This window comes from Musa acuminata, chromosome BXJ3-6 (assembly GCF_036884655.1).
Source record: "Musa acuminata AAA Group cultivar baxijiao chromosome BXJ3-6, Cavendish_Baxijiao_AAA, whole genome shotgun sequence".
Lineage (NCBI taxonomy): Eukaryota > Viridiplantae > Streptophyta > Magnoliopsida > Zingiberales > Musaceae > Musa > Musa acuminata.
The window spans coordinates 34,125,753-34,382,500 of record NC_088354.1 but is presented as its reverse complement, the minus strand read 5'-3'; the positions used below and the strand labels follow the sequence as shown (position 1 = coordinate 34,382,500).

Here is a 256,748-nt window from a genome sequence, read left to right as displayed (position 1 = left end):
TCTAAGAAGATTTTTTCCTTTAGCATCAAGGATATCAAAATTTCAAACCTTATGTTTGTGGATGATGTGAGAGGTAGCAAAAAATCTTATCAAAACCTACAAAAATCCTTTGATCATTATTCTAAAACCACCAATCTCAATATCAATAAAGTCAATTTTTTTATTTATTTCTCTAGGTATCATGACCTTTCTATTAAGCACAAAATCTCTAACTTTCAGGTCATGAATCTTAGGTACCTATACATCTCACAGTTAAATACTTAAAATATTCCAATTGATTTTGGTTGATAAAAATTTAAATGGAATTCAGGGTGGAGCCATTCAAGGCTATTAATCAAGACTCATAATTTGTCTCTAGTAGTGCTACTAGAAACACACCTCAACAAAGATATGAGTTATAGTTTTATAAGAAGATTTGGAGGTTCATAAGGAGTTTTTCTTATGAAACCATTAGTAGATTTGGTGGAATACTTATTGCTTGATAAAGGATTGCTTATGGGTTGCAAAAATATTTAAGAACTAACAAGCATTATGCTCAATAATTGATGAATATGGTAAAAACCTTTGGTTTTTTACTGCTATTTATGCTAGTAATCATGCTTATATTCGTTGTTCCTCCTGAAATTAGTTATCTATTGTTAGTCTTGATTTTATCTATTGATTGTTTATGACGACTTAACTCTATTGTATCAACTTTCTTAACCTTAAAGGTTAAGATGAAACTTATAGCCCTACAAAAATAGTTACATTTTATATGATGGTCTAGGGCTAAAACTCAATGAATGAATGATGTTGATAAGAATATTAATTTTTTCATAGAATGATATGTCACAAGATTAAAAAAAAATTATTTAACACATCATTCTTGAATCTCAATATTTCATCTATGATGTTAAAAGATATATTAGGTGAATTTGTTGGTTGGTATCACATATTATGGAATTACTCGGTGTATGATTAACCCTTTTTACTTTCCTAATTCTACTTGGTCTTGGTAACATGGTCTATTGTGATTTCATTAAGGACTTCAGCAGCTTGGAAATCAGAATTGCTCTCTCTTTTGTGGGGTCGATGGAATTGCTATTGAGTTCTTTCATCATTTTTATGAAGTTCTCAACCCCTATTTCATAGTTGCATTTAAATTTTTTTATAATTCTATCATTATTCCTCCTAATGACATGATTTTATCTTTAAAGTCAATAATCTTAAAAGGAGATATGATATTAAACTCATAACCCCTTGTAATATTATCTATAAAAATCTTACTAAGGTACTATCTCTTAGACCGATTCATTTTCTAGGTTCTATAATTGATCATAATCAATCTGCTTATGTTAGGGGTCATAACATTCACAATAATATAATTGTTGTTAATGAGCTTGTTTACTCCATGTTTATATCTCGAAGCAAAATTTCTTTCATCATTATTAAAATTGACACTGAGAATGCTTATGATTGAATATCTAGAGATGTCATTATTAATATTATGAAAGCTATAAACTTCTACGATATCTTTATCCATTGGGTTAGAGCTTATATTGACTCTCCACTTATTTTTACTACATCAACCATTATGCATATCATTTCTTCACAACTTATAAGGGGATAAAACAAGGTGTTTGTTATCTCCTTATCTTTTTATTATTGTTCAATAGTTGTTTTCTACTGTATTGGATGAGACTATTAGATCTAAGAAGATTCTTCTTTTAGCATCGAGGATATCAAAATTTTAAACTTTATGTTTGTGGATGATGTGATTATTACCGTTAGAGGTAGTGAAAGATCTTGTCAAAACCTCCAAAAGTCCTTTGATCATTGATCTAAAACCACCGATCTCAATATCAATAGAGTCAAATCTCTTATTTATTCCTCTAGGCATTATGACATTTCTATTAAGTACAAAATCTATAACTTCTTTAATATTGAAGGAGATAGTTGGCCAAAAAATTTCAATTAATCTTAGTCGATGATGAAGTTTTAAATATGATTCAGGGGTGACAAAAGAACCTTATAAATCACGCAAGAAAAATATGCTTATTTATGCTATTATTAATCATATTTATTTATACTATTTAATGACATCTTACATTTCGGATAAAATCATCCATAAGATTAACAAGACTTCTAGAGAGTTTTTTTATGGCGGTCATAATACGTATAACAATCTCATTAATGGGGACTCGGTTATCATGCCTAAAGATGAAGGTGGGCTAAGCATTAAGGATCTCCATATTGTTAAAAGTATGATTATACCTAGAGATTATTACCTCTTCTCAACGTGGAGAGTCAAAGAGGCATTTATCATCCTCTAAGTCTTAAAGAAATATTCTAAGCTCCTTCAAAGCTTTGCCAACTAATTATCAATACATTGTGAGTAATGATAATAAAATTGATTTATCAAAGGATCCTTGGTTGGGTGATATTCCTCTTCCCTATATTAGTGAATTGCAATATTACTTAAAATATTATATTCTAACTTAGCTGAGAAAATAGCTAATATCCATATGTCCCTCATCCCTAATGATGATATCGTGCTAGTCTCATCATCAAAAGAGGATCATGATGGCTCAGAAGACTTATATGTTTCACAATGACGGACACCCTTCTTGTTAACGCTAAGATCGATTGGAATGTGATTTAGAGGTTACTGAGGTTCCAAAGATTAATTTTCTAAAAAAATTGACGTGGAGCATACTGTTTACATTTGAATGATTTTCTAAATTCTCTAGCACTCCCATGCTTGTTTGCCTCGTCTGTTTGGGGTTTATTGATTCGATTGTGCATAGCATAGTTTCATGGTTTTTCTTCAGTGAAAGAATGTAGATTATTGGAAGAGGGCAACGGGCTTAAAAATGAACAAAGTGACTATATGCATGCTATTATTGTCAGTACTATTTGTAATTGATAGGGCATAATTTGATAGTGCCCCAGCAGCAATCCACATCAACGCCAACGAAAGGCTTCAAAGTCAATATGGCATACCACGTCAATACAATGTCGTATCCCAAAAGTTGGGACGACATCGCTCGGGTACGATGTCGTCCCGTAAAAAGTGAAATGATGTCGCTCGGGTGTAACGTCGTTCTGCAAAGATAAAGACAGTGATGTTGCTCGGGTACGATAACACCTCGCAAAGAGTGGAACGACATCGCTCGAGTACAACTCCGCCCCGCGAAGGCAGGGACGGCGTCGCTCGAGTGCGACGCAGCACGAGACAACCACTGTCAGCATGAAAGGTATGGGTTCGTCGCTTAAGAGGTCAACGACCATTAAGAGGCTAGGGGCAGCCAACCCCCGTGGGTAGGCATAAAACCTATCAGTTGACCAAACTGGGGGAGGTTTTTTTCTGCTCAAGCATTCTACTCTCACTCGTTTAACCAAAAGTTAACTCAAACTTTGGAAGGGTCGAGTTGGGAAACCCCCCTCCTGATCTCGACCTGTGTGCATGAGCCCAACGACGGAGAAGCACGCTACCCGTCAAGAGAGAATGTCGCCCTCGGGTGACGAGGCTCGCACCCGACCCAACACTCGAGCGTCAATGCGAGAGACCCTATGCATCAAGGACTCCAAGACAAAAGGTTGCACCGAACACGGGACGATCGACGCCAGCTTTTGAGACCCGAGCATTAGACCAGGCAATCTTGCACAGCTAGAGTCTACTCTAGCCGTGCTGACTCCACGATGTAAAAAGATACTAACAGTAACCAATACAGTGATTGTCATTTTCATAATCGCAATATCTAAGTTACAACAGTTTGGTGTAAGATGTGTGCTCTCGTCAGCAAGTAGATGAATGATATACACAGTACATGTTGTAGGAAGTGATGTACTTATTGAAACGGATGCACCCTTTATGAGTTGTAATGTTTGTGCAGGTTTAGGCTTCATTCTCAAATATCGACAAGGGAATTTGATGGTTGTGGGTTGTCTTACTACACCTACTAGTAGCTCAATCCCACTTGCAAAGAGCGAAGCCATTTTGGGAGGATTACATTTTATGACCAAAAAAATATAGATTCACTTTGACTGCAATCAAGTGGTGAAAGCTCTAAATAATTTTGAGGCTATGCATTGGTTTTTTAGAAATACTATCTGATTATTTGTTTAACAAATAATATAGTCAACTATCATGATCTCATGTTCATTTTATATCCACCTGATTAAGCTTTAATATAGTATATTATTTATTTATATATAAAAAGAACACCTACCCCATAATGCACATAATATTATATTAGCAAATTGATATCATCTGAAGTTTCATTTAATATAGTCTGTTATTTATTTATTAAAGAAAAAACACTGACGCATAATATATTAGCAAATTGAGTGGGTCTTCAAAGCACATAATGACAACAGATTAGGTTTGCACAAGTGGCATAAAACAACAGGAATGGGTCCGTAATCACTCCTCTGCAGCGATGCACTCCATCAGATGTCAACGATCACAGCAGAAGAACAACGGCAGCCATGCACGTGAAAAGAGGGAGGGAAACGAAGGTGGACGACAGTTCGACGCGGGAAACGAGGGAAACGAAGTGGCTTCAGCTACGTGGCGATCACTGCGGCGGCACTGCTCGTCTTCTCGGCGTGCCACTTCCGGATCTCCTCTATCAAATCACTCAGGCCCTTGTAAGACGACCCGCCCTCGGTCACCGCCGCCCTCGCCATCTTCCCGTGCTCCCTCGCCCTCCTGCGCATCGCCTCCGCCTCCTCCCCGCCGCCCATCACCCTCGCCACTGCCTTCGCGAGCTCGACCGCCCCCACGAGTGGGCGCTCCGACTCTGCCGTGCTCCCGGGCCGCTCCGCCGCCCTCACGCCCATCCGCAGCACCCCCACCACCAGCTTCTCGTTGATGAACTGCTCCGTCGACAGCGGCCAGGTGACCATGGGCAGGCCGGCGGTCACCCCTTCGAGCACCGAGTTCCACCCGCAGTGCGTCACGAACCCGCCCACCGCCGCGTGGGCCAAGATGGCCACCTGCGGGGCCCAACCCCGGACCACCAGCCCCCGGCCCGCCACCCGCCGCTCGAACCCGTCCGGCATCCACTCGTCGACGTCGTCCCTCACCACCCACAGGAACGGGTGACCAGCTGCCTCCAGCCCCAGCGCCATCTCCCGGAGCTGCTCGCCCCTGAAGTGGCTCCAGCTTCCGAAGCACACGTACAACACCGACTTCGGTTCCTTTGCGTCGAGCCACGAGAGGCACCGCGCGCGATTTGCGGCGGCGACAGGGTCGTCACCACCGCGCGCACCAAGGCCCTTGGCGTCGGCGTTTGCCAGCGCCACTGGGCCCACGAACCAGCTCCTGATGCTACCGACTTTGTGGTAGTGTTCGGCATAGGCCTCTTCCATCTCGGCGAAGCTGTTGACGACGACGCCCAAGCTGCCTTTCTCCGCCTCTGCGAGCTCTTCAAGGATGCCTGTAATGATGGTTTCCCCTCGAATGAAGTCGGGGAGCTCGGAGGGGACTAGGTGCACGGGGTGAGGGAGGTCCGGCACGAGGAAGGGCTCGTTGTCGCCAGAGGTGGCCAGGTGGGGTCTCTTGCGGATGACGGAGGCCATGACGCAGACAGGGAAGAGGCCCAGCGCCTGAAAGGCGATGCGCGGGACGCCAAGATCGCGAGCGATGTAGGTGGTCCAGGGGAAGTGAGTGTCGGCGACGACAGCGTCAGGGCGGTGGAGGCGGAGGAGGCGCTCGTGTTCGGGGCGTGCGAAGGGGGTAGCGACGTCGATCTTGTAGGAATCGGAGGGAGGCAGGGCGCTGATGTTCTCGACGCCCGGGGGAAGGTCGCACTCGGAGGAAGGGAAGGGGTAGACGAGAGTGCGGAGGGGGAGGCCGGAGGCGGCGGCGTCGTCGACGGTGGCGCGGATGAGGGCGGCGTTGGCGGGGGTGACGAGGACGGTGGAGTCAACGCCCCGGGCGGCGAAGAGGCGGGCTATGTCGACCAAAGGGATCATGTGGCCGGTGGCGAAGAAGGGGATGAAGAAGACGCGGACCGCCCTGGCATCGTTCTCAGAGGCTACGGAATCCATCACATGCCTCCCAGATCACGAAACCCCTCATTTAATGGTATTGATGGTGCTAAACCTGCAAAGCACGTCCATTTCTTTAATCGCACGGGGATCGCGTGATGGACGACCACCAACTTCTTCGATCTCGTCTTTGATTAGCTCCATTGAAGCCAACAAAGTCGGAAAACAATCGAGAAGTGAACATCTCCGTAAGAATTCAATATACAAGGATGATCCTTGAGGAAAATTGAAGAACATCACCCAGCATCTACGTTGGAATTAAGATTGGAGTCGAGAACAGAGTGGTCAGAAGTGGCCTCAATACGCGGACAGAGGATATCGGAACAGCCTACCAAATAGCAGTCTCTCTATAAAATCTCTCGCGTCCTACTGCTAAATCACTCTTCATCTCCAATGTCTCACCTTATACACCGAGAAGCTTTCCTACTGCTACGTAGGGAAGCTTCATGATTCATGAACCATGACTCGTGAATTGCCTGTTGGTGACACTCTCGGCACCCTCGAATGATTCAGAGGCTCTAAGCACGCCGGTTCCGGCGCCGTCGCCTCTTAAGGCAGCTCCCACGTCGCCGATCGCGGCGCCCCCCACGAAGGAGAAGCCGGGCGGGAAATTAAGCAGAGCCTTGGCGCCCCGCATCCGGAATGCCGCCCGGTCGTAGGCCACCGCAGCCGCCTCCGCCGTGTCGAACGTGCCGAGCCAGAGGCGGGCGCCGTTCCGGGACGAGTCGCGGATCTCCGCCGCGAACTTGCCCCACGGCCGCCGCCGCACCCCCCGGTACTTCCTGAAGTGCCCCGTCGGCCGGGCACAGTTGCAGATGAAGCCCGCGTCGCCTGCCGCAGCCGGAAAAGACAACGACGGTTGCTCCACGGCGGAGGAGGAGGCCATAGCGGACGCCTCGGAGAGGACCTCAAAGAGGACCATGTCCTGGGAGTCGTTTTCATTGAGGGGCAGCTGCGTCTGGCAGCAGTCCTCCTCCTTGGCGACCACGGCATGCCGCACGTCGGGTGCCATGCTCTGGCCGACCTCTTCTGTGGTGGTATTTGAATCCTACAAAGGCTTGAAGAGGGGCGGGTTAATCTATCGAGGAGGTCGCGGAAGACGAAGGTGCGAGGAAGGAGCCGGAGGTAGCCTGTCCGCCTGATGTCTCGGTTCAACGGCAAAAAGGACGAGGAGAGGCGTGTTTGGATTGACCGTCCGAGTCAAGAATGAAAAGACTAGCCCGATGACATGAACCGGGTCGGTCGGTGAACTGAGGATCTCACAGACTCGGGTCCGAGATCGCAGGTTGGGTTCGATCATTGAGTTGCTATTCGAAGTTTGAAGATTCCAAAGGTCAAAGGTGGGTCCCACGGAGGTCCATGTTTTCCAAGCAGGGCCCATTTGACTCGTCCAAAATGAACTCCAACAAAGACCCACGTGGTCCTTGACAAGAATCCAGAGACGAGCCGCTCGGCGACGCCTACTGATCCACGAAAGCTACCCTGAGTTTTACACGTGGACAGAAAAAAAGTAGATTCCACGTTATCGATGAGATGATGCCGATGTGGTGGTATCCATGGAACTCATTTCCATCATTCATGCATGCGTTTTTCGTATGTGAATGAATGCGTTCATGCATTACGCACTCGCATGTCATTTGCATGGGAATAGGCATTATATGTCGTGTTTTGGGTCTGCGGGGCCTGAAAGGAGTTGACATGTGTTTCATCCCTCCTCGGGGGAAAAAGGTGGTTTGTGATTTGGATGATCGCAATGCAACTCGTTTTTGTTTATGGAAATAATGTTTATGGAAATAAGCGAAAGTGTTGTGCTCTATGGAGCAGTGGACTACACCAAACTGGGCTTCTTCATCCCAAACCAACGAATGTGACATAATCTACATAGCTTAAGTCTTGATTTAGTTTAAAGACGACTTCTTCCGTGACAGCAAAGCTGATGGAGTCTTGTAGTTCATGAGATGATCAGTGATGATAATAATACATCATGGTAGTTCTCCTTTATTTCCTTCCACTTCTTTAATAAATGACATTTCATTATTAAAATTATATGATATTATATTAAAAATGTTCAAATGCTATAGTATTTTAGTATTTAAAATTTTAAAGTATCCCATGACATTATCTATAATTATAAGATCGTAAACATGATTTAGTAAGAAACTAACATAACTTATATTTCTATAAAGTGAAACTTTATTTATTTATTTTTAAAGGTTATTTTATATTTATTTATCTTATAATATTTTTTGTTTATTATATATTTGGACTATACAAAATTTTTATAAGATTATAAATATTTTTATTTTTTTATTTTTTTATTTTACTTAAAATAAAAAATTATTTTTAAATAAATATTACAAATTAAACTGATAAATTTCTCATAAAATAATAAATTCATTTTTGAAATATATTTTTTACATATTATTTACCAAAGGCATTTCAATATTACATATTCACTCAAACTCATTTCTCTAACTATAAATTAAAAAAATATTAATATATTCTAAAACGATCAATATATACAACTTACTCAATTTTGTCATCTTGAGTTTAATAGTTTAGTACTTAATCTTGAATTTTGATTATGAAATCAATTGTAATTTGTTTGATCTAATCCATATGTTGAGAAAAATATGCAGAATTAACTATGATAGCAGTAAAATATAAAGTAGATGTTGTGCCGGAGTCAAGATCGAGATCACGTTGAGAGTTCGAGAGTTCGTCGAAAGTCCGGACGTTCGTCAAAAGTGCTGTTGGAACCAACCAAGAAGTCCAAGAGCTTGCCAAAAAAGCTCGTCGGAACTTGCCAAAAAGATCATCGTAAAGTCCAGGAGCTTACCAGGAGTCTGCTAGAGCATTGTTGAGAGTTCATCGGATGTTCGTCGGAAGTACGCCGAAAGAGTAATTGATGCACCGGAATAAAAAGTGCAGTAAACATATCTTAATTATCAGAGCGTAAATTAAATTAGGATTGGGAGATAATCTCACTAACTTAATTAGAGGCCAACTGGGCCCTTCATGATACCGGGGAGGGTAAAAATGCAGAATGGATGTCGATAGAAAACCGATATAACAGTTGTTCAGATAGAAAATGTCACAAAAGGCAAGGAACGCACTTTTGAAGAAACTTCGACAAAACGATATATAGCTCACCACCAAGTTTAAAAATCAAAAGGGATACAGAAGATCACCACCCTAATGATAATAAACAAGGATACAGAACTGAAAGTGAAAGACTCACCACTCAAGGACTCATCCAAGAGATACAGAGTTCAAAAGAGCACTCCAAGAGAGCTTCTGCCAATATCGTCAGTTTTCTAAAAGTCCTTTCTAAGTCCTAAACACCAAAATAAATACTAGTGCATGAAACAACCCTTCATGCATAGGGAATTTCGAAATTAAGTATTTACAATTTCTAACCAACTATTTTAATGCCCTCATTGGTAATGAAGAAATGTTCACAGCTGCCAACCAACTCCTTTAATGCATTCCTTTGTCTTGAAGAAAAGCACCTTAAAACAGCTTTAACTTTGTGCAGAGAATATACTGATGAGCTGTCATTTTTTTTGTGTGCTGAGATAAAGATTATGAGGCATCATTATTGACTGAAAAAGATACTAGATCATAATCAAGGCTCATATAATCATATTGTAGTAAATTAGACACTCCCGTGTTAATCTCCCCCGGTTGAATGAGACTTGTCCTCAAGTCTTCGTTTGATTCATCAACATGATTATAAAAAGGACTCAAATCAGCCACATTAAATGTTGGGGATACTCCATAATCTTCAGGTAGCTCTATCTCATAAGCATTTCTGCCAATTCTCTTAAGCACCTTGAATGGACCATCAGCCTTTGGTTTCAATTTTCCAAATTTGCCCGGTGGAAACCTCTCCTTCCTTAGATGAATCCAGACCAAATCACCTGTATTAAACTCCACATGTTTTCTGTGTTTGTTGGCAGCATGCATGTACCTCTCATTTTGCTTCTCAATGGTTGCTTTCACACCCTCATGCAGCTTCTTTATCTGCTTAGCTCTTTCATCAGCAACTCCACTAAATTGCTTTGTTATAGAGTGAGGGATTAAGTCCAAAGGACCAGCAGGATTAGCACCATAAACTACCTCAAAAGGACTCTTACCAATACTATGATGCATAGAACGATTGTAAGCAAACTCAATTTATGGAAGAATGACATCTCATTGCTTAATATTCTTGCCAACATAGCTTCTAAGCAAATTTCCCAAGCTTCGGTTTGTTACCTCAGTTTGCCCATCGGTTTGTGGATGATGCGAGCTGCTGAAATTCAAAGAAGTACCCAGCTTCCTCCAAAGAGTTCTCCAAAAACGACTAATAAATTTTGAATCTCGATCAGACACCATAGTTCTTGGAATACCATGCAATTTAACAATCTCCTTAAAATATAAATCAGCAATATGAGATGCATCATTTGATTTATTGCATGGAACAAAGTGAGACATTTTTGAAAATCTGTCAACAACAACCATGATAGAATCCTTGTTCCTTTGAGTTCTTGGCAGTCCCAAAATGAAATCAAGACTCACATCCTCCCATGGAGCATTTGGCACTGGCAAGGGAGTGTACAAACCAGAATTTTGACTTCTTGTTTTTGCCAAATGACACATTCGACATTGCTTCACATGTCTATCCACATCTCTGAACATTTTAGGCCAGTAGAAATTTGATTGAACAAGAGCTAGAGTATTATCCCTACCGAAATGTCCTCCCAAAACACCACCATGAGCTTCAGCTAGAATTACTTGTCTCAAAGAACAAGATGGAACACACAACGCATTAGCTCGAAAAAGAAAACCATTAAAGATAAAAAATTATTGAAAGGAACCTGATTTACAATTCTGCCATATCGAGCCAAAATCCACATCATTCTCATATAGATCTTTGAATGTTTCAAATCCAACCACTTTGACTTCCATTGTTGATAATAAAGAATGCTTTCTGCTCAATGCATCAGCAACTACATTTTGAACACCAGATTTGTGCTTGATTGTAAAGTTGTAAGATTGTAAGAACTCCACCCAAGCTGCATGCCTCTTGTTTAGCTTGTGCTGATGATTAATGAACTTTAATGCCTCGTGATCAGAATATAGAACAAATGGCTTGGCGAGAAGATATTGACTCCAATGAGACAAAGCTCGATAAATCGCATAAAACTCCTTATCATAAGTAGAGTATATCTTTCTTGTATCATTCAGCTTTTCACTAAAAAATGCAATGGGCCTTCCGTCTTGACTCAAAACAGCACCAATTCCCACATTAGATGCATCACATTCAACTTCAAACACATTATCAAAATTTGGTAGAACTAAGATAGGAGCCTCAGTAACCTTTCTTTTCAAAAGCTCAAAAGCATCGTTAGCCTCACTAGTCCATTTGAATTTGTCACATTTCAGACATTCGGTGATTGGAGCGACAATAGAGCTTAAACTCTTAATGAATCTTCTATAAAAAGATGTTAAGCCATGGAAACTCCTCACATCATGTAATGAAGCAGGTGTTGGCCAATTGAGAATAGCTTCAACCTTACTTTGATCCATCATGATTCCATCTTTTGAAACAACATACCCCAAAAAACACCACACTAGAAGTAAAGAAATCACATTTGTTTAGATTAGCATAAAGTTTTTGCTGCCTCAAAATAAGAAAGATTTCTTTCAGATGACTCATATGCTCCTCTTCACTCTTGCTGTACACCAATATATCGTCAAAATAAACAACAACAAATATTCCAATGCATGGCTTAAGTATGTGATTCATAAATCTCATGAATGTGCTAGGAGCATTAGATAGTCCAAATGACATAACCAACCATTCATATAAGCCTTCTCTAGTTTTAAACGCTGTTTTCCATTCATCTCCGGGCCTCATTCTTATTTGGTGATAGCCACTCCTCAAATCAATTTTAGAGAAAATATAAGCACCACACAATTGATCAAGTAAATCATCTAACCTTGGAATAGGAAAGCGATAGTCCACTGTGATTTTGTTGATGGTGCGACTGTCCACGCACATTCTCCAAGAACCATCTTTCTTAGGCACCAACAAAGCTGGAACTGCACAAGGACTCATGCTCTCCCGAATTAACCCAATTTTCACTAATTCATCAACTTGCCTTTGAAGTTCTTCATGTTCTTTAGGACTCATTCTGTACGCAGCCTTATTAGGTAGAACAGCCCCCGGAATAAGATCAATGTGATGTTGAATGTCTCTCAAAGGTGGAAGGCCATGTGGAATCTCTTCCGGTATAACATCTTGAAATTCTTCTAGGATTGGTTGCATGATTTTCGGTATCTCCTTATGTTGTTCGTTCTCCTCTACTACCATTAGGGCCAAAATATGACCGCCCTTGTCCAATTCATATCTGCATTCTCTATAAGAAATAAAAGCACTAACTTCCTTCTTTGGCGCACTGATTTCGGAAGGTTGTAATGGAGCTAAGATAATCTTCTTTTCATTCACTTTAAAAGAATAAGTATGTTTATAACCATCATACAATACTCTTCTATCATAATGCCAAGGTCTTCCCAATAGTAAATGACAAGCATCCATAGGGGCAACATCACACCACACTTTATCTTTATAATACTTGCCAATAGAAAATGAAACTAAACATCTTTTAGTTACCTTGATGTCATTTCCTTTTTGCAACCAACATAATTGGTATGGATGTGTATGAGGGATCGTATTCAACTTCAGCTTCTGCACCATCTCCAAAGAAACCACGTTCTCAAAACTGCCACTGTCGATGATCACCAAGCACACCTTGCCAAGAGAAGTGCATTTAGTGTGAAACACATTTTTTCTCACCCAACTTTCATCGTCGGCCACATATGACACTTGTAAACTACGTTGCAATACAATAGACAAACCATGATCAGCATAAGTAATCTCTTCCTCATCATCATCGTATTTTGGTTCGTTGTCAGCTTCATCTTCGCCTCCATCACTATGATCTTCAACCAAAGTTACAATCCTCCTATTTGGACAATCCGAAGCAATATGCCCAAAACCATGACATTTGAAGCATTTTCGACCACTTGGGGTAGAAGAATTAGGTGTTTTTTTGTTGCCAAAAGACTCTTCACCCTTTTCTTGCACCTTCGATATCACCTTGCTTTGGACAGTAGGCTTGGAACTTCCTCCTTTTGTGTAGCCTTCTTTTGAGCCATACCGAAAACTCTTTTCAAACTTCTGTTGCTTTTCAACTTTTAATGCCAGCTTGCTCACATCATTTAAAGACCAATATGGCTGTAGCTGAACAACTTTAGCAATCTCATACTTCAGACCTCCTAAGTATCTTGCAATTGTTTGCTCTTCCGGTTCCACAAGCTCTCCTTTTAACATCAAATTATCAAATTCTGCAGTGTACTCCTCCACACTAAGATCTTTTTGCTTGAAATCATGTATTTTGAGAAAGATCTCTTGTCTATAATTATCAAGTAAATATTTTCTCTTTAGCTCCCTTTTCATTTTCTCCCATGTAACGATCTTACTCTTCCCCTCACGTTCTCTTTGTTTCTTCAGATTTTCCCACCAAAAAGATGCATTCCGCCTGAGTTTGAGTGCCACAAGTTTGACCTTCTTTTGTTCCGGTGGTTCATGAAAATCAAAAATTCTTTCTACTGTATTAAGCCAATCGATAAAGTCATCAACATTTATTTTGCCTTCAAATTCAGGAATATCAAATCTGGGGTTATATTTATTCTGCCACTCGTCTTGGACTTCATTTCTGCTCCGACATATTCTCGACTCCCTTGGAAGAAGTGTATCATCATCATAAGTAAACTCTCGAGCTTCATTTTCATATTTGTTATGTCTACTCTGAAGTTCATCGATTATCTCATTTTTTTCTTGTAGGCTATGCAGCAATTTTCGTAGCTGCAGCCTCAACGACTCAGCGTCATCTTCGTGATCGCTACCTTCACCAACTACATCTTTTCCATTCCGCCTTGCCATGATCTCTAGCCTTTAGCTCTGATACCAAACTGATACCGGGGAGGGTAAAAATGTAGAATGGATGTCGATAGAAAACCGATATAACAGTTGTTCAGATAGAAAATGTCACAAAAGGCAAGGAACGCACTTTTGAAGAAACTTCGATAAAACGATATATAGCTCACCACCAAGTTTAAAAATCAAAAGGGATACAGAAGATCACCACCCTAATGATAATAAACAAGGATACAGAACTGAAAGCGAAAGACTCACCACTCAAGGACGCATCCAAGAGATACAGAGTTCAAAAGAGCACTCCAAGAGAGCTTCTGCCAATATCCTCAGTTTTCTAAAAGTCCTTTCTAAGTCCTAAACACCAAAATAAATACTAGTGCATGAAACAACCCTTCATGCATAGGGAATTTCGAAATTAAGTGTTTACAGCTTCTAACCAACTATTTTAATGCCCTCATTGGTAATGAAGAAATGTTCACAGCTGCCAACCAACTCCTTTAATGCATTCCTTTGTCTTGAAGAAAAGCACCTTGAAACAGCTTTAACTTTGTGCAGAGAATATGCTGATGAGCTGTCATTTTTTTTGTGTGCTGAGATAAAGATTATGAGGCATCATTATTGACTGAAAAAGATACTAGATCATAATCAAGGCTCATATAATCAGATTGTAGTAAATTAGACACTCCCGTGTCACTTCACATGATCGATTTGGGCCAGATCGAATAGCCTAATCAGCCCTTGAAAACATGGCCGACGGTAGCACCACCCAAAAGACCCAATCTCCCAGGTGGTCTGAGCGATGGTACCACCGGTAGTTATTACTGTCAGGCGGTGGTACCGCCAGAGCTCTTGGTCTCTGAGCTCTGTCAAGCGGTGGTACCACCCAGTGTCATGTGTCGGGGGATGGTACCGGCACGATCCTGGAAATCCAGGATTATACACTTTTTGACTCCATTTTTGAAGCTATCGAGGCCTATAAAAACTTCGCCCTTTTTTGCTTGAAAGGGCATGAAAGCATTGAGATATTCTTGAATTTTTGGGGTGTAAAAGTGTTGTAAGAAAATGCTAGAGTTCTCCTCCTCACTTTCTAAGTTTTGAGATCATTCAAGAAAGGTGTGAGACTTGTAAGGGTTCTCTCCTAAACCCGTGAAAAGGAGAAAGCGCTATAAAATGTGGTTGGTCTTCACTTATTGAAGGAAGGTCTTTAGTAGATGTTAGAGACCTCGTCGAAGGAGGAATCCGAAAGTGGATGTAGGTCACGTTGACCGAACCACTCTAAATTATGGTTTACTTTTCATAAGTGGATTTATTTTAACTGTAAATCATTTCAGAGCAAATTGTTTCTCATCCTCATCTTGCTTACGCTCTCATACGTTTTAACTTGCTATCTTCCGATTTAGTTTTCATCGAACGTATGAAATAATTTATACGAAAATCTAAGAATTTTTCGCTGCACTAATTCACCACACCTCTTGGTGCCTCTCTTGATCCTAACACTTATTATCTTTATTTTTGAATATCACAACTTAGATTTGTATCCCATGAAGCATTTAATTTTTATTCATAATTTTTCTTTTTAACATAAAATACTAGTTTATTATTATTTGATTTGAATTATTAGGAAAAGCATATGATTTTAATTATTATTTATTCATTTTGTAAAATTGTTAAGTTATCTTATCAAAATTTATATGAAAATATATGTCCAATATTATATTTAAAAATAATTAAAAAAATCTGATTATTATTAATTTTAAATGATATGATTGCATCGGTATTGAAATGAAATGCAAAACTAGATATCTTGAAAACCTTAGTTTGATAAAAAAAAAAAATAATTGATATGTTATTTTCATAATATGGAAGTTGGCAAAAAAATAATTAATATGTTATAAATTGATATTTATTTAGAAATTAGTTTTTTTTATCCCGGTACAAGGAGATATATGTTATATATAATATGGGAGTTGAATATGATTTTGAATCTTATCATGAAGATATAATATGACTGTAACCATTGATACTGCTATGACTTTTGTTTAAACATATACACCTTAGCTATATTTATGATTATGAACTCTTGACTATAGTTTTTATTTATTTATGAACTACAATGTTTATGCTGACATTAGTTATATTTATTTAAATTAATTTTACATTTGAAAAATATTATTAGCAAGCTATTTGAAATGCATATGAAACTGATATTTTATAAAATTTATAAACTTGAAGAAAGTATTTGATATTTATGCATGTTCGAAAGCACGTGTTAAATGCATAAAAGATTTCATATATTTTTAAATATAATATTTATTAAAAATATTATATTACCTCAGAATAAATATAATATTTCATATATTTATTTAAAATATTATTTCATATATTTTGGGTTCATTTAATTTTCACACTCTCAGTAGCCTTTTATGGCAATTACCTCAAATCCTCGCTATGCTTAGGTCATAGTGTGTATATCCTGACAGAGAGAAGATAAAAGTCTAAATACAATGCAAAACAATGGAACGCGTGACATGTCATGCATGCACGGTAAAAAGTCCTGTTGTTAGTCCAAATGCTAAAGCAGAATAAAAGAGCTGCACTTCTTTTAGATTGTCATGATGAACAAACACATCATTTACACCTCAGAATAACCTTAATCTGTGCTCTATCATCTGTAAGAACTTTGTTACTTTACTTCATCGTCCATCTTGAGAAAGCTTAAATCATGTCACGAAGAACTCCTCGTCTAATCAGTAGCATATTCTACAGGTCTTCTAAAGCTGCATGACGACTAGTAGCCACCCAGTTTTGAAGATAGAAAGTATTGCTCATCAATGCTTTTACTTTGAGGAGGCAAACCAGAAGAAAAAGCAATCACAGAGATCAAAAGGTGCCCACCCCATCATTCTCTCCCTCCTCCTTTCCAGTTTTCGCTGCAAGAATATGCAAACGAATCACATTTTCATGGAACTTTTAGCTGCCTCCACGACTGCGTTTTCGTTCTTGATTGATGATTCGGTGGAGAACAGGATAAGTTGTGTCAATTTCTAATTCGTATCAACCCACTCAATGATGATGCACGAATGGTTGGTGCATCAACACCTAAGAAGTCTCTTGTTTCTCCTTCTGGTCCTTCGTCCTTCTGCGCCGCATGATGTCTCGTGGAGTACATCATCCTGAGTGGATCAGCAGCGTTCTCCATGGCGTTTCCTGGATGAGTAGCTGAGTATGAACGGTTCGTGTTGAGGTTTCGGATGTTACTGTCAGGGCTCTTCGCCTCTGATGTTGGACGGGATGCTGTTACACCAATCTGTGCGGCTCTCTGCAATAACGCAGTTACAGACGTGTCCGGCGCCGGCGGCACTAGGTGGTGGTGATGCTGGGTGCTGTAGTGATATGGAGCACTTAGGAGAAGGGAGTATGGGTCTTCAGTTTCCTTCATGCCGCTCATCGGAAGTGTGATGCTGCTAATTAGCTCATCTGAGCCCCAAGGAACCAGCTTGTTTTGATAGATCCAGCTTAACTGGGATGCGAAGGGATCATCGGCTTTAGTTAAGGTCTCTAGAGGAGGTGCTTGGCCCATCAAGAGAGAGAGCCCAGATCGTGCCTCATCAACCATTTCACCCTCAACCACCGGAGGCTTCAGAAAGGAAGGGAAGTTCTGCACCACGTTTGATCTCATCAATCCGTCAGCAAAGTTCAAGTTGCCGTTGTGGATGGAAGTCACGCTGCTGCTCATGTGTGAGGCTGCAACTCGTGCCGTCTCTTCCGCTAAGGCGTCGCAGAAGGCCCTGTGGGTTATGAAGCTGTCCCTCCTGTTCATCAAAGAACATACAACGATATGAAAGCTGCAGCAGCAGCAAAGCCAGGCAACGATCGTGAGGTGTGGGCTTGAATTTGCTGAGTACATGCACCATTTATGTTGATTAGTGTCACAAGCTTGCTTCAAAATTAGTGAGTGTTAGGTTATAGCATACATACATCCATAAATAGTAGCAAGAACAAGAAGGAGATATGAAAGGATCGATCGTATCCTTGGATGCTGCGATAGCTCATATTTTTTAGGGAATGATTGCTGGAAGAGTACCTGGAGAAGATGGTTCCACAATCGCAGCGGTATTCCCGGGTGCCACAGGTCTTGGAATGGGCTTTCCAATCCGACTGCACCGCGTAGCACCTGGAGCACTTGTCGCACTTCCACTTCTTCTCGCCATGCTTGCGACAGAAGTGCTTCTTGATGCCGGTGAGGTCGCCGAGCGCCCTCGATGGGTGGTGGTGCACGCAGGTCTTCTCCGGGCACACGTACACCCTCTTCCTAGGCTCCTTGCTCGTCCTCTGCCTCAGCTTCCACGGGAGGTTATGGCCGCGGCGGTGGAGCTGCAGGTTTTGATCCCTCTGGAAACCTTTGCCGCATATCTCGCACACGAACCGGTTGGTGGCCATGAGAGTCTTCGGAGACAAAGCGATCACTTCCGCTTCAGGATCTGCTGCGTGCAATTCACTTCATAATTAGCATTATCAGAACAAAAACAAAGTAGAGAAGAAGACATATCCTATCATTAATTGCCTGGCGTTCCGGGTAGGCTTCTCTTCTTCTTGTTCACAGGAGGAGGATTGGAACTCGGATTCTGGATTGAGGAGGCTGAGACTGCTTCTCCTGCCATCACTCTCTTCTTCCTTCTCACTCGATCCAAAGATTAGAGAACTTCTTTGCTTCGCCTGAGGGGTGCTTATGAAACGGAGAGAATCATTTTCTTATAGGAATGGTGGTGAAAGGTGGACGGAGAGTGACGGGTGAACCCGAGGAAAGAGAAAGGAAGGAGGGGCAAAAGCTGTGGCTTGGTGCCTTTCCTGTTAGGAGTCACCATCCCATACTAAGTTAATCTTCTTTTGCTGCAACCCAGGTGATCAACACATGTCAAGATGCAAGCACTCATCCTGTCAACTTGAGCGCAAGCTGGGCATTGCCTTGTGCCTACTCCCATTCAAAAAGCCTACCCAAGGTATTAGGTAGATCAGGTCCAATTAATTATCATGTACTGAGTTCTTATCTCATTCTTTTGACTTGCATGATGACTGTGTTATCTCCTCCGGTTACCAAAGAAATGAATGGTATATATCTAAGAAAATGACTGTGATCAATTAGGTGTCTTTCCTACTCGTTTGAAAGTTCCAGTGGGTCAACATTTCAGGTGCCTCCAACGAGAAGATTACGGTGGTCAGAGGTACACGACGCCTAATGAGACAAAGAGACGAACGCTATATCAGCTAACAAAAACCTGTGTGTTCTTCACTCGATCCGTGATTGGTATGCTTCACCCTCGCTGTGGTCACAGTTTTCTCTCCTCCGGACTCGGTATTATCTTATTCACACATGGAAGCCTTCCTGACCTGGAAGCACACATCTAATATTGCTCGCCTTGTCGTAGCTGTCTCGTAGTTCGAGGAGCCATTGATCTGTAAATGCAAGACCGAAGAAACTCTTCCACCATTTCATCCAAACACCGGATCATAAGACAGTCATCACGCAGCTATTCATCCTCCTCAAAAGAAACAGGGGGTTGTTCCCCCCATGACTTGGGCTTGAGCAGGTCGTCGGCCTGTGAGCTGACTTCTCCGAGAGAGGCTCAATGATACCGTAATGATGCGTGGTGTGCACGTCAGGCTTTGCAAAAGGAGCTGCTTTTATTGTAATGGGAGCTTCTTGGAGCTTAGCTTGTGGACTGCAGTGGCTCCCAGAATATTCTCACCTCGTCCAAAGCCTCAAGCACTACCTCCCAACATCTTTCCGACAATAGGTTCCTTTCCCAAGCCCGAATCAACTGCCCTTTTAGGTCAGGGTTCACTGCCTCCTCATATCTTTGTCTTAGGAGCTGTAGAGAGAGAGAGAGAGAGAGAGAGACTTCGTCACCAAGAGTATGTATGTTTCTTTTGGATTGATTTGGAGTTGTATCAGTAGGTGCTGAGGAACCAAAGAGTAAAAGATCAGCATCCTAATGCAGTATTATACTCCTAAATGGTACTGCCTTGATCCTGCACTCAACAACACCTTGGAACAGAAGAGTAGTGCAAGCAACAGGGGTTTGCATCCACAAACACAGTCTTATTCATATTATTGTCATTCGAATCACATTCATAAAAATCATAAAGAAACAATCTTTTTATGATACGCATAATTCCATTCTTATTATTCTTTATTTTGTGTTAAGGATTGCCTTTTATTCTCATCTATTATTCGCAATAAATTCCAACCTAACAGCAGTAATAACAAAGCGATGGCTCAGTAGTTCTGTATAATGCGTAGATGGGCACAATCATGCATGGATCTCGGTATTATTATAATGCAGCATAAATATATGCGCCTCCACCACATGCATCTGTTCATATAATAACACCTGGCAATCTTTTGCTGCTGCTGTCGATGTGCTCTCCAAGGAGACCGATGCCATGGCCCACTCATCATGCACGAGTTCGGTCTCGTTAACATGGCAAACCTAACGAGGGCAAATATAAATAACCTTATATAATAATAGCAATCACTATAATCCTAACATGCTGCTCATCTCCTCGAGCTGAGTTTTGATCGAGATATAAATAGGAATAATTTATATATATAAATAAATATTAGAAGACCATAATACGTAGTGAAATTAAATGAAATCATAATCAAATATAATACCAAGATATACGTGGAAAACCCCTTCAATGTGAAGGGTAAAAACCATGAGGTAAACTAGAGATAATCCACTATGAGAATAATGAATATATACAATCTCTTGCCCTAAACCCTAGCAACAATCACAAAAGAATAACTGGGATACAATGATCACTGTCTACAATACTTAAAACCTCCCAAAGTAATCACAGCAAGAGTCTATTGTAGATTTGATCTAACTTGAGATGAGAACACTGCGTTGTCCTTATCTTCTTCCATTTATTTCTCTTCCTTTTCTGTCTTGTTTTCCTCATTTTCTTTGGAATCCCATAACTGTTTCCTTCTCCCACGTTGCTGCCTTATTTATGCATTTTTCTGCCTTTGAAACGCAGCCACCACACCCCCTAATGTTAATTAAGATTAGGTTAAGAGGGGGTGAGCTGTGGGCTGCCCAAGCCCACTATGGACTGAATTTGTGAGCTGCCAGCCCAACAAGTTTAACGAGTTGTTTGATCAAAGATTAATTGAATCCATGAAACCTTAACATCCATTTCCAAGATAATTTAGGAATTATTATTATTCTGAGTTATTCTTGATACTTTCAAAAATACATTAATCTCCAATAAATATTCGAGAGTAAACATCAATTTTGCCGATAGGAAATAATGAAAAATGGATGCAAATTAAACCGTGTCGTGTTGGCCAGGAATTAGCCCACGAAAGGCCTAACAAGCCTGTAGAGTTCCAGTTCTACGAGTCATCAGCGCCAGCCAACGAGAATGCACGTCAAGAACACGGAGTTTGACGACTTTGACAAGCTCATAGATCGATGCTCTCTCGATGACGCCTTGTGCGCACCAAGTCTCAAAGATATCGGTCTCATTCGCAAACCGAGTCGATTGCGATGGATATCTCGTCGCCCTAAGACAGAGTTGACGGGAATGCGGCCGCCGCCAGTGAGGCCATGCGGGAATTGGTCTTCTACGTTTACACCGTAGGATAACACCTCCTCCCGGGTTGACTCAGAAGTCGTCGCTAGGCCTGTCGCCGGCGCCGAAGTCTACCGTCAACGGCTTTTTGGTGCCAAAGCCACAGTGTTTCGTCACGTGTTTTCCGTTTGACGTGGGCTCCCCTTTTGCCTCCGACTCACCTATCATCTTTCGACGATGGAACACATCGAGTGAGAAAACCACGTGGTTTCAAGGATGAGATGGAGCCCTTGGAATGTGACACACCGATGCGTTGATGCGCATGCAGTGACGTTCGTCCCGCATGGAACACGGACGGCCACCACGTGGCGCTGGTCTAAACAGAAGACGGTGGCCGGTGACTGTTGCTTTTATATGCAAGCAATGACGTACAACCCGGAGGATGGCACATGCACGCGCACGTGCTGAAGCCCAACCTGATTGACGCACCTACTTCCGGCACGACAACGGTGAGCCGCAGGTGAACGATCGATCGATCGCCAGCTGCCACGTGTGCAGTGAAAAAACAGAAAAACACCATTTTTAATTTGCATGTGCAAAGACAAATTTCTTGTTTTTGTTTTACCGTTTTCATGATTTTGCAAAGGATAAGTTTTGCGACGATTGATGCAAAATCAAACGGTTGACAGCAAATCAATCACCCTTTCGAACCATATCTCCTAATTTATATGCTAAGCAGAAAAAGAAAAAGGATCAGAGCCAGAGAGCGCCGGCATCCTTCAGGATGGGCACGAGCTCGCCGGTGATGTGGACGGCGACGAGGCGATCGATCCCACCCAGCAGCCTGCCCCCCACGAACACCACCGGGAGCATATCTGGCCGCCGGAGATCTCCGCCGGCAACCTCGAACTCCGCCGCCTCCTCGCCCAGCTCGCACAGAGCGGGGTTGACTCCCAGCCCCTGCAGCAGCCGCCTCGCCACGTGGCACATGCAGCAACCCCTCCGCCCCACGACCACCACCGGGTTCTCCGCCACCATCCGCCGCATCCCCCTACCCTCCACGCCGCTGGAAGAAGAGGCCGAGGAGGAGGAGGAGGAGGAGGAGGAGGACGACGACGTAGTAGTGGGAGACGTGTATGGGCCGTCCACTGCCGGCGGAGTGCGAAGTTTCACGGCCGCGCACGATCCTGTGGATCCGTACGGAACGGCGTCCGGCGTTATTTGGTTGTTTCCTCCCTTTCTCTCGTTTGGTCTGGTCGTCATTTTCGATATACAAGGAGAAACTGAGAGAGAGAGAGAGAGAGTACAGGGAGAGGACTGGGGACGGAAGGTTATATAGGAAAGATGGGCGCCCGGTTGACGTCATGAGAAGCGTCTTCTCACGTCACTGATAGCCGTAAGAAGCTTTCTTCGTATTCTTCTTCGCCGTCTCTGGCCCTTGTTCATCGACTCTTGCTTTTCTTTCGTGTGGTGTGAGTCGAAGTACGCCGAGACACGCATCTTCCGAACCTGTGGCTGACGTCGTGGCCGCGTCAGCCACGGCATCCGACGGGCCCTGCCGGGCTCTAGTGACGTCAGGCCTTAGGTGAACCGGCGCGGGATCTCCTATCTCTGCTGTCCGACAGCAAACACGCCTTCTGATGACGTGGCTTTGATGGCTTCTGTGCTCGGCCGAGAGACGTTTCCTCTTCCTCGATCCCATCAGTGGGTTCAACAAAGAACGTAATACGTGACGCCACCAAACAGTCCACCGGTGGATCAAACTCCATCCACTGGTCATTCGGTGGAAGGATCGCAAGGAAGAATTAAAAGACATCGTGGACGAAGCCGGTCGAATGCACAAGGATCTGCGATGACCCACGTCGGCGTAAGTGGGCTCATGCAGCAGCGTCGAGCTCACGCTCTCGTCACGGCGGCGGGGATGAGAACGAGGACCCGTTTGCGTGCCGTCGTCCACGGACCACCCGTCCTACGGTGGAGATGTGTCATCCGACGGCTGGAAAGGCGTGCCGGCGAGGGCCAGCTCACGTTAGCGTCAAGGTTATCACGCGCTCGTCTACCGTATATGGCGGGCCGGTCGGTGTTGGGTTGTGGTTTGCTGACATCGCCGGTCATCATGGAATTGTCCCCAAACCCTCAGTTCAATATATAATTAGCTCGCATGATGGGATCGTCATAAATTTTGTTCGCGAAAGAGAGAAATTTGGGAGATATAAATAAAAGATGTACATGCATCGACATTGAACGGTGGATAAGCAAAGGATTCAGCGCCAATCGAGTGCATTTTATCGGGAAAGAAAATAAAAATTGACTGATGACTTATTATTATTGTTTTTACGTGAAAAATAATATTTAAATAATAAAAAAAATTCATAACCCAAACTCAATTGAATTAAATTTATCCCATTATATAATTTGGGTTATACTGAGTGTAATCCTAATATAACTATGGTAAATGAAGGGTAATGACATTTCCTCGACTTTCCTTTCTTATTATCGATTCCTTTTTAATTTTTCACTATTACTTCGAGTTCAAGCCTTGCACGTCGAAGAAATAACTCAAGGAAGTATTATCGATAAATCAACCCAAAATTTTACATAAAAATTAAGATATGATTCTAAGTTGATTAATATCATTTTTTATTTTTTTTAAATACAATAATTAATTACTAAAAATTATAAAATTTTAATCAGTGTTGTGATTAAAAGAATTTAGTTTAATTTTAAATATAAATTGATTAATTTTCATTAAACCAATCCAAATTCAATTAAAGGGGTTGAGACATATATAAAGTAGGAGAAGAAGAATCAACATGGAAGAGAGAGAGAGGATAAAAAGATAGAGGGACAAGAGGAGGATGAGATAAGCAGAGAAGGTAGAGAAAAAAAAAAACACTATGAAAAAGGAGGATAAGACAAAGAAGGAGGTGAAGAATAATGATAAAGAGGAAACGAACGAGTCAAAGTAGAAGAAAGGAGAGTCAAAGAATAATGATAAAAAGAAAAGGAATGAATCAAAGTAGAAAGGGGAGTCAAAGAATAATAATAAAAACGAAAGGAATGAATCAAAGTAGAAGAAAGGAGAAGCCAAGACAAAGAAGAAGAAGAGACCAAAGAGAATGAAAATTGAGTTAGAGGCTTAAAATTTTTGATCCAAATCGGATCGGACTTGCTTAATGTGAAAGAAAATGACCATACATAATTTTATTTATTGGTTTTAATATAATTTGACATAAAAGGTCATGATAGGATCAAAGGAACTATTCCATAAAAGATTTATAGTATGATTTTTTTTCCGATAAAATGTCAAACAAATATATATTGGAGCAGGAGAACGTCCCATCGTTTTATCTATTACCAATTGAAAAGAGAAAATCAAGTAGAAATTGACAATTTCATCGGAAAAAATATTTAGCATGTATTATATTTTAATTTTCCAACAATCCAAACCGTTTTGTTAGAACATGTAATTATAACATAAGTTTATCTCTAGGCGTTAGGATTATATGTTATCGTATATAATTAAGTTAATTATAAATTATATCATGTAGTTAGATCTCCTTAGTATACTGATTCTTAGACTAAAAAATTATATTAAAATTTTATATTTAATCTTATTTATCCTAACATCATCAATTTTACCGACGAAATATATAGATCGAGTCGAAATTACCTTTTTGTTTATCATTTTTGTATCATTTGTGTCACCGACAAGGTCGATCGTTACGTCATTCTCGTCGATTACCATTACAATAATCACCTATAATGTTATCATTCATCACTATCGTTAAAAATATTTTTTTACTAATCATTTTCATGTCATTCATGCACATATTGTCATGTGATATATCTTTCGTACGTAAAACCAACGATATTATGATAAATGAAGTTAAATATTTTTATTTTTATAATTTAAGATTTAGAATATTAAATAGATTTAACTACCGAATGTAATATGTGATTAATCATATAAAAATTAGTTAATTAGTTGGTTTGTGTCTAGGAGTCTACTTATTGAAAGAGGGGGCGAGAGAGATAGGAATAACGGCTGAAGTATCCACCGTTAGGTTGCCGGTTACAAGTCATAAAGGTTTGTAACTATCTTCTCCCCTCTCTTCTCTCTTCTCTCGTCTTCCTTTCTATGTTTTGTGCCTTGTGATTACGTATAGGTTAGAAATCTAACAAGTTATTGATTTCTTATTTAAAATGATATAACTACTTATTTATCAGATAATTAAGAACTCAAGAATTTTATTTTAGATTTCAAAATAAATTATTTTTAAATTATTCTGAAAATAAAAAAAAGTTATCCTCCCACAAGTATTATTATTTATTTTGGAAGGGAAATGTTATTTTCTTTTACAGTAATCCAATTAAATTATTTTTATTGATCGTAGAAAAGTTCCTTGCCATTTAAGGAAGACAAAATAAAGACGTAGAACTTTCATCACCTTCATAAACCCCGTGCGCCCGCGACCGCGCCTTCCCCTGGAAATCCGGACGGCAAGATGCCGGCGTCTTCTGGCTCTCGACCGCAGAGCTCCACCGCCGCCAGGATCTCCGCTACCGCAGCCACCCTCTCATCCGACAATCAACACGTCATTGCTGTAAGATCCCCTCTCCTTCCCCCCAAATTCAGAAACCCTAAAAACCCTGATGCCCAATCTCCGCCCTTGAAAGGGTAATTTCTGAAGCGCATTCCTTGTTTTCTTCTCCTCCTCCTCCTCCTCCTCATGTTGTAGGAGATCCGCAAAGCCCTATCCATGATGAGGAGCATCGCGGTGGACCTCGAGAAGCAGGAGCAGTCCGACAAGGTTAAGATTTGTTATTTCTTGGCTAAAAAGAGAAGGCCCTAGGTTTTATTTGAGCGCCGATGCAGGTTAAGGAATTGGAAGCTGCCGTCTTGGAGCTTTTGGATACGTACGATGACTGTACCCATTTCTCAGAGGCGATCCAAACCATTGGTAGCAACTACCAGCCATCTGAGCAGGCAATTTCTTTTACTCCTTTTCTTTTCATGCTTCCGTACTATCTGAATGAGTTAGAAAATCTTATGTTCTGATCACGCTATTGTGATTTTTGGTTTAACGATATGCAGCTGACTGATTTCAACAAGTTATTAGAGGATGAGATTGCTAAAAGCAAAGCAGTGTCTCCTTCTGTCCCACAAAACAATCCATTTTATCGGCAATTCAAGGAAGCCATCTGGGTACGTTTCTTGATTCATGGTTCAGATTTTTGTTAACTATATTCAAAATTTTCTGGGTGTACTGGTGCTTATCGCTGTTCAAACCTATCTCTCCATGCTTAGATTTTGTTGGACTTACAGGTTGCTCGAAGTTTTCTCTACTTTGATTGGTAATTTAGGATGTTCAGCGGCACGCAGAGAGATGTGACTTTGGCTTTCTTTGATGATCAAGACTGACGGAACAAAAATCCTAAAATTGGCACAGAATTATTTAGGCCGTATTGAGAATAGTGATAATAAAATAATATATTCTTTTATTATGCACATTAATTGGAAATGGACATTGTGGCTTGTGTTAATTAAGGAGCAAAAGAAGAGGAAACTTTTGCATGAGATAATTGTGATGACATTTGACTTTATGAAACGGTGGAAGCTATTCATAATACAAGACTATTTGTCCAAACGAACATTTTCTAACTGAGAAATGGTGCTGAAAAAGGTTAGAAGGTGAGGCAAAGGTTTATAATCTGAGTTTGGATGGTGAAAGATGGGGATGGAATTTTAGATGGCCTGATGTCTGGACTGTATGCTATGGTGAAGGTGTTGGATGTTGTAGAGTTTGTAATGATGAAAAGCATCACACTTTGTACTAGCATATGATTAGCTCGGTGCATACCTTCTCTATGCTCCATGTTGGCATCATGCCTCCATTATTGTGTCAGTTGCTCCAAATAAAGGAGAAAACCAAACCAAAACAAACAAAATGTGAACAAAGAAAGGGGTATACGATGCTATTTTAATTTGTTTACCTTTAATGGTAGAAATGTAATGGTGCTTATAAAAAAATAAACACGATGAACGGTTATAGCATATTGAGGGATGGTGGTCTTATCATACATTTGAGGAGCTAGTGATTTAAGAGGAGTGCTCTGCGTTTTCATATTCTTTATTTGAAATCCTGTTTTGTGATGTTAGAAGATTAATGTGGAAGGGAAGAAGATTCAGAGAGAAGATTGTTGCCCTAAAGGGTTATGATAGGAGGCTCTGGTCCTATCTTTTTATTTGGATTCATAATTTCATCATCTTATAATCATTTAATCAATGACCTAAACATGAGGAAAATTATTTATTTATTATAGATTGAATGATTGTTATGTTTCTATATTAATGTCTTATTATGGAATGACACATTTTATGAATTTGATCTTTAATATATGGAAATAAGGATATCATGATGGATGAAATCATTGTTTCTTATGTTGTCTATCAATTGAAACCAACAAAAAGATAGTCATCATTTCATTTTACGTGGCTTCACCTAAGCCAGTTCTTTTCCTCTCAATTTGGCTACCAAATAGGTAGCCTATAACCACCCCTTCTTTTTCAAATGAGCCCTCAAGTGGGCAGCCCACAGTCATTCATTCTCTCCTCTAATGGGCTCTCAAACGGGCAAAACCACATCACATATTCTTTCCTTAAGAATGGACAGCCTTTAATTTTTTCTCATATGGGAAATTCTTAGCACCCTCGTCTCCGAATACGGCTTGCCCACAAACCCAGCTATCCAACTCACTTGGGTAGCCCACAAGCTCGACCTTCCCATCTCTACGTGATCGGCCCATAGGTTGGCCCTACTTCACTCGGCCCCATAGAACAATCCCCAAACCGAGCGGTTAACCCTTCATCATTAATTATTATATCATTTAAGGACTTTGATTATCAACAGGAAGACAGCGTTGTTAGACAATTCACTAGTAGATGATTTGCTTTAGGGATTAGGAGATCGTTAGACGTGACAACTAGACGACCTCCTTATTGGGAGTGATAAATCTTTATCGTGGCATGTGAGAGACATCAATCCTCATCAAAGTGTAATATGAATCCTCTCTATTTGTTTTTTTGGGTGCTATACATCTTGAGAATTTGGGTATTTGGTTGAGCCATTAATGATTGTTTGGTGTGTTTATGTGAATGCTATGCAATATGTTGTGTATGTAGATGTTGTATATTTTTGCCTATTTTGTTTCCTTCGAATTGCTAAATTATTTACTATGTATTGCCAACTTAAATAATTTCCTTTGAATCAATGTTTGCGTTATCGGTTCGAACCAATGTATCGGTCGATCGGTAGTATGATGCATATTGCTCCGTACTGACATATTGTGTGTCGGTATGGCGGGGCGCATCGACGACATGGAAAAAAAGCTGAAAACAACTTTAATTTTTTTTTTGAAAAATAAAAAAAGTTAGATTAGAGTTTGTAAGTTGGAAATAAATATAATTTAGTATAATTTTAGCAAAAATAATGTAAATTAGGAAAGAATAGTGACATCTTTTTCGGGCCTTGAGGAGTAGCTTTGTGGTACGTCTCGGATCGTCCTTCCATTAATATTGAATTATTTATGTATTGTCGCTCTATGCACCACTCTTAAACCGTGTAGATGGGACCATCGACTCCTCGACATCGTCATCATCATCGTCTATCAAGGCATCGCTAAACGGATGATTTTGGAAGCTAATGATGATGTTGTGACTTGGGCACAATTTCAAGTTGCATTTTATGGGCAATATTTTCCATCTCATGTGCGTCTTCACAAGCAGCAAGAATTCATCAATATTCAATTGGGTAGCAAGTCTGTGTTAGAATATAGAAATTATTTTGAGTAGCTGTTTTATCTTTTAATGCCCATGATAGCCAATGAAGAACGGAAGGCTAAGCACTTTGAAAGGGGTCTACGGCCACTTATTCGAGAATGAGTGGCCATCTTTGAGTTATTGACTTATGCAGAAGTGGTAAACAAAGCTCTCATTGTTGAGATGGTACTTGACGAGCATAATAAAAGAAAGGATTTGAGGCACAACTTCTCGTCTACGCCATTGCAAGGACGAAGTTTTAACGTTGATGGTATGAGACTTTCAAAGGCTCAATATCATTCACCGCAACCTTATCAACAACAAGAAAACATGAGTGCTTCCAGACATGTGGCAGTGAGGTGGCATAACTGTGGAAAAATGGACCATGTTTCCTTGAGTTTCCCAACAATACGAATGTGTTTTCATTGTCAACAACCTCGTCACATACTAAAGGTTTGTTCGTTGAGGTCTCCACATCAACAACAATGTGGGGGATGACTAGGAAAACAAGCTCGGGATTTTACTCTGACTTATCAGAATGCTCAGGCCTCAGAATGGGTACTTAAGTTATAATTGTCCTTTGCTATGTGCCACTTGATATATTGATGGATTTGAGTTTCACACATTCTTTTATTTCACCATAGTTTACATTTGAGTTGAACAAAGATCATGTGCCCATAGATTATCTCTTATCAGTAGAAACATTAATTAGATAGTTCATCCTAACAAACCAATGATGTATTTCATAATTTGAGGAGTATTTTGATGTATTTCCTAGTGACTTGCTAAGATTACTCTTTAATAGGCAGATATAATTTTTTATAGAGCTACAATTGCGTATAAAACCTATCGACAAGCTAATATATACAACAACATAACACCTATCTACAGCCAAGCACTCGCTGGAGCTTGCTTAGGAGTGGTGAGCAAACCTGGCACAATGAGCCAAACCCAAGTTGGTCCTGAGCTAGATTCGTGCTCGTGCTTGGACAATTAGCTTAGCTCGAGTCATACCCTAGCTAGACCCATAACTGAACCAAGCAAAGCTCAACCCAGTTTGCATTAAGCCCAACTGTAGATCAATTGATCAATCGGAGCTAAGCCAAAGCCAAGCTCGAATCGCATCTTTATTTGGCTCAACCACCTATGGAATAGTGAAATATGTCCTTCGCCCCACCCCGCCTTCTTGCACTTAAAGACTCTTACCTTAATCTCCTTTGACTATCGTTTCTCTTTTATATTTCGTCGATGCCTATTTGCAACCTAACTAATTTCCTCGATCAACGTGCCACTCTCTATTTCTTTCACATGATGTTGCTCTCCACTCTTTCCCTTACCATTCCTATGTTGCCCTTTTGTTTCGTTGTTTGGTACTTTCTCTTCCGTCGCCAACTCCCATTTCCATATCTGTCAATCTCCTCGTCTCTTTGTTGTTGGTTCTCCATTGTCGAGTCTCCACCACCCTCTCTATCTCCTTTGTTGCCACTCTCTACCTCCTTCGTTGTCTCCCTCTCCATCATCTTGTTTCTTTGTTGCTTCATCATCAATTCTTCGTTGTCTTGGCTATTGACTCTTCACCATTGCAGACACTCCATAATACCTCTACCTATTTCTTGTTTCTGTAGTTAGTCCTTTTCTTGCATTTTTATAAGTTGACCATTTAAGATTATTAAGTGCATTAAGGGAGAAACTTATGTAGCTAATTCATAAATTGGAGAGCATAGACTTATATTAGTGGTAAAGTTTCTCATTTACCCAAAAGAAAACAATTATACAAGAAAAGACATCATGAATCCGAAAAAAAACATAAAGATAGATGTGCCATTTTGCCTTGATAAATGTGTGCTTTTACAAATGATTAAACTTATGTGATTTGAGGTTTTAGTGGTAATATTTTGCATATGTAATGATATGAAACTCACGAATTATTTAGTTTTTATTCTAAATATTATCTTTATCCTTAATTATATATTTTTCTTTTTTATTTGTGAGCGCTTAGATTCGCTCGAGTGAGCGCTTGGGTTAGGCCTGGTGCCTTTTAGTGATGAGTGCCTTTGACAATACTACTTAAGAGAGATTGAACAATGAATATGATATAAAGAGCGTTTATTTTAATTTGTACGTGAGGGTCGTGAAGTGTCTTCATCTTCATTCGGGAGTAGTTCCTTAGCAAGCCTCTCATTTTGGCCATTGTTTATTCTCTCTTTGGTATCATTGGTCATAACCTGACCTGATAAGATAATGTCTCATTAACTTTAACTTGATAAATCTGGACCAGTGATTCAAAATACTTAAGCCCAAATTAATGATAATCCACTCATCAAGTCCTTATAAATCAATAAAATTCTTTTCTTACTTTCGATGTAGGACTAAGCTGGGGCATGTTCCTCAATTTCTTTTTTATGCTTGTTTATGTTGGCTTTCTTCTTTCACCACATCTTAAGAGATTTTTTTGGGTCTTGTTTTAATACATAAAACTTTTGTGAGAATATGAAGCATGGATTGTTCAAATTGGCTGTGTCCATAATACCTGATTCTTGTATCCGATACTTTTTGGATATGTGCTCATTTCCTAATTGTCATTGTTGTTTTAGATATTATTCAATCGTAGTGTTACAGGTTTGTCATATTTGCTGCATCATGCAATTTGTACTGCCTTCTGTAGACCTGGTTTTATTCGAACTTATTGATTCATATGGTCTTTTGTTTCATCTTTGTTTTTCATATATCATTGATTTGAAGACTGTATATACTTTGGTTAAGCGGTTCATATCTTTTATCAGTTGTTTCTTTACTATAACTCATTTGATTTTTTTATTAACATACTTGTAAATGGTGAAATAATTAACATATCTTATGCAGCTAATTAATGTATACTCCTCTTTTCCTGCATCTTCTTTGTACTGCACTTCAGGCACTATGGTGCTCTTGCCAGGTAGTCTTACCTATAATAATCATCTGAGGGTAGACATAACCAAGAAACAACTAGATTTTGCTGCTGTTGTAGTCTAAATTTTTTTGTGTGTATTCTGTTGGTAACTTTTAGTATTTCTAGTGCCAGCTAAGATAGCTTCATTATTTTCTACAGAATGTTCATCATGCAGGTCAACCAATGCCTGGTGAGGAGCAGGAAGACATTATTATGACCAGTACCCAGAACAACCTACTAAATATCACATGCCCATTAACAGGAAAGCCTCTTACAGAATTGCAAGATCCAGTTCGCTGGTAAGTTATTTCACTATTTCTACAACTTGCAGTTTTGAAATTTTTATAGTGGAAAATTTGTGCGTCGTATAACTACAATTGTAATAGTTATTAATTGGTAAATGAAAATAAAAAAGTTAACCGTACAATTAAGTGGAAAATTTCGCTGGTGCTTTTGTGATGCATGAGCAACAGGAGTCAGATGTATTGTGTAGGAGGGATGATCAAAAGCTCAAAAGATAAGATATGTGGAACATTGTTCATTCCAAGGACTGTTGTAGCATGTACCGGACCCATTCCAGTTGCTGGTTGTGTACTGGTGCACTAACATGATACATCAGCATGTACCACCCTTTTGAAGATGAAGAAGGAGAAGAGAAGGCTCAATGGAGGAAGAGGAAGGAGGAAGATGAAGGAAGAAGAGGCAGCAGAGGAGGAAAAATTAGGAAGAGGAAGAAGGGGAGATGGTGGAGGAAGAGGTAGAAGAAGAAAGAAGAGGAAGCCGTGGAGGTGGAGAAGGAAGAAGAGGAGGGAGTGTACCAGGGAAAAAGACAGCGAATTGTAGTGGCGATGGCAGCGGCATTGTTAGAAGAGGGTTTCCACAAGAAAGGGCTCTTATTTGCGAGTCCTTACCGCTGTTTTAATTTTTTTTCTTTTAAAACTGAGTTGGGCCGGGCCGCTCGAAATGGAGCAGTCCACATACCAGTCTACTCATGGACTGGTACATATCACCCGTTTCATACCATTTTGGGTGGTTCGGCAGTCCTGGGTCATGTAGCACGATTAGGTACTTGCTGAAGAAGGGTCACCTGTCCGTTGATTTAGAGGAGGAAATAGAGTAAAACATAAGCGGACAACAAAATATAGCATTACAAATAAGAACAAGCTGCAGTCGTAGTATATGTAGTTGACATTAAATTTGATCAAGAATTGACTCTCAATTTGCAGATAGACAAGCCTCACATCATGTGTTTAAATATGAAATCAATGTCATTTTGTGTCTGGCCTAAAACTTCAAGTTCAAGGAGTTTTTCACACTAATCTGACATGGCAAGTTGAGTCTGAGGACTCTTTTGATACCTACCGTTAGTATATCTATATCTCATGCATGTTTCATACATGTGAATTTCTTGGTGACGTGGTTTGAAAAACTGATACTGCATGTCGTTTCCTGGGCTTTCCTCTCCCAGCACGTGATACATGGTTTGCCATGTGGAAATTCAAAAATTGTGTGTGCTTCCCGATAATGAATTTCATATATGTAGTAGGATATTCTTTTGTATGCATGAGTTAGATAGATAGGAGACAGGACCCTTACAAGACTTGATTAACAGCAAGACACTGTCCTTTCTCTCTCGCTGATCATTGTTTCAGTGGATGCAACTGTCACTGTATATTTGATCTTAGTAATGGACACAAGCCCACAACCTAAATAGCACTTGAAAAATATTTATGTTGTGTTATTCTAAGAATTATTATGTAAAGTGAGTAGGTTCAATGGAATGAGAAAAATTCAGGATGCTTTCTTCCCGTCATTTTGTGAAGCTAGCATCAAGTGTAAGGTTTGTAAAAACTGGTGTGAGACCGGTTTCTACAGAGTGATTTGTAGGGGTATCAAATGTGTGCTTGTAACTATCATCCTATCCTTTGTATGTCTAATTAGCCTCTGCTGTAATTTTATTGTTGATAAGGTCGTGTATGTTTCTATATGTATTTTTGTTACTGGATATCTTCTGCTAAATATGATTAAAATCCAAACAATATTAAACAAGGGCTAAGCCTTGACAAAACCTAAATCTATCCTGTTCCACAAATCATAGTTGAAATCCTGACTCTCCAGTCCAACAACACAGCCTAACCGGATACACCTAGGACATGAATAAAGCCTTGGCATGTTTCTGTTACTGCTTAAACAACAATTTATGACTGATCTTCTCTCGGCACCAGAAACATCAGCCTAAGAATCTTGATCAAGGTTTAACCTTTAGGCTGATACATTAACTTGATTAATTACTAATCATGGTATTGCAATTAAGACAATTATACCTTCTGAATGCTGCCTTCAGGCATCGTATGTGAGGATCATTTAAAAATTCAAATACTGCAACTTTTACAAAATTTCGACAACCTTGTTAATCCTTTCATGCTTCATTCGAGACAATTTTCCAATTTCAGTCCATATATATTAAATCTGAATGACTCTATGAATATTTATTACCAAAACTAAATTCCTGCAAATTCTTGGTTCATACTAAACTTCAGAAACCTTAGTTTTCTTCAAATCTTCTTCCTTTTTGCCCCATGTCAATTTGGTAATCCAACTAAATGTGAAGTCTATTTTTGGAGCAATTGAGTTTCATGAATATTTTCACTTCTGGGGATGAGTGTCCATATGATAAAGCCCTCGTCCATCACCCAGAAATATGTTAGCAGTATGAACAACAGTGTATTACTTTTGTGCTTCCTATATTTCTGTTAAGTTTTTTAGTACAGGTGATAGATATAGTTCTTTCAAATTGAAAGAATATGTTCCTTGACTTGATTTCCATTGCTTCACCTAGAGGTTGACTGAACTTGATCATTGCTTTAGAACTATTAAAGACAGCAAAATTTAAAGATTTGGGTGCACTTTAATCTTCTCTTTTTAATTTGTTTGTGTGACTTGTTATTCATGGTGCAGCATGGACTGTAAACACATTTACGAGAAGGATCCCATAATGCACTACATAAGAACAAAGAAGCCGCATCCTCAATGCCCAGTTGCAGGTAAGTTACCTCATCTGTCATTCTATTTTACATGTTCACCAAGTTGCTCACTAAATTTTGTTTTCTCAGGCTGCCCCAGAATTCTCCAGTTAGGACGGGTTGTATGTGACGCGTTGCTTCCTATCGAAATCGATGAAATGCGCTCAGTTAAAGGTGTAGCTGATGCTACCGCTGTAGAGGATTTCACTGAAGTCGATGACGACTGAAGAAGCCACTGAAAGCGCATGGCTATGAAATAGTGCAACATGGTTTCATGCAGCTCCAAGCTCTACACACCGTACGTTCTCTCTGCCTCTCTGTGTAGAAGACCTGTTTGCGAGAACTTGTGCATGACTAACACCAAAACAACAAGAAGTCGTGTAGAGGACTGAGCTGCTTATCGACCCATCTGATCTTTCTCAGTTCTGGTGGGCCAATCAGTGGAACTTCCTGGCCATACAAGAAGGCACCTTCTTGTATGGTAAAGATGGCAACTGAACAAGAGCCAGATAGATCTTCAAATCGCTCGGCTACAAACAGTATGTTAATCGGTGGTCTTTTAACTGCAGAAAACGATTTAAAATTGATTTCAAACAGCTTCAAATTGGTTGGATTCAATGAAGCTCGGCTTCAGCAAACTCTATATTTTGATTAAGTTGATATATGGGTATTTCTCTATATCTTGAAGCATGTGGAAGAGCAATTCAATCATTGGACTCCATTGATTTTAGTGAAATGAATATATTCATAGCACATTGGAATAGACTCGACCATAGTTTGAAATGGAATCGAATTGGTCAATACGAGTTGACCTTTAGTGAAATGAATATATTCATTCATTCATAGCACATTGGAATAGACTCGATCATAGTTTGAAATGGAATCGACTTGGTCAATAACTAAAAATGAATTGGGTCAACGGTTCGAATCGAATCGAACCGGAATCGGGTTCTCGTGGTTTGGTTTCGGTTCTTATAAGTTGGAACTGGTGTCATGGCTTCACTGAAAGGGGGTCAAGTTTAAGCCGTTGCTGTGTATGACAAAGCATGTCATTCAATCCGTAAGAATATTCCTGCGTTCCCGTTTCGTCAGAGCATATGTTTGCAGGAGGAAGGAGTCTCCGACAACCCAAAGTCCGAATCATCAAACCATCATCACCAAGCAAAAGATAGGAAGCAATCGTTAGTTCTCAAACATAATCGCGAGTTAGAAATCTGATGCAGGAGAAAGCCTACATCATGACGAAGGCAAAGATGAAGTAACTTTGGTCGTCAAACTCATCATCATTTAATCTACGGCTCACCCATTGCCGTTTTGCTCTTCTTTCGACATGGTTTTACAGCCATTTCAGGGAAAAGCTGAACAACTTTATTGGTAGAAGAAGAAGCTATCTGTTATTTGATCCATACGGTCATCGTTTTCTACGTCGAGGGTTAAATGCGATCACGTAAATTGCAGTGTAGGAGTCCATATATGTTAATTATATACAGGTAATCATTGGGAGATCGATGATACTCTTCAACTGTTCAAGAAAGAAAGGAGGCACCTCCTGTATGCATGGCAAAATTAGGCAGCAGATGAGGGGAGCTGACTCGGTTTTGCCCGCCTTGGTTATACCCGATGAGCGACGGAGCGTAGTAGTCGCCGACGGCACTTCCTTCCCCGAGGACGACGACGGCGGCGGCGGTGGCGGCGCCATCGTCATCGTCGTCATCCACAGCAGCCTTGACATTTCTCCCATACGAGTCCTTCGCTCCCGAGCCGCACTGCCTGGGCTGCGTCTGGTAGAAGACCTTCGACACCACCAGCTCCCCGTCCTTCTCCTCCTCGTCGGAGCCCAGGTGATACTGGTGCATTATCCAGCTGGTCTTCTCGGGCTTCCGCTGCTTGCCGTAGTTGGTGTACAGGACGAGGATCTTCTTGTACCCCTTGAGCTTCCCACCCACCGACACCGGCCTCGTCTTCCCGGTCTTGTGCCACCGCGTCTCGCCTCCGCGTGCGTCGGTGTGCACCTTTCTCCTCTTCCTCGTCCCCGTCGTGTATGCCTTGGAAGGGCGATGGAAGAAGTGCCGAACCAGACCATCCTGTCTCACTCCTGTGCATCGCAAGAAGAAACACACCATTAAAATCACATACGAAACGCAATAAATCCCACCAATTATCTCAAAGGTGAGGAGGAGTTGAAGCCAAGGCAAGGTCTACATAGCTTTCCCAATGGGCCTCACTCTATACAACCTAATTTATTGCTTGTTATTATTGTTAGGTCACAACAAGTAATTAAATAGTGACAAAAGTTCTTCCAATCTTCACGTCATCAGAAAACCAGGTTGGTTTTGCATTAAATCCGATCCGAACATTTTATGCCACTATATATCGGAACTTGTGATTCCAAAAATCATCTCAAATGAGTAAGAGGCAAAGAGAGAGAGAGAGAGAGAGAGAGAGATAGAGAGAGATGAATCGGAACATGTTCATTGGCTCACTCATAAATAAAGAGATGGTGTCAATCGATCGATCATTACTGGGGAGCTTCTCAGGATGCGTGTAGCAAATCCCATCGTCGCCTTCGATGGTGGGGATGAACTCGTCGATGAGAGGGTGAAGCTTGTGAGGGTCCGACCCCGTTTTGCCTTCCAAGTGTTCCAGCAGCTCTTGGTCGGTGGGATCAAACTTCACGCCTGCGGGCAGCCCGGGCAAGTCTTGTATGGAGGAAGACGCCTGGATTCAATCCACATCCGGACGTGTATTAGTCTCCCTCTCAAAAGAGGTTTCATACGGAAAGCGTGAACAGGTTTGGCTTTTGCCTGCCGCAGGCAGCCAAGAAGAAGATGCTACGTCGCAACCTTATCAGCTTCGAGATGAAATGATTTTGTTGTGTGTAGAAACTGCACAAGAAGAGAGAGAGAGAGACCTGCTGCTGCTCATACTGAATGCGATGACCGCAGGAGGGGCACGTCTTGATCATGATGTCGTGTGATTTCTTGGTGATTAGAACCATCGGAGAGCCCGGATTGATGCCGGCCAGCAGCTACCGCACCATGTCATGTGTCATCTTCTTCCTCTTCGTCTTCTCCTCCTTGTCTCTTGTTCGGAGCAGGCAAAAGACTGGGAAGGGAATGACGACCGAAGAAGGCAAACAAGAGGACAGAAAAGGCGAGAAAGGAAAAGAAGAAAGAAGCTTGTCCCTCTTAAAGCTACGGAGCTCTCCTCCTCCCTCCCACAGTTTTCCCCTTGATATCCGGGAAGGAATAGAATTCTCCTCAACTTTGGTTCATCATCTTCCTCCAGGGACAAGTGCAGCAAAACTCCGATGGTCCCTCCCGCTTCCTCAAGACAACAAACCGCGCACAAAGGGAAAAGGAAAAAGACAAAAACAAGGCCATATGTAGAGAAGAGTAGAGAAGAGAGGAGGGAGACCTCCGCAAGTAACACCAGGTTGCTTGACCCTCAAGCTTGCCCTTGCTATATACATCACCGATATAACTCAACCTTGTGACCAAACATACATACCTAATGTTATTACTCGAGCGATTCTATGGAAATCTCTCCATAATCCTTTTGGCAAAGGAGCAACCGGGTTGAGTGGGGATCCAGCAACCTGATTCGTATGAGACGTCTCACCTCCTTGAATGAGATGGTTAGATAGAGAGGAGTAGTAGACGGTGGCCTCCTTTTAGCTCCGAGGTCGCCCTAGAGTGTCTTCCAAGACATACCTATCATTTCTCCATTTCCGACCCTCTCTCTCTCTCTCTCTGCTATGTCATGTGTGTCTCAGTGTGACCTCCATATATGTGTTTTCTCATTGTTTATGTGACGCATGGAATCGGAAAGAATGTGGCATGGTGAATCCCAGAGATGCAGGGGAGGGTTGTAAAAGACACGTGAACGATGGGTAGGTCATGCTGTCTTCGACATGTACGCGACTTGGCTTGCAGAGAAAGGCGTCCGCTTGTGTTTGGTTTGGTAGTCCTCCAAAAATAGGAGACGTAGAAGATGCCGACTCCCCTTGCGAGGGATGACGACCTTCTTGAAGAAAGAGGCACGTAAAATGGATTCTTTTTTCCTTAAGTAATATAGTGCTGTAATTAAATCTGTTTAGGTATTAAGAGGTTCTTTGAGAAATAGATTAAATATAAGAAATGCAATGCTATGTTTGCAAAATGTATTGAGACTACTCCTTTCAATGTTATTATAATCCTAAAAATTAAGGTGATAAGACAAATTTTATTTAAAAAAATAAAAATTAAGTCCTACTAATTATTTATAATAATTTAAAGAAAGATTAGTCTATGACATGGTATCTAGATAGAGCTTCAAATCACATATGTGGCATCAAAAAAATATTTTTGAAAATAGATACAAGTTATTTCAGAAATATTATATTTGGTGATTTATCTCAAAGACCAGTAGGAGGTAAAGGTAATTTTTTTTTTTGGACTCATTAATGACAAAGAATTATGCATTTCAAATGTTTATAATATTTTTTACATGAAAAATAATATTATGAGTTTGGGGCAATTACTTAAAAAAGATTATGATATTGATATGAAAGATGTAACTCTTTCAATTTGTGATAAGAATAAAACATTAGTCTCACATGTGAAAATAATGAAGAATAAAATATTTCATCTATATTTATGCATTTTTAATCAATCAAATTATTTTAAAATTAATATTGAGAAAATTTCAACATTATGACATCTTAGATATGCTCATTTAAATTTTAAGGCTTTAAAATTTCTAGAAAAAATTAATATGGTGACACGAATATAAAAAATTGATCATTCATCAAAGTTATGTGAAGTATATATCTTGGACAAGTAAAAAAGAAAGCCTTTCAAATTAAGAAGAACAAAAAGAGTATGACATTGATTTGATATGGTGCACTTAGATGTTTGTGGCCCTATCAGTCCAAAGGAAGTAGATATTATTTTATCTTCACTGATGTGGTTATAAGATTAAATATTTAAGAATATATAGGAGTGGTGAATACATATCAAATAAAAAGTTCTTTTAGAAATAATATAATTTTAAGTTCAGTAGTTACAAACTCTACAATTCTATCATAAACAAAGTTATAATGTCAAGATATGTTGAGTTTAATGAACAACAGATTTGAAACTAGAAAAGTGATTTGCAGCAAATGAAAGCTATAGCTTCAGAAGAAGATGATATAATACAAGCAAATACCGAAGAGTCTTTGCTTGAATCATCACCTAGATCGGCCAGGTCACAAAATAAAAAAGTTCGCTTATAAGAAGGACAAGAATGATTTATAAGCTATCTAATGTGAACTGAATAGTTGATACTAACAATGATGAGCTTTTTTTTATTTTATCTTTTTGTAAGATATGATCTATTAATCTTTGAAGAAGCTTATAAAGAAGAAAAATGATGACAAACTACGAATGAAGAGATTCGTACTATTAATAAAAATGATACATAGGAGCTTACTATACTTCTAGAAGACCACCAAGTGATCGATATTAAGTGACCTTCAAAATAAAAAGAAATACACAATGAGAGATGAAAAAATACAAAGCACGATTTGTTGCAAAAGGATACAAATAACAATATAAAATCGACTATAAAGAAGTATTCACACTAGTTACTCAAGTTTAAGACATTTATTTTCTTAACAGCTCAAATAAAATATTTTTTATAAATTAATATCAAACCAATATTTCTTAATGAAGTTCTTGAAGAAGAGGTATATATTTGACAACCCCATGATTTTTTTATTTATGAATAAGAAGACAAGGTATATAAGTAAAAAAGAACTCTTTATAGGCTTAAACAAGCCCTATAAGTATGAAATTCTCATATAGATACTCATTTTATTCAAAATAGCTTTTTTAAATATCCACGTGAGCATGCTCTCTATATGAAATTTAACTTTGATAGAGATATCTTATTTATATGCATGTATGTAGATTTAATTTTTACAAGTAATAATATCTCCATGATTAAATATTTTAAATACTCTATGAAAAAGGAGTTTGAGATAACTAACTTGAGCCTAATGACTTATTTTCTTGGTATTGAAGTTATACAAGACAATATAGGATTTTTTATCTTATAAGAAAATTATATAAAGGATATTCTAAAGAAGTTTTGTCTGAAAGATTATCATACTATAAATACACTAGCTAAAAATTCAATCGACCATAAAAGATCGAAGCATATCGACATAAGATTTTATTTTATAAAAGATCATATTAAAAACAAAATAGTAGACCAACTTATGTCAAGACAAGTAAATAAATGACCGATATACTCACAAAGCCTCTTAAATTTAAAATATTTCAATAACTTCGAAAGAAACATGAGATGCTAGATGAAACAAATTTAAGGGGGAAGAATGTTGAAATTAAATTTGTTAAGGTATCATAAAGAGGTTCTTTTTATCAAAAGGAGAAATAGATTAAATACCAAGAAAAGGATAAACCGATTATTGATTCTTGAAAGGGTTTCGTAGAAAAGAGTGATTTATTTTAAATGTAATTAATATAATGTATATATGGGGACTATATAAAGCCGATATGTTGGATCATGAAATATTTAATCCTATTCTACTTTTTACATCCATCGCTTCTCCTTTTTCTTTTTCTTTTTCTTTTTTTCAACATATAAAGGAGGACAGTTGTATGCTTGACGTCCTCAAACAACACCTAATACAGAATTAAAGATTGTTCGTAGTCTCGATGGGAGGCGATACCTGTTTGATCTCGCATTGGTCGTCCGTTCATGTGGTGATTGGCCGAGCAAACGAATCCCATTTTGGGAGTTCTTGACTCCGCTAATCTAATCTAATCGCATCGAGGGGAGCTTTGGCAAATATACTGTTTTGTCTCGTCCCCTTTATGGATCCTTTGAACAGGACTCGTTGCCATCTACAAAAATGTGGGCCGACCTAACTAAGGCCCATTCGTAGAATGGTCAGCCACGACACATTTACCCATCTCACCATACGAATGAAATTTATTCATCCAATTAGGTTATTCTTTTAGAATTCTAATTTAATTTTCAGATAGAATCTTAATTCCTCTGCTGAATAAATTTAATCCCATTCATCTATCATAAATTAAATTAGATGATGCATCATTTGCTCTTTTGTCAGCTTTGGAGTCTAATACAGTGCAAACTCATCGATAACCAAACCTAAAATTAACACATTGAAAGTGGGAGAATACTTGAATGAACTTAATCCATAATGTCTATAGTGTGTTTGAATCCATAACACATATATGCATAATAGAGTGGCTAAGTGGCTAAGTGTTAGTAGCCCAAATTCTCTAGATGGCAGTTCATGTTAGATTATATGACCCTATCTAATTAGCTAAAATATATTAATTCTCATCATGATTATAATCCAATCGAAAGAAAATAAGGATTCTGGATTAGCAACCTTCACCGTGGGCATTTTTTCAAAGAAAGTCTAATTATAATAGAATTTTTCTTAATTACTTATCACCATATTCTCGTGTTACACCGTTACGCAAGAGATCCGAACAAGATCGATATATGTGATATGATATTATAGATCTTATCATCTCTCATCTCCTTACTTAAACAGATATTACAGATCTTATCTCATCTCCATTTTATTCGACAAAGATTTTTTGAATAACATAGAAAGATATGCATCATAAATTTAAATATCTATTATTATTTAATTTTAAAATTTGATATTAATTTTTTTTTCTATAATAGTATATGTTTACTACCCAGCCATAGGGATTTTGGATCGGCAACCTTCTTGCAATTGCCAAAACCATGAGCATTTTTTCAAAGAAAATCTAGTTATAATAGAATTTCTCATAATTACTTATTTTAGACCATATACTCTTTACACAATAGATTGGAACAAGATCTATGTGATATGATATTATAGATCTTATCTTCTCTCATCTCCTTATTTAAACAGAGATTACATATCTTCTCCCATCTCTATTTTATTCGACAAAGATTTTCCGAACAACATAGAAAGATATACATCATAAATATAAATATATATTATTATTTAATTTTAAAATTTGATATTAAAATTTTTTATATAATAGTATATGTTTACCACCTGGGCATAGGGATTCTGGATCAGCAACCTTCTTGCAATTGCCAAAACCATGGGCATTTTTGCCTCCGCAGCCACGTCTAGGAAAAGTCCCCACGACCATAGGCATCTTCATGGCAGCAAGGAGACCTGGTTGCGGTCCTCTGCAGGCTTGAGCTGTTTGTTCTCAGAACCCACCTCGAACAGCATCTTGATGACCGTCCTCATCGACGGGCGACTGATGGGCAAGATGCTGGCGCAGAGGAGGCCAATGTCAAGGACCTTGCACATCTCGTCCTTGTAGCACACGTCGAGCTTGGGGTCGAGGACATGGTCCACTCCCCTCTGCTCCACCGTGCTCTGCACCCATCTCGCCAAGTCCTTTTCTCCCAGCTCGGGATCCACCGGACGTCTCCCCGTGACGAGCTCCAGAATGACCACGCCATAGCTGTATATATCACTCTTCTCATTCACGCGGAGTGTGTATGCGTACTCTGCATCGCATGAAGACCATGATTGAGGAAATGGACTTGTGATCTGTGGCGTGGATGGAAATAGAACCTAACCTGGTGCGATGTATCCACACGAACCAGCGACGATGGACATGGACATTGGATCCTTGCCGACGATGGCCTTTGCAACGCCAAAATCTGCCACTTTGGCCCCGAATTCATCGTCCAACAAGATGTTGTTCGACTTAATATCTCTGTGAACGATCGGAGGAACGCAGTCATGGTGTAGATACGACAGACCCTCGGCAGCGTCCACCGCGATCTTGTACCTCGTCGGCCAGTCCAACAGCCGGCCCTTGCTGCCGTGCAGCAGGTCGCCTAAGCTCCCATGGGGCATGTACTCGTAAACCAGCAGCTTACAGTCCTTGTACGTGCAACAACACCACAACTTGACGATGTTCTTGTGCCTGATCTTCCCCAAAGTGGCAACCTCGGCCTCGAATCCGTCGTCCACGCTTTGGAAGACATCGGTCTTCCCGGGCGTTTCCCGGAGCTTCTTCACTGCCACGACCTCTCCATTGCTGAGCACTGCCTTGTAGACCTTCCCGGAAGCACCGCTACCGATCACGTTGTCCTCGTCCAGGCAGCCCGCGATCTCGTACTCGCTGAAACCCAGTTTGTGGAAAGAAGTGAGCATCCAGTTGGGCTTTTCCGAAGCACGATTCACCTCCTTGGAACTCTGGTTCTTCCAGTAGAACCAGGCCGCTGCAGCAACAAGGGCCGAAGCGGAGAGGATGTAGATTGATCGAAGCAGCCAAGGGAATCCATAGCGAATAGAGTTGCCACCTCTTCTTTGACCGGCACAAGGCGCATTCACGTCGACGCACAGTCCCGGATTGCCCAAGAAGCTGTTTTCATAGATCCGCGTTGCGAACTGGGGAGGCAGAGTACCGGAAAGCTGATTGTTTGAGAGGTTGAAGTCGTTAAGCTTCAAGTTCTGCAACTCAAGGGGGATCGTCCCGGTAAGCTGGTTTCCGGAGAGGTCGAGATAGGTGAGCACCGGGAGGTCGCCCAGTTCAGGGGGTATCGAGCCAGTGAACTCGTTGTTGGCAAGGTTCAACCGGATGAGCTTTTTCCACCATCGAACTCCGCTAACGAGCTCGCCCGAGAGGGAATTGTTATGGAGATCAAGCAGCCCGAGCGATGCAAAGTTCACGAGCCCTTCAGGGAGCGGCCCTGTCAACCGGTTATTGGCAGCAGAGAACTCATACAGATTTGACAGAGCTCCCATTTCTTCTGGGATTCGACCTTCGAATTGATTGTTAGATATCACGAGTTTAGAGAGATTGGTGGCGCCGGAGATTGCCGGGGATATACCACCGGTGAAGGAGTTCCCAGCAAGCTCGAGAAGCCATACATGTGGCAAGCCCCAGAAAGCAGGGGGAACCTCGCCGGAGAGATGGTTGTTCAGCAGTCGGACTCGCGTAAGCGTTGAACACTGGCCTAGGCTCTCCGGCAGAGAACCGGAGAACATGTTGTCAAGCAAAAGAAGCTGATCCAGCATGTCACCACCACAAATCCCAGCCGGAATCTCTCCCGAGAGGAGATTATCCGAAAGATCGACGAACTTAAGTGGAGAATTCTTGCCAAAGTCGGCTGGGAGAGGCCCGTCAAGCTGGTTCGAGAACAGCCGGAGCTCCGCCAGGTTGTCGCAGCGGGTGATGGTGGAAGGGATTGCTCCGGTGAGGTTATTCTCGTAAAGGTGGAAACTTTCGAGGCTGGGAGCAAGAAATACGTCTTCAGGTATCTGCCCGGATAGCTGGTTCATGGAGGCATCAAAGAGCCGGAGCTCGGTGAGGTTCGACAGGCCGCTGGGAACGGGACCGGTGAGATGGTTGGAATAGAGCTCAATCTGGACGACAGAGGAGAGGACGGCGAGGGAATTGGGGATGTCCCCGGAGAGCGAGTTGTAAGACAGGTCGAGGTCGGTGAGATTGGAAAGGCGGCCGAGAGACGGCGGAATGCTACCGATGAGGTTGCAGCTAGCGAGCCAGAGGACGCGAAGCGAGGTGAGGTTGGCCAACGAAGGAGGAAGTGGAGTGGGAGTGAAGAGGTTGTAAGAGAGGTTGAGTTCGTGAAGAGAGGAGAGGTTGGAGAGGAAAGCAGGCACGGGACCGGAGAGAAGATTGCCAACCAAAGAGAGGCTACGGAGAGAGGCGAACTGCCCGAAGGAAGAAGGGATCGGACCAGAGAAGTTGTTGTCGGAGAGGTCGAGATATGAGAGGCGCGGGAGGAGAGAGGGAAGGAAGGCGGGGAGAGGCCCGGTGAAGAAGTTCTGCGAGAGGTCGAGGCGGGTGAGGGAGTAGCAGCCGAGGAAGGAGGAGGAGGAGAGGGAGGAGTTGAGGGAGTTGAGCGAGAGGGAGAGAGAGGATAGGTCGAGGAGGCGGCAGAGCGGGGAAGGGAATGGTCCGACAAGGCCGAGGTCCGACAGGTCGAGGGCGGTGACCGCGGGGAAGAGGGGAGGCGAGGCACAGGTGACGCCGGTCCAGTTACAGGGGGTGGCGTCCGATGGGCTCCAGTCGGAGAGGGAGCTGTCGAGGTCGTCGAGGGAGCTCTTGGCGTCGAGGAGGTGAAGGCCATCTTGGGTGAGGGAGAGGGAACGACAGGGAAGGAAACAGAAGAGGAGGAAGAGAGAGAGGAACGCCGCCATGGCGGTGGTGTTCTCGGTGCCAAGCTTAAATGATTTGTAATGACCCATCAATTATGTTAGATCAGTAAAAACGCACCATGCTTTATGTAACGGGGGATCTACTTCGGACGGTGGAGGAAGAGAATGATAAAAACAAAATATTGAGATGTAGGTAAAAAAATATTTTTAATATAAAAACTAAAATAATATTAAATAAAAGATAAATTTAAAAATATTTATCTATTTCTTTCAAATGGACAATTTTTTTCTTGATGAATCATAGTCTTATTTATAAAATCTAATTATAATTATCTTACCCTATCATGTTACTCATGTTTAAGTTAGGTATAAGAACTATCCCCACGATATTATTTTATATCTCAAATTGACGTGCATGATTATGAATCAAGAGGAAGTGTTGAGAATTGATTCATGGATAATTATCTTATGTAGTTAACATGTTTTATATAGTTTTTACTCATGTTCTACCTAAGTGTTTTGTGATATAAGAAGTTGTTATCATCGGATAGTTTATAAGCCTAATGGTAACTATCTCGTTTTATCATGTCACCCATAATTAAGTTAGGTATAGAAACTACCCATATAATAATTTCTTAAATCATGAGTCACTTAGATAGAACTAATTAGAAAATGACTAGAGCTACCTAAGACATGATAGCTGATTTTCAAAAATCTCCTTTAATTTATAGTTACATATACCGATTTTAGATATGAAATAAACATGTTTTTGAAATGAAAATGATTTGATGGGAATATTTGGAATTTGTTTATATGTGTTATAATACATCATTTTTTCCATGATAATGAATCTCTATATTCTTTATTTTTTCATAAAAGATTAGATTCTTCGTCATTATAATTGTGATTTTGTTATCATAAAATATTTTAATTTTTTTATATTTTTGATGGAGATATCTAAGAAATCATTTAATCCATATTGTTTAACAAGTTGTTGATGTTACAACTACATATTTTACTTGTGATGTTGATAATACAATTGTTGCTCGCTTCTTTAAACTCTGATATATAGCTCACGATCCAAGATTTAAAATATTACCTTAAGTACAGTTTTTATCATTTAAACCTCTTGTTGATATTTCAAAATTCATAACATTTGCTTGATAAAATGAGGATAAAGAGTTGAGATATACAATTATCATTAAGAGTCATAATACCTAGTTTAGATTGAACTTAGACTCTAATACCATAAATATTAATGATGAAGGAATAATAAAATAATAAAAATATAATACAACGATATAATTAAAAGAAAATACTTTTAATAATAAAATAAAATAAATATTAAACAAATGATAAAACTATTTTTTTTCAAATATATGTATCTTTACTAATTTTATTTATAAAATATAATGATAACTATCTCATTCTATCATATTATTTATTATTAAATTAGGTATAAAATTATCTTCTTAGTAATAACTTCTTGAATTACGCGTTACTTAGATGAAACTACTCATAAAATGATTAAAACTATCTTATAATATAACATATTTTTCTACGTATCAATTCTCAACCGACAAGAGGAGCAGTTAACGCAGCCGAGGTGCCACCTTCCATGGTTCCATCATTGGGAGGTCCTTTCGACGCGAGAGTGCGATGGTCGGTGGCGGCTCTTCGTTCACGCCACCAATGATGGCACTCCTCCCGCTGCACCTTTCGCGTGGAAGGGTGACGGAGACGGAGCACAACGCGTTTGCGTTCGCCGCTGTCACCGGCATCACCTTCTCTTCAGGTGCTGCTACGGTAAGCCAACAGCCGTCCCCGTTCCGAATCATGCCGCGCAACTCTGACCGAACTGTACCTCGCACATTCCTCCTCGCTAAATTATCATCACATTTTTCTTTCGATATTTTTAGCACTATGTTTCTACCGGAATGATTCTAAAATACGGGAAATCTCTAATTGATCTAATGAAATACTTTTGCTGTTGGTGTAAACAATTTTGAGAGCCGTGGCCTCGGGGCCGACGTGGCTCGGTTCGGGTCCGGACGTCGGAGATCTCTCCGGGACGTGCCTCGAGCCCGCGGGGTCGGTCCGGTGCGATGGTCCGATCGGGACAGGGTCGTCGTCTCCTCCGGACAGGGGCTCGTCGTCCGCGCGGCCGACGGGGACCCTCGGCTTCGCACCTGCACAAAGGTCAGGTCGGGAGGCTCGACCCGACCCCTCCGACGATCAAGTTAGCGAAAGATGTGGAGGGGGTTTCAGAAGGAGAAGTGTTTGTATGTGTGACCCCCCCTCTTCTCTGATGAACGAGAGGGTACTTATAGGGAAGCTTACTACTGTTTGATGTGCCCGCCTGCAAGAGACAGGTTGATAGCGTCTGACATGGGCGCTGGCGTGGTGTGAAGAACCGTGCCTGAGTAGGCATTAATGCACCTCGATCGGTGTTTCGGTTCGGTTGATCGAGTGCAGTTGCGTCGATCGAGGCGTGAGACGTCGACTGACGTCAATCGAGTCTTGTCGTAATTACTATCCTCATCATTTGCCAAGCAAATGATGAGCAGCACGATCATACTGAGAAAAGAAGCTCCAAGATTTCTTGACCTCATGATGTTGTCCTTTCGAAAATGACATGTTTGGAGATGTGATCAACGACACAATCATAATGGTTTGATGATGCGTAGAACAGACATGTAGAACAAAACCAAAACATAATGGTTCGGAATAGTCTTATGAGATTTCAAGTTATCTTATCGTGCCTCTCACATATATCGTTTTCAAGTCATGCATACATATTGTCAAATTAGATTGACATGACTTGTCACCAACATGATTCGTGGAGCTTCTCCACTTGCTCGCTCATCATATCGATCGAACATGATATCACTAATTCAAGTTTGATGTCAATTCGTTTCAAATTCTAAGTAAAAAAAAAAAGTCTTTAGTGAAATATGATTTATTATTATAAATAATTTATGTATTCACGTGAAATGTGTGTAAGAGGATTTACGTCATGATGAGCATAATATAAATATATTATAATTGATTTTACGTAATAAAGAATTCGGTTTATCTGATTTTTTTTTGAAAAAAAAGAGAGAAAGAAAGAAAAAAAAGATAGAATGATAAAGATGTATTGGTAGATACGCGTCCACGTGGATGGAAGCCCAACGCTTGTCCGCTTGCGGATGAATGGGACCAATGACTTATTGGATGCTCCTTTGTTCTCGTCTTGACGTTGAACGCATGGAATCACTTGAGCCGAAATCTTCCAAGCATCGAATCTCTATCGCCTTCCATGCATCAATTTTGGTGTCGAGTATCGATCAAAGATAGAAAGATGCTGCCGCATTACCCTAAGAATATAATAATGCACCGGCCACGCATGAGGTGTACCTCATATTAAAGTTACAAGAGGTATCAATCTTGTACATACACTTAATCTAGTTAGATAGTAGAGCGTTAATAAAGCCAAAAATATTCAAAATGCTCATCGAAGTTAATTAGATTTAAACTTTTTTGGATTGTAATTAGAAAAGATAAATTAAGATTTATTGTTATAAATAAATCATATATCTCAAGAATTTAATGAGAGAGATATGGGGAAAGACACTTTGATTACTCTTCAAATATTGTTATGTGGATCTTCCACTTAGGTTTTGATTAACTCGCGAGATATATTATTTGTATTTTCACATGGTAAAATTTTGATTTTTCTTTGTATATGTGGGTAGAAAGTATTAAATTATGTAAATTTTACTTCAATTTTAATATATATAATTTATCATTGATTTTTTTTCCGGAGTCTTTTCTTCCTCCCAAAAGTGGAAGAAAAGATTTTGAAACTAAAAAAAAGAAACAAAAAATATATTAAAAATTGGTAAACATTAATGTGGTTGGACACTCGCTACCTACAGAAAAAAATTAATTTTTTTCATCATTTATAAACACTATATCTTAACTTAAATAGAAATTCTTAACAAAGGTATATTATACCTTTCTCAATGTATCATTTCTATTTCTCTCATCATCAAAAAATTTTCTCACATCTTACTCCGTCATCAAAATATCGAGATGCATGACATATTTATAAATTAAATAAATATTAAATCATACAAGATATTTTTCCTACTTAAATTCATAATACGATCTAGTTTTAATCGTACTATGACTATTAAATACTTGTCCTCTCATCCACCAACAATAATAATAATAATAATAATAAATACGGGTGAGATAAATATTAAATACGAGCATTCTTCGTCCTCAGATAATGATACAACTTAAACTTATTGGGTGGTTGGCAACTCTCTTCCAAATGTCTTTTGCTTTTGGAAACAAATGTACGACCGAGGAAGAGGACAAAGTTCTTGTGACCATTAGGTTCTCTCATGGCTGTTACCTAATTTAATTTTGCTATTTGTCCTGGACTTAAAAGTGATAATCCATCATGTAATTTGCTGCATCAAGTCTCTGTCAATCAAATCAAACCAAAAGTCACCTAAATTTTATAGTATTTATATCTAGACAATGCTAATGAATTAATATCTGAATTTTTCAATAGTTGTTTCAAGGCCAATATTAAGGCTAATATATATATATATATATAATTATACTAATATCAATTTTTATTGTTAACTCGATATAGCAAAGACTTTTGTGGTTTTACCAAAAGTCTCGTACCAAAGATATAGCAAAGAATTGCTATTAAATTCGGGAAACCCTCGTACAGCAAAATGGTTTTACCAAAACATGTTTGATTTGATCGAGGGAGAAATTCTTCGTCTCGATCTCACCATAAATAAATATTATAAAACTTTTGTGGAGATGTGTCCAACAACATCAGTTCAAATTATTATTGGTTTATATATCGATATTGTTGGTGAACAAATGTGTCGTGGCTGATGAGTAAGCACGGTTTGGTCCACAGGTTGATGTCGGGAGTCTTTTGCCGATTGAACTGGATGCCAAGATAGGTCGGGCTCTCGCGACGGGGTGTTGATCAACCTTTCTTGATCCGAGTGCCATCTGTGTTGAGCAACGTCTCTCCATCTCCAGGCCGGTTAGCAGCTTGCCTTCATACACTGGATGACAATTCCTAGGTTGAGACGCTCGCAGCTCAGGGTGGTCGCTTTCTTGCAAAAATGATCTTCGTCGGATGATTCCCAACTTTGGTATCTCCGATGAGCAAGTCAATAATTATTTTTTCTTTTCTTTTTTCTATCTCCCTAGCCGGATGCCGGTCGAGGGCTTTTATATTACTGTACAATGGTCGGTCGTACGCGGGTTTGACATGACGACCGATCCTCGAGGGATGAGACGGTATTGTTGTGCGGCCATCGTCCCGGGATGCGCGGAATGGCGCCAAACGATTTCGTCCCGAGCTTCCAGGATGAGACATACCAAACCATGTCTTGGTACGAGTTCTGACTTGGCGCGTGAGGGTACTTCCCCTGCTGACTTGGCTGTAGCACAACGTGACATCGATTGTGACGTGTCTCGGAACTAAAATATATGTTATCAGGTATAAAAAATTTCTAAATTCATTATTAGCTTATATAGACTTTGACATTAAAATATGCATAATATACGAGTCTTCTTTTAAAGTATTTATAACTATCGTTAATTATGAAAGATTAAGTGTGTGTGTATGTTTTTTTTTGTTGCCCAAAAGATAAGTAGCAAAGGGAATTTTAGCAAATAAATATTAAAGCCTTTTACTTTATATGTTATAGTGACGTGATATGGCACGTTATCCTTTTTAACGGATTAACTTGTCGAGTCCATGTTGATTGTGGTTAATTACTGTATTAACTTCCAATATCAACAATTTATAACTACGAGCTTAAAAATATTATTTGGATTAAAAATAAGTCATCCTATCTTACTCTATACAAACTTAAAGAAAAAAAATCTTGTAAACATCATTATAAAGTTTGAAATTCATTATTAGGTTATAGAGTTGAAATTCAAATATACATATATAAATAAACACAAGTCCTCTCGTTATCATATTTATCTTATAACTATTATTGATTACGAAAGATTAGTTTTTTTTTGCCAAAAGGTAAATTATGCTCTCGTCTCTTTTTTCTTTCTTGTTTCTTCGTACTGTGCTTTCTCTCGTTCAAAATTAAGTTTTTATCTATATTCAAAATAAAAATAAAAAAAGTAAAAAAAACTTAAAAATCGAGATGAGTTAAAAGATAATATAATAGACAGAATGCATTTCACAGTACAAATAAAATTCAATCCCTTTTCATTTCTTCATTTCATATTTTTTGACATTTATTCTATTTCTTCACTCTTACTTACGTACGTACCTTCCGGGGTCCATCTATATCTATGTTATGTGCACAGTACAAAGTTCATTTCATATTTCCATGCCCTATGATGGCTACACCACAACACACATCATGTGAAACGTCACACCACAGTATTGAATAGGATTAGGATGGTTGTCCGATGTGCCTCGCCACATTGTTTTACCCGTACGTTCGCAAAGCAATCTTCTTCGATCCTATGATTTAAATTCAATTTATTTTAATTATTTAGCAATGTATCCACCGAATAAACCAATGAGAAATGTACTATTTATTAAGAGAACGATCAAAAGATTGGCGAATTTATAATATATTAGAGTCAATTTAATATATTTTTAGTGAAAAGTCATATAAATAATAAATCGTAGAAGAACATGCATAATATTTTGCAAAACTAATTATTTCCAAATAGGAATATATAGATTTTATGTACCAAAATAATTAAAAATATATTAATGGGAGAAGGGGATAAACCGTAAGCTGATCATTTGTCCCTTTAAATGTCGATTAAATAGGATTAAATAGTCTCAAACTATCGATGAAAGTAGTCTTGATAATTTTCTTTTAATGAAGAAATCTGAAATCACCGATTAGAACCGAAACCACAATTACTGGTTCCGATTTCAAAAGTCAAACGATTCGATCTAAAGTCGACGAACCATCAGACCCATTGGGAAGGGTAAGAAGGTGGACGACAAATAGCTCTCTATATTTATTCCATCACTGGGCTCCCACCGGAAGATGAGGCGGGCCCCAGCCCGTACCCGGTCCCACCCGTCTCACACTCCAACGGGTACGCGAAGCCGCACACACGACAGACACACCACCCACAAAAAAAACACGCCCGTGAAAAGAAACGGTTTCGAGGGCAGGAACAAGAAAGGAGCGCCACAAAGGAGGAGTGCACGAAGAACAAAAGTCGAACCCAAATCGACCTTACCGTCGCCCCCCGGTCTTCGATCGCACTCCTTCCCACAAACCCAAAAGGAACGAGGGGGAATCCAAAAGCCAAAGAACACCCTTTATCCAGCCCAATACACCCCCCTCATGGAAACGCCCTGTTGTTGCTGTTGTTGTTGTTGCACCACGAGATCGCTGCATGACATGGATCGTTTGTTCGATCTGTTCAACGATACTCCCAAATCAAACCCCATCTTATTCTTATTTCTCCCAATTCCCCCAATCTCTTTCCCATTTTCGTTCTCCTCCCCTCCCCTCCCCTCCCCTCCCCTCAATACTCACTGGTGTTATTTTTCTCTTCTTATTCCTTCTCTCATCCGTCCCTCTTTCTTTCCCCTCTTTGTTGGATCGTTTCTTGCTACTCCTCCTATTTGGTATTCTTCGTATTATTCTCTCTGCGATCTCACCCTACATCGCTTCGTGATTTCCTTTTTCCGATTGCTTTTTCTTTTTTTTCATCGGTTTTGCCACGCCGTGTTCGCCCTTTTCGCGTGCTATAAATTAATGCGAGGCAGGACGAATTAGTTCTATTTTTTGTTGTTGTTGTTGTTCGCCTCGCCGGGGGGGAAATCTTGTTACCGATCTAGGGTTAGGGGATGGAGGCCGGGGGGGGAGATCAGGAGAAGCCGACGCCGGAAAGCGGAGACAAGCCCCCCAAGCGCAAGATGAAGACCCCCTACCAATTGGAGATTCTTGAGAAGGCCTATGCTGGTTTGTTGATCTCGATTTGTTACTATTAGGGTTCCCATCGTTTGATCGGTCCCGATTGGTGTTGATTTGGGGTTCGTTTGTTGCGATTCTTGTTTTTGATCAGTGGACACGCATCCGTCGGAGACGCTGCGGGCTGAGATGTCGGTGAAGACCGGTCTCTCGGATCGGCAGCTACAGATGTGGTTCTGCCATCGGAGGCTCAAGGACCGGAAGTTGCCGCCGACGAGAAGGCAGCGGAGGGACGAGGAATCCTTGCCGTTGACGCCACCGCCACCGGTGCTGCCTCCTCAGAATGATATGCCGTCCTCGGAGTCGGGAGGCGTCGGGTTGAGCTCCAGCCCCTATGGTAGCAGCGTGGAGTCCAGGAGGGCAGTTTCAAGGGCAGCGGCGGTCGTCTCAAGGACTGCTGCAGATATGTCAGCCGTCGGGAGGCAGTATTACGATCCTGTGTTGCCGCCTCCGCCAACCCACCTCAACCGCCTGACCATGGCGGAGCTCAGGATACTAGCATCGGTGGAAGCACAGCTTGGCGAGCCGCTGCGGCAGGATGGGCCTGGCCTTGGTGTCGAGTTTGATCCGCTGCCGCCTGGTGCTTTCGGAGCCCCAATAGGTATCATTACAGTGTGATACCAAATATTCATCTTCTGCTATGGCCATGCTATCTTGTTGGTGCATAGTACATCCTAACTTGGTATTGCAACCGGCATGCTAGTTTTACATATGTTGCTTTGCTGTCTAGAGTTGCTCCAATTTCAAGTAGTTCCTTGTTGGGTTTCCTTTTTGTTAGTTGAGTTATTGATCTTTCAGTAGATTAGGTTTTGTTGGTGCAATTGTCAATTGCAATTGGCTGACATTTAGAATTTAGCATATAAGAAATATGATGACAGTTTCTGTTTATTAATACTAGTAGTTGTAGTGCATGCTAATGTAGCTTGTGGAAGTCTTTCTAGCTTGGAAGATAGTAATTTGTGCACATCACAGTCTTAGTGGGAAAAAAAAGAAAAGATATGTGATTGGCATTAGTTGATGACTGAATCTTTGTTTTACTTTGGATATTAGAGATTGTAAAACTAGAACGATGCTTTTGCTGTTGGTGGTCATATCACAATATGAGCATGACCTTGTTGTTTGGTCATTATACAATAGCCTATAACCTTGTATTTCTAATCCTATAGATGCTTCTACATTTAAAACATAAGGTCATCTACATCACAATGCAGATATTGTCTGTTTTATGGGAATTGCATGTATTGCATTATTGTCAAATGCTGTTGAGCAAGATGATGTGTTTTAAAGATTAAGGTAATTAAGGGGGTTGTAAGAATGTTTTATGTGCAAGCAAGAGATTCATTTGTCAATATTAACATTTGATAACACAAAAACTGGTAGGTTGGAATTTCTATGTCGGAGTAAGAGTACAAGCTTGACTAACTGAAGCTGAAGTGTATCTGTGTATGAGAGGAAATTTAGTTAGCATATGCATATGTAAAAAAGCTCTGGGTAGTTATAGAACAGGTTAACATGGATATAAGTTTAGGAAAGTGACATTGAGGTGAGCTATTGTGCCAGAGAATGTGCAATTGTAGACAAATGATGGATAAAAAGACTTATCATATGGAATTTGATTATGCTGAGCTTTTCTGGGTAGATCTTTTTTTTTTTTTTTGTCTTGAACAAACTTGGGTTATTCAAATTCTTTCTGTTATGGTTTTCACCCTATTTTGTGGAGTAAGCTCTGATATTTTATCCAGACCTTAGCCCTTTCTCGGGTGTAGTATATCAGACATAAGTAGTATGTCACTCGTCTCTGTCATCATGCCATCATGTTGTTTTGCTGGTTCATTCTTGCCTCACCAATCTGATAGTATGCATTTAAAGTAGTGGGATTTGGTGGTTTGCATGTTCCTGGTCTCTATTTGAGACTTGTATGTTTTATTTATCGTGGCTTTGATGCTGGTTTTCATTTTGCTGTTGATTGATAGAATTAACTTTTCTCTTGATATGAGATTGTGAAGATCAAATGGTGCCTTAGTTGTTTATTGAAGATCATTCTGTCTAATGAAACAATGGTCATTACCTAGTAGATTTCTTGGTTCAGGTTTTTATTTGTATTAAAAGCTAGCTTCATTATTTTTCTTACAGGTTTCAGTTATAGAAAATATTATGTGCATGAGTTTTCCAAGTAATGAATTTACATTCCAATAGCTTAATCAGTTATTAAAATCATTGGAATTATCTTTCCAGATTTAATCTTCTCTTCTCTCTTTGCTACTTTTTCTTTACTAGGTGGTCCTTGTACTGGGAGCTATGTGTGGCTGCAGTTACTTTGCCCACATATCAAAATTTTCCTCCATTCTCCTACTTATTTATTTTTTAATATTTTAACAGAAATATCGGCACAACAGAAGCAGCCTGTCTGGCCCTATGATGGCACTGTGTGTGGGAGACATGACATAAAGACAACAAAGGTCTATTGTCTCTTAGAGTTTCCTGATGAAAGCTCTGCTGGAAATTGACTGCTATAGTTGGATTATGAGTTTGATTTGTGCTTTATGTCATATGATTTTATTTGTATATTTCTTTTGACTGTTTCTACCTTGCAGGCATCAAGTTTTCCCTCTGGCATTGAACATTTCTCACCAAGTTCATCTAAAGGGAAGAGGAAACCAGCAAATGGGGGTTCTCATACCGTCCATCTGCATATGGGTCCTAGACCTCTTCCTGAATATCGGTTTCTCCCTGAGCAGCCAAGTGTCCGCTCAGAGGCATATGACATGGCATCTCAATCTCACTATTATGACTCTTCAATAGATGTGCCTAATAACAGGGTGACATCTGTACCATCAGGTGGAAAGAATTTGCATGTAAATGATCAGGAGGCACCAAGTTATACCTTCCAAGGTCAAATGTCTGGTGCCAGCCTCAGGTCCCAACAAAGCAGGAAACAAAAAATTCCTTCTGACCTGATGGAATATGGCAGTGCTGCACGTAGTGACTCCATTCCGTCTCCTGCAAGTGATACTCAGTTTCATACCAATCAGGTTGTAGGATTAGAAAACCCACATATATCATCTGATAGGACTTCCCGTGATGAAAATATTTCTTGGTTGGGGAGGAAACGTAAGGTACTTACAATCGTGTAATATAGTGCAGTTGTGTATCTAATTTTCTTGGGATAAGTGTTGTCATGAACTATTTTTACTATATGTAGAGTGATGAAGCAAGGACTGCTAAGGAGGAGGAAGCCCATCAGAAACGGATTCGGAAAGAGCTTGAGAAACAAGATAACCTGAGGCGAAAGGTACCTTTTGTTCAGAGTTTGTCGTTGCGCGTTCAATATCCAGTACTGAAACAAATTGTCAATCTTCAGAGAGAAGAACAAATACAGAGGGAAATTGAGAGACATGATCGTGAAAGAAGAAAGGAAGAAGAGCGGATGATGCGTGAAAAACAGCGAGAGGAAGAGAGGTTTCAACGTGAACAAAGGCGTGAAAATGAGCGTAGGGAGAAGTTCCTGCTGAAGGAATCTCGTAGGGTAGGTTCCGGAAGTATTGTTCTACACCTGGTTCTTCAAATACTTTGTTAACATTTTCTTGAATGAGTTCAGGCTGAGAAGCTGAGGCAGAAAGAAGAACTGAGACGAGACAAGGAGGCTGCAAGACTGAAAGCTGCTACTGAGAGGGCTACTGCCCGTAGAATCGCAAAGGAATATATGGAGCTTATTGAGGATGAGCGCTTGGAGTTAATGGAGTTGGCTGCAGCAAATAAAGGATTTTCCTCAATATTTGCTCTCGAAAATGAAACTTTGCAACAACTCGATTCATTCAGAAGTACAGTTCTCTTCACTTTATTCAGCTTAGTTCTAGAAATCTGCATGATATGATTCCTTCTGACTTTGTTGGCAACTGTTTTATATGGCTGATTATACAACATTTCAACGATTCAATGCTCTGATGTATTCATAGATGTCGGTCATATTAGTTTCACTGTTTACTATAATGGAGTGTAAGCTAAGTTTTGTCTGTTTCCACTGCAGGTATGCTGACTGCATTTCCGCCAATTTCTGTAGGACTAAAAAAGCCTTTTGCAATTCAGCCTTGGGCTGATTCTGATGAGAAGATAGCAAACCTTCTTATGGTGCATTTTTTAATCTTTTCATGTTTAGAATTGATTAAATTTCCATAATCATGCTATTTTGTCATATATTTCATGTGCATGTCTCACTTTCGTCTTAGATTTCTTAACTAACAAATAGCAAGTACCTTTTATCAGTCAAAAGTCCAACTTTCTAAAAAAAATGATGGTGTGTTTTACTTATCAAAATAGTTTTTATTTTTCTGAAGCTATGTGCTCGCAAATTCCCATTATATATATTCAGTCGCTGCTATGATAATATCATTGGAATTTCCCTAACACATCAATAATATGCAAATTGGTTGGAATTTCAGGTTTGGAAGTTTCTAATTACCTTTGCTGACGTGCTTGGCCTTTGGCCATTCACTCTTGATGAGTTTGTGCAGTCTCTCCATGATTACGTGAGTGCTCTCTGAATCTTGCTTTACTTTTTTGAATGTGAGCATCTCATGCTTTATGAATACCGGAATTATTTGGTGGGTGTTATCCAGATTCCAGACCACAATTAATATGCTGTAATCAGAGACCAATTTGAACTTATTTCTCATTTGCTTTTGTCTCCAAACTTTAGGCCTTGGATAAATTATTCTGGCTGGTTAGGGCCATTCTCTTTCCCTAAAACCAACTTTTTAGTGATTGAAGTTTCTTTACAGAATCTGACCTCAGTTACCTTATGAGGACTCTTCATGCCTGCCTTATTTGAATCTTGCACGTGCTCTACATATTACTTGAAGGAAGTTAGTCTTTACGAACCAGAATATTTGGAGTATAAAGCCTATTGTTGATACTTGATATGGCAATAACTCATATTTTTTTGCCTCTTGGAGTGGTGAATAATGTGGTAATTTCATTGGTCTGCCTCACTAGGACCAGAAACATGAGGAGCTATGTAAAATGATTTGGTCAATAAATTTGCATTTACCATGTGGGCTGTAAATCATGGAAGTCCAATAATGAATTTAAAAATCATTCATATGGGTACAACTATGCTGCAGATTTCTGCATTACTGGTCACAAGGGACCATTAGAAGCAGCTTTACCTTTTCTGTTGTGTTGATGATCTAATAAAAAGCTTTCACAGGATTCAAGACTTCTGGGAGAAGTGCATGTTGCTCTACTTAAATCCATTATTAAGGACATTGAGGATGTTGCAAGGACTCCTGCTAGCACACTCGGGGCTAGCCAAAGTAGCACTGTTAATCCAGGAGGTGGCCATCCGCAGATTATCGAGGGGGTTTGTACTCCCTTTCCTAAGCTTCATACTTTCTTGATTAGTGCTTTCTGGTTAATGTTGAGGGGGTTGATACTCCCTTTCGTCAACTTCATACTTTCTTGATTGCTGCTTTCTGGTTAATGTTATTCATCTCATATTCCCATTATTATGCTTTTGTTTTCTAGGCATATGCATGGGGCTTTAACATTCGTGGTTGGCAACGGCATTTGAATTATTTGACATGGCCTGAGATACTGCGACAATTTGCATTGGCTGCTGGATTTGGGCCACAATTGAAGAAGAGAAATGTGGACCGTGTATATTCTCGGGATGAGAATGAGGTACCTAGTTTTCTGCAAAAACTTTTTAAAAAAGAAAAGCTACACCCATATAAACTTTCCTCTTTCTGCAGACCTTTTACGAAGATAGTCTGACTGTTGCCATGACATTTCCTTTTGTAACATTTGTTTTTTTGACCTTTTACGTGAGTCATCAGTTATGTTTAACTAGCGTTATGATGTTCATATAAAAGAAACTTTTGGTCACCTTTTATACCCTAGTTGGACATTAAGATATCCATTATGGTATCTATAATCTGTAATCATTTGGTGTACATGCACATTTATGAATAGCCCAAATCCTATATGCCAAGATTATTATTTGGAAATTATAGAATAGGAAGTTACACATATATGACTTATAGGCCTAGTTGATGCTGATCTCGTTTTGATTGGGGAGGCTTGACTGTTGATGATGAAAATAAGGAATTGCACATATACATGACATTAATGAGATTCGGCATGGTGAAGAACTTAATAATTGTTTACTTAAGTCCAGACAGTTGAAGCATGTTCAGTAGTAAATTGAAGAGTTTCTTAAGATGTTCCCTATTAAATTCATAATTCTTTTTTGTGTTTTTAATAAATCAAATGGTCATGATAGGCTTATCAGCTAGGAGCTCAAGTACTTTTTCCTTTTTGAATGGTTTTTACTGCTTTAGAGGGCCTATGAGTAGGAATGAAGTTTGAATGTAAACTTGACTTTCTTCTTTTATTTCCTTCTGTCCTTTTACCTGCCTGTGGCAGCCAGTCATCCTGATGCCATTCTTGATGACAAATCCTGCTTGAGGTGGCTTGCATTGTGGCTAGTGCAGCAAGCTGTATGTCGTGATGCAATTGGTTGCATCCATCTTGAGCTGCTCTTGGGGCACAGTAGCTATAACTGAAATAGTCTCACTTCACAGCCGGCAGTCATTAGGTTAATATTTCTAATAAAGAGGTTAGGTTATTTATTTGTTTCTTTGAAGAAAAAAGCTAATGGAAAAGCTGCCAAATCTTTTATCTTCTTCTTTAAATCACTAGATGCCAATGATCTCAGTATATGTGGAACTTTTTTGTGTCATGATGCAACCTAATAGGTTCGCCAACCTAAAATGGATATCTAATCATGTGGCATAAAATGTTTAAACTTGTGTCGTTAGTTGTTGGCCTCTCAACCTTTATGATGGTGTATAAGGATAGTGATGTGGGGTAGAAGTTCAAATACCAAATCTGATGATAAGTTCGTAACAAATAGAGGAAGTTTTTTTTTATATAATTCGAGAATGGCGGAAGAAAAAACGAGAGGAAGTAAAAGATAATAATATGAAAATATAATAGAAAATAAGGATAACTATCAGACTTGCTTTGTCTTAAAGATTGAATTTCAGGGTTGAACATCTCACTTTTGCACGTCTTACATGTGAAGGTGGTTGTTTTTATTGTCGAACTAGCTGCAAACTATAACAGGTGAGGGTATTGTGCCTCTGCTTGGAGCATTTTTAGATATGTGGATAGTTCTCTTGTGCTGATTTTGGTTCTGATTGTATAATGTATAACCAATTGGGAGTACTATTAGAACATTTAGCTATTTGGTGAACCTTGTGCCTCTTGAAACCTTCACAGTTTCTGCAGCATTTATTTCTATGAAATGTTGAATCTTGCTAGTTCAAGTATTAAGCTCATGTTTTGGTTTTCGTTAGAGTATTTACTTATCAAAAAGCTAATATATGGTGTTACTAAGTAAAATTCTTAAGCAATTTCTACCCAGGGTAACAATGGCAAGGACATTATTTCCAATTTACGGAATGGTTTGGCGGCTGAAAATGCTTTCGCTTTGATGAAAGAAAGGGGCTATACTCATCGTCGTGGATCTAGGCATCGTTTGACTCCTGGAACAGTCAAATTTGCTGCTTTTCATGTTCTTTCTCTCGAGGGAAGCAATGGCCTTACTATACTAGAAGTTGCAGACAAGATTCAGGTAAATGTCTTTTGTAAGATTGTTTGCTTGTTCTTGATTTGGTTAACCTGTATTTTTTGCCACATTATCAGAATTCTGGACTACGGGACCTAACCACAAGCAAGACACCAGAGGCATCTATTGCTGCAGCATTATCGCGAGACACAAAACTTTTTGAGAGAACTGCTCCTTCAACATATTGTGTAAGATCACCTTACAGGAAGGATCCTGCTGATGCAGATGCTGTATTATCTGCTGCTCGGGAAAAGATACAAGTATTTCTAAGTGCACTTTCAGACTCTGAGGAAGCTGAAAAGGATACAGAAGATGTAGATGAAGCTGAAAGAGATGAAGATTCGGAAGGTGATGCTGCTGATGATCCTGAAGTTGATGATGCTTGCATTGATGCAAAGCTGGATAAGAATGATCCTTTTGCAAGTGAGTTAAAAGATTCTATGACATTGACTTTGTCATGTCAGGAAGAAGGGGGAGAGAACGGAGTAACTGCATGTACTAGCTTTGGTATTGTGGAAAAAGGTCCTAAAATGCCTTCGGAGAAATCAAAAACAGTAAGCACTTCAGGTGTTTCCCATCTTCCAGATGGAAACTCAAATTACATTGAAGCAAGTAACCTTGGTATGGAGGACACAGAAATTGATGAAAGCAACTTTGGTGAACCATGGGTTCAGGGATTGTCAGAAGGCGATTATTCTGAACTGAGTGTTGAAGAACGCTTGCATGCCCTTGTTGCTTTGGTAGGAGTGGCTGTTGAAGGAAACTCTATACGAATAGTTCTTGAGGTATTAATGAGATAATAATGTCTTTTCCCTTTTGTTTCCTTCTGTTTTGTCATTAGGTAATTGACTCAAGGACTTACAGGAACGTTTGGAAGCTGCAAGTGCTCTCAAAAAACAAATGTGGGCAGAGGCACAACTTGATAAAAGGCGTTTTAAAGAAGAGTGTCCTGGCAGGTTACAAGGTACTGCCTTCAGTATAAATAAAGCTGAGGCAGCTGTAAGTAATGGTGCAAGAGTGGGAAGTCAAATGGCACTAGACAATGTTGATAAGGGTAATGATGGTAATCTAGAAGCCATCAGCAATGAGCTGTTTTTTGAACCGAATCGGGTTAATTTTGGTAACACGTCTATAGGACATGAACTTACAACTGCGGATGTTCATCCAGTTCACCAGCATGTATATGCTACTGAAAAGTCACGTTCCCAATTAAAAGCATTTATTGGTCACAAGGCAGAGCAACTTTATGTTTACCGATCATTACCCCTAGGTCAAGACCGCAGGCGAAATCGGTATTGGCAATTTTCAACATCTTCTTCACCAAATGATCCTGGCTCTGGGAGAATCTTTTTTGAATCCAAAGATGGCCATTGGCGGCTTATCGATTCAGAGGAGGTAGCTTTATCTCCAACCTTTCCTTAAATATGTTTGAAATATCCTGTTATACTTTAAATCTTTTTGGTGGTTTATACATTTATGTAGTTATTGATGTATGATCACATTAAGCTGGAGCAGTTGATACAACTATATACATATTCTGCTACATTGCCCACAATCATAAATGGGAAACAAAACTGCAAGCCAGTAAGTGTCAGTGGCAATATGTAATTTCAGTGATGGGAACTTTGGGGCTGTGCTTATGCACTGCAGCCTTGTAGTCCATATGAGATTCAGTTTATTGATAATGCCCACAATTTTTAAAGAATAGATGATATTGATAGTTTTTGGAGTTTAATACAATACTCACATGATACTGTCAAACTAGTTTCTTATTTACCAAACTTCTCTGTAAATGTAACCATTTTATAGACATTTCTAACACTTGGTGCATACTAGCATCTAGGTCCTAGACAATCTCTTTTAGGATTAGTTTCAGCCAGTTCATATTTTGGGACTTGGCACTTGTTTTTAATGAAGGAAACAGTGAGACTTTTATTGCTAATTAGCCTGCAAATATCCAAATATTTTTCTTTATTATTATTAAGTAATAAAGCATCAACCTTATTATTTTGTCTTTTGGAACTTATAAATAACCGAAGTCAGTCAAATGTGAACGATGAAGAATATTTCCTAGTTCTGGTCAACAAGATATTATTTAGACTAGTTGGTGTATATAATACTGTCATGTGAAGGTATCATGTAAGGTGGTACATACAATTTTATTTGTCAGACAAATGCCTTTGTTATTTGTGTTTGTGTCATTGCTTTTCTCATTCTCTATTCATTATAATTTACATGAAATAAATGGTTAGATCCATATTTCAATTCACTGGTTTAGTTTTGGTGGGATTCTCGGCTTAAGTGGTTTATCCATGCATGTTCCTTTGAGATTCTAGCAATTTTATGTTTTGGGTTTCAATTTATAATTGATTCTTCAAGTAAAACATTTTAAAATTATCATGGCATATGCATATTATCCATGAATCCTTTATTTGCATTATGCACTTGGACACTGTAGCTTTTGGCTTATGCCTTGTGGCCACTTGGAATCTGTAGTATTTGCTCTTCCATCATCCATTTCTTCCTCCAATCTCATCATCTTCATGGACATCCCACTCATAGTTCGCATTACCGGTCTGAACCGTGTACCGATCGGCTATCAGTATGGTATGTATCAATATACCAACACATGATACAGTGGGACATACCGATAAACCGATATGTACTGTCTATACCGGTCCCCTGTCAGACCGGTATATATCGCTCATACCGAGTGGTACTCCTCGATACGGCAAACCACTATTACATGTGTCATTAATTTTGCCAACCATCAGCTTTTGGGCAGTGATTGATAAGTTTGATATCTGCCTGGATGGCATCAGCTTGGATGGCTGGTGTGTAGGCCATAAAAAATTGCAATGTTGTTCGCTTGATTAACTTTTCTGTGTTGCCATTGCTTTTGCTAAGCCTTGGTTTAAAACCTCCTTGGCTATTACGTTCCTTGTTTCCTTTGTTCCAGTTGTTACGCTTGTCTGTGCTTTTTTCCACTCTTCACAATGGTACCATTACTTTTACATCATGTACTTGGAACTATAATATTATTTACATTTTAATAAATAATGTCAAGTTAGCACAATCTTAATCCACATGCTGTTGGATCTGCTGCTACTATTTCAGTACTGTTGTTCTCTTGTCCCTTATATTTTGTAATAGATATGAGAATAGTAAAGTTTTGATCAGTTATGTTTGGGTGACAAGTTCAGGAAAGAACTTCTAAACAGATGTAAATTCTATATTTGAATACTTAGATCTTAATTCTTAAGTATATCAATTGATGTAATAGCTATATTACATAATGGAGCTCGATTTAACACTTAGTAGTTCTATGGATTGCTGAACTTATTGCCTGGAAATTTCTGCCACTTATAGTGTATCACTTACTACTTAAGAAAACTTCCCACTCTCTTGAGTAGTGTGAAAATGTCCATGGCAACAAAAATGAAAATCTCGTTCCGTTTTAGAAAATAATGTAAATGTGAAGGACCAGTTAAATTTACTATCAGATAAACTTAGGTTAACATGTTAGATGAGTTTCATAAGTGCCGTATTGTCTTCATGATGTTGAGGTTTTTGTGGTCTTTAATGCGAACAGGCATTTGATGCTCTTTTAGCTGCTCTGGATACACGTGGGATTAGAGAATCACATTTGCATTCAATGTTGCAAAGAATAGAGTCAACCTTCAAAGAGGCAATCAGAAGGAATAAGAAATTTGTCAGCTCTGATTTAGTTGGAGATCCGGTTATAACAGGGCTGACTAAAACGTCATCAAGTCCAGATTGCAGCATGGAACTTGACAGTCCTAGCAGTTCCCTCTGTGGTCTCGCTTCTGATGCTTTGGAGAATTCATCATCTTTCAGAATTGAACTTGGGCAGAGCAAAGCTGAGATAAGTGCTGCTGTTAGGAGATACCAAGGTTTATTCAGATGGATGTGGAAAGAATGCTATAATCCTTACCAATTGTGTGCAATGAAATATGGGAAGAAAAGATGCTCTGAGCTGCTTCATACTTGTGATTCCTGCTTCCAGTCCTTTTCTGCTGAAGAAAGGCATTGCCCTTCTTGCCACAAGACATTTAAGGCATTCCATAACTCTGATGCAATTTTTTCAGAGCATATGCCTTTGTGTGAACAAAAAAGAAAATCAGACCCTGAATGGAAACTCCAAGTCTCTGACTCCTCTCTTTCCATAGGGATCAGACTGTTGAAAGCACAGTTATCCATGATTGAGGTGGGAAACCCTTCTTGATTTCTAAATCTCTATCACCTTTGTTTTATTTTACATTGTTAAATTTGCATCTCTGTTTAATTTTGTATTTTTAAATTTTCTAAAATTTACAGGTTTCAATTCCAGCAGAAGCTCTTCAGGCATTTTGGACCGAGGGATATAGGAAATCTTGGGGTGTGAAATTGCAGTCTTCATCATCTGCTGAGGAACTGTTTCAGGTTTTAAATTGTTTGATGAATTAACAGCAGAAACTTGTTTTTCTACCCCACTGTAGAACAACTAATGGATTTTGTATATTAAATGCCGAAAGTAACAAACAGATGAAGCAATGACTTCTTTAGTGCTATCAGTTCAAGTTCTGTCTTTCGAGATGTCCTTTGCTAATTTTCAAATGTTAGGTTTTAAACAACCCATTCTTTATTTTCCTGAAGTAAATGCAACAGTAATGATACCTGTTCTGTAATGATATGGGCAACTGTTTGGTCGTTGGAGCGTTTCTATAACATTGCAATTGAAAAAAAACATTATAAGCTATTTGTTTTACATTGATTGGGAGCAATTGCTTACTGTTGCGATAATTGTATAGCACTCTCAAGGTCACTGATAAGTCGAACAATGTGCAATGAAATATGTTTATCTTTCTTTTGAAATTTGCAAAAAATTGTATCCATTGTTTTGTTCTATGAAGCAAGAACACATAAAAATGTTTTACATGTTCATGCCGTGTTATTGGAAGCCTCTTGTGTTGGATGTTTCAGAACTATTGTGTATGCTGTATCATCTACAATAATATTAACTTGGTAATGGCATATATGTAGAACACTTGTGTCATCTGCATAAAGCTTCTCAGTGTTCCAAATACTTGTGACCAATGTATTTTGGCCTTTTGACTCACTATGAAAAATGTGATAATCTTCTTTATAGATATTTTTGTATTTGACATTTTTTTGTCAGTTATTATTGTGCTTGTTAAATTTATATATGATATATTGTCTAAATTGTACAGAGTAGATGGAGGCATAAAATTCTAGATTTAGAATATACTTATTGATAGTTGCATCAAAGCCATCTCGTTTTATAATTTATAAGATCTTTGCCATGTTGACAGGCCTTGAAATTCTTCAGTCATTCATTCTCCAGTCTTAGAGCTTTGTCTCTTTTGTTATTTGTTTACTACTTTGCTCCTAGGGCATGTATATTGTGGCTGGGACTCTAATCTAACAAATCTTTAATTTTAACAAATTAATGTCAAAAGATCAAGCAGAATGGCATGGTAATGTAATCACTCTGAGTTTCCACACTATTTGGAACTTGGATGACTTCAAAGTATGGTGATTATACTCTAATCTGATAGTTTTGAGTAATCTGATTCATTAGATTAATAATTCTTTATCAATAAGGCAAAGTTTGTCCTTGTTATCATTGCATTGCTTGCACAGTTGGAAACTTATTTATAAACAATGTTTTATGAAAAACAGTTATTAGTATCATATTCAGTGTGCATGGGATGAATAATGAATGTTCCCTGATCATGTTCTAGACTAGGAAATTGTTAATGAACCTACAAAAGTTCATGGATTCATGTGACTCCCAAGTGAATTACATCTAAGCACAGGTAAGACTCAACATGGAAGAATGTGTAGTAATCTGGCTTTCTAACTGCGTCTAATAGTTATAATTAACAGAGCTTTCAATATCTACATAAAAGGGCATACGGTTCCCACCAATGCAAGATTTGGGGAGGGTCACTCAGGCTTATACACCAAATATAGAGAAGCTGTTTACATGACTTAAACCCTAGTTCCCAGATTGCAAAGGAGCACATCAATGTTTTTAACATTTTACCAGTGATGGTCTAAATTAGATGACATTTTTTGAGCTTAAAGTTTTGTTTTGTTTTGTTTTTGATCTACCTAAGCACATGAGTTGTTATTTGTCTTGCATTTACGGTTGTTTCTTGAATTACTTGGTGTTGCTGGTTTTGAAATGCAGTTTCCTGTGGTGTCAAATTCTCTTTGTATTATGATATTTTAATTGATGCAAGTATTGACATTTTTCAGTGCTTATATATATTTCTGGTCTGTCGGTAATATTTTCTTAAGTAGGAACTCTAGAACTTATCATATTTAGTGTTCCCTGCTTGCAGATTCTAACTTTGTTGGAGGGTGCAATAAAACGAGGTGTTCTTTCTACAACCTTTGAAACAACAGCTGAATTGTTGAGTTCTGCTAATCCAGGAGTTGCTGCAGACAATAACACTGCTCATTCGGGATCAGTTCCTGTTTTGCCATGGGTGCCTAGTACCTCGGCAGCTGTGGCATTAAGGCTGTTGGATCTTGATTCTTCAATTTCTTATATGCTGCACCCGAAGCTGGAGTCTCATAAAGGAAAGGAAGGAGATTATATTGTAAGTTATCCTTTTTCCTTTTTTGTTACTTCTGGGATTGCAATCTTGATATTCTGTGGAGTGGAATGAGGAAATAGTTAATGTTTGTAGAGCATTGACTTTATAAGATTATTAGTTTTTCATCTACTAATGATAGAGATTAACTTATAGAATTCATTGTTTGTTACTTTTAGTTTGTAAAATGGATCTTTGCTCCTACCAACCCTTGGTAGTGTCTACACAAAAATAGAAGTTTGAGCTATGTTGATCTTTCACTTTTCACCTTAAATGAAGTGATACCATCCCATGGTGGCATCTAAGAAAATTGAAGTTTGAACATATGCTGACATTTCATTTTGCAACTTTATCCAAGTCTATTCAGCCCTTCTCTGCCAAAGACATCCTAAACTCAGCAATATCTAGATAAGGTCAGATGTATTTCTATTAAGCCATTACAGGTTTTTTGTAAGAGGTCTTCCATTAATGAAGAACATTCAGAAATCAGGAGAAATATGAGTTTTGCAAGAATTGATTCACAACTTTCAACAGACTACAGATCAGGTAGCTTATAAACTCTATGCTATATTCCTCGATTACCTGCAAGAAATCTTTAGTGGAAATTCTCAGTTGCTAAGTGTGGTTTGTGGCAACATGCAAGAGTGTTAATAAATATCTACATGTATAAGCTTGAAATTGTATGTCAACATCTATAGTCCTTTTTTTGTCTATAAATGATGAAATTTTGATTTGATTTTCAATCCTATTATTGTCACAAAGGAAATAACACCACAATATCAATACATAACCTTAAAAGTAAAGGGAAATGCCACTAAGTTCCTATTGTGTACTCTCTGATTAAAATTACTTTTATTTGCTTCATTTTAACTTTTCGTAGTCTTGTGGCTATAATATTGATAATCTTAAGCATTATGTGGGCTGAATGCTCAATATGGGCTGGTCTATAGATTCCTTATCTAGAAAAGCCATTTTCTTCTTTGGTGAAGTCCACTTTTAATGCATTTTTCTTTCCATCATTTGACATACATTTAATTGACATTATAGCTGCCATTGTGGGTAATTTTTGGTCTTGCTTGCTTATACTTATCCTTCAGATGATACTTAAGTGTTTAAAAATTTAATGCTTTTTATCTAATCTAGAATGACAATTTCTTATGTTCAAAAATTTTGTTGCAACCAAGAGGCAATGGATGTCTTACTACCCTATAGCCATGCTCTATATCTATTGACTCCACATGGTACCATGTGAATATGGGAGATGCACAATCTCTTCTACCCATCAAAAAAATGGTTGAATTGATGGAGAGAAAAATGGGTCATTCTTTATTTTTCTATCGTTTATGCTTCGTTGAGATTTTGTATCTTTTGCATTTCTTGGTTGCTTTTCATTGTCTGGAGTATCTTTTTCTGCAGACGCTTCCATCATGTTATGTTGTTGTCCACGATAAGCAAGAGGTAGAGTCAATGGGAACACCTGACCAAGTTGACCATCAAAATGAAGGGAGGTGGCTGCATTTGGGAAGAGGAGGCAGGGGCCGAAGTAGTCGTGGTCGGAGAGGGCGCGGTCGTGGACGAGGAGGGAGAAGGTTGATTGGGAGTGGAAACTCCTCCAGAACTGAGCTTCGGACTGAAAATAATTGTAGTTTTGAGAAGGCCACAAGAAAATACACCAGAAGGGGTCGAACACGTGGCCAAGGTCATAGTCGTGGTCGTCGAACTGTTAGGCCTAGACAAAGATCTGAGAACAGGGTAGCTACAATTGACAAGCGTTCTCTTTTGGGCAGTTTTGTCACTGCAAGCAGCAGCTCTAAGCAGTGCAGAATTGAGGCATCCCCTGAGAGCTCAGATGGTGAACAGTGGGGAATCGGTGAAACAGAAAAGACATACGTTGAAGACGATGACAGCCGTCCATGTATGGAATCTGGTGAAAATGGTCAAGCTTCAGGAGAGGATTATGATGATCAGGCAGTAGTATCCTCTGATAGAGATGAATGTGATGCAGACAAGCCTCAAGGACTAGTTGATGATGAAACTGAAGATGACTTAGGAGACATGGAGGGGGATGAAGAGGGTGAAGCGGATGATGATTATCACGATGGGAACGACTTGAATACTTATATGGATGACGAGGATGTAGAGATTGGGGATAATGCAGATGATGTTGGGGATGCAGAGGGAAATGGAGATGAAGATGATGATGTAGCATGGTCAGCTTCTTCGGAGTACAGTGATTAGGAGGGGGAGCACAGACCATCAGAGGCATGGAGCAGTCCAGTTAATAACTATGAATATGAAGATTCTCTCTCACAAAAGGTGGCTGTTTAACCAGAGGACTAGGAAAGTTACCTCTCTGCCATCTGTAGGGTGATTTTCACCTTGTGAGAAACATATAATCTGTGGGAGACTGCTTTGTCAGAAACATATAAAGGTGACCGTGTGCCCCAGAAAAAAGCCATGGGAGACTGCTTTGTGAGAAACATATAATCTTATTAAGTCAGGTTCCTAAGTCCAATCTGTGGGGTGATTTTCACCTTCTGAAAGTTCTTCGTATAGTAGTAAGATATTTCATGTTTTTTTTTTTTTTCTTTTTTCTGTAGAATTTTGCTCTCGCATCTACTGGCAGCAACCTTTGGTTAGAACCCAGCCGTGTTACTTCGATAGGGGGTTCAACAGGGGGACAATGGTGAACTTGTATTTGTGTTAGCAAATTGAGTTTAACTGAGGTCCTATAAATGTAGTATCGAATGAATTCTAATTCTGTAAGATTTATGATATGCATTACGTCAAGGCCATCGTTTCGTGCTACACTGGACACAAACCTGAGCCCAAAGAAGGGATTGAATGACATGAGCGGACTTGATGGTCTTTGCGCTGTGGCTCCATTTAGTGTGTATCAAAATAGGAGATGTTTGGGGTAGTCGATGACTAATTATTCCTCTCGTGAACGTTGAAGAAATGATACCGTTCCTGTAAACACTAATCAAACAAAGCATCGACCTCCAAACATCAACTAGTACTAATGCATCCTGAAACAACTATGCACTCCTGAAGTCTTGCCATTACTAGGTAATCTGATATATGAAGCACGGGGCAGCTGAACGAGTTCCATGGCCAGATTTGGCGTGGGCAGAGAGGATATAAAGCAAGCATCACCGTGAGAAGAAGCTTGAGGACCCCACAGACGAGAAGACGAGCGCGAGGGCGGCCACCGGCAAGCCTGCAAGCATCCATGCCGTGCCACCTTCTCTCTCTCTCTCACTCTCTCTTGTTTTCCTCTTCCTACCTCTCTTATCCATCTTTCTTTCTATGCGATCGCTTTCTAATTTGCGCTCGATTCGTATGTGTGACCCGATCCGACTCAGAATTGGATCCGAACCTCTTCTGGCATGTCGCAGACTAATCGAATCGGATTATAAATAATGTTACACTCCTTTTGTCATTTTTTTATATATAGAAAATATATTTAAGCTTGGCTTGGGCATGTAGGTTCCACAAGCTGCATGCGCCAATAATAATAGTGTCTTGCTCACTATAGTAAGAAATGATGTGTTGTCTTCCAATGGCCAGTCCTCTGGGACATATGCCTTCTTCTTCTTCAAACTACGAACAAACTACTCTCCGCCAGTCACGCTACTTCTTCAGGTAGGTATTCTCCAGACGAGAAGATACCTGCAAACATAAGTCAAAGGGCACGTATCTGCTCTCTCTCTTTTATTTTGCCTCAGCTCAGATGTAGGTCAAGTTAGATTTGTTACGCCCTTTAGCCGCCATTAGCTTTACACTACTATCCTCCAACACATCTGTATCCATGTGTTTAATTAAAGGGCCACATTAAGAGTTTTAAGTTAAGTTTTCGATTGCATGGTTGATCACTATAATCATTCAAGTTGGTAAGAAAGGGCAGATAATACCATATATAAAACACCCGCCTCGGTTTCACTGTTAGGGGTGTTCTTCCTTTCAGGATAATTGAGTGATTCATATGTCCTCTTTCTCCTCCTTCTTCATTATTCCTAAGATGTGGACTTTCTAGTTATGGCCAATGAGGTTCATGGAAGAGCACATGCAGCGTGCCTTAAGGCCATGATGTGCGGCCCACTTCCCCCCACAATCCTCGCATCATCACCCGGCCTTGACGATTGCCACTTCCCTACGTTAATTACACCCATAACACCATACAGTATCATCATCAGCATCATCTATATAAGTGTTGGTGTCCCTCCCACCAGCATCATCGTCTCCACTCCAAATGGCTACCTTGGTGAAGCAACTGCCCCTTCTCTTCCTCCTCCTCCTCGCCTTCTCTGCGTCCCAATCAATCCATGCAAGAGAGAGCCAGTTCTTCAGTAAGACCTCAAGAGAAGAACCCAAGGAAGCCGCTGCACCCTCAAAGGGAGAGGCTCCTGCGGCCACCAAGAAGGAAGACCCCCCTGCGCTCCCTCCCCAGAGCCATAATGGCCATGGCCTTTACGGGCGTGGCCCCTACCGGTTCTCGCCCACCACCACGAGCAGCTACGGCACCTACAACTACAACGGCGGCGCCCGTGGGAATCGCGATTCTACCTTCCAATCCGGCGTCCCGGCTGGCACTGAGCTGGGCGGCGAAGAGAAATTCGAGAACGGGGAGGAGTATCATGCGGTGTACAACTACGGCACGCGATGGAAGCCTGACAACAACCGCCCCTCGTCGTTCTCGAACGAGTACGAGACGACGCTGACGACGACGCCGCCGGCGGAGTGGAAGGGCGAGACCGATCCCACCAAGCAGTACGGCATGAGCGACACCCGGTTCTTGGAGAACGGCAAGTACTTCTACGACGTTAATGCCGAAGGGAAACAGTACGCACAGCGTTCCTACCAGTGGAGGGGAAACCCTGAAGGATATGAGCCGTACACCGGCGCAAGAACTGGCGGCTATGGCGACAGAAGATATGGTTCTTGGAGGGGCGGCTACGGACACAGCAATGCCGGGGAACAGTACCAGGGCAGCCAAGAGGACTACGTTCCTTGATAGACCCGCCGCCATTGTAGTAGCTAATGACTCTCCAAAGCCTTTGGTTTCAGCAAGTGTGTTGATGGTTCGAGTCATTCTCAATGTTTCTTTCTTGATGCTTCTCATCATGCATTTGGGTAGTGCGCGATCGAAATGTAATGTTTCAGATATCGAGAAGTATTAGTGGTTCGTCGGTTAATAGAGACGCGAGACTAACGTGCCATTTGCTTCGATCAAATCTTGCGAACCGGAGACACCCGACTCGAACCGTGGTCCAGTCCGACCCTTCACGGTCGGCTCGATCTGGTGAAGACGATCCACTTGGTCATCGGTGGCAGAACGACGAGGCCGCCGAACTCCTTCCTCCCACGGCCTCGGCGCGCCAGACCCCTCTCCCATCGCCCAGAGGAGGGCGTCTTGTGTGACACCTTCCGCTTCCTCGCCTTCTCCGCTGCCGAGATTCCCGCCAGCGATTACCTCTCCCTCGACGAGATCCTCGGCCCCCTTGGGACCCCCGTCGCCGCCACGTTCCCCGCGGCCGGGAGCCGCATGATCCGGCCCCAAAAGGTTAAACTATCTATCTATCAGAAGATCGATCGGGTTGTGCTTTGTGTTGATTCCAATTTATTCTTAATGTTTTGTAATCTATCTTAATCATGATTACTGATTTCTTCTTATAGATGTGGGGAGCTGACCGTGAGATGGTGTCCCGTTTATTGTGGTTTTAGGTCTTGTGCATCTACGGTCTTTCAATCCGAACCAATCTATCGAGTAGGTCGATTGAGACATCTATTTTTCTACGTGTACTCATCGACTTTCTTTCACATTTATGGTTATTTTTCTTGTCATCATCTGATATGGATTTTTTATTACTTTACTGACCACTATGCATGCAAAATCTGCCCCTGCAAATGGTGATATCATTCGAACATGTTGCGATTGCTGCAGAAATAATTGATTTTTCTGACTTCACCACTCCAACTCCGGAGAAACAACCTCACTTTTAAGATTTGGAACAGGTCCAGAGTGATAAAAGGGTATAGTGAATTTCTTTTGCAAAATCAAGTTATGTTAGGGGGTTCAGTATCCTTCATTTCCATGTGTTCTTGCTTGATCCTATTGCGTTGTATAATGCTTGCTAGTCTTTTGTCCTTATCTTATACATGGAATTCGAAACTCAGAAACCATATCTGCTCAGATATAGTTTTAGCTTGGTCAGGTGCATTGTATTTAATGAATATTTATTTTATTTGAATTCATTAAAAATGAACTAGGCACCAGACAATGACATCAGGAGGAACTCTTGCAACTATTGTAAGGTAAGCTTTCTGTGCTTCAGCTTATCAACATAATTATTCTCTGCTGCAAAATTTGATACATTTATGTAATTTTTGTGCTGCATTTTGAGAAGCTTGCACTTGCAGCTCTAGGTCTGTGTTTTTGCAACACATTTTACCTGGTTCACTTAGGTAGTTCATTGTTAATCGCTCATCTATGCTTTGGACAATTAGGGCAAACCCTAGTGCCACCACATATTTTTCACTGAGGTCTTCCAAATGACCACACTTTTTATTAATGTTTGAGACACTAATATTCATGTGGAAATTTGCTTTGCACAATCAATAATACTAAGTACAAAGCTTGACATAGTTTCACATCAATCTAAGGCAGGTGACGTCTTCTTTGTTCCTTTCGGTTGCTTTTGCACTGTAGTCAACAATGTCAATAGCGGTCTCAGGTTTATTTGAGATCAAATATGGTGAGACTAAAACATGTAAAATGGAGTGCCATGAGTTCCATTAAGAACTTCATTCAGTGCTGTATGGTTCCACATTTATTGGGGAATGTGTGACCTTAGCGCACATCACCTGATGGTCAAGTTAGTCCGGTGCCTCCGGGCTACTCCAACACCCTTATCAGCAGGTTTCCAAATGGGACACATTTCCAAGTACTTACAACCTGAATGGCCGTTTGACGATGATTCTTGATATTTGGCTGTACATATAAATGGGAAATCTACAATGTCACAGGTAACTAACATCTGCTACCCTAAAGTCCAAATGAATGACAATGTTTCTGATAGACAAAATAATATGCATACTGAGGCTTAACTTGGTTTTTGTGGCTCTGAGCACCTAAAGCATTGCGCGCTTTATTTTATATTGCTTTAGGACATGGAACGATGCATCGAGGGTTTTCCTGATCTGTGGTGTGTCATGTCATGATGGTCAGATAACTGTACTTTTAAGAAATTTCTGATGTGGCTTAGTTGGAACTTCCACCTTGGAGGGTGGTTGCCTAATTTCTGATAGAGTATATGCAATAACAAAGTATACATCTTTAATTGCATTAGAGCATTTTGACATTTGTTTAGAGTTTTCCATGCATGGTTATAATTATGTTGCTATATCATAATTAATGCAGGATGTGCTGCTGAGTCGCTAAATTCTAACAATTTTGGTGTTTGTGAACATTTCAAATGCCTTCTCATTGTATGGTTGGATATAATTTAAACAGAGCACTTATTTTCTATCATCATATTATTCTGTTCTGTGATATGTCGGTTCTCTGTGTTGGCCCATGAGCCTTGTTTCTCTTCATTACTGTCCATTTTTTCTGAAGTATTAAACTGCTGCCTATGTAACTTACATTTTCTAATCACGAACTCGAAGCTAAACTTTCTAAAATTTTAGATGCTACAGGTTAAGTCTGCTTCTGCCATGGCTTTTCTGCATCAACGCATGTGAAAGCCATCTCACGGTTGGACCCACGAAGGAGCATTTTAGGGACAATAATTAGACCAGATACACTGCCTTTACGTCGGAGAGGCAAAAATGGTGGACATCTATCTCACTTTAGTAACCTGCTTTTGGGGCAGGTGAACCAGCAGTTTGAGAGTGGGATGATGAACCGCTGCCCAGGAAGAGACTCTATATTATAGATTGTCATTTAAGATGTTAAAAGTCGAGACATATATTAGGTAAAGGTGAGCATTAAGAGTGCCAGTGGAATGAAGCATGGGAAAGTGTCTCGGAACAGAGATTTTTCATTCTCCAAATCCTCTCTTAGCACTGTGGTCATATTCATTAATTGGCTGCAGCTTCCTGTCTCATGTAATTTCTTTCTCATATTTTGCAGATATCGGAACGGTTGATTATATTTTAGCAGCTGGTACGAAACATTGCGGGTTGAAGTTGATTAGATCGACGAAGTCAACAAATATGTTATTCAAGTTTAATTATTGTAGGTGAACTTTTACGCCGTGGTCGAGGTGTTAACATGGCTCGATCCAGTCCCGGATGTATAAGATTGTCCACGTGGATACTTGGGTGGTGAGGGTGAGCATCGGGTTGGGTTCGAGCCTCGTCTCCCCAGTACGGTTTTATCTCTTGGCGAGTGGTTTGCTTCTCCGTCGTTAGACTCCTACACATAGGTCGAGGTCGAGGGAGGGATTTCCTGACTAGACTTCTCCGAAACTTAAGTTAGCTTTTGGTAGAATGAGAGAGAGTCGAGTGTTCAAAGTCCCTTCTTATTGGTAAGAGAGTTAGCTTTTATACCTGTGATAGGGTGGTCAGTCGTACGCAGTCCTTTAATGATCATCGACTCCTCGGGAGAATGACTTGTACCTTGCAACTGATCGACCCGTACGGGTCGGCACTGTACGGCGCCATCCTGAGTTTTACGGAATGACCTCGGGGTGTCCGATGCTGTATGGGTTGATGTCGTTCGACACCGTCTTGTATTTTGTGGAGCGACTTTGGGGTGTCCGGTGCCAACTTGTACGACGCTGAATAACGTGAAGGTCGTTTGGTTGCCTTGTTCTTCATTCCTCATCAGCCCGAAAGTCCCTTGTCTGCTACTACGTGGATAATGCCAAAATGTGTCATATTGAAACAGGAAAATGTTGGTGTGAGGATATGTCCATACTGTTCTTTTGATAAGTTTTCTCATGTTATTATTTCTGTGCATAATACAAATTTTGGTGATAACATTAAGGAGGGCGAGCAATTTTCATTATTTCTGTGCATAACACAAATTTTTGGTGAAATTTTCCATCTATTTTGAAGGAGTACAAAGGTGTCCATGTGGTTGGTTCTATTGGTTAGTGGAGAAAATAAATCCAAAAAATTGGAAGGAAATTAGCTTGTAATAAAATGATTTGCAAAATTTGATTTTGTTTAAATCCTATAGCTGTTTGGATGAACTGTCCTGAAAATGATCATTTCTAATAAAAGAAAATATCATATAGTGTACTGAAAATTATTATTATTATTATTATTATTATTGTTTGTAAAAGTGAGTTATAATTCACTCCAAAATTATTTCGGGCCAATTAGAATAAACCGGACATCCTAACAGACCACACGAATTGTACTGATTCATGAAACAGCAGACATTACAGGAGATCCATCGACAACCCCAACCCTAGCCGACGTCACAGAACCGAGGAGCTTGCGTCACCATTTCTCCCCGACGCTCTGATCCAATTATTCCTCTCGCGTTGTCGACTCGGAATCTTGATTTGTCTGCTCTTCGATGGCGATCTGCGCTCCCTCCTCCTCGGATTCGTCGTCGGGATCCAGGGCATGGGTGGTCCACGCGGCGTTGCTCGGGGCGGCGATCGCGGCGGCGGCTGGCGCTCATTTCTACCTCCGCCGCTGGTCCAGCGGGTTCCGGAGCCGGGTGGTCGGCATCATCCCCGCCCGGTTCGACTCCTCCCGCTTCCAGGGCAAACCCCTCGCTCAAATCCTCGGCAAGCCCATGATCCAGGTCTCAGTTCCCTCATTGATCTGTTTTCACTTTCAGATCTTGCTTATTGTGATCCAGGTAATGCATTCATGTTGGAGAGATTTCTCTTCCGAGATGGGATTTGGAGAAGTTACTGGGCTAGAAAGATGATCTTGAGATGTACAAGACCAGTGGGTTTGTTATAGTAAAAACTTATCGGTAGGAAAGGCATCCCTCAGCCTGGCTGAAAGGGTTGGGTGTTCGAACTCGGTAGGCGCCATGTTTTCTGCGTGTGACGAGCTTCATCCATGCTTTCTGCATGTAGGAATGTGGCTGCTTGTGGGGAATAGGAACAAAGATGGATGAGAACACTGAATATTTGAGAATTAGGCTGGTGAGGCAGGATGTATGTGAGTCAATGGGTTTAATCTTGGTTTGTTCCACGATGTCCATCTATAAGCTTACTTGTTCCATTCGGCTAACTCCTAGAGCTTCTGGCGGACTTCTGTTCATGGCAATATGGGGGGTCATAACTGTATATCTTTAAGAATTAGAATTGTTATAAGAATTGTACTATTATCTTCATCTTTTTTATAAAAAAATTAAAAAATCACTCTTTATTCTTGGATAGAATTCTATGTTAAGTATCTGCTGCATGCAATTGATTGCTTATGTTGTGATGTTTTTACAATATCTTTATAGAGAACATGGGAGAGAGCAAAGTTAGCTTCAACCTTGGAGAATGTTGGTAAGCGTCCATAAACAAGTACGTCTCATGAAATATATCTTTCCTTTCAAAGAAAACATCAATGGTTCTCTTTACTGTATATGGTAATATTCTCTTATGGAGATGAATTTTAGGTATGTGTTATGTGCTAAATTTATTACTACATTCAAAATTCAAAATGACTCGTTAATGCTAAAATAAGTCTTCACATGTCTAGACCTTGGATTACATATGAGTTCTTATGACAGAAAAGGGCTCTTTCAGTCATTTTATTGGCTCTCGTCTCATTATTGTCACAAAATAGTGGTAATTGTGTCAGCTTCCATGGAATTTTAATTATTTCAAGATAGATTTCTATCATACATTCATCCAAGTCTTTTTATGAATTTAACAGCCAATAGTATCGCTTTCTTTCTCTATTTTGGTCTATGGCAGTCTACTTGGTGAAGAATCCAGTATTTGAGAAATGGAAAGTTTTTGGATACTTATATCAAGATTGATACTTGCTGTTGACTCAAAAGTAGATTGTCAGTTAAGCAAAAATGTGTGGTTTAATCTTGTACACTAATATAAGAAAGATGAAAGAACTAAATCTTCTTCTGCAAAGAAGATGATTCTGGGAAGACAATTACTTTCTCTAGAGCTATGCTGCAAAGTGTCAGTTACAATCTCTCTAAAGACTTTAAATTTTACATATGTGACATTCCATACACTAACCCTCATGTTTGTCATTCTTTTTGAGTTACAAAACAAGGACAAAGAATTCTCACATAGTATTATCAGAGGTTTGTTCACTGAAAATCATATTCTATCAATGTCCTAATTATATGAGATCACATAAATTTTGACATAGCAATTTCCTAGAATTCGTGCTTAAAGTATGATGATGCAACTATTAATTATTTGAAAGTTTGTCTTCTCTCTTCTTCCTGAAGTCCATATTCTCTTTGATTTGGTTTTCCTTGTATCTGTAGTTGTTGCAACAGATGATGAAAAGATTGCAGAATGTTGTAGAGGATTTGGAGCAGATGTCGTAATGACATCAGTTGGATGCAGAAATGGTAATTGTGTCCTTTTTGTTTATGTTCCATGGAATCCTAAGTTTAGTTGCTTATTATGTTACTGTTTGTTCGATTTGTAGGGACTGAGCGTTGCAATGAAGCCCTTGAAAAACTTGGAAAGAATTATGACATTGTTGTCAATATCCAGGGGGATGAGCCTCTTATTGAGCCTGAGATAATAGATGGTATTGTTAAAGCATTGCAGGTGGTCACCACATCTATGTTCTGCTGACTCGTTTTCTTTTCCTTATTTTTGCAAAAGTAGTGCTACATTTTCAAAATACCATGCATCACTAAAAAACAGGGTGATGGATTTACTTTATATGTAGCCACAGAGGCCAAAATGATTAAATATTTGATCCTTGCAAATTGCAGATCCTAGATAATAAGGGTTATAAGAACATAGGAGGATCCTCTTTGTTTGATGTGGCAATTATTAGGAAAAAATCTCAAACATGAGATAAAATGAAAGAACTCATGATATTATGGTTGTGCAACATTTTGTAATTAAAAAAATATATAAAAAATCTAGCATTATCCAGTATCTTCAATAGATTCGGGAGATATCAGCGACTGCGCTGGATTAGAAGGGTTTGTTTCACTTATTATTTGATGATGTAAGTGTAACCATGAATAACTTAGCTGCCTCCATCTTTTTTCTAGTGTGCTTTGCATTTGCTTAGAGCTAGTCATATATCTTCTTTCATCAATAACTAAATGTTTGCTTTTGATTAACTTTCCTTTTGCCTTCCATCCCCTGGTTAACTTGTTGAATAATCACATCTTTCTTATTTTGTCCTCGTCGATGATGAGTTATGGCAACAGAGTAAATTGCTTTGTTTTAACAGTAGTGACATATGGTACACATGATCTTGTATTTAAAATATATGTGCGGTTGCAAACACAATGGTGCCATATTACACTGTAGAAGTTAGAAATTTGCAAGCTGCAACAAATTCAGACATTTTGCCTTGAATATGCAAAACTTTTCTTTCTTTCTAAAAGTTCACTTCACTGGTATATCCTTATTCTCACAAATGGACCTTTGGTTCAGATCTATCAATACCAATTTTCAGAATTTTGTACAACGGTTAGATTCATTTGCCTGCATCATTATGACTGTTCTATGTTGTATACTTCTATTATACAATTTACTAATTATGATTTCACAGGATAATTTTCCTATTATTAATTTTATTGGAGCATGTTGTATGTCATAGGGAGCTCCTGATGCTGTTTTCAGTACTGCTGTCACGTCCTTGAAGCCTGAAGATGGACTTGATCCCAACAGGGTAAAGTGTGTGGTTGATAATCATGGTTATGCGATCTACTTCTCAAGGGGATTGATCCCATTCAACAAGTTAGTGTTATCTTTCTTTCATATAACAACACATCTTGGATTGTTTCATAGCTCCTTTCTTATTAATATCATATGCTTGTGTAATCCAGGTCAGGGAAAGTTAATCCACAATTTCCTTATCTACTTCATTTAGGCATTCAGGTCTATATCTTACTCGAAGATGCTTATTTGTTGTCTAGTATTTTACATTAGGTAGTTTTCTAATGGTAGTTCCTCCTTCTAAGTTTGATCCGCTATTATTCTGGTTGATATCTTGATGTTACTTCTTTTATTCTCATTGTTGAAGCTTTTTGTCTGGTCAGAGCTTTGATGCAAAGTTCTTGAAGATCTACCCACAACTACCACCTACTCCTCTGCAACTGGAAGAAGACCTGGAGCAACTTAAAGTGCTGGAAAATGGGTACAAGATGAAGGTAATTGAGATACCAATCTCTTATTAGAGGGCTTATTACCGGGTGAAGGTTTTTTATGTCTTTTCCGAGAACTGAGTTTCGTCTTCTCAAACCATTTGACCTGATGATAATGAATGCTTGCTACCATTTCATGAATAAATTTGGTGTAATGGGTGCAATGGAAGTATACTTTTTCAAATTTCAAAATTTTCTGACATACTCACATTTTCCAAGCAGGACAAAAAAGCACTAATTTGACCTTCTTAAAACTGACATGTCAACAATTTCTGGTCTATAGTTGTTGCGAGAATAGCTTGCCTAGTTTTTATATGATGCTAGAATGACTCTCCACAGAAGATGATACGTCATTTTGGTTGTTATATTTCCTCAAAACACATGCAACATTTTAGAACTAGTTGGTTTGGACTTGTTCACAAGCATAAACATACGTGACAATGCTTCTTCTCTATGCTGCAAATTTGTTTTCACATTTGCCCTTCTTCTTTCCACTTAGTTTGAGAAAGTAAGTCACTCATCCCATAATTTCCTATTTCTGTATTGCAGGTAATCAAGGTGAATCATGACGCCCATGGTGTAGACACTCCTGAGGATGTTGCAAAAATAGAAGCATTGATGCGAGAAAGAAATATTGCATAGTGGAATGGCTGAAACGGTATGAGAGATCTGATGCATTCCTATGCAATTAAGCGTCCGAATGAGCATTTCATAGGGTGGATCAACATCTTTACCAAATGATTCTTATGTTACTCTACTTCTTAGTGACTATTTCGTTGTTGCTCATTCAATTTGTAGCTTTTATCTTGACAAGATAAGTTTTATATCATATCGGTTGTATCGCATGACCAACTGAATCAAAATAAGGGAGATTGCTCGGTGAGCTATGTTGTATGTATGAGATTATAATGAGAAAACTTCTGTATTTGCATCTTCTTTCGTACCTTTGCTTCCATGCTAGACTAACCTAGCCAGATTTGGTCTACAGAAAACATGTGCCACATCAACATCTCTAACCCAGAAATGAACTTTGCAGTTTCGGAATTGTTCATTTAAGCCTTTTTATTTTGTGTCATACAAGTTTAGATGCAACTTGTTTCGAATTTTTGTATATGATGAGTTTACCTAAAAATGATTCCTGTAAGTAAAGAAACCATTGACTGCTCTTGATGTTGATAGATAGTAGTGATGCTTGTTAGGAATACTGTCAGACGGTCGCATGTTTCTAGGAAGAGTGGTGTTCGACAATGCAGGAAAGTTATCTTTTTATCTTTTAATAATCTGTCAAAGTAGTCCTCCTTTGCATCAAAATAAAAATAATATATCTTCTATAAAGTCCATCTGCACAAAAGGCCTCAACTCGAGATATAATATCAAACATTTCCAGCTTCATAAAGTTCATATGTTTGTTGTCCTCGTGCGCCATCACTGTCGTGCTTAGTAACATAGAATTTAACCCCGTTCGATCTTCTGGATCCAACACCAGCTTCCTGGCATCATCCATTGCTTTATTCTGAGACATCCACTAGCTTGCAGGATATGTGCCTTTCTTATGCGGAGGTGTTAGAGCCTAATGCAACGGTTTGTGACTGCTTTATAGACTAATGAACTGTGAGTTGTCTTTCGGTGCAGCTTATTTTTAATCTCGAGGGAGAAGGAAAGTTGTATTTTAAGGCAATTTGATTCGCTTCACTCCTTTGGTGCTTCTTTTTGAATGATTCAGCCGTAAGTTGTATTGTTGTGTAGCCGTAAGATGAATGATTCATCATCGTAAAAGAGAGGCATTTAATTAGATTCTATGGTGTTTGTTCTTCCTTCAGAATGCATCATCATCGACTCCAACAAATCTCGAGATCGTTATAAATAACTGGCAAAGGAATGTTAAAAGTCGATGCATGGACGTCAAGACAACTATGAAGAAGAAATACGCCAAAGAGAAGGAGAAAGAAGGGAAGAACACGCAGACGAAGGCGTCGTCGGCAATGGCCGTAGTGGGGCTAATAATGGTGCTGGGGATCTGGTCCTCCCGGGACTTCTCTCTTCCTGTCACCGACTATCAAAACCCTCCCCCTCCACTTGAGCTTCCAAGCTAAGCTGTGGCATTCGATCGCACTTGCTTTGATGTTCTCATCCCAACGCTCGCCGCCGCGATGATAGGGCCGCGCTTCATCCGTGCGCAGGAAACCAACACACAGGAGTAGGAAGAGCGCAGCTTTGCACCAAGCCGCCATGCGACGTTTGCACCGAGTTGTCTTGGTACATCCATGCCTCCCTCTCTCCTTATATAAGTAAGCATGTCGGCAGTCTCTCCATCGGTCTATGGCGGCATGGGCTCCAGAAAAATCCAGCCAACAAAACACTTGATGCATCAGATGCACGAACCCGACGCTCCCGCCGCAATCGCCACCATGTCGTGAGTCTCCATTATTCTCTCTATATGCATAAACAATCAGTAGCTCGTTGAGATGCTAAGCGCGCAATGGAGATCAAGGTCCATGTCGAGGTGCGCATCTCCTGTTTGACAGAATGCGTGTGATACATAATGATAATATAGTTAGCTATAGCTAAATGCTATAGGTTGTTGGATCATGATCATTAAGAGCCACCTTATACGAGATTAAGGTAGTACAGACTGGAGAAGGCCACTTTTATTATTTTTATGATGCAATTTGCTCTTATGGCAAACAGCAAATGCGATCACCTACTGACCCTTTCTCCACGCCTGGTTTCTATTTGACCTCGCTAACACTCCAAAGGCCGTCTTGCAGCCGTATCAGAACAAAACTAAGGTATAGTGCAAAGCTTTAGAATTCCCAATTCCCATTTGTTGGCGATTAGTGTTGAGTCGAAGAGAATTGTGTTGCAATTATTACTTAGAATTTGGTAATTGTAAGCATATAAAGTTGATTTGATTGTTTGACATGCCGATTAGTGTCACAAAGCTAATCGGTTCTGAGATCATTCATCGCAAGATGATTAATATCAGGGGAGGATTCGATCAATAATGACCTACAAGAAACTAATTAGGAGCGCACCCGATGAGTTTCTATCGGTGCTCAATGAGCTTATTAGCTATAGTGTTCAATGAGCTGACCTGTAATCACTTAAATTTAGTTGGCAATGACGATAGAAATGTTGAAACATTGAACTAATACTCTGACGTGAAGAGTTGTCTGGATCATTGAGCTTGATGGAGTAGGCATTGACACGCATGGCTGACTAGCCATCCCATTTGGTGTCGGATTGGTGTCGACGTGGCATTCAACGTTTCATTTACGCGTTTCACAAGCCAAAGTACTTGTGCCACTTTGATAGATAACTGTCAGCACCATGGTTTACTATGGCTGACGTATGACAGTCGGTCAATGCCCTTTTATTGGACTTGGATTCGAAGACGACGCCTCCGAGCTTCCTCACACGGTTGGATAAGAAGCGTACATAGCAATGCCGCAGAGCCCTTCCGGTGCACCAGCAGCACCTCTCTGGATCCTCATGTACCCACTCTCGCCCCACGACGCACCCCATGAGTTCTTCACGAGCCAGTACTGAGTTCCATCGGCCGTCGTACCGTAGCCGACGACGGTCACTCCATGATCCAGGTTGGTGCCGCACTTGCCCGTGAACACGCCACTCGAGTAGAACTGGAACTCCGGTCCGCCGGCGTCGATGGCGACTGAGACGGGCTGGCGTGCTACTGCCTTCAGCAGCGATGGCTCACCGATCCCCGGCACGCTCTCATACCCGCTTATGGTGGCTTCTTTGGAGGATGACTTGACGGCGTCGCAGGTGCCGTCGGATGCTGTGTAAGGGTAGTTTGCGTCGGTCGTCAACCCGCCGTTGCTGATGATGAACTCGAAGGCATCCTCGACTGCGCCCCCATTGCATCCTCGGTCCTCGCCGTAGACGCTGCAGTCTATGAGTTCTTGTACCGACAAAGGGATCAGCTTTCCGGTTTTGAGCTTGATGATGCCTTCTGCTGCGGCTACAGCCGAGAAGGCCCAACAGCATCCTGCGTTTTTAATACCAATGCTCGACTCAGGAAATGCAACAGCATCTTAATTACACTCCTTTCTGTTGCTAGTAGTATACCGCATTCTCCTTGATTCTTGACAGGCGTCACTGCTCCCCTACTCCTCCAGTCCACGGTGGGAGGCACGATCGTCTCGTTCTCGTATCTGAAGGTTGGAGCCGCCTTCGTAGGCGTCGGCCTGAATCCACCGTGCGAAGCCTTGAACTCATCGTTCGTTAGGTCAGCATACCGGTTGATGCGGAGCTTGTACTTGCGGTGGGCGTCGTTGACGGTGTTTACGTACTCGACGTTGCGTTTGAAGATCTGGAACCGGCGGTCCTTCTCGGCTGCGTCCCTGTACACGCGCCCGTGCTGCGCCATCCACCGCTCGTGCCTGAGGGACATGGCCATGTCTGCAGCGGTGCGGCGGCAAGCGACACCGGACGCCCTGAAACCTAACACAATGAAGGCAAACAAGAAACACAGGCGATTTGCCGATGTCATGATGTTATACTGGTTCGGAGAAGGAAGGAAGGAAGAGAGTGAAGTGATTCGGTAGGCGATGACACTGCGGAGATGGCGATTATATAGAGCGAGGAGGGCATGATCGACGGAAGGAATGCAAAGAACGAGAAGGACGAGCTTCTCAGAGCCGCAGAGTTTGAAATCTTGTATGAAATGGGATGGGGATGGGGGTAATGTTGTCTCCTCCTCCTCCGTCGTCATGCGGAGAACATAGTTTCCAACTCGTACGCTCGACCTTGTCCGGAAGCTGTAGTAGCTTCAAGAGGTTGGGAGATCCTACGTGAGTTCGAATCTCTGGTGGCCTATCACAGAACGTACGTTGGTGTGAATATATAGATAGATTGATAGAGAGAGAGAGAGAGAGAGAGAGAGAGAGAGAGAGAGAGAGAGAGCTGCCGATGTCGGATATTGCATGGGCTCCAATGGACGTGATGGATGGAGCCGGCCGTCATAGCCGTCTCTTCGGCGCGCGGGTGTTGTCGACGAACAAGATAGGGGATGGTCCACCCCATCACATCAGACGTGGTCCTTTGCGTGATCATCCCAACTTGTGGCACGAATCACCACGGGGCTGGCTATCCCACGCTTGCCTTGTGCATGTTCCCGCAGCGGTCCGTCGTGCCTTGCAACTCACGCGGCCGCAATCCCTCGCGCACTCCACCGCGAGCGTCCGCTATCAACCGGATATCGATTTGGGATTTGGATGGCAAGTAACAGTAGCCGACGCGACTGTTCTCTCTACGTGTACTTCAAATCCTCATGATTTATGTGGATTACTAACAATCGAGCACCCAACAATTTTGAGTGTTGTCGTTTCAACTTTCGCAACAAACATAGACGAAGGGGAATCGAGGTATTCTCCTTTTAAGTTATTATTTATTTTTATCATGTTCCAAGAAATTATTTATCTATTTGAGTAAATCCAATAATCGATCTAAGAATAGAGGATGACTCTAACATTAATAAGGTATTAATTCATCATCTATGTCTCAATCGGATATGCGATTAAGCATACTTATCACATATATATTAGGGAGACATACATTACTAATTAACGAAAGAAGTCTAGTGTGATCGATCAATGGCTTAACATATGCTTACTTTTATTTCTAAGAAATATATCAAGAATCTATAGTGCCTTTTTAAAATATAAAAAAATTATTTATTTTGTTTCAAAATGAAATATTAAAGTATTTTTTATTCATTTATTAGCTACAAATTGAAATAAAAATTCTCTAGCTTTTGTTGAAAATTTTAGTAAAAGAGAAAGATATAGAGTATTTTATCAGAAAAAAATTCACTATTGATTTTTATTAGACGAAGCCTTCATATTCGTTTTTTCACTTGGTGGCACCTTTTTTTTCACTTGGATAAAATAAATACCTTCTAACTTTTTGTTTAAATGACTTTCGAACTTAGTCATAATATATAAATCGATTCTTTTAGGATGAATCAATCTAGTCTAGTTCCTACTTAACCAAGTTATACTCGAAACTGAACTAAGTTACACTAAATCATATAATATAATCGAAAAAAAATCTTAATTTTGATAATTAATTATTATAAAATTTTGGAAAAATAAAATTGATATTAATCATAAAATTCTTAAAAAAATAGGAAGTTTAAGTTGGTTTAGTAGAAATTGACTAAGTTATACTCAAATTGAACAATGATACACTCCATTACAATACTGATTTCGCTCGTCACTCGTTATTGGATGCTTCTTGCCACATTTTAGAAGAGGAAGACTCTATTGTCGGATGCCACCTATCTCTTATCCCATTATATTATAGAAGAAACTCCATTACCATAAGTTGTTTGTCACTCACCACATTGTAAAAGAGGAAGACTCCATCGTCCGATTCCACTCCAACAATAAGCGAGATTAGGAAGACTTTGCTCGCTTGTATGGAAGGAGTTAAAAGAGTTTATTAGAATTAAGTGATAAGTAATAGAATTATAGGGATAAGGGAGCTATAGAGATATATCTTAGGAATAGATATCATTTATGTCTATTTATTGAGATATATCTTAGGAATAAAAAAAATAAAATAAAATTATAAAGAGTAAAAAAAAGTTAAAGTATATGTATCTTTTGGAAGATCTAAAATAAGTTGATTAAATAGAGTTACGTTGATATGGGACTCGATTTAAATTATATTTCACATCTATAAATAGATGACATCTATGTGTGTAAATCTATCAAGTATTCAAGCTTATAGAATAGTTCAAGATCTCTCTAAATTTTTTTACAAAAAAATTAATATAATTTTTTTTTCATCTTAGTTTTTTCTTCTATCTGGTTTGATCTCTGGGCTGGTAATACCTTTTTACTATTATTTAAAAAGAAACTACATTTGCATGAGATCTCTTACTTTCTTTATAAATGATAAATAATGAAAATAAAATTAAAATAATATGATAAGTTGTCTGAATTTTTATAACCAAACTAGTAATTGACATTAAAAAAAAACAAAGTATTTTAGATAAGATTCGTACCACACCATCATTTCTTATCTCATCCCACCTCCCCACTTCGCGTTGCCTCCACATCATCCGTTTAAGCATCCGACTAATCCGCCACATTGCAATTGATAACAAAGCTTATCTGCGCACCTACCAAAGCGTTCCGAATTCACATGTGTCTCCAATTAAGTTAGATGTGGCCAGCATAGGTCTCATAATTGTCCGTACGTGCGTCAACCCTCCTGTATGAAACCAACCTAATCATCTATTTTTCCTGGTATCACAAATCCTTTTTGCTCCTTCGGCCTCTGTTGTTCTTTGGACGGCAAGAAAACAAAGTCATCTTATCTTCTATCATGCATTGAATAATGTGGATAACGTTGTTAATGTCAGAGGTTGGGAAGCGTTCGACGGAATTGAAATGGTTATCCTCTTCTCACCAGGTAGAGTGAATCACTCACAATTATTCATTTGTGGCTTTCATCGTTATGCATAACAAAAATCTATGTATCTTCTTTTTTGTCTTGATAATGTGTCGTAGGATTTTGCTCATTTTACGTATGAGGATTCCATGCACTTTCAGTTAAAATGGATTGATCTTTCATGCTCAAAGTTGGATCCTCAAGTATTGATAGTCTTGTAGGTTTTTTTTTTTTTCTATCTGTAAAGAATAAATGACTTATGATGATTTATCAAAGTTTTTACCAACCAGATTGGTTATTTATAACACATATATAGTTACAATAATTTTTCTCAATTCTTGTGGACGTTTTAACATAATTTTCCTCTCTTTTTTTTTTCCTTAACATATCATATTTTTACATCTCATCTCCTTAGTAATAAATATTGTAGCCCTTTTAAGTTTGTAAGAAATTCAACAAAAAGACAGAGATTATCAAAAGGACAAAATGATCATTGAGTAATTGTGTCCTCACAGTCTTTTTCTTTTTTCTGCATTTGTTCACTCTTTCGAGAGACCGTTTTAGTTTTCCTTTTTTTTTGTGTGTTTCTTCGCTTAAGTGAGTGATCTCGAATTTGAATGTATTCATGAAACGATGATAATAGTTTGTTCATCCATTCGCTTATCGATTAATTTTCTTCTCTTTTACGAGTGCTATGATAGTGTGTGAGGTTTAAATAAGTGAAGTATTTTTTTAACGACTTAGGCAAATTACAAAGTATGAATATTATGATGTTAAATTATCTATTTTTTAAAACTATTTTGTATCTATCTTTTAGCTCAAATTAAATGATGATAATCATTATTTAAATGACCATTTTGATATTTCAAGAAAAATTTGATAAGAGATACATTTATGTAATATTTAAATGAGCTGTGTTTGTTGTTTTGAATGCTGATTGGAGTGGAAACCCTGAGAAGGCAATCTTTGTAGATAGGGGAGGGGAAAGTGGTGGCTTATTTAATAGAATCACAAGGTAGAATACAAATGGTAACTCTCCGCTCTAATAGAGTCACAAGGTAAGATAGGAGGCACATCCCCACCACCAACTGACCACAATGGCAAAAACATCCACGTTCATGGATTCATGGAGTGATGCTGAGGGTCGGGCCCTCCGGGACTCAGCCTCTCCGAGCCCTCCACCACCTCTGCCATCTCCCCGTGCACCGACCCCGTTGCCAACGCCACCTGTTTTCTCGTCTTCGAGCTAACAAGGCCATCACCATACGACGACGCCTCCAAAGGGAGAACTCGGGCCTCCGCAGTGTTAGTGACGAAGAAGAGCAGCAGCAGAAGCAGCAGCAGCAAAGCAGCAACTCCAAGGCGCCATCTCAACATCTGTGTCGTCTTTCATGTTCGTGGGGGTCGCTGGGAGCCTTCGGAAACATTTATAACCGTCTTCCACTGCTGGTGGAAGCACTAAGACTCATTTAAATTAAATTAGAGATAGAGAAAAGTTTGATAATTCTAAAAGAAAATCTTTGGTTTGACTTCAATTCCAATGGAATCATTTCTCTCAAACAATCTTTTCTTTTCATGTTTCTCTTACTAGCATAATTCTTGAGTAGATGAAAAATCCTCACAGTGTCCAAGTTTATTTTCTTCCATGGCGGGCTTCTTCTCAGAGCCTACAAGAAATGCATTCGGAGGCCCAAAGTCCACCAAAAGCCTTGACACAGCCCGACGTGGGAAATTCCAAGAGCGACACGGACCGTGATAAGCTGGTGGAATCAAATCACCCCGGACAATTTTTAGGGGTGATGTCACCTCTGACAAGTCTGATATATATATATATATATATATATATATATATATATATATATATATATATATATATATATATATATATATATATATATATATATGCGGGCCCCGCCTTATCAGTCCCGAAAATCCTTAGGGGGGCGATTTCACCAAACTCTTTTTTTTATTTTAGCATTTTTACCAATTCAGAAATAAATCTCGTAGCGGTATTTCACCACTTAAAACAAACGGCGTCACGGACAATGAATGATGAACCTTATGCTATCATTCCCACTCGAGCCCATATAGCATCTATCAAAAGTAGATATGATATAGCCTAAGAACTGTAGAGAAACTTTTTATACATCAGTCTTGCGAACTCGGAAACTTCAGATCAAATTCGAGTCAATGCATCCCATCAATCAATTTTTTTTTATTCTATTGGAAACTCTACCGTGATTTTATTGATCACTAAAGATCTCTAAGGGATTAAAAAGAACCCGTAGGACAACACCTAAACTATAATCTAGAATGTTATTTAAACAAGCAAGATCCCATAGACAGGCGTTACTGGAATTTTGAGATGGATGGCTGATTCATTCGGAGATATCCCCAGTAGATATCCCCAACGGATGCAGATTCATTCGGAGATGTCCCTAGTAGAAGACTTGTTTTGCATGCCCAACGTATGCTAGCTAATCGAGAGGTGGATATCCCGGAGGCGCCACTACCGGAATCCTTTGCGGAGAGACGCACGAGAAGCCGCGCTTGAGATATCCGAAGCTCTCCTTCTTCGAGGGCTCCCGCCATGGGAAGCTTGGCGCGACGATGCCAGAACGGTGGACCGTGCCAAGGCGCCGGCCGAGATGGAGCCGAAGGAGGAGGGGATGGGAGGCGAAGACAGATTGAGGAAGAGGTGGGTGATATCCTCAAGGGGCACCCTCTTCCTACAACTCCTCCGCTTACAGATCGGCTTCTTGAGGGAGAGGCCCAAAGCGCTGCATGGAAGAACATCAGCAGCGGCGCTCGACGTTGAGGGAGGGACATTCTCCTTGTCTTGGAGAGAGTCGCAGGTCATTGCCAAGGGGCACAGAGATGGATGAGATAACGGATGAGTGGGGAGAGGGACGAGGAGGAGGAGGAGGTGGGGGTGGGGGGGGTGGGGGGGTGTACTTATGAAGGGGGTTCGGGAGAGAAGAGGGAAACGAAGGGGAGCTTGCATTTTGTTTTCTTGCCGGGAAGGAAGCCAAAGAATTCACAGGTCCGATTCATTGAAACTGGAATGCATTAGAGTGGAATTTCGAATTCCGATGTGTCCCGCTTAAGCAACTGCGGTTACGAAAGATGTTTCAATAAGGTGTTCCAGATTCAACTGCCTTCCCTCGTAGGTCCAGCTACCCGCTCCCGCCACCAGGCGCTAAAAAATTTTGCTTCGTGACGTCGAATTAAAAGTGATAAAAAGTTTCCCACCACACTCCATCGCGCTCCTTTTAGAATTTTAATTGACCACTTCCTGTTTTTTTTTTTTTTTTGTGAAATGGACCGTTGTAAGTGACCCTCTATGACTTTATGCCACCTTAGACTTTCCCGGGAAAAAGCTCGACATTTCGACTTTTTCAGAATGGTACTCTTATTTTCAAATTTCCCGCAAAAAAATCCTACCTTCTTTAAATATTCAAAATGACTATCTATTAAAAAATTATTTTCCCACTCAAATCCAAATGGAGCTATAATGTTTTAGTTCAATATTAACAAAAATGTAACTGATCTTTTATTATTATTATTATTTATATACAATGAATCAATACAAATATTAAAATATTTTAAAATTTAAATTTAAATTTAAAACTATGTGAGAAAACATCATTTTTATTTTTAAAAATATGTCAAAACTTTCATTATTTCCATCAAAACCACTAAGACTCTAATAGAAATTATTTTATCAAATCTTAAAACTTATATTAAGGTTAATAATTAAGATTTATGGGGATGTAAACTAACTAAGACTCATCTAAGATATTGTTATTGAATATAATTATAATGATTTTGTTTATTAATAAAAAAAAATTATAATTAGACAATGCTTTGCCTTATTTATTTTTATTCTTTCATAATAATTGGTTATAAATATATAGATCTAAATTTAAAGATATGTGAGAAAAGGCCAGAATTTTTATCCTCATTTCTTTTGAAATATATCAAAATCTTAATTTTCATCTAAAACAACTAATTAAAGTTGACGGAGATTTACATTAATCAAAACTTGATCACAGTATTTTTTTAAATATGGTTACAATATTTTAGTGCAGTGACAAAAAGTATACAGGTTCAACGTCATAAATAGGTAGTATCTCACACTCTAATGTTATTATTTTTATAATAAATAAAATCACAATATATGCTTGAATTTAGAACTACGTGGAAAGAATGAGGATTTATCAATTATTATGAAATATATTATAATAATATTAATTTTCATTGTAAAGCATTAAAAAATTCAAAAACAAATTATTGTATAAATCTCAAAAATATATGATAAGATTAATAATTAAGATTGACGAGGATTTAAGGTAATTGAATTTTGATTGTAGTATTCTTCAATTTTCTTTTCACCAACCAAAACATGATAATCAATCCAATCAACTAAGACATTGCAACTCCATTTAAATATACTAAATATACTGCAATCGGTTTGGTTCATTCTTGATCATTTCAACTGACTAGGTTTGGACGTGAAAAAAAATAGTTTTTTTTCTTTTCAAAAGGGCATTTTTGGTATTTTAAAAATATAGGAGTTCTATACGAAAACAGTGGCACCATGCCAAAGGAACCCAAAATATGATATTTTTTCTCAGGAAATTGAGCTATTTTGAAGAGACCATTTACAACCGTTTTTTAGAATTTACAAGGCATTCAGTAAATATTCCTATTGTAAATTTATTTACCTTCATAATCTTTGTCTCATGTCTTCGATGACGGAGCATATATCTTATTGTGATAACCTTAATACCTCACCCTGAATATACACCAAAGCTGAGCATCATTCTGGTGGGTAAACTAAACCTAGCCTTAGAGCACATAATTTACATGGGCCTTGATCATCTAAAATATTAAGGTTGAGATTTGAACAGATATGTCAAATTATTTATTATTTTTAATTCATCTAAAATATTAAATTAGATAAAAACTTGTTCATTTATGCATTCGTGGCTGATGAGTCAACACGGCTTGGTCCACGAGTCGATGTCGAGAGCCTCCTGCCGACTGAGCTGGTTGTCGAAGCCGACTAAATCCTCGAGTCAGGGGGTAGGTTGGTCGATGGCTTGCCATGAGGGCGCCGGTCCACGACTCCCGAGGTTGGGCTACCTTCCTACAAAAATGACCTTCGTCGGGTGATCCCCGACTTTGGCCCCTCCGACGAGCAAGTCAGTTGTCTCCCTTTTTTTTCTCTCCCCTTTTTGGAGACCAGGATAAAGGTCTTTATACTAACGTGAGAGGGTCGATTATATGTGGATTGGTGTGATGGACACAGCACGACATTAGTACGGATTTTGGCTTGGTGTGCGGGGCGTTGCCGTCCCGGGATTGCCAAGACCAGGCGTGTCGAACAGTGTCTTGAGGGTACGAGTTCTGACGTGACGTGTGGCATCAGTTGTAACGTGTTCACGTGGCAAAACATGCCTTATCACCCCTATACTTAATTTTAAAGTGAATGGTGATATTTGAACACAACCCTTCTAATTTATTAGTACGTTAAATTATTGATCGTCCTCAATCCATCTAAAATTTAAACCCAATAAATGAGACAGAAGGTATAAACATATATTCATAATAAGATACATCTGTTGCAAAGTTGCCCCTTTTTTTCTCTCTAATCCTATTAAGACTCTGTTCAGAATTCGTTAAAGTGCTTAAAGATCCTCACCAACTATTTAATGAATACACTCAGTGTCCTGTAATCCTACTACTAAATTTAGTGCATATACACAACCACGAAGACTGCAAAAAAAGAACAAAAAAAAAGGACCAAACACATTTTTCATAGAGAGCATGATAATAAACCATGCATCAATCAGAGGTACACTAATCAGTTGTGCAGAGAAAAATAAGAAGTTTACCGACATAATGATAATCAATCAACTGCTAATATAAGAATGGGGGAGTTGCAGTTAACTAAAATCTCTAAAGAGAAATGACGTGAGAAATAAGTGAATAAACAATAAATGTGCAGTCGAATCGAAAGGTTTCTAACAAACGGGATCCAAAATTTTTTGTTTAATGCAATCATCAAATGCCAAAAGGAAAACAGAAATTTTTAATTTTTCAGGTGCTAATATGTGTATATGAAGCAATTGATTATCGACTCGTAAGAAACCATGCAAGAACCTTTTGTAGTAGTATCTATACTTGTATCATGAGGTTACCTTGTTTGGGCTTCAGTTTTCTCTACATTTCCATGATTTCCTATGCAATTCAAAGTCCACGTTTTCTAGCTCAGTATCTTCCAAATTTTTAACACATTGAACCTAAGAATATAATTTTGGATAATATGGTCAATCAAATCGTAAATTAGACTTAATATCTTCTGCATTCTTACACAAATACAACGAAAAGAAATCTAAAAATTAAGAATTCAAATATCTAAGTATTTATACTATTTCAACATCTACAACAATAATAAGACCATGAGTCACAACTATTTAAGATCAACTATATAAATCTTAAGTATTTACATGATGTAATGGCAACACGTTTATCATCATTAAAAACAAAAAAAGTTTCAGTATTATCAACTAACCTTCCTTTTAGTGAAGTACATATTTTAACGAATTGGCATCCTTTGGATCTGTCACTGGCTACTGAAAGAAGACAGTAGAGCATTAAAAAGCCTGAAACACATTATTTGGGTTCTCAGAAACATACAAAAAATAATCAGTAACGAACGAATACATGACACGACAAATCATACTTCGTAAAACTAGCGGACTTTCAAAAGAATGCCAATTTATTTCAGTCACATTAATCACAGTGCAACCTAAGAAGATTAAAACCCACATAAGATAATATGGTGAAACTAGAGATAGATACTTAAGCCTAAGTTAATAGTAATACATCCATCAAGTTCTTATAATTTAATTTATTAATTCCCAACTTTCATTATAGGACTAAACCGAGGGGAATACAATATTGGCATCCAAAAGGACTGTTTTGAATTTTTCAGGTTAGGGAGCTAGCTAATTGATATATGGATCTCAGTTCCTGCATTTTGCAGTCTTCCTTCAGATTGATTTCTAGCTATCCGACAAAATTTAATGGGTTACTTATGATAACTTTTTCTCTGTGAACAAATGTTTTCTCTGTATGGGCGTTTACTGCATACTACAATCAACATAAAGAAAACAGGGTATCTGAGAACCAAATTAGATCTAAGGCTTTCCTGAAGTATATCAACCAAGAAAACTGATAATTTAACAATGTCAGAAAATGTAACTAACACTTAGCTACTCGGATCAATTTAACAATGGCAAAGGGATTCTGAGAAAGGAACAGAAACATATCAAATCATAGAGCACATTAAACGTGTCTGGGGCGTCACGAACCAAATGCCACCGGGAAAAACAAAGAACAAAATTCCTCAAGTTCATACAAATCCAGTTCGGCCCATAACGTCCTACGATCCTCTGCCATATCATTCTCGATCCGTGTCAAATAGAATACGAAACGCGGCATTACTGGTATCTTCTACTTTGAAGATGCGGAAAATAGGGTTTCGATCACGATCCATCCGATCTCCATCAAAGATCGCCAAAAAAACACAGAGACTTCTCCAGAGATCTGATGACGGAGAAGAAAGAGAGAAAGAGGGAATGGCGAACCTGAGACCGTAGCCTTCTCTTCGCTGTTCGTTCCACTTCACTGGAAGCCATGGAGACGGCCGAAAGAAAAGATAACTTTCTCAATTAGCTGCCCTCCCGTCCTATTTATAGGCTAAGGAGAGAGGCCGGGAAAGTCCCGTGTTTCGGTTACGGGCGTCGAGCTAACCGGAGAATACAAATATGCCACATAATTCTACGAGAGAAGAATTGTCCTTCGTTCTGGACTGTCTGATCTGTTTCGGGACGCTGAGCCGAGAGATCGTGTTGGGCCCACGAAGTTTCAATCAGGCCCACCTATGATTCTTTGCCTATTACGCTGCTGTAACACAGTGGATTGAATGAAAGGGTACCGTTTCCTCATAAGACCAACTTGTGGAACTTACCATTTTTACATGTACCAAATCACCTTATAATGGTCTATTATTGTATGTGTTTTGTTATATGAACCTTTGAAAACATAATAATTAGATATACCATTATATATATATATATATATATATATATATATATATATATATATATATATATATATATATATATATATATATATATATAAAATCGAAAAGGACGAAAAGGGTCCAAGACTGACGATATTGTTTTGTTAATTGTTTGTTTTTCTTAGAAGCTAAGACCGGCGTGTCACTGTCGCTCCACGGATGCATATGCCTTTAAAGAGTTGCACCATTTGCGGATGTCTCACTTCCACTGATGCGAAAGATTAGAATTGGTCAGAGTTATCGAAAGAAAGCAATCATAGTTCCCCTTTTAAAGAGAGAAATTTGATGGATTAGTTAGTCAACTAAACTTCTCTTTTTTGTAGTACTTTTGTTATGGTAGAATTAGCAAAGTCTAGTCCACATTTAGCGTTTAAGATCGAACTGCTGCAAGGAGACAGGCGTACACCGGAGGAGAGGGACGAGTTGGGCGCTCCCGCACCCGCCACAGCCACCAGGAAGCGCCGCCATGTCTACTAACGTTCCATCCGACGGGTGGCTTGTCTACGACGAAAGCAACAACAGCTACGACCTGAACACGAGGATCCTGAAGACGGCCGTCATCTGCTTAGCTGCCGCCCTAGTCGTCATGGTCTTCCTCCACCTCTACGTCCGCCACTTCCTCCTACGTCGGCGCCGGTCCGGTGGCCTCACCACCAGCCACTCCCTCCGCTTCTACGTGAATAACCCCGCTAACGACGAGCCCAGCAACGAGGGGCTCGATCCCACTGCCATCTCCGCCCTCCCGACGCATCCTTATCGAATGGCGGGCGAGCCTGGCGGCTGCCAAGACGAAGGGCGACGGGAGGAGTGCGCCATTTGCCTGAGCGCAGTGGAGGAAGGGGAGACGGTGAGAGCGCTGCCCAGCTGCAAGCACCTGTTCCATGTCGGCTGCGTCGACATGTGGCTGGGCTCCCACTCCACATGCCCAGTGTGTCGGACGGCCGTGGATCATCCACCGAACACCACAGTCGATGTCGACGAGGCATCCACCGTGCCACCTGCAAGAGATACGCAGGACCCGTCGGAGGCAGCTCCGGCGTCTCAGGAAAGCACGCCGTCGGGACGGAAGGACTTGGTCTCGGCATCCTCGCGACCGAGTTCGTCGTTTAGGATGATGTTGAGCTGGGAAAGGTCAACAGCGAGGAGGGCTCAAGGGGAAGGGTTGGAAGACATGGAGAGACAGTGAAAACCTCATATGTTACTTGTTTCACATACACAATGCATTTACTCCATACTTGTTGGATTACATTTCTCTCTTTCTTTACTGGAGTTGCTGACTCATGACCATATTGCAACCACCCTCGAACAGCAGATTGTTGTTGTGGTGAGGCACATATCGACGACTGCAGAGTTCCTCGTTAGTCAATAGGACTCATAGATGGGGCCTCCCACGGAAATGTGTGGGGCCCGTTGTGGGAGGGAGAGAAAGATAGATATATAGACTTAGAGAGAGAGAGAGAGAGAGAGAGAGAGAGAGAGAGAGAGAGAGAGAGCCACTTCGTTACCTTTTCTATAGTTAACTCACATGGCTTAGTTGTAAGGTGGACTTTGCCATGCTGGTTTCGGACTCCTTGTGATTGCGTATATTTCCAATTGCTTTAACAACAGTGAGGTTGAGAGTTAATACATCGAGCCAGCTGTATGTACGCTGATATTGATCGGATGACAGCCAACCCACGGCTCTCGATTCTTTTGTGTTGTCATAGTTTAGGTATAATTAATACCATGTGTATTGTCTATGTCGCCGACACATTATTGCTCATGCCATCAACTAGAGTAGGTTGGATCAGATCGAAACCCAACCAACTCCAGTTTCGACCCAACCTAACTGGTTGATTAGATTAACGATGAGACGGATCACATCAAGGAAATCGAGTCAGGTTATTCGTGTTCAACATATCTTATGTAAAGATGCAACTGTAAGTACAATTTATGGGATGTATGCTATATTTCCTACATTTTATCGAATCAATTTGAATGTCGCCTTGTCGGATCACGTTGTATTAGATCCGAAATTGAGTAATCATAATCTAACACAAGTTGATGTGGAGTTGAGATTCCGTTGCCATGAAACACGCCAACTCCCCTACGTAGCCAATTGCGTTTAGAGAGAGATAAGGTGGAATCAGGCAGCACGCTTCTTGATGCATGCCACCTTGTCCTACCAGAATCTAAGACTCTATATACAAGTCGGGAATTAGGTAACGAATCAAGCTGAGAGATGAAGCATTATTCTATATCCGACGCACTGAAGCCATCCTCTAGATTTGACAGGGCTAATAATGGGCCGATTGTGAGCAACAAGTATCTGACCACCTGTTTTAGGCCCGTTTGAATTGATCGTAGATAAAACATTTGGTGTTATCTTCTATTTTGAATATTAAATCAAACTTTTTTGATTAGATATTATTTTGATTCAGGATTTTTAGTTGAGATTGGAGTTTCTATGGATTCAAAGTCTTGAATTTATTTTTCTATTAGTAAAATGATCATTAATATTTTAGAATCAAGAAGAGATGAGATAGAGTCAAAAGAAGATCAGAAATCAGAGATATAAAAGATTGTAAGTTATCATATGAGTTTTTAATTTTAAAATATACTCCTGTATGATTTATTTCTGAGCTTAGATTATAACTAAATCTTTTTTAAAATGTCATATATTAAGTTTAAGTTTGATTCATTATAAGAGTGAAATGGCAGTGACAAGAAAATATCACATATATTCGTTCTAAGAAGTGTCAGCTTGTAAGAGGTCGACATCTGGTGCCACCACCACAAGATGGTGCAGTTCGGCGAACAGCTGGATCCTGTGGTGGCTGCTATTTACATGTGCAGTATGCAAAAAAGGCCGAATCTTTTCTGATAACCTATTCGCAAGCTGTCATCGATGCTGTCCTTTTCCTTTGGGGCCCCCACCCACGCGCCCAGCCATTACCAATTTTGTGTTCACCGGACCCCACATCGATCCAAAGTAAGTTAATTCCCCTTGTACGAGAAGATGGTCGACCGTAAGACAATATAATAGAACGCTAATGAAGTAGGTGATACGAGTGATCGATAACAATCTCTAATGCTTGTTAGAGGGTGCTCCATGCTCATTCCAGAGAGAACGCAGAGCGAGATGAACAACATCATGCATCGAAGTGTCTGTCCATAAGAATGGAACGGGACCCCAAACAGTGCTTCCGACACCGCCATGTTCATCCCGCTCAGAACCAGTATCCTTCCTTTGCTTTTTGCCCTTTCACTTTTTCACGTGTGACGTGGGAAGACATTTAGATGTAGCAAGGTGTACATGTCCCCCCCCCCCCTTTGGTCTCTTGTGCTGCTGCTCCCACACACACACCATTTCTCGTGGCCATCCTTGCAGCCACCTTTCTCACATTTAATCTCTTTTTGTTCGTAAGGCGGAAGAACAAGAAGACTTGGTTCTCTTGATCGATCACTGGGTAGGTTTGTTTCTTCAACTTGTGTATCTAAGCTTCTCCGTGATACCAGGTTGAACGATACTGGCAATGCTAGTTCATCACACATGCCTCTCTGACCACATATTGTACCATCAGAATGGTTTACGAGTATATTGTATTCTCCAAATCTTAGAATATCCAGAGGGATGCACTGCCTTTCTCTCTTTTGCAGTTCTGAGTTTTTGTTCTCTCTTTCTGGTATGGTCGTACTGCCAATTATTCCGGGCTACTATAAAACTAGCGGCAATGTGCACACCACAACCACTCTCCCACGACAGCGCAAAACACTGTTAATCCCGAGAACAGCCGTAGATGGCCAACAAGATAGCCCGAAGTTGCCAAGAAACCCACCGAGATGAGTGGGAGAATAGAGCGGAAATGGAAGAAGAAGAAGAAGAAGAATGAAGAAACAGACGGAGATCCAAGGCGTGGTGCATGTGAGAGACGCATTTCTTGGGCAAGAAAAGCACATTTGAGGAGGGCATCATGCAGCAGCAAGGCAAACTGTGCACATGGGAAGGCATGATGCGATTCTACGACTACCACATGCACCTGCGCTCCTCTTCATTTCCACCTCTTGAACAGCTCATCCCCCACTCCAATAACTTACATTTGCGCACTCATTTATCTACTCCCAACATCAACAGAAGAAGAACATCAATGGCGGGATTCCTGCGCCTATCAGAACGTGGCATTGTAGATCCAAAGCATTGTAGATACGGAACAAAGACATGATTGTTGGGTGAATTCGGCATCAGATGTTTACGCTGGTTTCGATACAGTTCCCCAGATGGATGCCATCTTTAATCATTGGTTGCAGTTTACCCAACCAACAACTATGATAAATCACTCTCTTCCCTTTTACTGCCATGTCCAAGTAGCTTATGGATCATTCAAGATGCACTCTATCAGACATCTACCAAAAAGAGAAGACGTCGGAACGAACAAATGTTGTTGTACTTTTTCGCTATTTCATCACAATACAATCTCGTTACCGATGAACTTGATGAAGGGTGGAGAGTGAACTCGTCCCATTAGGCATTTGCGTATCATCAAGGATTACTTTTTGTCCGTCACCTTTCTCTCTCGGATCCCAATGAGCTTGTAAACTATCGGACGCCATCACCAAAACTGTAAAGATGTCTATAGGAGGATTTGGTTTCTGACGGCCAAAAGGTACGGTCACATCGGCACGTGGTCGCTGAATGCTGCGACTTCCCTGCAATACCGTTGATCTCTCCAACTCCCCTCCATTTCCGCCTCGCCTCTACTCATCTTTCTGTCTTCCCCTCCCTCTCTCCCTCTCTCCCTCTCTATCTCTCTCTCTCTCTCTCTCTATAACAGCTGGTGCTAGCTGTCCTCCTCCTTCTTTCCCTTGTCATGTGACTCTCTCCTCTAAATCCTCTCCTCCTTCCCCCAGCAAAGCTAACTTAACCTGCCACCAACACCTCCAACTCCGTATCGCAAACCCCAGAGAGAGAGAGAGAGAGAGAGAGAGAGAGAGAGAGAGAGAGAGACTCTAATTGTCTCAAGGATAAGTTCAATCATCAACTGGAAATGCAAGATGCTGTTGTTACATCTATGTAGCCAACAACATTGCGTAGCGTTCGTTCTCAGCTCTCTCTGTAACGAGAGAGAGAGAGAGATATAAACACAGAGAGAAGAGAGAAGAGCAATGGCACAGCTACCTCCGAAGATCCCTAGCAACATGTCTCCAAACTGGCCCAACCTTGGCCACCATGCGGTCCCTCCATCCTTCCTTCCGATCGCGCCGCCGCTCGCCCCGGGCTCTCAACCCTCCTGGGTCGACGAGTTCCTCGACTTCTCCTCCGCCAAGCGCGGCAACCACCGCCGCTCCGTCAGCGACTCCATCGCCTTCCTCGAGCACCCCCTCGAGGGCGAGGGCTCCGACTTCGACCGCTTCGACGACGACCAGCTCATGTCCATGTTCTCGGACGACGTGCCCCCGTCGTCCCTCTCGGGCGCCGTCCCGGCCTCCTCGTCGTCCACGCCCTCGGACCACAACAGCTTCAACGAGGACAAGCCGACCGACCAGAAGGCCAAGAACGAGTCGGAGGAGGCGCAGAGCGCGTGCAAGGAGGAGCCGCAGGCGGTGGCTCAGCCGGCCACCGGGACGGAGACAATCGTGGATCCCAAGAGGGTGAAGAGGTAAACATTACGTACACCAACGCATGCAGCTCGTTGTGGCCATTCCATTTCTGACGCATTGCTGCTGCATTATTTGCATCACATTAGGATCTTAGCGAACCGGCAATCGGCGCAGAGGTCGCGGGTGAGGAAGCTTCAGTACATTTCGGAGCTCGAACGCAGCGTGACGACGCTGCAGGTAACCTTCGTTCTCAGAATCCTCTGTTCAAAACAAGAATGTGAGGAAGCTGGAGCAATTCTAGGTTTTTCTCTTCTAACCATTTTGTTCGTATACTCGATCCGGCGGTGCCAAAACGAAGACCGAAGTATCGGCATTGTCTCCTCGAGTCGCCTTCCTCGATCACCAGCGATCGCTGCTGACGTTGGGCAATAGCCACCTGAAGCAACGCATTGCGGCATTGGCGCAGGACAAGATATTTAAGGACGGTAAGCTCTTGCTTATCCTTGGACATTAATATGATGAGAATTAAGCCTATTTACGCACAGCTGCTTCTGTGCTTATTGTTCTACATAGAAGAACATATGGTGAACGTTACAATGACGGTGGATCTACCATTCAAATTGTTTATAGCGTAAACTTCAAGATCAGACTGCATACATGTTTCCGCTTGGTAATTATATTTAATGTAACCCTAACCCTAGGTGATTATATTAACTGTAACACAAGGAAAGCTACTAAAAAGCCTTAACCATTGTAAAGCTGTTGTTGGTTTGCATTCATAATGTTCTCAAGTGGATGAGGTTTTACGTGATGCTGTAGCACACCAGGAGGCACTAAAGAAGGAGATCGAGAGACTCAGACAAGTCTATCACCAGCAAAACCTAAAGAAAATGGCACCGCCCACATCGGAACCAGCCGTGAGCACAGAAAAAGAGCTGCTTAGCTGATGCAGCGCAGGCCATCATGCATGGCAGCAGGAGAATGCTCGTCCATTCACTGCAGTGATCCTGGTAGTGTTCATCGATTTGGAGCCCCAGAAGAAAAAGCCTCTGTGATTTTGCTGGTTCTGCAGGATCTTTTTCTTTCTTTCTTTTGGTGCATTTCATTCGATTCAAAGAACAAAAACAGGATGAAAGTTAAAACAATGAAAGCCTTTGGATGTTGAAGCTGCAAGTGTGGAGGCCTGTGAAGCATTTGATGTATAATTGAACATTGTTGATAAGCTAATTCCATGTTGTGAATGTAAGCTGTTGTTTACGCTTTCGATTGCTGTATCTGCTGATGATATCCAGATAATGAAGTGACAAACCGAGCCAAACAAATAAGTGTATGAACTTTGTTTCTTTCTCTTATTTGTTCACCTCCATCAATAATTATTGATGAAAACTTTGTTGGGCCGCTGCTTGCCTCCATCATCTTCAAAAGCTCATTATTTTTTCCTCTGTAAATTCTGAGAAGGAGAGTAAAACATCATGAGATGGACAGATATATATATACATCACTAGTTCTATAATCTAGCTATATCAAATATTTATAATCAAGAAAAACATACACAAAGTTGATATTCACAGATTAAGAAGAACAAAATAAATTCAAATTTTGTGCACACCAAACGAACCTCCTCCTCATAGGCTTCATGTGGAATGCACTAAGAGATTCCAATCTATCTATCCATGACATGCCCTTTCCATTTGGACTTTGTTATTGCATGGAACTGTGGCCTCACCTTGCTGCATGTGCATTTTGGGGAACAGAACATGGATCTTCTTAGCTGGCTGCACTTGCCAGGGAAGAAGGAAGGATTCCTCTCACCATTAGACACTTCCCATTGTTTTAATGCACGTAATCTGGATGCAGAAAGCAACCCTTCTTTTAGATACAAATGCAGCAAAGTTGGAGGCTTGTTTTACTGAGAAGATGTATAAAGTAAGCACAAGAAAAAAGAGAATTATGACACCTTTTCATTTGTAAGTGGCAAAATCTTCATACCAAAAAATAATAATAATTGAGAGAATCAACACTAAAATAAAGACTCCGAAATAAAAAAAATTAATTTAATTTCTTACTGAATAAAAATAAATTAAAAGCTCGTCAGAGTTATCATCTATATTTTCACATGTAAAATCAGAAGAATTTTCATGGCTGATACGGGCCGGCCCATTAATAGCCACTGTTATATGAAAATGACCGGCCGGTCCATCAACAGTTAAAACATTATAGTCCGCTACTGCTGATTACAATTCGATTAATGCTGATAGAAAAGGAATCATCTCTAAAATTAATGGAAATGCACTCCTTCCCATAATAATAATAATAACATCACCCATTTCCATCGTTATGAGATTGGTGCGGTGAGATAAGATCTGCCGCTCGTGTCTGCGGATTCATATTTATTACTTTCTAATATTTTATTCTTTTGTTAAAATACCAAACCCGTTGACTATTTGAATAACAATGGGTGTGATTCGTTCTAAATTAGTCAAACAAATATTTTGACTTTGTATAAAAATATGTATCTTCAAAGTCTGTGATCTTCGTAACTATTTGATTAAATTTAAGTTTAGCAGCATCTACGCATCTTTGCACAACCTAAAAATTTGCATATAATACATTGTTGCATTCGATCTTACTTATTATTCATTGTAATTCTAATTTATATCAATGCTTATAATACATTAATATGATACAAAAACAATTAGATGTACTAAATTTATGGTTTGCAGTGGCTACTGCAGAGGATATATATATATATATATATATATTCCAACTTTACAACGTCAAATCTTTTGTTTTGAAACTTTATAAGGATATATAAAACTAATATTAATATTTATTTCCACAGGTGTTTTTCTCTGCGGAGGTGTAAGTGAGATACTTATAGCGATGAGCATTTATTCCCACAAGGAAGTGTATTGCTCTACGGAGGTATCCCCACTGTAGTACAAAGTAGGGTGATCTCTTGCTTCGCCATAACCCACCATCCCAACCTGCTCATCGATGTACTCGTCCAAATACCAATCAACCATGTCACTGCATGGAGCTTCGATGGCCGCCGACTCAGTCGCCGCCCAGAAGCCATGGCTCCCGAGACCTGAGAGAACGTCGTCCAGTCTGCAGTCTTTGAACTCCTCCTGGTGACGGACTGACTCCAGCAGCATGTCCTCACCGCTGCTACCCATTACCGGGCCGGCGGCCGAGATCTCGGCTGCTAACCCGAGCTTATTGTCGTCATCGCCGTCTTCTCCACGTTGCTCATCCAACAGCTCCATGAGAAGGGCGCCATCGAGCTCTGTCAGCACATCCAAGCCCTCATCATCCCACAACTTATCATCGGCAGCTGCTTCCATACTGGCAGAAGGATCACCAAGGATAGATGAGGAAATGATGATGACTCCACGACCAGCCCTCCGGTGCCATATATAATGGTGAGCAGGTAGGGTTTCCAACGCAAGCATCATGGGTAACTTCCCACTGACATGGCTAAAGCGACGTGCACCTAACTCGGTAGCCATCTTCCATGTGGAGAGATGATGGATGAAGAGCCTAATTCATCAACCCGACCGGCTTTTCCAGCACAGCTCAGTATCGAGTGGGTCTGGAAACGCATGTGACAGGGGCGGCAAGCATCACGAGGCACATGAATAAATTAGCCGGTGGGACACCGCAAATAGACAATGGAATGGAAGGCATGCAGGCAGTGGCACTGGCTTCATAATTATTTGACCGAGTCAAAGATTCAGAAATCATATAAGAAAAACCCAAAGAGCTGTCAAGAGAGTGATGCAAGCTTTAGCGAGTGATGTGGGTGATGTTTGATGAATCAGTCGGATTCCTATCACCAAGTAAACAGCGGTGAGTAACACCACCATGGTGATCAAGATAAACACCGGTTTACATGGGAGCTTTTCCATGGAGTGAGTCAATTTGCTTGAGGTGTGTCTGCACACAGAAGCACGTGATGATGTTGGGAGGGTGGGTAGAAGCTGAGGACGCTTCCCAATGGCATGTCCTTGGCGGCAACGAGGGATCGATGAGACGTGAACCCACCAACCCATTCCTCGCCCATCATGGAGTCTTCATCACAAGCAGCTCAGCTACCTGTCGTACTTGCGGAGTTTTAAGTGGCTGCAGTCGTTTCATCAATGGAGATGTACGAGTCCCACTATAGAGTTGCACTATGTTTCTGTCGCTGTAGACCCGGGCTTGGATCCTCATGGGAAGAACCATGATATCCTACCTTTAATGAGCAATTTCAACTGCAGATCTGGAAGAGAAGTTCCATTTAGCATGAACTACAAGACAAAGTCAGATCATGTCTTCTTCCTGTAAGGAAAACCAATCAGTATTGCCGACAGAGTGGTTGGTTCTTTTAGTAGCTTTCGTCCTATGAAATAGGACCTCACTTTAAGATTGTAGATCCAAATGAGCTGTAGACACAGTTTGAGTAGTAATCTTCGGGAGAGAATCCAACATCTAAAAACCAAGCAGTGTGAGAGGAGCACCAAAGGATAACATGGAATATTTGTATGTCAAACGACGGAGAAAGTTGTCTTCCGAGGCAAAAGAGTAAACTACTGCACTTCAATGTTCTTAATTTGCTTGACTGGTCCTTTTCGCTCAATACTTGGCATCAATAAGTTCTTTAAGTGGTCCTCCTGCTGCGAAAATTTACTTGTAGTTATCATTGAGCAGCTAAAGTGTCTCTTTTCATCAAATAAGATCCATATAATGGTTGATAAAAAGTCACACAATTCGAGCCATTATTAGGCATGATGGGTTGGAGTCTAATTGTCCATCTCGAGTAGAAAGCAAGGAGTCAACCAAATAATTTCTTTTGAATTTGTCTATGACATAGGTTTAGACAGCACCACAGACAAATCGAAGGTCAAGGATCTATAGGGTGGTTGGTACGATTAAAAGGATGCATTTGCCGAGTAATGTCAAAGAGAAAACCTCAAAAGAAAGAAAGTGAGATTTCTTCGGATGCATTATTATCCGACACTGAATCTTCTAAATTTATTAGATATCAAAGAGTTTTTTTTCGAGCACATCCTTAGTATAGGTTTACAGGATCGTTTAACGTGTTAGATTAGATTCAAACCACATTAACGTGTTAGATAATCAAAATCTATCTATCTTAACAATTCTATATGTTATTTTGATTAAGGGGAGATATAGTGATGCAGTATATCTGCGGTTGGACAAAGATCATTGCCACTTCAAGCTAGTATGATTCATTATATATATTAGAGACTAAACTATAAGAGCACGAAAGAATGGATATGCATGACAAAAGTACATATTCTTATCGAATTGGGTCTATGAAGGTTGTTTGTACCAAATCTTCCGAATTGATCTATAAAGCATAACACCTTGGAAAATATTGAGTTACTTCATCAAAAGAAAACATTTTTCTCTCATCTTTTAATTTACCGTGTTATTTTATCGAGAAAAATCTGTTGGGAAGAAACCTGTTAATGCGGAATAATTCTTTCCCTATTTGTGTATCAAAATAGGTTCCTCATCAAAATACCAACTTGATATCCAAATGAAAATATCAATCAGCACAGCATAAACAATAGAGCAATAAATCAATCACACAGTGAGACCAAATCTTTTTAACGTGGAAAACCCAATGTGGGAAAAACCACGGGACCGTAGTCCACCTCAAACTTCCACTATCAATAATGATGATAACAGGTTTACAGTAGGTCTTCTCTAGAATAACTAGAGGATCAGAATAACATCAAGAACATAGATCTTGGCTCAAGAATAGCATATCTTCATCACATAGATGGATCTTCTCCAAAGAGATTTTCTAGGTCTCACAAAGTGGATACCACAGGAAAATACCTTAGAGAGGGTAAACTGTAGATCAACACCGTTAGGATTGTAGAGTTTACTGCAAGGATTCTCCACATAAAATTTGGGCCGAAACTGACAACGTTTGGCCACCGATCGTCAAGCAGAAAACTCAGAAACCTTACTTTCTCTCTCTATTTCTCTCTGCACGCCGTCGCTGTTCACTGTGCACGTACGCTGCACGCTGCACCCTGCTCTCCATTTTTTCTGCATGCCCTAATTTGCCTTACTTCACCTTAATTAGTGATTTGGGCTCAATAGGCCCAATTTGTCCAAGCCCACATATGGGCTGGACCCAACAATTCTCCCCCTCCAGCTCATATGGTGGGCTGTACCAAGCCCGCTCTTCGCCTACATGCTTCAAGCTTCTCCTTAGGCAAAGACTTTGTCAACATATCTGAACCATTCTCACTGGTATGTACTTTTTCCAACTGTAATTCTTTCATCTCAAGCACATCACGAATCCAGTGATATCTCACATCAATATGCTTGGATCTAGAATGGTATGTTGAATTCTTGGAGAGGTGAATGGCGCTCTGACTGTCACAGTAAACAGTATATACTTCCTGTTTCAAGCCCAATTCCTGTAGAAACTTTTTCATCCATAAAGTTTCCTTACAGGCTTCAGTAACTGCTATGTATTCTGCTTCTGTGGTTGATAGAGCAACACACTTCTGTAACTTAGACTGCCAAGAGACTGCTCCTCCTGCAAATGTCATCAAGAATCCCGAAGTGGACTTCCTGGAATCAGTATTACCTGCCATGTCTGCATCTGTGTACCCTTCTAACACAGGTTCATCACTGCCAAAACATAAACACAACCTGGAAGTACCTCTTAGATATCTTAATATCCATTTCACTGCTGCCCAATGTTCCTTTCCAGGATTTGAGAGAAATCGGCTAACAACTCCAACTGCATGAGCTATATCTGGCCTAGTACAAACCATAGCATACATCAAACTGCCTACTGCAGATGAGTAAGGCACTCTGGATATTTCTTCTTTTTCTTTCTCACTTGTAGGACATTGTTTTGAACTCAGCTTGAAATGACCTGCAAGTGGAGAACAAACTGCTTTGGCTTTACTCATGTTGAATCTTTCAAGAACCTTTTCAATGTAAGTCTCCTGAGATAGCCAAATCTTCCTTTTCTTCCTATCACGAAGAATCTTCATGCCAAGTATTTGTCTCACCGATCCCAAGTCTTTCATCGCAAAAGACTTACTTAGCTCTCTTTTCAGCTTTTCAATTTTTTCAACATCATGGCCAACAATCAACATATCATCAACATATAGCAGTAAAATAATAAAATCATCATCTAAAAATTTCTTCATAAACACACAATGATCAGATGTGGTTCTATCATACCCTTGGCTCATCATAAAGGAATCAAACTTCTTGTACCACTGTCTAGGTGCCTGTTTGAGTCCATATAAGCTTTTCCTAAGCTTACATACCAGATTTTCTTTTCCCTTAACTTTGAAACCTTCTGGTTGCTCCATGTAAATTTCTTCTTCTAAGTCACCATGAAGAAATGCTGTTTTTACATCAAGTTGCTCAACTTCTAAATTCAAGCGGGCAGCCAAACCAAGAACAACTCGGATAGAGGACATTTTCACAACCGGAGAAAATATTTCTTCAAAGTCAATACCTTTCTTCTGACTGAATCCTTTCACAACTAGTCGTGCCTTGTATCTCTGTTGTGAGCTATTGCTTTCAGTCTTCAATTTGTAAACCCACTTATTCTTGAGAGCTTTCTTCTCTTTAGGCAACTTTACCAAGTCATAGGTGTGGTTCTCAAGCAAGGATCTCATCTCTTCTTGCATGGCATTAACCCACTCATTCTTATTCTCATGTAGAATAGCTTCTTGGTAAGTTTCTGGCTCTCCCCCGTCAGTAAGCATAACATACTCATGTGGAGGATATCTGGTAGAGGGTTGTCGCTCTCTAGTGGATCTTCTTAATGGAATCTCAACTGGTGGTGGAGGTGCCTGTTCAGTTGGTTCAGCATCATCAACTGTAGGTGTATCATCACTGGTATTCTCACCACTATCTTCTTGTTCATCTCCCCCATGATCATCATGAACTACAGGTGAAGGAACTGGACCCAAACTCCAAGGAATATAAACAGAGGTTTCTGGCTTCTCAACATTATCACCATCATCAAACAATTGGTCTTCAAGAAATACAACATCTCTGCTTCTAATAATCTTCTTGTTCACTGGATCCCATAATCTGTACCCAAACTCTTCATGACCATATCCCAAGAAGATACATGCTTTTGCCTTATTATCAAGCTTGGACCTCTCATCTTTGGGAATATGAACAAATGCTTTACACCCAAAGACTCTCAAATGATTATAAGATATATCCTTTCCTCTCCATACTCTCTCTGGAACATCACCTAGCAGAGGAACTGATGGAGAAAGATTTATCAGATCAACTGTAGTTCTCATAGCCTCCCCCCAAAATGACTTTGGTAACTTGGCATGGGAAAGCATACACCTAATCCTTTCTTCAATGGTTCTGTTCATCCTTTCTGCCACACCGTTCTGCTGAGGAGTTTTAGGAACTGTTTTCTCAAGCCTGATACCATGGAACCTGCAATAATTCTCAAAAGGACCCCTGTACTCGCCACCATTATCTGATCGAACACACTTTAGCTTTCTGCCAGTTTCCCTTTCAACACTAACATGAAACTCCTTGAAAGCATCGAGTACCTGGTCTTTAGATTTCAAAGCAAAAGCCCAAACTTTTCTAGAATGGTCATCAATAAAAGTAACAAAATAAAGAGCACCTCCAAGAGTTCTAGTTTGCATAGTACAAACATCAGTATGAACTAAATCAATAACATCAGATCTTCTAGATGATGGATATGTCTAAAATGCAACTCTATGTGTTTTTCCAGCTAAGCAATGATCACAAGATTTAAGAGATGTACCTTGCAACTCTGGTAAGAACTGCTTTCTAGCAAGAGTTTGAAGTCCCTTCTCGCTGATATGTCCAAGCCTCTTATGCCAAAGATCTATACTTTCACCTTTTCGAATTGCATTAATCTCTCCTTTGTGTAGCTTAGCTTCCATGACATAAAAAGAGTTAATCTTCTTTCCTTTTGCCACAATTAGAGAACCTTTAGTGAGTTTCCATTTACTTTCACCAAAATAATGTGCAAAGCCCTCATCATCAAGTCTACCTGTAGATATCAAGTTAAGACGAATATCTGGAACATGCCTTACATCTTTGAGTATCAATTTGCTCCCAATACTGGTCTCCAAGCAAATATCTCCAATACCCACAATCTTAGATGTACCATTGTTTCCCATTCTGACATTACCAAAATCACCAGCAGTGTAAGATCTAAAGAAATCACCATGAGAAGTAACATGAAATGAAGCACCAGAGTCAATTACCCAATTACTGTCCTGAGCTACAAGGCTAACACAACCTTCATCACAGACAATAGTGATATTACCTTCAGCAGCAACTGTATTGGTCTCTTTCTCATTTTTCTTCATTTCATTCTGTTCTCGCTTCCAAAACCTACACTCTTTCTTCATGTGACCTGGTCTGTTACAGTGAAAACATTTGATATCTCTTCTAGACTTGGATCTTCCTCTATAACCATATGGATTTCTGCTATGACTTCTTCCACGTCTTTCTTGTTTTTCAGTAACAAATGCACCAGAAGAAGATTCACCCTGTTCTTTCCTTCTTGCATCTTCATTTAGCAAACTATCTTTAACCATATCTATGGTTAGAGTCCCCTCTAGCGTGGAGTTACAAATAGTCACCACATACGTTTCCCAACTTTCTGGTAAAGAGCTGAGAAGTAATAATCCCTGCATCTCATCATCTATATTCATTTTCATAGCAACCAACTTGTTTGCAAGACTCTGAAATAGGCTTATGTGCTCAATAATGTTACCACCATCTTTATACTTCAAATTTACAAGCCTTCTGAGGAGAGAAATTCTATTTCCCACTGTCTTTTTCGCAAAAAGATTTTCTAACCTTTGCCAAACAACATCAGCTCTGGTTTCATCTGAAATATGCTCATGCAAGTTTATATCCATCCATCTTCTAATATAGGCAATAGCTTTTCTATGTTGAACTTCCCATTCTTCATCGTCCATAATAGAAGGTTTATCTTTAACCTTGATAGGCTTATACAAATCTTTGCAATAGAGCAAATCTTCCATCAGACGCCTCCAAGTGGAATAATTTGATAAGTTCAATTTAATCATACCATCTGACTGCTCCATTTCAATCACACAAGAAAACTAGCACCAAACAACCTGATGCTCTGATACCACTTGTTGAACTTCCCATTCTTCGTGATAGGAAGAAAAGGAAGATTTGGCTATCTCAGGAGACTTACATTGAAAAGGTTCTTGAAAGATTCAACATGAGTAAAGCCAAAGCAGTTTGTTCTCCACTTGCAGGTCATTTCAAGCTGAGTTCAAAACAATGTCCTACAAGTGAGAAAGAAAAAGAAGAAATATCCAGAGTGCCTTACTCATCTGCAGTAGGCAGTTTGATGTATGCTATGGTTTGTACTAGGCCAGATATAGCTCATGCAGTTGGAGTTGTTAGCCGATTTCTCTCAAATCCTGGAAAGGAACATTGGGCAGCAGTGAAATGGATATTAAGATATCTAAGAGGTACTTCCAGGTTGTGTTTATGTTTTGGCAGTGATGAACCTGTGTTAGAAGGGTACACAGATGCAGACATGGCAGGTGATACTGATTCCAGGAAGTCCACTTCGGGATTCTTGATGACATTTGCAGGAGGAGCAGTCTCTTGGCAGTCTAAGTTACAGAAGTGTGTTGCTCTATCAACCACAGAAGCAGAATACATAGTAGTTACTGAAGCCTGTAAGGAAATTTTATGGATGAAAAAGTTTCTACAGGAATTGGGCTTGAAACAGGAAGTATATACTGTTTACTGTGACAGTCAGAGCGCCATTCACCTCTCCAAGAATTCAACATACCATTCTAGATCCAAGCATATTGATGTGAGATATCACTGGATTCGTGATGTGCTTGAGATGAAAGAATTACAGTTGGAAAAAGTACATACCAGTGAGAATGGTTCAGATATGTTGACAAAGTCTTTGCCTAAGGAGAAGCTTGAAACATGTAGGCGAAGAGCAGGCTTGGTACAGCCCACCATATGAGCTGGAGGGGGAGAATTGTTGGTTCCAGCCCATATGTGGGCTTGGACAAATTGGGCCTATTGAGCCCAAATCACTAATCAAGGTGAAGTAAGGCAAATTAGGGCATGCAGAGAAAATGCAGAGCAGGGTGCAGCGTGCAGCGTACGTGCACAGTGAACAGCGACGACGTGCAGAGAGAAAAGAGGAGAGAGAAATAGAGAGAGAAAGTAAGGTTTCTGAGTTTTCTGCTTGACGATCGGTGGCCAAACGTTGTCAGTTTCGGCCCAAATTTTATGTGGAGAATCCTTGCAGCAAACTCTACAATCCTAACGGTGTTGATCTGCGGTTTACCCTCTCTAAGGTACTTTCCTACGATATCCACTTTGTGAGATCTAGAAAATCTCTTTGGAGAAGATCCATCTATGTGATGAAGATATGCTATTCTTGAGCCAAGATCTATGTTCTTGATGTCATTCTGATCCTCTAGTTATTCTAGAGAAGACCTACTGTAAACCTGTTATCATCATTATTGATAGTGGAAGTTTGAGGTGGACTACGGTCCCGTGGTTTTTCCCACATTGGGTTTTCCACGTTAAAAAGATTTGGTCTCACTGTGTGATTGATTTATTGCTCTATTGTTTATGCTGTGCTGATTGATATTTTCATTTGGATATCAAGTTGGTATTTTGATGAGGAACCTATTTTGATACACAAAGAGGGAAAGAATTATTCCGCGTTTCTTCCCAACAAAATCTTCTATTTTGTTGAGAGAAATTCTTCCTCCTAATCTGTATAAATAGGAGAGAGACATGTTAATGTATTTAAGCTTTTTTACTCATTTAATAAAACTTCTTAAATAATTTTTTTTAATAATTATTCTTATCTTCTATTATTTTCATCATGGTATTAGAGTAGTGAAAAAAGCGAAGCTTCGCTTTTGCCTTCGGCCAGCGACCAACGTCACTGAGAAAAGCAAAGCTTCGCCCTTGCCTTCGGCCAGCGACCAACGCCGCTGTAGCCAAAATTCCTAAGAGGTTCCATGGCCAATCCTCATCTTCCTCACCGCGATAGTCTTCGTTGATCTCCCAACAGTCGACGGACTTAAGGAGAACGAAGGACGGACATAAGGGGAACGAAAGGAACGCCTGTGCTCTCACAACAAACAATCTAGCTATGCTTGATCTTTTCTTATATTTTTTTTATTAATATTTATTTTCTATTACGAGGAGGTCCCTTGATAAAAGGGAATTTTGATGTTTCCAACGTCAAGCCAATAGCATATACCATCTCAATTGTATGTCAGTAGATTCGGTGCTTTCGTTCTGATACCTTCAGAATCTTGCACAGACTTTGTTACGTCAAGGAAAGCTTCTATTCTGGAGTTGTGCAAGCACAATCGAGATAGAATATGAAACGATCGGTGCACATTTCTTGCTTTACGCTTGGTGCTAATTATTGAAGGCACTCGACTTTATAGCAAACACTTGGTGGGGTGGCAGATTTGACCGGCAAGGTATTTGCTTTTGGTGCACTATTCCATGGTTGCAGAGATGCCCAGAGACACGGATTCCTCCCCAAGGACTCTTCGTCCCATGAGGTTGACAGGTTAGATGATATGCCAGGAAAGAATTTGCCATGGAGAAAGTGAGATATTCCTGCAGTTCATATCATCTTTTTTTGCTTATAAATCCGATCCACACCAGACTGAATCGATAGTGTACTCAACACAGTGTTTTACCACTGTGTGCTGATAACTCCATGACAAAGATGTTGATGATAAAAGAATAATAAAGTGAACCACCAATAAGATGCTTACTTGGTTCGATTCTTCCATGTCTATCGTAAGCCACAGAGGCAGAGAGAATTCTTAGGATGCTTGGGATTGGGCTTTGTTTAGGACCTCCAAAGCCCAAATTAAGAAGCTGGCCCACAGGCCGGGCTCGATTGGGCCTTTCAAATTGGCAAAGAAGACTGTTCCCCACTTAAGTCGTCGTAATTCCATGCATGACGATTTGATTTCATGTTGGTAAAAATAACATGTAACCTTCGGGTTTTCATTATAAATGTGTCCAAAAGAAAGACTCAATTCATTCATAATATAATATTTAGGTCCATTTATTCCATGCAATAGTAAATTTCGGGCCGTGCAAAGCTATGGTTTGATCGGATGAACAACCAATCAGTTCGGTTTAGCCGGGTCGGATCGGGTTACTTATGTCATAAAAGTACTAGGTAGGTAATACATGTGATGTCAACACATGTCTTTTCTCGACAAGTTGATTTTGACGGTTAAATCATGCCTCGTAAGCCAACTCTAACCCAACCCGAGTTAAGATTTCCCAAATACAGGTCCAGAAATCTAACTCAATCATCGTGTTGTCGTGTCGGGTTTGGCAGCTTTGTGCCGCCCCACTAAAGACACAACCGAGTGCTTCCACGGAGAATATAATTGTTAGATTTGACCAGCAAGAACACGTTTACCTAACTTTCATCAGGACACAATCCAGCTTAAATCTAGGCATGGATTGTGTGGTTCGGACGAAATGGTGTGCTCAAACCATCCGGGAAAGAGCAGACAAGAAGAGAAGGAGTTGGTGTACAGAGAAAGGGGACTGGGCAAGAGAATTGTGAACCCGAAGGCCTTGAACCTTCCATCTTTTTCTCGTGTCTTGAGATGGGTCTCGAGGGAGACAGCAGCACGATGGGGTGTGAATCCTTCCGAGACTTCTCTATCCCTTTGCTGTGGATACCTCCACCTCCCACTTCCCTGCAGTCTTGACAAGACCACACCAGGGCAAACCAAGCATACGAAAGGAATGGAATATGTGGCTACGAGAGAGAGAGAGAGAGAGATGGTGGCATCGGAGTAAGATTTATTGAGATAATAAATATTTATATAGATTAAAAGAGAAATTTTTTTTTAATCATGTGTTCAAATCATGAATATATTTCTTGATGATTAATCTTTAAATTATATATTAATTGAGGATTAAAATATTTAATGAATATAAAATTATTATTTTATATTTGTCTCTATTATGATTTTTTATCATGTCACTATCAGATTGAGCTTCCATTAAGGATGTCAGTTTTGGATCGATATAACTGAAATATCTTACAAGCGAGTAACTTTATTAGGGAGTCAATTAGTTGATCAAAAGTATGAATGTGAAAAACATGTAATTAATGTCTCATAACTTAATCTCTAACAAAGTAAAAGTCGATGATAATATCTTTCATCCGAGAGTAGAACATTGAATTAGAAATAGATAGATGACATCTATATTATCACAGTATATTATAGGAGTGAATTAGAAGATAATGCTAAGTTCATGTATCAAAGTGGCGACCCAACCAAGTTTTATAACTGTAGTGGTAATGGCTCAATATTCAGCTTTAATATTGGATATTGTGATTGTATTCTATTTTTTGGAACTCTGACGAAGATAATATAGGCTGATGTAGATATTATATCATCAATGTTGTCTATCAATAAGCAACGATGAAGACATGAAGATGAAATGATGAGTGTTTACGAAGTTCATGATTGAGAGTCCCTTTAAGATATTATATGATATATTTTAGTGTAGACCAATGCATAGTGGAGGGTCGATGCATGAATTATAATAATTTGTTGATTATAAATGAAATATTTAAACATATAAAAGATAAGTACTATAAATTAGTAGGTACTTATCGGTACTATGTGGGATCCTTATTAGAGCTATTATCATATATTTTGAGTAACTCAGTGGTGGAGAGTGGGGTAAAAACTTCTTTGATATTATGCATATTAGTCAATGATAATAAGTTTTGAATGTGCTTCTCTTAAAATAGGAAAAGTACAAAAGATATATGCGTTTCTTTAGCTCCTAGAAAATAACTTAAGGTTCGTAGGTCTTTGATGGAGAATCGATTTACCAATTACCTAAGGAATTGCTTGATCTCCATGAAATTATTACTTATAATGATAATGTCATTCACATATACCAGTAGATATATAATACTTCTCTTTTGTTATTGTAGGAATAAAAAGGTATCGGTTTTGAGTTGACAAAGTCGACTAACATAAAAAAAGAGTCGAGTTCGGCATACTAGGCTCTTGGAGCTTGGCAAAGTATATAAATAGTTTTTCATAGTTTACAAACATGATTTGAATATTGAGAGCGGATGAAGCTAAGAGATTGCTATATAAAAACATCTTTAGTTAATGTCCCTATAAAAAACTATTATTAATATCTAGTTGATGTACATGCCAACCTTGAATGATAGCCAAACTCAGAATGAGTTAAATTATTATTGGTTTAGAAATTAGACTAAAGATCTTTGTAAAATCAACACATAATTGTTGGTAAAACGCTTTAGCTACTAAACATGTTTTGTATCTGACAATAGATATATCTAGGTTTCGTTAGTGTGAAGATATTTGGACTTGGGTGGTACTTGTGGGTTCAATAGGGCCAAGTGGAAAGCTTACGGTAGTGTAGAGATTAAAGATTTAATAAAGATATCATTTTTGAACCATATTATCATGTGATGTCTAAGTTTATTGATGTTATTTAGTTATGTTAAAGGTATAAGAATTAGTGAAGAATTAGTAATATATACCTAATCAAGCTAACTAATGACATATACCTAATCAAGTTGATGCATTTTGGTGTCACTTGACCAAGAAAAGGACAAAAATATCATTTATAGTATCGAGTGTAATGTTTTATTATGCATTATAGAGTGACTTGGTGGATACGTAGATGAAGAAATTATAGAAGAGGTGATGTATTGTTGAATTGAAGAATTATTGGTTGGTACGATGAGAGATGCATTTGAGGGGGGTTTGAGGTGTATTTATATGAACCAAGTGATGTATAATTATTATAGTGGCTCGTATTTTGAATGAGTAATATTTTGAAAAGGAAAGATAGACTCAACAAAAATAATATGATGTGATACAAATACTATTTGAGTTTAAGGATCATAGTACTAAAAAATATTATGTTCAAGGGAATACTCAATAAAGATACAAGGCTTGAATCCTAGTGTTAGCTTGTAACAAGCATATGACCATAGCCAAGGATAATATAAATAATCACATATTTTAAGTTTTTGAAGGTTTAAGGTTTTGTGAAATAGTTTTTCAAATGATGACTAGTGTTGTAAAATTGGGGTAACAATGCAGTTAATGATGTAGATCGCAGTATAAAAGATTATTTGAGTTTGAGGATCATAGCATTGAAAAACACTAAAAAATATTATGTTCAAGGGAGTACTTGATGAAGATGTAAGGCTTGGATCTTAGTGTTAACTTGTGAACAAGTAAAACCAAGGATAACATAAAATATCAAATACTTTGAGTTTTTGAAAGTTTAAGGTTTGTGAAATAATTTTGTAAAAGAGTGAAATTAGTTTCAAATATATAACGATACTTTCGTTCGATAGAGCCAACTAGTTAAGGTACGTGCAATAGTGATTTGAGATGTTGTACATCATATGATGAGAGTAAACTATTTTAATCGTATATTAATTTTTTTTATCACCTTTCTAAAACAAGTAAAGACTATAGTGACTTCGGATTTATATTTAAGAGGATAGAACCATGTATATCTAGTTATGATTGATAGGATAGACTAATGTATATTTAGTGAAGTAATCTAAAAAATATAATAAAATCTAAAATTATCAAAGACGTTCCAAAAGAATTTTATGTGATTTGGAGCAAGAATTTTAAGTTATAATTCTATTTGATTTGAAAGTTAAAAGGGAATAATGAGAAATTAGCTATTGTTGAATAAAAGATAATAGATAATCAAAGCGATGATGCCACACATCTATTAGAACAACAACTAAAACAAGAGTAATTGGTTGAGTGATTTGTGAAGTTGATGGTCACATGTAGATATTATCTTTTTTTTTTTTGGCTTCGGACTAAGGATACCCCCATGCTTAAATCCTCTACAAGAAAAGAGTCAAGAAAGAACTAAATAGAGTATTATTTTGTTTGCAGAATTAAGAGATAGAAATAAGGTTTTTTTTATTATATAAGATATACAAAAAATATCATCAAGTGTAAAAGTATTTGTGTGTGAATTAAGTATCGTGGAACAAGTACGAGTGATAGAGGTTTCATTATAATCACTAATAATGATATCTTCCACAAAAAATATTTCATCATTGTGCGAAGATTAATGCATAAAAATTCGTGAAATTGAAAACTGCACAAATAAGAAAGATGTGTTACCTAGGGAGGAGAAGGGGAGAAGAGAATAAGAGGTGACAACCAAAAAGGGGTCTAACTTATGGTCCTTTGGTTCCCTCATATTTATAGAGATCCTTTGTCAACTTAACCCTAATGGATCCTGCCATTTTGGGTAATGGATCTCCATCCAACTACCCAAACCTCTTAGATTAGTGGATTTACACTAAATAATCTCTCACAGGCTCTTATTAGATCTCATCTATATGATCCAGTAATTCATGGGCTTATTAGATATCCAACAATATAGGGGCTCCAACGGATATCTCATATCCGAACATCTACTTGTCACAATACCCTACCATATATGTGTGACTCTCTAGGTCCAATATCGAGCTGGCCATGAGTCATACCTATCAAAACTTTTTTTTGGCTTAGTGAATTATTATTTTCATAACAATTCACTCGACCCATCGAACAAACGTATTAGGCCACTACGCTGCAGTCCCTAGATAATACAGGGAAATCCAATCCATTAGACCTGTTTGTCCTTAGTTACCGTGTACCTATAGTCTCTCATCAATATAATATCTTAGAGACCGTATACCAGGCATAGTGTTGTCAAGGTTGTACGGTTTTTACTCGAGTCTCACTCTAATCAAATTCTCTCAAAGAACTCTTTCTCTCTTAATCCGAATGACCCTAGCCAGGGATTTGCCTAAGTAAGAACACGTGAGATATTTCTCTCATGACACCGAGAATGGATGATCCTCTATCGACACTCAATTGCCCTCGTAAGATTAGCTGTCACTCCCGATGACCAACCGTGCTAGATTTGAAACTTTCAGACCTATAAGTCTGGCATCAAAGAGTGGAGTACTCATACAAGACATCCTTGGTGTCTTAAGTCTAAGGATCAGATACATAACTGGGACGACGGAATCGCTATCTGACAATGAGGTATTATCAACCATCAAACATTCCGTAAGCGGATCAATTAGTGAACTCATTCTCCAATGAGCACTTGCACTACATCCTTAGTGTCCCCACACGAGCAACGGGACATTGAGTAACTTATGACCGGGATTATTTAGGGTCTATGTTTAAAGACGAATTAGTCTCATTATCGTGATCTCATCACAATCTGATTCTTAATGCATAAATCCATGGATATCACAATATATGCAATAAACAATATAAAGTGAGAAAAATACCTAATAAATAATAAGAAAAAGAGTATGTATTATGTCATACGTGTCATCACTCACATGATTGATTTGCATGACACCTATGACTAGTAGAAAGCATCAGAGTTAACCATCTAATTGCTTGGATGAGCAATCGAAATAATCATGATGTTTGCTTGAGATCAGTACAATGTAGTAGTAGGCTCAGGTCGAGATCGATAAACTTTTATTATGTCCAATTTTATCACAAAGCTAACGGATGACTTTTTACTAATTGTTGTTGTTAGGATGCCACAACTATTGATAATTATAGTGATTATTATTGAAGTTATTTCCTAAGTTATTTGAGTTAAAGAACTATTAATAGTTATACTGATTATTGTTGAAGTTATTTCCTAAGTTATTTGAGTTAAAGTTGCCATGTCATTTACTAATTGTTATTGTTAGGTTGTCAATGATAGTTATAGTGATTATTATTGAAGTTATTTCCTAAGTTATTTGAGTTAAAATTATCATTATAATTGAAGAGTTGATAATGTAATGAAGGATGATGACTTAGGATGATTGATGACTTTTGTGTGTTACCCATGTGCCTAGAAGACATCTTGCTCAATCAGTTCATGTTGCTTTGATTATTCTTTCTTTAGATTTTAATTGAATTAATCTGTGATAGTTGGTCTTGTCTTCCTCTCTTCTTGTTTCATATATGTTTCATGATCAATCAACTTATCATATAGTTCTTTGAATGACATTGGTGGGTCACGTGCCTAAATTGTTATCACCAATTTTTTATATTCGTCTCCTAGGTTATTAAGGGTATGAACAATGACTTATTTTAGGGGATGATCTATTAAAATTAAGTCATCTATAATAACTTTTAGATTTTGCATATAATCAGCAACAATATTTTCCTTATATTATTTTTCTCATAGTAAATAAAAGACTCGAGTGCGAGAGCGATTGACGAAGGTGGTTTGTGACTTAGACCATGCATCTACTATAGTACTGTATGAAGATATTAATGATGCCATGGAGCCAATAATCAAAGCTTGAACGACTTACAAAATACGATGGTTCTCATAGCATTTGAATATATTTGGATAAACAATTGAGGGAGGTTGATTATATTTGAAGAGAAGGTTGGTGAAGCTTGCCACGGTGCATAATTACTGCCGTTGGAAAACTTGAAAGAAAGAAGAGTGGCTACATAAATGAATACGAGCATAGTAGATTGAGAAGAACTATTATTTTTGGATGAAATAATAATTGAAATGTGAGAGGAAGAAGACATATTTGATGATGAGTGATGTGATTTAGAATGGATCATATATGATGAATGAGGTGGAATAAATCTAAAGTAGCTTAGATCTAGAAGAGATCAAATAGATCAGATCTGATAAAGTAGTGGTCTTTGTTGTCTATCTTCTAATCTGATCAGGTTTTATGAGGTGGAACAGATCTAGATGAGGAGGCACCAGTTGATGTGGAAAGACCAACAACCTAGGCTTCGATAATGTGCAATGAAGAAGGAACCCGTCTACCATTCTCGATTTGAGAGGACGACAATGGGATATGATGTTAACGAGGAAGATCGAAGATGCAATGAAGGAAAATGACGAGGCAGTGGCAAGAAGTCCTATTGTCGTGTGAGATGCAATAATATTCGACATATCTATTATGGAGGAGAGTCATGATGATCAGACCGAGGTCGACCTCTGGTGAGATATTGCTATGATCGCTAAGCAAAACAAAGACCACATAGTAGTAGAACTTGGCATATCCAGCTTATGAGGAAGACCGTCAACGTGTGAAGGAGATCGTCAGGGCAGAACAACGAAGAACAGATATGAGCAGAGACCATCGACGTGAAGAGCTGGTTGTAACCAGCTCTGAGTGCTGGTCGTGGACACTAGCAATGAAGGGAGGAAACGAAGGAAGGCACTCTTAAAGTGAAACAAACAATATGATCGCATACTACTAGGAAACAAAAAATACTTTATGCGTTGCAGTTGGGTGTTTCAGTGAGACTTTCTCTGCTAAGTAGTGGATGTCGAAACATCTAAACAAATACATGTTTCACGGACCTAGTTACGATTCTATACGTAGTAAGACACCTCTGCAACAACTTGTTAGCATGCGTTAGCTAGATTTCAACCTTATGTAGTCCCAAAACATCCATCTAAAAAGGTAAAGAGTTAGTCGAAGAGGCAAATGACATACAAAATATTATCGTCTTCCGAAAGGTGCAATAATTGATTGCAACAAGAACTTAATTCGGCAGCTGCAGTTTCAAATGGCAGAAAGTCCCCGGATGTCACAAGCCTTGCTACTTACAATCATACAACGGAGAATGATGACAACGAACAAAAGATGAACTGTCACAACGACAAAGGTGAGTGACGAGGGTGATTTCGCCATGATCACCGGTCGTCTGCCGCCGCACGTTTATCGACAAGAGAAATGTCCTGTTCCTCGATCAAGCGAAACATGCACCCACTATAGATGTGACCTTAAACCTGACGATGTACCAGAGTTAATGGTATCCCTTCAATTATTGCAGGAGTTAACCAAAATAAGGTTTCCCATGGAATAGAAGGTGGATGGGAATAGCTCGGCAAATTATTGTAGATATGGTAGGACCTCCATAAGTCATAGGTCAACTCCCCCCCCTTCCCCCCCCCCAGCTTACTTCCAAAATGACTAGAAGGTGGAAAGAGAACCTCAATTAGATGCACCCTGTTATTTACTTGTGCGACTGCTGGGTGCAGTCCTCTCCCACAGCTAGCAAAGAGAACACAGCTTCTCGGCGCCTGGAGAGTCGAATCTCACTCCTCTGCCTAATCCTTGAAGAAGTGGAGAGTACAGTCTCCATTGGCTCCAGAGAGAGGGAACAGTCACGTTGGACTCTTCCAACGTTTCTCTTACAACACGACGGCCGTCCACCATGGACGGGTTCGCTCCATAATGCAGTGGTGAATAGGACTCGTAGCATATGGTTCCAATGTGGCATTTTGACAAGCAGGTGGTACTCTACTTCAACTTGGCAACACGGACCACTTGATGTCATGGTCGTCGTGGTACGGCAGGAGTCGAGCCGACTCGGAGTTGGGAAATCTTGAAACTTTCCTGGGGCTCAAACAGTAATCTCACCGACACAAGCTAATCTTGAGCCTGAAGATTTTGAGTGGAGGTCAACTATGCAGTCATATCCACAGATTAGACATTGAAAACGATAAAATTCATAGACATGGAGAGCATGGATTAGATATAAAAAGAAGTAGATGAACCAAAACCATCCGTTTTAGGTACGGCAAAGCTTGGACGAGTCCCTTAGGTACCTTTGTTAACATGAACCGATGCTGTAGAAAGATGCATGGCGTAGGAAGCCATCAACCAAAAGGAAGGGGATTTTACGATGCTTCGAGATGATATATATGATTTGTACCTAAAGGGGAACACTGGAACATTGATATGACTTGTATGCACAAAGATGACTTGTCCTCCAGATGCATTCTTTGACCATCACACCTTTCGGGTGTACATGCAACTTGGAACAAGATAAAATCTCTCTCTCATCGTATGGGTGGTACTAAGTTGTGTTTTTTCTGACTACATAGTGCATTTAAAGTTCTTATGGATTGCATGACAAATATCCACTCTACTGTTGTGTTTTTATCAATATTTCACTTTCTGAAAAGAAATCACTTCATTCAATGACTAATCAACAATACATATCTATCATGCTCCAAAAGATCCCTAGGTAAGTTAGTACCAGCAAGCATATGATCGTTCCTCTTACATATCATGTTCCAAAAGATCCTTAGGTCAATCAGACCACTTCCACTTGTTCCAACAAAAATCGCAAGCTTATGAGTGTTCTTGCCACCGTAATCTATGTGACTCCTGTTTTCGCTTAATTCTATCTTAGTTATCGCTCACTAGGAAAAGACAGACGATTAAGGATGCAAGAGGATGACAATATGGAACATCTATTTCAGAAAGAAAAAGAGAGGGAATGAATTTTACTGCGAAGCTAAGAGAAGTATTCATACCCGAACATCCACAGGGAAACAAACGGTCCATCTCTGGAGACGGTCATGGCGGTCCCAAAAGTTGATGCCGACGACAATGATCCATGGTAAACCATACTCAGAAATATCATGTGGTAGGCACATGGATACCATTTTCTTCGACATAAATAATCTGTGTGATAGAATCTCCTTCCACAGCAGGAGTTTAAACATGAAGGTGGTCGGCCGTCATCCCAAGCCGCAAAAGTCTTTGCCATGAGTAGTGTGCTGTTTAGGTGTTGGGTAGTCATCACAATAATTGTTTCCGTGATGTTATTCCTTGCAACAAATCCGGCACTTGTCGCATGCAGGTGTTTGCATCACTTAATACCATAATCTAGTGCGATCAACACTCAATCCTCTTGCGTAGATGACCAAGCTTTCCATGTCATTCATGATCTAGTCCAATCAACAGTCTTCAACATATGATTTCCTTTATCCAGTTTGGGGGATGGGAAATCCACTAGATCAATCCCACTCATCAAGCTGGTGAGAGGTGACAAAATGTTTGGGTGCTGATTCACTCCACAGAAACATCAGAAATCTTGGAAAGTGATCTATGTCAACTCCCACCTGCCACCATGGGACGAGAGGTAGGCATGATCTCCTTGTGAGCAGCACATGAATGGTTTGCGGTTTGTGGGAGAGCCACGCAGGATGAGGGAGATTGGTTGCTTGCATGATCAACCACTCGATACCAGCATGGCGAACGGTCCTCGCTACAACACCTCTGCAAAGCTAAAATGCTAAAGAGACTGTCAAAGATTGCTGATGAATAGTGTTGTACTCCTGCGAAATATAAAAAGAAAGGACTGTTAGTTGATGGTAGTGATATTCCACTTTAGTTCTTATAAGCATCGCGTAACTGTGATGTTAACAGTAGATGACCTAAACAATGAAACTAATGGTCCAGCATCTCACTGATATGTAAAAGAAAGGAACTCACGAGCTGCAACATTCATTAGAGACAATATTAGATAGGTATGATAAGGATGAACCAGTCCTTTGGGTCGACATAATCATGAAATATCACACCAATATCTGCAGGTGCGGATATAAAAATCCATGTCACAGTACCAAGGAATATTGAGGCATGATATAGTTGCACCTCCAATTTTCCAAGAGGACCACCAAACATCAGGACTCCAGGGGAAAGCCATACTTTGTTGGTCCACCTTGACCGATGTCCTGCCTGCCTTTGCCTATCCACCAAGTTCCACTGCTAAGACAACAACCAAATAATTAATGATGGTGCATCTTTTTCATATAGAATATAAGAACATGCTACGGCACCAAAACGTGGCTGATGAAAGACAACAGAGATTAAGAGAATGTTTCATGATCAATCATCCCCAGCTAATACATTGCACAAGATGAAGTTGACAGTGGATAATGCGGAATAACAGCGGATTACTAGTCACTGACGTAACAACAGCCTTCTTACCTCAGTTGAGATGAGGTAACTGGGGTGCCATGTAGAACTCACAAGCTACACTGTGTCAGATGTCATGGTACATCTCAAAAAGCAACCACAAAGAGCTAAAGGAGAGTCTTGCCACCATATTCGTCTCACACCAAAAATGAAGGAGAAAACAATTACACCAATCTACAAATCTCGATCAGGTTATGCAGTATCCTTTTGAATGATAACAGAAGCACTAATGAAGCAGTGGGCTAATCCTTAGGCCATAGAACCTTTCAATTATGTGGACCAATTCACTTTGAGGGACCATGAGATGGGACATGAGAGGTGAGCTAACCAAGGAATGGAAGATATCCCTAATTATTGTACAGAGCATCGGGGACTCGAGCTATTTAGTGATGGAGGTTAAAAATAAAAGAACCAACCAACCAATATGTGGATCAGGTTCCAGACCTATGGCATTTAAGATGTTCTTTCCCCTAGCTTCTTTGTCCAGTGAGGGGAAGACAGAAGGGAACATAAACTGTTAATATGGTAAAAGCTCTAAGGTGCTGTATCCTGTGTGCTCAGTCAGTACAGAGAACTCAAATGTCGCATTTGAATGCTGTAAACCCTCGGCTCTTCCTGATAACCATGACAACCTTAGCAACAGACCCTGTGACAAAGAGGTGATGTCCCATTCTTCCTCTGCATCAATCATTGAGTCATGATACCCACCACGAAGTTTGACATCTGAGTTATTCTACATCATGCAGACATTCATCATGGATGGATAGATAGATCTTCACAAAGATCAGACCACATGGTTTTCATTGAGCAACAGTTCATCCAAAAGGGCTGGGATTGAAGTTCTGTGATAACCATCTGCCGACATAGTACATGGCTTCACAAAGTTAAGTGGCACTTGTAACCCTTTTGAGTTGCCACATAATCTGACTTGATCTTCGAATTACTGTTTTATGATGCATGAACTGAATTGCTACTTCTCACAATGTCACAAATTCCAAGGCCAACACTAGAAATATAATAGAACTTTGCTAGATTACTGCCATCAGAATGCAATGTCATAGTGCCAAGAAGAACAATATGGTTCAGGGAAAACTTATGAAGCTCACTGTGAAGAGAGAAAATGAATCACCAGATGTGGTGCCATGAACATCTTCTGGCAAGTTTCAGGAAACTCAAAAATGGTGAGTGAGTTACAAGAAAATGAAGTCTTTCTGTTGTGACCATCCATCACGATAAGCTGAATACCTCCACTGAGAGTTGGTGCAATCTAAACTAAACATGCATCATTGTAAAATGTGGTGCCACGTCCATCTTCTGACATGTTTCAGAAACTCTAAAATGATGTAATTCCTCAAAATTAACTCCAAAGCGACTTAACATCACAAGGCCTCAATATGGTATGACGTTTCATGAAGAGTCGCTTCAAATCAACAATTTACATGGACATTCTAAAATTACATCCACCACAAACATGTAAGTAGAGTTTCCACCACCACATAACTTGTATCTTTCACATAAAGCCTCCATCCATTGTTTCAAGAAAATTAATGTTCTGATGTCAATTCAAAACACAATCTGTGGTTTTTCTTGCCCCTAATGATTAAATTCAAGTAAATTCCTGATGCCTTTTCCCTCTCATGACCTTTATCTTTATTCATCCCCTTGCTTTGCATTTACCAACCAGCCCATAATATAGAGGGCAACAGACAGACAGCAAGTTTCACTTTGTTATATATACAACCACTCCCATCACCACTGAAATATCAATCAGACTACAAAAGCATCATAGTGCAGCCATGCTATTCTCTAGCACAAACTACTTTCAGCACTTCTGCAGCGATGGCTTCCAATCGGGAAACGGGGCATACAGTCCACACAGTGATCTTTTGCCATCACTTGGGGCAACAATAAACAATACAATTAAGCTCAGGAAACACATTGTTTCGCCATATGATCCTCGTTACAGGTATACCAACTCAACAGCCTCTTTGTTTCTAACATTTACATTTTGTAGAATCAGGCAGTTTATTTTCTTCCATTTTCACCAATCACTTTCAGATTGTGGGAGATGTTTCTGATACTCCTGGTTCTCTACTCAGCCTGGATCTGCCCATTTGAGTTTGCATTTCTAAGATACCTGCCAAGCACAATCTTTCTTGTGGACAACATAGTCAATAGTTTTTTTGCAATTGACATTGTACTTACCTTCTTTGTTGCTTTCATCGACCACAAATCCTATCTCCTTGTTGATGATCCAAAAAGAATAGCGATCAGGTTAGCATTTTAACTATTACTTGTCTTCTATTTCTTTGAAAGTACTAATATTTACTTCACTATAGTGTCTAAATTCTATGTGAATCATGTATGACGTGAAGCTTAGATGCTGTTTGAGCTTCATACAATCTGACTTCACAGGTACCTGTCCACATGGTTCATGTTTGATGTATGTTCGACATTTCCCTTTCAAACAATCAGCTTCTTCTTCAATAGACATGGTAATAGCCTTGGCTTTAAACTTCTAAGTATGCTTAGGCTGTGGCGGCTGCATCGTGTCAGTTCCCTGTTTGCTAGGTCTGTTTCTCCTCCCATTCTGCAGTATATATATCACCAATAAAAGAACAAATATTATTTTGATAATTTTTCTTTCCTCAGACTTGAGAAGGATATTCGGTTGAATTATTTCTGGACACGGTGCACAAAGCTTTTCTCTGTAAGCTTCTTATTCAGTGTGTTGCCTCAAACAACTCCACAAGTTCTCAGTACAATAACTTTTTGTACTACAGGTGACTCTTTTCACGGTTCACTGTTCTGGATGCTTTAACTATATGATTGCCGATAGATACCCTGACCCAGGAAGAACCTGGATCGGTGCAGTGATACCAAACTTCAGGGAAGATAGCCTGTGGAGCAGATATGTAACATCGATATACTGGTCAATTACAACACTAACAACTACGGGTTATGGTGATTTGCATGCTGAAAACACAAGAGAAATGCTATTTGATATTTTCTACATGTTCTTCAATCTGGGTTTGACAGCTTACCTCATTGGAAATATGACGAACCTTGTTGTCCATGGGACTAGTCGCACAAAAAGCTTTGTATGTCCTATCTCCTCCAAGTTTGTTATAGCTGTCTTATTTTGAGTCAGCTACCCTATACCTGCTTATTTACTAGAATAAGCATAAATATCATAGCATGCATCACCAGTACTTGCAAGATACTGTAAAAAGTCCAAAACCCAGAACATAAAGTGTGTCGTTTTTAATCATCTGGTTGCACAAGTCATTCTAGAGAACTAGTCTAATAAAAAAGATTTTCTGTTTCTTAAATCTATTTCATTGATAGGATCAATTGAAATGCATGATCACTTTGGCAAAGGGTTAAGAGAACTATTGAAATAGCTTGAAGAATATATACCAGAACTATTCAACAGAGGATTTGGATTTCATATTCTGTTAGTAAGTGTTCATTATGATCTTCAGAGGGACACCATTCACGCTGCTTCTGAATTTGCATCAAGAAATAAGCTACCAAAACACATAGGGGAACAGATGCTATCTCACATATGCTTAAGATTCAAGACAGAGGAACTCAAACAGCAAGAGACTCTTGATGGTCTCCCAAAGGCCATTCGCTCAAGCATCGCTGAATGTCTATTCTTTCCCATTGTTCGAAGAGTATATCTTTTCCAGGAGGTCTCCTACAATCTCATTTTTCAACTGGTGAGGCTTACAATCCCAAGTGATCAATTACAACCTAGGCAGGTTGAATTTATGCATTGTGCTGATAAGACCATTGTGAAACTAATAGGTGACAGAAATGCAAGCGGAGTATTTTCCACCAAAAGAAGATGTGATACTTCAGAATGAAGCCCCAACAGAACTATATATAGTAGTATCGGGAACAGTGGTTAGTACAATTTCGTCTCTTTTGCATTCTTTGCTTAAGCCTGTCGTGAAGATATTTGAATCAATTCCTCCCATAAATAGGACTAATTTTTGCTTGACATCTTGTCTGTAGGAGATGAGAACACATGTGGATGGGGTTGACAAGGTAAGACTCATAGAACGAGTACCGATAGCACATTAGGATGTCCAATGTTGACAATATCAAGTGTGACCACATACCAATTTCAGGTTCATGAGAGGGTAACTGCAGGGGAAGTATTTGGGGAGATAGGAGTTCTCTGTCACATACCACAGCCATTCACCATAAGAACCATTGAACTTGCACAAATTCTCAGGCTGAGCAGGTCTGTATTTTTCAGCACTATTCGAGAAAGCAAACAGGATGCAACTATTGTCATGAGAAATCTTTTCCAGGTATATTCAAGAATCACCCAGAACAGTTTAACTAAATATAGAACATGATTTAGCATTTTTGGCATTTGTAGGAGTTGATGTTTCTCTATTTTAAATCTTATAGAAGTTAAGGCTACATGCAAGGTTATATCCCGGAGTACAGCAAAATGACCCAGGAGCACTCCTCAAAGAATGGTTTGACATAGGACCAACGAACATGAACGGGAACCATGCTCAAGATGGAGTTAATAATCAAGTTCAGAACCTACATGCACTAGAACAGATGGATGGAGGAAACTTGCTATCTGAGGCAGAAAATAACAAGGATATCAGCATTGTTGATGAACTTCCAATTGGTCAGGCCAATCCAAAAGTAGACCATGCTGATCAACAAACTGGGTTCCCTACATGGGGAGGACACAACAAAACCAACAACATTCCACTCAAACAAGCAGAAGCAGTTGACAAAGCTGATAGTATCAGGTGGAGACAAAAAGACAAACATGAGAAATATGACAATGAGGGTGCATTTGAGCTTTTATCAAGTATTGGACACAGGAAAAGCTTCCTTGGAGAACATGAACTAGAATCTGTTGACATGATAGCATCTGAAAATGGAATTAACTTTAAGAGCCATGGCAGCAGGGAAAGGAATTCCTGGTATCATTATCCAAATATTAATCAAATGTTGATAACTTCTTATTTACAAAGTGGCAGCCATGTTTCAGAGAACAATATCATGAAACTATCTAGCAAAAGAGTGACCATTCAAATGTACTCTCAAAAGGAAAATCCAGCAAGACAGCCAACTGCAAAGATGATAAAATTACCTGGCACCATGGAGGAGCTCCTAAGAATTGGCGGTGAGTATTCTGACCTAATTTTTAACAACAGCAAAAAAAAAAGAAGAAAAATATGCAAGTGCTACTGGACAATTATAGGCTAGTATTAATTTTCTAACTTAAATAATCTATGAAGACAAAGAAGAATAAAAATACGCTTCAAAGTGTAAGTCAGAAATAGTTCATGTGTTACATTTTTCATTGCTGTAATCAGGGTCTTGCAAAAAGTTGCAGGTGAGAAGTTTGTGGGACATCATCCTACAAAAGTGATCAACCAAGAGAAAGCAGAAATTGATGATATTAGTGTAGTTCGTGATGGGGATCATTTATATTTCCTAGAGATTTAGGAGTAATAGCAAGACTGTCAGAAAGGTTATGACCCATTTAAGATTCAACGCAAAGGCATTGTTCCCACACATTTAAAGATGTAAAGTTGAGCAATGTTTATGATAAATGCCAGACTATGTCACAATTTCCAACTAAATTATCTTTGCTTGTAATAACTAAATGAATAGTTGCTATTAGACTATATGATCTATGCATTCTTGAAGATTATTCCTTGTGGGCAACACGATAAACCAATAAAAATCATATGCTAGAACATTTTGTTAAATTAAAAAATAATCCAAATCGGATAAGTTACTTCCAGTCACTTCAGAAAAGAAGACAATTTACTTATAACCCACACATTTAAGAGTGGACATTCCATATAAAGAGCCTAGCACATAGAAAGACTTTATGAAGATTAAAAAAAAAAAATCAAATGACTATGACTTTTGCATGATAGGATGACTGTTGCTCATTATGTCTTATAAGGCTAAATCAGGATACTTCAAACCTTAAACTTACCAGAAAAGAAGTTTGATTACATGAGTACTTCTGTACTGTCAAAAAAATTAACCAGCCTACACATATCAATTGCAAATATATATTTTTCCCATGGGATATATGTCCTTGCTTTTTTATCAGATATTATATTTTTGTTACAACTGCTGTGAATAGAATGCTGTAGTGATTATACATATATCAGGATGCATGCATGCATGCAAATGTTTTCATAAACATATAATATATAGATATAGCTGACTACAAATACAACATAGTTGGCAGACATAGATACAAATGATTGTTTTATGTGAAGTAATAGGACTTATAAGAGATAATTAAGTCTATAAAGAGATCAATATCATTTTGAACATGAGCATGCAGGTAGGTATGATCATTCAGAAGTAGATAAATGTGCATGTAGTCATATACAGGCACAAATTCATTTTATATATTTTCATATACAGATGTACAGTAACTGCAGAGAAGACAATTATATGTGGCAAAGGCAGTCCACCATTACCAATTTTAAAGCAGAATTCTGGGTTTTGACATCACTTGATCGGGAGATATCCTTGTAGATAAAATGCCAAATAGGATGAGGCATTAACATGCTAATTAGAAAATATACTATACCTGAAAATCTTAAGCTATTAGGCTATGTATTAATTCCATATATTCGTCAGCTAATATATGTATATATCAGATTATTATTGTTACATATCTTCAACATTTTTGCGTTGTAATATAATGTTATTCACTCTAGGAACAAGAATGATGTTCTTGCCATCCCTAGATATTTCCTTGAGATTTTTTACCTAAATGAACCGAAATAATAGCAAAGTATCCTAAGAAACTAGGATAATGATAGTAAAACCCTACTAAAGCAGATAATGAAACTGCTTTGTTAAGAATTAGATGTCATCACCATTTTCTACATGACTTTGTCAAACACTTCTTCTGTCTCAGCGGCCCCCCTTTTCAGTACTCCAGCTTAAATCGACTTGTAGTGTGCACCTACAGATGAATTATGAATATAATTTGCCCGACGCTCAGTTAATTATTTTCTTACTCTTTGATGTTTGTCGTTTTCGCTAAATGATATCTTGAATAAGCAAAGAGACAAAGAAAAATGAAAATCAAGCGTCCAAGACGTGGAGAAACTCCGGATCGATTACAGGAGAAAACGACTCAATGATCAGCTAACAAATTCTCATTTATAGATAGTTGGTAAGAAAAAAGTATTCCAAGCAATTAATATGCATCACATATCTCTTACTCAATTCGAGTTCCTCGACTTACCATTATTTGATTGCCTTTATCCTACAGCAAAATGTTAAGCAATCAAACATGAAACGGAGAAAGCACAACGACGTTTAGTTCACAATAGCCAAACCTAACTCTATATTCCTAGGGTTCAACAAGAACATATCGATGGGTAACGAGAGATGGCAGGTTTCAGAACGACTAACTTGTAGCGATTCAGATTCTTCCCACCAAGATCATCGAGAAGGCGTAACAGCTACAGCGATTCAGCAACAAGAACGAATTATGAGGAGCTAAAGATTTCCCCATCATTCAAGCACGAACACGACGAGCAAGGGGAAGAAAAAGAAAAAGTATTCACCAAGCAGCTTCGAGTCCTGGACGTGTCGCGATCGCCACAGCTTCCGTTTCTTCTTCCGGGAGGGTCGAGGTGGGGCGAACTCGACATGGGCTCGAGGGATCGAGGTGGGCCTATAGTGGGTGGGCGTTGGACTTCTTTTATCGTGTGGTCTATTAACAAGTTCGAGTCTTGATGATCTCGTGCAGGGATCTGTGTAATTTCGCCACACCAAGGTTGCAGCACCGATGAAATGGCACGACTTGAGTCGGGATCTTCTCACTAGTATTTGAAGATCATGGTTGAAGGCTATCGAGGTTGGAATTCGAAGCTTCTAATTGAAAGCTCAGTTGTACAGGATCTCACTTGACTTATTCACCTTAATGATGTGATTTTTTGGTGTTGCTAATTGATCATAGGTTTCTCCATGCGGACACCACACTACAGAATGTTGTAATGCTGATATGCGAATACAGGAGCCCAACGCTGGCAACCAATAGGAGGCGATGTCACGAAACTTTGCTACGTGGGTCCTCCCCACACATGAGAGAAACTGTGTTTCCTGTTTCAGCCTGAGAGGTAATCTCCGCCCACCTAATTTCCGGTCTCATATTTAACTTTGGCCCCCTCCACCTAAAGCTACAACCGTACGTTTCTACAACGGTTCGTTCAGCTGTCATTTGATCCCCCTCTCGTACGACCATTCACGACGCGCCACGCGTGCTAGTTTTAACGGCTACTCCACTCAAAAGAGGGTCCCACTCTCGCGCCGTCGTTCGAAAGTTTTCGCCCCTTCCCCCTTCCCCCTTCCCAACGGCTCTGTCTCGTCCTCTCCCATCCTTTCTCTATCTATATATGCCTCCCAAGCTCTCTCACATTCACAACAACCCAAGCGCTCTCTCTCTCTCTCTCTCTCTCTCTCTCTCTCTCTCTCTCTCTGGCACTGGTGTATCAGAGAGAAATGGAAGCATTGATGATGAAGGTACCTCTGCTTCTTCTGCTACTAGTATCGATCGCAGTCGTTCATGCGCAGGAAGCTCCAGCGCCAGCGCCGACCATGGAGAGCGGATCGACCGCGGCGGTACCTGGTCTCTGTGTGCTGGTTCTCACCACCATGGCTTCTCTGCTCGCGGCCTTGACTCTCTGAGGGCCATCCTCTCATGGCTCGTTCCACATGGATTACACCGATTCTGTGTGCCCGTTATGTTCTTGTGCGGCTATACTACTACATGTCTGTTGTGCTGCTTTGTGTAGGAATTATTTGATCCCGTTTCAATTAATATGCTTCAAGTTTGCAAAACTATTTTGTTTCTGAAAAATACAGTGTATGGGTGATGAAAAATCCGAATATGCAGTTAATTGATACTGATAAATTTACATAATTCCAAGTACAAAGTCCTCATGTTGGAGAATGGGCTGATGTTGAAAGCCCAATAGGTTACACTGGACTTAGTCCAAGCAACAATTTTAATTTAAAAACGCAATTTAAATAAAAAAATTCCTGCTTTCTTTTTATATATATACTATCCATATTGACCACATTTTGCTAATGCGATGTATTTTCTAATATGTCTTGAGGATCAAGACATATTAGAAAATAAGATTCATATCCTTAAAATAAGATTCATTCACATATTGGGTCAATGATGAATCCTAAATACACACAAAGACATGTTTTCAGTGTTTCACAAGTAACTATATTTCGTACTTGAGTTCATCTTGTAGGTGAATCTGACTTGATAAGTTCCTGTAGCTTACAAGTGCTGCGTATTGTGAAGCCCAGGATGAGTAGCTCTTCACATCCTACTTATGTTCTTGATAGATGATACTGTCAATGGTCCCTCCATCAAAGGAATGCTGGATTGCACTCCGGTGTCTATCTTCACAGACTCTTCATCCGACCACATGAACTGCGTCGGCCAATATTGTTCGCCACAAGATCCACATCCTGCACGGTCCCTATCCAAAGGGTTTAACTCGCCACTTGGTTCTCCTCATGAATACGTGTGCTGTCTACCTCTCTTCAGCATCGCCATTTGCAAGTCAACACAGCCACATTTCCTGTGCTTGAGAATGTACAGCTGCACTACAACCTTTACATTATTAGTGATGCGCATTTCCTTTGCTTTAGAAAGTACAGCTCACTACAGCCTTTACGTCATTAGTGATTGCAGGAATCTTGCGAAGTAAATTGAAATCTAGTGCGCATTCATCATCTTCATCAAAATGATAGGAGACATAAGTCGATCTATAAACGCTAAATTGATCTACTGGAATAAATTTGGACTTAATGATGCTCCTTATGTTAATAGAATGGTTATTCTATTGTATTGTATTGTGTTATGAAAATTGTCACATCTTCCATATTTACATTAAAAGCCAAACAAATAAATATTATTTCTATTAATATAATATAAATTATAAATATCTATTATTATTTATTTATTTATCAAAATACAAGTCAAAAGTAGTTATAGACTTTATTTAGAAATAACTTTAAAAAACCCAATTAACTCCCTCTAATAATAGAGAAACGTCTACTCTTCACTAAAATTTAATCAAAAGTAAAACAAATATATCAAATATTCCATTAATGTGTGTAAATACATGTTCAAAAGTTAATTATTTTATTAACATATATCAAATACCAAGATAAACACTCTCCAAATAATAGATAAATATGTTTATCCTATTAGATGAGTTTGTATTCTCTCAACAACATATGAATACAAATTCATATTGTACTCTCAATAATAAATAGAGTAGTATCCCTTACTTACCAAAATGGGGATACATTTTTCTCAATAGTGAATGAAGGAATCATCTAATTATTATATTTGATAACCCGTTAATTCATAAAGAAAATCACCCTACTTTCTCCCGGTAAAAAAATAAAATCATCTCATAATCATGTCTATATTAAAATAAAATAATATATTGAAACATCTCAATTTATTTTTTAATATCAGTAATATCAAATAATATCAATTACTCATTTGACTTTAACATCAGTTTAATTGGTCTAATTGAACTCGATTTAATTAGAACGTGATTGAACTAATCTCTAATTCTCATTTAATTAGTCTAGAGCTAACTAAGATTGATATAATTTAGATTATATTAGGTTTAATTTAGGTTAAATAATCTTGAATAAGTCAAATTGGTTTGGAATAGAATCAATCTAAATTAGTGAGCCCAAATTAAACAAAGTAAGGATAATGAGTTAGACTATATATAACTAGATTCAGTTAGGTCAACCTATGTATTGGTCATGTACAAATAACTATGCATGTACTATATTAGGCTAGGTCAACCTATAACTCTAGTTATGTGCACTATACACTACTTGCCATGTTGGGTTGGACTGAGTTAGCTTACTGGTTGGAGCCTAGGGCGTAACTTGCTTACTAGGCCTAATATATTATCTCTCGGTCGGAATGGTGCTAATAATGAATCTTTATCAAGGGTGTATCTTTATTCTTCTAAACATGCTATTTTCTTTCAAAATTTAGATTAGTTGTTATTTCAAAATGACATAGGATGGATATTTGATATATCTTCAAAGTATAGAAATATGAATTATATCATGGATACTAGCTAAAGCCAACAATAATGTCAATCTATATACCACATGTCTAATCTTCTTTAAAATCTCAACCAAATGAACCTAGGGGTTAACTTCCTCCTTTAACCAAACCTCATGATTTCTTTGGTTGGTGATACCTTAAAAAAATAATGATCACCAACTTTAAACTTTATTTGATTTGCATAACTTTTTTTGGATAATTTTGGACCGTTAATAATCTCTAATGTATAGTTCAAGCATTATCAGTATCTATTTGAATTAACTAAGGCCTCAAAGTTTATGTTCTCCCACCTCATCTTAATACATAGGTACCTACACTTTCTCCTATAAATAGCTTGAAATGTAAACATATGTATACTAGAGTTTTAGTTATTATTGTAAGCAAACTTAATTAGGTATAAATGTATATCATAACTTTTACTAAAGCCTAAGGCACGAGCTCTTAACAAGTATTCAAGAGTTTATATTACTCTCTTAAATTGACCATAGGATAAAATATTATTTTATAGATTTTTTTAAAAGTTAAAGGTGAACATTTGATCTAGTATTTTCTAAAATAGTATTATCTCTATTAGAGATAATACTAACTGATACCCTATGGTATTGAATAATCTTTTTAATGTATAAATTTGTTAATTTATTCAAGAGATACCTATTGTTAATAGGAAGGAAGTGAATAAATTTAATGAGTTTGTTTATTACTATATAAATTTTATCATATCATTTTATAGTCTTAGGTAGTCCTACCACAAAATCCATAATAATACGTTCCAACTTAAATTGAAATCTTTTATAATCTTTTCACTAATACTTAATGTTTCGCCTTTGCTTGCAAACCAAATATTTAGAGATAAATTTTGTTATGCCTCCACACTACTAGTAGCTTTGATGTAAATCCTAATATATCTTAGTAGTTCTAGGATAGATATTAAATCTTGATTTATAGGCCTCCTCCTATAGAGATCCATAAAGATAACTAGTATATTAGTGAGTTTGAAAGGTATTACTAAGAATTTATAATAATCATATCTTATTCTAATAATAGTTTTCTATTTATCTTTTTTTTTTAATTAATGATAAGTAACCCCCAAATTAATCTTCGAATATACCTGAGTATCTTAAAATTGATCAAATAGATTATCTATTGAAGGAAGAAGATATTTATTATTTATTATCACTTGGTTGAGCTGCTTATAATCAATGCATAATCGTATGGATCCATTCTTTATTTTCACAAATAGGATAGATGTACCATAAGATGATATACTGAGTTGAATAAAACCCTTGTATAAAAACTCATAAATATGCTTTTTTTACTTTTTCAATTCAATTAGTACCTAAGGAGATTTAAAAATAAATAAAGTACTAGATAGAATATCAATATAAATTTAATCTTCATGTTAAGTGATAATCTAAGTAGATATTCAAGAAAAATATCTAATAAATCTTATACAATAAGGATATCCTTTAATATTGATTTCTTAGATTTTTATCTAAAAATAAATGTTAAGTATCCTTGACATTCATTCAATAATAGTTGAATGGCACTCAAGACTGAAATAAGATGAATGAGGTTTTCGTAAATTCTAGTAGACAGAAAGAGCGGTTAATATAGAAAGTAACAATCTTTTGAAAATAAAAAAATATGCTATTCATTTTATATCTAGTTTCTAAATTTTATTAATAAGAATATTAAAATAATATTAGGACCCAATCAACTTGAAATATTGAATATTTTCTAAATTTTATTAATAAGAAAGAAAATAAAAATATGCTTAAATAAAGGGATTTGATTACAAAAATATTATTAGAAGTGAGAATAGAAGTTTCATTTTAGGTTATGTTGGACTTTTAATAGCCATATCAAACTACTAAATTGTATCGAAACAAATAGTATTGACCATAAGGGTCTAAATAAATAATATTACTCTCATTTACACCAAATAAACATATGATTGGAAGTTAAAGATTTACTTCTATACCCACATTGGTGCTATGCTAGCATGAAAATATAATTATACATTATTTTTGCGACCAAACCTACTTATTAGAATGAGTTATGTTTGTAAATTAGCGAAAACATTGAACTTTAAATAAGGAAGACTCTAACATCTTATTAATCGTACTTTATCCAGAAATGAGGATGATGATAATATCTTATTTTAATCCAAATCGAATGTGGAAGGCGACATGAGCATATTCATAAATGCTTAATTAGTATACTATTACTAATATGTGATTACACATTTGCAATCGGAGATCTCAGCTATTACATATTACTCCTTTTTAACCTATAGCACACTCAATACGTGCACAACACGTGGATAGGATGGGTAACGAGTAATAAGCCGATTGCATTCCTTGGTCAAAGCAATCCCGACCAACTCGGAGCATGTAGTTTTTCCTTATGGGTGTCGCGGAGATTCCCGGTCAAACAAGAAGGAAGACCACCTCTCCTTTTGACCCCAAGCCATTCACGCCGAGCTCGGGATGTTGACTTCTGAGGTCCATGGAAGATCCAAGGACCGCATTAATAAAGGCTCGAGAAGACGAGGAGTGTAAGCAAGGTAGGAATCCCTCCATCCCATTACTACACTCCGTGATCAGTGCAATTCCATGGAGAATGACAGCATAAGGAACTTGTTGTGTGTGCGCGGTTGTTTGCGACGACTACTTATCCCTACGTAAAAGAAGGTCAAACTATGACTCACTCTGAGAGTCACGGAGGACAGTGACGGGCACTTCATGGCAGAAAGCTGTATTGACTTCGGATGCTTCGAAGGTTGCGGCATTTCTTTGTGCATTGATGGTGTGGACTGTGAATGCAATTAATCTGAATCGATTACGTAACCATAAACAAGAAAACATTCCTTTCTTTACGGATCGGCATCTCTACACACGTGAATATTTGGTGAGTTGACTGCCAGCGGATGACTCCATGTTATCCGATATGCTTTTGACTACCGCACTGCATCTTCGAGAAGAGACATTTGATTCATTCAACACCTAATCTTTCCTACTGCGTTAGCATTTTATTTACTCCTATTCTAAGATGTCGTTACCATAGTTTTCAACATGCCGAATCTTTCTTCACCATCAAACCTTGAATGACTATGGATTTCAGTGTATTTTCGTCTATATTCTAAGTCCACTTGAATCCTTAAAATCATTCAATTTGAATTTATTTATGAGTATACTTAAAATATTAGTCTGATGATATACGAGGATTTGAGAGCGTTGATGGTGCAATAAATAAGACATTTCTTCCAAATATTTCTACTTTTCGTTTCGACCATTCATTTTGGTCAAAACAAAGATTAAGATTAGGATGAGCAAGTTTTTAGAATGACTTTAATGCAGTATAATCTACAAGATATAATCTTCTTTTGTCACTGGTATGTATGGTTTGCCTATATAAGGCCTAGGAAACCACTCCTCACTCATGCAAATCCTTCCCCAGCGTTCCAACACAAACACCTTCCTCTGTCCTTACTCTGTTCTTCTACAGCCATGGTGGTCTTAGCCGACGAAGCACTTGATCAGATACCTCTCATTAGGTCTCCGAAACACGGGTCTAACGTCTCCGACATCCCCGTCGTCGACCTATCGATGCCTGGATCCGCGGAAGCTCTCGTCGGGGCCTGCGAAGAGTTGGGTTTCTTTAAGGTCGTCAACCATGGGGTCCCCGTAGAGCTCGCGCAGAGGTTGGAGGCGGAGGCCATCAAGTTCTTCGCCTTGCCTCAGCTAGACAAGGAGAAGTCCGGTCCTCCCAATCCTTTCGGTTATGGGAATAAGACAATTGGTCCTAATGGTGATGTCGGGTGGGTCGAGTACCTCCTCTTTGCCATCACCTCGGCGCCCTTGTCTTATACATCAATGTCCTTCCTCGAGGAACCCTCGGCGTGTTCCTTTCGGTAAGAACAGCAAGAGTAATAAGCACTGCTAAGTTGCCAACCACTGCTTTCTTCTTAGTTTGTTGCTTTGTTTTGTGGACGACGCTGCAGCTCTGCTTTGAAGGAGTACTTACTAGCTATGAGGAAGTTGGCCTCTGACCTGCTAAGGCTGATGGCCGAAGGGCTAAAGATCGAACCAAGAGATGCTTTTAGCAGGTTGGTGATGGGTGAACAGAGTGATGGAATATTTAGGCTGAATCACTACCCAAAATGCCCTATTCTGGAGAAGCTCAACTGCAGCTTGACTGGTTTCGGGGAGCACACAGACCCGCAGATCATCTCCGTCTTAAGATCGAACAGTAGCACCGGCCTGCAGATATCGCTGAAGGATGGGAGCTGGGTGGCAGTCCCACCAGACCAAGAATCCTTCTTCATCAACGTCGGCGACGCTCTCCAGGCAAGAATCTAACCCATCCATCTTATCGATCATTCTATGTTCTTCTTCCCTGTAGCCCTCGGCTATAAGACTGTGTATGTGATGGCTGGTACGCAGGTTCTGACGAATGGGAGGTTCAGGAGCGTGAGGCACAGGGTGTTGGCCAACGGTTTGAAGTCGAGGGTGTCGATGATCTACTTCTTTGGGCCATCTCCCGCAGAGAGGATTGCACCATTGCCACAGCTGATGGGGGAAGGGGAGCAGAGCAAGTACAGGGAGTTCACATGGGGCGAGTACAAGAAGGCTTCCTATAAATCAAGGCTGAGCGACGACAGGCTCGGCCAGTTCGAGAAGTAGGAGGAGGCCATTGATGCTTCGCTGGTGCTGCCGTGCCGTGCTGTGCTAGCTTTCCTGCGCTCAGCTTTTGGGTCGGTCAAAAGGCAGGCGCGGGTACATGGCTTTGCTCTTTTCTCGCCAAATTTAGCAACAAATATGTTCTCCTTGTTTCTTTCTTTTCCTCCTCTTCCTCCCTTCTCCTCCTCCTTAGGAAAAGCCTTTTTCTCATGTACAAATCCAACCCTTTTACTACTAAATCCTCAGAGAGGTCCTTCTCAAACCTAAGTGTCCACATCCTTCTTTTAATAATTCTAACACATTGTATTATTTACTCTCTCTCTCTCTCTCTCTCTCTCTCTCGAGAGAGAGAGAGAGAGAGAGAGAGAGAGAGATACATCTCTCTGTTTATCAGGCCAGTCAAATTAGTGTCATAAAAGCTGGTTGTCTTGCCATGAAGCAGCCTATCTATAGTCGTACAGGAAGAAGGCATGGTTTCTCCTCCGGGGGACGAGTTGCAGAAGCAGGCTGGCTGGGAGCAACTGGCCATGCTTACACCAGACAGATCAATAAATATGGTGGTGGTTAGGGTTCAAAGATGGATAACAAGACATTTATGTGTGTGTCGAAGTTTTGGATCTTCATGAAGAACTCAGATGAGGACCTCCTTTAGACCATTGGCTACTACCTCAAGTTGTGGTGGTCTATTTGTTTGTCAATGGAGTCAACACAGTGTACACCCCTGGCACATGCAAGTACTGATTGAAACCCTCTTAACTTGCCATATTGATGGTTAGGCTACAAAGCTCCATCCATCCTCTTCCAATACCACCTTGCTTTATGACACTCGAAAGAGTATTGGACTCATGGCGAAGAAGGAAGAAGAAGCTACTGTGCATGCATGACTCTGATCATATTGCGTCGAACATTTGTCTCCACCTGCCATAATCCTGGAGATGATGAAGGTTCTGTGGACAAAATGCACATCCCACGAATGATATGAATAATAACGGACATGACCCGGGAAGAAAGAGAGAAGTATTATGATGTGATTAGACTTGTAGATTACTTGCAAATGATCTAATAACTTGATCATTATTCGAGCAATATCTTTTTTATAACTAGATGAACATTTCAACCCGTTAGGGTTCGTTCATTTCAATGCACTTGTAGCTTCGAAAACATCATGAAATTCCTCGGTAGAAGATACATAAAAGAGCCTAATATTTGTTCCTATTGCGAAATGACTGGTCGTCCATCGTTTTCATGGTCGATTATTTTCGATATAATAGTCAGACAGCAAGTTGACATTCCAAAACATAATTGAGTTGGGAGATGCAATGATTGCAGAGTGCTTCATCGAATTGGATAAGATCAAAATCATATGGGAAATATATATATAAATGAACTAATTATTTGCTCAGATCTACATGGCAATTTTGTTTTCTTTCTCTCCATGGCCAATTAGTCCTGCCAATTTGCAGACAAGTGGCTATTTCTGCAACAACAATTACAGAAGACCAACTGTGACTATGGCTTCATTAATACAATTTGTTACATTTATAGTAGTCCAGACTTTGGCAAGGCATCGGTGCATGCAGCACTTGCTTCCACATGCACGGTTGGAGTTGCATGCAGTGTTCCTCGTATTTTTACCATGAGCATGCACAGGGAGGGACATGGAACCACTACCTAAAACTTCATCACATCTCCTGCATTCTCACTATATAGTGTGGCACGTACCATGGTCTGCATGCGTTGTTGCAGTGTCCGACGTACCACAACTCATGCGTGCAACACGTTGGAACATGGCAAATGGCATGGTGGTGGTTTTCAGGGACGAAAACTTAGTCCCCGTCCCACGCAAGTATATGATAGGGAATAAAGAGACGTGAACGGTGGCTGACTCACTCAGGGATTCACTTTCACCACAACAGTAATTAGGGCAAAAGAGCTCACGTACCTCCCCTGCCGTGCGGCCCAGCAGCGAGAAAGTGATCTTTCACCCTAGTCAACCACGATTTCGGGAAAGGTCGCATGTCCGACCGTAGGAAGCATACAGACGCCAGCCCAAACAAACAAGGAAACGAACCAACCATCCATCGATAGAAATGAGCCCTTGAAGGACCACAGATTAAGGTAGGAGCCATCAGTCTCTTGCCAGATCGTCCAGGTATAAAAATTGACCCTCAAAACCTAAAAGGGGGATGAGAAAAAATTAATAATATTCTCATTCCCGCTACTGACTTTACCAACGGAGAGGTCGAGTCAAGAACTCTCTCGATGCTGACCTCTTATGAAAGAACCTCAGTGAAGCCAAGGCACACCTTGGTTCAACTCTAGAATCCTGAGGAAGCTCCAACCACCTCGAGCGAACAAGTAGCACCTTAGGATCGTGCTAGTCGATTCGCCCCACCCCATCAATATCTGAGAGTGCTAGGATGCCTTCTAGGACGAGCTTGCGTCTTTAGGACGAACGAGACTATACCGACTCTCAAGTCAATAGTATTTAGATTATAATAATATGAGTGATAGTATGAGTGATTGTACTCCTCAATCAGTCTTTAGACTTTGACACCAAGGATGTTCTGTATAAGTACTCTATTATTTGATATCAAACTTATGAGTTTAGAAATTTCAGATTTAGGATAGCTGGTCATCGGGAGTGACAATCAATCTTACGAGAACTATTGAGTATCGATAAAGGATCATCCACTCTCGGTATCATAAGAGAAATATCTCATGTATTCTTGCTCAGACAAATCCCTAATTATGATCATTCGGATTGAGAGAGAAAGAGTTTTTCGGAATAATCCAATTAGAGCGAGACTCGAACAGAAACCATATGAGTTTGATAGTACAATACCCAGTATATGATCTCTGGGATATTAGATGGATAAGAGACTATAGGTACATAGTAACTAAGGATAAATATGTCCAAAGAATTGGATTTCCCCTGTATTATTTGGGGGCTGCAGCGTAGTAGCCTAGTACGTTCATTGTAAATGGCTCAAAAGGAGTTCTGATAGGTATGACTCACGGCTAGCTTGATATTAAGCTTAAAGGGTCACACACATATGGTAGGCGTTGCAACGAGTAAAGGTTCGGATATAAGATATCCATCGGAGCCCATGTTTTATTGGATATCTAATAAGCCCATAAATTATTGGATCCTATGGACGAGATACAATAATAGCTAATAAGAGATTATTAGATAGAGATCCACTAATCTAAGAGACTAAGGTAGTTAGATGAAGATCAAATACCCAATAAGATAAGATCCATTAGGGTTAAGTAGACAAGGGACCTCTATAAATAGGAGGGAACCAAAAACTCATAAACCTAGAGACTTCTTAGTTACCACATCCTATTCTCCTCTCTCATTCTCCTCCTCAAATAGTAAATGTGGAGATTCGGATAGTGATTTGAGGAGTATCATCGCAGCCTTGCTATATAGATCACCGTTAGAGAGGAGGGCGCTTGACCTCCTTCATCCTCTCCTACAGATTTGCAGGCATTCAGGGATATAAGATCTCCCTACATAAAACACAACTATCTCACATGTGGATTTAGGTTTCATGAGTTTTTGTGCACCAATCTTTGTACAACAATGAACACCTTTTTGAAAAATTTGAGATTTTTATTTTCTATTCTTCCACTGTGTATATGATGTCACTCCTAGATTTTCTTATAATTTTTATCATTATGAGATGATAGGTTCTATCTCAAATCACCTTAGTGACTTGATAAATACTAAATACTAGTTATATGTGCCCTACAAACTAATCACGTGAGTGATTACACGTGCGATACACTGTATAATATCTTTTGATTATTATTATTAGAGTATTTTCTATACATATATAATATGTTATATATATATATATATATATATATATATATATATATATATATATATATATATATATATATATATATATATATATATATATATATATAATGTGTTATGGTCGGTAGCGAAACACTCATACTCAAGTGTTCATTGAGAATGTCTGTGATATAGTGCTCTTGCAATATGTTACTTATTTTCTAGTGCCAAAATGATGGAGTGATTATCGATGACTCTTGAGTCAATCCGACTCGATCTTGAGTCATGTGTGCACAAGTCTAAAAAGGATTAAGAAAGCGCTTCATGTGTTTGCTAATGGGCTAACCTGTAATAAGACCAATGTAAGTGGGGTGCCCCACTCCGTCTCGACACTTAGGACCAAAGTGAAAAGTAGAGCTATTGGTAACAGTAACTTAGTGAGCCTATGTAGCAGAAGGGAATATCATATAATATTTTCTTTTAGGTAAATTGTTACCATTGGGTAATCGCTATATCATCCGAGCCCCATCATGTCATCTGAGTTGACAGTGACATAGTGAGCTGCAATTGGGGGTGAGTTCTCGCCTTATCAGTATGAATATGAATATGAATATGTTAGATTTTCCTATTCTAACTAACGTGAGGAAAGTTATTATTATGTATTATAACCTTGTAATTCTCTTTCGCATTGAGGTGGAAGTGGATGCTACAAACTACATGTAGCATCCACGTTAGTTATTTTTTTATATGGCCAAATTCGATCATTAGTTAGATTGTCAAAATTATTTCGATCTAATTTATTTTTTTATATTATTAAGTATTGTTAATACACATAGACCATCTACCGGTGAGTCAACCCGGTTGATTTTCTATCAAATGTTATAGATAGGACGAAGAAAGTTGAGAGGCGGTTCGCTAGGAGTGAAGTTTAGTTCGGGAGTTAGGTGATCCCCTCTGTTGAGTAGTCTTCTAGCTATGCCTCCGGGCTACGTCGATGACCCTGCATAACAATCTTACGCTAGGAGTGTCCCGACTCGACTCCCCTGATGCTTTAAGTCAGAAAAATAGAGAAGGAGAAAGACAACAATATTAGTAGTGTAATTAAGTAAGTAAAGAGTCTCTTTTGCCTGCTCACCCCAGCTTGGCCAGGAGCATGACTTTTATACTTGGGCATTGGGTGGAGTAGACAGGCCTCCATTGAGACCCCTATTACCTTATATAGCCAAAACATTTAATGCGAGTGGCTTGTCGACATGTACTCCCGGGAGCAACATTTGGGAACTATTAGCATGACACCTTCGGTCAGGCTTTCTTGCTTCTTTGGGTTAGGCAAGGCGTAGTCCCCTCATCGTTCGTTTGGAAGAGAAGGTTAATAAAGCCGAGTCATGACATCGATCATTAATGCGGAGCCAAGTTTATTTTCTTAGCTGCGAGATCATTGAGGAGCGGATCCTGTGAGCTCACTTCAGGAAGTCAAGGTTGGCGATATGACCTTCTGTTGGCGTTCGTAGGAAGTAGATGATTCCAGACTTTCGTTTAGATGTTGCCTATGTGGCACGGGAAGCTGGAGGGTGTCAAGATTTATCCTTATCAAGTACGATGAACTTGAAATATAAAAAAAATTTCTTAAAGGGGCATATATCTTGTATCCCGAATATTACTTCATGCCAAATTTTATGTCAAGAGCGTGTCCAATAAAACATGTTGGACGACCAAATTAGCATACGAGCATAAAAAGTCCACAATTGTTTTGTGATTTATGAATGAAAACATATTAAAGTAAACTATTTTCTACACATCTTTCTTATTTTGTAATTAGCGTATATGTTCTTTAGATATTCTGTTGATGTGGCATGTCTAACAAAGTATTCATCGGACATGTAGTATGTCCAATAAACATTAATTGGATTGCGTGTATGAAATCATGATTAACCCAAAATAATGACCATATGGCTCGTTATGTTAACGGTAGAGAAGCCAAATTAAATAACTTGGCGCCGACAGGTGACAATTATTGGAGACAAAGTAGCTTGTCATGCCGAAGTACCTCCTTTTCATGACGTTTGGTGTTGAGCTAAGAGAGGCTACTGAACCCAAACGCATGTGTCAACCTCGGAATGCAATTGAAAGCTCTTGAGATCATTATGGACGGAAGACACAGCAAGCTCCCCCACGACGCAAACCTTTTTGACTTCTCGAGAACAAAGAGAGCAGGAAGCTTTCTTGTGCTGCCCTCAACCTTCCAAGGGAAGAACCAATGAGCTCAATCCGACACCCATGCTCACGTTTCTGTCTCCGAAAGCGACCGCCACGGCGCAGCAAACTTCCCGAGGGAAGAATGTAACTCGGTGTCACGCCCATGTCGACCGTTCTGCCTGTGATGGCGACAGCCACGGTGCGGCAGGAAACGACGACCGAGACATCACATACACACACACTGCCATATCTTCTTCGCCAGCTTGCTTCGTGGCTGCGGAGAGTCAAAGACAGCGAAGTCAGTGGGCGCGCGCGAGTTGGGATCGATAACCGATTGCCATCTGTTCCTCCCAAAACTTTTGCAGTTGTTTGAAATCGTACCGAGTGCGAGGACGAGGCTTGTGATTGGAACCCCTCAGGGTTTTGACTGGTCTTGAGGTTTGACTTCGTCGTCGTCGTCCCCATCGTTGTCCCCATCGTTGCTCGGGACTGAATGTTTGACACAAGTATCGCACTCCCAACGGCGGAAAAAGTTTAGATTCTCTGGATTCTTTTCCTTTTTTAGTTTGATTTTCCAAAAAGAATTTTTAGTATAATGAGGCACAGTAGATTGCTTCCGAATCATACATAATAAAAGGCTTAGAATTGATTTCTCGCCAAGAAAAAAACATAAGAAAAGAACATTGACCTCATTGTCCGTAGACAGATTAATGCAGGCTGACGGACATGTAGATCGTGATTCAATTGGTGCAATGGAACTATTAAAGCACCGTGCAATTTTGATATGGTTGGAAATGGATCCGCAGAAGACTCGTCTCTTAACGTTGGAACTTGAGAATCCACAGTTCAATCAGAAATAAAAGATGCTCTCTCACTCAGGAAGCACCAAAAACACTTTAATTACCAACAAGTTATAGCTCCCAGGCATCGAACGTGGAAGGAGCATCGAATACTGCAAATATAAACACATGCAAGGCCAACTAAGGTGCGACAGTAGCAAGGATAACCACGGCAAAGTTCAAGAACAGTTCAGCCCATGCTGGCGATAAGAGCAGACGCTCAAAAGAACCACAGCAGTGATTACAGAGATCAGGATTTTTCATGGGCAATTTTTCAGTGGGTCAGCTGTTTTCCCAGATCTTGCATCAGACCAAGCTTTGGCTAATGTTCGTTTCATCTCATCATCACCTTCCTCGTACATGTTCTGCAAAGAGACCAAAGTAGCAAAATTAAAATGCAAACCTACACAACTAAACTTGACCAAAGAGGTGACGGTCGTTAAGAGTGAATGAAGAACTCACCTTCATCAAATCCATGATTCCTGCCATTGGGTCTTTATCTTTGTCCAGGTTCGACTTTAGCTGCAAATCATCAAGTAAATTTAGCCCAGCCGAGTTTGTAATAGGTATATCAGAAGGTTTAGAGGCCGGCCTTGAAAATGACTTTTGTTTGACTAGGAAAATATCATTGTTAGGGAACAAAAAAAATTAAAAGGAAAAGAAGATCAGTGCTCGAATTCCTATGTCAAGTCCCAAGGTCACTTTAGAAAGAAAATTCTGATGCTATTAAGATTGCATTGTCAGCAACATCCACACACACAAAAGAAAAGATAATGGTGAGGTGCAGGATTAATGTGAAAAACAAAGTAAAATAGCGTTCTGAACAGGAGCTACATTGTTTTCTTAGAATTTAACCAGAAATGTTGTCATGAATTTCACTTTCTTTTTTATAAGCATGTGATGTTCCAAGGAGAAAACATAAACAGTTCAATAAGCACAGTAACCAATACAGACCAACACCATAAACTTGTGGAGGTGGCTATGCACCTAAGTGAATTTCCCACACACACCCAAGGGAAAACACAAATTGCCCATATGCAAGCACATAAACCTACATGCATAAAGAAGTCAATCATCTTATTTGTGTGAGTTAGGCACCTAGCTAGATGCTTTATAGAGACCTATGGCACACATATAAAACTGGTTAAACCGAACAAGGCTGCCATGGAAATATATGTCCTCGAGAACAAACATTCAGTCTGCATGATGCAAGCTGACCTCCTATTTCGTTCAGAAATTTTGGTTGCAAAGTGAGAAGACCAACAGTGTAAAAAGAGAAGCGAGAGGAGATCTAATGGCATAATTTTTGCAAACAGAGGTGACTAGTGCAATAGTCAAATCATAGTAATATCACAATTAAGCTCAACAAACATACAAGAAGTGATGGAAAAGGAATTAATTCCCATCAGAACCAACCATATTCCAGAAAATAGGCCATAAATCTCAGATCCAATCAAATTAGGTGCTAGAGCTCCTAAATCTTAAAACAGACTTAAACAACTCTATATCTGTTCCTAAATCTTAACAACGGACTTAAAAATACATTTTTCTGACTAAAAGAAACATCCACAAAGAGTAATGATTCAACACACCTTGAAAAAGGTTATTAGACTGTAAGTTACAAAATAAGAAAATGCATGATGACTATTTCATGCATGCTAGATGACTCATGGCAAATAAATGTAGTAATGCATGTAATGGGAAGTTCAAATGACAATATATTATAAATGAATGCTTATTTTCCCCAGTAAAATAAAACAAAATGAATTAAGTTTACCATGCGAATATCTAATAAATTATCAGAATTAAGTACCTTGTCTTCCTTAAGGTGCAGGTCTAACCAGTTTCCCTTGGAAGCTTTAACAAGTGTAACTATGACTTTATTGGGCTTGACCACTAGCTTACACTTCTCAGGCAATATCTCCTTGTTCAATTTTGGAATGGCAAATCGATAATTCTTGCCATGGATGTCATGGAATTTGATGTCAACAGACATTGGCTTAAAAACTGTATCCACCTTCTCTTGCTCTGCATCTTCAATAGATATATAAATCTGAAGCAAAAGTATAAATCTTCGCACTTTTAGAGTAGTCAAACAAAGAATTAGACTCGAAAATAGGAATATGAAGTGAAATGAAAGATGGGAAAATAAATCAGTGGTCAATGTAATCCAGTTTGCATGTTAACATGTAGAAAGTTCTGTCGTCGAAATTCGGGACACTAATAACAAGATTAAACAATATAAGGGAAGCATAATGTCCGAGCCTCCTACCAACATGAGGTATGAGGTTTATATAATCATACCCTTACAAGCAGAGAGGTGTTTACACAACACCAATAGCAGCTGCTAGTAAATTAAATAATCCAAAATCATAATAAGAAGAAAAACAAGGTCTCAATGTGTTGACCAAGTCCCTATACCTTTTTTACATTAGCTCTAGAACTCATCAGACCAAACACTGGAGTAAACCATCTACTATTACACAAATAATTATCACCCACAACACATGGAATCAAACAAAAAACTTTTTTTGCAGGAGATATTACAGGCGGCTACTTCCTATGAAAGCTAATTAGCTGTTATCAGTATCACAATAATCTTGACCTTGAAGTTTACAGATGCCAAAAGTTTCCATTAATGCAGGCACAACCATTCAGGTTTACAGTTTCTTTTTCTTTACTTCTTACAACCTTCAACAATCCTTTTGTATTCAAATCTGTACTTGATGTACTAAGAAATCAATCTACATAAGAGGCTGACATCCGACTTGCATGCTAACATGTAGAAAGTTCTGTCACTGAAATTCGGAACACCAATAACAGGATAAAAAAAATAAACGGGAAGCATAATGTCCGAGCCTCCTACCAACATGAGGTATGAGGTTTATACAATCATACCCTTACAAGCAGAGAGGTGTTTCCACAACACCAATAGCAGCAGCTAGTAAATTAAATAATCTAAAATCATAATAAGAAGAAAAACAAGGTCTCAATGTGTTGACCAAGTCCCTATACCTTTTAGACATTAGCTCTAGAACTCATCAGACCAAACACTAAAGTATACCATCTTCTAATACAAAAAAAATCATCACCCACAACACATGGAATCAAACAAAAAACGTTTTTGCAGGAGATGTTACAGGCGGTTATTTTCTATGAAAGCTAATTAGCTGTTATCTGCATCACGATAATCTTGACCTTGAAGTTTACAGATGTCAAAAGTTTCCATTAATGCAGGCACAACCATTCAGGTTTACAGTTTTTTTTTTTTCTTCAATTCTTATAACCTTCAACAATCCTTTTCTATTCAAATCTGTACTGGATGTATTAAGAAATCTATCTACATAAGAGGCTGACATCAGGTGCAAACTGCCCTCATGAAAGCTCTCGTAGGGCTGGGGCCTTCACAATTTTAGTTCTGCTACATGGCTTGCCTGAAATTCATGAGGTAAGGATAGGGAATAATGAGAATGCACAATCACATTTTTCATGGTTCATCTTATCAGACTCCTGGACAAAGTTGCTCGTATTTTTAAGCATCCAATGTCAATCATCCTACAAACTTAGATTTTAGAAGAAGAGTTTCATACTTTCATCTTCCTATGTCTGTGATTATGAAAGCTCTTTATAACCAATAAATCTTTTATGTCAATTATCAAAGACAATCTAATTTAGGCAACAACAGTGAGCAAGGCCCATGCTAAGCACGTCATGAACCACATGTACTGCATTTTGCATGATGTCATATGCTTTTGAAGTGGATGTCACACCATGTCAGTCGTCCTACCAAGGTAGAAAGCTTTCACATGGACATAGGGTACAGATAATCACCCAGAATTCATGGTTGAAAATCCATCCAATTTCAATATTACTTCAAACTTTCAACTCACCCCATTCTCCATAATACATCATCTTACGATGGTATGAAATGGATCTATTTGATTCACAATTTCTGAATACACCGAACACACCATGACAAACATCAAACAGTCTGTACGGTAATTCGATGAGTAAAAATATCAAATACAATGTACGCATTCTGAATCCTCAATCTACGTGCAGGAAAGCACACGCAAAACAGAAATCAAATTATCAGTGTGATCAGTAATAGCAAAATTAAACCAAATTAGAATATGTGAGGAAGGAAGAAATAAACCGAATCAAAAAAATAAAGGTCGAGTTTGCTGAATTGAAACAACAAAAGACGGACCTACCTTAATTTTATCGTTGTCTTGATCCCAACTAAACGATCCAAGAGTGACATAGCTTCTGTTCACAGCATCAACATTAACGGGTACCTTTTCCGCAGCGACTGCAGCCTGCCGTGCCGCTGCAGTCACAGCAGTCACCGTCGACAACTGCCAACAACCAATCGACCAAGACAACTGAGTCATAGACCTACAGAACCCTATTCGAGTATGCAACATCGGAATGGTGTGCTAAGAAACCACACCAAAAGTGGAATAATCGGAAAGGAACGGACGACGGATGGAACGGGGAAGAGCAAGTGAGGATACCTTGGCGTCCAGGTCACGGATCTCGGAGGAAAGGAGGGATAGGACACGGGGCCTCTTGGCGATGCTCTCGAGGTGCCTCAGCTCATCCAAGTCCAGCCTCAGCTGCTGCTCCTCCGCCATCGCCCTCCGCTTCTCTTTCTTGGACAGCTTCTACTCCGACACGCTTTCGTCACAATCGCTTGCTCGCTTCGGCTTCTCCGCGCAGGTATGCAATCGGAGATTTGGGGGCCGGTGAGATGGTGAGCTAATAACGTGGGCCAGCGAGGACGGCTTCCTCCTAATTTCCAGAGTTTTCGGTCACCAGAAAGGGCGGGAAGATTCTGGAGAAGAGAGTGGAACGATATGTACACGTGTGATCGGACCAATCAATCCTGTAGATATTTCTTATTTCAATAGCAAAATCATATATATATATATATATATATATATATATATATATATATATATATATATATATATATATATGAACCAACACACACACACACACATATATATATATATATATATATATATATATATATATATATATATATATATATATATATATATATATATATAGTTTTCAGATGTAACAACACCTTCACAGTATGTTACTAAGCTCAGTAACATTAGCAGCAAGATAGAACAGGAGAACCACCAAACCAAAGAAAACAAAACAGGACTCCAAAGGAGCAACTAACTAACAAGGAGCTCCAGTTATTCCCCCCCGGATACTGGTTCTGCTCACCTCTGCTGCATTCTCTTCTTCCACAGGTCTCCAAACATCCAAATTCCTGCGGATTTCCTCCTCCCTCCGACCACCCCATCCTCCTCCGATTCGCCTCCCACCAGCGGCAAATGCCATCCGTCAAATCCGCCGTGATGACCGTCCATCGACCGACACCGTTCCGCGACTCTCTTCCCTCCCATCTCCGTGGCAGCTCTGTCTCCAGCAGCCACCAGCGCGGTTGCTGCCTCTGCTGCCTTGCGCCACTGCCCAGTTTGCACCCTTAGCCTCTTCATCTCCACTTCGAGCGTCGCTTTTGCTCCCTCGGCTGCAGCCAATTGCTCCATCAGTTGTGCTGCTCTTGCCCTGCTCTCCTTCAGTTCCTCCTCCATTGAGCTTATCTTTGCCTTCAGCTCCTCTTCCTTGGCTCGTGCACCCGCGGCAAGGTTCTCGGCTTCTTCCTCTGCTCTTCTCTTAAAACTCATGTTCTCTTCCAGCAGAAACTCCACTTCCTTCTCTTTCTCCAGTATCATATACTTGAGCTTGACCTCTTCTGGGCTCTCAGGAAGATCTACTAATTCATTTCTCTCCACCACTCCTCCCCCAATGTTGTTATCATCATCCTTCTTCATGATTATCTCCATATTCTGTTCGTCCTTCTCCTTCTCTGCCTCCTCCTCGTGTTTAACCTGACCAAGTGGTTCCATTGGCACTGCTAGTGTGGAAACATCAGAAGCGGTAGGAGAGCTGACATCCTCCACTTCAGACTTGGGAGCTGGTTGTGGCTTAGGCTCTGATGCCGGTTCCGACTCCTGAGGAAGAGGTTTCTGTTTGTCTAATTCAGAGTTCCGGTTCACAGAAAAAACCTGTTTCTTTGCCTTCTCGAGAGCTTGTTCGGCATCAACCTTGGCAACTTCAGCAGAGCCCAACTGGTCTCTGAGCTTCTTGAGCTCTTCCTGAGCTTTGCTCAACTTGGTCTCCAAATCTGCCACCCTGGTGCTTCGCTTCTTCTGTTGGAGAAATTATTGTCAGAAAGAAGAAAATGCCGCAGAATTGGGAGTGACAATTATAGAAGATACCTCATGGAGGGGACTTCGAGGGGACCGTCCATCCTCGAGCTTCGGGCTGCGGTCGACAACCATCCGGTGAAGGCTGTTGGCTTCAGAGATAACACTAGTCTTAAGGTGAAGAGGGGCTCGCGGGGACTGCTGCTGATGCAAATCTGACCCTCTGGTGAAACAAAAGCCCCAAGACATTTGAGGGATCAGTAGTTCAAACCAAAAAAACCTACTGAGACAAAGATTACCTTGACCACGACATCGGTCTGAAGCTCAAAGATGAAAGGACTCCCACTTCTTCCTTTCAACAATGTCGACTCGACTCCCAGCTGCCAAGAACGACAAGATTTGGTTTTGGAGCAACAACAACAAGAATTGGCAAGGTGAGTATTGGTTATGCAATTGCCAAAGAGATTTAGACAGCTTCCGGAGCTGGTGATCATCAGCCATGAAAGCTACCCACCAAAATGACAATGTAGCAGGAACTGTTTGTACTCTGTAATAGATCTAACTTGATCACATCCCATATTCCATTTCTAACTAATGAAATGGGTTGGGAACAACTGAATGGCTTCTCCATTGATCACATATGAGACTGGGAGACAGCTTTGAGCATCTCAAAAGAAGAATGATGAACCATCAACGCATGCCTCGTGGCCTATTGCTTTGGGTCTTCTCAGAGAAGGTTGCCTACTGCAAGAAATTTTTGGAATGACAGGGGAATATGCTCACCCAGATGAGAGAAGATTAATGATGAAGACATTGGAGATGTGAAGGAATAAATGCAAATAAAACTAGACAACTTTATCTACTTCGTCTAGATGCTAGACAAAGTTCTAAAGGTCATCCTTTCTAGGCATCTACGACGGTACTGTGTTCAAAATGCAGAACTGTGTCACTCTTCATCTCAGAAAAATTGAAAAGAAGTTCATATTTTTATGCTGAAATTATAGAAAGACACTACAAAAACATGTTCTATTCAGAGAAAAGATCGATGAAAACAAAGGGAAAAAGAAACCAACAAGTCAACTCACCTATCGAATGAGCTTCTCAGCACTGATTCCTCAAACCCTTGAGCCAGTTCACCTCCTATGATGTTATCTGTCCAGGCTGGGGTTTTGTGGGGGAGAGGAGAGGAGAAACAAGGCATTAAAAGGAGAGATTCAGAGAGGGAGCAGCAGTGGCAATGAGCTGGGGTTCCCCAAGCAAATGGATCCACTGCTGTGTACTTTCTGGGAACACCGAGCAGCGGACGAGATGAGGACGATCGATGGTCGTGATTGCGGTGAATACCGCCTTCGCTGTTCCACGTCAAACAGCGTAATGGTGGCTCGCGGACTGAGCCGTGCCTTGCGGTCGAGGCTGTCTCAAAAGTGTCCTTGAAGAGAGAGGGAGAGAGAGAGAGAAAGCGATCGATCTGCAGAGGATCTCCTCGTGCCGCTGTTCCTTCTCCTTTATTGGAAAGTTGGGAGTCCGACGCTCTCTCTCTCTCACGCGCGCATCGGCTTTTGCAAGGTGAGAGTACGTGTTGACCCAAACCCTCCGGCAATCGTCTCGATTCGGCCAGCCGGCCGGCTCGAGTAGACCGCTCCCTTCCTACGCCCCAACTAAAAGCATGAGAGCAGGGGAGATCTCCGTGAGCAATAATAAATCACAGCAGACCGTAAAGGACGTACGTACAAACAGAGTACAAGGGAAGGAAGCATCTTACGTCGAGAAAAGAGGTCTCCAAGAAGCTCTGCTCGCGAGAGGTTGCGCTCTCCTCTCCGTGATAGACATAAACCTTAATCTGTACTCATTGCTGTGTGATTAGAGAGACTTGAGAGGTGCGACGATTGTGGCTTCCTCTACTTTTCCACTTACTGCCAAGTTTAGATCACCTGCTTAAACGAAGGGAGTCAGTGCTGGCCGGAGGGCCAAATCGAGTAGTGTCCCCACGGGGACTTCTTGTTCATGACGAGGACACTGCACTCCCTCTGCCATGGTTGCAGCTCATCATGCAGCTGGAGACGGTGAACGTGGAGGCATGTGCTTGTAGGGCTTCCATTCTCGACTGATATCCGACTAAACCTGTGTTAATTGTGGGCTACGGAACCCATGCCGTGTGAATTCCGTCAAAGGATGTGACGAATAACCCTATGCTCTTCGATCAAACGAGTGAGGATGAACAGTGAAGCATACGAAGCTGGAGGGTTGGATTCCAGGCCACCGCTGCATGTGGTAGCAGCGTACGATGGTCCTTAGAACTACCCCACCCGACATTAGCAGCAGCTCACCAACTATAATGATGCGAACCAAAAAAAGGTGGAGGATTGAAGCTTGGGAAGACCAACATTTTGTCCTCCTTGGCGTTTGCGTTGACAAAACAACGCATAACTGGCGAGATAACGGCAACACAATACTGACTTGGATCATACCTATAAAATTTACGAGGATGACTGCCCAAATCTTGATGGATACGATTAGATGAAAAAGCCGGCGGAGCTGTGGGGTTAACAATGACCCGATTGGTTTGGGGATCAGAAGAAGGAGCATCTTCGAGACCCCATCCAAACACATTGTGTCGTGGGAAATAGCCTTGAGCCGTGGCCTCGGGTCGACACGGCTCGGTTCAGGTCCGGACGACGGGGGATCTCCTTGGGGCGTTCCTCGAGCCCGTCGAGATGGTCGGGTGCGGTGTCCGATCGGAACGGGGTCGTCTTTTCCTCCGGGCAGGAACTCCTCGCCTGCACGTCCGGCGGGGATCTTCGACTTCGCACCTGCACAAAGGTCGGGTCGGGGTGCTCAACCCGACCCCTCCGACGATCAAGTCAGATGATGTGAAGGGGGTTTCAGTTGAAGAAGTATTTCTGTGTGTTTGTCTCTTTTTCCCCGTTCAGAATGCGAGGGTATTTATAAGGAAGCTTACTGTTTTCTGATGTGCCCGCTTGCAGAGGACAGGCTGGTAGCGTCTGACACTGGTGTTGGCGTGGCGTAAAGAACCGAGCCTGAGCAGGCGTTAATGCGCCTCGGCCGGCGTTCTGGTCCGTTTGATCAAGTGTTGTCGTGTCGATCGAGACGTGAGGCGTCATCTGACGCTAGCCGAGTCTTATCATAATTACTATCCTCATCACATGGCAATTGACAATATGAAACATGATGTATTTTCTGATACTTAAAAATTGAAATATTTATGAGCCAAATAAAAAGTATTGCTTTAAAACATAAAAATAGAAAAGTAAAAAAAAAATCTGCCATTAAAGATCTTACAAAGTTTTTTAGACAATTTACAAAATAAAATCCCACATATTCATTTTTATCCGAGGATTTTTTTTTGTAAATATCAATTATACCATTATAAAATTTGTGAATCGGTTCATGTCAAATTCGTAAATCCCCTCCCTCCGTCTCCTTCTCCTTTTCTCTCGTTACACTTCATCACTCACCTCATCTTCATAATTTATATAGAAAAATCTATGTTATACTTGGGATTAAACTGAAATATCAGATTCTAGTATAATTCTAAAAGTTTGAGAAGGTTTAATCGAAGTTGACCATATTATACTTGAAAATAAATTAAAATACACATTCACATATTATATCCAAAAAATCTAAAATTTAATAATTAATTATCTTAAAATTCTTTAAAAATAGAAAGTATTATTAATGATATTAGCATGATATCCTAGTAAATTAGTGAAAGTTTGAGATAGTCTTATTGAAGTTGACTTTATTACACTCAAAAATAAATAAAAATAGACTTGTTTATAGACCCTATAAAAAAATTTAAATTTTAACAATTAATTATCATAATTTTTTATTTTTAAAAATAGGTATTAATAATGATGTTAGAATCATCTTTTAGTAGAAATGTGAAACTTTGAGATGATTTGATCCAAATTGATCTCTTAGAATGATATCATATTATATGAGTAAAAGTTTGAGATGGTTTAGTTGAAATTGACTAGGGTGTTGAATCTCGGATTTTGATGATGAAATCAATTAATAAGTTTATGAACTAATTAGTATTTAAGAAAAAAGATGTAGGACAAACTTCAATTATGGAAAGACATATCGATTGAAACAGGTGAATCAAACGTTGGGTCGGAGTGGATCATGTCAGAGATCAGGCATCAGGCTGGAAGGATCGGGCATTACGCCAAGATCGAATGTTGCAGAAAGTTAACATATCGATGGATCAAACAATATGCCGAAGGAAAAGATGATGACCGAAAGTTCAAACAAAGTACCATATGAATTAATGATACGTTGGACAACGTAGACTTCATGATTTGTAATTGTTATGTCTTGATCGAAGTAGTTTAGAGTTTAATTGAGTTAGTTTTTGGTATAACTATGTTAATTTAATCAAAAGCCGTTGGGCTTAATTCAAGGTTGAATTGGGTATATTGAAAGACCAATTAAATAACCTGAGATTGGGCTAGGTGGTGGTATTGCTAGTACCTCGAAAACCTGGGGATTTGAATTTTTAACTCCATTTCTAAAGTCATTTGGGGCCTATAAATACTTTTATCATGCTTGCTTACGAGAGTATGAAAAACTTATAATTTTAAAGTATTATAAAATCTTAAAAAATATTGAGTCTCTTCTTCTTTGAGTCAATAAGTTATTATGAGATGAGAGGTCTTTTGTAAAAGAGAGGTGCAAGGTTCTCTCCTAAACTTATAAAAAGAAGAAATAGTTGTAACAATGGTAGTTAATCTTCGTCAATCGAAAGAAGATCAATAGTAAAAGTTGATGATCTCAAATGAAGAGGAATCTAGAGTAGACATAGGCAAAACGATCTAACTTACTAAGCAATCTTTACTCGTATTTTTTGTTAATCACATTTCCGATACAAGTTTCATCGATCGAAACTTTCAAACTGAGAATTTTTGAAAATACTAATTCACCCTCCCACTGCCTTTACGATCTTAACATAGTGTATGCTCGAAAATAAACTCAAATATACCCATTTATAAACCTAATAAAAAAAATCTAAGTTTCAATAATTAATTATCCTTAAATCTTTTAAAAATAATAAAATATTACTAATGATGTTAGAATGACATCCTAGTAGAGTGATGACCGATTGAGATGTTTTGATTTAAGTTGACATGTTATACTAAAATTTAAACTAGAATATATAACTCATTTAATTGAGGATTCTGCAATCTAAGTGTCTTTCGATGAAATTTATTTAAGACACCTTAAACGTGGATGTTCAATTATAATACTCATTCATTTAAAAAAAAAATTGAAGGATCTAATATATATATATATATATATATATATATATATATAATTAATTAAAAATTTTAGAAGTGTTTTTGGAGAACAAAAAAGGGCTTCATTGCCCAACTACATTCTTATTACTTTGGATATTAATTATGTCAATGCTCCTGCCTACCAGGATGCCATTAGGATGCGGCAAGAGATTGCAACATGTGACAACATAAATTACAGATAATGACTAGAGAAGTTACATGTTATTGCCATAATAAACCTTTCTGGTTTTTACTGTTAATACAAACATATATATATACACATCCTGCAGTATGTCAGCAGTGTTTTTACTGTTAATAGTTAGTAATGGATGAATAACCTCCCTGTGAACATGTTATTACGGCTGTCTGCAATGATTTTTATGCACCGCTAGCATAAACATGCGTCCATTCTTTTGCTGCATTGACCAACATCACAAACGGAATTATGGTGAGAAGCTTGATAGAGACATAACCTTAATTTTGTTATTTGTATCGAGAACAATTAAAAGTACCGGCTTGAATAATTAATTAGTCAAGGCACATAATTTACAACCTGAACATAATTTTACCTGTTTCTAGAGCTTCGGCTTCATTTGCCTTCCAATGCTTAGCAATATTTTCTGAAAGAGGATCATCTGGGTTTGGAGCACTAAGAAGTGCTTGAATACTGAGGAAAAAATAATCACGAAAGATTAGATAAACAAAGTTTGAGAATTATTATCATTTTCCAAGATAAGGAGGGGAAGGATCTTAACACAAGTCTTATCAAGTAGATTTGCAACAACAGTATTTTCAAGTGGAAAAAGGACGGATGTATGTGGTTATCATAGCTTTTTCTTTCAATTTATTCGGAAACAAAAGCCTAGGTTGAAAAGTCGGGAGAAGGTAAAGGAATTAGGACATCCATCGGTTTACAATATTCACCAATGGTTGTTCGATTGCCATAAGCAAACACAGTAAACCAAAAAGAAGTTCAACAAGGAAAATAAATTCTATCGCATCATGGTATCTGTTATTTGAGAACGATAATATTCTGGTGGCAGCATAGTTATAATGATGAATTAAACAGTCACATCACCTGAGTAGTACTGTTCGAATTTGGAGGGCCGGAGTCCACTTGTCCTTCAGAATGTCAAGGCATATTCTTCCAAGCTGCAAATCAAATCCTTAGAATTGCATTTTCTACAAAAGAAAAAAAAAAGATAAAAGAGAATATAGTAGGACTTCTTACCTTGTCAATGTTAGGATGATAAATTTTGGTGAGGAAACGGACCTGTTCCAGATTCGTTAAAGAAAAATGGGCATAGATGATAAAACAAGCATAACAAGATAAACAAAGGCTGCTAAAAGAAAGTAATGCTAGGTAGTAGAATTTCTGTTGTCATGCCAAGTGACAAGGAGAAATATAGCCCTATATCCAAAGAGGAATAAATTGGAATACAAAACCGAACATATTAAATTGGAATAAACAAGGCTGTCTTGTGTAGTGATGGATGACAGGAATAAAAAGAAAAAACCTAGGTTGCATTAAATTTTAAAAGGCAAGCCGATAAGAAAAAATCTTAAATAATGGCAACAAGTAATTACACACAAGCTACCAACTTATCTTTTTCCATTATTTTCCCATATAACAATACAACCTCCACCTACGAAGAAGCAAAACATGACTAATGGTCCTGTACAAGTAAATAATCATATCCTATTTCTATTTTGATTAAATTTAAATGAACAAGTTCCATAAGTGCAATGTGACCAAGGAACAATATCTATAAATATCCACAACAATCACACACAATTAGCAGGATATTAACATGTGGTTATCTTACCTTTGGGGCAATCATTGGATATTCTTCAGGCAAAAACAACTCAAGCTTGAAAACCCCTCCTGATTAAAGGATATCAAAAACAAAATCATGCTTCCAATTAGCATCATATAGATGATAAAAAATGCTAACATAAAATTGAAGCTTTTACATATATATCCTTTTGAAGATTGGAAATAGTACTTCAACATATATATATATATATATATATATATATATATATACACAAGGTATGTAATACCGTATCGTACTAGTGTTTCGAGGTTGGCTCGATACGATATGGTACCATGTATCGAACGGTACACTAGGACGTACCGAGCAGTACACCTAATTTTAAATATTTCTTTCTTTTTTACTGTAGCACTATAGCACGTTAGCGGTTCTCGTACCGGTATATCGTTGGACCGGTACGTACCGCCCGTATCGGACAATACCATTCAAAATTACATACCATGTATATATATATATATTCAAATATCTAAATCCTTCATTTATGTTACTCTAGTTAATATTCAACTTAGGTTTAGTATTACTAATCATGCAAATATCTACATAATATTCTAGTTTCACACAATGGAGGAATGATTCTAATCACATGTCTACGAGGAGGAAGCAGCAAAGTAACCGAAAACTAGTTTCGAAGAATCAATAAATTGAAATAAACCTTTTATTACATATAACTCTCAGAGCACAATAATGAACATAGAACTGAGAGAATGAACCTTCTCACTTCCAAGTAAAAGTCTGGTGGAAAGCACACCAATTATCTACATTAGTAAACGGAATGATTGCTTAAGCCAGAGTTCAACGTTGTGACAAGGAAAATAAAGCTGCATCTAGCATTTGCTCGATTCATTGTGAATGTTCTGGTCCTGAAAACTATCGATTATGCAATCAAAGCACCTTTTCTGGATGTTGCACCATATAAAGCAGCATCATTTGCAATATGTATATTTATCAATGTAGCCACAAATAAGCATCAAATAGTTACAACTCATACTCTGCCTCCCGAAGGAACGTTATCTCATAAACAAAAGGTGACGATCACCTCACATTTTCTGAGGAAATCATGTGATGGATCATCAAACAACGGAATTGATAATACTAAGAGGTAAAAGACCCATGGCAAAGAAATCACCTTCATATGGAGACTGATTTGGCCCGAGGATCTTCACACTGAAGCTGCGCATGTTGTCCTCGGACGGCAATGCACTTATGCCAGGTTCTGTAGCAAATAAAGAGATGTATCAAACCCTATAATTCCAGCGTCGCGATGTTCAAACCCCCTAAACATCTAAACAATTAGAAACTGCACGAAACATTCCGAAAAGCAACGAAGAAAGAAGTACCTGGTTCGCTAAGGAGCCGCTGGGTTTCCTGCCAATAGAACCAACAAGCCAAGATGAATCAAACCACATGATTCCCAAAACAAAGAGATCAAAGCCCTAACAAACGACAAACGATCTTTCCAGATCGGAGAGAAGATGAAGAAAGACGATCGGGAACGCATCGATCGAGGGCTTACCTTGATGATCCGTCCGGGAAGATTTCTGTTCGCCATCGAGACAGCGATATGCCTCGGCTTCAATCGTACTCGCTTGAAGCACTCCTCTCTCGGATCGATGGAGGAAGTGAGGAGGCGAAACGTGACCGAATGCTTGGCTGGGAAAAAGCAACGAGGGAAGGCCGCCGCGGCCTCCTTGCGGCGAAGAGCGGTGGTATTTATAGATCTCTCCCCTTGCCGGTAACTTAATTACTCTATTTTTGTGGACTATGCAGTTGGTGATCTTTGACGTGAATAATAAATCTTTTTGATGGTAGCATCATTATTGTTAGAATGGAAATTGATCCTGTTTTACAATATAGTCTATTTTAGTTAAATACCTTTAAATTAGTTCCTTCTTATTATTTATTTTAAGGATATTTATGTTAAGTAATATTATGATAAATTCAAGTCGTTTGATTTGGAACGTGACTTTGATTCAATCGCGATCATTTTATGAGAATATCATAGGTTAATCAGGGGTAAAAACATTGAATCCTCGTATCGAGATCGTAAAATTACGTTGAGGGTATGTCTAACAAAATTCCCTTAATATTTATGATATGAGTAGAGTTTGGAAGATAAATATCAAATCTAAAGAGAATTTAACTAAAATCTAAAATAGGGATGGAGTTTGTTTGGTGACAATATACCTAAAGGTTTTTATAGTAGGATAGATGATTATGAGAATTTAATGAGTGTATGTGAGAATTTATAGATTTGAGGTATTGACGTGAGTTTATTCTATCATTATTATGTGTCTAATTATGTGTTGAATCCAAACACATCTTAGAGTCATCACGATTACTCTGTTAATACAAGTATCCCTTTTTAATATGATATTAAATTATCAATCATGTATTATTAAGATGTCAATAGTCTGTCATGTATCATTTCCCCTTATCACTTCTTATGCTTTGGCACATGAAGTGGTGGGATACAATGTGATCTTCCGATATATCAACCCAAGAGACGATATATCAACCCAAGAGAGTTTGCAACTAATGGAATTTTGTTTGAGTTACTTAAGTAGCGATATAAAGTGATTTGATTGAGCTACCGTTAAAGGTAGTATTTTGAATCATTTCGATCGTATTATTGTCGAATGTAGCACTTTGGATCGTTTCAATTGTGCTATTATCAAATATAACACCTTGGCTCGATTTGATAAAGGAGTCATTGAATGCAGCACTTTATGTTGTTTCGATCATGCTATTATTGAATGTAGCACTTCAAGTCGTTTTCAGTTATATTTTTGCTAAAAGTAGTGCTTCGTATCATTTCAATCATGTTATCATCAAAGATAATACTTCAGGTCGATTTGGTTGTATTGTCATCGAAAGTAGTGCGTCGTTTCAATTGTACTGTTGACGAAGATAGCACTTTAGGTCATTTCGATCGTATTATTATCAAAGATAGCACTTTGTGTCATTTTGACTGTATTGTTGTCACATATAATGATTTGAATCATTTTAATTATATTATTATCAAAAGTAGCACTTTAAGTTATTTTAGTCGTGTTATCGTCAAAAATAACATCTCTTAAGGGAGTTGGCTTATTGGGCATGATCCTCCTACTATGCATGCCTCATGGCCTTTATTGTTTGTAGAGAGCGATTTCATGATAATTTTGCTAAGGGGTCTGACCGTCTTGTGTGAACTACCTTTGATGCCTCAACGTTCGATAAACATATCATATGTAAAGTTGTGCCAAAGAGGCTTGGCTCCTAACATATCATAACCATGAGTTAGATTTCACATATGTAACTCAATTGGGGAACTCAATATAGTGATGCATCAGATGATTAGAGATCCAGAATGATTATAATTTCTATGATGAATAATCTTTGATTAATAGGAGGTTATCACCTCTTTAATCATGATGGATTATTGGATAACCGAAGGGTTTGATAATTGGTAGCCAAAGGGTCACTCGAGCCCTATAAATAGGATTCTCCCTTCCCTTTCTCTCTCCATACTTTTAAGCACATTCAAAGCATTCTATTTAGAGTTAAGTGTCTTATTTAGATTTTAGAACTTTGTGGTTGGGCTCCAAACTTGGCCCAAACCAGTCCAAACTCGAGCCCAATTGGTCCTTAACTGGGTTATAGGATTAACCCTTAATCCTAACCCAAATTATATGCAAACTACGAAATTAAGACATGGCCCTAAGCAAATTTTTAACCGACAACGTCCAGTTTCCTCCCGGCGAGCTTTCCGGTGAACTTCTGATGGACTTCCGATACACCCTCGGATTTCTTCTAGCGGACTCCCAGCAGGCTCCCGATCTTATGGCGAGTTCAATGAGTCTTTAAAAAGTATACAAACCTTCTCGGTGATCTCCACGAACCTCCGATGATCTTTCCGATGGACTTCCGAAAACTTCGGCAAGTCCCGATTCTTTCTCGATTGGTTCCAACAGTACTTCCGACGATTCTTCGGATTTTCGACGGACTCTCGAACACCCATCAAGACTCCGGTAAACTTGCTTTATGTCTTCAAGCTATCATAGTTAATCCTGTACACTTAACTCAATAATATATATTATATCAATTAACCCATCAATTGATTTCATCGTCAAAATACAAAATTAACAACTCAAGCCCTATAAATCGGATTCTCCCTTCTCTTTCTCTCCATACTTTTAAGCACATTCAAAGCATTCGATTTAGAGTTAAGTGTCTTATTTAGATTTTAGAACTTTCTCAAAAGACTAAGGTCTAAGATGTCTTCTAGCTCCACTTCTTCCTTCTTCACTTTAAGATGTAACTCAGGTGAGTCATCAATGCCATTACCTCTATATCGATAGAGCAAACTTCTTCCTTTGAAGGGGTCGATGTTGCTATCATAAGATTGGTTGTTCCTCCAAGATCGAGACTTGGAAGAAATTAGGAACACTTTTTACATTCCAACTAAGTTCAATCTTATTATTGCTCGATAAGTGATCGACCTACACATCGAATCAACATCTGTACACATAAACTGATGTATTAGAGGATGAGCTCTAATTCCTCCTCCAGTGGCCTTTGTTGGGGAATGTTAAAGGATTGGTATTTCCTTGACAATGCTCTTATTGTATTTGTGTTTTAACATTTGCTTCATCAGTTCATTATACTTTTTAAGTCCAAAATGATTGAAAAGTCAAAGTGGTATCGAGCCTCAATAAGGACTAAAAAGAAAAGTTCTTTTATGTCATTGCAAGAAAAGGTTGACGCCTAAGCTTACGTTGGGCAGGCTGCCCAGAAGTTTGTCAATGCAACCTCCAAAAAGGCACAAGTTCGACAAGGAGCAATTGCTCATGCTCTCTCCAAGTCCACTATCATCCAACAAATAAGCAAGTAGTGACTTGTTGAAGCGGGGCTAAGTCTTGAAGCAGGGGGTTGGTATTAGGGCTTAGCAGATAAGTGAGCAGTGTGATTCGTTGAAGTAGGACTAAATTTTTAAGAAAATCAAGAAAAATTAGAAGACAGAAATATATGTTTTATGTGGACCTAATACACTTCATGTACAACCTTACACTAGAAAAGAGGAGTCTCTATTCGGAGCCCTACTCCAAATGGGTTAAGAATCCATAGCAGAATGAGTGAAGGAGATGACGTCTGTCCTACGCCAACAGCAGCTCATAATTGCTCGTACTCTAAACATCTCAACGCGCTTTCCATATCCCTTGTTGTGAAAGCAAGGCAACGGATCCTCCACAACTGCCCTTGCAGTCACATTTTGATTGATAAGACTAATCGAAACAAGGGTCAAGAAAAGATCAAGGAATTAGTGCAACTTTCGAGGAAAGGCCACACTAGTACGCATGCCAGAATCCAAAAGAGATGCACAAGCCACAGGATTTTCAATTTCCAAGTTGGGATAAATTTCTCAAATTAAGTTCAATTAAAAGATAACAGGAAAAGGAACAGGAACCAATAACAGATAATTTAAAAACCAGAACCATTGATACTGAAATGACAAGGACATCATTTGAATAGTCATCCACCAGGTTCCATCTTCTTCACTGCAAAAAAAATTTTCCAACATCCGAAAGTTAGATTTCATGTCATGCCATTAATTACGATAATATAAAAAAACATGTTGCGGAAATTATTTAGTACAATGGTGTCTGGCAGACACCACTGGGTTGTATTTATGGGGAACATGGACCTTAGAATCCACTGCTAGTGGATCCTGTATGATGCCCAATGTCCAAAGTACAAGGATACACTTGGATCCGATTCAAGTTGATCGTTCTTAGCATGGACATAGATGAGGTCTATTCCATCTCATGCTGAAGGTTCCTGCTTTTGCAACAACTCAAGAGTGAATTGGATCAGTATCTTAATTGAGTTCAAATATATAAACCAACCTCTGCATCTTCAACTGCACCAGGCTTCCCATTACTCTCCTTGATAGCATCATCTGTTGAGAATTGGGGTCAAAACATTATCGAGCATTTTAGACTCGAATGGATGAAACCCATCAAAGATCAAACAAATGCTGATGCAAAACTTGAAATAATCATTTTGGTATTTAATATACAAAAAATTCAAGATCAAAGATGAGCTTTTACTGCAATAATGAAAAGCTTTTACATGAAGATGAAAAAAAGTTGCATCAAGAGTTTAGATTATTTGTGCTGCCTAGGAATGCCTCGTAGACATAACATGCCATGAAACTCACCAATATAACAAACAATCATTGTGGTTCAGGAGTCAATACGCTTAACGTAAAAGATGTAAAAGGTTTCTTTTCATACCTTTTCTTTAAATTTTTACAGGCATAGCATAGATCCTAAAGGAAGAAGCAGCATTAAAATGGAAATGCTACGCCTTCGTTATATATGTAGTTCTGGTTGATGATATTACATATTTGCAGTATTTGCTATTCCACCTCCAGAGAACATCAAGCAAATGAACTGATCATCCAAGACCTTGTTATTAACTTACAGGGTAGTGGATAGCATGAAACATCCAGAAAAAGGAAGATCAGATCACAGTTACACAGAGAAAGAGCATATCTCATCAAAAGAGGGACAGTTAACATATATTTTCTTAGGAGAAAACATGGGAGAAAAATCCAGCCTTCCCTTATCAGCCACATATTCATTATTTTGAGATGAACAAGAAAGGAAAGCTCTGAAATAGTTAATTCAACTGTAAATTCATTATTTCTTTCTTCTTGATGGTTCATATGAGTTAACCAAGTTGGAGTCTTCTAGAATGTCATAATCATGATAAATTAATTAAAAATCTTGAGTTTGCTGGTCAAATGGCATTAACTATCCTGCTGATTATTTCGTCCTAGTCCTCCCTCCCTCTGATCTGCTTTCCATGGCCTTTGCTCTCTACATGTTGCCCTATGTCATGTTATGACTACAACGACTATGACCCTAAACGATGCAGAAAATCAAATAAACTATGTTGAGACTTAAAGGCCCGCTTCCATGAACCATAGATCAACTCCTCTTAAGTAGAATAGAAGGTCCCTTTCGTGCATCAGTATATAGTTTGAATAAATCCTTAAAAGAACACACACCAGAAGACTTGAAAGTTCAATGCAAGCACCGGACATTGTTTTAGAATGTAAATCTCTTAAAAAGAAAGAGTAGGGTCCGAATTTCAAAAGTCAAACAAATAACAACAGTACTCCATATATAATGATTTGCACACCAGGATATAATGATTTGAAACCAATGCTTTTAGAATGATATGTTAATATCATTTGATGCTTAAGGACAGAAATAGAAAGTTATGATGACTTGAACCTATATCAAGTTTTTACATGCCTAGTAGAAATTTTTACCTAGAATGCAAATAGTTGAGCAACTAGCAACAGCCAAACATACCAACATGTTCTTGAGCCACAAAGTTAAGAGATGCTGAATCCAAGAAGCATATTTTGGCCATAAAGGACAAATGCAAAACAGTATACCAATACCTTTTATAGTTTATGTTGAAAGATACGAAAGACGTCAAAATAAAACTCTGGAAATAGCGGTGATACTACTAGTATAGTAAAAATCTATACATATACATGTAGCTTTGCTTCCAAATATGGCACAACAATAATCTAAAGAAAGATAATCAGGAAAGCATTCTCTCTCAGATATCAGAAAATTTTCCTTTGCATTAGGTTTATTATTACCTCCATCATCTGGGATGTCAGAAGTCCATAGGGTAAGGTTATCCCTCAACAGTTGCATGATCAAAGTACTGTCCTTATATGATTCTTCACTCAGTGTGTCAAGCTCAGAAATAGCTTCATCAAAAGATTGTTTTGCAAGGTGGCAAGCCCTGAGTATAGACAAGTTCTTTAGAAAGGAGGAGAAAATCTCAGAAAATAGGCATACATCTGATTCACTGTATAGTAGAATGTATGCCATACCGTTCAGGTGAATTCATGATCTCATAATAAAATACAGAGAAATTCAATGCTAATCCCAATCGAATTGGATGAGTAGGAGGCAGATCAGCCTCAGCTGTACTCGTAGCTGCCTGCAAACACATAGAGCTAATACTTCAGTAAAAAGAAGCAAGCATATTAGAGCAACATCAAATTCACTGGAGATAGCAATGTTAATCCAAGAAGTCCATGAAACATGAAAACATTTTCTCCTGAAAATCAAGAAGCAAAGACTACACATCAAACAAGACTGCAAAAAGCATGATCCACAAACATCCTAAGTGCAATTCAAGAATCACAAAGCCACTTTATAGATGGGGTGGTCGTATTTACAAATGTACTGTGCAAACTATAACATAAAACAGAAAAACCTCCAGCAGCTAAAAATTGCCAATATGAGCTTGAGTCAAAACCAAGTGACTGTTTTAACTACAGATCAATTATCAAATTTGAAGCTCACAAAATGTGCACTGTGCTACTTAGCTACATAAAAGGGACAGGTACCTAGTTCCTACAATTTCTGGTCTGCCTCGGCCAGCTCGCCACAGAAATGAACATGAATTACATTTAAGACTAAGTTGCAAATCCAAAAGCAAAATTGAGCATCTCCAAATGACTTGTATACAATAAAATATGCAAGCTTCAGTTCCTTGAGTACAAGAAATATAAAAAATAGTCATGCGCTTCTGAAAATACATGAAATATTACTGTATCCATCAACTACTGAAAGAGATTATCACCAAGTAATCAGCTACTAATCCCTCGGGTAACATGAAAATCCTCAGACATCAATAGATAACAGGAAGAAGTGATTACAATGAAACCATTGAAACTAGTGGCATTCTGGAACACTCAGTCTCCACAAGAAAACAAAATAAATGTGAACTTTAATGAAAGAAATGGGACAAAAGAATAGGTTCATGATTAAACTAGTGTGGCATTGCTGCTCATGATTAAACTATTTTTTAACAGTAATGCTGATAGCAATCTAACTAGTAAAGAAAGCTTCTATAACTGTAAACACGAACGTACAAGAAAATTTTTCTAGATATCATAAATTATTCCAGTAACATATTCTAATAAAACATTTAAAAAAAAACAAGTAATAGCAACAAATTTCAATGAAAATAGAGATTTAAACGGCTCTGCAGAAAGCCCATTGAAGGTAAAGCCAAAATACATAAGATTCAAATGTGGGAAAGAGAAGAAACCAGATTTTCAACCTGATAAGCTTTAAGAGAATGCTCTGCAGCTTCTTTTTTCTCATCGCCAAACTTGAACTCAGCCAGGTAACGATAGTAATCGGCCTTCCTGTAATCAAACATAACACACCTTCACACCCCAAAAACAGAAACATCCATGGCACAGCATCAGATGATTTCAGATATGACCCACATCTTGTAGTAGAAGACAGAGGATTCCCCGGCCGATGAAGAGCGGATGAGATGCTCGTCGATCAGGGCAATAATATCGGTGCAGATGTTCGAGAGCTCCGACTCCACCTTCTGGCAGTACTCCTTGATGCTCTTGACATGGTGATCGTTCCCCTTCGCCTCCTCCTTCTGCTCGATCGAAGACAGGATCCTCCACGAAGCCCTCCTAGCGCCGACCACGTTCTTGTAGCCCACCGAGAGCAGGTTCCGCTCCTCCACGGTGAGTTCCACGTCAAGCTTCGCGACCTTCTTCATCGCATCCACCATCTCTGCAGCGAACGACACGGATCGGATCGAGAGGCGGGCGGCAAAAGCCCTGATCTAGGGAAGAGATGGAAACCCTAGGCTTCGAGATCGGAGGGGAAGCAAACACCAACCGTCGTAGCGCTCGGCTTGCTCCGCGAGCTTGGCGATGTACACGAAGTTCTCGCGCTCCTTCTGCGACGCCATTGCCGATCCACTCCGAGCGCGTCGCCTCGATCTCTCCCTCCTGGTTCGGTTTCGAGGAAGAAACAAGAGAATAGTTGGAAGGGATGGTTAAAAAATAGGGAGGGATGGGTACGGTCGTGGAGCTATTTATGGCCACTGGGGATTGACCGTGGGACGGGATTGGAATAGGAAGTGCGCGCGAACGCATAGGCTTCGGATGGGTGGGTGGATGGACGGAGGGAGGGAGCGTGTAGAACCCACACGGATTCGCTGAATCAAATCCCGTGGTGTCGATACGTCTATATACATTCCTATTCATCTTATTCGATGAGCGAAGATGATTACAGATGCGCATCACACATCTGCAAATCGTATGTATTATAATACTTTTTATGTATTAACTATTTGTCAATGATATTTTCATCAGGCGTGATTCATTTCTTCAACGAACACAGTTTTATTCACTTCGTTAATGTACATAACTAAACAATTAAAACATATTTTATCACATAAATTATCAATTTTCTCCTAATGGCTATTAAATTTCTAAAATTACAAATTAAAAAGGATCGAAATGGTATTTTCATTGTCATTTGCTTCTTCAATCGACTTGCATGACTCGAAGAGAATGCCGCTTCTTCGACTAACTTGCGCATGCAAAATATAATTGTCCCTACGATACAACCTCACTGAGAACTCCATAAATGGTATCATCCTGACCAAAAGTGCAAATAGAACTGTAAATACTGGAAACATAAACTTTGCCATCATCTTATTGTAGGAGGCTTATTGCTTGCTAATTATGACAAGTATCAAAGCTGAAATTGTTCCAGTCAATTACGCTAATCTTCAAAAGACTGAAGAAAACAGCAAGACAAAAATCGATCACATTATATGATTGTTTTCTGCAATTCCTTATTGATATGGTACCCGAATGCATAATTTAACCGGTGTTCTGCAGTCCAGCGGCAATGCCCTTCATGGTCAAAATGAGGGTGTCCTCCAATCCAGGGGCGTACTCGCTGCTCGGATTGAGCTTCACTAGTTCTGCAGCTGGCTTGCTGGATTCCACTATCTCCTTGGAGAGATGAGGTCTGACATTAACATGGTAGGAAGGGTCCCTGATCCTCTTCAAAGTGTAAGCTTGGCAGGCATTCAGAGTTGTAATGTAAGCATCACGCAGGCGTAGTCTCTGCTTCAGATATGGATCCCCTTCTAAGAGATCTTTGTGACCAGCAACCTACAAAAAGAGAACCATTGTTGCCAATTGATAACTGGAACAAGTGCTCAAAAAATTGAGCGAATAACATTTCATGTTTTGGATTTGCACTTTTTGTAGTATTAACCCAAATTGGAGTTACAAAAATTGTCGTGAAGAATCTACCTGAAGAAGAAGATGCTTTGTCTCTTCATAGTTGGCTCTGAGTTGCTCCCCAAATTTCCACAAATCTTGGGAAACCAACAGTTTGTCATATAAAGCAGCTATGCCAGGATCTCCCTTAGCAAAGACCATCTCAACCAGATCAATTGTGACCCTAAAAAAGGGCCACTCATTGTACATCTCTTGAAGAGTATGAAGATTCTTGATATCTTTCTGTATAACATGCTTAAATGCTGCACCAAAACCAAGCCACACTGGTAGGTGAAACCGTGTTTGTGTCCACGCAAAAATCCAGGGAATTGCACGTAATGATTCGATGCCCCCACTGGGCTTTCGTTTTGATGGCCTGCTACCAATGTTCATCCTACCATACTCCAGCTCGGGTGTAGCCTGTAAAACATTATGACATTACATATATGAATAGGGGAAGGAACTAAAAACAAGATATGTATTTGTGGATGTTTTGCACATATGATTCGATGCATGTTCAATGAGTCAAGACACATGAAAAATGCAAAAGTTATTTGCTCACCAAAACATGTACAGGGATGTTAATCTAAAATCTTTTGAACGGCACACAGCTATTTTTTGAATTTCCATAATGTTCATCAAATCTAAGTATGTTATACACCAAAAGAACCACTTATGATCGTTCGTGTTTGTCGAAGATTTTGATGTTATCATGCTCAGCAGCTTAGTTCTCTCTATGGGGCTCCCATAGCTAAATTTAAATTGATAGATTTCTCATAGTTATCCAAGTATCAAAACCACTAACACAATGGTCACCTTCAATGATGTACAACACATGCTAACAACAGGCTCAATGAACTATTTTAAGGTATGCTATCATTAAAGTGATCGATTACTTACCAGGCGGAAATATTCGACAAAACGTGGTTCCTGGAAGACAATGGATCGATATTCCTTGGTAGCCACAACAGCCATTTCATCCATCAATGCACGCCATTCTGGCTTTGGGGAAATAGGGGGGTGCATTCCATGTTCAAGAGTAGCAGCTGTGAAACGTTGGAGTGTCCGGAAGCACAAATGCTCTTCGCCAAAAGATTGCTCAATGACTTCTCCTTGAACTGTAACTCGAAGAGATCCATGGATCGTGTCTGGTGGCTGAGATAGTATAGCAAGATGAGTAGGACCACCACCTCTTCCGACAGTTCCCCCTCGCCCATGAAACATCGTCAATTTCACTCCATAATCCTTCGCAACCTTTATGAGCTCCTCTTGAGCTTTATATAACTGCCAAGCTGCAGAAAATCGGCCAGCATCCTTCCCTGAATCCGAATATCCAATCATGACTTCCTGCTTCCCATTAATCCTGTTCCTGTACCATTCTATCGAGAAAAGTCGGGATAAAGCTGCAGGGGCAGCCTCCAGATCTGCAAGTTTTTCAAACAAAGGGACTACTCTCAATGGCTCTTTCACATGGCACTCACGCTGCAACAACTCAACAGCCAAAACATCTGAAGGAGCAGTAGCCATTGATATGATGTAAGCCCCAAAGTTGTCAGAAGGAAGTTCTGCTATGACATGGAAAGTATCCAAAACATCAGCAACTTCATCTGTCTTGGGTAGGTCAGGACCAAACAAAGGGCGTTTTCCATTAAGTTCAGACAACAGCCATTCCTGGCGTTGCTTCTCAGGCCAGTCACGGTAGGATCCAATTCCCAGATGTTTGGTAATAGCATCAACGACATCAGTATGCCTGTCAGATTCTTGCCTAATATCAAGTCTGACAAGCGACAGGCCAAAGGTTGACACTTGGCGCAAAAAGTCAAGAAGGCTTCCATCAGCAATCGGTCTATCACCAGAGTCACAGAGTGATCGGTAGCAGAGTTCAAGAGGCTCCAAAAACTGCAGGAAGACCAATGCAAAATTTAAAACAGAACAGCAAATTGAAAGGAATCAAACACCAAACTGAACACATTGGCAAGTACTTTGGCTATTAATTTCTCGGCTGTACAAATGTGTGACACAACAGTTCTTCAAAAAGTATGTGATACGAAAGAACACTCATTAAGCATAGCGTAAATGCAGTAATACATAACTCCTTTCAGCCATTCAGACTATTTGTTATCCACCACGTATGTGGAACACCACCTACCCAGATAGATGCAGCTCTAGATACATTTTGGAAGCTAGAATTACTGGTACAACTCTATTTTAGCTACCATTAAATACAAATACAACATGGTACCTGTTCAATATTCGTGAAAGTTGCTTCTTCAGGGATGTCAGAATATCCATTTGAAAGTAAATGGCGTGAGCGCTCACGTGTGTTGTATAATTTATCTCTCACATCACTGAGAATAACACGATATGGCTCATTTGGAGGTACTTGCTTCCAGAACTCTGTCACAAAAAAAAAGAGTAATGCATACATTAACGTCCATAATGATGTTACATTCATCAAGACACTTGTTCTAATATAGTACATAACAGATAAGATCAATGTACAGGATCAAGGAAAGAAATGTCAATGGACTTTACAACCACTAAGAACAGCAAAGCAATGCAACAGTTTGTCATTTTACCACCAAATGTGCAGCATAATTACACATACTACTACAAACGAAAACCAGCCTTTCAGTAAGATACAATAACAACAGCAGACAATTTGTCTGACACACAGGCATAGGAGAACAAAGAGAACAAGATCTCTGGCAGATGGCGAAGGAATCCAGGAGAAGTCTTTGGCAGGGAGATCAAGGACACCACACTCGAAACAAAATTCCCAGGCTAAATAGTCTTAAGCAGATACATGAATTTTAATGCCTTTCAAGTGTTTGAATTGTCCTAACAAAAATGAGAATATCGAGATGCACTGAAGTATACAAACTAAATGTCAAGCAAAATAAGCTAAGAACATGGCTGCAAGGAAATACAAACTATGCTTGTAAAAATCATATGACTAACATAAAACAAAGTGAATATATCTTTCTAGTACCTATATAGTGTTTTGCATCTTTTTTGGAGGAACGGTCTAGTACATCTGCTCGTATCCGGAGTTCAGCATTGCAGCGCCACATAGACAGCTATAAGAAAAATACCAACCAACAATATATGTCATAAATATCTTGCACTCGGAAAAGATCAAAGGAAGTTTCAGATATCCCACAACAAGAAAGTTTTAGTACCTCGAACATCAGATCCTCGATCTGTGAGTAGTACAAGTTTGCAGCCATCATTCTAGCCAACAAACATACATCTCTAGTTACTTCTGGAGTAACTCTAGGATTGCCTATATGCATAAAAAAAAATTTGTAAGGACAACAAATACGTAGCATACAGCATAAATTCATCGATTATTTTCTAGATGTGTGCAAAAAATATGTTAATTTGACTACTGATTCTGAATTATCTCACACTCAAGAGAAGTATCCCTTTCTCCTGACATAATTATGTACAAAACTTAGTCTTAGACAAGTAATCATAAGCCAAATGTAGGACTCGTCTAGAAATCAGGGAGATGAATCATACCGTCACGATCCCCACCCATCCAAGAAGAAAACTGAATAAGAGGGGCATTATAAGGCACACGTTCATTTATCCCAATGTTCTTCAGTGCTGTATCAACACGACGTAAGAATTTAGGGACACCCTTCCATATAGTTTCATGGAAATAGCTCATCCCAGCCCGCATTTCATCTTGAGGAGTTGGAGGAGTTCTTCGGATTTCATCAGTTCTGAAGGCAGCTTGAATCTACATAAAATATCAAACCAATCAATAAGAAGAAGTGTGAATACATAAGAGGACTTAAAGGGGCTTGATACTAGAATGTAGCTTCAGGCTCAAGGAAAATTTACAAGGACCTACTGATTAAGTGCATGTTAAAAATAATTACCTCTCTCTGAAGCGACTCATCAAGCTCCTGCTTGTCGTCAGGAGTAATATCTTTGGCATACAACTGAGTCAAACAATTCCTTATCCTGAACCAAACATCCAGCACATGTAAGAAACCAGGTATCGTATGTTTAGAATATGCTGACTCCTTATCATACAACTTCCCTTCATTGGTACACAAGTAGGATACAGTGAATGGTACAAGGAGGCATTTCTAACACTTCCAAAGATACATCGGTCATATCTCTGCATCTTAGATGCATTGTGAAGATTAAAACATGAGTATGGTATACTTGCAGATAAATTTGTTGAGTAAAAACTTCTTGGATACTAGAAATTTACACATGCTGGACGATTAAAACAAATGTTGTCCAGTTATAACTGCAATAGAATGTTTAAAAAAGAAACAAACTATGCCAGAAAATTTCGCGCCGTTGATGAAGCTAAGATATCATCATGAGATGTACAAGAATAGGTTGATATAAGAAAATAGTACAAAAAAGAAAATGTTAAGACATCATTTTCAGATGTTTCAACCAACAATGGGCTAGGTCAAGCGATGCTGCCATGCCGGCTAATTGAACATGAGTTCAAAAGTGTATCTTCAAAAAGCATTTTGGCAAATAGGTTACTGTCAATAATTTAACAAACCTTCCATGCTTCTGAAGCAAGGATCTTCTGACTGACTGAGTTGGATGTGCAGTGAAAACAAGATCAATTGTCTGGTTCTTCAGAGCATCAAAAACTTCTTCTTTGGACTTCTTCAGCTGTGTAACAAGACGCTTAAGTGTTTCTTCTATGTCCGATTCAGTAATTGCAGAATTTTCATCAGCAAAATCTCCTTTTTTTAGCTTGATCCGTCTTCGATAGGCAATCTGCACCTCCTCAGCCAAGTTGGCCAAGTTAAGCATGTGTGAGAATGACTTGGAGACCACGATTGTGTCACCTGGATCCAAACTAGTCAGAACATTCCCCAGTTCCTCTAGCTTCTCAGGTTCATGATTGCCTTCATATTCAGCAGATAGCTCATATAATTCTTGAACCTAACATTGTAAACACAGCCCACAATAAATCAACTAGCTCTATCAGGATTCAAGAAAGACAATATCAAATGATCAGATCAAAGAGTGAAATTGAAAGAAAACAAATGTCTAGAAAAAAGTATAAAAAATCACGTAAAACGCTTCATTTTCGTGCTAATAATTACTTAAAGAGTCACGATGATGTCATCGGAATTGGCATTAGCATTTTCCCGACACCAGTCAGACAAATCTTAGATCAGTCTATACAAGATAGTATAAGTCGTTAAATTCAAATACAAAATCATTCAATACCTAGAATGACATCTCCACAACCATTTAGCGGAGACTGAAACAATGAACGAGATCCAATTCTTTACCAAGTATTAGTCATCACCCACTTCAACCGACCAATAGATCAGATCTTTGAAAATCCAATTTATTTATAATTTTTCAACCTCACGCAATAGAAAGTGCCATGAAAATCATAATCATAAAAAAGATAAGGTACGAGAACAGAGTTCGAATACCGTTTCTCTGATCTCCTCGCCGTGGAGATCCTGAAGGATGTCGAGGAACCGATCCAAGAGGAGGGCATCATACTCGATCAGCTTGTCGTCCTCGGATACCTTCCCGGGGGCAAGAAGCCTCATGTGGGCATCAATGGATGCCATCTTTTCCAAGCGAGACATTTCCACTACCGATCTACCAAAACCCCTTCTCCCTCTGAGTCAAAATATATATGAATAGATTTATAGATGATCTCTAAACCAACAAGGCGAGGAGTACGAGAAAGCCGCCTCCAAGCCCCAGATCACTTCTCTAGATGAGGAGCGAGAAGCCCGTGAAGGAAGAGAGAGAGGGAACGGGAAAAGGAAGCTGACGGCAGTATACTGGGGCGTTGGGGGTGGGGGGTGGGGTTGTATTTATAGAGAGCAACCACTTATTTCCTTTTTTTTTCTCCTTTGGCATCTTTCCACGGGCAAACCCTACGCGCGTCCTTTACGAGGTGATCGGGACCCAGATGCCACTTCCAAGCTCGGTGCGGTAGGGAAAGAGTCTCGATACTTGGCCCCGTTCAAGGTTCACCGGGTTGGCACGATTATGTCGGAATCATAGAGACGCCCGGCAAGCAACACGACACTAACAACTACTTTGGGTGGAAACACGATTCCTGTTGTGTGGTGGGGCCGGCGGATTCCATACACGGAGCATGGAGGCAGGTGGCATGAACTGATGGGGTGAGGGGGAGGGGGAATATGCCATGGAAGATGCCGTTTCCCCAACGTGGGCATCCCTTTCGGCCACGGCGTCATTTGGTACGCACTGACGTACGTTTCCCGGCTTATGGGAATGGAAGACGTCGTGGGCCCCAGAAGCGACAGATACACGTTGACAGGCCCCATGTGCCGATTACTTATTTTGGGCAAGTGAAACGAGTATAAAAAGAGTACGGCACCAAGTCGGGCCCACTATGGTTGACCATTGGATGTGACTGTGTGGCCCGCATACATGTCTAAGCAAGACGGAAAAAAAGCCCAGTTTATTTTCTTTCAGAGATTAAAAATATATTTATTTATTTTTATGGGTTAAAAAATATATTTAGTGTATGAGATTTATAATATGTATTATTTATTGTTGGGAAGTGAAGGTTTCGAAGCCAAAAAAAATTCTCAAAAACCAATAACCAAATAATAAATTAAAATTTTACTTATTGATAAAGAATATATTTTTATATGTCATTCGAAGTTTAGGTCTACTGTAATCGTACGTAATGCTTTGACCATTTGAATGGTTTTTTATAGATTTTTTATTATCACTGTGATAATTTAGTTCGTACAAGACTACAAAGTTTCTTGATGTATGCTAACCACCATGAATGGAGTGGTCGTGTATGCTGATGGTGGATAGCATGCGCTCCTATCATTCATATCGGACTATGATAAGCTCTCATAACGTTTAATTATTTATTGCTAAGCTATCATTAACGCATGATGACGACATTCTATTCATGTTTGATTTTTTTTTTTCTTTTGGGTAAGATTAGAATATGTTATGAAAAAATATCGTTGGTATCCTAATCAGTCCGATATGATTTGGACTCGTATATGTAGAATTATTCGAGGTGCCTCTGAAATGAAAACGTCGAGCTCTCAAGGTGTCACCTACATTAAGACTGAGATAAAAAAAGGTTTCTTGACTCGATCACTTCGATGTCCAAGTTAGTAATGTGATATACATGAGTATAGATATGAGTTATTAAAAAAATGATTTTTCTTTTCCCTTATATTGAAGATGAACTTTAATACATAGTCGGATAAAATATTTTATAAAATATTTTACAATGAGGCAGCCTTTAATTGCCTCTAACAATCTTCCCTTAATCTTTTATCCATGAGGGCAATAGCTTGTAATCACTTATCTTGAGCCCTTGTACATGTGGCAAATAAGCGGAAGGTGGCCTATGTCTTCTCATTCTATTTTGAACACCACATGAAAACCATGTATCGGGTGAAGACTAGCTAACGATGCTCTCTTTATCATTTGCCTCTCTCCAAGGCAGGGGCTCTTATAAGAGAAATCTGAAGTGCGACGTTTAATTTATCCGATACATTAAGCTCATGTCTTTTTTATTGATTCTCCGACTCTATGCATTAGACAAACACTAATATGATCGAGGGGCACCTCGAGTGCACCTTGAATCGATGACTTTTGTCCCTCGGTAAGGGGTCACTCCTTGCTAATAGGCCCTCCTCAATAGTATATCAACCTTTGCTAAGATGAACTCGGCCCTCCTTCAGGATGGTCAACAATGATGGAGTCAATTTCCTAACCTTCGTGGCTCGATGATATAAAAAATGGAGGGTTGGGTGCATAATCTCTATGTTTCGAATAGAAAATGGGGTCAAATTTCTCAACCTCTATGTCTCGGGTTAAGGTAGGGGAGGGGGGTCGAGTCTCCTGACCTCCTAGCTCAGTATGGACTGCAAGCGAGGGGTGCAATTACTGTTAGCAATGGTTCATTACCAACTAGCCCCTCCCATCATTGAGAGACCAACCTCAAGTAGAGGGGAGGTCATTTCTTCCTAATCAGGTTGGGTTTAATCATGTTTCCCAACCATCATACCTCAAGCGAAGGGGTGGGTTAGATTTTCTAATCTCCATAATTTAGTGAGGACTACAAGCGAGGGGTGCAAGCATTACTGGCGGCTATCCATTACCGACCTACCCCACTTTTTCTGCTTGCCATCGAGGTAGGCTGTGAGAGGAGCCGAGGCGAGTTGTAGGTATTGCGAAAGTAGGCACTTCCCCTGTTCATCCTTGAGGGACCCATGTGGGATGTTGTGAAGCTCCTTATCATTGACCTGCTCCTCTTCTTCTATGTCGTCAAGGTGGGCTATGAGAGGAGTCGAAATAAGCTGCATGTAGTGTTAAGGTGGGCTCCTCTGCTCGTCCCCGAGGGACCCACATTAGGCAACAGATCTATAATGAGGATCATGCAAAGCTCCTCATAGCCAACCTACCCTTCCATCACCAAGGAACCCACGTCGGGCAAAGGGGGGTTGTTCGAAGCTCCCTTAACGAGTGCTAATCTTGGTGGCAATTGAGCCGAGGGCCATAATTGAGTTGATGGCATTGCCTATTAGGCTAACGTAGACAAAAGCGGAGCGATGATCTATATCATGCATATTAGTTTTTGTACTTGTGAGTGAGATTTAGGAACACCTCGACGGGGGACGATCATGTGGCTCGAGGTCATCCCTAGGGATGAGAGACTCGGGTCGTTGAATAGACATGATACAAGTCATGTCTGCATCGAGGTGAATGCACTCATGTGCGGACAGGGTGGTTGCTATCTCCCTTAGGTGAAAGTATTATGGGTCGGGGGCAATGCCTCTTCACTCGAGCATTCATTAAGATGGTTGATAGGCGATCATTCCTATGACATCTAACCCTTCCTCTAGAGCTAAAAATATTATAAAAAAATTATTAACATCCTAGTCAGCCTAATATAGTCTAGACGCATGTGCAAAAGATTGTTCGAGATGAAAACACTAAACTCCTAAGATGTCACAAAAACCGAGGTCGAGAGGTTTCCCGACCTGATCTATCTGACTCTCAAGTTAGTAACTCGAGATGAATATTTTCTTTTACTCCATCGAACAAAAATTGTCAAACTTATTCTTCTCTTTGGATCATGAATCCAATGCAGATGATAAGATTAAGTTTGATCATAAATTTGATTTGATAAAATTGATTCTATTTGACTTGTTTTTCGAGTGTTATATAAGAAAAAAAATTTGATCGTCAATTTAATTTAGTCAAATTTGGTTTAAACATAAGAGGCCATTGAGTATTCTGACCTTAAACGAGGAACTTAGGTAAGGAAAAAACTTTTCTAAAAGTTAAAAAATATTTATTTATTATGGTCTCTTCTCGCCGTTTTGTTCATGGTCAAAGATGTCTGTATTTAATATCTTGCTTTATGTAGAAGGTTATGTCAAGGGTTTACCCTCCAACAATCAAGTTAATATGCGTTTGTAAAGCTTACATATGTTCGTCTATTCAGTTTTAAGAAAAATATATCTAAAAAGATTGATCTATATTACTTCATTCTTATACATATTAATTTAATAAGAAAATATATCACATTCATTGATATGGCATATATGATAGATGCTTTAATTTTTAACATTTTAGTTCTTTCAACAAATTATTTTAATATTTTTCTGTCATGCTTAATATCATACGTGTTAAAAAAAATATCGTTGACGTCCTTATCAACCCAATATGGCTCTAATCTGTATGCATAGAGTCGTCTAAGGTAGACAGCGTCTTCTCTCGAGATATTACTTATACGAAGATTGAAGTAGGGAGAGGTTTCTTGAGTCGATCCCTTTGACGCTTAAGTTAGTCCAGGGGTCAACTTTTGTGAGTCTATGTTCTCGATTGCAATGCCCCCTACCTGAGGGTGTATATTTAAACATAACATTGGAGTAATGAAATATTTCTACGAAGATTTCACAGGGGAGACGATTTGTAATAATCCCGATCTACCCCTTAGATTCCCATGAATATTCTCGTATGTATCTTATAATCATCCTAAATTATCCTTTAAATTCCTATCCGCATGGGCAAGCGGATAACAGATTGTCGTATTTTTTTGTACTCACGGATCTTATGTGACGCTTGTGTAGCAAGCGATGAATGATTGATTATGTATTCCCTATCAATTCGTGAAGTACTATAGATATTGATAATTTAATATTAGAAAAAAATTAATTGGCTTGACTAATTGGTTGGACATAGCAATCCTAAAAATATCATGGCGACGATATGGATGAAAATGTGGTCAAACTTTGACTGCATCCCGTACCATCAATTTCCAGCCCAAAAAAAAAGAAAAAAAGACAAAGAAAAGGAACCATAACATTATAAAAAATTCTCACTGGATATCACTTCAAAACGTGTTTCCAACTATCAGATTCTTTGCAGTCACGATAGGATATCAGAAAGCAGTGCAGTTCTTATCAAATAAGTCAACTCAGCTTTAGCTTCGGTGTGTCGGCAAAGTTACGTATCCACCACCACAGGAAGAATAAGTGCGTCTTAAAATGAAAGCTAGCCAGCAGCCTCTTGTGACCTTTAAACTGCAAGCAAGCAAGCAAGCAAGCAGGCAGGCAAGTTTGACGAAGCACCCTCAGATACGTATAGAAAATTCTTGGAACATGACACCGAGCAAGACAACCACCAATTGCACTTGTCGTACGTGAAGATAAGTCGAGAGAGAATTGCGTGCTCGTGTCAAAAACCATTGTGTGGTTATTCAATCTTCTTTCGTTTTCATTTTCCTGACATCGACAGAACACAGTCAGACATTATTAGGCTTACCTTCTGATAATACATTTGATGTCAGTAGTGACAGCGATTTATGCATCTGCTTGTGAGTGTTTATTTGCTGCTAAGGATACAGAAGCCGGTCCAATCATTCATGACTCGTGCCACTCTGCGTTGCATGCATGTCATCTGTAGGACTTGTTTATTAGAGTCACAAGGACAGCCTGTAGTAGGTCAGAAATCTATAATACTTGTCATTCATCTGCATCTGGACCTCTTGTTTCTTGGAATCTAGAAAGTGACTCCATCAAACAAACTTACTTTACTAAGTGTTTGCTTCTTTTTCTTGGAATCTTATATTCCAATTTATATGCACCCTTCGAATGCATTTCCACTCCCTCCGGTGGACTGCCCACCTTCCTACGATGTGACCATTTCAGGGAAAGGTGGGAGACGTACTTTTCTTTCTAATCACTTTCCCGAAGTGTCCGGCAGGACACGTGGTCTCAATTATTGGACATCACCTCCCATCACGTGCCTTGTGTTATACGTAGAGATGACTTTTCGCAGTCCTTTATTCATATTCGACAACTAAATGCATGATAGCGGCACGTGTGCTAAGTAAGGGGTCTGCGACGTGTGGCACACGTGTTTGACCTAACAGCGAGCTGTGCGCGTGATTGGTCCAAAACGTTGTCGAAGTGGTGCACACGTGTTCGATCTGATGACTTTCTCGAGTGCCAAGCCAAAACATTGGATCTCACAGATTCATCACCATATTTATCTGAACGACAAGCATGTTGGCCTCCTAATCTGATGGTGCATCAGATGGGTTGTGTTCAGAATCAATCAAGATTTACTTATCCCGATGAAAATCTTATAAAATACTACTATCTTGAAGATATATTTAACAAAATCATTTCAATGACTCAATCAAATACAAAAGTGTCCAATGAAGAAAAATCCCTAAGAACATACATAGCAAAATATTTGAAACTACGATTATATGGATTATTAATGAGTCATTAGATCATGTGTCAAACCATCATAACAAAAAGTCACTGATCTTTATTGAGAATATACCATCCATGAGAACTCCTTTCTACAGAAATGAACAAATATGTCATTGATCTTTCATTTTTTTTACATGATGCATGTAAAATCAAAGAAACAAACTATATCAAACCAAACCAGATGGATCTGATGTTGCTCCACCATTTCTTCTCGGCGGAGTCGGAGGAGGAGGAGAAGGAAGAAGAGAGAAAGAAGAAAGGGGAAGGAAAGAGGAGGAGAACAAGGAGAAAAGGAAGAAGAACTAATACGAATGGGTTTTATTTTTCAAAAAAAATAATTAAAATAAAAAGATAAAACTGAGATTTACAAGAAAAATAGACCCTAAGTGAATTCTAAGAACGTCATCTGATAAAAATAAATTAGTGAAAAATTTATAAGTAAATTATCCAATAATATATACTCACATAAAAAAAAAAAAAACCATACCAGCACTCGTGGTCTTGACAGATGCAATGCAAACTGTGCATCTGCTTCTGCCTCTTCTGCTGCCTAATGAAAATATATTAAAAGTCGTCAATAATTGTGCATACAAACAAACAAGTGGTGGCGATGTTATGATGTCAAACACATCCTCCAAGTTGAGGATGAAGATGGAGCACCATGGATTCAACACACATCCAAGTCGCAGAATAACTGTGAACCCTTCCTTCCAAAGACCTACATGTAACCATCTGCAACATGAGCAAGTATCATTTATCAGTACCAATCATGTAGAATTCTAATGAACAAAATCGGCGGTAACTCGAATTATTTCCACTAATCAGTAACCATAACAATCTAAATCATCAAAAGGTGGAAGAAGCAATGGCATGAGAAATAAATTGCAAGTTTTCTGCCAAATGAAAGGTCCAGCACGAGCGTTCGGATTTACTGAAATATATATGCTACTTTAACAACAATCACCAATAAGTTGTTTTCGAAATACATATTACACAACAAGAGCAACTAAAGCTTGTAAAGATGAGATTAGCATCTATGGGGGTCATAATATGCCCTTAGGTACCATGTATATTAAAGTGACCTATGTCAAATTTGAGTTGTTAATATGTCCTTAATAAAGGACAATCTCCCCAACTCAAATATGTAGAAATGTCATATGAACTTAAGTAGAATTTGCACATAAAAGAAAACACATGCTCAAATTTTCTTTTACAGAAAGAAAAAGACGAGTGGTAGGGAAATGCAAACCTCGTAGCATGGACATATAAGCAAATATAAAAAGACAATAGTTTTAGATTCTTTAGAACATGGGACTAATTGGAAAAAAAAAATCCTAAAAAACAATGAGAAAATACTTAAATTGCTTGGATGTCGGGAAGCATAGGCAATTGGAAATCGTGAAAGCATTCTGTGATACCAAGGTAACAGGATATTGTGAAAGATACGTAGAAATAATATATGTTATTCAATTAAAGAATGACTGGACCATCATTACCCAGTAATGCTAGAACCACTGCAAATATGATGCAGGAAAGGTCACACAGAACATAGCCATATCCATCACTAACTAGCCTTTGTTAAAACTCAGACATTCATATTCTATGGTCTGCCTTAAATAAAACAGATAACTACTGGCAATGGTAGGTTAGCTAAAGTGTTCAAGATTCAGAAACAAAAACATGAGAGAAACAATCACATAAAATACATGGTTGATTGCAACAGAAGAGCACATTGTGACACACAGAGACATGCACATCCATCAGCACACAAGAAGCCCGAGAAAAATGTCATGAACATTAAACAATGTTCCTGTTATACCTTTGCCACTAGGACTGTTCTGCTTTTCATCTAAAACAAGTGAGATACTATCAAATTTGGTTCTAACAACAAGCAAAAGAGTTGCATGAACTTGCTTTCATGAGGCGGAGGTAACATTTTGGCAATCTAGGAAAAATCTCAATGACAAAGCTAGTTAGACTAGTAAATAGAATTTGCCACATAGCATGACAAGAAGAGGATGTTAATCAGAAAAGCAACTTTTCTAAGACCAACTTCCAAAAGATCGATTATAAGAGGCCATTAGAATGAACTGGGAGACAGTTTCTAAGGAGATTAACCTTTTCAGATATATTCACAGAAATTGCTGCGGTTTAAGGTCAATGGAATGAGAAAATAAGAGATACTTCATTGTCATATGTAGCGGAATCTTTGATGATTGCACAAAGGCTGGACTGGACTCATTTGACACAATCAATATCATGTCGTTTTAGCTCAAGTCAACTGGAGGAGGGGGGGTGAGGGGGGCTCGTCTAAACTTAATATCAGCCAAACCTATCACTGATACAACTTGAACAAAACATAAACCAGCACAGAGTTTGAACAAGGGCGATTCAATTATGATTGCATCAGCGCTTGTGTAGGTGCTGCTCCAGTTATCAAGGGACAAAAGAAGAATCAAGTACAAGACCAAGATTGGTACATAGTCAGACCCAACCCTGTGGAATCATATGAAAAGAAATAAAAACTCAAAGATATCTCTTTGATGCCAAGAGAACGAGAACTATAAAATAAGAGGTAGATGCTAAAAATGTTTCAAAATAATAAATCGTTTCAAATCCCAGATACTCAATCTACAATTTAGTTTGTTACTATTGTTTCTGGCTGGATGGTTTGAAAGAAATACAATACTAAGAGAACAAAATTTAACTGCTCCACAGAGCATTTCTCACATCCATAAGGTAGCCAACGAGTACAATAAAGAGCTAGATTTAGACATTAGGAATTCACATCTCAAAAAAATCTTTATCAATGAACGACATTTCTCGTGAAGTAATTTCGATCTTTGAAATCAAAACTTGGATGAACCACTTTCTCATTCTGACATCATTTTCCCTCTTCAGCCGTTGATACATCAGAAGTACTATTTAGTATCTACTATGTTGATTCCTTAATAAAACAATTCAGCAGAATATTTGAAGTAGCAGAAAAAAAAAATCCAAAGAATTTCTTAACATAAACACTTGAAGAATAACCTTATTGCCAAAAATCATGGTGATAAGCTGAAGTGAGAATGCACACAATGTCTCCATTGTCCACAGAAAATATGCCATTTCAGGCTGGCTCATAACAGACTGATTCAACAAACGAAAAGCAGACCTTGCCAGTCCTACTTAAGCTAAATTTGATATGTACATTTTTAGACTTCTCATCCAAACCAATGTTGACTTGAACACCAATTAATTAAACAGTTCATAATTAACATGTACAACAATTTCATCATTGTGAATGTAAAGAATTTAATGGCTTTGGAGCTATTTTATTATTGTTGGCACCGATCCAACAAACCGGATCATGCCTCCCGTTAGAACATAGATATCTCAGAAAATAGGGGTAAAAGAAATATCAAGTTAACAAAATTCAATCAATCCTAAAACATACAATTTGTAAAGTTTGTTTTGTTCACCATCAAACTATTTGTATTTGACTTCCATTGTCTACCGGGAACTAGAGAGATTGACCAAGGAAATCCAATGTAAACTCCGAAAAACACAAGATGAAAATGATCTCACTTCATTTCGCTAAATTGTCAGAAAGAGAGTAGATAACAATATGTCCATTCATAGTGTTAATGCTAAGCACACCATCACCAATCACATAATAGAAAAACGTATCCAACCATGTACCTCTGCTTTATCATTTATATGCATCCATTATACAGCCTGAAGACGATAAACTCAGTATGTAGGGACTAGCTTGATTGTCAATTGAATTATTATAAGCTCTTCTGAGAATAATCATGCAGCACAGCAGCTAAAATAAATTATTTTCAGGAGTATCAAACTAAAGCTAGAACATTTCTCACTGACAAACTAAAACTAAAAAGTGATCCACCACCATCACATATAAATGATGTGCCTAACACAAATGAATACTGCACGACCAAAATGGAGAAGGAAAAAGAAAAACAAGTTAATTGGAGGAAAATAATATGACTCTCGATCTGCAGCAGCAACCAAACAAACGAGACTAAAAAATTCAAATATGATAATATGCATCAATTACAACAGGGTAAGAAGATGGAGGATCCAGCTGACTTACCAGCATCTGATCGCTTGGCACGCTTAATCTTTGCAAGCTGGACCTGTGAATCCACAAAGATCTGCATCCGCTGGAACTCCAGCTCCTTGGCGAACTCCATCCGCTTCTTCTCCATCTCCATCATTTGCCGCTGCTTCGCCCCCTCGACCCTCTCGTATATCTCAGCAAACCTCTCTATCGCCTTCGCCAGCTCACGGATCCCATCCCCCTCTTTCCCCCGAGCCATTCGCAATCCACCTCCAGACCTGGACGAAGAACCTGACGGCGACTCCAAATCATCATCCTCGTCGTTGTCATCCCCTGCCGCTGCAGCGGCGGCGGCAGCCCGCTGGAAGATCGAGTCGTCCACGGAGATGGAGATTGCCGCACCGCGCCTCTCCCTCGGGTCCACCGGTCGGACTGCTGCGGCGGCAGCAAATGGCAAGGTGGAGCCCTTGCGATGGTAGGGGAGCGGCACGGCGAGCGGGGGTGATGGAGAGGGCTTCTTCGCCGGGGGAGCGGCGGCCGATCCAATGAGGGCATCGAGGCGGGAGAAGAACTGCCACTGGCTGGCAAAGGCGGAGGTGACCCGGGCCTTCTCGATCTTGTACTTCTTCTTGAGGGTGTCGATGCGGTTCTTGCACTGGACGTCGGTGCGGGGCGGGCGGCGGCCGAAGGCACCCCGGCGGCAGTTGACCGCGTCGGCGACGTCCTGCCAGTGTTTCTGCCGGAGGTTCCCGCGTTTGAGCTCGAGGTAGCGGTCACCCCACGCGTCCACCAGCGTCGACGTCTCCCCCTCGCTCCAGCAGTCCTCCCGGTACGGCAACGCCGGGTTCGGCGGCCGCGTCGGAGGCGTCTCCCTACCCTCCATCACCACCAAATACTCAGATCTATCTCAGATCCAAACCTATTCTCTCTCTAATTCGTCTCCCCCTCCCTTGGCGTGTTGGCGACGGAAAGGGAGGAGGGGGAAGAGAGGAGCAATAAAAGAGTGGGGTTGAGAGGGGGAGAGAGAGCGGCGAGGAGGGGGCGCCGGCTGGCGAGGCGAGGCGTGGCACGTGAGGGGCGTGCGAGGGAGGGTTGGGAGTCGCCGGGCGGACGCGTGCGCCGACGTTCGCGCGGGTAGGGTGGGGGCGTGTGATGGGACGGCGTCAGTGGAGGACGGGAAGCGGGGTCCATCGAGGCGACGGGGCATCACCGCCGTTGGTTTTGGGGGACGGGCGGGTGGGTTGACGGGGGGAATCATCGAGGGGCGGGAGGGGGGCGATGATGGGGAGTAAAATTTGCTTTCGGTTGCGACGATGGGATAAGGACGAGGCGCACCGGGGACATGCGGTGCCGTCGGAGATTACGTAATTGCCCCCGCGTAGCACGGAGGCTGGCGGAAGAGGGCGTCAACGGCGCGGGGGAGCGAGGGGCAGAGTTGGGACGATGGGTGGTGGGTGGACGCCTTGAGAGCCTCGGTTGCGTCGCCTGTCGACAGAAAGACAAAGGAGTGGGGAGGCGGAAGCGTGAGCTGTTACCTTTCGCCGTTGATTGGGCGCGGGGGGGGGGGGGTGGTTGGCTTGGCGTTTGGTTCGGGTCGTCGGCTTGTTTTGCGCGCGCGTGGGGGCACCGAGACATGGCATCTCACGGAGCGAGGGAAGTCGGGAGAAGTGGGCCCCCTGCACCCGAGACCACGGCGAGTAACCGGCGCAGTCTGGTTCAGAGTGGTTGACGCTGGCCAACACTCCTTTTCTCTGTCAGCTCTGCCTGGTAAGGGCATGGCTCGGATGGCGAGATCTTGCTTCAAAATTAAGGTTCATTCCGGGTCGGATTTAAAATCCGACCCGTTTAATTAGGTTGGTATTAGTAATTTGCATGGATGGATTCATTATAGTCTCAAATTGAGTGACGGCGACCACATCGCAACGTTGTGCCAATTTGAGCTATCGTGGGCCTGTTTCATAGCTATTCCAGTGCGCCTCACAGAAATGGATTCAGATTACTTGGCACACGCATAATATGTAGACTGAAGACGATGGTTGTGCTGGCACTGTCATGGCATAAATTCGAATGTGCAAGTGGTCCAGTCGACATGAATCCAACCTCGTTTGTACACGCAAATATTGATGGGCATGAGTGCTGTAGATGGTACGTCTATGTCGGCAGTCGACACACTCTATACTCGTAACACGATCGACTCAGCTGACATGTGTAAAACAAGATCCCTGTACACCATGGTTTGGTGAACAGTAAATTACAAGATATACCAACTTCTGATTGCTTTAAAGTTCGCGACAGGGACGTCGTAAAGATGGCAGGAAGGAGAACGCCGAAGGACGAGTCAAATTATTGAGGTAGCTGTAATCAAAGCCTCGAAAAGAACGTTTCATGTCGCTGCAGACATGAGCTGGTGTGACGCACATGTAAGATATTCTATTGGATTCGAGTTCCTCTCTTCGGATGGTCCACCAAGTCCGCCTTGCCCTTCGCTTTCCCTTCCTTCCTTCCTTCCTTCTCCCCCTAAACACTTGTTAGATGTGCTTGGTTGCAGAGGAAACCTCTTCCGTGGTTCGAAGCAAAAGCATGTAAGTAGCATGGTTAAACACTGCAGACTTCCTGGAACAGGAATCGGTGGCCATGGTTCATGGTCTCCATCTGATATTACTCTGCCTTCTCCATTAGCCTGTGGGCATAGTGGCTATCGGTGTCAAACGATGGCAGATTTTGGGTAATTCCAAGTGTCTTATGGCCAATGGGATTCTGAGGAGCATCGGTTTCGGGCATGAAGCAGGATTTTATCTTGGCAAGAAGGACCACAACGAGATCAAGAAAAGGAGATAAGAAGCAGGCAGTGGGGTTGCAATGTATACAAATCAATAATGGAAAAGGTGAAGAGAGAGATATAGGGACTCCAATTTGACAGTGGTGGGTGTAAAGGAGATGATCATTGCTGCGGCTGTGGTCCAGCTGTGTGCATATGTGTGTGCATTCTGATCCAGAATGTGGAACTGCCTTTGGTGTACTACATGGGATAGATATAGTATCCATTCTCAGATATCAGCTTCAGTCATCGCCATTCACGTCTGAGGTCTCCATGGCATATACATGAACCATGGATTGGGAATTTGAACAGGAGATTTGGACGAGAGATGCATAATGTAGGAGAGGTGGGATAAACGTCAAGTTGGGCACCATTTTGAATTGGTCATCTTCTCAACTTGCTCTACTTGTTATTAGATTAGCCAACCCAGTTTAAAGCAACTCTATACATAGAAAACTATGTTAAGATCAGAGTATTCTTTTGATATAAGAAAAAGGTGGCTCCTCTACTTTTTATCATTATATAATATACATAAATCTCTTTGTTTAGTTAGCAGTAGTTTGGGTTTTTCTTGTAACCTGAAAAGATACAGAAGCATATCATATCAAGTTTCTAGATTCATCCTTCCATTAGAATCTACTTAGATCTGATCTTTCTCCCTCTCGCTCTGCTGTAAATTCATGGCTTACAGAATATGGTATCAGATTCGTAAAGAGAACGAGGCGCCGATGGAAGAACAATGATTCATTTATTGTATTCAGGTACTGAGCAAAGGAGAAGATGAACAGTGAAGTGGGGTTTCCTAACCATGCTATCTCTGCCTTGGATTACTGGCCTGCCTCTCTCTGTGTCTCAGTTTAAATCTACCTCCGTGGAACAATCTCTTCGGATCTCTGAAACCCGAGACAGAAATAAGCACCAAAGAAAGTTTTGTAGCATCGAAGAAGGATGGAACAGAATCCAAGAAGTGTATGGATCTTTATAGCGACACATATCATCACCTCATGAAGAAGCTTGAAGAAACAAGAGCTAACAAAGGAAAGCGGTAGACGACCATGTTCAGAGCTCATTCGAGCCCTCGGAGATGCTGTCCAAGTGCGGCCGCCACACGCCCACTCTTCCTCGCCGCTTGTCCCGATAGCTCGACGCCTTCTCCGAGAGGATCTCCGACAGATACCGCTCGTTGAGGAGAAGCATGGTTTTATCAGCTGTGGCCGCATTGCTCTCTCCTTCTTTCTTTCTCCTCCTCCTCCTCCCCCTCGCCGCTGTCGTCTCCTTCACCGGCGCCGACGACGCGACAGGCACGAGGAAGTATATCTTCCCCCTCTGGAGCTCGGCGTCCGGCGGCAGTATCACCGCCTTGGGGGCTTCGACGCCGTCCAGCGATGCCGAGGGCGGCTTGCGGAGGACGTGCTTTGGATAAGCCTGCATGATGTCGCCTGCGCTGACCGTGCCGCTGATCTCCTCCACCCGGCCGCTCGCGTGCACGATGCGGATCACGTCGAGCGCGCCGCAGGGGAGGATGCAGGAGATGCAGCACCTTATGGTGTCCCTCATCATCCTATTTATCTCTCTGCATGTACTCCTCCCTCGTTTTCCGCTTCCCCTCTCTCGGTCTGGCTAAGATCCAGTACAGTGGACAGTAGAGGAAGGAGACTAGGAGGAGAAAGAAATGGGCGAGGAAAAAGGTATCCTTAAAAGAGGGAATGAGTGTCCTCAACTCTCCTCCATCCTTTTCCAGGTTTTATAGTTGGAAAGACGAGCTTTTGCCAAACATGATGGCGTGCTCTTTTGCTTTTGGTGGAGGAAGGATAGAGTGTGAATGTGAGGAGATGGGCATCAATCTCTCTCAACCAGGTCACAACACTGTGGACCCATAGAAAGTTCATGTCACATTGAGTTGATTCGAAAGGACAATCAAGCTCAGTCGACCACCATCCCATCTCGACTGCGTCTTCCTCTGAAAGATGGCAGCGAGAGAACGCGTGCAAACGTGTCGATCGATGGACTGACTCGGGCCGACGGATGGAGCTACGCTCGGCCGACTCAGTCGTCACGACAAGCCGCGCTTGTGGTGTCGCTCACATGGATGTGGCGAAACCGATGCATCTGAACCAATTAACAAACGCGGCAAGTGATGGGTGGAGGTGATGGTTTGTGAATCATGAGGAGTTTGCCAACTCTCTCGGCAACATCCATCATGATGAAGAAGATTCTAAATTCCATGATGAAGCAAAGGAACAGCTATTGGAGCACTGAAATCTCTGAGTCCTTTTTAATGGACTCCATGAATCGAAAGCCGATAGTACATGATGGACGAACAGTAGTGCACAAGTAGTACTACTTTAGATGGTTTTTTATTGCTTCCATGCTAATGCTTCTGATCCACCAAGAAGATTCTATATAGAAATCCCATCGTCTCCCTCTTCCGATATATATTATACGCGTTCTACTAGACGCATGTCCATTGCTTGTTTGTCAACACCAGTTAAATCGATGGCAATAATGGAGAATTAATATCATTAGTTCTTCCAAACAATTGGCGTTCTATTCATGCATCATCTTCGATCTATATTTACCGTATAATTAATTACTCATCTATGTATATGTTGCATTATCCTCATAGATTTTTGATGCATCTCCCAGTGGCTGAAGCGAAGAGTCTTGGACAGATTTGCTTGGCATGCTTCGAAGCACAGCCTGTCATCATCATTTATTTATTGCTGTCTCAATATAATCGAGCCTAACTCTGTGACCATAAAGTATGGAGGAATTGAAGGAACAGATGTCTCAGACTCGAAATGCTCGACTCTCGTATTTGAATCCTCCTCGTTTTCATTGAAATATGTTTCTTTTCTTGATATTAATCCTCTAAGTTGCTTTCACTGCAGCACTCTTCCTCGATTCCTTGCATGCAAGCTTCGTCTTTCAAACACGACACTAAATCCCCAGATAATATTTGTCCATGCTTTTTGATGTTTCGGATGTGATGCTCTTTGAAAAGATGGTACTGGTGGCAACTCAGGTTCATTTCTTCCCTTTTTCACCTTTGCCTGTGGGGACTTCAATTGTTCTTCTTCTCCATGATTGTTGATAGCCTCAAAATTGATTGATAGACGCCACTGATCGCACAGAAACAAAGGCTGGTGGGGAGCAGCAGCTTCCTGTTCTTGTCCTCCCTGAGCTGCTGCAAGTCAGCACTGCAGGCAAACCGTGATCTTGCTTGCAGAACTCGGGGTCACCATTGACGGTGTAAGACAAGCATCTACCGATATGTCCACAAGAATCCGAGAAAAGTTGTTGCCGTGTTTTATAGCTCATAATGTTCCGGCATCTCCATGATTACATTGCATTTATGGATGAACTTGCAGCTTCATATCTGTTTTAGATATGGACATATCTCTCGCAAGCAACCCATCGCAATATTTCTTCTTTGTCATCTACCTCCAGCGATCAAGACTGTGACAGAGCAGCACGTACTACGCGGGTAAGGATCCATTTCGCATCCTTACTCCTGTGTGATTTGGCGGAACAGCATCCGGTGATCGTGCTTTGAGATATGTGCGTGCTTTGAGATGTGTACGGGCTAATCCAATAGAATCTGGACCAGCCCGGAATGTTCGATTTGGGCTGCAAACATGGAGATCAGATGAATGAGTAATCGTCGACGGTCAACGGTAACCTCGTGCTCACGACCGACGGGAATAACTGCGCCATGACTTCAAATGGATGCCGAAGTCAAAGTTTCCTCCTACCGTTGACGCGCTTCCAGGTGATTTCTAAGTTCACGTGCTGTCTCTTCGCAGGATCTGGTGGCCCCCAGTGGTCTGGGACGTGGCCGTTGGAACGACGAAACACTGTGAAGGTCGTCTGTCTTCGACACGATCATTACGCCTTTACGAACAGTTCCACGAACACAGTAACAGTATAATCCTTGCACCCTTTCCACCCGCGACTATTGTTCTGTCCCGGCGACTGACTCACATCAATATAAGAGGTGACCAAAAGGAGACTATCCTGCGTCGCTTCCAGCCCGATGTTTGTTCCTTTTAATGTGTAGTTGAGATTAGAAAGAATCTTTTATATTGCTCTCCATCCTTCCATCTGAGGAGTAATCTGGTGCTAGTTTTGCCAGGATTTGATCGAATGAAGGATTAGGGTTTGGATACTGATCGATGCGCAGAGATTCTGAAGAATCTGATGGAGGACAAGAGGATCGACTTGGATGCACCCCTCCTTTCCGTCCGGAGATTCTCCGCCGGGGCGGCTTCTCCGGCTCCGTCCGTGTCCAAAGAGGAGGAGGGCGATCGACGGCCTCCACCACCGAGGAGGTCGTCTCTGCCTTTCTACAAGTCGGACTTGAAGTCGGGTCCGGTTCGCGTCCCCGGCGTCGTCCCCTTCGTTTGGGAGCAGACTCCTGGCCAGCCCAAGGAGGGGTCCGTTCCCACCTCCGATGGGAAGCCACTGCCGTCGCCGAAGCCGCCTCCTGGTAAGATTCTGAAACAAAAGGAGCCGGATTTATCGCGAGCCGCTGCGGCGCCGGCTGCGAAGCTTGGCAATAGCGTCCGGACTCGTAAAGCTGTGGCCTTTGCCTGCGATGGTGGCACTGCCATATCCCCCGAGTCGCCTGTAGACGCTCCTAAGAATGTAGAGGTTCGGAAGGTACAAAATAAGCTGATACAGGAGTCGGTTCCAGCGGCAAACAACCTAGAAGAAGAAGGAGGAGGAGGAGATGACGACGACGATGCCTTCTCCGATGCGCTCGATACGCTATCACGGGCGGAGTCCTTGTTAATGAATTGCAGCGTCAGTGGCGTCAGTGGAATGCCAGATGCGGCCAAGCTCTCTGGAAGCGTTCCAAAGGATCCCCAGGTCCGGAACTTCATGATGGAGAGGTTCTTGCCCGCTGCCCAGGCGATGGTTTGCGAGTCGACGCAATACACCTTCAGGAAAGCCGCTGGGCCTCCACGTGAAGCCACCAAACCCGTCGAAAGGGTTGCAATCAATGATCGCAATAGGAGGCCACCGGCTCCTATGCCTTATCATAACAAGCCTGATTACTTTCCGCAGTATGCCAAGGAGCTTGAGGAAGGGGATAGCAATGATGACGATGAGGATGACGAGGACTCTGATGATGATGCTGGCCATATGCCATCGAAAGCTTGTGGATTGCTTTCCAGGTTTTGTCTAAAGAAATCCTTTTGTCTGCTAAATCCCGTCCCAGGAATGAAGGATCGCGGACGCCTGCCTCCACCACCAAGGGGAACAACTAGAGACCCTCAGATATGGAACTTGCATCGCTTATCTCTTGGTCCAGTTGAAGATGAGGTAATTAGTAGTGTAGATGCTGGTTTATCTGAATATTTGCTTTTGCTTTGGCCTGTTATTGATCACTGTGATTTTGCAACCTTCTTGTTTAGAATTCGTGGGAAACTGTTTATAGGCACAAATTAGGGCAGAATTATCGACCTCAAGTGGCAGAGGTGAGTAAATTGAGGAGTGAATCTGATTCCCAGACAGCTGATGGTTCAGTGACTGGAGGGTCATCTCCTTATCAGAATGAAGGGAATGATTTTCTTGGAAATCCAAGAAGCAAGAGTAGCAAGACTGATGATTCTGATGCGGGTGATAAAGACATCAACCGTTGGGAAACAAATCATAGCAGCAGCCGAATTGGTTTGGGCTCCATGAGCCCTGCTCTGGAGAAGACACTTTATATTGATTTAGCGAATAGGCCAGGATCTTCGGATTCGAAGTCGAGTTCTTTCAACACTGTCAAAGATACAAGGAGTATGCTGAGCTCTGGTGAGGTTGGTACAGGAAGTAGGAGGATGGAAGAGAGTTTCGTTGCTGAAGCTTGTGAAGTCTCCAAGGCTGCTGAGCCTGTTCTACCTTTCTCTTCAGAGAAACCAAATCATATGGATATGAATGGTGATGATAACCATAAGCATGTTGATAATGATAGAGATCCACTGCATCTGAGCGACGACGACCTCAATCCTTTGCGGTCACTTCTGCCTCCACCATTGCCCAAGTCACCATCTGAGTCCTGGCTCTCTCGCACTTTGCCTTCTGTGAGGTCTAAAAATCCAGCTCCCCGGTCATTGCTAGGTGTTCAACCTCTGCCTAGAAAACAAACCTTGCAGGCATCTTCCGCTGATATTAAACAGGAAACAAGTGTTGAACCTTCAGAACCACTACGTCGCCAGATTCTGTTTGCTGAGGTATTCCTTCCTTTCTGGAACCAATTATGGCTATGAGATGTTGTAATTGGCTAACCAGTCCGTTCTTGTATCCTTCTATAGGTGCTGGCAAAATATGAATCTCCAAAGTCAGAAAATTGAGGTGCAAGCTTTTGGTTTCTCGCATACGCGCATCGATATGCCACTTGCTAGTTGCAATACCAAAAGGACAGGAAAAGGTACATAGAAACCAATTTTGACTTGGATTCTACATTCCTCTGTACTTAACTACTATAATTGTAAATGGCATGAAATTATTTTGTTTCCATCTGGTAATCTCAAATGCACTTGCCAGGTTATGTTTCCACTTCATAGCTACTCAACAATATAAAATTTCTTGTACAATTATGAATACATTTCAAGGAAAGGATAACTCGACACATCGTCTAAGTTAATCAAAGCTGTAACACAAATACAATATGCGTGTCATTGTAATCCAGTTACAACTCTCAACTGGGTGTACGTAATATACTAGAAGATGTATATGTTTCCATGAATCGATTGTGTATTTATGAATCATTTTGTTGAAATGCATATGATTCCTTTTTTCACCTATGGCAGAAAATGTTTGCATAACATGAGTTACTGAGAAGTTCAGATATCTTTTTGCTGGCAGTATTGAAGATTAGAAATGTTTTAGCTGATATTCACATACCATTTGCAAATAATCATAAACAAGCCTTGATTTTGCCTAGCAATAGAAACAAAATCACTTTACTGTGTGAACCACCTCCATCTCTGTAGAAATCCATTCACAAAAGGCATTCGTAAATTGATGGAATTCACACCCATATTCTCAAAGACAATTTGACCACAAACACATCCTTCTTTAGGATGTGTTGTTAGATTTCTTGTTTGAACTGCTTCTTGTTGTATCTTGCTTGGATAAAAGCACTCTTTGCTGTGCAGATCTGCAAATAAGGTCTAACCAGCCTGGAATGCTTCTGGACTGGCCGATCGTAGTTAGTAGATTAGATGATCTAATCTGTGATTGAAAAAGGCTGATCATCTATGGGATAAATTCATATTATCTGTCTTTTTGACATTTTAAAGGATCCTTCCTGTAGAGTTACTCAGATACATCTGTGTACAAGAGGGCAAATAAAGAAGCACATAAGAATTATACATAACATATAGAGCAGCTCTTTGGAGTTTGGAAGATGATGGCTTCTGCAGTAAGGAAGTGGCGATTAGGATAAACACAGTTGCAGTAATAACCAGTAGACAGTAGCTGATTTGTAGATAGAAGCAGCATTAACTACATGTAAGTAGGAAAAGAAATGCTCATCAAAAGAGATGATGAGTTCTTGAGGTTGGAGGAAGACATGATTAGGAAGGCATTTTGAGTAAATGTTAGATTTAGAAGCAGCGCGATTAGAAGGATGCATGCCAATTTCAGATTATAATGCAGTGTCATAGCAGCTTGTATCTTCTTGAGATCCTTTCAAGAAAAGCTCTTCATGTCATTCAAATGATATCTACACAGATCTCTTTGTTTTCTTGCAAGCAGCAACATCACAAGTAGACCTCAACTAATGGCTCAAAATAAAACCACCAGGCCATGATAGACAACCACATAGATCAACACATTGTAACATCATAATATTAGTAGTTTCCCAAAGCTTTTGTAGTTCTTCATCATGTAAAGCTGGATACGAGGTCACTGACGGTAGCTCCCCCAATGGCTTCGAGCATGAAGTGGCTCACGAAGAACGGTCTAGTGCACCAAGTTAGAATTAACTGGTCATCGACCGAAAAAAACACCTCCCCAGCTCCTGTGTCAATGGCTGAACTCGCAATCAAAGCTTTGAGATTGAAGGCCTCAAATAAACCTGTAGAATAGAAGGAAGTTGCTAAATAGTCAGTAGAGTATTATTTAAGGGGAAAAATTTTGGGGAAAAAGGGCAAAGCATAATATTGAATGTTGTAGTTTAAGATGGGGATTAGTCAGAACCAAATCAACTTATCAAAGAGGTTAGAACTCAATAGCTGCTTGCAGAGCCAAGTCAGGTTGTGCTTAAAAGGTAACCATCCAATGCATGTATCAACCATTTCAATTGTCATAGCAGACATTAATAAGAAGGCTTTAAATGAGAATAGACTCTTTCAAGCATGCCAGATGTGCAATGTAGGGTAAGTTAGAGGGATGCAGATGTATTCTGCAGCCTGAGACACTCAAACCTTGTTAAGATGGCCCAGCCTAATCTTATGTGGAACTAACTAGATTGATTGTCATTGGCAACAATACTGAAATTTCACAAAATTTGTGTTATCTTCCCATCTGAAAGCCAAAAAAAAAAAGAATGAAATGATGATAATGTCTTAACGGCCTAATGAGAGGTCTGTATCCACTTGATATACTTCCGGTGCAATAATCCATAAGGTGCTCAAAAGGAAGATAGAAAAGGAAATCTAGAAATAAAAGGAATGTTAGAATGTGTTTCTGCATTTTTCTGCTGCCTTTATTAAACAAATTTCTCCAAGAACAAAAGCTAATAGAATCCAAGGCCACAGATTCAGTAGTATCAGATGAGGTGACCTGATTTATCTTTGCTCTGCTAAATCAACTTGAAAGTAGCCATAATCAATGAGCAGAGGCAAACTGTCTTATACATGCCAAGGTTTACACAATGATCACTCCAAAAACAATAATGTTGTACAAGTTGGAGGGAAAAAGAAATGCATGCTGACTATAAATGGCCAGATATCCAGATAGGTCTAAAGCTATTTGCAGAGTCCCCTATTGAAAGGATTGCCTACAAATTTGGAAGTCTGACACTCGGGATAACCAGCGTTGAATCTTTCAAAGTAATCCTGTGTGCCCAGCAAGACTATGCGGCTCATAGCTTAAAGAGACATGAAATAAATGGAATATCTAGGATATTTCAAATTATTAAGTCTTCAATATAAACAAATCATTTATCAAAAGATCTAAGCATGAATGGAACTTCAGGAGTCCTAACTCAGTATAGTAAATTAATTGGATCAAAACGAAAAATCATGACACCACAAAGTTCCTTCTATCATGACATTGTTTAAAAAGGTGCATCCTTGTGCACTTCTGTCTTAGCACAATCACTACTTTTTAAGTGAAGAGTTGTCATTTTCTAGGGATATCTTTCCAGTGTTTTAAAGTAATTTGTAATTAACAACCAAATATTTCTTATCTGATATGAACTTTTGTTTAATAATTTTAAGAGGTTGGATTTTTTGGCTTCCTCATATCTTCGATAATCCTGGCACAGCATCATCTATTTCCTATCCTCAGAACTTTATTGGCATCACTATTTCATAGATGGTATGCAGTCTTTAACTATAGGGAACAAATTGGCTACACAAAATACACTTGAATATACAAACTCTAATACCTCATCAAGAAAGCTAAAATTAAATCATATATTTAGGTGGCTTATTCCTAAACTTCCAGTGATTGTCTAAACTATCATTTGGAATCTCTGATACTAAGGTCTTATCACATCAAAGGAATAGGTCATCAATTCCAATGAGGTCTTGAAGGTCATTTCACTAAGACATAATCATATTTTTGATAGTTATTTATTTGTTTGTGAAGGAATAAGTAACTATCTCATCAACTAAAGAAAAATTTAAAAAAATCACAAAATATGTTGTTACTAATTTAGGATGTGAGGGTAACAATTTTCTGACAAATCAACATAATTCTGAAATTGTAAGAATCATGATTCTATAGTGCCTAAAAAACCTTTTGTGGTTGTGAAGGAATGAGTCATTATCTCAACTACTAAAGAAATAAAAATAAATAAATTATTCTTGATTTAGGATGCGGACTTCCTGAAAAATCACAATGTAAAAAAATAATTTAATTATGTAGTCTTCAAATTCTACCAAAAGTGAAATTATAGATCCTCATTATATCAGTTAAGGTATGCATGCACAAACTAAGATTCTTCTTCTTATTATCAAACTAATTACATAGTTTCTATACTTAAAAAAATTATATTAAGATTCTTATAATTTTAAAAGTAAAATAAATAATTTTATTTATCTTAACGTGATCATCTGCATTGACGAAAAAAGTATAACACGTAACCCTACGTGTTGGATTGATGCAAAAGTGACATATAAAAAAATAATTTCTACATCCTTGGGATGTTGAAATTATTTTTTTTTATAAAATAATTAGAAATGAAGAAAATATTGAAATTATCTAGTGTGTGGTATTTGTGTTTTCTATTAGAACAAATGAAATTATTTATTTTATTTTTAGAACTATAAAATTTTAATAAATTTTTTAAGAACCGAGATCGAGATGCTAATAGGGTTTAAGTACAAAAGATAATATGTCATTAGTCCTTCTATTATCTAATCGATAATATTAAACATTGATTAAAGGTAAGAGAAAAAAATAATAGTAACAGCATAAATGAAAAACCTGTGAAATAGCATAAATGTTGTGGTATTGGAAGAAGTTATTTACCTTCTTTCTTGTCTCTGTTAATGAGCGGTTTTAAGTCCGTGCGCCGACTCGTACACGAGATGGCGCAACCCAGGCTTCAGCTCCTCGTTGCAGAACTCTTCGTACGCCCCTCGGTCTCCTGCTTTCTTCTTCACCTCAACCACCACGATCGATGGTGTGAGCTCGAATATCTCTGCTGCAATGGTCAACGGCCCCTTCTCCCCTTCTCTCGTGCCTTCCAAGCTCACTCGACAATCCTTTCGCCTCACCGTGAAACTCACCACCTTGGCGATCTCCTCCAACTTTGATACAATCGCTGATACAGGCTCCTTGGAGAGGAACCTGGTCTCCTCTCCGGCCTCTTCGAACAACCCTGAGAGGTCAAACCCCCTGGAGAAGGAGATGATATCAAACGCATTGAGACTTGGCGGCCTCGGCATCTGCCGCATCCGCTTCGCAGCGGACGATGATGCGGAGCAGGAGACAGCCGAGCAGTCGGAGTCGGTTTCCCACACGGATGTCGCGTCGCCCTGGAGTTCATCGTTAGTCTGGAGTTGGGGATTGTCCTGGGTTTGTAATTGGTCGTCATCCTTATAGAATTGGACATGGCGGAAGCCTTTCTTGAACCACTTGTTCTCCATGATCTCCGAGATGGTGATCCGGGTCCGGGAATTGGTGTCAAGAAGGCGGTGTAGAAGCCGCTCGAGGTCCGGCGAGAACCACCTCGGGCACCTGAAATCGCCCTTGTAGATCTTTCTGTACATCGTGACGATATTTTGGTCTTGGAACGGGAGGTAGCCGGCCATCAACACGAAGAGTATGACGCCGCAGGACCAAATGTCGACCTTGGCGCCGTCGTAGCCCCTCCTCGACAGCACTTCCGGCGCGACATACGCCGGCGTCCCGCATAAGGTGTGCAGCAGGCCGTCGCCGCCGCGGCTCTGCTCCGCCACGGCCGAGAGCCCAAAGTCGGAGACCTTGAGGTCGCCGTTCTCGTCGACCAGCAGGTTCTCAGGCTTGAGGTCGCGGTGGAAGACGCCGCGGGCGTGGCAGAACGCCACGGCGGAGATGAGCTGCTGGAAATAGCGGCGGGCGGTGTCTTCCCGGAGCCGGCCCTTGGCGACGCGGGAGAAGAGCTCACCGCCGCGGACGTACTCCATGACGAAGTAGATCTTAGTCTTGGTGGCCATGACCTCGAATAGTTGCACGATGTAGGGGTGGCGGACACGGCGGAGGATGGCGATCTCGCGCTTGATGTGCGCGACGAGCCCGCACTTGATGATCTTCTCCTTATCCAGGGCCTTGATCGCCACAAGCTCGTCGGTGCTGATGTTGCGGGCGACGTAGACCTTGGCGAAGGTCCCGGCGCCCAGGAGCTTCCCCACCTCGAAGCGACCGAGCAGGAGTTTGGGCTCCTTCTTCCTCTTCTCCGGATGGTTCCCCGCAGCCGTCGAGGACGCCGCCATGGAAAACGAGGGCTCTGGTATTCCAACGACGACCTCGAAGCTATCGAGGAGCAGCTCCGTCCCTTTCTCCTCTTCTTCTCCTTGAGAACCCAAACTGAGAAAGGGGCTTTGGAGAAGAAAGCAAATGGAACAAGAGAATGGGAAAAGGTGGGGATTTGTGGTGGTATATATAGAGGCGATGGCGGTAGATTAGAGAGCGAGAAGAAGACGAAGAAGAAATGGCCGATTTGAATCGGAAGGGACGGAAAAGAAGTCGTCAACGAGTGCCACTCTTTAGGACACACCACCGCCTTAACAGTTCTTTAAGGATACCCTCGCTCCACCCCCTATATTCTTGTGTACAAACACACAGTTGGCTCCACCTTCTTTAGCGAGTGGAGAATTGGTATATTGTGCGGGTGCTGTTTCATCGACGGGAACAAGTAACCAATAAGGCTCGGAAGAACGAGGCTTGAGTAGCGATCTACGACACGACACCCCCAAGTTAGAGGCGATTCGTGCCTCAAGTTGTCCTATTACGGCTCGCGACCCCATGGCCCTGAAGCACGACGAGAGGCGCAACGAGTGAGTGGATGCCAACGCATGCCAAACTCGGAGCGTTAAGAGCGAGTTGGTCGTCTAAATATTGTTTTTCCTACATATTTTATTTGAATCTCGAGAAAATAGATAGATATTTATCATAGTGTATATTGCATTATAATAAACATCGATCTGACCGACAAATAGTTGCCATTATGGATAGTGCATTATAATAGACATCCATTTACGAACTTACGGAATTTAATTTCCACTAGTAGAATTGATTATCGAATTTTACTGAATCAATATATCCTTTCCTTTTTGTAGATTGGGATTTTGAATTGATGTACGATTCAGAAACCTTTACGTCACTCTGAGACTGATTAGGTGTCTCCACTTCATTTTGGATAAGGTGAAATACACAGTCAAATACACGTCATTTACGTATTTTTAGTAGTTGAATACGTGGACACCACAAGGATAGATCAGAATAAATAAATAAATAAATAAATAAATAAATCGATTTTGGATATTATATTTTTGTCTTACGAGGCGTGCATGATCTCGTCGTTCGTAGATGGCCATTGGACGATTGACATTTAGACTTAGCTTGCAATGGAGCTTCTGGCTTTGACTTTATTTTAGGGTTCTTTTAAAATACGTTTTGACTAAGAAATGCCTCTTCTTAGATCCAACATTATTTCGTATAAACTATTTTTATAATATTTTATAATAATTCATTGTTAAGATTAAAGCAAACTTAGGCATTTCAAAGAACACTTGAATTTATGAGTTGTGACTCATAAATGAAATAATCTAAAATCATTTACCAACTCTGAATACAAGTAATATAATTCATCTCTTCCAAATTCCTAACCATTCTTACTCACATCTGCCAACATAATCAAATTTTGCTTTGTGGCTTGTCGGATGATTTACCTCAGAAAAAAAAATCTTTTGTTTCTTTTTTTTTATTTCCCCAAAGAAAGACATATTATTTTTTTGAAAAATTATATCTTTTAATTTGAATAATATCTAAAATACCCCTAGGCTCTTGTCCTTATTTTTTTCATAAATTTTGAATTTTTATAATGTTTTCATTTGATTCATTTATAATGTGTTTTCAAGAGCATCCCAACATTTTTATTGAGGTAAATTTATGATATCATATTTTTAGGCTTATAATAGATTTCATTGAGGCTATGATTCCATTTAGATCATTTTATAGTATTTTTGGGTATGTTTTATAGAGTTTTTATTGTGATGGTCAAAGTATTATAACGAACTAAGTTTTTATTCCTATTTAGGTTATGTTATTCCTAAGTATTATAAATATTTATTTGAATCTTAGTATGATGTATTAAATGCCTTTTAGTGTGTTTTGATCCCATTTAGCTCATTTTTAATGTTTTCCTTATTACGTATTTTGGTTGAGGTGCTAAAAACATGGTAAAACTATTGAAAAACATGATAAGTGATATCATATTTTTCACTTTGATTGTTATGGCTCAAATCATTATGATACTAAAATTCTACAATAGATATATATGTGTGTGTGTGTGAATAAGAGAAAAATATAAGACTATATAAAATGGATAAATTCTTAAAAAAATCTCTCTTTTTGGACCTTTTTGTACGAATGTGCCCTTATTCTCAATTTTTTCAAATGATATTCTTGATATTTATATTCTCATAAATGTCTCTTGTGATTATCGACCACTTATCGTGAGGCCTCGTTACCTTTTGTTATGTTGGTCGCTCGATCATCCCCACACATTGTGATCATCGACCTTCGTGATTTTCACCCATTGCCCTTTGCCCTTCTTTCTTCATCGCTTTTGATCATCATTTTCATTATGCGAGTTTTCAAATTAATATACAAGATAAAATCTTATTTGAAAAAAAATTATAAGATTTCAATGCATGATTTATATGTAAATTAAATAAACGTAGAAAAATATGTAAATCTAATTATAAGATTTTCAAATTAGTATACAGGACCAAATCCAATACGAAATGGAAAAGAAAAAGACAAAAAATTGCAAACAAATTTCCGACCTGCCGGATTCGAACCAGCGACCTAAGGATTTAACTGAACAACTACAGTCCTCCGCTCTGCCAACTGAGCTAAGGTCGGTAATATATTTAAGTTGATAATTAATTTAATAGTTATTTAACTGTACAACTACTCGATCGAGCCTTCCACCGACAATTAAACTTACACGAATGTTTGAGCCCGAACTAAACCGAATTAATTTTACGGTTCGGTTCGATTTAAGTAAGGTAGCTCGAATCTGAATCGATTCAGACCAGAGGTGCGGCTCGACGATCAGACGAAGAGACTGTGCCTATCTTCCGCGCGACAAGTGCGGGACGGCGGGCGAGCTTGGGATGCGATCGGAAGAAACAATTGATGCGGGTTTCAAACATGGAGGCCTCGACGGCGAAAAATGGTTCCGCAGCCTTGAGATGTAGGCCTTCGGACCTTTATTGGATTGGTTCATTACAATATTTGGCCTCTTTCTGAAACCCATTGATGCCCCAATCGTTCCCTGTAATTGACAAATCCGTCATCGTTTGTAGGCCGCTTTATCTCTCAACCTCCGGCGATGATAGAGCCGGAGAACATGAGCATTGCCAATGTCGTCGATGGGGATGACGTGGAAGAACCTGTGGCGGAGCCTCGAGGTTGACGCTGGCGGTGTCACAATGGACGGCGGGCTGGGGCATGTTCTCAGGGCTGCGGACGGTGATCAAGGTCATAACCTGGTTTCGCAGTGGAAGTTTGGACCTCGACCCTTGCCAGGTAAACCTTCATCACTGCTCTTCTTTTGATGAATTTCTTTCGTGCAATCTGACTTAGAATTTGCCTTCTTTTCTTGTGAATTTGGTCACTGTTTCTTTGAGAGAATATCTTGTGGAAAGCTTTAGTTTGTTAAAAGGACAAAGAATGATCCATATGGCAGTGAAAGATAAGCGGAAACTGTTAGGAAGAATACGGATACCTTTTGATCTATCGAAAAAAAGAAGAGAAAAACGATTACTTTTTCCCCGAAATATATGACTTGTATCTGTCTTCATGTGTCAGAAGAACTTTGATGTATCAACTCAATTATGATCGAACGTTTCAGAATCACAACTACTGATAATTGCCACAACTACTAATAATTGCCAGTATATTGCTTGCATTATATCATTTGTTTTTAAGTGGGAAACTAGCTGGCTTTATTTGATAGCATATGAACTCGTTAGGCTCCGCAGCTGAGTGCCATCCTGGAAATAGACAGTTTGGTATCAGGATTAGGAGCATACCATGTTAGCTGAAGCCTCAAGGACCGGAGGAAGAATAATGGACACCTCACTCTTTACAGCAGTGATTGTTCAACAAATTAATCATAGAGTAATGCATTTGCTTTTGGGGGTTATGAGGAAATTTGAATCTGCATCTTCTGTCTATTTAGAGGTCAGTTGGACGTCGAGTGTGTTTCTCAGAGCTTACAAGGGTTCCAAGAGTTACATATTGGTCCATTCTTGATTGTTGTTATTGGATATTGGTATTGGAGAAAAGATCGTAATTGACATTTGATTATTACTGCAAATAATCCTTTGTGATTGTGAGAATGAAAAGGAAAAAGATACATCAGTTTCTTGGACTTGGCATTGCTAATGTATGATTTATAATGTATGATTTATAATGTTTTCATTTGATTCATTTATAATGTTTTTTCAAGAGCATCACAACATTTTTATTGAGGTAAGTTTATGATATCATATTTTTAGGCTTATAATAGATTTCATTGAGGCTATGATTCCATTTAGATCATTTATAGTATTTTTGGGTATGTTTTATAGAGTTTTTATTGTGATTGTCAAAATATTATAACGAACTAAGTTTTTATTCCTATTTAGGTTATGTTAACCCTAAGTATTATAAATATTTATTTGAATCTTAGTATGATATATTAAATGCCTTTTAGTGTGTTTTGATCCCATTTAACTCATTTTTAATGTTTTCCTTATTACGTATTTTGGTTGAGGTGCTAAAAACATGGTAAAACTATTGAAAAACATGATAAGTGATATCATATTTTTCACTTTGATTGTTATGGCTCAAATCATTATGATACTAAATTTTTAAGCTCAAAGTTGATTTTATTATGGTTATGAGATTATTTGTATCATTTATAACATTTTTAAGTAGACTTTATAGTATTTTGTTTCGGTGGCCAAGACGCTACAAAGTCAAAATTCTACGATAGATCAAAAACATTATAACAAGCCATAACAAATCAAAAAGATACCACTATGATAGGTGAGAAGTAATTTAGATATTACTCAAAATAAAGAATGCTAATTGGAAAAAACAAAAATAGGAATGCCTTTTGAGAAAAATAAACAAGAAAGATTTTTTTTAAAGAAAAGTCTCTTATATTATTTCAAATGAAGTACAATATATATATATATATATATATAATGGATAAATTATTAAAAAAATCTCTCTTTTTGGACCTTTTCTATGAAGAAGGTGCTCTTATTCTCAATTTTTTCAAATGATATTCTTGATATTTATATTCTCATAAATGTCTCTTGTCATTATCGACTACTTATTGTGAGGCCTCGTTACCTTTTGTCATGTTGGTCGCTCGATCATCCTCATGTATCGTGATCATCGACCTTGGTGCTTTTCACCCATTACCCTTTGCCATTCTTTCTTCATCGCTTTTGACCATCATTTTCATTATGCCAGGTTTTCAAATTAATATACAAGATTAAAACTTATTTGAAAAAAAATTTATAAGATTTTCAATGTATGATTTATATTGTTCCAAACAAAGGATAATAATAACAAAAATTAAGTAAACCTAGAAAAATATGTAAATCTAATTATAAGATTTTCAAATTAGTATACAGGACCAAATCCTATACCAAATGGAAAAGAAAAAGACAAAAATTATAATTACAAATTTCCGACCTGCCGGATTCGAACCAGCGACCTAAGGATTTATCTGAACGACTACAATCCTCCGCTCTGCCAACTGAGCTAAAGTCGGTGGTGTATTTAAGATGATCATTAATATATATTAGATCGAACTTTCCACCCACGGTTAAACTTACACGAATGTTTGAGCCCGAACTAAACCGAATTAATTTTCCGGTTCGGTTCGATTTAAGTAAGGTAGCTCGAATCTGAATCGATTCAGACCAGAGGTGCGGCTCGACGATCAGAGGAAGAGACTGTGCCTATCTTCGGCGCGAGAACTGCGGGTCGGCGGGCGAGCTTGCGATGCGATCGGAAGAAACAATTGATGCGGGTTTCAAACATGGAGGCCTCGACGGCGATAAAAGGTTCCACAGCCGTGAGATGTAGGCCTTCGGACCTTTATTGGATTGGTTCATTACAGTATTTCGGCTCTTTCTGAAACCCATTGATGCCCCAATCGTTCCCAGTAATTGAGAAATCCGTCATCGTTTGTCGTCCGCTTCATCTCTCAACCTCCGGCGATGATAGAGCCGGAGAACATGAGCATTGCCAATGTCGTCGATGGGGATGACGTGGAAGAACCTGTGGCGGAGCCTCGAGGTTGACGCTGGCGGTGTCACAATGGACGGCGGGCTGGGGCATGTTCTCAGGGCTGCGGACGGTGATCAAGGTCATAACCTGGTTTCGCAGTGGAAGTTTGGATCTCGACCCTTGCCAGGTAAACCTTCATCACTGCTCTTCTTTTGATGATTTCTTTCGTGCAATCTGACTTAGAATTTGCCTTCTTTTCTTGTGAATTTGGTCACTGTTTCTTTGAGAGAATATCTTGTGGAAAGCTTTAGTTTGTTAAAAGGACAAAGAATGATCCATATGGCAGTGAAAGATAAGCGGAAACTGTTAGGAAGAATACGGATACCTTTTGATCTATCGAAAAAAAGAAGAGAAAAACGATTACTTTTTCCCCGAAATATATGACTTGTATCTGTCTTCATGTGTCAGAAGAACTTTGATGTATCAACTCAATTATGATCGAACGTTTCAGAATCACAACTACTGATAATTGCCACAACTACTAATAATTGCCAGTATATTGCTTGCATTATATCATTTGTTTTTAAGTGGGAAACTAGCTGGCTTTATTTGATAGCATATGAACTCGTTAGGCTCCGCAGCAGAGTGCCATCCTGGAAATAGACAGTTTGGTATCAGGATTAGGAGCATACCATGTTAGCTGAAGCCTCAAGGACCGGAGGAAGAATAATGGACACCTCACTCTTTACAGCAGTGATTGTTCAACAAATTAATCATAGAGTAATGCATTTGCTTTTGGGGGTTATGAGGAAATTTGAATCTGCATCTTCTGTCTATTTAGAGGTCAGTTGGATGTCGAGTGTGTTTCTCAGAGCTGACAAGGGTTCCAAGAGTTACATATTGGTCCATTCTTGATTGTTGTTATTGGATATTGGCATTGGAGAAAAGATCGTAATTGATATTTGATTATTACTGCAAATAATCCTTTGTGATTGTGAGAATGAAAAGGAAAAAGATACATCAGTTTCTTGGACTTGGCATTGCTACCTGGTCAAAATAGCCTGCTAATGAAGTTAAAAACAAAGTAGTGCTGAAGTATGACTTACCTATTATAGTAAGAACAATGGGCAAGTAAAATTTCTTCCAGAGCAAACAACTAGAAAGTGCAAATCATTTTGGACCAAATTAGGAAGGCTATATAAGAGGATTTTACTAACAAGAAATATAGACTGGTTTTCCTAAGGCTTTCTTTTCTTGTTACTTGACAGAATCACAACCTGGATGCATTTAACATGCTGAACATTCACATGGTGTGTCACATTCATAAAAACATAGGAAGCTGATGGTTCTAACTAAGTGCAAAACTAGGCAGTCAGTGATTTGAGGTTTGGATAAAAGATCCAGTAAGTCTCCACAAGGCACTTTTTATGTCTTTCTTTTACTGACTCTCAAAAATGACAAGATGTTGTTCACTTGCATGGGCTTCTTCTTTTGATAGACACCTCCCAGCATATATAAATCCTGCAGAGAATTCATAGTTCATTATGTAGTTAGATAGCTCTGCTAAAGTACTTCCAGTTATAGTTTATGAATCAAAAGAGTATTATCATTGAGATGACAAGCCACTGAAATACTGAAAGTGGCTTCAGGAGTACCTCAGGCTTGAATTTAACTGAAGGATTTCTTGGTCTCAAGAGTACAGATGGGCCTTTGACAACCGGAGTTGCCTTAGCAAGCTCTACTCCTGTTAGGAGTCAAATACAGTAATGTCGCACACAGGGAGAAAATTATCTTCAGTGACCCAGAAAATTCTAGGTTAAGCAGGCACATTAACAATCTGATGCTAAGCTAGAGACTAGATTTAATTGTGTGTATAGAAACAGAGGTTCATCCAGGTGATTAAATTGCTTTCAACAAGTTAATCAAGCATTTCCTAAAGATTATAATGTGGAAGGTAGTATGCTTAGCATTTCAGTGGAAAATCCATACCCAAAATGGTTTGGTTGCTTGCTGGAAAGAAGTGGTCAGCAGCACAGGACTTCAGGGAATGAGCCATCTCAGCCATATGATCTTTCTTGGTGGGAGTCTCAGATCCACCAGGCCTGTATGTCTATCTTGAATTAGATTCTTTGCATGACAAATTCTGTTTGAAGTATATATACTATGCATTTCAATACTCATCAAATGAACCGTGAACCTAAACTTGAATTTCACAAAGAAAAAGAACATATGAAGATGGACATACTGAATCAAAAGCAAACCAGCTGGAGGAAAAAAAAAAGGAAAAGAAATCAAACCTGGAGAGATCACTCCACTTTTCAATATGCTGAGTCACTGTTTCTGTGGAAATCATAAATAGATTAAATAGCATGTGGTAAATCAAAGAACAAAAGTTGGTGATTTTATTAGTAAGGGTAAAGAAAACATTTATTGAGCTAAAAAATGTTATGTATTATGATGTTATTACAACATTCATTTTTATCTTTCTGGTGGTTAGGAAATCAATTGAATAATCTGCCTAAAGAGTAAGAACAAAAGACAGTACCTGCTGAAACATAATGCTCATGATGTTGAGGGAACTTCAGGCTCAGTTGCATGCTAGACAGCTCGAGACTTACAGCATATTGCTGACAAGTGAGAAGCCTCTGGTGCCATGTTGCCCATTAGATTGTGTTTTCTCAAAGGCATAAGCATACAACAGACACTGAAATAGCAACGATAGAAAAGAAAAAAAAGAAGAAGCAAAAATTGCATGCTTAATAAAATTCCCACACCATTGTGAAGTGTGGGCTCTCTGTTTTAGAGTGTGTTCTTGGCCAATCGATTCTTTACTGTGCTAACCTGCTTGATGACCTTACAGATAGTACCTTACATGAAACAAGTACCAAGTAAAAATGAGAAAGATCGTCGCAACATCAATGGCTGCATCACTTGAGGTTAGTTCAACCGGGGAAAGTATGACTAACCCCGATTAGCTCCTACAGGCGCCATCAATGAATAGATAGAACAACTAGCACCTTTTAAGCTAGAGCACAGAGCAACTATGTAATGTTGTTTTGTTTGTTTTCTTAGGGGAACAAGCTGACCTGCTTCAAGCAATCAATCCTTCGCTCCGTCTGCACATCCGCAGTATTGGCAAGGAGACTCTGCTCGAGCTTGGAGGAAACATTTCCCAAATGGTCCACGACTGCTACAATTGCTTCACATATATAGCTCTTTGTTCCCTCCAAGATCCTACTCGTCACCGGAGAACATCATCTTAGTGTCATGGTCGTGCCATGGTACAATTCAACCTTTTCCCGTATGGTCAAGAAGCTTTCTTCTTTGGACACTTAAAGAAAGGAAGAGAAGGAAACAACTCACATTTTCTTCTGCTCGGCCGTTGAAAATGCAGTCTCGCAGTAATCTGCAGCATGGTAGAGCTGAGAGCGGAGGTCCTTCAGTTCCTACGAGGAGTCAGCCATGCAAAAAGAAACTCACCTTAGTTGCAACACCGTGACACAGAAGAAGATAAGAAAGCTTCACTTGGAACAAGGGAGCAAAGGTTCAAAACCAGTAGAGCATTGTGAAACCGATCTTCCTCGCCTTCATCCTCTCCGTATTGTTTGGATGGGGTTTTGGTCAATGGCACCGTGGAAATGGCTGCTGTTGAGTCCCTGGTGTCTTTGCCTTTCCCCATGACTCTGCAACAAGAAGAAAGCAAGAAGAGCGAGAAACCGAGCGCAAGGATGGAGTACTTGGGGGAGAGGAGATGATGCAGGAGGGGAAGAAGCTGACAACAAGTGTTCTGAGCCCCGTGATCACTTCCCTTCAAATCTATTTTCTGTGAAGCCAGAGGACAAACAAGCTTTTCTTGGGTTCGCAGAAACATGACACCGCGGCTCGCAAAGGATCACAGGGGTGCAGTAACAGCAACATATAATGGAAGTCGCATATCACACTTAGATTTATGTCCATTTCTTTTCCTTGGCTGCTCTTTACATTGCAATGCCAATTTCATATTTGGATCAGATTTAAAAGGGTTGATAATATGAGGTACTAAATTCTGGTGCTGACAGCCATTGCAAAGCCCTACTCACATGGCTTCCTGTAGGCAAAATCTCCTGATGATACTGCAGGCCTCAATTATATCCAAATGGCATCAGAGTGTCTTTTGGGTCCACCAAGCCAGCCAGTCAAATTAGCTTCTTCCTTAGCCATGTTCTGTCGCTCATGGGAATAATTTCTATTAGTATTTATATATTATATATTTACGAATTAATTATAAATTATCTTACATAATTAATTATTCTTAGTATCTTAATTTTTACACTTTCAAGAGTTAGGATCTTTATACTTCAATTTTTTTTTTACGTTATTAATTTTGTAGACGAAAATATCGCACGCGCTCAATAATAAAGAGATAGAGTTAGTACATGTTACAGTGGTAAATCCTATAATATTTTTGTCAACAAAATCGATGATGCAAAGAGAAACAAGAATAAATGTTTTACATTTATAAATATAGGAATCCCAATATAATTTTTATAAATATAGATATTAAAATATTAAAAATAATTAATTACATGAGATAATTTATAATTAAAATTTATATTTATTAAAAATTAACTTTTTAATAAAATATTCATCAACATGTATTCCCCCATAGTACTAATTTTGGTGCTCTATGTCAAATCCCAATATCCATTTTATTCCATAAAGAAAAACATTCAATTTAGAAGTAATTTATGTTTTTGGGGAAAAAAATTATTTATCAGAAGTGTCATAAAAAAATCTTTGATAAAGAAAAAAAGAAAATTCCACTGCTTGTTAGGAAAAAAATTTATTTTTCTTTTTTAATAAATAAGTTGATATTTTCTTAGCGAGATGAAATAGGGACTAAATCTTGTTCTTACTTCTGTTATGTGCAAAAATGAGAGTAATTTTTTAGGCAAAAGGAGTTGATTTGACATATAAGATTAGGAGGTAAAATAATGGATAAAAGGAAAACGGAGAGGAATAAGAACTGTCCCTAAATGTTAATTACTCCGATGTGACGGCGCAATCTGCAATGTGTAGGATAAAAGGTCTGTTCGCCATAAAGGACCGCACGAAAAATTGTGGCCTGCGCTGCCCTCAGACCGCATCCCGATCTCCACGACGAGGTACGGATCGAAGCCGTCGCCTAGTCAAATCTTTTCCATCTCTAACTTCATTTTGGTTTCGTTTTCCCCCTTCTTCTTCTTCTTCTTCTTTTGATTTGTGGGTTACCCAACATGAATACCTGTGAGAAATGATCGATCCTTTCTTTTCTCAGATTCTCTCTGGTAGAAAGTAATGGCCTTTGCCTCTGCCGTCACGCCGCCATCTCTGTTTCTGGTTCCAAGCAAACCCATCGTCACGAGCCCTAGAAAGTTTTTAGTGTCTGCTGTAACGGGTAATTCCACGCTTTATGGATTGGTTTCCTTTTGTGTAATTTTCTTTTGGTGCACAAAATGTGATCTTGTTCACTCGCTTGATTAGGTGGTTTTGTTATATGAGCAAGTAGCAACAAATTTTATTTTTTGTCATAATAATTTAATCTCCCTTTTTGGAGTAATCGTCAAATAAGTTCATCGAATCTGCATCTTCCAATTCTATGAACGAGGGAGATTCTACAAACTGATTTTGGATTATCTTCGAACTAGGCGGGCGAAGATGTCTGTCGGTTGTCGTGAAGGCCATTGGAGATAGCTCCGATACTTCCTCTGATGCTAGCATTGTGAAAGATGTCCAGAATGCTGTGAGTTGTACTCATTTGAGTATCTCATTCGATGATTAATTTATAGCATGATTCTTCTTCAGCTTCTTGTTTCAGAGCAAGCACGTTAAACATAAATGAAGACCTAATATAATTAGGACTGGCTATAGGATCTTTGTGCAGGCCTTTCCTTTTTAATTTGAGTGTGTGCTTGTGTGAATTCAGCAGAGCCTAAATCAATAACTGAGCAGAAATGGGTGAAATTCTAATAATCTGGCTTGCGGGGTGGAGGATTAGAATTTGATTAAATCTCCACTCCATAAGGCAAAAATATAGCTCTCATTGCATTGGTCACATAATCAACAGCAGAAGAATTCTCAATATGTCAATCATCTTTCTCCAAGATATTCTTGAACATGATGGAGATGGTGCATCAAGCAACCACCTGAAATAATTCGGGACAATCGTTTCCTCCATCGGCCAATTTTGGAGGAGTTTATACATATCCTGGACCTGCATTGTGACCGTCCTTTTCGATCATCAGACACTCGTGAATCGTTTTTATAAACAGTGATCGAGGCAAGGAAATAGTGCTATGCTGACTGTGAAAACCTTCATTGCGTGGAAACCAGCGAACGCTGGATGAGTGCATCAAGATTGACAACCTCAATTTTTGTCTTTTGATATACATTGTTGTTGCTTGTCATCTTTAGGTCTAACCACAATTCTGTTGGTCCTTTACAAACTAGTTATTGGCTTGGTTAACTAATAAATGTTTGTATGAGAGTAGTGGATGCATTATAAACTGAACTTTTGTTTTTCTTTTGAATCAGTGGAGCAACTATGAAGATCGAATTGCCTTTGTTGGTCTAGGATTTGCAGCCATCGTTGCAGTTTGGGCCTCCGGTCATCTAATTGAGGTAATTGTTGTTATCTTTGTATTTGATAAGACAGTGTATGTTCTTGTCAGTGAAAGGCTTCCATTGGCTCCTATAATAGCTAGTATGGATGATGTTTGTTCTTTAAGTTGGACTGGTTGATTTGCAGGCTGTTGACAAGCTTCCTCTATTCCCAAGTGTGTTTGAATTCATTGGGATATTGTTTTCATGGGTGAGTTAATCAAAACTTATCCCTGCTGTAGAGTAGAAGATGAACATGGATTTCCTTTGCATTCTAACTCTTTTCTATGTTTACAGTGGTTTATATATCGCTACCTTTTATTTAAACCAGACAGGTGAGAAGCTTTCTGATCTGATTTTATTGCTCGATAACCAATTCCCTAGTTATCTTTGTTGATATTCTGTCACAGAATGACTGTGTAAGTTTGTATACTTAGTCAATTGTTTCAGTATGCCACTGGTCGTAATGGAAATGACATATGACCTGTGACCTTTTCATTAACAACATTAAAGAGAATTGCTTGAATATTTTTCCATGGTGAAATAATTTTCTAATTTTCATTAGGTTATTAAACGAAAACCAACTGAACGCACAGATTCTCATGGCATTAGTAATCTTATTGATACCAGTTTGAAGACTTAAACTTCTATATAATATTAAGATTGCTCCTTTGCAACCTCGGCGACCAAGGTGCTAGACATTGAAACGGACTCTCTATTTATTGAGGTAAGATAGTGTATTAACTCTCACAGCCACCACATTAGTGGAAGGCATTGGATTCATCCTCGTCCCATTTCCTGTAAAGAAAGCAATTTGGAGATGAAACAGCTCTAATTCCTTCCATTACGCTCTTTTACAAGTTATTATGGTAGTGGTTTGTGGTGCATAGTAAGTATAGGTGGAGAAGACTGGCACTAGAATTAGATAGGGACCCTACGTAACTCTGTTAGGATGAGTTCTCACAGAGAACCTGAAGAAAAGGAATTGGGTATCCGTTAGTGATTGCTATCACTGCGCTAGTCTCTGAAACCCTTGTTCGCAATTATCCTTATGAAATAACCATTAGAAAGTTTCCTTTTAGCTTAATCATACTGAAGTTGCTTGGTGGCTCAAATTCTTTAAACAAGTTGGCTAAGAGGCTTAGTGGTGGTTTAATTTGGATCATAACATTGATCCTTATTTGTCGTTTGTCCTCCGCCGAACTTAAAGCAGCTCTAAGAGCTACTAGCCCTGTTTGGATAGAAATATCTCAAATTCTTCATCATTTATCAGGATGTCTTTTCTAATATTTTTGATGATCTTTATTTTTATTTTTACGAGTTGCATTGTTATCTTTTTTCAGGGAAGAACTGTCAAAAATTATCAAGAATGCAATATCAACTGTTCTTGGCAAGTGATGTGTCCTTTGAAGAACCAGCATCTTGGAAGGCCAGAACTGAACTTGTAACAAAGCTCGACAACTTTTGGGTACTTAAGTTCTTTGTCCGAATGTACTGATATGTGGGAAGAATGTGTGACATTGTAATCAATACAACTAGCCAAGTTATCATGTGTTGATTGACCAATTTTTGTTCTTCCCATCTTATACCTGGCATCAATAACTGTGACACACATTGCAGGAAAATTATGCTTGGATTTCTATGATATCAATCCCCTATCATATGAATTATTAAGTCTGTGAGATCCAATGATTACAAAAGGAAAGACATCCAGTGGCGGCAGCCACCCTACATCTGATGCTCTGTAGAAATATGAATAAGCTATCTATAACTTCCACTAAAACGAGTACAAACTTTGGAAATGGGCTTAGTCGACTTGTAATAATAAGACTGAGCAAATCCATGCCTCGGAAATATTACAGAACAAACTAGTGTTGGTTGCTTGTTCATACCTCTGATTTCTCGGTCTTAGGCTTGATGTCACCATTCCCTATGTTTTGCTGTCCAACACGATAATACTTGCTAGAGTAAGCAGCGATCTGAGGAGTCTCCATAGCAACTGGCACTACTGTTGTAGCAACACCATTAATGGCTGATTCCAAATGACATGGTTTCTCATGCTCTGCAGACCTGGACGAGTATTTCTCTTCTGCAATAAGTCGGAGAAGAAAATATTAGTTACAGCACTTGTATTGCAACAAGAGGAAAACATCATCATCATCCAAGAGAATCTTTTGATCATCCAGAGAAAATGGTTTTACATATGACTTTATGTTTCAATTCAATTTAGAACTAAAAACCCTCAAAATTCATAATGTTGTAGCATGAAAACTCTAAAAAAATTCCTGGACATTCAAATCAGGTAACAAATCACATCTTTCCGATAACAACAGATCAGGTCAGGTTTGGAGTCCAGGCGACACGAACCTCACCTAGATAAAAGACACTTGTTTCAGAGGCGAAGAGAAAATGGATAAAATCACAAAATGGTCCATGAATCATCCTGAGAAGAATACTGAGTAGCACATCAAATTTAATTAGAAATCTCTACTACCATTGCACATGGAAGAAGTATTTACCTTTCATTTGTCCATAGGTGACTAGCTTGAGGAGATAGTCTCTGAACTCCATTAATACACACCTCTCTTGCTCCACATAGACCTCTGTTATGCTCTGGTTGCTGAAAGATTTTGAAACTGTATCGGTAGCCTGAGACGGCATAAAAATTGTGTCTTGCTCATCACACAACAAAGCCAGTGTTCCAGGAGACGTTGGCCTTCCACCATTCTGCCCATCCCTACAATCAGATCCAGACTCTTCCGTGTTAGCTTTCTCCACAGGAATTTCACTTGTAAACTCATCCGCTGATGCTTTCTTCATATCCAGATCAGACCATGTCTGATCTTTGTCATCATTTGATTGTATGGGAGACCTTTCAGATTGGCCTTCCTTCTCTGTTAACTTCTGAGCTTTTCTATCTGGATAGTTTGAACTCAGAGATGATAAGAATACAAATAGAATAAAAAATTAATGGTTTAAGCAGTTCATGATGCATTACAAGGCAAAGGTGGCATTCAGTAAACAAAATTAACAACAATATTTAGAAAAAGAAAATTTTGATCAAGTCAAAATTTGTCAGTACCAAAATAGCCAAGGCCAAACCTTTCTATCAGAAGTCTTAAATTCTAATATTTATGGAACTCCAAATAATTCATTCTTTACTAAAAGTCTTGCATGACATCGAAGGGAACAAAACATGCACTTGTTTATTAAAAAAATGATTTTATATCTTCTGTTTTTGCCAACATTAAGATTCTTCGAACCCTCAGTTATAAAAGATTGAGTCCTGTACTCTGTTTCACCCAAACTAATTAAGCACTGCCCCTTGTGTTAAATTTGTGAGACCCAAAAGGATAAATTCACAGAACATTTGATCATTTGAATGTTCCCATTGACAATTTGAATCACAAATTAACTCTTCACTCTTCACCCTGTTATCACCCTTGTTCCTTCTTTTTCCTCCTCTTTTCAGCCTCTTTGTTTAGTCCCCATCTCTTCCTCCTCGCTTCCACGAATCCTGCTCTCTCTTCCTTTACCTATATTGCACTTTAACCACAGCAGAAGATTATCCAGCCCATTGATGAGAGGCATCCCCCTCTTGTTCAGCAATGGCTATTTCACAGTAGGTGCTTTTATGATTTTCTATTTCATTACTGAAAACACTGAGCGGAATATTAGGGATAGTTGGAAAGTTTTGTAAAGAATGAAAGAGAAACATGCTCCTCTTGATTGTTCATTTCATTCTTTTCATAATATGAGTTGCATGTCAATGTCTTGAGACATGTACGTAACATGATAGTTATGCAAGCTAACAAATGAGGGAGGTGTTTGTAGGTGTAGCTTGTTCCATCTGTGCTACAACATCCTCCAATTGAGTTTGGGATGCACTACTACATTATATGCATCAGTTATTGCACACTGTTGTGTAGTATGTCATACCAGCAAATGTTTTGGCAACCTTCCCAGACACCACTGCCAAAAGCTTGCACAGGTCCCTAATGTGCTCTGGTTGGACTATGTCTGCTAGAAGAGATCTTCAGACAATAAAAAAAAGTAACATGTTAAAAGCATAGAAAGCTACAATTTTAAAAGTTCCACATTCAAAACAAATCAAATAAAAGAATAAGAATATTGGAGGATAGATCTTTACCTGTAAGTGACTTTAGTAGATACCACTGGAGCAGTATTGATAGCACTGGCCGCAGGAACAGAAGCAGAAAAGGAGGAAGGTGCTGAAGTCTTTGCCTGAAAGTATAGGATGTCTCAGTAATGTCACTGATTAACAAGCCAAATGCAAGTCAAAAAGAGTGGTAGCAAATCATGGTTTCATCTTTTCTCGTTGATTATAATTAAAAGAAAATGCCAAATTAGAAGAGCCCTTGTGACAAAGCAAGTTAACACAGACCTCGCATGGGCAATCATTTAGAGTTATCAAACTAACAATCTAATACAGCAGAATTATAAAGTGAATGAAAAATTCTTGTTAAACTGTTTTAATACAGACCTTTTGAAGATACCAAGTATAAGTGCAGTTAATCTCTATAATATTGTGAATATCAGAAAATTACCTGTGGAAGTTGTGCAAGCCTTTTAATGGGTTCCTTTACTAATGCACCAAAGAGGAGCTCCTGGTTTTTCCTCTTCTTAGATGGTGAAGGAGACATAAATCCAGATGGACCAATAGCCCCATTTACAGTGGCACTGGCTGTCTGCTGCATGTAAAGAGTGCTTCCATGATCACCACGGAAGAGAGCTTTCCTCTCTTCGCTCCCTTCAAAGTTCTTACAGTCCATACATTTACAATTATCAGAGCAGAGAATGTTGGCTTGGAAGCACTCACAGTATTTCTTGAGGCACCCAGACTTCTTACAGTGGCATCCTTTGTTGTGCTTTCCCACCAAAGGAAGTTCCCCTGCCTCGTCCTAACACATACAAGCATATTGATATAAGTTTTTGGCAAATAATATTGTTAAAAAAACACCTTTAGTTTTTATTCTAACAGAAGCTAAAGTGGGTCTTATGATAGGACATGATCTTTCCCAACAAGATGACCAAAAATTTCTGTGACCACTCAAATGCCTGTTTCTCTTGGATACCGAGAAACATATCTTCCTCTAAATTTCATCAATTCTTCATTTATCAAAACCTCCTCGAGAGCATATACATTATGTTCTTTTTCTGAGAGCAGTTAGGAGAAAGAAGAGTCTCATATCTAGATAACCTACAACCTTGTAAAATAAAAGTTAATACAATAACTCATATGAAATGAGAATTAAAACAATCCTAAAATTTAAAGGAGTGTCTAATAGATCCATAAAGCTCGTGAATGGCTCAAGCCACAAGAAAGCTTTTTTAAGCACTTTAAGCTTACCCTGAACCTTTAAAAACTAAATTATGACTGAGATTCCAGACATGCATACATGGTGAAAGATGAGACATGGAAGTCACTAATCATTGATATGAAGGATTTGTACTAGTTAAACAGTCAGCAGGTGACAATTCAGCAATTATCATCAAGAACAAAATAAGAAAGCTACCACATACAAACATGGGATGATTACAATATTATCACTTTATTAGAAACCAGTGGTTCTACCCAGTCCTTCAAAGACTTTAAACTCACAAAGATCTGCTGCCACCACAGGTCAGAATTGCTACAAGGTTTCAGCACATGCTGAGCATCATGTAAGACATGATGACCAACTTAAGAAGGTGCCAGATATGCTGAATACTTGTGCACCTTGTGGAAAGAAAAACATTTAACCAAATTGTGTTCTTCTAGAAGATCAAGTACATACCCTAGTAACCCGTGATGCATGTGGGCTACTGCCAATCTTAGGCCTAAAGGCATTAGGATTGCGCTCTAGAGTAGCTTCAACAGCCTCATGCCTAGCAGCTTCATTCTCAACATTGTTACAGCAGTTTGTACAGTTGCAGCCATCGCAATAAACTCCAGATGCAAAACACTCACAATATCTAAGCATGAAATAATGAAATAACAAAAGGACAATGAGCAAGTTTGGCAAAAGAAAAGAAATTGCAGCTGTATGAACAAGCATTAAATTTATGAATCTTAGTGTCAGGCAATTAAGAAACAACATATATAAAAAAATTATGTTGCCGATAAAAGGGTGTTGAGATGGATGTATGGAGTTACTAGAAAAAAATAAGAAAAAAAATACTGTTATTTGTGAACCACTAGATATCGCTTCGATAGAAGATAAGATCAGATAAAATCATTTAAGATGATATGGATATGTGCTTAGGAGATCTCTAACTACGATAATCAAAAGAGATGAAATGATTAATATTAATGATACGAGGAGACGTAAAGAAAGACCTAAAAAAACTTTAGTGGAAACTATAAATAAAAGTTTAAGTACTCTAAACGTAACTAAACATATGACTTTTTACATATCTCAATGGCGACAAAAGATACATGTAGCTAACCCCAAATAGTTGAGACTCATGGATTTTTTTTGTTGTTGTTGTATTAAATTCGTGAAGCCAAGTTCAATGTAAATAAAGACAGCATCAGTATGAAACTTTCTACATAAAATTGGCTGCACATACCTGCACTGGAACTTTCATATGAGCAGTAAAGTGCTCCAGAAGATTAATAGAAACAAGTTGAGATTCAAATTTAACATGAAATTTTCTTCCTACTAATATTTTCACATTCCTTCCCCAAAGACTTGAGATGACCAGTAAAATTGAAGCTTTAGCATAGTCAAGCAACCTAATATTTTGATTGCATATTTGAGATACAATTAACTGCAAGTCTCTAGGCATAACACTTTCCATATTCAACATGCACGACAAAATTTATTTCAGAAAAGCAAGAAATAACCAACATTTCTTCTACTGGTATAAAGCCAAGGAAATAACCAACCTTTCTTCTACTAATATACAGCCCTGTCTACCAGTTATCACCTAAGTTTGTCTAGATTTCTCATTCATCATTGACTCATTATGTGGGCTATTAGTGATTGGATTGCTCTTAATTTAAAAAACATAATAAGGATAATGAATTTAATGGATATGTTCAATTAAACATTACCACATTTCTTCCAGAAAATTATTCATAAATCACCATAGCTTGATCTTGAAAACAAGTTATTCCCATGCCAAAGTTAAATTTCCAAAAGTACCAAAACAAAGAATTTTATACTTGACCAACCATACAAACTCAAACTCATTGCATTAGTCTTATCAGAGTTGTTAAACAACCACATTGTACACTTCATTTATCAGAAATCTGTTTTGCATTAATGAACTTGAACAAGTTTCGATGTGAATTTCTCAATAGTAGTTATACAAGAAAGACACTGTACTTGATTCACCAAGGCTCATATGAGTGGACTTTAATGTTCTGCAACTGCAACTAGCTAAATTAGGGGTGGGGGTGAGACAAGGAATATGTGTTAAACAGGCTGGTAGTTTTGATGAACTATATACACGATCACCATACATAGACTGCTATTGGGGTCTGATCAACCAGTCCATCCAAAAACCATTATTAACCCAGTTGATGATTATGCTCAGAAAAGTCTCATGAATTTGTGCAACAAAATTTGTTTTGTTAATTCCTACTGCAGTTAAAGAAACATGTACAGAACTCCAAGGTGATTTTCAGTGGTCCTCACTTTCATACAGGTTGCTGTTTAGGTATGTCAAAAAAGAAAAGGAAAATGAAGTTATTATCATGGACCATGGTATTTCATAGCTCGCTTAAAGTTGACAATTTACTAGAAAATGGACAAACTTTAAGCTAGGTGCATAAGTCTCTGTCCCAACTTGAGCAACCACTTGAAACTTTGGTGTAGACACAGCCTGAGGTTCTTTATCTCATCTCTAGAAATATCTTTCTTTGGGTAGCAAGTTCAAGCAAATAGTAACTGGTATAAGAAAATGGTTGCAGAACTAAGATGCCTTATTAAACAACTATTTTATGGATTGTCCTGCAGGGCAAGGATTAAAGGAACATAATGGAGAAAAAATTGGTAGCTCCTGATAAAATTACCAGATTCCATAACTTTTGGAGTCCTATCCTGCCAAAAAGCACTGTTTTATGGCATTTGATATCGATCATCTGTGTATGCCTAGGACTCTAGATGATCTTGAAGAACTCATTATGCTCAACGAGTATTAGAACACATGAATACCAGATATTTAATGTGAATAAATCATACAATTGTTAACAGCATAGTGCACAAATGCCATTAACAAGTAAGTTGTCGAAGCATTTGTAACAAAAGGTAATTCAACCTACAGCTTCAAGCATTTTGAGTGTTTGCAGTTGCAATTCTTCTTTCTTGCTGGCGTACCATCTTTTGCATCAGACAACAATCGTGGCCGTGACTTGGGAGACTCTGGCTTGCTGAAGAGGTTAACTATAAGACTGTGTGCTGATTCTTTGCAATCAATAAAAATAATACATACAGACATCAGGAAAATGTAAAAACTTCTGTAAGCAATCATTAAAATGATAATAGGTAAGTATACCAAGAAATTCATCACTGAAAAACTGGATACAATTAAGTAACTAATATATTCTGGGCATGTTCAGTACCAAAATATATCAGAAATACTTCGAAGCTTGACCAGATATTATTACGAAGAAATGGGTTGAAGAAGTCACAACCTACATGTAAACCACTAACAATTGACTGACAATAAGCAGAAGACAGAGGAGAGAGAGAACTTATTCAACTCAAGCAATTTAAACACTAACCATATGAAGCAAAAGTACAGGTTCCCTGTTTTTGTTAAAGGGGTTTTGGGACTGAGTCCTTGTTAAGGTGATGCACAAGTAATTGACCCACGTTTCTATGGGGCGTTTTGTCCCCTCCATTATTCCCAAAGGAAAGTAGGAGTCTTATTACAAAACTGTTGTCTACTACGGAAAGCAATCCACTATAATGGTAACCATATGAAGCAAGACTATAACTGTTAAAGACTCCTGATTCTGAATTTTATATACATATATATATATATATATATATAAACTAGATCTTATTATTAATAATCCATCATCTTTTACCATGTCAAGATTTAAACTCGTAATCTAAAGTTGAGGAACCCTAAAGAACAAATTAAGGGGGAAAAAAAGGAAAGGAAAGAACTTTCCGAGACCATGTCTTCAAGTTATATATACAATTAAAAAAGGAGAGTCTTGAAATAAGAGCACAGTAAGGAACCAATTCACACAAAGAGGGGAAACTCTCATGCTTATAAACCTAGACACTAGGAACATGCTCAAATGATTGATGCATCGAAACCTAACCTAAAATTTGAAAAGAGTTGCCTGATTCCAAAAGACTCAAAATTCGAAAATTATATAAAACCCATTACTCACCCAGCGGTAATTGAGGGAATTGAGGGGCGCGACAGGGACAGAGAAGCTGGAGTGGCCCGCGGCGGCGGCTGCAGCTGCTGCGGCGAATCAAGGGCTATTGATAATGCGTTGGAAGGGGATACACCACCATACGCCACGGCCGTGAAATCCAGATGGCGAACAAGCTTTCTTGGAGGGAAATCGGACGACGCCGATGAAACAGGTTGAACACTTTGCTCCATGGAAGCCCGTAAACGCTGATCCATGGATCAATTCAAAAAAGACGGCCAAAGACTTTCCTCGGAATTCTACTCCTTTTATAACAAGTAATAAATTCTATGGATTCCTAACAACTGGGGATCCCTTAGATCGAGTTATCGAAAGCTTGGAGATCGTCGGGGGAGCTGGGAACAAAATAAAGGCCCGCGGCAAGAAGACTGCCAAAAATTCCTACCGAATTATACTCATTTTGGACGGAGCCAAATCTCCATAGATTCCAAACAACCGGAGACCCCTTCGATCGAGCGTTAAGAGTGCTCGGAGGTCGCCGGTGAAGCTGGAAATAGAATAAAGGCCGAGGTAGTTGGGGGGATCTTCAGTGTCAGAGATGGAATCAAGCAGGCGGAGATCCCCCGCGAAGACCGGCTGCGGGCGGTGGCGGAGGGGAAGAAGGGTGGGATTCTTGTTGGGGTGCGGCGAAATCTTTCGAGCACGCGACGGGCAACGGAGGACGAAGCGAACGAAACTGGGTATCTATCTCACTCCCCCTCTCTGCTTTTGAAATCGAATTCTAATATTTGACGGACGGATTTGGGACTTAGGAGAGATCGGACGGATGAGTCCTCTTAGAGAGATCAAGTGGTCCAAATTCATAGGGTTCGAGATGTCACCCTCTTTACCGTCGGATTCTATAAGGGAAAGGGCTTCTTTTCCTATTGGAAATAATTATTTTGTTTATCGAATAATTGATATGCCTTTCACTCACGCATGTCGTTCAACCAATACTGACTTACAGCCTTGTATCGATTAAATGATTATTTAGATAAGACCATTTTTTTATATAATTATAATTAAAATATAATTGTGATCGTCGATTTTTACATGAGACAGATATTAATTTTTGGGCAAACCGTCCGCATAATATCAAATTGACACCAACCCGAACGTCGCAAAAATTACCATTCTCTCACATAGCATCACCGTCGCCGGTGGAGCCCACGGATTCGGCCAACCGCGGGCCATGCTCCAATTTGGCGTCGGCCAGCAAGATGAGATTCCACATGGCCGCCAGAATAAGACGCGAGATGACCACATTGTCTTCTATCTAATGCGAGCGATGTCTTCTTATCTTCATCCGTTGGTGTCTCTGGGTCACCATGTAAACCAAAAGTGGGCCCCGCTGCTGTCTGCCAATACAACAGATGCGTGTCAAGATGCAGATATGTGGGCTTAGAATATCTAACTTAACTTTTGTGAAATTTAATTGTGATATCATTTAAAAGAATCCAATCTAGCTTATAAGTCATATCAATAAATCATTTAAAAAAATATATAATCTCTCATTAAATTGATCATTATAATAATAACGATCTTCTCAAATATATATATATATATATATATATATATATATATATATATATATATATATATATATATATAATTACTAATTTGATCATCTGAGATATTTGTTTAGACAAATCCCGAACCAGTTTAATGAGAGATACTTTATCATCTGGGAAATGCATCACATATGATCAGGAGGATGTGTATAGAAACCATATTTGTCTAAGAAGTGTGAAGATCAGCATGCAGAGAAGTAGCTAGAAATTGTTTGGTTCAACTTCACATACATCACAGGATGATTGAAGGACATCTGCAATTCTTGTAATACAACAACACATTCAACTTCACAGACATCAATATCAGATACTACTAATAGAGACTAAAATTGCACTATTAAGTGTACATTAATTACTTCTTACAGAAACCAGAAAGGAACTGATTCCTTCGAAAACGATGGGAAACACAGGGAATGAGACCCGGTAGTCACAAGTTCCTGCTAACTTGCATGCTACTACAGCTATCAGCGCACCAAGATGAGTTTCTTCTCTGTTCTAGGCATCACAAGTGCCTCCGCACATGAAGTTCCTGCAAAAATCGTCCGAGTGTTTCAGCACAAGGTTGACAAGAGAAAATTATAATATGAAGTGTGACATCTCTCTCTAAGTGATCGAGAGTGCGGTCAGTAAGATTGAATTTCGCTTTGCGTTCTAACGAGCTAACACGATAAATGCTACTACTGCCATCGGCATACCACGATGAGTTCATCTGTTTTAGGCATCGCAAGTGCCTCTACACATGAAGTTCCTGTGAAAAATAGTTTGCAATTGAAGGTGTTTCAGCACAAGGCAAGAGAAAACTACAATATGACGTGTAGCATCTCAGTCTGAGTGATGAAGAGTGTGGCCAGTCAGATTGAAAGTTGTTTTGCGTTCTAACGAGCTAATGTAACATATGAATTTAAATCAACATCACAAAGTCAAAGCAAACAAGCCTATATCCGAAGTTGAGTACAAAAACAAAATAAGCATGCAGACACTAATTTGCATCATAACACGACATTTAATATGTTATGTAGTCAGCTACTTATGCCGACAAGTTGTTTTGCGTTCTAACTACAATTAATATGTTATGTAGTCAGCTACTTATGCAGTCAGATTGAAAGTTGTTTTGCGTTCTAACGAGCTAATGTAACATATGAATTTAAATCAACATCACAAAGTCAAAGCAAACAAGCCTATATCCGAAGTTGAGTACAAAAACAAAATAAGCATGCAGACACTAATTTGCATCATAACACGACAATTAATATGTTATGTAGTCAGCTACTTATGCCGACAAGTTGTTTTGCGTTCTAACGACAATTAATATGTTATGTAGTCAGCTACTTATGCAGTCAGATTGAAAGTTGTTTTGCGTTCTAACGAGCTAATGTAACATATGAATTTAAATCAACATCACAAAGTCAAAGCAAACAAGCCTATATCCGAAGTTGAGTACAAAAACAAAATAAGCATGCAGACACTAATTTGCATCATAACACGACAATTAATATGTTATGTAGTCAGCTACTTATGCCGACAAGTTGTTTTGCGTTCTAACGACAATAAATATGTTATGTAGTCAGCTACTTACGCCATTAGACAACCAGAGCTTCTTTTACTTTTCTTCTTGGGTACCTCCTTCCTTCGTGGAGGTTGAAGAACTACCTTGATTGCAGTATCAAAGACAGCCTTGACGTTCTAGCCATTCCAAGGCAAAGAATACAACACACACAATTATTAGTAATTCACCATTGTTTATGAAGCACTGAATCATTTGATAGGTAATTCTAAGTCGGTCTAGTTGTTTCTGTATGCACACCTGTTGTGTCTTGGAGCTACACTCGATGTATGCTGCAGCACCAATTTGTTTCCTGAGCTCTTCTCCCTAGAAAGGAATAGATTGTACTTCTGAATTCTCCAAACCAGCTACGAAATTTCAGTGCAAGAGAAATGAAATGATCCAAAAATTATTGGCGCAGAAGCTACTTACTTGAGCGGGAGTTATTGTAGTTGCACCTGGATGATCAGCAAGATATCCTTTGTCTTCGCGAAGATCTGTAATTTGTCAGTAACAAGGTGAGATTATGTACATGAATCGATCGACTCATTATGGAACTCAAGATGACCACACACCTAGTTTTGTTCCAACCAGAACAATAGGAACATTTGGTGCAAAGCGTCGAAGCTCAGGCATCCACTGAAGTAGAACATGGAAAGAACAGGGTGAGAGGAGGAATCAAATCCCCGAAACCAATGAATTCATCATGATGATTCAATCCAGAGATCAGTAATTAAAATACGCTTATAGTTGTGCTGTTGTTTAGTGAAAACATAATGAGAACAGATACATAGTACTACTGCTTCCTAATATCTTGTAAACTTACAAGAAGGGCAACAACAATCTGACCAGATTTATGCTTAGATCTGAAATTATCTCAACATAATTTGGATAGAAACAAGTAAAAGTTATTTCCAGTTCCAAATTTCTAAGAGCAATCAATGTCTGAAACATTAATGTAGATGAAACAACAAAATTGGCCCTCGATTAACACCTTCTTGAGAACGTTCTCGTAGCTTGCCCTGCTGATTAGCGAGAAAGCCAGAACAAATATATCTGCCCCTCTATAGCTCAGCGGCCTCAACCTGCTGTAGTCTTCTTGTCCTACAATGGGAGATCAAACGATGTTAAATCAGCAAATCTAGATGCAGAGCTAAGTAAGGGGAAAGATGTCGAAGAGATACATATACATACCTGCAGTATCCCACAATCCTAAGTTGACGATGCTGCCATCAACAGAGACATTAGCGCTGAAGTTATCGAACACAGTCGGGATGTAGTCCTGCTCAAAACCAGAACACACCGAGTTGGGTTTTATGACCAACGCCAGATTACAAAATGTATGAAAAAGAAAGTGCAAATTATCAGAATGCTTTTGCAGAAACCACGTTATCTGACGAGAAACTAAATAAGAGAAGAACAAGAACCAAAGATGGACCAGAATTGAGAGGAATGCAGAGAGACCAGACACAGAATTGTGCCAAGCTTAAGAGGAACGGGAAAGGGGCATCAGCACATACAGTGGGGAACTTGTTGCTGGTGTAACATATGAGCATGCAGGTCTTCCCCACAGCCCCGTCTCCAACAGTCACACACTTGATGAACTTGGTGGCGCTCATCCTCGCTCCTCTGGTCTCGAGCTACCTGGCGGTGGAGAGCAAGGAAGACGAACCGCGCTATAAACAAACCAAAAGGGCGAGGACGGAGTTGCTTCGATTTGAAGCCAGAAGGAACAGCTTTGGGCGAGAAGAGAAGAAGCGCGCTAATCACGATCTTGGGTTCTTCTTGGTGGACAGCAGGACAAGGAGAGTGGAGTTTTAGGTAAGAGCAGACGATGAAGTAAAGCTCTCGGAGTTCATATAAGTTTAACTTAAACATGCAAAAAGGAGAACTGACACGTAAATCCGGCGAATCCAACGCTCGAATCCTCCATGGCCTAAAAAGAATCACTTCGACCAAGAAAACGGAGCTTGACATGAAAAAGAAAGAGAAAGAAGACCCGTTGGCTACCAGCTCTACGTGTAGAGACGATAGTGGCTCCGCATGGGGCCCCGCGGGAGGTGGCTGTCACGCGCTGGAAAAGGAGAGAGCAAAAGTGGCTCGTGGTTTGAAGCTTGGACTCGGTCGCTTGTTTTGCGGGTCGGAGGATTCAATTTTCAAACCTGGAATCGGGTGGTTGACCCTTTGATTTTGAATTGGGGGAGGAAGAGGGGATCGGATCCGACCGTTTGGGCCGAGGGATCCGTTGCGGTCGTTGCTGCTGCCGCGTCTCCTTTCGCTGACATAGAAGACCACCACCTGCTGCCTTAAGATACGGTGTTATCCCATCGGAAGTCGTGTCCGCCAAGTTCGCTGTGGCCCATCAGCCAAATCCATTGTGGCACAGCCCCAGAATGCCCCTCGGTGACCGTCTCAATCAGTAAACATGTCGCTGTTAGCTTATCATTGTTGCAGTAATATAATTAATATATGGTCTAATCATATATATATATATATAGGTTTGATTTCTTTTATGTACCATGAAATTTTATTTGATTTTTTGGTTTATTATTTGATTATTGATCTCTGATATATGTCTTTTATTTGGAGCTTTTCTGTGATCCTATGTTGAAACTATGACACAAAAGCTCAATCGAAGATGTTCTTAAATCGAGATTCGCATTGGATCCTCGTGCTTTACTTTTGAGTTATTACAAAGACAGTCATGTATATATATATATATAAGATTTCTTTACTGACATGGCTTTCAAATAGCAAGAGTAAGCTGAAGCATAAGAACAACGATCTTTATTTTGGTGCCTCGAAGTGAAAGTGAACCAAGTTCTGAGACATCATCACTACGAAGAGCAAAGACCAACACGATTGGTCTCGCATCCCTGATTCAGGGATGTGCTTGATTTGGATTCTGCGGGCCATGGAGAATGTTCCAGATCAATGGTCCTCTTATAGTACTCTTGCGAGAGTGGAGGAACAAGAAGATCAGCGCCGCAAGCGTCGAGGCGACGCCTGTGATGAGAAAAAGGCCTGAGAACTGGTACAAGTTGAGGCTCGCGGAGGTGACGGCGTTGTTCTGGCTCGGACAGATCGTGTCTCTGAACCATTTGTTTTGGATGGCCACCATCTTGTCCCCCTCCGTCACGTTCAGCACCGCCCTCGAGACGTCGGGCACCAGCGGCGAGCCCTTTTGGAAGACCTACACAGCGGAGGTGAATGAATCCTCGACGTGTTGTGTTTCGTTCTTTCTTACGTGACATGTAAGGCTGAGAAGCTTACGAAGCCGAATCCGTCGGTCTTGTAGGTCCAGCTGAGCATGGTGAAGCCGTTGCAGTGCTCCGAGAGGAAGAGCTTGAGGTACGGTATCTCGTCGAAAATGGCGTCCACCCCTCCCTTGGCACCCCCTTGTAGTAGAGCTTCGGCGTACTGATCGGATGTGCTGAAGTGCCTGAGCTTGGAGCTTTTGAATCCCATCCTCTTCAGTATCTCCGCCGCAAAAGACCCATCTTGGTAGCCAATGTACGCCCCGGTGCTCAGTAGCTGTTTCAGATCGGCCGCAGTGGGCTGCAACTGCTGCACCGTCAGCCTCGATGTCAGGCTCGCCGTGTAGCTCGATGTCAGTATCAGCACCACAAACATCCAAACCACCATCGCAATCCTCGAAAAGTTGCTCTTCAACGACTCCGCTGAAACCAAAATCCCGAGTCAGACAACTCGAAACACTATGGTTAGAACGGGAGCTAAGTCGGGAAGATGTTGTGAGCGGCGCGTACTTTGGCTGAAGACGAGAACAGAGAACACGAAGTAGAAGACTTTGCCAAGTCGCTCCGACGGCTGCCTGCCGAATTCCACGTTCGAGTGTTCGATCACCAGCACCGTGAACCCCATGAACACAAAGAAGGCAAAGCTCACGAGCCAGAGGTTGGGTGTCAGCGGCTTCAGGAAGACCCACATCTTTCTCGGGTCCTCCTTCACCGGGACGACCATCGACACCCCCGACTCGGTGTACGGCATCGTGAAGTCCACGTAGAGCGTCCGCTCGGCGGTGATCGTCGTGTCGCCGACCACAGCGTCGAAGTTCTGTACCATCATCCAGCCGGTCAAGTATCTGAAAGTGATTTGAATCATGAGATGTAGTTACCGACCTTTAGATATACTTGGTAAATCAAATGGTCGTAGGAATTGGCGGAAGGGCGGAAGGGGAAGAACTCATAGGTGACTGCATATGGCAGGGCATCCATGACCGCCTTAAAGATGTCGATGCAGTAGCCGGTGACGACCGTTCGGTTGGTTGACGGTTCCCACCCGACGTTGACGAACTGGTTGAACCCCTTCTTCACCGGTACGCCAATCCGGAGTTTCTTTCCACCGGTTGGTATTTCCCATCCTTTGGGCACGGCGGCGGAAATTCCCGGCCATATAATGGAATTTAGGCCGGCACCGACGGCGGTGTCGAGTTGCTTCGAGATCCCGAGCTTTGGTGTCCAGAACTCGATCACCCTCGCAGAATTTCCGATAACATTGACGATCTCGTACGCGGACGACTGGAGTTGACCGCCCAGAAGCCGGAAGTCGCCGGCCAAACCTTTGAACCGTGTATTCAGGATGGCTTTGAGCAGCGCCGGCCCTGATTCGGACGAACCGATCACGTCCAAATCGGTGGAGTGATCCCCGGACTGGGGTCTGCGAAAGCTCGATCTTTTGGGGCCCAAGTTTTCGACGGCCATGGTGGTCGCCCATGTCGTGTCGTAGGCCCACAGCTGGAACACCGAGGGGTCAGCCGCTTTGATGGTCGGGTTCTCCTGGCGGAACCTGGATCTGAACCTAGCTGTGAAGTTGACGACGTCCTCCGATCTCTCGACTAAGGGACGGACGGCGATCACACCCTGCATCGCTTCGGTGATCCTCAGGATATGGTCAAGTTCTTCGAGGACGTCGGTGATCCCATCGGTGGTGATCCACACGTAGCCGCCGCTCATCATGCCCAGGTTCTTGGCCCTCTGGAAGAAGCGTGCTCCGAGGGCGGGAAGCATGTGCACGATGAACACCCGGGTCTGCATCGTCATCAGCTTGTACAGCTCCTTGTCCATCTCTTCTTCAGCAGCGGCGGAGGGGATGACGCTGCGGTAGGGCACGCCGGAATCGACGGCTTGGAGGGCGTCGACGAGGAAGGGGATGACTCCCGCGCCGTACTCGGAGTCCTCGTACACGGGGACCACCTCGCGCCAGCCGAAGTATCGGACGATGGCGGCAATGGCGCCGACCTGGGAGGAGTCATTAAGGGTGGTGCGGACGAAGAAGGGGGCACGAGCGGGGGAGAGGGAAGGGCTCGTGGCGGAGAAGGAGAGGACAGGGACCTGGCTCTGGTTTCCCAAGTTGATGACGAAGCTGGCCTCGGTGGACGTCTCGGGGCCGATGATTGCCTGCACCTGGAAGTTCTTGAGCAGGTCCACAGCTGCATGCAGGGAAAACGATGACCAGCGTAGTGAGTAATTGGCTGCAACTTCAAGCCATGCAGTAAGGATAAGGGACTACCTGCAGCTGCTGCACCGACGACGTCGTTCTTCGAGTTCCTGAGATGCAGGACAACTCTCGTGGTGCAGTTGCCATGAGTGGCGTAGAAATCATCGACCGCCATGGAAATGCTGGTCCAGCTCTTCTTCCCGGCCGAGGATGAGACGTCCAGGATCACGCCCACGTTAACCGGCACCGCCGCATCGTGAGCCGAAACCATCGCCTTTTGGAGGGCGCCAAAGAAGCAAGCAAAGAGAAGATGAATTGCCCACCCCATCGAGACCCCACCGTCAGCTCTCCTCTCCGACAAGAGTCGCCAACCAACGCTGACTTATAAAGACTCGAGGGACACATACGGTCAAAATCAGATCTCCCAACTGTGCTGGAGCCGCGCAGTGCTTGAATGAGTGTGCATTTATATGATCAATGGCGCTGATCTTGCGAGAGATGCACTCACGAGTGCAGCACGGCTGATTCCATCTGCACATGCTTCCCACGGTATATATTCAGTAGTTGTCAGGTGGGCTTCACGTCAGTTTGAATGGGATAAACAAGTCAAAATCGGTGTCTACTGTAAGATAATTGTAGATATTAGCTGTACCTCACCGCATACCGTCCACAAGACATATTAAAAGACCAAAGTTACGATATCGAGGCATCTCAAACTTCGAAATTTTACATGACAATGTTCAACAGGTGACAATTGGTGGAGGCAACGTATGGTTTACTTACCATCAACGTTATCGGCTGGAGAGGCAGCAACTTGGGACCGACGTCATTCGCGGGACGTCACGATTGTCTTTATATGGATGAAGTTGAATCTACGGAACAGCCGAGGCATGACGAGTGATACGACTCGAAACTGATGAGGGTAATAACGGTGACATTACGTGTCACGACGTCAGTTACACCTGGGCGTCACTCTGCTCGAGGAGGAGGGCAATAATATCGACTCGACGTGCGCTAACGTTACCCGCTCTCAGACAACGACTTCATCGTTGTCTGACCCGTGCGCTTGCCCGAGGCAGAGGAGGACGACGACCGATGTTCGCCCATACCCTGCGGTAGTTCGGTTCTCCACGCAACGCCAACGGCAATGTCAGACGCCATCAGAGGTACGATTCTGCCTCCTGCAAGCAGGCACGTCAGGTAACACTCAACTGCTCTATAAATGCCTCCGAGTTCTAAACGAAGGGGAGGACACTTCTTCACTAGCAAACTCCTTCCACATTATCTAACTTGATCGTCGGAGGGGTCGGGCCGAGCTTCCGACCCGACCTGTGTGCAGGTACAAGGGCGGGGTTGCACCTTCCCGGCACTGCGGAAAAACTTCGCTCCCCACGCAACGTCCCACCCACACCATCGTAACCGGCCACCCCGGTTGTCCCGAGGAACGCCGCGCAAGATCCCCGTGCATTCGGACCCGAACCAAGCCATGTCGGCCCCGAGGCCACGGCATAAAGTTGTTTACCCCAACATTTTGGCGCTAGAAGGAGGGCCCCGAATGTCGAGCGATCAGCATATCCACTCTGGCGAACCCACAGCCATGGGGTTGCGTCCGGTCAGCACCCCGGAAGAACATCCCTTGCGTGATGAACCCCGAGACGAACGCCCCGCCACGACATCGGAGCGCTACTGGCGGGTGTTCAACGACCCGGGTTTGTCGCCACCCGACGCCCCCGTCGGCCCGTCGCCTGTATCGCCTGAAGCCGCACGACCTCGCTCATCAAGTCCGAACACTGGCGGGCGTGGTGCAAACTATCATCCCGCTCGTCTCCCAACCGACGCCCCCACATATAACCCAGCCTCTTCAATAGCGGGAGCCCCCTACCCGGACTCATGAACCACTTCCCGAGCTCCCTACTTCGCCTCGAAACCGAACAGCCCAGCCCGGGAATCGAGAAGCGGAAGACACGTCGAGTCGCCTAGAGCCTGAGGCGCCATCCGCGAACTCGACGAACGCCCTGCGAGCCCAGCTGCGCCTCGTTAGTCAACGCCTCGACGAAGTACAGCAGGAGGTTAGCAGGTCGAAAGGAGAGCTCGGAGCGGACGTACACTAAGGGTCCCCGTTCGCACCCGAAATACAAGATCAAGTGATTCCACCACACTTCCAACTCCCTTCGCCGGACGCTTATGACGGCGCCACTGACCCTGCGGACCACATAGCCGCCTTTCGCGCCCAAATGGTGCTATATGAGACTTCTGATGCCTTGAAGTGCAGGGCGTTCCTAACGACGTTGAGGGGGCCGGCCCGCGCATGGTACAGCAGCCTGAAGACCGGGACCATCACCTCCTTTGACCAGCTCACCAGAGACTTCGAGCTCAACTTCCTAGCCTACGCTCGACCAAAGCCGTCCGTGGCGTTGCTCCTCGGACTCAACCAAAGGGAGGATGAGCCCCTCTCCCATTTTGTGAATCGCTTTACGACGCAAATTCGAGGACTGTCGAATGTTCACCCCTCTCTGTTAGTGCAGGCGTTCATGATCGGCTTGCGACCATCCAGATTCCTTCGGTCACTCACGGAGCAACCCCCCACCACGGTGCCAGAGATGCTCCAGCGCGCTAACCGGCACATCGCGACGGAAGCTTGGGCGGCCATGAGGAGAAGGGACGACCCCCGACCTCGGGCTCGATAACAGAGGTCAAGCACCCGCGGTGGCTACCCCATGTAGTCCACATGAAAGGAAATCCAAGCCCTGCTTCAGCCTTTTTCGAGCCAAGGTCCAGTATCTACTTGACACCCTCTCGGCTCGTGGCTTGAAATCTTCTGAATCTATACGACTCGACCGCAGCCCGCCTGCGCCGAGCTCCTCGGCCACAGACTGCCGAGCAAACCTCAGGGCGGCTTGCCCACCTGAGTTGCATCCCTCGGCCGCAGCCTGCCTGCCTCGAGCTCCTCGGCCACAGACTGCCGAGCAAACCTCAGGGCGGCTTGCCCACCTGGGTTGCATCCCTCGGCCGCAGCCCGCCTGCGCAGAGCTCCTCGGCCACAGACTGCCGAGCAAACCTAAGGGCGGCCTGCCCACCTGAGTTACATTCCTCGGTCGCAGCCCGCCTGCGCCGAGCTCCTCGGCCACAGACTGCCGAGCAAACCTCAGGGCGACTTGCCCACCTGAGTTGCATCCCTCGGCCGCAGCCCTCCTACGTCGAGCTCCTCGGCCACAGACTGCCGAGCAAACCTCAGGACGACCTGCACACCTGAGTTACATTCCTCGGCCGCAGCCCGCCTGCGCCGAGCTCCTCGGCCATAGACTGCCGAGCAAACCTCAGGGCGGCTTGCAAACCTGAGTTGCATCCCTTGGCCGCAGCCCGCCTGCGCCGAGCTCCTCGGCCACAGACTACCGTGCAAATCTCAGGGCGATCTGCCCATCTGAGTTACATTCCTCGGCCGCAGCCCGCCTGCGCCGAGCTCCTCGGCCGCGTGTTGCCCGAGACCACGCCTGCGCGGCCCGCCCGCCTGCGTCGTGCTACTCGGCCGTGTGTTGCCCGAGACCACGCTTGCGCGGCCTGCCCGCCTGTGTCGTGCTACTCGGTCGCGTGTTGCCCGAGACCACACCTGCGTGGCCTGCCCGCCTACGTCGTGCCGCTCGACCGTATGATCTCCGAGACCACACCTGCGCTACCTACCTGCCTGCGTCATGCTCCTCAAATCATGTCCCCGAGACACACCTGCGCGGCCAACCCGCCCGCGTCGTGCTCCTCGGCTTCATTGCCCCCGAGACACACCTGCGCGGCCAGCCCGCCTGCGTTGTGCTCCTCGGCTTTATGCTCCCCGAGACACACCTGCGCGGTCAGCCCGCCTGCGCCGTGCTCCTCGGCTCCACGCCCCCCGAGACCACACCTGCGCGGCCTGCCCGTCTGCGTCGTGCTCCTCGGCCGCATGGTGCCCGAGACCACACTTGCGCGGCCTACCCGCCTGCGTTGTGCTCCTCGGCCGCATGGTGCCCGAGACCACACCTGCGCGGCCTGCCCGCTTGCGTCGTGCTCCTCGGCTCCATGCTCCCCGAGACACACCTGCGCAGTCAGCCCGCCTGCGTCGTGCTCCTCGGCTCCACGCCCCTTGAAACACACCTGCGTGGCCTGCCCGCCTGCGTCGTGCTCCTCGGCCGCATGGTGCCCGAGACCACACTTGCACGGCCTGCCCGCCTGCGTCGTGCTCCTCGGCCGCATGGTGCCCGAGACCACACCTGCGCGGCCTGCCCACCTGCGTCGTGCTCCTCGGCTCCATGCTCCCCGAGACACACCTGCGCGGTCAGCCCGCCTGCGTCGTGCTCCTCGGCTCCACGCCCCCCGAGACCACCTCCCTCGCCGCGGCCTGCCCGCCCAAGACGTGCTCGACCTCATGTCGCCTGAGACTACTGCGGCACCAAAGGACAAAGCCATGCCTCGAACTTCCCCCTATTACAATGACCGACACATAGCTTCTTCCGGGGGGGAATATGATGAAGGTAATAATGGCAACATGACGTGCCACGACGTCAGCCACACCTGGGCGCCACTCTGCCCGAGGAGGAGGGCAATAATGCCGATTCGACGTGCGCTGACGTCACCCGCTCTCAGATAATGACTTCATCGTTGTCTGACCAGCGCGCTTGACCGAGGCAGAGGAGGATGACGACCGATGTTCGCCCATACCCTACGGTAGTTCGGTTCTCCACGCAACGCCAACGACAATGTCAGACGCCATCAGAGGTACGATCCTGCCTCCTGCAGGCAAGCACGTCAGGGAACACTCAACTGCTCTATAAATGCCCCCGAGTTCTAAACGAAGGGGAGGACACTTCTTTACTAGCAAACTCTTTCCACATCATCTTACTTGATCGTCGGAGGGGTCGGGCCGAGCTTCCGACCCGACTTGTGTGCAGGTACAAGGGCGGGGTTGCACCTTCCCAGCGCTGCAGAAAAGCTTCGCTCCCCACGCAACGTCCCGCCCACACCATCGTAACCGGCCACCCCGGCTGTCCCGAGGAATGCCGCGCATTCGGACCCGAACCAAGTCGCGTCGGCCCCAAGGCCACGGCATAAAGTGCTAGTCATAGGTGCCCAGCAAGCCAATCATGTGAGTGATGACACGTGTGACTTGATACATAATCTTTTTGCTTATTATATTTTGGCGTATATCACTTTATAAATATTGCATAAATGCATACATATATTTTGATGTCCTTGGATTTGTGCAATGGGAATCGGATTGTGATGAGATCACGATAATGAGATCAATTCACCTTTAAACACATATCCTAAATAATCCCGGTCATAGGTTACTCGAGAGGGACATCGTGATAACCGGACAGACTGGTGTGTTGTATACCCGTCCATATGATGAATGCAGCTGGTCTCATAGCTGCTCGTGTAGGAACACTAGGGATACAGTACAGGTGCTCATTGGAGAATGAGTTCACTGATTGATCCGCTTATGGAATGCTGGATGGTTGATGATGCCTTGTTGTCAAACAGCGATTTCGTAGTCCTAGTGGTGTATCTGGTCCTTAGACTTGAGACACCAAGGATGTTTTGTATGAGTGCTCCACTCTTTGATACCAGACTTATAAGTTTGGCTATCCCAGATCTAGTACAGCTGGTCATTGGGAGTGGTAGTCGACCTTACGAGGGCTATTGAGTGTCCATAGAGGATCATCCACTCTCAGCGTCATGAGAGGAATATCCCATGTGTTCTTGCTCAGACAAATCCTTGGCCAGGATCATTCGGGTTGAGAGAGAAAGAGTTCTCCTAGAGAATCCAATTAGAGCGAGACTCGAGTAGAAACCGTATAGGTCTGACAACACCATGCTCAATATACGGTCTTTGGGATATTAGATGGATGAGGGACTATAGGTACACGGTAACTGAGGACAGACAGGTCCAATGGATTGGATTCCTCTGTATCGTCTGGGGACTACGGCGTAGTGGCCTAGTACGTCCGTAGTCGATGAGTCGAGTGAATTATTACAGAGATAATAATTCACTAAGTTAGAAGGAGTTCTGACAGGTATGACTCACGGCCAGCTCGATATTGGGCCTAGAGGGTCACACACATATGGTAGGTATTGCAATGAGTAGATGTTCGTATATGAGATATCTGACGGAGCCCTTGTCTTATTGGATGCAGATCCAATACCCACTAGGGGAGGACCCATTAGGGTTTGACAGGGGACCTCTATAAATAGGAGGGATTCAGAGCCCCATAGGCTAGAGAGCTTTTGTTTGCCTTTCCTATTCTCCTCTCCCTCTCTGAGTAGGCCTGGAGTTTTGAGGAGCATCGTCGCAACCCTACTGTGTGGATCACCGCTAGAGAGGAGGGCGCTTGACCTCCTTCACCCTCTCCTAAGGATCTGCAAAGAAACATGGATATACGATCTCCCTATGTAACACAATCTACTCTATACGCAGTTTCATGTTTCGCGGATTTTTGCGTACCAATCTTCGCACGACGATGAACATCTCTTTGGGAATCGAGGATTTTGTTTTTCTTGTTCTTCCGCTGCGCATATGATGTCGCCCCCATGATTTCCCAACATAAAGTTGTTTACCCCAACAGAAACTTTGGTCAAAAGGAATGGTGCTCTTTCATGTTAATTGTTACCATTCTTCTTGTTAGAGCTAGCCTCAGGATATTTACCACAAGGTAATTTTGGCAATACAACAAAGACAATAAAGTGAAAAGATAAAAGCGACAAGAACACCAGATTTACGTGGTTCGGTCAATTAACTTTGACCTACATCCACGGACGAAAGATGAACAAATCACTACTATGAAAAGGAACAATTACAAATGCCTTAGGAAGATGTTCCTAGGCCATAAAACATCCGAAAATACTAAACAAGAAAAACCTCATCAATAAGCCCAAACTATTTAACTAAGTGTGGACTTAAACCCAAAGCAAATACTTAGGTTTTCTTGTGGTGCCACTTGTGGTGCATCTGACTTCAAAGCCCAGACCCTTATTTATAATTACAATACGAGACAACAAGTCTGATTTTCTCGATGTGGGACTATGGGACTTGCCAAACTAACAAATCTCTACCTTGGTGTGTCCCAACAAAACTTGCTCCACCTTATTCATAAAAGCCCCAACGGGTAATCACCAACAATGAACACCAACTATGTCCAAGCACTGCTTGAACTTGTAAACTGGAAGAGGCTTCGTAAGCATATCAGTTGGATTATCCTTCGTATGAATTTTCTGAACAAGGACTTTCCCCTCAGCAATGGTATCTCATTTGCATCCAATAATTTTCTTATCCGAAGGCGGCTTCATAAGATCCCAAGTTCTATTCCGATGGAGAGACTCAATTTCTTCATTCATCGCAATCAACCACTTAGCGGAATTATCACAAGAAACTACATCTGAGTAGGAATTAGGCTCACTAACTTCACTTGTCTCTTCTGCAACAGACAAAGCATATGCAACCAAATTTGCATATCTTTGTGGTGGTCGAATATCTCTCCGTGGTCTATCCTTGGCTATGGAATATTACTCTTCCTTTGGAGCAACTTCGTCAGTAGACTAAGGACCATATACTGCTATTCTTTGAGTAGAATAGTTCGACTGAAAAGAATTAGACCATGATGATGACGAGACTGCAACTGAGCCTATGACAGTAGTTCCCTGCAAAATATACAAGCTACCAGACCTACAAGCTTTCATAACAACAATAGCACTTCTAGAAACTTTCATAACTCCACCTTCAGCTGTGTATTTACACCCAAGGGCCTCTAGGGTGCCTAAAGAGATGAGATTCTTTTTTAAATCAGGAACATGTCTAACATTAGTGAGCGTCCTCACAATACCATCATGCATTTTAATTCGGATTGTGTCTCTACCAACAACATCACATGCGACATTATTGCCCATCAAAACAATTCCACCATTACAAGATTCATATGTGGAAAACAAATCCCTATTGGGACACGTGATAAGAACAACCCGAATCTAAAATCCATTCATTTTTAGACATCGTCCTGTCATCAGTAGCAAAGAAAATATTTTCAACATTCTCATCAGATGTTACACTAGCTTTTGCGGACTCAATAGTTTTCTCAACAAGTTTTCCCTTTTGCTTTAATTTATTTTTCAATTTAAAGCAATCAATCTTAATGTGCCCCATTTTATGACAATATATGCATTCCAAATTTCTATGTCTGGGTTTAGATCTAGATTTAGATCTACTACTGTCAAATTCTCTTTTATCCATTCTATCCCTGACAACCAGACCTTCAGCCTGATTCTCTCTACTTTCCACAGTGATATCTCTATCTATCTGCTCCTTAGATTTCAGTGCAGATTTAATTTCTTGATACGAAACTATTTCTTTTCCATAAATCAAAGTATCACGAAAATGCTTAAAAGATTGGGAAAGAGAACACAAGAGTAACAAAGCCTTATCCTCATCATCAATTTTTGCATCTATATTCTCCAAATCCATAACCAAAGAATCAAACTTATCAAGATGTGAGAGTATAGATGTACCTTCAATCATCCGAAGCATATACAGTCTCTGCTTCAAGTAGAGACGATTCTCCACTGTCCTCTTCATGTACAAGACTTTAAGCTTGTCCCACATGCTCTTAATCGTAGTCTCCATAGCTACCTCCCGTAAAACCTCGTAAGAGAGATTTAGAATGATGCTTGATCGGGCCTTCTTATCCATACCCGCAAGCTCTTCTTTTGACATATCATCTGGAATGCTCTCGGCTCCCTGTAGTACCAAATCAACTCCGTCTTGAACCAGAATGACCTCCATCTTGAGTTACCACAAGCCGAAGTTGACATTTCTGTCGAATTTCTCGATAACGATCTTTGTTATTGTCATTGTTGCTAAAAGATCCTGAAACCAGGCTCTGATACCAATTTGTTAGAGCTAGCCTCAGGATATTTACCAAAGGATAATTTTGGCAACCCAACAAAGATAATAAAACGGAAGAATAAAAGAAGCGACAAGAACACCAGATTTACGTGGTTCGGTCAATTGACTTTGACCTACATCCACGGACTAAAGAGGAGCAAATCACTACTATAAAAGAGACTATTACAAATGCCTTAGGAAGATGTTCCTAGGCCATAAAACACCCGAAAATACTAAACAAGAAAAACCTCAACTATAAGCCCAAACTATTTAACTGAGTGTGGACTTAAACTCAAAGCAAACACTTAGGTTTTTCTTGTGGTGCCACTTATGGTGCATCTGACTTCAAAGCCCAGACCCTTATTTATAGTTCCAATACGAGACAACAAGTCTGATTTTCCCGATGTGGGACTATGGGACTTGCCAAACTAACACTTCTCTAAACAATAACATTATGTTATTCACATTCTCTAAGTTTTATACTTCTGATTATTTTCTATGTTGGTGAACTCATGCATCGTTATCGAGGAGTCAACACGGCTTGATCTATGAGTCGATGTCCATAGTTGGTGTTCGGGGATGCGTCTCTTGATTGATTGAAAGAAGCGCTGAGGTCGAGCTGGATCAGGCATTAGGATGACCATGTCTCTAATGAGGGATTGAGCTAGTTCGAGGGTGGTCGTGTTCCTATACACAGGCCTTGGTCGGGAGATTCTTGACTTGGGCCTCTCATAGATTAAGTCAATGATTTTTTTTCTTCTGTTCTTCGTCCCTTGGTTAGATGCCGATTAAAGACTTGTATACTATTGTTCGAGGATCGATTGTATGCAGATTTAGCGTGGCGATCGATCCCCCCGAGTGACGAGTTCGTACATTCGTGTGGTTGCCATCCAGTAAGCATGGAACGACACTATGTGACGCTGTCTCGAGCTTTTCGGAATGGGACTTGCCGAGGGGGTGCTTCCCTGTACCGACTCCGGCTCGGCACAAAGGTAACCCTTGTACTAAATTTGCAAGGGGGTGACGTGGCATGGATGGCGACGTGACCGAGATACGAAATATGCCTTATCATTGTGTTTTCTAAAAACTGAAAATTCTGGTTCTTCCTATCAATTTCATAATATAACTGCACCTTCATTTTCCTATCAAATATATACTATGTTTTAGAAGACGCAAAAGCCAATGTCATTTCTAAAGGTACACATGCTCATGCATGTGAAGACAATATGCTTCAGCTTGCAAGACTCTCAAATTAATACTGCCACCTTTGTTCCGAACTTTTAACGTCCGATCGCATGCAAGTCTCCCAGTAATCACATCATCTGTGCGATACCAACGTGAGATTCTTGAGCTTGTTCATGCTACGCCCAGCTCGTCGCTTGGCCTCCGAACCCATCGACTCAATGCGAGGCCTCGCAGCGGAGTAGGCTCCGACCGTGCAGCTGAGCCCCTTCCAAAGAAGCAGCACCAGTCCCAGCTGCAGGTTGGCTTTGAACGAACCTATCAACCACGAGAACAGAAGCAGCGTATCGTATGCATCGGCGGCAGCGATCACGAGGAAGAGAATATAGGAGGCGAGGAGGAAGGTTATGAGGAGAAGAATGATGAACAGCAGGAGAACGCAGGAGATGACGGCGCCATGGAGAAGGGCCAGGAGGAGAAGCTCCAGGTTAGGCGCCATTGGCCCAGAAGACGCAGTAAGCTGGGAACTGCAGAATGAGGAAAAAGGATATTATATGAGGACATGACAAGATGCATGGAGTGCCTTGTACTCAAATCTTGCAATTCAAGATGCTTTTGTTCTGTGGTATATGCATGGAGACCCATTGCAGTTACCCAGCTTTTATGATAGCCTCACAGCTGCATTGATTTGAGGCTAACTAAGCTAAATCTCAGGCATTTGATCAACTTGTATCGTTTTCAAAGATTAAATGGAATATAATTACTGTTTGTGACAGTACCTTAGTCCATCTAATTGGATGCCTTCTCTCGCTGGTAAACAAAATGGAGTATCTGGAATGGCTTGATCAAGAGAAGACTGCAAAGGAAGCAATACCATCCTTGTAGGAAAATTGGGAGAGTATGTTCTAATATATCATGCCAAGATATTAATCTTCAGTGGAATCTTCAATGTCCAAATATTAATAACCTTGTGAGCGAAGTATCAAATTAGTAATTGCTTGTTCTCTCTTGTTCTCCAAAATTATCCCCCATTTTCTGGCAATTCTTCTTAATCCTGTGTTCCACATTCCTCCTTCCTTTTAGAATCTTTTATGTCCAACTCATTAATAGGTTTACTCTATATTTTCCTCAAATAAAAAGAAGAAGAACTTCTTCTCTGAGTTGCTTGGAACTCGATGACTAGTAAGTAAATCCTCTGACTTGCACGTTTGGTTTGGTTCTGAAGATAAAATCAAGTCAATATTAATTAATCTTTCATTTCAATCTTTATAAATGAAATATGGGATTCTCTCTTTTTCACTTTAATGTCTCGTAGTAACACTACCAGTCATCCGAGTTTGGACATTTGCGCTAGTCAACGGTGGTAATCCGAGACTTTTGTGCGTGACAATGATCGGACGTGAACTGGTCAGCGAGTGTAGTCGCAAGACATGACTCTTGCAGTAGAGCTGCCAAAACACAAATCAGAAACTCTTCAACGGATAGCAAAGTCAAACCAAGTAATTCCTGCGAGAAGAAGACAAATCAAGAGAAGAATATTTTGATCCGAAAGCAAAGTGAAAATTATCTGCCAATCAATTTCATCATCTTTTAATGTGGTGGCAGCGCGGAGTGTTTACTATATGCACCCACAGCAATCCTTATTTACTCACTTGGTTGATGTGTTCTTCCTCGTGATTTCACCTTAACTTCTCTGTGTCATCAATAAGAAAGATGCTCGAGATTGCCACAATGGTTGTCTGCTACTTGTGGTGTAAGTCCTCTTCCATGTAAAGGAAACGACAGAGACAAATGGGGGCATCCTGTCCCATCCTTCTTGCAGAAACAAGGATCTGACGTTCATCAGTTACTGTGCACCCTCTTTCTGCAAACTCTTCAATGCTCATTTTGATAGAATCTTTCACGACTTTATTCCTTCGGAACGGTGCAGAGAGACATTTAGCTGGTTATGTCCCTGCTCGCTGGGGATGTGAGATAGAAGCTTTTGCAGGAACGAGCTGAAGCAAGGAACAGCAATGGCAAATTACTGCAAGTAGTAGAGCAGGGCACATGCAGAGGCACCCAAGTCATTGTAGCTGAAGCCACTCTCCGGAATCGGCAGCCTGTAAAAGAGGGCTATCTTTCTTTCGAGGGTTGACCGAAATAGGTGGAAGATGGAGACTCATCGCTGTGTCGAAGCCATCGGTTGCCCGGAGCACCGAACCACTCTTCCCACCATTTGTTCATGCTTGGTGCTCGGACAATGACTGACATCAAGGAGAAGGGATGGGCAACACTGATGTATGACTTCAGATCCTCTCGGTCTTTTACCGGTCGTTGGTCCCTCTGCACTCCTCGTCGTGTTCCTTTCAAGAGGCAGCTATGAGAGTTTCAGTTCCGGCAAATTATGCGAAGCTAAAGATAATCGCACGCAGATCATCTGAACGAAGCTAAATTTCTGCTGCATTGGAGGTTCCTATGTTGATCGATTTGTCCCAAAAGATTCTTTGGGGTTGACCAGTGAGACAACCGTGACCTGTGGACCATGGCGACAGCCACCTGATCCTGGATGATGGTGATGGGTGGCCCGTCATGATTTGTTCTGCACTTTTGAAGGCCCTCAGTGGCGGATTCTCGCAATGTGCAGTTCTAATTGATGGTGTTGCCACTGCAAAATTCGCTGTGTTAATCTCGACTATTTTATGGTGGTTGTCATTTGGGGCCACGGGGAGGCGGAGCTGCAGGCAAAATGACAGGAACAGACTGGAGGCAGCAGCGAGGGGATCCATTTCCAAGCTACGCCAAAGATCCTGCTGCCCCTGCGCGGCTGATCACCATCCCTCACCTTCCTGCTTCGCCATTTCGGCGACCACGATACCAGCGTTTGTGTCCACTAAGGGAGGACATGAATCGAACACTTCATCTGCGTTTCAATTCCGAAGTCAAGTTGGGGGGAAAAATTCCAGTGATATGACGAGAAAAACACAAAGAAAACCAGAAAAATGGCGAGATTCTGGGCACGCATGGGGGGGCTTTCCGCAAACGGCGAGCCGTTCGGTGAGGTGAGGCGATCGATGCTTCCAAAACATAATAATGACGGATGATGCAGGCGTGGGGCTGTGCCGTGTATGGGGGGGTGAGACTCGCAGGTCGTGTCGCCGTCTCCACCCCCACCCTCTCTCTCTTCCCGACCCCTCGCTCGTATAATACATGCAAGGCACAGACGACACACTCTGTAAAGATGTATTTTTAATGGTTTTCCTTCTCTTTTCTTGACCTTGTGGGTTGGTAGGTGTCGCTGTCGCTGCCAACATGACATGGTCGACCGCGGACAGAAACCCCGACTGCTACCGCCTCTCCCCCTCGTAATGGCTCTGCTGCCAAGAAGAGAGCAGCTCCCGCCACCGATGTGATCCCTCCCTCGCTCAGTCGTCGCTTATTTTAATGCAACTCTGGTCAAGCACGAGTGGCTCCCAGACTCCTAGTGGTAGTGCTCGTCTCTTCACCGAGAAGATGAGAGGGAATCAACAAGCAGTACCCATCAATTATCCTGAGAGATTGGGTTAGAAGTAGGGAGATTTGCAATTGGAGCGATATCTGCCATCCTGTCGGGAACTTTCAATCCGCTGTCGGTAGGTTTGCGGTCCCGATAGGTGAAGGCCTCACACACCCAACCATTAAAAACCATACAAATATCTCCTCCGCAAGTCACTTTGGCATTATACTTCTTATTTTCTGGTCTTGTGCTCCTCCTCTGTCTCCCCATGTTTGGAGCTCTTATCATTGCGTTGTAGAAGAATAAGTCGACCCAAAAGAGCTTCTTTTCTTGAGAGCTATACAAGTAGGAATCTTCCCCCGTTGGTCTCGAACCCACAGCTCGCTTCCTTCTTTTCTTCTTCTTCCTTCACCGTTTCCTGTTCAAGCGTCGATCCTGTCTCCTTTTGCTCTCAGAAATCGCAGTGAACAGAAGGTAGAGAGAGAGAGAGAGAGAGAGAGAGAGAGAGATCTCGATGACACCGCCATTGGAGCACGATTACATAGGCCTCTCGGAGGGCCCCGATAAGCTCTCCTCCGCCAACCTCAAGGACACGGAGCTCCGGCTTGGGCTCCCGGGTTCCGACTCCCCCGAGAGGGTCGATGGAGGAGGGACCGGCCTGACGCTTGGGCTCCCTAAGAACTTCGTCTCCGGCTCCAAGAGGGGGTTCTCGGACGCCATCGACGAGCCGCGGGAGTGGGGGCTCACAGGAGTCAACAGATCTGAGGTGGAACAGGGGAAGGGCGGGGTTTCCTTCTCGGCGAAGGGTGAGAACGCTGGTGGAAAGCCGCCGACCGAGGGGAAGGATGACGGCGGAGCGGCAAAGGTGGCGCCTTTGGCGAAGTAAGTCTCTCTATTCATGTTAACTGCCTTGGTAGATAGGTGTGAAGCAAGAAATTCTTCTATTCGCACATTTTAAAGTTATTTTTGTTCTTCTGTGGACTTTTCGGGGTGAGATATTAATGGTGAAGTTTGCAACGCAAAGTTTGAACTTTTATCTGTCCAGCTTAGATGGAGGTGAAAGTTGATAATGCTGGAACCAATCTGAAATCCTGTTCATTCCGTTGTTTTCTCTTATATTCATGTTTGTATTTTTGCTAATTATTTGGTATGCCAACTGCTTTGATCTAGTGGTTAAGAACTTGTCATTGATTAGTGGCATCTTTTCACATGTTGCAGCTTTGATCACGCAGATATGGATATGTGAATGCCGGTATAGAACATAATACTTATGATTTCCCATGGTGAATTTATCATGTAGTACTTGAGTATTTGGACCAGTCCCGAAACCAAAAGGAAATCTAGTTCTTTAATTTCTTGCTCATCAGTCAAGTGAGCCTCGAAGGAGCAAGTTTGGTGTAGGATTTTGAACCGTCACGTTTAATAGAGTTTAAATCAAGATAAGCAGCTCCCACTGTAATGATGTACTCCAGAAAATTTTCTTTTGACAACTAGATCTATAGGCACCATCCATTTTGTTTTGTTTTGGCGCATCGGTAAGAAATGGTAAATGGAGTTCTCGACTGCATTGTTTAATAGTTATGTTGAAAGATGCCAATCATATAGTTGTCTTATGTTCAAGTGCTACTCTCCTGATTTTGGGTGGAGAGCATTAAGACTTGTATCTTCTGTAACTCTGCAGCTCAACTCCTTCCGATGCATACAAAATTTCTTCCCTGTTTCCTTTGTGAATTAAAAGTGATGCCTGGGAATGCTTTGATTTCCTATCTTCTTATAAAATCTGTCCTTACCAGTGGTGCTAAAATTGTAGTCTTTTTTGTTTCTTTTCGCAGATCTGAAGATTGTTTCCAGTTGAACTTTTTTACATTGTTCTATTCAGTTCTTTGCTATGTGACATCTAAAACATGAATCATTTATGCAGGCCTATCTGTCCATGTAGTGCAATTTTAAGTTGCATTTGTTTTCCTGTTGCTTGTCCCCATTTTTGACAAGAAGTTGATTCCTTTTCTCGTTCATCAGCGTTATATGTAGAGCCACATCCTTCCTTCATCAGGAATGCCTGAGCATTTTGTATGTGACAGGGCACAAGTTGTTGGTTGGCCACCCATCCGGAGTTACAGAAGGAATACAATGGCAAACCCAAGTAAGAACAAGGAGGATGCGGAAGGTAAACAAGGGGTGGACTGCCTCTATATTAAGGTCAGCATGGATGGAGCTCCATATCTCAGAAAAGTTGACCTAAAAACATATGCCAATTACAAAGATCTCTCACTGGCTCTTGCGAAAATGTTTACCTGCTTTACCATTGGTAAGCTCTTTTGTTTGTCACACACATGGACTTCCTTTTTACATATTTTGTGATTTCCTGGGAAGAATTGTGTGCAAGCATGACAAATTTACTGCTTATTCTGTCACCAACTATTGGATCTCAGTTGTGTATCCTGTGCAGGAAATTCCTTGATCCATGGCCGATACGAATGATGTAATACAATACTTCTAGAATATGTAGTCAGGGTTTCACATAACAGTTTGATCGGCTAGCCTGGTGGGGACCTTTTGTTCTCATCCTACCATCCAATGGTTGTGTGATGCCTGGAGCATTATGCCTTGAGAGTTCCCTAATGTTTCTCCTGTTAAAAATACAATGATGCCCTACTAAAGAGAACAAGAATCCTATTACGTGAAAACAGTACTTTCAATATTTGAAAGAAAGTTTCTTTCACCTTAGAGATATTGATGACATTTAGTATTGTCTTTAAAAGATAATTTACATTGTTTGATTACCCTTGCTTCTTCATGATGTTAGACACTAATTAATTGAGTTCTCTCAAGGAACTCCGCCTGTTCTTTATTTTCTATCCTTAAATCACTACTAGTAAATATAAGATTGCTCAAACATTATAATTTATTCTATGTAAGGCTTTGTATTTATGTACTATTTAATTACTTTTGACATATCCAATTCAAGGACTATTAAAGAAAAATATTTTTGATGCAAGGAGATGTTTACTTATTTCTGTACATGTGGTTTCAGGTCAGTGTGGTGCACATGGAATGTCGAGCAGAGAGACATTAACTGAGGGTCGAGTGATGGATCTTCTTCAAGGGTCCGAATATGTTCTTACCTATGAGGACAAGGACAGTGATTGGATGCTTGTCGGTGATGTTCCTTGGGAGTAAGTAAAATATCAGACTTATGAACTGCCTAGTTGTTGTAAATGATGAAAGGGCAGTAAAATTTTACCACAAATGTAATTATGCTCTTCCCTTTCATTTTTATTGTTAGTGTAACAGCAGGCTAAGATTTGGATACAAAAACATAAACCCCTCATGGTATCTTACCAGCACCATGATTCAACCTCATCTAAAAGATAACAATTTTAAAGTGGGAACAAGTTTTGTGGTTTGGTAGATTGGGAAGGGCCTTTCGCCGACTCTAATGTTTAATATCTATGCAGATTGGAAGCATTTTCATGCATGAGTGAGATGCAAAATATGTAGGTCTAGAAGTTTTTTTTTTTGGTCTAAACTGCACCATCTCGATTTATCGGCTGTCATAGTTCAATTTCTGCATTTTTACTAGTGATGCTACATTCTCATATAGCAACTGATTATATGTATTTGCCATTGCAGCATGTTTACTGATTCTTGTAGGAGGCTAAGGATTATGAAGGGTTCAGATGCAATTGGAATCGGTATGTGAGACTATCACTTAGCCCTCATCTATGTTTGGTTGCTATTAAGCTCTTTGCAGGTACTTAATTGATAAATGGATCCACCCTCTGCTGGGTTAGCTGACAACTAATTGTTGAACTCGAAAAAAACTGTCTGATACTTGATCGTTGTGTCCCCACATCCATGTAATATCAAATGCATTATATTTCTAAGAACGGCAGGTATCACATGAAACAATATTGGCAAAACTCTAATTGCGACTTTAAAAGAATTCTACATAAATGGCACGGTGCTTTTTTGAAGACTTTTCAATATATAAAGCATCCATAGACTTCCTTTTTTAACATGAAGCATCACATTTAACGAAACAATCGATTTAAGCTGAAGATCCCGATGTTAGCAAATGTTCTTTGCTGACAAAATTCTGTTTTTGAGCATCATCTTGTCAGTAATATGTGTTTAATAGTCTATGTACACTTGTTGCAGCCCCAAGGGCCATGGAGAAGTCCAAGAGCCAGAATTAGCGGTGTTTGAAGTTTGAAGTTTCCATTTGAGCGCATGCGGACCAAATGGCTGCAGTTGACCTGAAGTAAAATGAAAGCTACATGTGTCTATGTGTTATGTTTTGTTATCTTGTGGTCTGTTACATTGGAGTTAAGCATCAAGTTGACTTCATAGTAGTGTTGTTTGGTCATTGTATCTGTTTCCTGTCAAATACATGTAAGTTCTAGGAGTGTGGTTGTCATTTTCGACTTGTATGGTTTGAGCTTCCCTTTTATGTCACATAGGAAGGTTTTTAGTTGTGAATCGTCCAATTCTATACACTCAGTTTCTGAGATGACTATAACCTACCGGTATACGATATACAAGGTGAAAGCTCAAGCTTAATGCATTGATGATTTCAATCGATGTCTTTGGCATGTTTTTGTTGTAATTAGATGATTTGCAATGTTCATGGTGTTCTTGGGGTAAAAGCCCTCAATCAGCAAGTTCAGTGTGTGAATCTGGATCCTTTTTTCGGTAGGTCATAGGGTTAAACTCTTGCTATGATGTGAAGTTATGTACTAATTACTTTTATTTTTCTTTCAATTATCTCACGTTATTAATTTTTATATATTTTTAATTATTTTATATTATTAGTTAGCTAATTTTTAACATCTAAAACTAGTATAAATAAAGGTTTCTTTTAAACCTACATAATTATTAAGAAATAATATTTTTCAAGTATCGTAAAGATCTTCTTCCAATTGATTTTTCTCGTCCCCCTTATAAGTTTAGTATGCTAGAATTTTTTCTAACAGTATTTTTTAAATTTTATTTTCGTTAGTTTGTAGTTAGAAAATTAAGAAATATGTTCTCCACTTGTGATTTTATGTATCCGAAACTTAATTTGCTAAATACAATCATATAGTCTATCAAGATGAGGTTTAGTGGCAATAATGACAGTAATGATGATGATGTTATCGATGATGATAGTGGCAATTTCGTTATAAAGGCAATGGCAACAACCTCAATAATAATGATCGGAGAGTGCTAGCCCTATGGGAAGCATAAGAAGAGGTGCATGTATAGCTCAACCTCGATATTTTAGCCAATGTAGTATTATCCGCCTTCAACACCTAATAGTATATGATGATGACTTAGAAGATGACAATAAAAGATACCAAAGACAAAGAAAGGCATCGATATATACATGACAGAAAATAAAACAACTTCTCAAAGGAAGATTCCTACCCTAGACTATGAATAACTATTGTTCCAATAATATTAAACTACATCCAAGGCACTTGATCTATAACCGAGTATACTGATTAATTCTTACGTCTTTCAGCTAATTGTAACTTATCAGAGTCAAAAAACCAATAGACAACAAGGTGTGTCAATGGACTAAAATTTGTAATTAAAGATAAAATACCTTTAACTCTTATATAGATAGTAGATGAAACTCACAATATAACATTGAAGACTGAAATATTGTTGACTCAACGTCTAATTGCTACCTAGTAATTCTCTACTTCGACAACACGATCTACTTTTAACAAAAAGAAATAAGTTATGACTGAGTCAATACAACTTACAAATCAAGGCACAAATACCAAAGGAGCAACATGGCAAGCTAAGCATATTTCGACTACCACAAATAATCCATATGCTCGACCTTTGGATAATAAGTGTTCTAAATGTGGGGAGCCTAGTCATCGCTCCAACGAGTGTCATACTCATAAAATCGTCAACGTTGCTTATCACAATAATGACTTTGAAGAAGAAGAGATGCCCAAAATGATGCGATTAATGATATTAACATTGCTAAAACAATAGATAAAGAAGGGGAACACGTTACATGTGTTGTAAAAAGATTATTACTCACTCTAAGAAAATATTTCATTCTCGATGTAATATTAATAATAAATTATGTGCATTGATCATAGACAATGGAAACTATGACAATAGTGTATGTAAATCACTAGTGAGAAACTTAAAAGCTCATCCAATACCATATAAGCTAGGTTGGATTAAAGAATGCTCAATTATCACTATAAGATATATAGAATTCCTCTCTCAATTAAAAAAATCTACAAGGAGAAAGTTATATGTGAGACAGTTGACATGGATGCATCTCATGTGGTACTTGGAAAGCTATGATAGTATGATGTGAATACAACCCACATTGGAAGAAAGAATGTCTATATATTCTGATGGAATGGGAAAAGATTATCATTCTATCAACTAACAAAACGGGAGATGAATCCAATACTTCTAAAGTTGAGGGAAAGTCTTTATTATCCATTTTCAACTATGCGAAGGAATTTATTACTAGTTCTAATGAAATAAGAGTATAATATGTTCTTGTTAGGAATGGAGAAGAGTCATTTAAAACAAAGATTTCAAATGAACTAAAATTGATATTAGAAGAATTTAAAGAGATCACCCCTGAAGAGTTATTAGATGGACTTCCACCCGTAAGAGATATTGGGTACCAAATTAATTTAGTTCTAAGAGCAAGTCTATCAAATTTATCTCGCTATCGAATGAACCCAAAAAAGAATGAGATGCTAAGGGAGAAAGTGGAAGAGTTGATGCATAAGGAACGTATTCGAGAAAATATGAGCCCATGTACTATCTTGGCTTTGTTGACACCCAAAAAAGATGAAGTTGGAGGATATACATAGAGCCATCAACAAAATCATGGTTAGGTATTGCTTTCCTATACATCAATTAGAAAATATGTTGGATTAACTACAAGGCTCCAAGATATTCTCAAAGATAGATCTCCGTAGCAGATATCATCAAATTTACATAAGGCTTGGAGACAAATGAAAGACTATATTCAAGACAAATGCATTAAGTACATTTACGAGGCTTATAAATTAGGTATTAAATCATTCATTGCAAAATTGACAGTAGTCTACTTTGACGATATTTTAATGTATAGTCATAGTAGGAAAGAATATATGGACCATTTATAGTAAGTCCTAACTGTTTTGCAAGACAACAAGTTATATGTTAATTTGAAGAAATGACTTCTTAACAAATAGACTAATCTTTCTATGGTTCATTATGAGTGCTAATATGATTCATATAGACGAAGAAACGATTCATGCCATTTGAGAATGGCCTACCCCAAAGGTTGTTATAGAAGTGAGGAGCTTTCATGATCTTTCTATTTTCTACAAAGATTCATTAAGAACTTCAATAGTATTATTGCTCCTATCACTGAGTGTTTGAAGAAAGAAAAGTTTCTATAGACTGAGGCAATTGAGAAAAGCTTTGTTGAGATTAAGGAGAAGTTGACTACTACACCGGT

The 256,748-nt window shown here is 40.2% G+C and overlaps 30 protein-coding genes, 5 long non-coding RNA genes and 2 other non-coding genes across 47 annotated transcripts; 12 read left to right on the top strand and 25 right to left on the bottom strand.

Moving 5' to 3' along the window:
• Positions 1–4,279: 4,279 nt before the first annotated feature.
• Positions 4,280–6,109, bottom strand: LOC103989197 (probable UDP-glucosyl transferase 73B6). Its single transcript, XM_009407989.3, has one exon. It carries the CDS (start codon positions 6,034–6,036, stop codon positions 4,549–4,551), a length of 1,488 nt encoding a protein of 495 aa, XP_009406264.2. The 5' UTR covers positions 6,037–6,109; the 3' UTR covers positions 4,280–4,548.
• Positions 6,110–6,364: 255 nt separating this feature from the next.
• On the bottom strand, positions 6,365–7,543 carry LOC135640411 (pathogenesis-related genes transcriptional activator PTI5-like). The gene has a single exon (XM_065154810.1). It carries the CDS (start codon positions 7,046–7,048, stop codon positions 6,488–6,490), a length of 561 nt encoding a protein of 186 aa, XP_065010882.1. The 5' UTR covers positions 7,049–7,543; the 3' UTR covers positions 6,365–6,487.
• A 9,301-nt stretch (positions 7,544–16,844) lies between these two features.
• LOC103989195 (zinc finger protein MAGPIE) lies at positions 16,845–18,948 on the bottom strand. Its single transcript, XM_009407987.3, has 3 exons — positions 18,588–18,948; positions 18,108–18,504; positions 16,845–17,835 (listed from the first exon to the last, which is right to left on the bottom strand). The coding sequence occupies exons 1-3, from the start codon at positions 18,682–18,684 to the stop codon at positions 17,061–17,063; spliced, it is 1,269 nt and encodes a 422-aa protein (XP_009406262.2). The 5' UTR covers positions 18,685–18,948; the 3' UTR covers positions 16,845–17,060.
• A 3,214-nt stretch (positions 18,949–22,162) lies between these two features.
• On the bottom strand, positions 22,163–22,929 carry LOC103989194 (monothiol glutaredoxin-S9-like). Its single transcript, XM_009407986.3, has one exon. The coding sequence runs from the start codon at positions 22,865–22,867 to the stop codon at positions 22,358–22,360; it is 510 nt and encodes a 169-aa protein (XP_009406261.1). The 5' UTR covers positions 22,868–22,929; the 3' UTR covers positions 22,163–22,357.
• Positions 22,930–26,021: 3,092 nt separating this feature from the next.
• LOC135580901 (E3 SUMO-protein ligase MMS21-like) lies at positions 26,022–36,068 on the top strand. Its single transcript, XM_065154535.1, has 7 exons — positions 26,022–26,211; positions 26,347–26,418; positions 26,484–26,594; positions 26,703–26,813; positions 32,515–32,654; positions 35,314–35,399; positions 35,469–36,068. Exons 1-7 carry the CDS (start codon positions 26,113–26,115, stop codon positions 35,603–35,605), a joined length of 756 nt encoding a protein of 251 aa, XP_065010607.1. The 5' UTR covers positions 26,022–26,112; the 3' UTR covers positions 35,606–36,068.
• Positions 36,069–36,745: 677 nt separating this feature from the next.
• LOC135640690 (NAC domain-containing protein 73-like) lies at positions 36,746–39,188 on the bottom strand. Of its 2 annotated transcripts, none has more exons than XM_065155380.1 (3): positions 38,290–39,188; positions 37,862–38,096; positions 36,746–37,473 (listed from the first exon to the last, which is right to left on the bottom strand). In XM_065155380.1, the coding sequence occupies exons 1-3, from the start codon at positions 38,374–38,376 to the stop codon at positions 36,905–36,907; spliced, it is 891 nt and encodes a 296-aa protein (XP_065011452.1). In that variant the 5' UTR covers positions 38,377–39,188; the 3' UTR covers positions 36,746–36,904. The 2 variants fall into 2 exon arrangements, with proteins under 2 accessions (XP_065011452.1, XP_065011453.1); XM_065155381.1 differs by having other exon boundaries at positions 37,901–38,096; positions 38,290–39,121.
• A 4,127-nt stretch (positions 39,189–43,315) lies between these two features.
• On the bottom strand, positions 43,316–46,634 carry LOC135641259 (receptor-like protein kinase HSL1). Its single transcript, XM_065156513.1, has 2 exons — positions 43,998–46,634; positions 43,316–43,925 (listed from the first exon to the last, which is right to left on the bottom strand). The coding sequence occupies exons 1-2, from the start codon at positions 46,591–46,593 to the stop codon at positions 43,564–43,566; spliced, it is 2,958 nt and encodes a 985-aa protein (XP_065012585.1). The 5' UTR covers positions 46,594–46,634; the 3' UTR covers positions 43,316–43,563.
• Positions 46,635–53,777: 7,143 nt separating this feature from the next.
• LOC103989190 (homeobox-DDT domain protein RLT2) lies at positions 53,778–71,621 on the top strand. Its single transcript, XM_009407981.3, has 18 exons — positions 53,778–54,548; positions 54,652–55,158; positions 56,937–57,016; positions 57,152–57,673; positions 57,760–57,849; positions 57,919–58,083; positions 58,156–58,378; positions 58,585–58,685; positions 58,997–59,083; positions 59,764–59,916; positions 60,081–60,236; positions 61,984–62,193; positions 62,265–62,972; positions 63,052–63,582; positions 65,780–66,415; positions 66,526–66,630; positions 68,559–68,819; positions 70,230–71,621. Exons 1-18 carry the CDS (start codon positions 54,434–54,436, stop codon positions 71,049–71,051), a joined length of 5,472 nt encoding a protein of 1,823 aa, XP_009406256.2. The 5' UTR covers positions 53,778–54,433; the 3' UTR covers positions 71,052–71,621.
• Positions 71,622–73,038: 1,417 nt separating this feature from the next.
• LOC135639362 (protein E6-like) lies at positions 73,039–76,973 on the top strand. The gene is made up of 2 exons (XM_065153089.1): positions 73,039–74,376; positions 74,490–76,973. The coding sequence occupies exon 1, from the start codon at positions 73,066–73,068 to the stop codon at positions 73,825–73,827; it is 762 nt and encodes a 253-aa protein (XP_065009161.1). The 5' UTR covers positions 73,039–73,065; the 3' UTR covers positions 73,828–74,376; positions 74,490–76,973.
• Positions 76,974–78,256: 1,283 nt separating this feature from the next.
• Positions 78,257–83,023, top strand: LOC103989186 (3-deoxy-manno-octulosonate cytidylyltransferase, mitochondrial). Its single transcript, XM_009407979.3, has 8 exons — positions 78,257–78,579; positions 79,240–79,285; positions 80,239–80,325; positions 80,406–80,530; positions 81,546–81,685; positions 81,775–81,826; positions 81,988–82,098; positions 82,642–83,023. Exons 1-8 carry the CDS (start codon positions 78,346–78,348, stop codon positions 82,732–82,734), a joined length of 888 nt encoding a protein of 295 aa, XP_009406254.1. The 5' UTR covers positions 78,257–78,345; the 3' UTR covers positions 82,735–83,023.
• Positions 83,024–83,472: 449 nt separating this feature from the next.
• LOC135639543 (uncharacterized) lies at positions 83,473–84,681 on the top strand. Its single transcript, XR_010496980.1, has 2 exons — positions 83,473–83,817; positions 83,913–84,681. It is a non-coding gene; the product is annotated as an uncharacterized LOC135639543 (long non-coding RNA).
• A 654-nt stretch (positions 84,682–85,335) lies between these two features.
• On the bottom strand, positions 85,336–86,911 carry LOC103989808 (senescence-specific cysteine protease SAG39). The gene is made up of 2 exons (XM_009408754.3): positions 86,182–86,911; positions 85,336–86,101 (listed from the first exon to the last, which is right to left on the bottom strand). Exons 1-2 carry the CDS (start codon positions 86,825–86,827, stop codon positions 85,506–85,508), a joined length of 1,242 nt encoding a protein of 413 aa, XP_009407029.2. The 5' UTR covers positions 86,828–86,911; the 3' UTR covers positions 85,336–85,505.
• Positions 86,912–93,615: 6,704 nt separating this feature from the next.
• Positions 93,616–97,297, bottom strand: LOC135640313 (uncharacterized). The gene is made up of 3 exons (XR_010497264.1): positions 97,173–97,297; positions 96,095–96,155; positions 93,616–95,822 (listed from the first exon to the last, which is right to left on the bottom strand). It is a non-coding gene; the product is annotated as an uncharacterized LOC135640313 (long non-coding RNA).
• A 591-nt stretch (positions 97,298–97,888) lies between these two features.
• Positions 97,889–98,992, top strand: LOC135640038 (E3 ubiquitin-protein ligase ATL41-like). The gene has a single exon (XM_065154131.1). It carries the CDS (start codon positions 98,136–98,138, stop codon positions 98,853–98,855), a length of 720 nt encoding a protein of 239 aa, XP_065010203.1. The 5' UTR covers positions 97,889–98,135; the 3' UTR covers positions 98,856–98,992.
• Positions 98,993–102,429: 3,437 nt separating this feature from the next.
• LOC103989184 (basic leucine zipper 2-like) lies at positions 102,430–104,492 on the top strand. 2 transcript variants are annotated; one of them, XM_065153148.1, is made up of 4 exons: positions 102,430–103,305; positions 103,393–103,483; positions 103,605–103,731; positions 104,074–104,492. In XM_065153148.1, exons 1-4 carry the CDS (start codon positions 102,812–102,814, stop codon positions 104,187–104,189), a joined length of 828 nt encoding a protein of 275 aa, XP_065009220.1. In that variant the 5' UTR covers positions 102,430–102,811; the 3' UTR covers positions 104,190–104,492. The 2 variants fall into 2 exon arrangements, with proteins under 2 accessions (XP_065009220.1, XP_009406251.2); XM_009407976.3 differs by having other exon boundaries at positions 104,066–104,492.
• A 19,349-nt stretch (positions 104,493–123,841) lies between these two features.
• LOC103989183 (uncharacterized) lies at positions 123,842–128,745 on the bottom strand. The gene is made up of 4 exons (XR_672017.3): positions 127,152–128,745; positions 126,654–126,926; positions 125,690–126,496; positions 123,842–124,808 (listed from the first exon to the last, which is right to left on the bottom strand). It is a non-coding gene; the product is annotated as an uncharacterized LOC103989183 (long non-coding RNA).
• A 51-nt stretch (positions 128,746–128,796) lies between these two features.
• LOC135580888 (potassium channel KAT3-like) lies at positions 128,797–132,854 on the top strand. Of its 2 annotated transcripts, none has more exons than XM_065156099.1 (11): positions 128,797–129,105; positions 129,198–129,413; positions 129,555–129,710; positions 129,792–129,849; positions 129,923–130,240; positions 130,625–130,864; positions 130,953–131,051; positions 131,163–131,195; positions 131,279–131,464; positions 131,568–132,306; positions 132,520–132,854. In XM_065156099.1, exons 1-11 carry the CDS (start codon positions 128,936–128,938, stop codon positions 132,630–132,632), a joined length of 2,328 nt encoding a protein of 775 aa, XP_065012171.1. In that variant the 5' UTR covers positions 128,797–128,935; the 3' UTR covers positions 132,633–132,854. The 2 variants fall into 2 exon arrangements, with proteins under 2 accessions (XP_065012171.1, XP_065012172.1); XM_065156100.1 differs by having other exon boundaries at positions 129,792–129,922; positions 130,014–130,240.
• On the bottom strand, positions 129,901–132,526 carry LOC135641072 (uncharacterized). Its single transcript, XR_010497562.1, has 3 exons — positions 132,274–132,526; positions 130,184–130,301; positions 129,901–130,039 (listed from the first exon to the last, which is right to left on the bottom strand). It is a non-coding gene; the product is annotated as an uncharacterized LOC135641072 (long non-coding RNA).
• A 1,444-nt stretch (positions 132,855–134,298) lies between the features above and the next one.
• LOC135641073 (uncharacterized) lies at positions 134,299–134,852 on the bottom strand. Its single transcript, XR_010497563.1, has 2 exons — positions 134,738–134,852; positions 134,299–134,632 (listed from the first exon to the last, which is right to left on the bottom strand). It is a non-coding gene; the product is annotated as an uncharacterized LOC135641073 (long non-coding RNA).
• A 6,910-nt stretch (positions 134,853–141,762) lies between these two features.
• On the top strand, positions 141,763–143,416 carry LOC135639871 (gibberellin 2-beta-dioxygenase 3-like). Its single transcript, XM_065153853.1, has 3 exons — positions 141,763–142,213; positions 142,304–142,649; positions 142,746–143,416. The coding sequence occupies exons 1-3, from the start codon at positions 141,810–141,812 to the stop codon at positions 142,983–142,985; spliced, it is 990 nt and encodes a 329-aa protein (XP_065009925.1). The 5' UTR covers positions 141,763–141,809; the 3' UTR covers positions 142,986–143,416.
• A 6,423-nt stretch (positions 143,417–149,839) lies between these two features.
• On the bottom strand, positions 149,840–154,671 carry LOC103989178 (uncharacterized). Its single transcript, XM_009407968.3, has 5 exons — positions 154,343–154,671; positions 154,040–154,183; positions 151,639–151,878; positions 150,288–150,347; positions 149,840–150,190 (listed from the first exon to the last, which is right to left on the bottom strand). The coding sequence occupies exons 1-5, from the start codon at positions 154,460–154,462 to the stop codon at positions 150,086–150,088; spliced, it is 669 nt and encodes a 222-aa protein (XP_009406243.2). The 5' UTR covers positions 154,463–154,671; the 3' UTR covers positions 149,840–150,085.
• A 284-nt stretch (positions 154,672–154,955) lies between these two features.
• On the bottom strand, positions 154,956–157,707 carry LOC135580881 (interactor of constitutive active ROPs 1-like). Of its 2 annotated transcripts, none has more exons than XM_065155626.1 (4): positions 157,141–157,707; positions 156,355–156,799; positions 156,128–156,278; positions 154,956–156,058 (listed from the first exon to the last, which is right to left on the bottom strand). In XM_065155626.1, the coding sequence occupies exons 2-4, from the start codon at positions 156,366–156,368 to the stop codon at positions 155,066–155,068; spliced, it is 1,158 nt and encodes a 385-aa protein (XP_065011698.1). In that variant the 5' UTR covers positions 156,369–156,799; positions 157,141–157,707; the 3' UTR covers positions 154,956–155,065. The 2 variants fall into 2 exon arrangements, with proteins under 2 accessions (XP_065011698.1, XP_065011700.1); XM_065155628.1 differs by having other exon boundaries at positions 156,355–156,435.
• A 3,858-nt stretch (positions 157,708–161,565) lies between these two features.
• Positions 161,566–164,887, bottom strand: LOC135639852 (ubiquitin-conjugating enzyme E2 36-like). Its single transcript, XM_065153824.1, has 8 exons — positions 164,701–164,887; positions 164,525–164,552; positions 164,314–164,400; positions 163,179–163,237; positions 162,584–162,625; positions 162,431–162,504; positions 161,922–162,019; positions 161,566–161,768 (listed from the first exon to the last, which is right to left on the bottom strand). The coding sequence occupies exons 1-8, from the start codon at positions 164,734–164,736 to the stop codon at positions 161,731–161,733; spliced, it is 462 nt and encodes a 153-aa protein (XP_065009896.1). The 5' UTR covers positions 164,737–164,887; the 3' UTR covers positions 161,566–161,730.
• Positions 164,888–168,543: 3,656 nt separating this feature from the next.
• Positions 168,544–173,090, bottom strand: LOC135640281 (14-3-3-like protein C). The gene is made up of 7 exons (XM_065154577.1): positions 172,919–173,090; positions 172,504–172,810; positions 172,332–172,419; positions 171,091–171,200; positions 170,851–170,999; positions 169,073–169,125; positions 168,544–168,724 (listed from the first exon to the last, which is right to left on the bottom strand). The coding sequence occupies exons 1-7, from the start codon at positions 172,989–172,991 to the stop codon at positions 168,722–168,724; spliced, it is 783 nt and encodes a 260-aa protein (XP_065010649.1). The 5' UTR covers positions 172,992–173,090; the 3' UTR covers positions 168,544–168,721.
• A 624-nt stretch (positions 173,091–173,714) lies between these two features.
• On the bottom strand, positions 173,715–180,074 carry LOC103989174 (phosphoenolpyruvate carboxylase 2). Its single transcript, XM_009407962.3, has 10 exons — positions 179,760–180,074; positions 178,862–179,253; positions 178,212–178,296; positions 177,847–178,069; positions 177,504–177,607; positions 177,314–177,401; positions 176,564–176,718; positions 175,222–176,220; positions 174,355–174,741; positions 173,715–174,210 (listed from the first exon to the last, which is right to left on the bottom strand). The coding sequence occupies exons 1-10, from the start codon at positions 179,919–179,921 to the stop codon at positions 173,914–173,916; spliced, it is 2,892 nt and encodes a 963-aa protein (XP_009406237.1). The 5' UTR covers positions 179,922–180,074; the 3' UTR covers positions 173,715–173,913.
• Positions 180,075–186,621: 6,547 nt separating this feature from the next.
• On the bottom strand, positions 186,622–191,889 carry LOC135639627 (trihelix transcription factor ENAP1-like). Of its 2 annotated transcripts, none has more exons than XM_065153470.1 (2): positions 190,180–191,884; positions 186,622–186,812 (listed from the first exon to the last, which is right to left on the bottom strand). In XM_065153470.1, exons 1-2 carry the CDS (start codon positions 191,027–191,029, stop codon positions 186,799–186,801), a joined length of 864 nt encoding a protein of 287 aa, XP_065009542.1. In that variant the 5' UTR covers positions 191,030–191,884; the 3' UTR covers positions 186,622–186,798. The 2 variants fall into 2 exon arrangements, with proteins under 2 accessions (XP_065009542.1, XP_065009541.1); XM_065153469.1 differs by lacking the exon at positions 186,622–186,812 and adding an exon at positions 187,351–188,576 and having other exon boundaries at positions 190,180–191,889.
• A 1,806-nt stretch (positions 191,890–193,695) lies between these two features.
• Positions 193,696–194,692, bottom strand: LOC135640381 (uncharacterized). The gene is made up of 2 exons (XM_065154744.1): positions 193,966–194,692; positions 193,696–193,857 (listed from the first exon to the last, which is right to left on the bottom strand). Exon 1 carries the CDS (start codon positions 194,522–194,524, stop codon positions 194,024–194,026), a length of 501 nt encoding a protein of 166 aa, XP_065010816.1. The 5' UTR covers positions 194,525–194,692; the 3' UTR covers positions 193,696–193,857; positions 193,966–194,023.
• A 2,190-nt stretch (positions 194,693–196,882) lies between these two features.
• Positions 196,883–199,757, top strand: LOC103989171 (uncharacterized). 2 transcript variants are annotated; one of them, XM_018828087.2, is made up of 4 exons: positions 196,883–197,002; positions 197,100–198,292; positions 198,385–199,188; positions 199,270–199,757. In XM_018828087.2, exons 2-4 carry the CDS (start codon positions 197,165–197,167, stop codon positions 199,306–199,308), a joined length of 1,971 nt encoding a protein of 656 aa, XP_018683632.2. In that variant the 5' UTR covers positions 196,883–197,002; positions 197,100–197,164; the 3' UTR covers positions 199,309–199,757. The 2 variants fall into 2 exon arrangements, with proteins under 2 accessions (XP_018683632.2, XP_065013617.1); XM_065157545.1 differs by lacking the exon at positions 196,883–197,002 and having other exon boundaries at positions 197,009–198,292.
• A 767-nt stretch (positions 199,758–200,524) lies between these two features.
• Positions 200,525–205,227, bottom strand: LOC135640380 (CBL-interacting serine/threonine-protein kinase 12-like). Its single transcript, XM_065154743.1, has 2 exons — positions 203,663–205,227; positions 200,525–201,038 (listed from the first exon to the last, which is right to left on the bottom strand). Exon 1 carries the CDS (start codon positions 205,105–205,107, stop codon positions 203,680–203,682), a length of 1,428 nt encoding a protein of 475 aa, XP_065010815.1. The 5' UTR covers positions 205,108–205,227; the 3' UTR covers positions 200,525–201,038; positions 203,663–203,679.
• Positions 205,228–207,678: 2,451 nt separating this feature from the next.
• TRNAY-GUA (transfer RNA tyrosine (anticodon GUA)) lies at positions 207,679–207,763 on the bottom strand. Its single transcript is given in 2 exon segments — positions 207,679–207,714; positions 207,727–207,763. It is a non-coding gene; the product is annotated as a tRNA-Tyr (tRNA).
• Positions 207,764–210,592: 2,829 nt separating this feature from the next.
• On the bottom strand, positions 210,593–210,677 carry TRNAY-GUA (transfer RNA tyrosine (anticodon GUA)). The gene is given in 2 exon segments: positions 210,593–210,628; positions 210,641–210,677. It is a non-coding gene; the product is annotated as a tRNA-Tyr (tRNA).
• A 1,644-nt stretch (positions 210,678–212,321) lies between these two features.
• On the bottom strand, positions 212,322–215,143 carry LOC135639725 (probable protein ABIL5). Of its 3 annotated transcripts, none has more exons than XM_065153596.1 (8): positions 214,692–215,138; positions 214,502–214,584; positions 214,225–214,372; positions 213,684–213,783; positions 213,436–213,478; positions 213,128–213,240; positions 212,794–212,882; positions 212,330–212,659 (listed from the first exon to the last, which is right to left on the bottom strand). In XM_065153596.1, the coding sequence occupies exons 1-8, from the start codon at positions 215,007–215,009 to the stop codon at positions 212,564–212,566; spliced, it is 990 nt and encodes a 329-aa protein (XP_065009668.1). In that variant the 5' UTR covers positions 215,010–215,138; the 3' UTR covers positions 212,330–212,563. The 3 variants fall into 3 exon arrangements, with proteins under 3 accessions (XP_065009670.1, XP_065009668.1, XP_065009669.1); XM_065153597.1 differs by having other exon boundaries at positions 213,436–213,472; XM_065153598.1 differs by lacking the exon at positions 212,794–212,882 and having other exon boundaries at positions 212,322–212,659; positions 214,692–215,143.
• A 1,006-nt stretch (positions 215,144–216,149) lies between these two features.
• On the top strand, positions 216,150–219,322 carry LOC103989166 (protein CURVATURE THYLAKOID 1C, chloroplastic). Its single transcript, XM_009407951.3, has 7 exons — positions 216,150–216,282; positions 216,435–216,554; positions 216,805–216,899; positions 217,691–217,777; positions 217,905–217,967; positions 218,054–218,091; positions 219,100–219,322. Exons 2-7 carry the CDS (start codon positions 216,455–216,457, stop codon positions 219,152–219,154), a joined length of 438 nt encoding a protein of 145 aa, XP_009406226.2. The 5' UTR covers positions 216,150–216,282; positions 216,435–216,454; the 3' UTR covers positions 219,155–219,322.
• A 48-nt stretch (positions 219,323–219,370) lies between these two features.
• LOC135641045 (protein tesmin/TSO1-like CXC 5) lies at positions 219,371–227,850 on the bottom strand. Of its 2 annotated transcripts, XM_065156036.1 has the most exons (8): positions 227,115–227,850; positions 226,029–226,136; positions 223,555–223,732; positions 222,325–222,678; positions 221,907–222,001; positions 221,696–221,790; positions 220,276–220,674; positions 219,371–219,845 (listed from the first exon to the last, which is right to left on the bottom strand). In XM_065156036.1, exons 1-8 carry the CDS (start codon positions 227,357–227,359, stop codon positions 219,643–219,645), a joined length of 1,677 nt encoding a protein of 558 aa, XP_065012108.1. In that variant the 5' UTR covers positions 227,360–227,850; the 3' UTR covers positions 219,371–219,642. The 2 variants fall into 2 exon arrangements, with proteins under 2 accessions (XP_065012108.1, XP_065012109.1); XM_065156037.1 differs by lacking the exon at positions 226,029–226,136.
• Positions 227,851–228,965: 1,115 nt separating this feature from the next.
• On the bottom strand, positions 228,966–232,168 carry LOC103989165 (rac-like GTP-binding protein ARAC7). Its single transcript, XM_009407949.3, has 8 exons — positions 231,776–232,168; positions 231,450–231,537; positions 231,250–231,359; positions 230,831–230,894; positions 230,688–230,752; positions 230,517–230,582; positions 230,289–230,395; positions 228,966–229,241 (listed from the first exon to the last, which is right to left on the bottom strand). The coding sequence occupies exons 1-8, from the start codon at positions 231,872–231,874 to the stop codon at positions 229,208–229,210; spliced, it is 633 nt and encodes a 210-aa protein (XP_009406224.1). The 5' UTR covers positions 231,875–232,168; the 3' UTR covers positions 228,966–229,207.
• Positions 232,169–233,004: 836 nt separating this feature from the next.
• On the bottom strand, positions 233,005–236,062 carry LOC135640867 (glutamate receptor 2.7-like). Of its 2 annotated transcripts, XM_065155655.1 has the most exons (6): positions 235,785–236,062; positions 235,607–235,704; positions 234,395–235,513; positions 234,023–234,329; positions 233,529–233,935; positions 233,005–233,448 (listed from the first exon to the last, which is right to left on the bottom strand). In XM_065155655.1, the coding sequence occupies exons 1-6, from the start codon at positions 236,038–236,040 to the stop codon at positions 233,137–233,139; spliced, it is 2,499 nt and encodes an 832-aa protein (XP_065011727.1). In that variant the 5' UTR covers positions 236,041–236,062; the 3' UTR covers positions 233,005–233,136. The 2 variants fall into 2 exon arrangements, with proteins under 2 accessions (XP_065011727.1, XP_065011726.1); XM_065155654.1 differs by having other exon boundaries at positions 234,395–235,704.
• A 13,187-nt stretch (positions 236,063–249,249) lies between these two features.
• Positions 249,250–253,848, top strand: LOC135641862 (auxin-responsive protein IAA21-like). Its single transcript, XM_065157641.1, has 5 exons — positions 249,250–250,150; positions 251,350–251,576; positions 252,303–252,444; positions 252,902–252,963; positions 253,430–253,848. The coding sequence occupies exons 1-5, from the start codon at positions 249,783–249,785 to the stop codon at positions 253,465–253,467; spliced, it is 837 nt and encodes a 278-aa protein (XP_065013713.1). The 5' UTR covers positions 249,250–249,782; the 3' UTR covers positions 253,468–253,848.
• Positions 253,849–256,748: the final 2,900 nt, after the last annotated feature.

Bases quoted from the DNA above. Each gene is read 5' to 3' on its own strand.
- LOC103989195 (XM_009407987.3), bottom strand. From the start codon at position 18,684: ATGGCAGGAGAAGCAGTCTCAGCCTCCTCAATCCAGAATCCGAGTTCC. The intron at 18,505-18,587 runs GCAATTAATGAT...TGCACGCAGCAG, and splicing joins AAGCCTACCCGGAACGCCAG to ATCCTGAAGCGGAAGTGATC. The intron at 17,836-18,107 runs GTACTCTTCCAG...TTTGATGAACAG, and splicing joins TGTGGAACCATCTTCTCCAG to GAGGGACAGCTTCATAACCC.
- LOC103989194 (XM_009407986.3), bottom strand. From the start codon at position 22,867: ATGACGACCAGACCAAACGAGAGAAAGGGAGGAAACAACCAAATAACG.
- LOC135580881 (XM_065155626.1), bottom strand. The intron at 156,059-156,127 runs GTATCTTCTATA...TTTCTCCAACAG, and splicing joins CTCGAAGTCCCCTCCATGAG to AAGAAGCGAAGCACCAGGGT.
- LOC135641862 (XM_065157641.1), top strand. From the start codon at position 249,783: ATGACACCGCCATTGGAGCACGATTACATAGGCCTCTCGGAGGGCCCC. The intron at 250,151-251,349 runs GTAAGTCTCTCT...TGTATGTGACAG, and splicing joins AAGGTGGCGCCTTTGGCGAA to GGCACAAGTTGTTGGTTGGC. The intron at 252,964-253,429 runs GTATGTGAGACT...CACTTGTTGCAG, and splicing joins TTCAGATGCAATTGGAATCG to CCCCAAGGGCCATGGAGAAG.
- LOC103989165 (XM_009407949.3), bottom strand. From the start codon at position 231,874: ATGAGCGCCACCAAGTTCATCAAGTGTGTGACTGTTGGAGACGGGGCT. The intron at 231,538-231,775 runs GTATGTGCTGAT...GGTTTTGAGCAG, and splicing joins CCAGCAACAAGTTCCCCACT to GACTACATCCCGACTGTGTT. The intron at 230,396-230,516 runs GTGTGCATACAG...TGGAATGGCTAG, and splicing joins GTAGCTCCAAGACACAACAG to AACGTCAAGGCTGTCTTTGA.
- LOC135640411 (XM_065154810.1), bottom strand. From the start codon at position 7,048: ATGGCACCCGACGTGCGGCATGCCGTGGTCGCCAAGGAGGAGGACTGC.
- LOC103989166 (XM_009407951.3), top strand. From the start codon at position 216,455: ATGGCCTTTGCCTCTGCCGTCACGCCGCCATCTCTGTTTCTGGTTCCA. The intron at 216,900-217,690 runs GTGAGTTGTACT...CTTTTGAATCAG, and splicing joins TGAAAGATGTCCAGAATGCT to TGGAGCAACTATGAAGATCG. The intron at 217,778-217,904 runs GTAATTGTTGTT...GTTGATTTGCAG, and splicing joins CCTCCGGTCATCTAATTGAG to GCTGTTGACAAGCTTCCTCT.
- LOC135640381 (XM_065154744.1), bottom strand. From the start codon at position 194,524: ATGATGAGGGACACCATAAGGTGCTGCATCTCCTGCATCCTCCCCTGC.
- LOC135640867 (XM_065155654.1), bottom strand. From the start codon at position 236,040: ATGGGGTGGGCAATTCATCTTCTCTTTGCTTGCTTCTTTGGCGCCCTC. The intron at 235,705-235,784 runs GTAGTCCCTTAT...CCCTGCATGCAG, and splicing joins CGTCGGTGCAGCAGCTGCAG to CTGTGGACCTGCTCAAGAAC. The intron at 234,330-234,394 runs GTCGGTAACTAC...ATGATGGTACAG, and splicing joins TTTACCAAGTATATCTAAAG to AACTTCGACGCTGTGGTCGG.
- LOC135580888 (XM_065156099.1), top strand. From the start codon at position 128,936: ATGCTATTCTCTAGCACAAACTACTTTCAGCACTTCTGCAGCGATGGC. The intron at 130,241-130,624 runs GTATGTCCTATC...TATGATCTTCAG, and splicing joins CTAGTCGCACAAAAAGCTTT to AGGGACACCATTCACGCTGC. The intron at 131,196-131,278 runs GTAAGACTCATA...TACCAATTTCAG, and splicing joins ATGTGGATGGGGTTGACAAG to GTTCATGAGAGGGTAACTGC.
- LOC135640380 (XM_065154743.1), bottom strand. From the start codon at position 205,107: ATGGCGGCGTCCTCGACGGCTGCGGGGAACCATCCGGAGAAGAGGAAG.
- LOC135639725 (XM_065153596.1), bottom strand. From the start codon at position 215,009: ATGTTTCTGCGAACCCAAGAAAAGCTTGTTTGTCCTCTGGCTTCACAG. The intron at 213,241-213,435 runs GTTTGATTTCTT...ATAGACATACAG, and splicing joins AAGTGGAGTGATCTCTCCAG to GCCTGGTGGATCTGAGACTC. The intron at 212,883-213,127 runs GTATGGATTTTC...GACTCCTAACAG, and splicing joins AAGCAACCAAACCATTTTGG to GAGTAGAGCTTGCTAAGGCA.
- LOC135640281 (XM_065154577.1), bottom strand. From the start codon at position 172,991: ATGGCGTCGCAGAAGGAGCGCGAGAACTTCGTGTACATCGCCAAGCTC. The intron at 172,811-172,918 runs GTTGGTGTTTGC...CGTTCGCTGCAG, and splicing joins GCAAGCCGAGCGCTACGACG to AGATGGTGGATGCGATGAAG. The intron at 169,126-170,850 runs GTAATAATAAAC...AATTCTCAACAG, and splicing joins TGACATCCCAGATGATGGAG to ATGATGCTATCAAGGAGAGT.
- LOC135641045 (XM_065156036.1), bottom strand. From the start codon at position 227,359: ATGGATCAGCGTTTACGGGCTTCCATGGAGCAAAGTGTTCAACCTGTT. The intron at 222,002-222,324 runs GTAATTTTCTGA...CTATACTTTCAG, and splicing joins GGCTTGCACAACTTCCACAG to GCAAAGACTTCAGCACCTTC. The intron at 220,675-221,695 runs GTATGACATACT...CAAACTATCCAG, and splicing joins GGTTGCCAAAACATTTGCTG to ATAGAAAAGCTCAGAAGTTA.
- LOC135640690 (XM_065155380.1), bottom strand. From the start codon at position 38,376: ATGGTTCTAATCACCAAGAAATCACACGACATCATGATCAAGACGTGC. The intron at 38,097-38,289 runs GTCTCTCTCTCT...GATTGAATCCAG, and splicing joins TTCAGTATGAGCAGCAGCAG to GCGTCTTCCTCCATACAAGA. The intron at 37,474-37,861 runs GTGAGCCAATGA...TGCGATGCACAG, and splicing joins CACCATCTCTTTATTTATGA to GAGTGAGACAGGATGGTCTG.
- LOC135639871 (XM_065153853.1), top strand. From the start codon at position 141,810: ATGGTGGTCTTAGCCGACGAAGCACTTGATCAGATACCTCTCATTAGG. The intron at 142,214-142,303 runs GTAAGAACAGCA...ACGACGCTGCAG, and splicing joins CCCTCGGCGTGTTCCTTTCG to CTCTGCTTTGAAGGAGTACT. The intron at 142,650-142,745 runs GCAAGAATCTAA...GCTGGTACGCAG, and splicing joins ACGTCGGCGACGCTCTCCAG to GTTCTGACGAATGGGAGGTT.
- LOC135641259 (XM_065156513.1), bottom strand. From the start codon at position 46,593: ATGGCGGCGTTCCTCTCTCTCTTCCTCCTCTTCTGTTTCCTTCCCTGT. The intron at 43,926-43,997 runs GTTAGGTTCTAT...CATGCGATGCAG, and splicing joins GTGTGGATACATCGCACCAG to AGTACGCATACACACTCCGC.
- LOC103989186 (XM_009407979.3), top strand. From the start codon at position 78,346: ATGGCGATCTGCGCTCCCTCCTCCTCGGATTCGTCGTCGGGATCCAGG. The intron at 80,326-80,405 runs GTAATTGTGTCC...TTCGATTTGTAG, and splicing joins ATCAGTTGGATGCAGAAATG to GGACTGAGCGTTGCAATGAA. The intron at 81,686-81,774 runs GTTAGTGTTATC...TGTGTAATCCAG, and splicing joins GGATTGATCCCATTCAACAA to GTCAGGGAAAGTTAATCCAC.
- LOC103989190 (XM_009407981.3), top strand. From the start codon at position 54,434: ATGGAGGCCGGGGGGGGAGATCAGGAGAAGCCGACGCCGGAAAGCGGA. The intron at 57,850-57,918 runs GTACCTTTTGTT...GTCAATCTTCAG, and splicing joins AAGATAACCTGAGGCGAAAG to AGAGAAGAACAAATACAGAG. The intron at 58,379-58,584 runs GTACAGTTCTCT...TTTCCACTGCAG, and splicing joins ACAACTCGATTCATTCAGAA to GTATGCTGACTGCATTTCCG.
- LOC135580901 (XM_065154535.1), top strand. From the start codon at position 26,113: ATGCCGGCGTCTTCTGGCTCTCGACCGCAGAGCTCCACCGCCGCCAGG. The intron at 26,595-26,702 runs GCAATTTCTTTT...AACGATATGCAG, and splicing joins ACTACCAGCCATCTGAGCAG to CTGACTGATTTCAACAAGTT. The intron at 32,655-35,313 runs GTAAGTTATTTC...TTCATGGTGCAG, and splicing joins TTGCAAGATCCAGTTCGCTG to CATGGACTGTAAACACATTT.
- LOC103989178 (XM_009407968.3), bottom strand. From the start codon at position 154,462: ATGGCGGAGGAGCAGCAGCTGAGGCTGGACTTGGATGAGCTGAGGCAC. The intron at 154,184-154,342 runs GTATCCTCACTT...GGTTGTTGGCAG, and splicing joins TCCGTGACCTGGACGCCAAG to TTGTCGACGGTGACTGCTGT. The intron at 150,348-151,638 runs GTACTTAATTCT...GATGATTTGCAG, and splicing joins TGCACCTTAAGGAAGACAAG to CTAAAGTCGAACCTGGACAA.
- LOC135639852 (XM_065153824.1), bottom strand. From the start codon at position 164,736: ATGGCGAACAGAAATCTTCCCGGACGGATCATCAAG. The intron at 162,626-163,178 runs GTAAGATAACCA...AATCTGGAACAG, and splicing joins ATCCAATGATTGCCCCAAAG to GTCCGTTTCCTCACCAAAAT. The intron at 162,020-162,430 runs GTGATGTGACTG...TTTTTTCCTCAG, and splicing joins ATTCGAACAGTACTACTCAG to TATTCAAGCACTTCTTAGTG.
- LOC135639627 (XM_065153469.1), bottom strand. From the start codon at position 191,029: ATGGAGGGTAGGGAGACGCCTCCGACGCGGCCGCCGAACCCGGCGTTG. The intron at 188,577-190,179 runs GTAAGTCAGCTG...ATGATTCCACAG, and splicing joins TGCCAAGCGATCAGATGCTG to GGTTGGGTCTGACTATGTAC.
- LOC103989808 (XM_009408754.3), bottom strand. From the start codon at position 86,827: ATGACGACGGAGGAGGAGGAGACAACATTACCCCCATCCCCATCCCAT. The intron at 86,102-86,181 runs GTATACTACTAG...TTAAAAACGCAG, and splicing joins CAAGAATCAAGGAGAATGCG to GATGCTGTTGGGCCTTCTCG.
- LOC103989197 (XM_009407989.3), bottom strand. From the start codon at position 6,036: ATGGATTCCGTAGCCTCTGAGAACGATGCCAGGGCGGTCCGCGTCTTC.
- LOC135640038 (XM_065154131.1), top strand. From the start codon at position 98,136: ATGTCTACTAACGTTCCATCCGACGGGTGGCTTGTCTACGACGAAAGC.
- LOC103989174 (XM_009407962.3), bottom strand. From the start codon at position 179,921: ATGTCTCGCTTGGAAAAGATGGCATCCATTGATGCCCACATGAGGCTT. The intron at 178,070-178,211 runs GTAATTATTTTT...TATTTTATGTAG, and splicing joins ATGAGTCGCTTCAGAGAGAG to ATTCAAGCTGCCTTCAGAAC. The intron at 174,211-174,354 runs GTAGATTCTTCA...CTCTTTTTGTAG, and splicing joins CAAAGCATCTTCTTCTTCAG to GTTGCTGGTCACAAAGATCT.
- LOC103989171 (XM_018828087.2), top strand. From the start codon at position 197,165: ATGGAGGACAAGAGGATCGACTTGGATGCACCCCTCCTTTCCGTCCGG. The intron at 198,293-198,384 runs GTAATTAGTAGT...CTTCTTGTTTAG, and splicing joins TTGGTCCAGTTGAAGATGAG to AATTCGTGGGAAACTGTTTA. The intron at 199,189-199,269 runs GTATTCCTTCCT...ATCCTTCTATAG, and splicing joins GCCAGATTCTGTTTGCTGAG to GTGCTGGCAAAATATGAATC.
- LOC103989184 (XM_009407976.3), top strand. From the start codon at position 102,812: ATGGCACAGCTACCTCCGAAGATCCCTAGCAACATGTCTCCAAACTGG. The intron at 103,484-103,604 runs GTAACCTTCGTT...GCCAAAACGAAG, and splicing joins GCAGCGTGACGACGCTGCAG to ACCGAAGTATCGGCATTGTC. The intron at 103,732-104,065 runs GTAAGCTCTTGC...GTGATGCTGTAG, and splicing joins GGACAAGATATTTAAGGACG to CACACCAGGAGGCACTAAAG.
- LOC135639362 (XM_065153089.1), top strand. From the start codon at position 73,066: ATGGCTACCTTGGTGAAGCAACTGCCCCTTCTCTTCCTCCTCCTCCTC.